Genomic DNA, 286,080 nt, shown 5'->3' on the forward strand with positions numbered 1-286,080 from the left:
GTTCCCCCGTAGGGTATGATTTTTTTGGGGGGGTCGTAGGCTGGGTTTGGGGGATTTCACGCACACCCCCCGTGAATTTAAGCAGCAGCAAAATCTGGACCCCTTCAGAAATGCCTCTGACACGAGGCTATGGAAAACAAACCTGAAATTTACGGCATGTTCCTCAATGAAAGAAAACTACAGTGGTACCTTGGTTCTCAAACTTAATCCGTCCCGGAAGTGCGTTCCAAAACCAAAGCGTTCCAAAACCAAGGCGCGCTTTCCCATAGGAAGTCATGCAAAATGGATTAATCCGTTCCAGACTTTTATAAAGAACCCCTAAAACAGCCATTGAACATGAATTTTACTATCTAACGAGACGACCGATCCATGAAATGGAAACAATGATCGATGTACTGCAGTCACACAATCAATCAGTCGGTAGCTGAACTGGGTTCCACACAGTCACAAAACAAAACGAAAAAGCCGCAGAAACAAAAAACGCAAAATAAATAGCAAAAGCAGACAGACCTCAGCGTAACACTCAAATCGGAAGTGTAACACTCAAAATGGAGCACATTCGGCTTCTGAAAAATGTCCGCAAACCGGAACACTTATTTCTGGTTTTGCGGTGTTTGGGTTCCAAGTTGTTTGAGTACCAAGGTGTTTGAGAACCAAGGTACCACTGTATATGAAAATGATGTACCATTGGTACTTAACTCCAGTAGAAATAGCAAAAATGTATAGAACAAGTACCACTAATCCAGAATGCGGCAGCTAGACTGGTGACTGGGAACGGCCGCCGAGACCATATAACACCGGTCCTGAAAGACCTACATTGGCTCCCAGTACGTTTCCAGCACAATTCAAAGTGTTGGTGCTGACCTTGAAAGCCCTAAACGGCCCAGGGTACCTGAAGGAGCGTCTCCACCCCCATCTTCCAGCCCGGACACTGAGGTCCAGCTCCAAGGGCCTTCTGGTGGTTCCCTCCCTGCAAGAAGTGAGGTTACAGGAAACCAGGCAGAGGGCCTTCTTGGAACGCCCTCCCATCAGATGTCAAGGGAATAAACAACGACAGTGGTACCTTGGTACCCCAACAGCTTGGCTCCCGAAGAAATTGGCTCCCAAATGCCACAAACTTGGAAGTAAGTCTTCCAGTTTGCGAACGTTTTTTGGAAGTCGAATGTCCGACATTCCTGCAGCCAATCGAAAGCCACGCCTTGGTTTTCGAACCGTTTTGGGAGTCGAACGGACTCCTGGAACGGATTAAGTTCGAGAACCAAGTTGCCACTGTATCTGACTTTTAGATGGCATCTGAAGGCAAACCTCTTTAAGGAAGTTTTTAATGTTTGATGTTTTATCGTGTTTTTAGTATTCTGTTGGGAGCCGCCTAGAGTGGCTGGGGTAACCCAGCCAGATGGGTAGGGTATAAACAATGAATTATTATTATTATTATTATTATTATTATTATTATTATTATTTAGTCCAACCCCCACTGAGCTATGGCTCTGTACAATGCCTTTTCTGGTTCTGTAACTTGTTGCAGACTTTAAGTTTGAAACTCTACAGTGGTCCTAAGGCTCCCCATGCATGTTACATAGATCACAGAAATGGACACTACAGTGGTACCTTGGGTTACAGACGCTTCAGGTTACACACTCCGCTAACCCAGAAATATTACCTCGGGTTAAGAACTTTGCTTCAGGATGAGAACAGAAATCGTGCTCCGGCGGCAGCGGGAGGCCCCATTAGCTAAAGTGGTGCTTCAGGTTAAGAACAGTTTCAGGTTAAGAACGGACCTCCAGAACGAATTAAGTACTTAACCTGAGGTACCACTGTATTTACCACTGTAAAGTAGAGACATCACCTTGCCAACAAAGGTCCGTATAGTTCAAGCTATGGTTTTCCCAGTAGTGATGTATGGAAGTGAGAGCTGGACCATAAAGAAGGCTAATTGCCGAAGAATGGATGCTTTTGAATTATGGTGCTGGAGGAGACTCTTGAGAGTCCCATGGACTGCAAGAAGATCAGACCTCTCCATTCTTAAGGAAATCAGCCCTGAGTGCTCACTGGAAGGACAGATCGTGAAGCTGAGGCTCCAATACGTTGGCCACCTCATGAGAAGAGAGGACACCCTGGAAAAGACCCTGATGTTGGGAAAGATGGAGGGCGCAAGGAGAAGGGGACGACAGGATGAGATGGTAGGACAGTGTTCTCGAAGCTACCAGCATGAGTTTGACCAAACTGCGGGAGGCAGTGGAAGACAGGAGGGCCTGGCGTGCTCTGGTCCAGGGGGTCACGAAGAGTCGGACACGACTAAACGACTAAACAACAACAACAACAACCACTGTATTTGCACAGATGCTGATGACCTTCATCTTCGGGCTCGCAACGTCTTGGAAGATCCGTGGGCAGAATTGCCGATGGGACCTTTGTGAACTTAGACCCATCCCTGCTTCACGGGGTGGCAGACAGGATCCCGACCCAATGTTGCTGCTCCCTCTCCAGCTCAGTGGAATCCGACTTCCTGCGAGCACCAGGCAAAGTCTCTCCTTGTGTCCAACAGGAAAAGCAAAAGACCCCAAAAGCGACAGGCTGCGCAGACAGGCTCCCTCCGACTCTCCAAGTAGTGACCTCATGCTAGATTAATGTGGAACAGCCTGGACTGATGGTGCTTGATGGAGGAGGCCAGGGGGAGAGGAGGAGGAGGAGGGGGAGATTTTGCAGCTGAGATGTTCATAGGCCCGTTCCCCCCTGCATTGTGCAACACTCGGGGCCTTGCAGGATCCTGGTCCCAGATGGGTTGGTTCCTGGATGGGAGACCTGGGAACCACGTGTTTGCTGCCCTAGGGTGTCCCGCGACGGAGGAATGGGGTAATAAAATTATTGGCCGTGTTGCAATGTTGATTGAGTTAAACAGACGTACACAGGAGAGGGAAACTCCCCTTTGGTACCCTGTGTCTTGGTTGTAGGGTGATCCTTTTCGTGTGGAGGTTAACCAAAGTGCATCGATGTGCATGGGTAAAACAAACGCAACACAAGATTCTTGACACCAGCACATGGATTGTCCCAGAAGCAACAGACTATCACACCAAGACGGGACGTGGGTGGCACTGTGGGTTAAACCACAGAGCCTAGGGCTTGCCGATCAGAAGGTTGGCGGTTCGAATCCCCATGACGGGGTGAGCTCCCATTGCTCTGTCCCTGCTCCTGCCAACCTAGCAGTTCGAAAGCACGTCCAAGTGCAAGTAGATAAATAGGTACCGCTCCGGTGGGAAGGTAAACGGCGTTTCCATGCGCTGCTCTGGTTCGCCAGAAGCGGCTTCGTCATGCTGACCACATGACCCAGAAGCTGTACGCCGGCTCCCTCGGCCAATAAAGCGAGATGAGCGCCGCAACCCCAGAGTCGGCCACGACTGGACCTAACGGTCAGGGGTCCTTTTACCTTTACCCCTGACCGTTAGGTCCAGCCGTTTGTTAAAGGTACTGGGAATTGTAGCTCGGTAAGGGGCGAACTACAATTCCCAGCGTTATTTGGTGGGAAGTGATGTGCTTTAGATGTACGGCATGCTCAACCCCTGTCTGTCGGCTCCTCAGAGTGCACCCGTGGCTTTCTGTGTGCAACTCATTCTGCATCACCCCTACCTGCTCCCCCCCCCCAAAGAAGGTCTTTATTTGAGGCTTGTTGCACCCAGGACTACCTCCTTGCAATGCTGGGTACATCGAGGGAAATGAGTCTTAATTCCTGATTCTTTCAGGAAGCAGGGGATTTGGGGCTGCGGCTGAAAGCACGCAGGAGCCTGCCTTCCATCTGCCCAACTGCGTCTAGCAAAGAGAGAAGGAGCCTGAACACAAACTTTTCCTTTGCTCCAAGCTTCCCCCCCAAAAACCAACTCTTTCTCCCCATGTGGGAGAGCAGCCGATTGTACCATTCTTCCATCTACATGTTCAGGCAAATATGTCCATTTCAGGATTTCTCCCAGGGATTCTGGCCTCGGCATTCCCACATCTTTCTGCAAATTAGGGACCCACGACTTGGCTTTGAGACCTGAATTGCAAAATTCGGGAAAGGCGGAATTAGGAAAAAAACCATGGCTGAATTTTTGTTCGCATGGGGTTTTAGAAAATGCAAGCAAACTGTAAAAAGGTAAAGGGACCCCTGACCGGTTGTGGCCAACTCTGGGGTTGCGGCGCTCATCTCACTTTACTGGCCGAGGGAGCCGGCGTACAGCTTCCGGGTCATGTGGCCAGCATGACTAAGCCACTTCTGGCGAACCAGAGCAGCGCACAGAAATGCCGTTTACCTTCCCGCTGGAGCGGTACCTATTTATCTACTTGCACTTTGACGTGCTTTTGAACTGCTAGGTTGGCAGGAGCAGGGAGCGAGCAACGGGAGCTCACCCCGTCGCAGGGATTCGAACTGCCGACCTTCTGATCGGCAAGTCCTAGACTCTGTGGTTTAACCCACAACACCACCCGCGTCCCAGTGCCACCCGCGTCCTGTATGGGATGCAAATTGTATCAGATTTTCCTCCTGTCATAGAATCGCGGAGATGAAAGGGACATCCAAGAGTTCTCTAATCCAACCCCCCTGGAATGGCGGAATCTCAGCCAAAACTGGCTCCTGGGCACTGGCAACCCACGCTATGTCAACCCAACAGACACTGGCAACCCACGCTATGTCACTGGCATGCCAGCGACTGCATGCAAACTGCGGCAGACTTTGGACAGCTAAAGTTCAGGGTTCCCCACGGCCTCTAACACTCAATCCTACAGCATTGTCGTACCAGTTGTCGTAGACAAGGGTTTCCCAAACTTGGGGGTCCAGTTGTTTTTGGGAACTACAAGTCCCATCATCCCTAGCTAGCAGAATGAATAACCAGGGGCGTTGGGAACTGTGGTCCGAAAACAGCTGAGACCCAAGTTTGGAAAACCCTCTTAGACAAGTTTGGGAAACCCTCGTAGACGGTCCTGGAACCAGTGACCTGACTTAGCATACTGTTCCCATTTAGGCCCTTCAATTCAGAACCATGAGGACTAAAAAACTGCTTTGTTTTTAGGGAACACATCATAGCTCATAGGTAGAGCTCCTCCTCCTCGTTCCGCCAGGTATCATTTAATGCCAGTCTATGTAGGTCGGTGGCAGAGTGCGCAAACTTAAGGGACGGGGGTGGCGCTGTGGGTTAAACCACAGAGCCTAGGATTTGCCGATCAGAAGGTCAGCAGTTCGAATCCCCGTGACAGGGTGAGCTCCCGTTGCTCGGTCCCTGCTCCTGCCAACCTAGCAGTTCGAAAGCACGTCAAAGTGCAAGTAGATAAATAGGTACCGCTCCGGTGGGAAGGTAAACGTGTTTCCGTGCGCTGCTCTGGTTCGCCAGAAGCGGCTTAGTCCTGCTGGCCACATGACCCGGAAGCTGTACGCCGGTTCCCTCAGCCAGTAAAGCGAAATGAGCGCTGCAACCCCAGAGTCGGCCACGACTGGACCTAATGGTCAGGGGTCCCTTTACCTTTTTTATGTAGGTCGACGGCACAAATTTCCTGGTTTCACAAAGCGCTTCCGTCCCGCCTGACGAAGAGTTTTGTGGAACCCTGAGCCTGGCGCCCATGAAAAGTTCCCGACTGCTTAGGAAAAACCTCCTCTCCGGCCTCGGGAGCGCAGGCAGACGGTGGGGGTTTCGCCCACCAGACTTTGCCTGTACCCTTTTAAGGGGAACAATAGACAGGCCAAATTGGCTTTCTCTTGTCTTTCATTCATTCCTCTCTCCTTCTTCCCACTGCAAGGCCCTTTGAAGTCGAGGGATGTGTTATTAATTTCCCCCCTCTGCCACCCACAGCCTTTCACGCCTGGGAGTCGAGGAGCTGTCATGGGGAGGGGAAATTGGGGGGGGTGTGAAGGAGGGAAGGAGGCAGGCGGCTTTCCGGGGTCTCCAGGCCCAACAGAACCAGGGGGCCAAGGAGACATTAGGGAGACGGCAGCCCCTGCTTTTGAAAGCCCACCACCACTGGCTAAACCCCTCCACCTTATGCCCCCCGCCTGCCTTCAACCAAGCCTTGAAGTTAAAAACTTTTGGCTGAAGAATGCAGTCTTCCTCCCTCTCTGCCCCCTCCTCTTCTCCCTCCTCCCCACCCAGCACCCCTTCTCAAGCTGCAAGGACCTCCCCCTGCCCGATTTGGAGGTCTCTCTCCTCCTTTTCTCCAAAAAGGCTGCGATTTCCCCCCCCTCTTTCTCCCCCCCCCCTCCTGCCCGGCTCAGAACTTAAACAAAGAAATCCACGGCTCATCTTTGGAATTCTAGGACCAAGAAGGTATCTGTAAAACTTCTATCTATTCTTTTTGTTTAAAACATCGCTCCAGATTATTGCAATGGTTTTTGGTTGGGGGGGGGGTTATTGGCGGCGGAGTGGGGACGGGACGGACACCCTCCAGGAAAACTATTCCAGTGACTTTTGCAAATGGGGCGGGTGGGGTTTCCTTCGCAGCTCTTTGCTGCGCCGTCCTTTGTCGCCCCTCTCCCTTCTCTATGCGCCCCCCCCCCCGTTTTCTTTGTTCACTTCTGACATTCCTTAGCCCATGGTCTTTCTTCCCCGATCCCACCCAGGAGAAGGCTAGCAACCTAAGAGAGCCCCCCGCCTTCGAGACACCGTTCTCTCTACTTTTGGGGGATGAGTTGGGGGTGCTTTTGAGAATGACAAGAAAGCCCAATTCTCTCACCCCCCAACTACTCAAAACTTTGTAAGGGGGCTTCGGAAGAGTTTCCCACGGACACCAAAAAAAGAAACCTCGCGTTCGCGGATCGCAGGAGTGAGTCTGTCTGGTTCCAAAAAAATTTATTTATTTTTTTAAGCCAGCCTCCCTCTCTCGTCCTCTCCCTCCCCGCAGCATTCACAAGGAGGTAGATTCGGTTCTCTCTCTTCCGGGCGTGATCGCGGAGACCTAAGCTGAGATTTCGAATGGGGATGTGGCGGGACACAACCGCTTCCCCCGTGCGAGTACATCTGGATGCGCGTCGTGCGCCCTGGCGCACGGCTCCCATTCATTGCGCGGGGACCTCTTGTGCCGGCGTGTGTGTGTGGTTGTGTTGCTCGCTTGCGTGGAGTTCCTGCATGCCCTGCCTACCTTAGATTGCTCTGGGGGTGCCGCACCCACACCCCCATTCCCCGTGGTGGCCCCCGGATCTCCCGGATCCCGCCCCCCGAGCAGACAAACGCAGCGCATAGTTGGGCAAGGCAGATCCAGAGGGGTCTCTTTGTTCCTCTTCACGCTTCCTCCCCCTGCTAATTTTTAGGAGGGGGGTGGGTTAAGCTTTCTCACATGTTGCTCCGAGAGCCTCTGGCATGCCTACCCCCCCCCCCCCCGTGCTGCTGGGAGAGGTTTGCAAAATGGGTGACACCTCCCCCGGTTTCCCGGGAGTTGTATATATGAGAACTGTTCTGTTTGCAACTTGAATAAAATATTTGGGGGGGGCAGTTAAGCCCCGCCCTGCATGATATGGTGCACGCGCACCACTGGAACGGAAATCCCCATTAACTTTGGGGGGGGCCCCAGCACCCTCAAATATTTTTTTGGGGAGGACCGAGGCGTTGCCTTCTATGGTTTGCGACACCAATTAGTTTTGCTTTGGGGGCGCGTTCTTGGTGAGTTGTGGCGGGGGGAGAGGATGAGGATGGTGGGGGTCCCCTGCTTCTGATGAGGGGCGTTGAAATGGGTTGCACATCAGGAGCAAAGTTTGTGGGGGGGGGAGAGAAAGGAGCTCCGAGGACATTCCTGCGCTCCTGCTCTGCCCGCCAACCGCCCCACATGTCCAGGGTGACAGAGTGGGGAGATTCGCACATGAGGAGGCTCCCATGTGTGGAGTGCCATTGCGGATCAAACTGGAAGAGGGGCATAACCCTGTGTGTGTGTGTGTGTGACTCAGGAGGTGTTGATTTTCATCACAGCATCTCTAGAAAGCAGTGACCAGGACCAACAATCTGACTCGGTCTAAGACAGCTTCTGAATCACTCATGAGGACATAGGTAGGCAAACTAAGGCCTGCGGGCCGGATCCGGCCCAATCGCCTTCTCAATCCGGCCCACGGACGATCCGGGAATCAGTGTGTTTTCACATGAGTAGGATGTGTCCTTTTATTTAAAATGCATCTCTGGGTTATTTGTGGGGCCTGCCTGGTGTTTATACATGAGTGGAATGTGTGCTTTTATTTAAAATGCATCTCTGGGTTATTTGTGGGGCATAGGAATTCGTTCATTCCCCCCCTCCAAAAAAATATAGTCTGGCCCCCCACAAGGTCTGAGGGACAGTGGACCGGCCCCCTGCTGAAAAAGTTTGCTGACCCCTGGACTAGAATCTTAGGTTGCTCCCGGACGATCTGTTCCATGAGCATGCAGCCTGATAAAATAATAACATGACATAACAACAACAACAACAACAACAACAAAAATAATTTATAACACCCCCCCCCCATCTGGCTGGGCTTCCCCAGCCACTCTGGGCGGCTTCCAACAAAATATTTAAATACAGTAATCCATCAAACATTAAAAGCTTCCCTAAACAGGGCTGCCTTCAGATGTCTTCTAGTATCGTTCACCTTCCTCCGTTGCCTTCTGGTTGGGCTCATTGCCAGCTCTGCCTCCTGCAGCCAATCGGAAGCCGCACCTTGATTTCCAAACATTTTGGAAGTCAAACGGACTTCCAGAACGGATTCCATTCGACTTCCGAGGTACCACTGTAGTCCAATCATTTTAAAGTCCTCTTTCGTTGCAACTAGTTCCCATTTCTGCGCATACAGAATTCTGGCTGCAGTGGCAGCAATACATAAACAATATAACCAACTTTTGGGGGGACCACGTGACCTTCGTCTTGGCGAAGGCGATCCCATCCTTTCACCTTCCTTTAGCATAGGCTTTGGCTCATTTACTTAAGCAATCTTGGATTTCCTCGGATTACTATGCACTGTCTCAGACAGTGGTTAGGGCAGTAGGCCAGGGCCTGCGTTCAAATCTTCATTTAGGTATGAAGATCCCTTCGCTGGGATGCGGGTGGCGCTGTGGATTAAACCACAGAGCCTAGGACTTGCCGATCAGAAGGTCGGCGGTTCGAATCCCCACGATGGGGTGAGCTCCCGTTGCTCTGTCCCTGTTCCTGCCAACCTAGCAGTTCGAAAGCACGTCAAAGTGCAAGTAGATAAATAGGTACCACTCCGGCGGGAAGCTAAACGGCATTTCCGTGCACTGCTCTGGTTCGCCAGAAGCGGCTTAGTCCTGCTGGCCACATGACCGGGAAGCTGTACGCCGGCTCCCTCGGCCAATAAAGCGAGATGAGCACCGCAACCCCAGAGTCGGTCACGACTGGACCTAATAGTCAGGGGTCCCTTTACCTTTTACCCATCCCTTCGCTAGGTGATCTTGGCTGAGTCAGGCTCTCAAAGTAGTCTAATCTGCCCTGGTAATATGGCTTTTCTCCCCCAACCCCCTAAAAAAGCTGAATTAGTTTTTTGTCTGAGCAATTAGCGTCGGAAAAAATTCAGCTTGCATCGAGACATTTTCTGATGCCCCGGAGAGCCATCTAATTTAGCATGTTTACTTTACTTGCATTTTGTAAACAAAGCTAAAAGCTAGGGGGAGGGGGGGAAAGGCTTTGTGTATTATTGTTTGTGCGGTTGGAACCCATTCTTTGTTAATTATGACATTGAGTCCCCGCCCCCTGGAAAAATTAATGGCTTGGGGAAATGTCCAGAAAATTCTCAGTTTGGGAAAAGCGACCACCCTGCAGAATGAAGCCTAGCTCACAAGGTTGTTGTGATGATAAAACATACTGTTTTTTTGTTTGTAAGAGAAACTATAGTCTATTTTATCATTGCAAACAAACAAAGCAGACTGCCTTCTTCCATGGGTACAGAGTCAAGCCATTGGGCTGTCTATACCACACTGAGGGTACATGATCTTTCTCTCTCTCTCTTGGCTTAAGGGAGACCCCAAGGGGTCTCTAGTGTAAGGGTCATTTAGTATTACCTGCAATACAGAAACCTCTATGTCCACCATCTTCCGAGGATGTCCGTTCCACTGTTGAACAGCTCTTACCATCAGAAAGTTCTTCCTGGAATCTTCTTTCATGTAACATGAAGCCACGCGTTCGAGTCCTCCCCTCCAGACCAGGAGGAAACAAGCCTGCTCCATCTTCCATATGGCAGCCCTGTAGATACTGTATTTTTTGCTCTATAAGACTCACTTTTTCCCTCCTAAAAAGTAAGGGGAAATGTGTGTGCATCTTATGGAGCGAATGCAGGCTGTGCAGCTATCCGAGAAGCCAGAACAGCAAGAGGGATTGCTGCTTTCACTGCGCAGCGATCCCTCTTGCTGTTCTGGCTTTTGAGATTCAGAATATTTTTTTCTTGTTTTCCTCCTCCAAAAACTAGGTGCGTCTTGTGGTCTGGTGCATCTTATAGAGCGAAAAATACGGTACTTGAAGATGGCTCTCATATCTCCTCTCAGTCTCCTCTGTTCCAGGCTAAACATTCCCAGCTCCTTTGACTGTTCCTCATATGGTCTGGTTCCCAGGTCCTTGATCATCTTGGTTGCCCTTCTTTGGCCACCTTCCAGCTTGTCAACATCCTTCTTAAATTGTGATGCCCAGAACTAGACACAGTGTTCTAGGTGTGGTCTGACCAAGGCAGAATAGAGCGGGACTATGACTTCCCTTAGGGACGCGGGTGGTGCTGTGGGTTAAACCACAGAGCCTAAGACTTGCCAATCAGAAGGTCGGCGGTTCGAATCCCCACGATGGAGTGAGCTCCCATTCCTCGGTCCCTGCTTCTGCCAACCTAGCAGTTCGAAAGCACGTCAAAGTGCAAGTAGATAAATAGGTACCACTCTGGCGGGAAGGTAAACGGCGTTTCCGTGCGTTGCTCTTGTTCGCCAGAAGCGGCTTAGTCATGCTGGCCACATGACCCGGAAGCTGTACGCCGGCTCCCTTGGCCAATAAAGCGAGATGAGCTCCGCAACCCCAGAGTCGGCCACGACTGGACCTAATGGTCAGGGGTCCCTTTACCTTTACCTATGACTTCCCTTGATCTGAACATTAGACTTCTGTTGATGCCCCCTAGAATAACATTAGGGGTTTTTTTGCTGCTGCATCACACTGTGGACTCATGTGAAGCTCGTGGTCCACCAAGACCCCCAGATCCTTTCAACATGTACTGCTAGAAAGCCAGGTGTCATCAATTTTATACCTGTGCAGCTGGTTTTTTTCTGTTTAAGTGTAGACTCTGACATTTGTCGCTCTTGAAGGTCACCTTGAATTCTGATTCTGTCTTCTGTGGCGTCAGCTACCCTTCCCAGTTTAATAATAATAATAATAACAATAATAATAATAAATTGTATTTATACCCCGCCCTCCCCAGCCAAGACCGGGCTCAGGGTGGCTAACACCAGATATAAAACAATTGATTGAAATACAGTGGTACCTCGGGTTAAGTACTTAATTCGTTCCGGAGGTCCGTTCTTAACCTGAACTGCTGCCGGAGAACGATTTCTGTTCTCATCCTGAAGCAAAGTTCTTAACCCGAGGTACTATTTCTGGGTTAGCAGAGTCTGAAGCGAATGTAACCTGAAGCGTCTGTAACGCAAGGTACCACTGTACAACTTAAAAATCAAGATTAAAATACAACATTAAAATGCAGCCTCGTTTCAGCAGAAACTCAAGAACTTTTTTGGGGATGAAAACGTCAAGTCTTCACCAAGGCTAACTGTCCAGACTACGTGGGCCAGAAAAAAGCCAGGGAAGTCCCCAAGTAGGAGTTCCATCACAGAAGGAAAAAGGAAAAAAGGAAGAGGGAGAGGGAATCAAATTGACTCCAAGCCAAAGGCCAGGTGGAACAACTCTGTCTTATAAGCCCTGCGGAAAGAAATCAGATCCTGCAGGGCCCTGGTCTCATGAGACAGAGCGTTCCACCAGGCGGGAGCCAGTGTTGAAAAGGCCCTGGCTCTGGTTGAGGCTAATCTGACTTTCTTAGGGCCCGGGACCACTGTTGTTGTTGTTTAGTCATTTAGTCATGTCCGACTCTTCGTGACCCCCTGGACCAGAGCACGCCAGGCACTCCTGTCTTCCACTGCCTCCCGCAGTTTGGTCAAACTCATGTTAGCAGCTTCTATAACACTGTCCCACCATCTCGTCCTCTGTCGTCCCCTTCTCCTTTTGCCCTCCATCTTTCCCAACACCAGGGTCTTTTCCAGGGATTCTTCTCTTCTCATGTGGTGGCCAAAGTCTTGGAGCCTCAGCTTCAGGATCTGTCCTTCCAGTGAGCACTCAGGGCTGATTTCCTTCAGAATGGAGAGGTTTGATCTTCTTGCAGTCCATGGGACTCTCAAGAGTCTCCTCCAGCGCCATAATTCAAAAGCATCCATTCTTTGGCCTTCTTTATGCTCCAGCTCTCACTTCCATACATCACTACTGGGAACCGGGACCTCTAGGGTGTTGCTATTTATGGACCTTAAGGTCCTCCGTGAAAGCGCGCCAATCTGAAATCAGCTGAGGAGGGTATCCTGATCGGCACTCCCCAGTTCAGATCTGTGCTGTTCTGACGTCGCAGGCAAGCAACTTCCCCATGCCTCACACCATCTCTGTCGGGGTCTCTGTCTCGCTGAGGTCTGGGAGCTAATCCCCTCTCAGATTTCCTTTCCTTGAGAATCCAACCTAGCCAGAGCTGCAATGATTGACTGGAATGTCCATTCATTTTTCATTTCCTTTCTTCTTAACAGCACTCTTCCATGCTCCCCGTCACGTTAATCCCAATTCAGAGAGACGCGCCGTGAGCTCAAAGGGATTCCAGAGCAAGATAAACCAGGGGAGAGTAGCGGAGATGTTTACTACGGTTGCCCAAATTGGGAAGAGGGAACGGACAGGCATGTCTTGAGCAGATAACCAGAGCTTCCCAAAAATGCGTTTGACTGTGATAGTGGTCCCACGTGACCGAGAGCGGCTGATGAGATCCATTTAAGAGGGGGACGCGGGTGGCGCTGTGGTCTAAACCACTGAGCCTCTTGGGCTTGCCGATCGGAAGGTCGGCGGTTCAGATCCCTGCGACGGGTGAGCTCCCGTTGCTCGGTCCCTGCTCCTGCCAACCCAGCAGTTCGAAAGCACGCCAGTGCAAGTAGATAAAGAGGTACCACTGCGGCAGGAAGGTAAACGGCATTTCCGTGCTCTCTGGTTTCCATCACTGTGTTCCGTTGTGCCAGAAGCGGTTTAGTCCTGCTGGCCACATGACCTGGAAGCTGTCTGTGGACAAACGCTGGCTCCCTCGGCCTGAAAGCGAGATGAGCGCCGCAACCCCATAGTCACCTTTGACTGGTCTGAACCATCCATGGGTCCTTTACGTTTACCTTACCATTTAAGAGAGAGAAAGAGAGAGACTTTTGATCTTCCAGTAGCACAGGGCAGAAAACTATATACAGTGGTACCTCGGGTTACAGACGCTTCAGGTTACAGACGCTTCAGGTTAGAGACTCCACTAACCCAGAAATAGTACTTCGGGTTAAGAACTTTACTTCAGGATGAGAACAGAAATTGCGTGGCGGCGGCAGCAGGAGGCCCCCTTAGCTAAAGTGGGGCTTCAGGTTAAGAACAGTTTCAGGTTAAGAACGGACCTCCGGAACGAATTAAGTTCTTAACCCGAGGTACCACTTTATATGGAGAATTGTAGAATTGTATAGTCGGAAGGGACCTCGTGAGTCATCTAGTCTGACCTTTGCAATGCTGGTGTCTTTTGCCCAAGGTGATGCTTGAACCCATGAGCCTAAGAGCCTCATGCTCTACCAATGGAGCTAAATGATGATATGTGACTTAGAGGGTCTGATGAGATCAATTTGCAAGAGAGAGAGGGAGATAGAAACCTCTGAGGAAGGAGAGTCCATTACTTTCCAAGGGAGCACATTCCACTGTCTTGCCAGTAAGAGGAGAAGGCTATCTTTGACGGTTATCAGGGATGCTTTAACTGAGATTCCTGCCTTGCAAGCGGTTGGACTAGATGCAGACCCTCCAAGTATCCCTATTTTCCAGGGATAGTCCCGGATTTACAGAAGCTGCCCTGGTTTCTGACTGGAGTGCCCTGCTTTTCCTTAAAGGTAAAAGTGACCCCTGACAATTAGGTCCAGTCGTGGCCGACTCTGGGGTTGCGGTGCTCATCTCGCTTTATTGGCCGAGGGAGCCAGTGTACAGCTTCTGGGTCATGTGGCCAGCATGACTAAGCCGCTTCTGGCGAACCAGAGCAGCGCACGGAAACGCATTTACCTTCCCGCCGGAGCGGTACCTATTTATCTACTTGCACTTTGACGTGCTTTCGAACTGCTAGGTTGGCAGGAGCAGGGACTGAGCAACAGGAGCTCATGCCGTCGCGGGGATTCGAACCGCCAAACTTCTGATTGGCAAGTCCTAGGCTCTGTGGTTTAACCCACAGCACCACCTATGTTTTCCTTAGGACGTCCCTATTTTCATTAGAGAAATGTTGGCAGGTAGGGAGTTTTGCAACCCCTGAAACGAGGAGATGGAGTAACTATACAACCAGTGCTTTTTAATTGGGGCTTCCTCCCAGGGAGGAATGGGCGAATCTCTCAATTTCTGATTTTCTCTGTTTCTCATTTCTCCACACTTTAAGTTAGAGCTGTCCTACGTCCAGAATTTCTTGGACACAGCCAGAATATGGCAGTCAGAAACAGTCTCTGGGTGGAAATCACTGAAATGTCCAGGAAAATCCGGACGTATGGCAACCCGTGTTGGAAATCTAGACTTTTGTGTCCGGATTTTCCCTTTTTTTGAAATGTGGCAACCCTGCTTTAATTTTGCTTCTCCGTTTTTCCACCTCAGTCTGCAAACTTCTTTTTTTAAAGTCCTCATAAAAACCCAGCACCCCTCTAGCAACATTGCTACTGAAAATGCACGCTTTTGCAAAGAAATTTCTCCTGGTTATAGTGCATTATTGCAATAAGGTTATGAATGCAAGTAGGTGCATTTCTAAGCATGGCTGTACACATTTACTTGACTGGAGATGTGCATTGCAAAATTCAGGAAACTGCGAATTTTCGAAGGCTAGCAATGTTTGTGCATTGTTTCAGAGAGTGCAAATTATAGTCTGTTTGCTTGTAATTGCAATCTGAATTGAGTTTCTCGGCCATCTCGCCATGCATAGAATTGCAGGCGAAGACTCTAAAGGGCTTGAGATGCCTTTGTTTCGGATGCCATCCAGGTTGTAAACTCATTGGGTGGTCTTCAGGTGGAATAACAAAGCGTCTTCCAGCTGGAATGTAGGCTCAGGAGGAGGTGGGCCATATGACCAGAAAACACTGGTGCTTAAACATAGGGAGTTGCTTTAGAACAGCTCGAAGTATTTGTCCATGTAGCCCCTACTGTAACGCGCTGTACGTGGGGCTACCTTTGAAGGTGACCCGGAAACTGCAATTAATCCAGAATGCGGCAGCTAGACTGGTGACTAGGAGCGGCCGCCGAGACCACATAACACCGGTCCTGAGAGATCTGCATTGGCTCCCAGTACGTTTCCGAGCACAATTCAAAGTCTTGGTGCTGACCTTGAAAGCCCTAAACGGCCTCGGTCCTGTATACCTGAAGGAGCGTCTCCACTCCCATCGTTCAGCCCGGACACTGAGGTCCAGCGCCAAGGGCCTTCTGGCGTTTCCCTCATTGCCAGAAGTGAGGTTACTGGGAACCAGACAGAGGGCCTTCTCGGTGGTGGCGCCTGCCCTGTGGACCCCCCCCTTCAGATGTGAAGGAAATAAGCAGCTATCTTCTCTTTAAAAGACATCTGAAGGCAGCCCTGTTCAGGGAAGTTTTTAATATTTAACGCTGTATTGTTTTTAATACTTGATTGGGAGCCGCCCAGAGTGGCTGGGGAAACTCAGCCAGATGGGCGGGGTATAAATAATAAATTATTATTATTATTATTATTACATATTGTCTGCTCTGACTGGCAACCGCTCTCCGGGGATGCAAACAGGGGACATTTCGCACTCGGAAATGCCAGGAATCTTCTGCATGCAAAGCTGAGCTGCAGCCTGTCCCAGATAGCAATAATTCACAACAAAAATGCTGATGAGTTTTCATGAGGATGTTAATAATAATAATAATAATAGAAAAATAAAACATCAACTAATGTAGAAATGTAAGGGATGCAGGTGGCGCTGTGGGTTAAACCACAGAGCCTAGGACTTGCCGATCAGAAGGTCGGCGGTTCAAATCCCCGCGACGGGGTGAGCTCCCGTTGCTCGGTCCCTGCTCCTGCCAACCTAGCAGTTCGAAAGCACGTCAAAGTGCAAGGAGATAAATAGGTACTGCTCCGGCGGGAAGGTAAACAGCGTTTTCATGCGGTGCTCTGGTTCGCCAGAAGCGGCTTAGTCCTGCTGGCCACATGACCCAGAAGCTGTACGCCGGCTCCCTCGACCAGTAAAGTGAGATAAGTGCCGCAACCCAAGAGTCGGCCACGACTGGACCTAATGGTCAGGGGTCCCTTTACCTAATGTAGAGATGGAGAAATCTAAACTGAATTTAAGGCTGGGCGATTGAGAAACAGAAGGAAACCCAAACTGGCAGATTTGCAAAATTCCATAGTTAGGGTCTTTCCCCCCTAAACATAAAGGATGAGTCTTGCTCCCTCTTGCACCACCTGATTTCAGTGTCAATAATTTCACAATCAGAGTGAGGGTTGTTTGCCACAGGCTTCTGTGCCTTTGCTTCTTTCCCCTTCCACATGGCTGATGTGCAGCCATGCGCATTGATGTGCTCCTATGTGCAGCAGGTTGGACTAGATGACCCCGGGGTCCCTTCCAACTCGTCTATGACTCTTTTCCTGACTGCAATGAGACCCCTTTGTGCGGCGTTGAGCTGGTGTGTATACAGTGGTACCTCGGGTTACAGACGCTTCAGGTTACATACGCTTCAGGTTACAGACTCCGCTAACCCAGAAATAGTGCTTCAGGTTAAGAACTTTGCTTCAGGATGAGAACAGAAATTGTACTCCAGTGGCGCAGCAGCAGCAGGAGGCCCCATTAGCTAAAGTGGTGCTTCAGGTTAAGAACAGTTTCAGGTTAAGAACGGACCTCCGGAATGAATTAAGTACTTACCCCGAGGTACCAAAATGGTCAAAGGCCTGGAAACGATGCCTTATGAGGAACGGCTAAGGGAGCTGGGCATGTTTAGCCTGGAGAAGAGGAGGTTAAGGGGTGATATGATAGCCATGTTCAAATATATAAAAGGATGTCATATAGAGGAGGGAGAAAGGTTGTTTTCTGCTGCTCCAGAGAAGCGGACACGGAGCAATGGATCCAAACTACAAGAAAGAAGATTCCACCTAAACATTAGGAAGAACTTCCTGACAGTAAGAGCTGTTTGACAGTGGAATTTGCTGCCCAGGAGTGTGGTGGAGTCTCCTTCTTTGGAGGTCTTTAAGCAGAGGTTTGACAACCATATGTCAGGAGTGCTCTGATGGTGTTTCCTGCTTGGCAGGGGGTTGGACTCGATGGCCCTTGTGGTCTATTCCAACTCTATGATACTATGATTCTATGATTCTATGATTCTACCACTGTATATGCTCCCACACTCTGGCAAAACACCACACCCCAAAATCATCTTGTTACAACCGTATTTGTTGTTGTTGAGTCATTTAGTCGTGTCTGACTGTTCGTGACCTCCTGGACCAGAGCACGCCAGGCACTCCAGTCTTCCACTGCCTCCCGCAGTTTGGTCAAACTCATGCTGGTAGCTTCGCGAACACTGTCCCACCATCTCGTCCTCTGTCGTCCCCTTCTCCTTGAGCCCTCCATCTTTCCCAACATCAGGGTCTTTTCCAGGGAGTCTTCTCTTCTCCTGAGGTGGCCAAAGTCTTGGAGTCTCAGCTTCAGAATCTGTCCTTCCCGTGAGCACTCAGGGCTGATTTCCTTCAGAATGGAGAGGTTTGATCTTCTTGCAGTCCATGGGGCTCTCAAGAGTCTCCTCCAGCACCAGAATTCAAAAGCATCAATTCTTCGGCGATCAGCCTTCTTGATGGTCCAGCTCTCACTTCCATACATCACTACTGGGAAAACCATAGCTTTTACTATACAGACCTTTGTTGGCAAGGTGATGTCTCTGCTTTTTAAGATGCTGTCTAGATTTGTCATTGCTTTTCTCCCAAGAAGCAGGAGTCTTTTAATTTTGTGACTGCTGTCACCATCTGCAGTGATCATGGAGCCCAAGAAAGTAAAATCTCTCACTGCCTCCATTTCTTCACCTTCTATTTGCCAGGAGGTGATGGGACCAGTAGCCACGATCTCAGTTATTTTGATGTTGAGCTTCAGATCTTTGTTCAAAAAACCCTACGTTAGCCAGGACTTGTTGCACACCACACAGCCAAGGATGCACCCCATGCACCCCAGAATGTGCGCCACACACCCTGCGGGTGGTGCGCCATTCCCCCTGGGACGTGTGCCATGCCTCCACGGACGCGCGCCAGCTATGTCCCCAGATGTACGCCACTCCTGGTGCTGGAGCAGGTAGCTTCGCCACTGGTTTACAGCAGGGGTTTCATCTCTCACACCTAGCACTGCAAGAAGTAACTTTGTCCTTGCAGCTAGTCACAGCGGGGAGACATGGATAATCCATTGGGGGACAGGGGGCGGGCGGGTGTGGGGGACTCCCTGGTCCTGATTGGGGTAACTGTGCCCCTGAAGGACCAGATGTGCAGCCTGGGAGTCATTTTGGACTCACAGCTGTCCATGGAGGCGCAGGTCAATTCTGTGTCCAGGGCAGCTGTTTACCAGCTCCACCTGATACGCAGGCTGAGACCCTACCTGCCTGTAGACTGTCTTGCCAGAGTGGTGCATGCTCTGGTTATCTCCCGCTTGGACTACTGCCAAGCGCTCTCCGTGGGGCTACCTTTGAAGGTGACCCGGAAACTGCAATTAATCCAGAATGCGGCAGCTAGACTGGTGACTGGGAGTGGACCACATAACACCGGTTCTGAGAGATCTTCATCGGCTCCCAGTACGTTTCCAAGCACAATTCAAAGTGTTGGTGTTGACCTTTAAAGCCCTAAATGGCCTCAGCCCAGTATACCTGAAGGAGCGTCTCCACCCCCATCGTTCAGCCCGGACACTGAGGTCCAGCTCCAACGGCCTTCTGGTGGTTCCCTCCATGCAAGAAATGAGGTTACAGGGAATCAGGCAGAGGGCCTTCTCGGTGGTGGCACCTGCCCTGTGGAATGCCCTCCCGCCAGATGTCAAGGCAATAAACAACTATTTTACTTTTAAACGACAAGTGAAGGCGGCTCTGTTTGGGGAAGTTTTTAATGTCTGACGCTGTACAGTGGTACCTCGGGTTAAGTGCTTAATTCGTTCCGGAGGTCTGTTCTTAACCTGAAACTGTTCTTAACCTGAAGCACCACTTTAGCTAATGGGGCCTCCTGCTGCTGCTGCACCGCCAGAGCACGATTTCTGTTCTCATCCTGAAGCAAAGGTCTTAACCTGAGGTAATATTTCTGGGTTAGCGGAGTCTGTAACCTGAAGCATATGTAACCTGAGGTACCACTGTATTGTTTTTAATATTCGGTTGGAAGCCGCCCAGAGTAGCTGGGGAAACCCAGCCAGATGGGCAGGGTATAAATAATAAATTATTATTATTATTATTATTATTATTATTATTATTATTATTACACGTCCCAGGGGGAATGGTGCACCACCTGTGGGGTGCATGGCGCGCATCCTGGGGTGTGCGCGGAGAGCGCCAAACATCCCAGGGGGTGGGGGCCGCTGCGATGTCACCCCCCGATGGCACCCGAGGCGAACCGCTCCCCCGCCCCCTTCGTCCGCCAGTGCCCCAAACCGTGGTTTATTAAACCATAATGAACCAGGCTGTTGTGTGTTTTTGCCAGCGATTTTATCAACACAGAACCGAATTGTATATTGATTCACGTCAACATTCCTCTCTCTGTTCCACGGTGTGTTTATCGATGCGCAGATGTGCATGATTAAGGAACTGCCGAGAGGGAAATACATGCATTGTACAAGATTTGGAATATATATATATATGCAACGGGGCGGATTCCTCTTCTATGAGCTCCACTTCCAAAGCAAAACCAGTTATTTAGATAAGACAAAGGCCACAGCAACACCACATATTTAAAGCACTAAAAGGTCACTTTAAGGGACGCGGGTGGCGCTGTGGGTTAAACCACAGAGCCTAGGACTTGCCGATCAGAAGGTCGGCGGCTCGAATCCCCGCAATGACGGGGTGAGCTCCCGTTGCTCGGTCCCTACTCCTGCCAACCTAGCAGTTCAAAAGCACGTCAAAGTGCAAGTAGATAAATAGGTACCGCTCCGGCGGGAAGGTAAATTCGTTTCCGTGCGCTGCTCTGGTTCGCCAGAAGCGGCTTAGTCCTGCTGGCCACATGACCCAGAAGCTGTACGCCGGCTCCCTCGGCCAATAAAGCGAGATGAGCGCCACAACCCCAGAGTCGGCCACGACTGGACCTAATGGTCAGGGGTCCCTTTACCTTTCCCTTTAAGGCCATTTTAAACAGCCATGGCTTCCCCCCAAAGAATTCTGGGATCTGTAGTCTGTTAAGGGTGCTGGGAGGAGACTCCTGTTCCCCTCAGAGCTAGAATTCCCAGAGTTCCATGGGAAGAGGGATTGACTGTTAAGCCACACTGGGAATTGTAGTTTTTGACACCCCCTAACAAACCACAGTTCCCAGGGAAAGCCATAGCTGCTCAAAGTGAAACAACAGTGCTTTAAGCATCTATTTGACTGTGAAATTTTCAACGTCGGTCAAGTTAACAGCTGAAACGAAAGACCCTAATGATGTTTGCTTCGTGGAAGAATGGAAGACTATTGAAGGAAATATTATAGCACAATTAATTTGCGAGCAGGATTCGAACTATGAGCAACGGAAGGAATAAGAGATTATTGTACAGTGGTAACTTGGTTCTCAAACTTAATCTGTTCCAGAAGTCCGTTCCAGAACCAAAGCGTTCCAAAACCAAGGCACGCTTTCCCATAGCAAGTCATGCAAAATGGATTAATCCGTTCCAGACTTTTAAAAACAATCCCTAAAACAGCAAGTTTAACTTGAATTTTACTATCTAATGAGACCACTGATCCATAAAATGAAAGCAATAATCAATGTACTGTACTATATAAGAAATAAGACAGTATTGTAGATGATAAAAATTAAAACTAATTTTTTTCCTTACCTGCACTGATGATAGTCATTGTTTGGATGGGGGGTCTTTTATCCATTTCCGCAGACACTCAATCAATCAATCAATCAATCAATCAATCCATCAGTAGCTGAACTGGGCTCCACACAGTCACAAAAACAAATGAACCGAAAAAGCCTCAAAAACAAAAACGCAAAATAAATAGCAAAAGCGCCAAACTTAATCCGTTCCGGAAGTCCTTTTGACTTCTGAAATGTTTGGAAACCAAGGCGCGGCTTCTGATTGGCGCAGGTGCCCTGGAAACAATAGCCGACAGCTGCCTCGAACGTCCGGCTTCTGAAAAATGTTCGAAAACTGGAACATTTACTTCTGGGTTTTCGGTGTTTGGGAACCAAGGCGTTTGAGAACCAATGTACCACTGTATTATTCTTATGCTGTAAGAGAGAGAAGGGAGGATTCAGCAAAGGGGGAGAAATAAAATTAACACCATGGGTAACAGGCTGGGAAGTCGGCGAAACAAAAGCAAAACGTTTTATGTATTGGAATGTATATGTGAAATTTTTGAAAATTTAATAAGACATAACTTGGGGGGCGGTGAACATGCTTAGTAGTAAGTATGACTGAAATCATGGACTGTTATGTACTGAGTATATTTCATGGACCATGATGGACTATACAGAATTAGATAAATTAACAGGAAGGATTCAAAACCTGCAGGACCAGAGATTCTTAGAGGACTGGAGTAAACATTTGAATTATTTGAAAAGCAATTGTAATAAACAGATTACGCTGGTAGGACTGCAAGAAGTTCTGTGGTTTTTTTTTATAAGATATTTATTAAGATTTTCTTAAAATATTACAGTAAAAATGAAAAAAATAACAAAAATACAAAATAAAAATAGTTAAAAACACACAAATTTTCCATTACTTATTTTCCTTTAGCTTGTTTCCCGGACCTCCTCATACCTCCCTTTTTTGTATCCCACTTCCATCTGTTGGTTCAGCAAATCCTTACCCTCTCTATTTATCCTAATCTTTGATCTTAAAAATAATAACGTTAAATTTTTACCTATTAATAACCCTTTTTTCATATTCCTTAAAGCATTACAGCTGGAAACCACTTAATTTCTATCCAACATCATTCTAACATTCATTAATTTTACAATATTTCTGTAGATAGTCTTTAAATTTCTTCCAATCTTCTTCCACCGACTCTTCTCCCTGGTCTCGGATTCTGCCAGTCATTTCTGCCAATTCCATATAGTCCATCACCTTCATCTGCCATTCTTCCAAGGTGGGTAAATCTTGTGTCTTCCAATACTTTGCAATAAGTATTCTTGCTGCTGTTGTAGCATACATAAAAAAAGTTCTATCCTTCTTTAGCACCAATTGGCCGACGATGCCCAGGAGAAAGGCCTCTGGTTTCTTCAAGAAGGTATATTTAAATACCTTTTTCAGTTCATTATATATCATTTCCCAGAAAGCCTTAATCTTTGGGCACGTCCACCAAAGGTGAAAGAATGTACCTTCAGTTTCTTTACATTTCCAGCATTTATTATCAGGCAAATGATAGATTTTTGCAAGCTTGACTGGGGTCATTTTCATAATATTCTCTCTTAGGGCATTACATGCCGTAAACTTCATACCTGTGGTCCATAACTGTTCCCAGTCAGCAAACATAATATTATGTCCAACATCTTGTGCCCATTTAATCATAGCAGATTTCACCGTTTCATCCTGAGTATTCCATTTCAACAGCAAGTTATACATCTTTGACAAAATCTTAGTTTTGGGTTCTAACAGTTCTGTTTCTAATTTTGATTTTTCCACCTGGAAGCCAATTTTCTTGTCCAAATTATATGCCTCCATTATCTGATAATAATGAAGCCAATCTCGCACTTTATTTTTTAGTTTCTCAAAACTCTGCAGTTTCAGTCTATCTCCATCTTGTTCCAAAATTTCCCAATATTTCGGCCAATTGGCCTCCATATTGAGCCTTTTCAGAGCTTTCGCTTCCATCGGTGACAGCCACCTTGGGGTTTTATTTTCCAATAAATCCTTGTATCTTATCCAAACATTAAACAATGCTTTCCTGACAATATGGTTTTTAAATGCTTTATGCGCTTTAACCTTGTCATACCACAGATATGCATGCCATCCAAATACATTGTTAAAACCTTCTAAGTCCAAGATGTCTGTGTTTTCAAGAAGCAGCCATTCTTTCAACCAGCAAAAAGCTGCTGATTCATAGTAAAGTTTAAAGTCTGGCAGGGCAAATCCACCCCTTTCCTTTGCATCAGTTAATATCTTAAATTTTATTCTGGGCTTCTTGCCCTGCCAGACAAATCTAGAAATATCTCTCTGCCACTTCTTGAAACAATCCATCTTGTCCACAATTTGCAATGTTTGAAACAAAAACAGCATTCTAGGCAATACATTCATTTTTATCACAGCAATACGACCCAACAGTGAAAGCTTCAAATTTGACCAAATTTCAAAATCTTTTTTCACTTCCGTCCAACATTTTTCATAATTATCTTTAAATAAGTTCCCATTTTTGGCTGTCATATTAATCCCCAGGTATTTCACTTTCTTAACCACAGTAAAACCTGTCTCATTCTGAAACCTCTCTCTTTCAATCGGTGTTAAATTTTTCTCTAAACCTTAGTTTTTAACTTGTTCAGTTTAAATCCTGCCACTTGACCAAATTCTTGAATTAGTTCTAAAACCCTTTTAGTACTAGATTCTGGCTCCTGTAACGTCAATACTAAGTCATCTGCGAATGCTCTCAGTTTGTACTGTTTGGCTCCGACCTGTATACCTTTTACCAACCGGTCCCTTCTAATCATATTCAGCAGAACCTCCAGGACCGATATAAAAAGCAGTGGGGAGATTGGGCACCCCTGTCGTGTCCCTTTTTCTATCTTAATTTCTTCCGTCACCACATTATTTACAATTAATTTAGCCTTTTGTTCAGAGTATATTGCACCTATACCATTTTCAAAACCTTGGCCTACCCCCATCCCCTGTAGGTTCTTCTTCATAAAACTCCAAGAGATATTGTCGAAGGCTTTCTCCGCGTCCACAAATATCAGAACTGCTTTAGTATTTATATTCACTTCTAATTTTTCCAAAATATCAATTATATTCCTCAAATTATCAGACAAGTGTCTTCCCGGGAGAAAGCCCACTTGCTCTTTATGAATCTCTTCCATCAATACTTTTTTCAATCTCTTGGCCAAAATGTCTGCAAAAATTTTGTAATCCACATTAAGTAACGATATAGGGCGAGGACTGCAAGAAGTTCTGTAAGGAGGACTTTGTGAGATATTGCAAGGAAGACTTTGAAAAGAATTACTAGTTAAGGACAATTGAAAGTAATAGAGAAATTAAGAAATGCAGAACAAGCGATAAAGAACGGAAAATCTTCAGAGGTTGTTGACGGATGTCTAAAATATTGAATAAGATAAGAAGTTATGTTAAATGATTGTTGGAATTAATCTGTTAAAAAAATAATAAATATATATAAAGGTAAAGGGACCCCTGACCATTAGGTCCAGTTGTGAACGACTCTAAGGTTGCGGCGCTCATCTCGCTTTATTGGCCGAGGGAGCCGGTGTACAGCTTCCGGGTCATGTGGCCAGCAGGACTAAGCTGCTTCTGGAGAACCAGAGCAGCGCACGGAAACGCCGTTTACCTTCCTGCCGGAGTGGTACCTATTTATCTACTTGCACTTTGATGTGCTTTCGAACTGCTAGGTGGGCAGGAGCAGGGACTGAGCAACGGGAGCTCAGCCCATCGTTGCGGGGATTCGGACCACTGACCTTCTGATCGGCAAGTCCTAGGCTCTGTGGTTTAACCCACAGCGCCACCCGCATCCCACTAAATATATATATACTACTGCTTTAGGTCCAGTAATTTGAGTGGGTCTCCTCGGAACAGAACTCAATTTTTGGAACCATCAAGCCAAATGTGGTTATGATTTTGTAAGAGCTGTCCAACTGCAAAGAGACCACACATACAGTGTTACCTCGGGTTAAGTACTTAATTCGTTCCAGAGGTCTGTTCTCAACCTGAAACTGTTCTTAACCTGAAGCACCACTTTAGCTAATGGGGCCTCCTGCTGCTGCCACGCCGCCGGAGCACGATTTCTGTTCTCATCCTGAAGCAAAGTTCTTAACCTGAGGTACTATTTCTGGGTTAGTGGAGTCTGTAACCTGAAGTGTATGTGACCTGAAGTGTATGTAACCCGAGGTACCACTGTATAAAGAAATCATGGACCATGAAGCCCTCGAGAAGTTTGGGACCTTATCTGATTTCTTTCCCCTTCCAGCTCAGAAAAGGAAGCTCCGATTTTCTGCTGTTTAGCTGCAGAGACCCTCCCGCTGGACCCAAGGTGTTGGTGGCCTGATTCCTTGCACCCATTATGGGACCCCTGTGGGTGACCCGCTTCCTCCTGGGGTGCACGTCCCTCGCCTTCTACCAAGAGTTCGCCAGCGGACAGCATGACGGAGACCTCCAGCCCGACAGATTTGCAAGCAGCTACGAGAGCAAGCAGCCCCCCAGCCGAGTGAGGCGAAGAGGCCACGACACTTTGAGAGGGTAAGCCATGGGTAGGCAAGCTAAGGCCCGGGGGCCGGATCCGACCCCATCGCCTTCTAAATCCGGCCCATGGACGGCCTGGGAACCAGCATGTTTTTCCATGAGTAGAATGTGTCCTTTGATTTTAAATGCATCTCTGGGTTATTTGTGGGGCGTGCCTGGTGTTTTCACATGAGTAGAACGTACCGTATTTTTCGCTCTATAGGACGCACTTCCCCCCCTCCATAAATTAAGGGGAAATGTGTGTGCGTCCTATGGAGCGAATGCAGGCTCCTTGGCTTCAGCGATAGCAACGCGAAGCCTCCGAAGCGCAGAGGGAGCGCTTCCTCCGCGCTCCGGAGGCTTCACGTTGCTTTCGCTGAAGCCTGGAGAGTGAGAGGCGTCAGTGCGCACCGACCCCTCTCGCTCTCCAGGCTTCAGGGATAGCCGCCTGAAGCCTTTGGAGAGCAGCGGGAGAGCAAGACTCTCCTGGCTTCAGCGAAAGGAACCTGAAGCCTCCGGAGCGCAGCGGGAACTGGCGCTGCGCTGCGAAGGCTTCAGGGATAGCCGCTGTGCTCCGAAGGCTTCGGGTTCCTTTTGCTGAAGCCGGGAGACCAAGACTCTCCTGGCTTCAGCAGAAAGGGAGAGCTGCGCAGCGTCCTTTCAGCCAAGCGGGAGGAGAAATGGAAGGGGCTCCGTTTCTCCTGCCGCTTCGCTGAAGGGGCGCTGAGCAGAGAGGGGGGAATTTTTTTTCTTGTTCTCCCCCTCTAAAACAAGGTGCGTCCTATAGAGTGAAAAATACGGTATGCTTAGATTTAAAATGCATCTCTGGGTTATTTGTGGGGCATAGGAATTCGTTCATTATTATTATTTTTCAAAATACAGTGGATGCTCAGGTTGCGAACATGATGCACGTTTGCAACCCGCAGTGTCCACAAACCATGTCTGCGCATGCGCGGGTTGCGATTCAGCGCTTCTGTGCATGTGCGAAGTGCGATTTAGTGCTTCTGCACACGCGCGAGCGCCGAGACCCAGAAGTAACCTGTTCCAGTACTTCTGGGTTTTGGCGTTCCGCAACCCAAAAAAACGCAACCTGAAGCAGCTGTAACCCGAGGTATGACTGTATAGTCTGGCCCCTGCACAAGGTCTGAGGGACAGTGGACCGGCCCCCTGCTGAAAAAGTTTGCTGACCCTTGTTTAAAGCGGACAAATGCACTTTTTCACGCCACTCGCGACCGGGATATAGGAGGGCAGCTTCAAATTTCAGTGGGGAACAGAAATCATTACGTCACGGCCTTCAAAGAAACAAGTAGGTTTTGTAGATCGCGCATGGCGCTGTGGACAGGAGCGTCAACCTGGTTCCGCCACGACTGATGGCTGTGGCACCCAAATTTGTGGGCGCTCGGTGTGTTTCCCAGTCTGCCATCCGAATATTATATTCCAAATCTCTTGCCCAGTGCATCATGACTGAATATGTTTTATGGATGGATGGCAGCTAACAGATTGAGGTTGAATCCTGACAAGACAGAAGTACTGTTTTTGGGGGACAGAAGGTGGGTGGGTGTGGAGGATTCCCTGGTCCTGAATGGGGTAACTGTGCCCCTGAAGGACCAGGTGCGCAGCCTGGAAGTCATTTTGGACTCACAGCAGTCCATGGAGGCACAGGTCAATTCTGTGTCCAGGGCGGCTGTCTACCATCTCCATCTGGTACACAGGATGAGACCCTACCTGCCTGCGGACTGCCTCGCCAGAGTGGTGCATGCTCTGGTTATCTCCTGCTTGGACTAGTACAATGCGCTTTATGTGGGGCTACCGTTGAAGGTGACCCGGAAACTACAACTAATCCAGAACGCAGCAGCTAGACTGGGGACTTGGAGCGGCCGCCAAGACCACATAACACCAGTCTTGAAAGACCTCCATTGGCTCCCAGTAAATTTCCGAGCACAATTCAAAGTTGGTGCTGACCTTTAAAGCCCTAAATGGCCTCGGTCCAGTAGACCTGAAGGAGCATCTCCACCCCCATCATTCTACCTGGACACTGAGGTCCAGATCCGAGGGCCTTGTGGCAGTTCCCTCCCTGCGAGAAGCCAAGTTACAGGGAACCAGGCAGAGGGCCTTCTCGGTAGTGGCGCCCTCCCTGTGGAATGCCCTCCCACCAGATGTCAAAGAGAACAACAACTACCAGACTTTTAGAAGACATCTGAAGGCAGCCCTGTTTAGGGAAGCTTTTAATGTTTGATGCATTACTGTATTTTAATATTTTGTTGGAAGCCGCCCAGAGTGGCTGGGGAAACCCAGCCAGATGGGTGGGGTATAAATTTATTATTATTATTATTATTATTATTATTATTATTATTATTATTATTTTAAGCATTCGTGGAATCATAAAATTGCCCCTTGGCCGAGAAAGCTGGGCAGAGTGTGTTAAAAGCATTAAAGGAAAACTAGCTGTTAGATAGAGGCATCGGAATCCATTAATAAACTTGACAGACAGGGTCGTGGGTAGCTCATCCTTTGCAACAAAGGTGGCTGTTTTTCCTTCCATTTGGTGCTGCAGCTGGCGAGGCGTCGTGTGATCTGCTCTCTTCTTCCCCCAAATGCGCTTAAATTGGTTCGCTGACCATTTCCTGCCTGGGTGTCTTGTTCCCCCTGCATTCTGTCGCATTCACAGATTGCTCCCTGCAAAACACAGTGGGACCTCGGTTCTCAAACTTAATCCGTTCCGGAAGTCCGTTCCATAACCAAATCGTTCCAAAGCCAAGGTGCGCTTTCCGATAGAAAGCAATGCGAAACGGATTAATCTGTTCCAGATTTTTAAAAACAAGCCCCAAAACAACAGTTTAACATGAATTTTACTATCTGACAAGACCATTGATCCATAAAAGGAAAGCAATAATCAATGTAAGGTAAAGATAAAGGGACCCCTGACCATTAGGTCCAGTCGTGGCCGACTCTGGGGTTGCGGCGCTCATCTCGCTTTACTGGCCGAGGGAGCCGGAGTACAGCTTCCGGGTATGTGGCCAGCAGGACTAAGCCGCTTCTGGCGAACCAGAGCAGCACACGGAAACGCCGTTTACCTTCCCGCCAGAGCGGTACCTATTTATCTACTTGCACTTTTGACGTGCTTTCGAACTGCTAGGTTGGCAGGAAATAATCAATGTACTGTACTATAAAATAAATAAGACCGTATCATAGATGATAAAAATTTTAAAAAAAAAATTCTTACCTGCACTGATGAGAGTCACTGTTTGGATGGGGGGCATTTATCCGTTTCCGCAGTCACATGATCGATCGATCGATCGATCGATCAGTCAATCAATCAATCAATCATTCAGTAGCTGAACTGGGTTCCACACGGTCACAAAAACAAATGAACCGAAGAAGCCTCAAAAACAGAGAATGCAAAATAAATAGCAAAAACAAAAGCGCCAAACTTAATCCATTCCATTTGACTTCCAAAATGTTTGGAAACCGAGGCACAGCTTCTGATTGGTGCAAGCGCCCCAGAAACAATAGCCGACAGCCACATAGAATGTTCGGCTTCTGAAAAACGTTCAAAAACCGGAACACTTTCTTCTGGGTTTTCGGCGTTTGAGAACCAAGGCGTTTGAGAACCAAGGTACCACTGTATCTCAGAACAATTTAGCTGTTGAAAACATCAGTCTGCCCGTCACATGTTGTCAGCGGAGAAACTATTGGCCATCACCAAATTGCAGAAATACATAGAATCATAGAATTATAGAGTTGGAAGAGACCACAAGGGCCATCGAGTCCAACCCCCTGCCAAGCAGGAAACACCATCAGAGCACTCCTGACATATGGTTGTCAAGCCTCTGCTTAAAGACCTCCAAAGAAGGAGACTCCACCACACTCCTTGGCAGCAAATTCCACTGTCAAACAGCTCTTACTGTCAGGAAGTTCTTCCTAATGTTTAGGTGGAATCTTCTTTCTTGTAGTTTGGATCCATTGCTCCGTGTCCGCTTCTCTGGAGCAGCAAAAAACAACCTTTCTCCCTCCTCTATGTGACATCCCTTTATATATTTGAACATGGCTATCATATCACCCCTTAACCTCCTCTTCTCCAGGCTAAACATGCCCAGCTCCCTTAGCCGTTCCTCATAAGGCATCGTTTCCAGGCCTTTGACCATTTTGGTTGCCCTCCTCTGGACACGTTCCAGTTTGTCAGTGTCCTTCTTGAACTGTGGTGCCCAGAACTGGACACAGTACTCCAGGTGAGGTCTGACCAGAGCAGAATACAGTGGCACTATTACTTCCCTTGATCTAGATGCTATACTCCTATTGATGCAGCCCAGAATTGCATTGGCTTTTTTAGCTGCCGCGTCACACTGTTGCCTCATGTCAAGTTTGTGGTCAACCAAGACTCCTAGATCCTTTTCACATGTACTGCTCTCAAGCCAGGTGTCACCCATCTTGTATTTGTGCCTCTCATTTTTTTTGCCCAAGTGCAATACTTTACATTTCTCCCTGTTAAAATTCATCTTGTTTGTTTTTGCCCAGTTCTCTTATCTGTCAACAAAGAGGTGAGTTTTTGCATCCGTGGTCTCCAGCACACCAGAACCATAGGTGTTGCACCACGAAAGTTTGTGTGATCTATTGGGCAGCTAATGCAAACAGGAAAACCTGACTGAATTCAGAACCAGTGAAATGTCGTGTTTAGGGGAAAATGTTGGCATGGGATGGCTCAGTTGTTTCATGGACGAAATTCTTAATCTCAGGGTCATAGGTCAAAGATTCCTGCATTGATTCTCAGGGCCCCTTCCAACTCTATGATTCCATGACTAAGGCAATGGGAGACGAGTTCAAATTCCTGCTCAGCCATGAAGCTCGCTGGTAACTCTGAGGGCTAGTCACTGCCTCTCAGGGTTATTGTGGGAATTGAATGAGGAAACAGCTAGAATACAAATACAATAAATACTCCTAGTAATATTCTTTAATTTCTGTGGGCCTGCTCTGAGAAGGACTAACGTTGGATGCAAAGCCATTGCTTTGACGTTTATCAAATGAATACGAGTTATGTGATTTATGTAAAAGTGTAGAATTGTAGAGTTGGAAGGGACACCAGCAGTCATCTAGTCCAACCCGCTGCAATGACGTAATCTCAGCTAAAACATCCATGACAGATGGCTTGTAAACCTCTGCTTAAAAACCTACAAGGAGGGAGAATTCATCAAAACACAGGTCGCAGCAGTAGCAGAAATAAATAGTCTTTTTTGACACTCGTGATTTGCTAGCCCCCAAAATGGAAAACCAAAGAGGTCGCAACCAAAGAACTTGAACTAATGGAATACGTGCAGCTTGCAGATTTAATATATGGAACAAGAGAACGAGAAGGACGTATGTTTAAAAACAGACTGGAAAATGTTTACTGATTATATGGGTGAAAATGGTGCACATTTCAAAACGCTGGTAGGATTAAGATAAATTCAACAGTGCAGATAAGTTTTGATGGATGTAACAATGGAACATGGAATGGTTTAGTTTGTTTAAAATATGCAGGGATGGATGGTATGCAAAAGGAAGTACGGAAAGAGAAGAAGGGAAGTCATTGATTTAAGGTTGTTTAAATGAAATATATGGGATGCGGGTGGTGCTGTGGGTTAAACCACAGAGCCTAGGACTTGCCGATCAGAAGGTCGGCGGTTTGAATCCCCGCAATGGCGGGGTGAGCTCCCATTGTTCGGTCCCAGCTCCTGCCAACCTAGCAGTTCGAAAGCACGTCAAAGTGCAAGTAGATAAATAGGTACCACTCCGGCGGGAAGGTAAACGGCGTTTCTGTGTGCTGCTCTGGTTCACTAGAAGTGGCTTAGTCCTGCTGGCCACATGACCCGGAAGCTGTACGCCGGCTCCCTCGGCCAATAAAGCGAGATGAGCGCCGCAACCCTAGAGTCGGTCACGACTGGAGCTAATGGTCAGGAGTCCCTTTGCCCTTTACCTTTTAAAAGTAAAGGACCCCCTGGACGGTTAAGTCCAGTCCATGGCAACTATGGGGTTGCGGCGCTCATCTCGCTTTCAGGCCGAGGGAGCCGGCGTTTGTCCACAGACAGCTTTCTGGGTCATGTGGCCAGCAGGACTAAACTGTTTCAGGCTCAACGGGACACCCTGATGGAAACCAGAGCGCATGGAAACGCTGTTTACCTTCCTGTGGCAGTGGTACCTATTTATCTACTTGCACCAGCGTGCTTTCGAACTGCTAGGTGGGCAGGAGCAGGGACCAAGCAGCGGGAGCTCACCCCGTCGCGGGGATTCGAACCGCCGACCTTCCAATCGGCAAGCCCAAGAGGCTCAGTGGTTTAGATCGCAGCGCCACCCGCATCCTTTACTATAAGCATGTTCTGTCATTCTTGGATGTGCGTGTTTGTGAGCGAGAACCCCCCTCTTCCTAACCCCCACCTCCAGCCCATAATGTAAACATATAGCAGATGTATTGATACAAGAACTCCAAGCAAAGGTATGTCTGAGGCTGAGGTCCAGCCCACACACATCTTGGGACGAAGCCTCGCTGGAACTGGCGCTGCTCGCTTCCCGGCGAGCATTTTCAGGGTCGTGTTGCTGTGCAACCACTCGTTCCCAGGCCTTTTCTTGGCTCGGAGGTTAATCCCCGTGGAGTTCGAGGCAGTTTACTCCCAGGTAAATGCAGGGAGCCTTGCTGTCAGGGGAGTCTGCAAAGCATTGCGAGCTAAGTCGGCCGATCACAGCTAGGGGTGCAGGAGGAATTTGATTCCAATTGCATTCGAAGGCCTGGTTTACTCTTCCCAAAACATTGTTGTTTACTCGTTTAGTCGTGTCCGACTCTTGGTGATCCCCTGGACCAGAGCACACCAGGCAATTCTGTCTTCCACTGCCTCCCGCAGTTTGGTCAAACTCATGCTGGTAGCTTCGAGAACACTGTCCCACCATCTCGTCCTCTGTCATCCCCTTCTCCTTGTGCCCTCCATCTTTCCCAGCATCAGGGTCTTTTCCAGGGTGTCTTCTCTTCTCATGAGGTGGCCAAAGTCTTGGAGCCTCAGCTTCAGGATCTGTCCTTCCAGTGAGCACTCGGGGCTGATTTCCCTAGGAATGGAGAGGTTTGATCTTCTTGCAGTACATGGGACTCTCAAGAGTCTCCTCCAGCACCATAATTCAAAAGCATCAATTCTTCGGCGATCAGCCTTCTTTATGGTCCAACTTTCAGCTGTCAACTTTTCCTTTTTCTTGCGAGGAATCCTATTCGGAATAAGGGAATTTCCCTTCAAAAAAAGGAAGCGTTGACAGCTATGTCCCAAAACAATACGGGAACTGAAGCGCAGGAACGATGGAAGGAGATGGGTATGTTTAGCCTGGAAAAGAGGAGATATGAGAGCCATCTTCAAATATCTAAAGGGCTCTCACATGGAGGATGGAGCAAGCTGGTTTTCTCCTGCTCTGGAAGGGCAGGACTCGAACCCATGGCTTCAAGTGACAAGAAACCCAACATCAGGAAGAACTTTTGGACAGTGAGAGCCGTTCGACAGTGGAACAGTCTCCCTTGGGATGTGGCGGACTGCCTTGGCGGTTGCAAAGCAGAGGTTAGATGGCCATTTGTCTTGGGTGCTTGAGTTGAGCTTTCCTGCATTGCAGGGGGTTGGACTAGATGACCCCTGGGTTCCCTTCCGACTCTACAATTCTACGGTTTTATGTCTTCCCGAAATTCACACTTATTCCTTATCATCTTTTTACTTTTCAAAAATAAATAAATTAACACATACGTTTCAATACATAGTAAAACCATTATTTTTGTTGACTTCCCACCCCCTTTTCCATTCTGTTTTTATTTCTCTCCCTCTGCTGAACCCTGTCTTCTCTCTCTGGTGTCTCAACAACGCTGCTATAATCTTTAAGTTCTTCTGTTGCTCATAGAACGGAAGGGACCCCACGGTCATCCAGTCCAACCCGCTGCAATGCAGGAATCACAGTTGACCAATCCCTGGCAATGGGTTCAATGGCATGCAACAGGTCCTAGGGTCTCCAGGTCAGAGTCGGAAATCGCCTTTGCCTGAAACCCCAGGAAACTGCTGCCAGTCAGATCAGTCTTGGCTGCAAGTTTGGGAAATCCCACACTCTGCCTTGAGACTCCAAAGAGCTCTTGCCGATCAGTGTAAGTGATGCTAAGGTGGACGATGGTCTCACTCAGCGTCAGGAAGTCTCAGGTGTTTTGCAGTTGCTCCGAACAACCCCAGAGACAGGTAGCATCCAGGCAAACGCCGCCATCTGCCCCACCTACAGGTTTACTGGCCGCTGCAAGCAGGGAGCAAACGTTCAGCTTGTGACTCTCTCATTGACTTTCAGGCCCAACGTCTGCGGATCCCGGTTCCACTCGTACTGCTGCCCAGGATGGAAGACCCTCCCTGGTGGGAACCAGTGCATTGTCCGTGAGTATGAGCCAGGGTTATGTCTCCCAGTGCATTGTCCATGAGTATGAGCCAGGGTTATGTCTCCCCGGTGGGAACCAGTGCATTGTCCATGAGTATGAGCCAGGGTTATGTCTCCCAGTGCATTGTCCATGAGTATGAGCCAGGGTTATGTCTCCCAGTGCATTGTCCGTGAGTATGAGCCAGGGTTATGTCTCCCCGGTGGGAACCAGTGCATTGTCCATGAGTATGAGCCAGGGTTATGTCTCCCAGTGCGTTGTCCGTGAGTATGAGCCAGGGTTATGTCTCCCCGGTGGGAACCAGTGCATTGTCCGTGAGTATGAGCCAGGGTTATGTCTCCCCGGTGGGAACCAGTGCATTGTCCATGAGTATGAGCCAGGGTTATGTCTCCCAGTGCATTGTCTGTGAGTATGAGCCAGGGTTATGTCTCCCTGGTGGGATCCAGTGCATTGTCCATAAGTATGAGCCAGGGTTATGTCTCCCAGTGCATTGTCCGTGAGTATGAGCCAGGGTTATGTCCCCCTGGCAGGAACCAGTGCAATGTCTGTTAGTATGAGCCAGGTTTATGTCTCTCTGATGGGAACCAGTGCAATGTCTGTTAGTATGAGCCAGGGTTATGTCTCCCCAGGAGGAACTAGTACATTGTCTGTGAGTATGAGCCAGGGTTATGTCTCCCCTGTGGGAACCAGTGCATTAATTAATTAACCAGTGCAGAAGCAATTTCCGGCATCTGGGCATGTGCAGAAGCAATTTCCGGAGCCGTGGAAGAGAGTCCCCGCCTGCGCCGCGCTGCGCCGGTTTAGCGCAGTGCGTGGGGACTTGCCAAGCAGGCGGCTCGGTTCGGGGGCAGCTTGTGGGCCGGTTAAATGGCCTCTGTGGGCTGCTTCCGGCCCATGGGCCACAGGTTGGGGACCGCTGCTGTATAGGCTCAGCCCTTACCTCTTTGGCTTTCGCGATGATTCAATCTAGCTGGGGATCTGAGCTGGTTTACGGTTTCTTTCTTATAATTTAATGGCTTATATACCTCTGCTTTTAAAAACGTTCCATATTAAGTTGGTTTTGTGCAAGCAGCGTTAACTCTGGGGCATGAAATGTTCTTAAAATTGCCGTTTCCACGGCTTCGCTTTATTGGGGTGAGACATTTCGGTTTGATGTTCTACCTACAAGTGTGAGCTGTCCTTGGGATCAAAAAAAGCACTCAAACAAATGGAAAGCTCCAACTTGATTTGTCCCCGCCCCCCATGAAGATCCTCAAATTACACAACCAGAAAAGTTGGTTTTGCAAGAGCTCTTTTGTTTCAGCTGCTTGAAAGCTCCTTCCAGGGCTAAATTACAAAGAAGTTTTACAATTGGTTTGCAAGCCTGGTATAGCTCCCACTTAACACAGCGTTATGGCCTTTTAACCGGTCGCGGTTCCACCCAGTGAGTTCTGGGAATTGTAGTTTCCTAGGAGTGCTGGGGGGACGCGGGGGGCGCTGTGGGTTAAACCACAGAGCCTAGGACTTGCCGATCAGAAGGTCAGCAGTTCGAATCCCCGCAATGACGGGGTGAGCTCCCATTGCTCGGTCCCTGCTCCTGCCAACCTAGCAGTTCAAAAGCACGTCAAAGTGCAAGTAGATAAATAGGTACCGCTCCGGCGGGAAGGTAAACGGCGTTTCCGTGCGCTGCTCTGGTTCGCCAGAAGCGGTTTAGTCGTGCTGGCCACATGACCCAGAAGCTGTACGCCGGCTCCCTTGGCCAATAAAGCGAGATGAGCGCCGCAACCCCAGAGTCGGCCACGGCTGGACCTAACGGTCAGGGGTCCCTTTATCTTTATATATAGGGTGCCTACATTCTGCATGGACTGGTTGCACGGCAACATGTGCAAATGGCTTGAGATACCTATTAGCTCCATAAATTACCATGTAGCATATATTCAACAGTGGCAATTTGTTGCTGGCAAAGGACAGCTGGACATATAAGGGGCCCCATTACCTTCAGTGGCTTAAAGGTAAAGCGACCCTTGACCATTAGGTCCAGTCGTGGCTGACTCTGGGGTTGCAGCGCTCATCTTGCTTTATTGGCTGAGGGAGCCAGCATACAGCTTCCGGGTCATGTGGCCAGCAGGACTAAGCCGCTTCTGGCAAACCAGAGCAGCGCACGGAAACGCTGTTTACCTTCCTGTTGGAGTGGTACCTATTTATCTACTTGCACTTTGACGCGCTTTCTAACTGCTAGGTTGGCAGGAGCAGGGACTGAGCAATGGAAGCTCACCCCGTGGCGGGGATTTGAACCGCCGGCCTTCTGATCAGCAAGCCCTAGGCTCTGTGGTTTAACCCACAGCGCCACCTGCGTCCCTTGCCTTCAGTGGCTCAGGGCCTCATCAAACTTAAATCCGGCCCTGGTGACCTTGTGAGCTCTCAGGCGAGCCCACCTTACAGGGTTGTTGTGGGGCCAGAATGGAGAGGAAGAAAGCCTCATCGGAGGAACGTTAGAGTAGGGATGAAAGGACAGGGCCTTTAAACTCCTTTTCTCTTTCTCTCCCCCCTTTTCCCCAACAGCCATTTGCCGGAACTCCTGCGGAGATGGGTTCTGTTCCCGACCCAATATGTGCACCTGTTCCAATGGGCAGCTGTCTCCAAACTGCGGCTCCGGAGGAGGTGAGGTGACAGGGGGACTTTGTGTGAGAATGCGCATGTGCGCGAGGTGGGCGGCTGGGTGCACAAAACCCCCAGCCTTTGCACGGTTGGGATGTAAGCTGCTGGACAAGAATAAGCGCTGTTGTCTGTTGCTCCACCCACTTTCGCCCCAGGGCCCGCCCACAGTCCTAGAAGCTCCACCCCTATCTGGACAGAGATAGCCTAACTCCTGTCGTCTATGCTCTGGTAACTTCAAGGTTAGATTACTGCAATGCGTTGTACACAGGGCTGCCTCTGAAGACGGTTCGGAAACTTCAGCCGGTGCAGAATTCAGCGGCTGGGTTGCTCACCGTAGCAAGATGGTTTGAGCATATTGCACTGATCCTGGTCCGAATGCACTGGCTACCAATAATAATAATAATAATAATAATAATAATAATAATAATTTATTACAGTGGTACCTTGGGTTACATACGCTTCAAGTTACATATGCTTCATGTTACAGACTCCGCTAACCCAGAAATAGTACCTCGGGTTAAGAACTTTGCTTCAGGATGAGAACAGAAATCGTGCTCCTGCGGCGCGGCAGCAGCGGGAGGCCCCATTAGCTAAAATGGTGTTTTAGGTTAAGAACAGACTTCCAGAATGAATTAAATACTTAACCCGAGGTAGCAATGTATTTATACCCCACCCATCTGGCTGGGTTTCCCCAGCCACTCTGGGTGACTTCCAACAAAATATTAAAATACAATAGTCTGTTAAACATTAAAAGCTTCCCTAAACAGGGCTGCCTTCAGATGTCTTCTAAAAGTATGGTAGTTGTTTTTCTCTTTGACATCTGGTGGGAGGGCGTTCCACAGGGCGGGGGCCACCACCGAGAAGGCCCTCTGTCTGGTTCCCTGTAACTTGGCTTCTTGCAGGGAGGGAACCGCCAGAAGGCCCTCGGAGCTGAACCTCAGTGTCCCGTCAGAATGATGCGGGTGGAGACGCTCCTTCAGGTATACAGTGGTGCCCCGCAAGACGAATGCCTCGCAAGACGGAAAACCCGCTAGACGAAAGGGTTTTCCGTTTTTGAGTTGCTTCGCAGGACGAATTTCCCTATGGGCTTGCTTCGCAAGATGAAAATGTCTTGCGAGTCATGAGATTTTTTTTCGCTCCCCCCCCCTTTATCTAAGGCGCTAAGCCTTTAATAGCCTTTTAGCAGCTAATCCGCTAAGCCGATAAGCCTTTAATAGCCGCTAAACTGCTAATAGCGCTAATCCACTAAGCCTCTAATAGGGTTGCTTCGCAAGACGAAAAAACCGCTAGACGAAGACACTCGCGGAACGGATTCATTTCGTCTTGCGAGGCACCACTGTACTGAACTCAGGCCGTTTCGTTTCCGGGCCCAAGTGTTGGTTCTGAGCTATAAAGCCTTAAACGGCTCAGGACCGCAAAACTCTCTCTCTTTTTTGGTGCAATGTGCTTTTTACAGCGGCTCCCCCCCACCTTAATATGTTGTTGTTGTTTAGTCGTTTAGTCGTGTCCGACTCTTCGTGACCCCCTGGACCAGAGCACACCAGGCACTCCTGTCTTCCACTGCCTCCCGCAGTTTGGTCAAACTCATGCTGGCAGCTTTGAGAACACTGTCCAACCATCTCATCCTTTGTTGTCCCCTTCTCCTTCTGCCCTCCATCTTTCCCAACATCAGGGTCTTTTCCAGGGAGTCTTCTCTTCTCATGAGGTGGCCACAGTCTTGGAGCCTCAGCTTCCGGATCTGTCCTTCCAGTGAGCACTCAAGGCTGATTTCCTTCAGAATGGAGAGGTTTGATCTTCTTGCAGTCCATGGGACTCTCAAGAGTCTCCTCCAGCACCAGAATTCAAAAGCATCCATTCTTTGGCGATCAGCCTTCTTTATGGTCCAGCTTTCACTTCCATACATCACCACCTTAATATAAATGAAGCCCCTTCTGCTCTCAATTTCACTGTGATGGAGACCCCAGATGTTAGCAATCTCCTCAGCTATGTAAGGAATTCAGGCTTGGGGAGGGGCGTTGGGAAAGGGGCTGCATTGCCTGCATTCCGGTGGTCCCTGGGGGGTCGCTGGGGGAGGGAGGCGATGGGGGGGGAGTTAAGATTTCACAAGGTATTTGGGGGGGGGCTGCCTCCACAACAGGGTGTGAGGCCAGATGGAGAGAGCAGAACGGATGCCGGTTTCCTATGGCTGAACTTTGGAGAGGTTCAAAGCTTTTTGGAAAGCAGTAGGGGACACAAAAGGATGCGGGTGGCGCTGTGGGTTAAACCACAGAGCCTAGGACTTGCCGATCAGAAGGTCAGCGGTTCGAATCCCTGCAACGGGGTGAGCTCCCATTGCTCAGTCCCTGTTCCTGCCAACCTAGCAGTTTGAAAGCACGTCAAAGTGCAAGTAGATAAATAGGTACCACTCCGGCGGGAAGATAAACGGCATTTCCGTGTGCTGCTCTGGTTCACAAGAAGTGGCTTAGTCCTGCTGGCCACATGACCCAGAAGCTGTACGCCGGCTCCCTCGGCCAATGAAGCGAGATGAGCGCCGCAACCCCAGAGTCGGCCACGACTGGACCTAATGGTCAGGGGTCCCTTTACCTTTATTAGGGGACACAAAGGTCTTCTCTGCTGTGTTGTATCAGTGGGGAAATTATTGTCAGGTGTGGAAACAGCTGGGGCAGTTTTTCTCCCTCCCCCCAATAATATTTATTAAGTTTCATATCAAAACATAACTTTAACATAACCGAAAAAGAAAAAAACAATAATGAGAAAAAAGGAAAAAAGAAAGAAAAGAAAAACAAAGAAGTAAAATATTTCCAGCCCCACATAATACCACCACATACATAAACCTGAAAAAGAGAGTGTGTGTGTGTGTGTGTGTGTATAACACACAATGACTTTTGTGTGTGTAACACACAAAATGACTCCCAGGTGCATAGCCTGGGAGTCATTTTGGATTCACAGCTGTCCATGGAGGTGCAGGTTAATTCTGTATCCAGGGTGGCTGTCCACCAGCTCCATCTGGTACGCAGGATGAGACCCTCCCTCCCACAGACTGTCTCGCCAGAGTGGTGCATGCTCTGGTTATCTCAGGCTCGGACTACTGCAATGTGTTGGTGCTGACCTTGAAAGCCCTAAACGGCCTCCACCCAGTATACCTGAAGGAGCGTCTCCACCCCCATCGTTCTGCCCGGACACTGAGATCCAGCGCCAAGGGCCTTCTGGCGGTTCCCTCATTGCGAGAAGTGAGGTTACAGGGAACCAGGCAGAGGGCCTTCTCGGTAGTGGCGCCTGCCCTGAAGAACGCCTTCCCTTCAGATGTGAAGGAAATAAGTATCCTATCTTTAAAAGACATCTTAAGGTTGCCCTGTTTAGGGAAGTTTTTAATATTTAATGCTGTATTGTTTTTAACGCTTGATTGGAAGCCGCCCAGAGTGGCTGGGGACAGTGGCGTAGCGTGGGGGGGTGCAGGGGGGGCCGGCCGCACCAGGCGCAACATCTGGGGGGGCGCGCTCGCACTCGCAGCTCTCTGCCCCTACCTGGCTCACTCACTCTAGGGGGCGCAAATTACTTGCCTTGCCCCGGGTGCTGACAACCCACGCTACACCACTGGCTGGGGAAACTCAGCCAGATGGGCGGGGTATAAATAATAAATTATTATTATTATTATTATTAGCTTCACCGTTAAACTCTCCGCCGTTGCATCTCTCCATTCTTCTTCTCCTCCTCGGCTGCCTCCATAAACCTGTCTCCTTCTTCCTCCCCCAGTTCAGTCCTGCAATGTGAGATGTATGAATGGCGGGAGCTGCAACGAAGAAGCTTGTCTGTGCCAGAAGGGATACACTGGGACCTACTGTGGCCAGCGTGAGTACCGGGGCGTGCATGCAGTTAGCTTGGAAAAAGGCAAAAGAGCAAGCCCTGAGCTGAGATTTAGAAGGCGATTGGGCTGGATCCGGCCCCCAGGCCTTAGTTTGCCTACCCATGCTCTTGGGCTTACTGATCAAAAGGTCAGTGGTTCGAATCCCCGCGACGGGGTGAGCTCCCGTTGCTCTGTCCCAGCTCCTGCCAACCTAGCAGTTCGAAAGCACACCAGCGCAAGTAGATAAATAGGCACCACTGCGGCGGGAAGGTAAATGGCATTTCTGTGTGCTCTGGTTTCCGTCACGATGTCCCATTGCGCCAGAAGCGGTTTAGTCCTGCTGGCCACATGACCTGGAAAGCTGTCTGCGGACAAACGCCAGCTCCCTCAGCCTGAAAGCGAGATGAGCGCCGCAACCCCATAGTCGCCTTTGGCTGGACTTAACCGCCCAGGGGCATAGCTGTCAATGTTTTCCTTTTTTTTAAGGGAAATTCCCTTATTCCAAATAGGATTCATCGCAAGAAAAGGGAAAAGTTGACAGCTATGGCAGGGGGAGCCAACGCCAGACCTTGCTAGCATGTCCCATGGTTGGGGAAGATGGGAGACGAACCAACAGAGTCAAAAGATAAGGCAGGAGATTCTGACTCAACATCAGGAAGAACTTTCTGATTTTGTGTACCGAAAATGCATAAATCAGGAGAAACGCACATGGAAATTCACCCGATTCCCTGTGCCTTTCCTTCCTATATACATAGAAACGTAAGGCTGTCGACACGGTGCTGTACACAAGGCCACCAACAGGGGGCCACTGCAACTCCTGTGTGAAGGCAGATTCTCGGGAGGTTTCTAAGCAGATCTGCCATGGATGCTTTAGCTGAGATTCCTGCATTTCAGGGGGGTTGGACTAGATGACCCACGGGGTCCCGTTCCAACTTTCCAATTCTACAGTTCTACGGTTCTCTAACTCGCACACAGACCTCCTCCCAGCCCCTTGAACAATCAATGCAGATGACCAAAAGGTGGGCATTTTTAGATTGGAAGAAGTTTAAGGAATATTGGGGGGGGGAATGTTAATATTTAAATCTTAGAATTGCTTTGGAAGTGGATATAGGCGGTAGGATTAGAAGTAGAAGATAGTGTATTTTATAAGTGATAAAATGTGAAGTTTTTATGGTTAAAGTAAGTGTGTGTGGGGAAGATGGTTAGAAATTATGATATATGTAAACTGCTATAGAGGACGCTGGTGGCGCTGTGGGTTAAACCATAGAGCCTAGGACTTGCCAATCAGAAGGTCAGCGGTTCGACTCCCCACAATGGGGTGAGCTCCCGTTGCTCTGTCCCAGCTCCTGCCCACCTAGCAGTTTGAAAGCACGTCAAAGTGCAAGTAGATAAATAGGTACCACTCCAGCGGGAAGGTAAACGGCGTTTCCGTGCGCTGCTCTGGTTCGCCAGAAGCGGCTTAATCATGCTGGCCACATGACCTGGAAGCTGTACGCCGGCTCCCTCGGCCAATAAAGCGAGATGAGCGCCCCAACCCCAGAGTCGGCCACGACTGGACCTAATGGTTAGGGGCTCCTTTACCCCATTACCTTTTTAAACTGCTAAAGATGAAGTAAAATGGAAACCAGATAGGTAGGACTTGGGGAAGCCCACTTAACAATGTTTAGAAAAATAAGGATACAAGAATTTGTTTGTCTTTTCTGTTTGTGTTTTTTATTTGTGTTATAAAAAAAAAATTGGGGGGGGGGGAAAGGTGGGCATTTTTCTCCTCATCACATCACAGCGCTGGTCTGAGCGGAACGGTTTAAATCCCTTTTCCTGCCGTAGCGCCACTCTGGGAAAGGAAAGCCAGACTGTCTCCGCTCTTCAGATGATTGATATTACCGTATTTTTCGCTCTATAAGGCGCACCAGACCACAAGGCGTACCTAGTTTTTGGAGGAGGAAAACAAGAAAAAAAATATTCTGAATCCCAGAAGCCAGAACAGCAAGAGGGATCGCTGCGCAGTGAAAGCAGCAATCCCTCTTGCTGTTCTGGCTTCTGGGATAGCTGTGCAGCCTGCATTCGCTCCATAAGACGCACACACATTTCCCCTTACTTTTAAGGAGGAAAAAAGTGAGTCTTCTAGGGCAAAAAATACGGTACCTATTGCTGACAACTTGCTTGGCGTTGGGGTCAGACATGGTCTCTGGAACGCTTCACCATGTCTCCTTTAAGCCCCCCGAAGACCCTGCCTCTCAGGCAAGGCTCTCCGCGTCTCATGCAGGATTTTACCCCATTTGGATGACTTCCCGCCCCTCCGAAACAGCCTCCCATCGCTTTTGGCTCTTCGAATGTCCCGAGCGGCAGAAAGGAGGAGCGGAGACGTTGGCTGGGCGCCCAATTCCCCACCGTACGACGGCATTTCCTGGAGAGATCTACTTGATTCCTGGCCAATTCAAACTCCGTCTTTTTCTCTCTCTGCTCCCCGCACAGCTGTCTGCGAAAGCGGCTGCCAGAACGGAGGTCGATGCATTGGGCCAAATCGCTGCGCTTGCGTGTACGGATTCACGGGGCCCCAGTGCGAGAGAGGTAGGTTGTGGCTGGTTATGCATCTTGCATGTCGTCCGTGAAGACGGAGGCCCTTCGCACTTATGTGGGAATGTACCCAACATCCTCTGTCCGCCAAGGCTCTTGCGCTAGCAGACAGGTGAGTTTTAATACAGTGGTACCTATGGGACGCGGGTGGCACTGTGGGTTAAACCACAGAGCCTAGGACTTGCCGATCAGAAGGTCGGCGGTTCAAATCCCCGCAATGACGGGGTGAGCTCCCGTTGCTTGGTCCCTGCTCCTGCCAACCTAGCATTTCGAAAGCATGTCAAAGTGCAAGTAGATAAATAGGTACCACTCCGGTGGGAAGGTAAACGGTGTTTCCGTGCGCTGCTCTGGTTTGCCAGAAGCGGCTTAGTCCTGCTGGCCACATGACCCGGGAGCTGTACGCCGGCTCCCTCGGCCAGTAAAGCGAGATGAGCGCCGCAACCCCAGAGTCGGTCACGACTGGACCTAATGGTCAGTGGTCCCTTTACCTTTACCTTTACCTCGGGTTAAGTACTTAATTTGTTCCGGAGGTCTGTACTTAACCTGAAACTGTTCTTAACCTGAAGCACCACTTTAGCTAATGGGGCCTCCTGCTGTCGCCACGCTGCTGGAGTACGATTTCTGTTCTCATCTTGAAGCAAAGTTCTTAACCTGAAGCACTATTTCTGGGTTAGCGGAGTCTGTAACCTGAAGCGTATGTAACCTGAAGTGTCTGTAACCCGAGGTACTGCTGTATTCTGCAACCAAGGAATCCAATGCTAGAATGAACGAATGAATTTTCTTATTTCGGTCACAGACCAGTTCCAGCCCGCATACAATATCAAGGAAGTCATAAAACGCGATAGGGATACATTTGAATTTGCAATTAGGTATAACAGGGACAAGGGATGCGGGTGGCGCTGTGGGTTAAACAACAGAGCCTAGGGCTTGCCGATCAGAAGGTCGGCGGTTCAAATCCCCGCAACAGGGTGAACTCCCGTTGCTCGTTCCCTGCTCCTGCCAACCTAGCACATCGAAAGCACGTCAAAGTGCAAGTAGATCAATAGGCAACACTCCGGCGGGAAGGTAAACGGCGTTTCCGTGCGCTGCTCTGGTTCGCCAGAAGTGTCTTAGTCATGCTGGCCACATGACCCGGAAGCTGTACGCCGGCTCCCTCGGCCAATAAAGCGCCGCAACCCCAGAGTCGGTCAGAAATGAACCTAATGGTCAGGGGTCCCTTTACCTTTATGTCAAGACCCTTTGCACTTATGTGGGACTGTACCCAACGTCCTCTGTCCGCCAAGGCTCTTGCACTAGCAGACAGGTGAGTTTCAATATTGTGCAACCAAGGAATCCAACGCTAGAGTAATTCACTGGATTTCGGCTGTGCCACGAAGTTCCCAGCAACTTCCTCGCGCGTTCTTTTCTGCGCAAACATGCCCTCCAGCGCAAACCATTTTGTCAGGGGAGCAAGGGTGGCGTTAACTGGCTACGACGTAGCTCTACACTGGCTACAGCCCAAACGTCTTCCGAAGCCATCACTCAAAGTCAGAACCTGGACAGCACTGAACATCGTCTCTGGGACAGAATCAAGAATATACTCTTTCAGGTTCCCAAAATAGCATCAACGCTGCGTTTGGCAGCAGCCGTCGGGGTTGAAGCCAGCTAAATTCTTCTCCAGCCCACTGAAATTTAACAGGCGCGACTCATTTAGGCAATTAATTTCCGCGGGGTCTACTCCCGCGTAGTCCAATTCTGGGCACCACAGTTTAAGAAGGATGTAGGCAACATAGAGGGTGACCAGGATGATCAAGGATCTAGAAGCCACGCCTGATGAGGAACAGTCGAGGGAGTTGGGTATATTTAGCCTGGAAAAGGTGGAGATGCGATAGCCATCTTCAAATATCTCAAGGGCTGTCCCATGGAAGAAGGAACATGCTTGCTTTCTCTTGCTTCAGAGGGTAGGACTCGAACCCATGGCTTCAAGCTACAAGGAAGGAGGTTCCAACCAAATATCTGGAACAAGTTTCTGACAGTAAGAGCTGTTTGACACTGGAGATGACTGTGGACTCTCCTTCCTCGGAGGTTTTTAAGCAGAGGTTGGACGGCCATCTGTCATGGATGCTTTAGCTGAGATTCCTGCATTGAAGCGGGTTGGACTAGATGACCTTTGGGTCCCTTCCAATTGTACTATTCCATGCTTATGTGGCTGTAACTTAGCTCTGCGCTGGCTATGCTACCCTAAGTTCTTCTGAAGCCATCACTTGTCAGAACCCGGACAGCACTGAACATTGTATCTGGGACGGAATCAAGCATATAGTTCCAAAAATAGCATAAACACTGCCTTGGCTACGATCGCCGGGGCTGAATCCAGCTAAATCCTTCTCTGAATTGTCCCGCTGAAATTAACAGGCACGTCTAATGTAGTCCATCGATTTCAGCGGGTCTACTCACAAATGACAAACCTAGACAGCATCTTAAAAAGCAGAGACATCACCTTGCCAACAAAGGTCCGTATAGTTAAAGTTATGGTTTTCCCAGTAGTGATGTATGGAAGTGAGAGCTGGACCATAAAGAAGACTGATCACTAAAGAATGGATGCTTTTGAATTCTGGTGCTGGAGGAGACTCTTGAGAGTCCCATGGACTGCAAGAAGATCAAACCTATCCATTCTGAAGGAAATCAGCCCTGAGTGCTCACTGGAAGGACAGATCCGGAAGCTGAGGCTCCAAGACTTTGGCCACCTCATGAGAAGAGAAGACTCCCTGGAAAAGACCCTGATGTTGGGAAAGATGGAGAGCACAAGGAGAAGGGGACGACAGAGGACGAGATGGTGGGACAGTGCTCTCGAAGCTACCAGCATGAGTTTGACCAAACTGCTGGAGGCAGTGGAAGACAGGAGTGCCTGGCGTGCTCTGATCCAGGGGGCCACAAAGAGGCGGACACGACTAAACAACTTAACAACAACAACACTCTCAGTACAACTTTGTTAGCTGCAACCCAACTTTCAAGACTGTGTCATGAAGGCCTCTTGGAATTCTCCTCTGAGTTTGCAAGCAGAGAAACTGAGACACACACGCACACACACACACAATTTTACCTGATTTTCGTCAAAGAGGAGAAATCCCCCTACAGTTTCTCAGGGGTGGAGCTCAGGCTTAGGTTTTTTTTAAAGCACCGTTGTACGTATTGCGAGTTGCATTTAATGCTAGTCATGTTCAGTGTTGACCCGTTGACACAGGTGGCGCTGTGGTCTAAACCACTGAGCCTCTTGGGCTTGCCGATTGGAAAGTCGGCAGTTCGAATCCCTGCGACGGGGTGAGCTCCCATTGCTCGGTCCCAGCTCTTGCCAACCTAGCAGTTTGAAAGCACACCTGTGCAAGTAGCTGAATCGGTACCGCTGCAGCGGGAAGGTAAATGGCGTTTCTATGCGCTCTGGTTTCTGTCACGGTGTCCTGTTGCACCAGAAGCGGTTAAGTCCTGCTAGCCGCAGGACCTGGAAAGCTGTCTGTGGAGAAACGCCGGCTCCCTCGGTGTGAAAGCAAGATGAGTGCCGCAACCCAGTAGTCACCTTTGACTGGACTTAACCATCCAGGGGTCCTTTACCTTTTTACCTTTTGACCAGTTGAAATCAAAGGTTGTGACTTGCATTCCGGGATCAAATCAGAAATCAGGATGGCTTCTGTTAATCCAGGACTGGCCCTGGAAAATAGGGACGCTGCCAGAAACCATCTACAAAGGTCTTCCCATCCATTCTTCTCTAATTTTTATTAAAACATTTAATAAAAGGCTCTACAACCTGAAAAGAGAGACGATTCACGTAATTTTGCAAAGCTTTAATAAAAACCTATTTAAAAAAAATAAGAGAAGAAAATATTTATTGTTTTATTTATTGAATTTAGATACCGCCCTATACCCAGGGGTCTCAGGATGATTCACAGAATAAAATCAAAACCACAAAATACATAATAAAAAATAAAAACAGCAACCCAATAGCACCCCTCCTTAAAAAACCCCACATTTTAAAAGGCTATAGGATGCATATCAGATGAACCAAAGGCCTGGTTAAGAAAGAATGTTTTTGCCTGACGCCTAAAGGTGTATAATGACGGCGCCAGGTGAACTTCCCTGGGGAGAGCATTCCACAGACGGGGAGCCACTGCAGAGAAGGCCCCGTTCTCGTGTCGCCACCCTCTGGACCTCTCAAGGAGGAGACACACGAAGGAGGGCCTCAGAAGATGACCACAGGGTCCGGGTAGGTTTATTTATTCAAATAAGATCTGATGCGTAGCAACATGTTGAAAGAAGGCAGCCTGGGATGTATTCAAGTCGTGACGTTTAAACCGGATCGAGAGGCTCATAGATTTGATCCCGGAGTGGATCCTAAGCGCATGGCAATCGTCGTTGCTCTGCACCTGTTCCCTGCCTTGGGCCAACTTTGGAGGGATCTTGTACATAGCTGTCAACTGTCCCTTATTTGGTGGGAAAGTCCCTTATCCCAGTGCCATGTCCCGCTGCTGTCCCTTATTGATGATGTCCCTTAAATTTCCCGGGTTTCAAAGGAAGCAGCTCCTCTCCCTCCCTCCCTGCCGGCCAGGGAGGAGGGAGGCTCCAACTGTGTTACTTGGCTGCGTTGCTCACCCAATAAGGAGTCTAAGAACGACTGGGGGGTGGAGCTTGCATGCCTTGTGCCAATCAAATCGCCTTTGCTCAGCGCTTCCCAGCGGAGAGGTGACGGTGGTTTTCCTTGCTGCATCCCCTTTGCCGGGTTGCTGCGCTGTGGGAACCACTGCTTGAGGCTTCGTTTGGCTGCTGGCTGGGCTTTCTGCCTTTGGCTCGGAGGGGCTCAGAAGGAGAGCATACCTGGGCCGGGAAAATCCCTTATTTTGGCTGCTGATCCCTTATTTTCGAGGCTGCTGGTCCCTTATTTTCAAATCTGTAAGTTGACAGCTATGATCTTGTAAGGTACAAAAGCCTTGAATCAAATGCTCCTCCCTCCCTCTTTCGCTTCGTGGTGAATGGATTTGGCTCAGAGCTGGAGATGAAACAAGCTTCGCAGCTGTGTCTACACACCGACTCGCCCCGGCCAAGACAAACAGAGGGCTTGCTGTGTGTGCAACAGAGATAGGATAGAGTTTCAAAGCGCCCTCTCCCTGCCAGCCTCACTCTCAGCTTCCAGCAACGAAGAACCAACAGTCCCCCACAGATTTCCCCCTCCCAGGGGTATGGTCCGCTCCCTTTGTTGTGCATTCCTCCAAAACCCATATCCCCAGAGTGATGCTCACCTGTCAATCAGCTGTCAATCCCTGGGTGCTGTAAGCTGATGCATAATGATGTTCAGTTCTGTGTAGACTGCGTCTGTTATTCTTTTATTTATTAAGTATTTATGTATTTATTGAGGGTTTCCCCCCCAAAAAGAAAATGTTTACAGTGGTACCTTGGATTAAGAACTTAATTCGTTCTGGAGGTCCGTACTTAACCTGAAACTGTTCTTAACCTGAAGCACCACTTTAGCTAATGGGGCCTCCTGCTGCTGCCATGCCACTGGAGCATGATTTCTGTTCTCAACCTGAAGCAAAGTTCTTAACCTGAAGCACTATTTCTGGGTTAGTAGAGTATGTAACCTGAAGCGTATGCAACCTGAAGCGTATGTAATCTGAGGTACCACTGTATTTGGTTTTCAGAAGCTTACATTCTGCACCATCAACAATACCTTTACTTTATTCATCGACTTCCCATCTCGCTCCCACCCCCCACGGTGTTCTGTGTTTAATGTTGCGTATTTTAATTTATATCTCTCCACATATTATTAGCCTTCATGTCTTTCTTCGGTTACTCACATTTCAAATCCAGCTTGCGTTTTCATGCAACTATAATAGTTCTTTAGATATTCTACGACGTTTCGTCATTTTGATCTCAAAATTCTCGGGTTTTTGATTGGCGCTTAGACAATTTCTTTTCCGCGGGAGACGTCAAAGGAGAAGAGTACAGTCGTGCCTCGGAAGTCGAACGGAATCCGTTCCGGAAGTCTGTTCGACTTCCCAAACATTGGGAAACCAAGGCGCAGCTTCTGATTGGCTGCAGGAAGGTCCTGCAGCCAATCGGAAGCCCCGTTGGACGTTCGGCTTCCAAAAATAGTTTGCAAACCGGAACACTCACTTCCGGTTTTCGATCGTTCGGGAGCTGAGGCGTTTGAGATCCAAGGTACGACTGTATCTGCTCTGAGGAGCTCTCAAGGAGTTGGGAGGTTTTGCCGGTTTCTTAGAAAGGGACGTGGGTGGCGCTGTGGGTTAAACCACAGAGCCTAGGACTTGCCGATCAGAAGGTTGGCGGTTCGAAACCCCGCGATGACGGGGTGAGCTCCCGTTGCTCGGTCCCTGCTCCTGCCAACCTAGCAGTTCGAAAGCACCTCAAAGTGCAAGTAGATAAATAGGTACCACTCCGGTGGGAAGGTAAACGGCGTTTCCGTGTGCTGCTCTGGTTCGCCAGAAGCGGCTTAGTCCTGCTGGCCACATGACCCGGAAGCTGTACGCCGGCTCCCTTGGCCAATAAAGCGAGATGAGCGCCGCAACCCCAGAGTCGGTCATGACTGGACCTAATGGTCAGGGGTCCCTTTACCTAGAAAGGAAAATAAATTTCTGGACTGGGCATTTGGTGCAAACACACACACACACACACACACACACACACACACACACACCACCCCTCCGTTCCTGTTTGTGTGCTTTTTAAAAAAGCAAAAGCAAATGACTGCCACTTTTCCAATTCCACCTGTGCCAAATTTCCCCTCCCGCGGACCCTACATGCCAAACCCACAAAGACCCACACAGTGGGGGATAGACAGAGAGACAGAGAGAGACGTCTTTGTTAAGAGAGGAACTTGGCACTCTGATTGTGGTGCCCACTTCAGAGGCAAATCGCTTAATGAGGAGGGTTGTGTCAATTCCCACTTGGATCATTTCCTGCCCCTAACAGACACCTTTTTTGTGTAGTGGGGGAGCTGGAAGAAGGGGGCTGGCTGGCACATCCGTATCGAAGCTGCTCCAGCCACATTTGGGAACCTACCGTATTTTCCGCTCTATAAGACGCACCAGACCACAAGACGCACCTAGTTTTTGGAGAAGGAAAACAAGAAAAAAAATATTCTGAATCTCAGAAGCCAGAACAGCAAGAGGGATCGCTGCGCAGTGAAAGCAGCAATCCCTCTTGCTGTTCTGGCTTCTGTGATAGCTGCGCAGCCTGCATTCACTCCATAAGACGCACACACATTTCCCCTTACTTTTTAGGAGGGGAAAAGTGAGTCTTATAGAGCAAAAAATAAGGTAACTGCTTGAGAGCGCAAGGGATCTGGAAGGCAAGGAAGTGGGTCTTGAGGACCAAAGGATCCTGGGAATTGTAGTTTGTTAGGGCTTCTGGGATTTGTAGGTCTGGGAGGAGGAGGAGGAGGAGGAGAAGAGGAGTTTGGATTTGATATCCGGCTTTATCATTACCCGAAGGAGTCTCAAAGCGGCTAACATTCTCCTTTCCCTTCCTCCCCCACAACAAACACTCTTTGAGGTATGTGGGGCTGAGAGACTTCAGAGAAGTGTGACTGGCCCAAGGTCGCCCAGCAGCTGCATGTGGGGGAGCGGGGAAGCGAACCCTGTTCCCCAGATTACGAGTCCACCGCTCTTAATCACTACACCACACTGGCTCAAATGGCAAACGAAGGCATCATAGCCACAAGTCTCCGTCATCACTAATGGGGTTTGGTTGAGGTTCTTTGGAGAGTTGTGGGGAGAAATTTCCTCCATTCAATTTGTTCTTCCTGAACCAATGCACAAACTGGAATGTGGCTTCCCTTCGAAACCCACATCCCTCCGAAATTTTTTGCTTCCCCAAGAAGCACATGACTTCCCCAGGAACGAACGGATGAATCTTTATTTGCGTCAGCCATCGGCCAGAGCAATAAAATAACGATACGATATACAGTGGTACCTCAGCTTAAGAACTTAATTCGTTCTGGAAGTCTGTTCTTAACCTGAAACTGTTCTTAACCTGAAGCACCACTTTAGCTAATGGGGCCTCCTGTTGCCGCTGTGCCGCCGGAGCACAATTTCTGTTCTTATCCTGAAGCAAAGTTCTTAACCCGAGGTAATATTTCTAGGTTAGCCAAGTCTGTAACCTGAAGCGTATGCAACCCATGGTACCACTGCACAAAGAATACAAATTTTTGTTGTTTAGACGTTTAGTCGTGTCTGACTCTTTGTGACCCCCTGGACCAGAGCACGCCAGGCACTCCTGTCTTCCACTGCCTCCCGCAGTTTGGTCAAACTCGTATTAGTAGCTTCGAGAACACTATCCAACCATCTCGTCCTCTGTCATCCCCTTCTCCTTGTGCCCTCCATCTTTCCCAACATCAGGGTCTTTTCCAGGGAGTCTTCTCTTCTCATGAGGTGGCCAAAGTCTTGGAGCCTCAGCTTCACGATCTGTCCTTCCAGTGAGCACTCAGGGCTGATTTCCTTCAGAATGGAGAGGTTGGATCTTCTTGCAGTCCATGGGACTCTCAAGAGTCTCCTCCAGCACCAGAATTCAAAAGCATCCATTCTTCGGCGACCAACCTTCTTTATGGTCCAGCTCTCACTAAGAATAGAAGTAAAAAGTCAATTATATAAAATACATTTTAGGGTTTTGAATCAATAGTCAAATAGTGGATCTTATTCTGATTGCCCCAGCTAAAAACCTTGAGGCCTTTGCTGTCACCTTTTCATCTTGATCTGCCAGTAGAAAGGACACGGTGGCAGTGACTGGGCGATCCAGAATGGGCAATAAAAGAGGGGTGATAATCTCATTCCTCAAGTCTTTATAAAGAGTGCAAGCCAGAAGGGCATGCGCCACCGATTCACGACTGCCATCTCCACAGGAGAGAAGCGTTTTTCGTGTGGAATTTGTTGGAATCATATCTGAGGTCGTATCATAGTGCTTTTAATGTCTGAGGCAGAGACCTGGCCGTAGTACAGGGGTCAGCAAACTTTTTCAGCAGGGGGCCGGTCCACCGCCCCTCAGAACTTGTCGGGGGCCGGACTATATTTTGGAAAAAAATAATGAACGAATTCCTATGCCCCACAAATAACCCAGAGATGCGTGTTAAAGAAAAGCACACATTCTACTCATGTAAAAACACGCTGATTCCTGGACCGTCCGTGGGCCAGATTTAGAAGGCGATTGGGCCGGATCCGGCCCCCGGACCTTAGTTTGCCGACCCATGCCATAGTATGACTCACTCTTCATCCAAGCCTTGCTTCCTAGCATGAAACAAAGGATAAATTCTTTACCGCCGGCTTCCTAACACAAGGGTTCATTGTTCTTTCTTGGAGTCAAGTGTAATTGTTCAGAAATAGGAGATGCAAATGAGCCCATAAGTGTATCAGCTGAAGGAGCGGATGTGTCAGGCGCTTTGAGAAGTGACTGCAAATGCAAACAGGCACTTCAGGAAGTTCATTAAGAGTGCAATTCTGTGAGCTCATAAGTCCGTCTTTACTGCGTTTGATCAGAGCGAACCCATTGTGAATGATGGAGATGACTAGCTTGGGTCCGTTAACTTCAGTGGGGGTTATTCAGTGAAGCAGTTCTGCTAGTGGAGATACTCACATAGCAGAAGTTAATAATAATAATAATAATAATAATAATAATAATAATAATAATTTCCTTCCCTCCCGTTCTTATTTTCTCCTTCCTTCCTTCCTTCCTTCCTTAATTTCTCCTTCCTTCCTTCCTTCCTTCCTTCCTTCCTTCCTTCCTTCCTTCCTATTTCCTTCCTTCCTTCCTTCCTTCCTTCCTTCCTTCCTTCCTTCCTTTTCCTTATTTCCTTCCTTCCTTCCTTATTTTCTTCTTTCTTTCCTTCATTCCTTCCTATTTTCTTCTTTCTTTCTTTCTTTCTTTCTTTCTTTCTTTCTTTCCTTCCTTCCTTCCTTCCTTCCTTCCTTCCTTCCTTCCTTCCTTCCTTTCCTTCCTATTTTCTTCTTTCTTTCTTTCTTTCTTTCTTTCTTTCTTTCTTTCTTTGCATACATAAAATGCAACACAACATCACACATTTAAAAACAGAGTCTCCTATACAGGCATCAAACCAACCAATAAATCAATGGAAACTAATAATGATGATGATGATGATGATGTTGTTGTTGTCCCCAGAATTGCTGCAGAAATGTGAATAAGTGAATCCAGGGCAGGGAACCAGAGGGACAGAGAAACATGAAATTTGTTCATCTCCTGCTAAGGCTGAGACACAAGCACAGGCCACCTCTCCGCTCCCTTACCTCATTGTTCAGGGAATCACATTCCCGTGTTTTGGTTATTTGTAGAAAGGGAAAATCTGGCCGGCTTCCCTTTGCAGGGCCAGACATTCCGAGGGCTGAAAAAACACCCAAGAGGAAATCGAAGAGCGAGACGCAATCTTGCTGGCTTTTCCGCCGGCTGGATTTACAGTTTCCTGATGGCAAACGGGCACTACCATGAAACCCAAGCTCCGGCCATGTGGACAGCTTTTCTGTCGCTGCAGCATTTAAATTTTCGGGGAGTGTGGGGACTAAACGCAATTCCTTACGTCTTTTTTATTACTATTAATATTGTTTGATTTATTTAATCATTTTTTTCAGTACATACAGCAAAAAAAAATCATTTTTTTCAGTACATACAGCAAAAACACATACAACAAAAACCACAATAACACTCATAACACAATTTAACAATTCTGATTTGAGTACTGATATACCTATAACTACGCCCTTTTAACAATATTTCCAGACCTCTCGTCCCCCTACTTCCCACCACTGTCTGCCTTATCGCTTAAGTATTCCTTCCAGATTTCTTCATATTTATCCAGTCTTAATTTGCGTCGATATGCAATTCGTTCATATGTAACTGTAGTGGTTCTAGGGGTTGCTCGTGCGTAAGCCGGTGCAAACACCTGGCTGGGTTTCCTGAGTGAACCTTTTCTGTCCGGACAGCCACTCACCCGTGGCTGCCTCAATCGCTGGCAGAATCCGTCAGTGGGCGTTTCTTAAACTTCTTCCAGCAAAGAAGCTCTTTGACGCCTAGTCTCCTCCTACTCTCTCTACGCGAAAGCCTTCTGCGCAAGGAGGGCGTGGGCAGCGGAGGACCCCTACTCTCCCCGCTGGTCCCCAGCAAGGAGTCATGGGACCGCCTCGCCGCTTCCCCCATCTGCCCCCCTTCTCCACTGGTGCTACGCTGATTCTCTTCCCCAGAAGATGGGCTGCCTCTCCCAATCCCAGGACGCTCTCTGGAATCCCTCTGGATATTGCTCTCTCCCTCCGGCACTGATGGCAGTTCCCTGACAGTAACTTTGTGGTTGTTTAGTCGTTTAGTCGTGTCCGCCTCTTCGTGACCCCCTGGACCAGAGCACGCCAGGCACTCCTGTCTTCCACTGCCTCCTGCAGTTTGGTCAGACTCATGCTGGTAGCTTCGAGAACACTATCCAACCATCTCGTCCTCTGTCGTCCCCTTCTCCTTGCACCCTCCATCTTTCCCAACATCAGGGTCTTTTCCAGGGAGTCTTCTCTTCTCATAAGGTGGCCAGAGTATTGGAGCCTCAGCTTCAGGATCCGTCCTTCCAGTGAGCACTCAGGGCTGATTTCCTTCAGAATGGAGAGGTTTGATCTTCTTGCAGTCCATGGGACTCTCAAGAGTCTCCTGGTCCAGGGGGTCACGAAGAGGCGGACACGACTAAACAACAACAACAAGAGACCTGATTTGCAGCCGGTTGGGCTGAATGACCCTCAGAGTCCTTTCCAACGCTGCAATTCCCTGGTTCCTGGAAAGCGGGGAGTATGGGTTAATTCTGAAGAGAGCCAGTGTGGTGTAGTGGTTAAGAGCAGTAGACTTGTAATCTGGTGAACCGGGTTCGCTTCCCCGCTCCTCCACCTGCAGCTGCTGGGTGACCTTGGGCCAGTCACACTTCTCTGAAGTCTCTCAGCCCCACTCACCTCACAGAGTGTTTGTTGTGGGGAAGGAAGGGAAAGGAGAAGGTTAGCCGCTTTGAGACTCCTTCGGGTAGTGATATCAAATCCAAACTCTTCTTCTTCTTCTGCAGCGGCAAGGTGGGGCCGGCTCAGGCTCCGGGGTGGGGTGCTCCTTGCCAGGAGGGCAGCCTTCCCACAACAGCCTCGGACAGGCCTTCAAGGGCGGCCTGTGCCCCACTGACCTCCTTTCTGCTGGCCGGAGAGCCTGCCAGCCGCATTCCCAGCTCTGTTTGAAGAGGAAAACTTTCCAGCACTGTTGTGGGAAAGGAATCCGATTTGAGGGCGGCTTGGCTGGCCGGCCTGCTTGTTCGTTTAAGGAAGGAAGGGAAGAAATCCTTTGGACCTCTCTCCTTCTCTCTCGTGCTCTCTCTCTCTCTGAAAAAATAAAACCTGGCCAAATGGCATGCAAGGAGGAACAGGCTGAGCCCCAGGCAAGCTGGAGCAGCAGAGATCTGTGCCATGAAGGAAACGAGTGCCAATCTCCACCATCTGAAATGTAGCTTGGTCTTTATTATTATTATTATTATTATTATTCATTTATTTGATTTATATCTCCCCCCCATCAAAGGATCCCGGGGTGGTTCGCGAGATAGAAACGCGACTTAAAAGCACAAATAAATAACATGGAAAAAGAAGACGTTCTTGCCAAAGAGGAACGGATAAGTAAGATAATGGACAGGGCAGAACTGGGGGGAATTAACAGCAGAATTAATTAAACCATCTAATGAGGAGCGATTTATGGAAGAATGGATGCTTTTTTTCGGACCATCTAGAGCAGGCGTCCCCAAACTCGGCCCTCCAGATGTTTTGGGATTACAACTCCCATCATCCCTGGCTAACAGGACCGTCATGAAAACATGCAGAACTGAACTTAAGACCGGAAGAATGATAACCAACATCGATGGATCTTCCCATCCCTGCCCTAGACTTGATGGTGTTTATAGAAGAAGAAGAAGAAGAAGAAGAAGAAGAAGAAGAAGAAGAAGAAGAAGAAGAAGAAGAGTAGTAGTAGTAGTAGTTTGGATTTGATATCCCGCTTTATCAGTACCCTAAGGAGTCTCAAGAAAGGGACGCGGGTGGCGCTGTGGGTTAAACCACAGAGCCTAGGACTTGACGATCAGAAGGTTGGTGGTTCGAATCCCCGCAATGATGGGGTGAGCTCCCGTTGCTCGGTCCCTGCTCCTGCCAACCTAGCAGTTCGAAAGCACGTCAAAGTGCAAGTAGATAAATAGGTACCACTCCGGCGGGAAGGTAAACGGTGTTTCCGTGCGCTGCTCTGGTTCGCCAGAAGCGGCTTAGTCATGCTGGCCACATGACCCAGAAGCTGGACGCCAGCTCCCTCGGCCAATAAAGCGAGATGATCGCCGCAACCCCAGAGTCGGCCACGACTGGACCTAATGGTCAGGGGTCCCTTTACCTTTACCTTTACCTTTACCTTTACCTTTACCTTTACCTTTACGGAGTCTCAAAGCAGCTAACAATCTCCTTTCCCTTCCTCCCCCACCACAAACACTCTGTGAGGTGAGTGGGGCTGAGAGACTTCAGAGAAGTGTGACTAGCCCAAGGTCACCCAGCAGCTGCATGTGCAGGAGCGGGGAAGCGAACCCGGTTCACCAGATTACGAGTCCACCGCTCTTAACCACTAGACTGGTTTTAACTCTTAACCACTACACTGCGTTTTGATTCGGAAATCTAGCCAGCCATTCCTGCCGGAATTGGGGAGCTCATTCTACGGCATGGGGCGCTTCTCCCTCAAATGGCGCTACAGTTCCCAGAGCGGTTGAACCAATCGGCTCACTCTTCCGAGGGAATTTTGGGAACTGAGGGAGCTTTCCTGGCAACTCTCAGCACCCTTTGTGGAGTGCAGTTCCTAGGAGTCTTTGGTGGAGAAGCCGCGACGGTTTAAAGCGGTATGAAACTGCTTTCCGTGTGAGGACGGCATCTTGAGATGCATCCTGATCCAGCGCCCGGTTTCCTCAGAAGTAAAGCTTCCCTTGTTCCCTGAGGCAAATCCAGCGGGTCGACTTTGGACAGATGAGACCTTCAGAAAGGCACATTTCGGAGTCGACATGCAAGAATGTGGGGAGGCGGTTCCTTGGGTCCTTTCCACAGCTGTTGGGGAGGTGGACTGCGCTCCAAACATACCTGGGGTCAGAGCCCAGCCCCCCCCCTTGGGCACGGAAGTGGGGTGGGTGCGCAGGAATCACGTCCCCGAGCCTTAATAAAGTTTGATTGGAGCCTCATTAAATCTTTAATCATATGACCCATTAAAATCAGGCCCAGATGCTTCCTGGCAAAAAGCCAACCTGCCCTGGCCTGTCTGCTTCAGACGCACAAGCTGCTTTGGCGCTGCTCCCTTCCTAGGCTTGGAAACAAAATCCGAAAAGATCTATTTTTGTCGATTCCCGGCCCCCCTCCCTTCCTTCGCACGAGTCTGTTTCTCCCCCCTTCCTCCGTCTCTCGCACACTCTTTCTCTTTTGCACTACTGCGGAGACGTTTTCCTTGCAATGTGGGGGCTTTCTTTGTGATTGGAGGTGGGGGTGGTTCAAACGGGGGGGGCTGAATGAATGGAGGCAGGCAGGTTGTGTGAAACTTAAAAATGGAAAGTGTAATGCTGGTGGTCAACAAAAGAGGTTCAAAGACTTTCTCAAGGCAAATCTTAAAAAATGTAGTATACAGTGGTACCTCGGGTTACAGACACTTCAGGTTACAGACTCCGCTAACCCAGAAATAGTACCTCGGGTTAAGAACTTTGCTTCAGGATGAGAACAGAAACCGGGTTCCGGCGGCAGCGGGAGGCCCCATTAGCTAAAGTGGTATCTCAGGTTTAGAACAGTTTCAGGTTAAGAAGGGACCTCTAGGATGAATTAAGTACAGTGGTACCTCAGGTTACATACGCTTCAGGTTACAGACTCCGCTAACCCAGAAATAGTGCTTCAGGTTAAGAACTTTGCTTCAGGATGAGAACAGAAACCGGGCTCCAGCGGCGCGGTGGCAGCAGGAGGCCCCATTAGCTAAAGTGGTGCTTCAGGTTAAGAACAGTTTCAGGTTAAGAACGGACCTCCGGAACGAATTACAGTGGTACCTCGGGTTAAGTACTTAATTCCTAGCAATTAGTAATAATAATACATTTATATTGTTATGATTAAATATTTTTTATTAGGTTTTCAAGAGGAAGCAAATACATAAAGCAGAGCAAGTTATCGTTGGAAGTAGGCAGATATAATTATGTTTCCCTCAGTCAGTAAACAAACATACACAGAAATACTATAACAAATAAACGAATTCACTGAAAACAACCTAAATCCCACCCACAAACTAAAGACAGTTTACTTCTAAGTACAGTGGTACCTTGGGTTAAGAACCTAATTCGTTCCGGAGGTCCGTTGTTAACCTGAAACTATTTAAAATGCATCTCTGGATTATTTGTGGGGCATAGGAATTCGTTCATTTTTATTTATTTTTCCAAAATATAGTCCAGCCCCCCCCCCAAAGGTCTGAGGAACATTGGACCGGCCCCCGGCTTAAAAAGTTTGCTGACCCCTGATTTAGGGCTTTCAAGGTCAGCACCGACACTTTGCATTGTGCTTGGAAATGTACTGGGAGCCAATGTAGGTCTTTCGGGGGGGTTGGACTAGATGATGTTTGAGGGTCCCTTCCAACTCTATTATTCTATGAAGCTGCATTATTCCGAGCCCGTGGTTCATTACGTCTCTCGAACACCACACACAGTAGCTGTAGCTGGTGCTCCGAAAGACGCATGTCTGGAATGGCTTAATCCTTCCTGGTGCCCAGCAGAGACATCACCTTGCCAACAAAGGTCCGTATAGTTAAAGCTCTGGTTTTCCCAGTAGTGATGTATGGAAGTGAGAGCTGGGCCATAAAGAAGGCTGATCACTGAAGAATGGATGCTTTTGAATTCTGGTGCTGGAGGAGACTCTTGAGAGTCCCATGGACTGCAAGAAGATCAAACCTCTCCATTCTGAAGGAAATCAGCCCTGAGCACTCACTGGAAGGACAGATCCTGAAGCTGAGGCTCCTGTACTTTGGCCACCTCATGAGAAGAGAAGACTCCCTGGGAAAGACCCTGATGCTGGGAAAGATGGAGGGCACAAGGAGAAGGGGACGACAGAGGACGAGATGGCTGGACAGTGTTCGCGAAGCTACTAATACGAGTTTGACCAAACTGCGGGAGGCAGTGGAAGACAGGAGTGCCTGGCGTGCTCTGGTCCATGGGGTCACGAAGAGTCGGACACGACTAAAGAACTAAACAACAACAAATCCTTCCTGGTAGCTATTCCACCATTTCCTCTCAGACACTCCTTCCTCAACCATTTCTAAGCCTGCAGTGGGAGAGACACGCTATCAGGGTATGTCAAAGCCCAGAAGAAGCATCCCTCTGGAACATCTGCCTCAATTGCTCCAGATTCCAAAGCACAGACTCTCTCTCGCAGCACAGGACATTTCACGATGGATGGATAATTCCACCCCCCTGCTAGTTTTAATTACGTTTTCTGTTTGGAAGGAGGGGGAGACCAACTGTTCCACATTATGAAAAGATTCCGTTTTAACCTCTCTCTTTTTTGGTAGAATGAGCTAAACGGTTACACATGAAGTTTGGGTCCTAATGAGCTGTAGAGACGTCGCGCGGCTGCAAAATAGGGAAGAGAGCTGCGTCCCGCAATCTGTTTCCGATCACCCGGCAATCCCCTGTAGAAAATATTTGGCCTTGTTTGGGTTGTGTGGGAATACATGAGGCCTGTGGAGGAAAAAGGCAGCCTCTCTCATTCCAGCTACGCTTTTGGGTTTCCTCGGGAGAGCTCATACCCTCCGATGTTTCTCCGGCGGAAATAGGCACGTCCTAAGGACACGGGTGGTGCTATGGGTTAATCCACAGAGCCTAGGACTTGCACATCATAAGGGCGGCAATTTGAATCCCCGCGATGGGGTGAGCTCCCAATGCTCGGTCCCAGCTCCTGCCAACCTAGCAGTTCAAAAGCACGTCAAAGTGCAAGTAGATAAATAGGTACTGCTCCGGCGGGAAGGTAAACAATGTTTCCGTGCACTGCTCTGGTTCGCCAGAAGCGGCTTAGTCCGGCTGGCCACATGACCCGGAAGCTGTACGCCGGCTCCCTCAGCCAATAAAGCAAGATGAGCGCCGCAACCCCAGAGTCGTCCACGACTGGACCTAATGCTCAGGGGTCCCTTTACCTTTAAGGAAAAGTCACGAAATTAAGAGACGCCTGCTTCTTGGGAGAAAACCGATGGCAAACCTAGACAGCATCTTAAAAAGCAAGACATCACCTTGCCAACACAGGTCTGTATAGTTAAAGCTATGGTTTTCCCAGTAGTGATGTATGGAAGTGAGAGCTGGACCATAAAGAAGGTTGATCACCGAAGAATGGATGCTTTTGAATTCTGGTGCTGGAGGAGACTCTTGAGAGTCCCATGGACTGCAAGAAGATCAAACCTCTCCATTCTGAAGGAAATCAGCCCTGAGTGCTCACTGGAAGGACAGATCCTGAAGCTGAGGCTCCAAGACTTTGGCCACCTCATGAGAAGAGAAGACTCCCTGGAAAAGACCCTGATGCTGGGAAAGATGGAGGGCAGAAGGAGAAGGGGACGACAGAGGACGAGATGGTGGGACAGTGTTCTCAAAGCTACAAACATGAGCCTGACCAAACTGCGGCAGGCAGTGGAAGACAGGAGTGCCTGGCATGCTCTGGTCCAGGGGGTCACGAAGAGTCGGAAATGACTAAAGGACTAAACAACAAAAAGGAAAAGCGAGACGTTCTGAGATTGAATGGGAAACCGTGATGGCCTCTGGGAATCTGGAGCTGTCCGTGGAAAATAGGGACACTTAGAGAGTTTTGACATCTCTCTCTTTTATGCTTGTATCGCCTGCTGAAGTTGAAATTGCCTACCTGTGGAATTCATTCCCCCCCCCCAAAAAAAGATTTTATTAATTTTCTAAATTTATAACAAACAGATAAGAAAAAGAAAATCAAAACAAACCAACAAATTAACAGACATTTATCCTGATTATAATAATTCCACTTTTGTTAACATTGTTAGGTGACTTCTTCGAATCCCCCTGGCTGAGTTTCCCTATAAATCATTCTAACAGTTTTCCAAAACTATTTCCCCATAAAATTTACTTGGTCAATTAACATCTTACTTTCTTTTCATTTTTAACTTTAACATAATATTTTACACATCACATTTTCAAATCCTAGGTCTATTTGGTACTTGCAAGTAATTCTAATTATATTATCTTAAGATATTTAGCTAAATAGTCTTTGAATTTCTTCCACTCCTCTTGTTGCTCCTCCTCCCTCTGGTCACATACTTTTCCGGTCAGGGCGGCTAGCTCCGAAAATACCATCATCTGCCTACCTGTGGAATTCAGGCAGGTAGAAAGCAGGAAGGAAACATCTACAACATTTATACAAAATTTATTATTATTATTATTATTACAACAATGCAATGCTGACCAGGTTGGAAGCTGATAGACAATGGGTTATATTCAGTGTTAGCCGTACTCTGAGGAGATGGACTGAAATCAATGGACTACTGCTTTAGGTCCAGTAATTTGAGTGGGTCTCCTTGGAACAGAACTCAATTTTTGGAACCATCAAGCCAAATGTGGTTATGATTTTGTAAGAGCTGTCCAACTGCAAAGAGAACACACATACAGTGGTACCTCAGGTTAAGTACTTAATTCGTTCCGGAGGTCCGTACTTAACCTGAAACTGTTCTTAACCTGAAGCACCACTTTAGCTAATGGGGCCTCCTGCTGCTGCCACGCCGCCGGAGAACGATTTCTGTTCTCATCCTGAAGCAAAGTTCTTAACCTGAAGCACTATTTCTGGGTTAGCGGAGTCTGTAACTTGAAGTGTATGTAACCTGAAGCATATGTAACCCGAGGTACCAGTGTACAGTCATACCTCGGGTTGAATGTGCTTCGGGATGAGCGCGTTCGAGTTGCGCTCTGCCGCAACCCGGAAGTAATGGAGCGTGTTACTTCCGGGTTTCGCCGCTTGCGCAGACGCTCAAAATGACGTCACGCACATGCGCAGAAGCGCCGAAACATGACCCACGCATGCGCAGAAGCACGGACATGGGTTACGTTTGCTTGTAGATGCGAACGGGGCTCCGGAACGGATCCCGTTCGCATCTAGAGGTACCACTGTACATGTTTGTAGCTTGGGGGTCCTCCTGAATTCTTTGCTGTCGTTCAAGGCTCAGGTGGCCTCAGTGGCCCGGAGTGCCTTCCATTGGCTTTTTAAGATTTTGATTCAAAATCATAAACATACCCCTCTTCTTGTTCCTCTTGCTGTCTCTCCTAGATTACCGCACGGGCCCCTGCTTCAGCCAAGTCAGCAACCAGATGTGCCAAGGGCAACTCAGTGGTATCGTTTGCACCAAGACCATGTGCTGTGCCACCATTGGGCGAGCATGGGGCCACCCTTGCGAGATGTGCCCCGCCCAGCCCCACCCCTGCCGCCGGGGCTTCATCCCTAACATACGCACCGGCGCTTGCCAAGGTAAGTTCCTCCAAGACTCACCTCGCCCCTACTGGAAGCTCAGAACCACTGCCGTGATTGACGGGGCCTTTTCGGTGGTGGCACCAGAGCTGCGGAACGCTGTCCTTCCAGAAACAGTCCTGCTCAAACGCGCCTTTCATAGCCGTTGATGTTTTGAGCGGCTTTAACCGCTGCTTTTCAAGGGAAATGGAATCAAAAGGACGTTTCTCTCCCTTGAGCCCAAGAGAGGGTTTTCTTGCTTCTAAAACCCCTTTGAAGCAGTCGAACCAGGAGTCCCCAAACACAAGAAAATGGGGTGGGTTTTTTTGCTGATTTGATGTCACACAAAAGCAGACAAGCAGCTACAAAGCACAGTTTCGCTCAGAGCAGGGGTCAGTAAGGTTTACCTCGCCTGGGCCGGTTCACTCCAGCGGCGATTCCTCTGTGGCCTGGATTCAGTGTGCGCACCTGTGATTTCCGGCTTCTGCACAGACGTGACTTCCGGCACCTGCACAGGCGCGATTTCCGGCGCTGCGGAAGCGAGTCGCCGTGCTGCGCTGGTTTAGCGCAGCGCGTGGGGACTCGCCTAGCGGGTGGCTCAGTTCAGGTGCGGCTTGTGGTCCGGTTAAATGACCCCGTGGGCTGCTTGTGGTCCATGGGCCTTAGGTTGCTGACCCCTGGCTCAGAGGGTGGGAGAGAAGAAGAATAATTTGATATCCCGCTTTATCACTACCCTAAGGAGTCTCAAGGGACGCGGGTGGTGCTGTGGGTTAAACCACTGAGCCTAGGACTTGCCGATCAGAAGGTCGGCGGTTCGAATCCCCGCGACAGGGTGAGCTCCCGTTGCTCGGTCCCTGCTCCTGCCAACCTAGCAGTTTGAAAGCACGTCAAAGTGCAAGTAGATAAATAGGTACCGCTCCGGCGGGAAGGTAAACGGCGTTTCCATGCACTGCTCGGGTTCGCCAGAAGTGGCTTAGTCCTGCTGGCCACATGACCCGGAAGCTGGACACCAGCTCCCTTGGCCAATAAAGCGAGATGAGCGCTGCAACCCCAGAGTCGGTCACGACTGGACCTAACGGTCAGGGGTCCCTTTACCTTTAGGGAGTCTCAAAGCGGCTAACATTCTCCTTTCCCTTCCTCCCCCACAACAAACACTCTGTGAGGTGAGTGGGGCTGAGAGACTTCAAGGAAGTGTGACTAGCTCAAGGTCACCCAGCAGCTGCATGTGGAGGAGCGGGGAAGCAAACCCAGTTCACCAGATTATGAGTCCACCACTCTTAACCACTACACCACACTGGGAGGTCCAGCATAGATAGCGTTCCGAACAATGGTTTGTGCAAGCCAGGGTTTACTGTGCCGCAGAGTGCTGACCTGGTAAAATGAAGGTGACCTTTCCCTTCAGCGTTCCCAGCTGTCTTCATTTGTGTCTCCTCCCTTCCTCCCTGCAGATGTGGACGAATGCCAGGCGATCCCCGGGCTTTGCCAAGGAGGAAACTGCCTCAACACGGTGGGGTCCTACGAGTGCAAGTGCCCAGTGGGCCACAAGCAGAGCGAGACGAGCCACAAGTGCGAAGGTTAGTGGGGGAGAGAAAGGGGCCGGAAAATTCTGAAGGAGAAACATGTGGGAATCTTCAGGGTGGCAGGAGAGGATATATTGCTTATTAATGTCCTTCCTAACTTGTAGTGCTGTGGGTTAAACCACTGAGCCTAGGGCTTGCCAATCAGAAGGTCGGCGGTTCGAATCCCGCAATGACGGGGTGAGCTCCCGTTGCTCGGTCCCTGCTCCTGCCAAACTAGCAGTTCGAAAGCACATCAAAGTGCAAGTAGATAAATAGGTACTGCTCTGGCGGGAAGGTAAACAGCATTTCCTTGCGCTGCTCTGGTTTGCCAGAAGCGGCTTAGTCATGCTGGCCACATGACCCGGAAGCTGTACGCTGGCTCCTTCGGCTGTACGCTGGACCTAATGGTCAGGGGTCCCTTTACCTTTACCTTTCCAAAATATAAGATAATTGCATTTCAGTTTAACAATTACTGTGATAAAAACTGTATTTTGTTATGTGCAAATGGCTTGAGATACCTATCAGGTCCGTACATTACCATGTAGCATATATTCAACACAAGAAAACAGCAACCATTTGTTGTTGACAAAGGATAGCTTTGGGCCCCATCCATTACCTTCAGTAGCTTAGGGCCTCATCAAACCTAAATCCAGCCTTCCAACTCTTCCTGGATTTGTCAGCGAGAATCAGCATAGCAATATATTGGAAGATATTGCAAAACAGAATTATGGGGTTCATATAGAGAGCAGTACATGTGAAAAGGATCTAGGAGTCTTGGTTGACCACAAACTTGACATGAGGCAACAGTGTGACGCGGCAGCTAAAAAAGCCAATGCAATTCTGGGCTGCATCAATAGGAGTATAGCATCTAGATCAAGGGAAGTAATAGTGCCACTGTATTCTGCTCTGGTCAGACCTCACCTGGAGTACTGTGTCCAGTTCTGGGCACCACAGTTCAAGAAGGACACTGACAAACTGGAACGTGTCCAGAGCAGGGCAACCAAAATGGTCAAAGGCCTGGAAACGATGCCTTATGAGGAACGGCTAAGGGAGCTGGGCATGTTTAGCCTGGAGAAGAGGAGGTTAAGGGGTGATATGATAGCCATGTACAAATATATAAAAGGATGTCACATAGAGGAGGGAGAAAGGTTGTTTTCTGCTGCTCCAGAGAAGCGGACACGGAGCAATGGATCCAAACTACAAGAAAGAAGATTCCACCTAAACATTAGGAAGAACTTCCTGACAGTAAGAGCTGTTCAACAGTGGAATTTGCTGCCAAGGAGTGTGGTGGAGTCTCCTTCTTTGGAGGTCTTTAAACAGAGGCTTGACAACCATATGTCAGGAGTGCTCTGATGGTGTTTCCTGCTTGGCAGGGGGTTGGACTCGATGGCCCTTGTGGTCTCTTCCAACTCTATGATTTTATGATTCTATATAGTCATACTTCAGGTTATAGATACTTCAGGTTGCCTTTTTTCGGCTTATGCACCCACCAAAACCTGGAAGTACCGGAATGGGTTACTTCCGGGTTTCGGGGGTCAGGCATGCACAGAAGTGCTAAATCACGCTTGGTGCATGCACAGAAGAACCGAATCGCAACCCGCGCATGCACAGACGTGCAGCATACCGCATGGATCACGTTCGCAACCCGAGCATCCACTGTATGCAGAAATTTATGTTGCAGACAGCTCTGAGATCCATGGCTATAGAACGGCATTACAAAATTAATAAGTGAATGCAGTCGTACAGTGGTACCTCGGGTTACAGACGCTTCAGGTTACAGACTCCACTAACCCGGAAATAGTACCTCAGGTTAAAAACTTTGCTTCAGGATGAGAACAGAAATCGTGCTCCGGTGGTGCGGTGGCAGCAGGAGGCCCCATTAGCTAAAGTGGTGCTTCGGGTTAAGAACAGTTTCAGGTTAAGAACGGACCTCCGTAACGAATTAAGTACTTAACCCAAGGTACCACTGTATGTTGGTTCTCAAATTTAATCCATTCCGGGAGTCCGTTTGACTCCTGAAACAGTTCAAAAACCAAGGTGTGGCTTCCGATTGGCTGCCGGACGTTCAGCTTCCAAAAAACGTTTGCAAACCGGAACACTCACTTCCAGGTTTGCGGCGTCCGGGAGCCGATTTGTGCGGCAGCTAAGATGTTTGACTACCGAGGTACGACTGTGAATATTAAATCGGCAAAAAGCAGCAGCAGAAGACAATATTTGCCAAAGCAGAAGTCTGGGGAAGGATTGTTCGGTTTTCTAGGGAAACAAACTCACCCATTCAGGGAGCCCACCAAACCCAGTATAGCCTTGGAACCGGGTTTGGAGAGACCGGCTGGTTGCTGAATGGGATACATCTGCAGGCAGCCTGGGAAACCTCAACATCCACCATGGGGCTTGCCCGTAAAAAGGGAGTTTGCAGTGATCTCAGAGGTTTCCAGGAACCCTCTTCTTCGCGGGGGTTTGTGGGCGAGGTGTGAGTTTCGCTGGGAGCTGGGTGAGAGCCAAGGTGGACGGGTGGAGCCCTGGGCAAGAGCCAGGAGGCCGAGAGGGGTGTCTGGAGGAGAAGGAGCTCAAAAGAGTCTATCAAAGAATCAAAAGAGTTGGAAGGGACCATGTCAAGGAGTGAGAAGTGAAGCTACAGGGGACCAGGCAGAGGTCCACACCTGCCTTGCAGAACAGCCCTCCAGATGTCAAGGAGATAAAGAACTACAGTGGTACCTCGGGTTAAGTACAGTGGTACCTCGGGTTACATACACTTCAGGGTACATACGCTTCAGGTTACAGACTCCGCTAACCCAGAAATAGTGCTTCAGGTTAAGAACTTTGCTTCAGGATGAGAACAGAAATTATGCTCCGGCAGTGTGGTGGCAGCGGGAGGCCCCATTAGCTAAAGTGGTGCTTCAGGTTAAGAACAGTTTCAGGTTAAGAACGGACCCTCGGAACGAATTAAGTACTTAACCCGAGGTACCACTGTACTTAATTCGTTCTGGAAGTCTGTTCTTAACCAGAGCACAATTTCTGTTCTCATCCTGAAGCAAAGTTCTTAACCTGAAGCACTATTTCTGGGTTAGCGGAGTCTGTAACCTGTAGCGTATGTAACCCGAGGTACCACTGTATACAACTTCTAGAAGACATCTGAAGGCAGCCCTGTATCAGGAAGTTGTTTTTTTTAATTAACGTTCTTATGTCACATATGTATACATTATCATATTACATTACAGGGCACATTATAATATAATTTCCAACATGTATACAAAGTTTATATACCAAATTAATGTACCTAAAGAAAGGGGAAAAAAGACATAAAGCCATTTCAAAATAATATTTCTACCAACACTACGGACTTCCTCTTAATCTCGTTGTATATTCTTTTTTTACAAATGAATGTACTCTTATTATTCTATATTTCTTTACACTTTATCTAATACATTCCTATATCAATATGTACCCATATCAGGAAGTTTTTAATGCTTGGCCTTGGTTACGTTTTTATCATACCTTCCCACATTCCTCAGGGACATTTCTCACTCAACCCCCCGACCCTCCTCAACCCCCCAATTTTGCCACACACACACACCCTCTGCCTGGTTCCCTGTAGCTTCACGTCTTGCATTGAGGGAACCGCCAGAAGACCCTTGGAGCGGGACCTCAGTGTCCGGGCTGAATGATGGGGGTGGAGACGCTCCTTCAGGTCTACAAGTCTCATGTGCTATTATAACCCTATTAGATGATTGAATATTACTTTATTTAACATAAGTCATTCCATTTTAAAGTTATGTTTTATTATAACAATGATAATAAGGTAAAGGTAAAGGGACCCCTGCCCATTAGGTCCAGTCGTGGCCGACTCTGGGGCTGCAGCGCTCATCTCGCTTATTGGCCGAGGGAGCCGGCGTACAGCTTCTGAGTCATGTGGCCAGCAGGACTAAGCCTCTTCTGGCGAACCAGAGCAGCGCACGGAAACGCCGTTTACCTTCCCGCCAGAGTGGTACCTATTTATCTACTTGCACTTTGACGTGTTTTCGAAGTGCTAGGTTGGCAGGAGCAGGGACCGAGCAACGGGAGCTCACCCCGTCGCAGGGATTCGAACCGCCGACCTTCTGATCGGCAAGTCCTAGGCTCTGTGGTTTAAGCCACAGCGCCACCTGTGTGCCTTTATATAGAAGGGACCCACCCTATATATATAGAAAGGAGCATCCCTAATAATGATAATACTTTTTTATTTATATGCCGCCCATCAGGCTGGGTTGCCCCAGTTGGGTGGCTCCCAACAAAAACTAGTGAAAGTGCAATACCACATCAAATACTAAAACTTCGGTGCTGTCTTCTAAAAGTTGTATAGTTATTTATCTCCTTGACATCTGATGGGAGGGCGTTCCACAGGGCGGGCACCACCACCGAGAAGGCCCTCTGCCTGGTTCTCTGTCAAACATGCAAAATACTCTGGCCAGGGTACAGAGGCTACCCCTGCGCTGACTGTGATGGAACAAGCCCCTTTCAATAATATATATCAATAGATATTGATAGATATACAGTGGTACCTCGGGTTAAGTACTTAATTCGTTCCGGAGGTCCGTTCTTAACCTGAAACTGTTCTTAACCTGAAGCACCACTTTAGCTAATGGGGCCTCCTGCTGCTGCTGCACCGCCGGAGTATGATTTCTGTTCTTATCCTGAAGCAAAGTTCTTAACCTGAAGCACTATTTCTGGGTTAGCGGAGTCTGTAACCTGAAGCGTATGTAACCTGAAGTGTATGTAACCCGAGGTACCACTGTACTAATAATTTATTATTTATACCCCGCCCATCTGGCTGGGTTCCCCAGCCACTCTGGGAGGCTCCCAATAGAATATTAAAAACATGATTGAAAAAAAAATCAAACATAAAAAAACTTCCCTAAACAGGACTGCCTTCAGATGTCTTCTAAAAGTCAGATATAGTTGTTTATTTCCTTGACATCTGATGGGAGGGCGTTTCACAGGGCGGGCGCCACCACCGAGAAGGCCCTCTGCCTGGTTTCCTGTAACTTGGCTTCTTGCAGTGAGGGAACCGCCAGAAGGCCCTCGGAGCTGGACCTCAGTGTCCAGGCTGAACGATGGGGGTGGAGATGCTCCTTCAGGTATATTGGGCCGAGGCCGTTTAGGGCATGGGTAGGCAAACTAAGGCCTGGATCCGGCCCAATCGCCTTCTAAATCTGGCCCGCGGACGATCCGGGAATCAGGGTGTTTTTACATGAGCAGAATGTGTGCTTTTATTGAAAATGCATCTCTGGGTTATTTGTGGTGCATAGGAATTTGTTCATATCCCCCCCCCCCCAAATATAGTCCGGCCCCCCACGAGGTCTGAGGGACAGTGGACCGGCCCCCTGCTGAAAAAGTTTGCTGATCCCTGGGCTACAACACCTAGGCTACAACATCACCAAGCCAGTCCACGCTCACGGTTCTTGCAATTGCTCTTTCCAGATGTGGACGAATGTACCAGCGTCTCAGGAGTTTGCGACGGTGGCGAGTGCACTAACACGGCAGGGAGCTACGTCTGTGCCTGTCCTCGGGGGTTTATGACGAGTCCAGATGGCTCCCGTTGTGTGGGTAAGATAGAGAATCGATTGCTCAATTCGCCATTGCCGCTGTGGACTTACTGGGGTGTTTCTTTTCAAACCATAGCTGTCAAGCGTCCCTTATTTGGCGGGACAGTCCCTTATCCCAGCGCCGTGTCCCGCTGCTGTCCCTTAGTGATGGATGTCCCTTAAATTTCCCAGGTTTCCAAGGGAGCAGCTCCTCTCCCTCCCTCCTTGCCGGCCATGGAGGAGGGAGGCTCCAACTGTGTTGCTTGGCTGCCCAGTCCGCCCCCCTCCGGCCTCCTCTCACCAGCCTCGGCCCCCGGGAGCCCCTCCCTGCTGGGACTGGCGGGAGCTTCGGGCCCTTCCGCCACCATCCTCCTCGCGGCCGCCAAACTGAGCATCTCTGCCTGGGGCCTCCCCTCTGCCTGTCACCGCCGCTCCCACTAGGCCATACTGCAGCTGCGCCACCGAAGGACCCGGATGAGATGGGCAGCCTGGCATGGCCTATGAATTGCTGAGGAGCCCTGAGAGGAGAGCGAGGGCAACCATAGAGAAAGCAGTTCAGAGAGAGGAGGAAGAGGAGGAGGCGGAGGAGCAGGCAGGTGTTCCAAGGGCTACAAGGGAAGGACCGCAAGCGCTTCTCCCATAGATTTGTAGTGGTAGACTAGCATAGATGGTCTGATCTGCGGGTTTACTTCGGGCGCTATTTCCCCCCCCCCTCCTCCCGCCCCGCCTGATGGAACTGAGAGCTGCAGATGGAGCACGAGAGAAAAGATACAGAACTGCAGCATCATCTTCGTAGCTTGGACTTCGTTTTGCGCGAAAAGTGGTTGCTGCTTGTAGTTATTTAATTGCAGCGTTTCATCGGCTGGTGTCTTGAGCAGCAACCTCTGGAAACGAAGGGCTAAAAACCGGCGCTGCTCTCCAAAATTATCTGGTCCCTTTTAACTGGTTGACTAAAATCCCTTATTTTGGCTGCTGGTCCCTTATTTTCAAATCTGTAAGTTGACAGCTATGTTTAAAACTGGTGGTGGCTGGTCCTTTGGGAAGGAGATAAATAATGTAGCTTTTGGCAGGAGACGAATGGCAGTAGAAGAGATACAACCGTGGAATGAGCTGGGCAATGGCGCCTTCTCAGGATGGACCTACATGCGGGGGGGGGGGGGGGACGACACTATAAATAAGTCAGAAATTAAATCGTTATAACAATGGGGGGGGGGACTATAGAAAATCTCTTAGATATTTTTTTGCTCTCCAGCTCCATCTGGTGTTGCATGTTTATAATGCACTCCAAACGATGTTTCTTGACTAATGGGTCTGAGTCCTCACATCCCTCATTTTCTTGCCCTGATCGTGTGACTGTCTCAATGTGAAGATATTTGCGCAATTTCTAGGAGTAAGGGAGGGAGGGTATGTGAACTTCCTTCCTTTCTCATCTGGAAAAGTTTCAAAATTCTTCACGGACTGAGAAAAAGAAATGTTTATCAGCTGGTTCTTTTCCCACACCTTCTGTAGATTCGGATCCGCTGTTGCACGCTTTCTCTTTTGAAATACTCATTGATTTGATAATACTGAAACCAACCTTTCTCCAGTTTCTTCAAACCTTTTCCACTTTATCTCTGTATCTGCCTCACTTTTCCATCAGATTTAATTTCTTTTGTGCACTGGCTTCTATAGGTTATAACCATAAAGGTGTTTTCCTGTTGGCTAAATCTTGGCATTTAATCCAAATGCCATATAAGCTTCTCCTTATGCCATGATTCAAAAAATCTCTATGCATTTTTACCATATCATATAGATAAGCATGCCACCCATAGAGATTCCCATATCCTTCTAAATCCAACAGTCCTGTGATATCCATTCCTTTAACCAACCAATGCATGCTGCATCGTAATATAACATTATATCATGAAGTAGCTCCTGTCCTTTATCAGCTGGAAAAGTTGCAAAATTCCTCATGGCCTGCAAAAGAAAAGGGGGGGGGGGTTAGCAGCTGAAACTTTTTCCTTCTGGAGATTCTGAATGCTCACTGCACTCTTTCTGAGCCTCCGCTCCCCATTCTGTTATTCCAAAATCTTGGGGAACCTGTCTTGTAAGGACCATGAAACCCACCGGCTTCGAGATGCTGAAAGTCGATGGACAAAGGAGGATGTTGGGTCGATTCCAATGTTGACCCTGCTCAGAGCAGGTCCGCAACTCACTCAGGTCCATTAATTTCAGTGAGACTACTCTGGAGTACAGTTGAATTGGTTTCAGCCCACTGGTTTATTTTAGGGTACGGATGGAGTGTAGCGGTGACATTTTGACTTGGGTGATGAGGGGGTGATCATGGAAAATTGCAGGACGTTTTGTGTATGAAGAAACTTGGGGGACTGAACAACGCAGGTTCAACGTCCAGTCTGGTTTATCTTTGCAAGAATTGGAAGATGGAAGCTTCAGTAGTGGGCAGGGGTGACCTACATTTAGTGGCCCTAATGTGCGTGGCGCTGTGGTCTAAACCGCAGAGCCTAGGGCTTGCTGATCAGAAGGTCGGCGGTTCGAATCCCTGCGACGGTGTGAGCTCCCGTTGCTCGGTCCCTGCTCCTGCCAACCTAGCAGTTCGAAAGCACCTCAAAGTGCAAGTAGATAAATAGGTACTGCTCCGGCGGGAAGGTAAACGGCGTTCGCCAGAAGCGGCTTAGTCCTGCTGGCCACATGACCCGGAAGCTGTATGCCGGCTCTCTCGGCCAGTAAAGCGAGATGAGCGCCGCAACCCCAGAGTCGGCCACGACTGGACCTAATGGTCAGGGGTCCCTTTACCTTTACCTGTACAGTGTTTCGTGTTGTGTAGGCTCCTATGATGTAAATCATGGGTTTAACCCACAGCACCACCCACGTCCCTTACTGTTGCTGTATGTAGACTTTATTTTATTTGTTCTTTATCTTATATTTTGGAAATGTACATCTGCGTTTTTCCCCCCTTTACATTTTTGGGGGGTCCCCAAGTGAGTGGGTCCCTAAGCTATAGCTTGTTTAGCTTATACGTAAATCCGGCACTGCTGGGTTTACAAGATGGAGTGGGGCGGGTAAGGAGAAAGGAGTCGCTCTTTTCTCTTTTTTAGGATGGCACATATGGCCGCTAGCATCCTTTCAAAGCTGCCAGAAAAGACCGAGCAAATTTAATTAAGGAGCCTGGTTGTTTTTTTTAAAGAAAAATAACTCGCCTCTCCCAATGGGACCACTTGCAATGTTGGCTGGTTCTTACCTTGGCTACGTCATGCGTTGGGGCTTCTTTTCCCCTGCCTCCCCCCTCACCTCCCAGAGCGAACATGTGCCGTAAATGTGCTGTCACTCGCTGAGAGGAACAATATTTTCTCTGGCCGAGGAGGCTTGCATCCCAGTGGGTCCTCAAATTACGTCCTGCTTTCTGAAAGGTTCCTTTGTTCCACCGGACGGGATGAGAATTCCTCGCGAGGCGGAGAGCGCTGAACGTTCCCAAGGCTTCCCTTCCACCCCGTAGACGAGCGGCGATTATGTATTTATTTTTAAAACACAACCCTATGAATAGTTCAAAACATCCCGGCATTGCTAGGAGTTATTCTCAACCTGCCAGACATGGCCAAAGCAGTTTCCCAACACTCAGAAAGAGCAGGAAATATCTCTATTTCAGCTTTACTTTTTAAGTGTTTTTCTTTTTTCCCTTTCCTTTTTTGAATAGCTGCAGTCATTTCTCCTCTGTGCGTATTGCGGGTTGGGTTGTAGCAAGCCCTGTTTTTCCTCAAGAGTAGACCCACTGAAATGAACGGACCTATTTTAGCTGCCTTTATGCATTTCAGCGGGTAAAGCTTAGTTGAACCAAACCCAATATTGGTCCTGCGCAAAGTAGGCCATTTGAAATGACTTAACTAAGAGCAGTTACCGTATTTTTCGCTCTATAAGACGCACCAGACCACAAGACGCACCTAGTTTTTGGAGGAGGAAAACAAGAAAAAAAATATTCTGAATCTCAGAAGCCAGAACAGCAAGAGGGCTCGTTGCACAATGAAAGCAGCAATCTCTCTTGCTATTCTGGCTTCTGGGATAGCTGCGCAGCCTGCATTCGCTCCATAGGATGCACACACATTTCCCCTTACTTTTTAGGAGGGAAAAAGTGAGTCTTATAGAGCAAAAGATACGGTAATCCGTCTGAGTAGAATTCAGTTGGATACAACCCATAGTTTGTAAAATTTATCATCACAATCATCATTATTATTAATTAAATTTGTATAACGCCTGCTTCTTGGGAGACAAGCAATGACAAACCTAGACAGCATCTTAAAAAGCAGAGACATCACCTTGCCGACAAAGGTCCGTATAGTTAAAGCTATGGTTTTCCCAGTATAGTTTTTCCAATGTATGGAAGTGAGAGCTGGACCATAAAGAAGGCTGATCGCCGAAGAATGGATGCTTTTGAATTCTAGTGCTGGAGGAGACTCAAGAAGATCAAACCTCTCCATTCTGAAGGAAATCAGCCCTGAGTGCTCACTGGAAGGACAGATCCTGAAGCTGAGGCTCCAAGACTTTGGCCACCTCATGGGAAGAGAAGACTCCCTGGAAAAGACCCTGATGTTGGGAAAGATGGAGGGCACAAGGAGAAGGGGACGACAGAGGACGAGATGGTGGGACAGTGTTCTCGGAGCTACCAGCATGAGTTTGACCAAACTGCGGGAGGCACTAGAAGACAGGAGTGCCTAGCGTGCTCTGGTCCAGGGGGTCACGAAGAGGCGGACATGACTAAACGACTAAACAACAACAACAACAACACCCTATAACTGTGAATTCACCACCCAGTAACAATTGTTCTCTGGGTGATGTACATTTCTTTGATGAAAACAAGGATGTCCTATTCCATACTCTCCAACATTTCTCCATTGAAAATAGGGACATCCCAACATTTCTCCGATGAAAATAGGGATGCCTTAGGAAAAGCAGGACATTCCGGGATCAAAACAGAAACTGGGACGGCTTCTGCGAATCCAGGATTGTCCCTGGAAAATATGGTCCCCCGTCACACAGCCACGATCCCCAGAGCAGTTTAACAATCAATCCCTCTTCGCGGAGAACTCTGGGAATTGTAGTTCAGAGGGTGGGATATAGAGGCCTCCTAAGAGGTCTTGGAGGGACGCGGGTGGCGCTGTGGGTTAAATCACAGAGCCTAGGACTTGCCGATCAGAAGGTCAGCGGTTCGAATCCCCAAACGGGGTGAGCTCCTGTTGCTCAGTCCCTGCTCCTGCCCACCTAGCAGTTCGAAAGCACGTCAAAGTGCAAGTAGATAAATAGGTACTGCTCCGGCGGGAAGGTAAACGGCATTTCCGTGCACTGCTCTGGTTTGCCAGAAGTGGCTTAGTCCTGCTGGCCGCATGACCTGGAAGCTCCCTCGGCCAATAAAGCGAGATGAGCGCTGCAGGCCCAGAGTCGGCCACGACTGGACCTAACGATCAGGGGTCTCTTTACCTTTACTACATGTATTTGGGACGTGGATGGCGCTGTGACCTAAACCACAGAGCCTAGGGCTTGCCAATCAGAAGGTCGGCGGTTCGAATCCACGTAACGTGGTGAGCTCCCGTTGCTTGGTCCCTGCTCCTGCCAACCTAGCAGTTCAAAAGCACGTCAAAGTGCAAGTAGATAAATAGGTACCTCTCCGGTGGGAAGGTAAACGGCATTTCCGTGCGCTGGTCTGGTTTACCTAAGAGGTCTTGGAGCTCTGAACAAACTACAGCTCCCAGAATTCTGTGCTGGAAGCCCTGGTTGGGACTGTAGTCCACTGGCTACCCAGAAACCCTCCTTGCCATTTCCAGATCTTCCTTTTGAAGGAGCATCCCTCAGACCAAGCTCTCAGGGGGTGGTTTGGGGGCCTTTATAGTGGGAAAAGGTCCAAAGGGTTTGGAGGTCAGCAGAAATGTGGTCCATGGCTGCTGCCCCCTCCGTGCCGACGCTTTTGCAGGCGATCTGCTTTGTGTACCTGCCGTGAAAGCAATAAGTTCAGCCAAGAGATGGGACAGGGGGGTGCTGAGAGGGAGGGAGTCACAAGCTGAAAGAGCCCCCTGTTTTTCCCAGCCGCCTCATGGCGAGGTTCGTGTCAGATCAACCGAGCCGCCGGCAGAAATGGAAGTTTGTGACCTTAATTTTGAGAGGAGAGTCAACAAGTGGCCTCAGGAATTTGCGGGAAGCATCTGAGTTTAATCAAAAGGAGATGTCAAAGTTAATGAGGACCAAGAGGCACATCGCCCCTCCCTCTCTCTTCCCCCCTGCAGACCCGGTTGCGCAAAGGCAAATTTGTCGCATGCAGCGCAGAACATTACAGCATGGCCGGAGCGTCAGGGTCTGTCCATTTAACTGTTTCTTCCCAACGAATCTTGGCTTTCCGCTCCCATCCACCAATATCTCTGTTATGTACTGAGTTGAATAGGATCCAAATGCAGCAGTCTGATTGGTCCTAGAACAATAGGATTCAGAATGCAGCAGTCTGATTGGTCCTAGAACAATAGGATCCAAAATGCAGCAGTCTGATTGGTCCTAGAATAATAGGATCCAAAATGCAGCAGTCTGATTGGTCCTAGAACAATAGGATCCAAAATGCAGCCGTCTGATTGGTCCTAGAACAATGCAGCAGTATGACTGGTCTGCAGGAGCCACCCAATCCAGCTCCAGATGGAAGTGAATCCACAACCTGATTGGCCTACAGGAGAATCCAGGAATTAGCCAATCATGTGTGGCCCATTGTGTAAATAATGTATATAAAGCAGATATTTTGGGGGAACTTTCATTCCTCCTCACTACTATGAGCTGAATAAAGAGCATGAAATCCACACTCGACTCCGAGTATATTTCAATCTCTTTGGCCTGCAAGTAATATTGCCAACTTATCATGACTGCCCATGCTCCTCTGCCTCTGACAGCTCCTTGACGTGCAGAAATTCAGGTGGTCAAGTTTTCCTGGAGCAGCTAATCGCGAAGGCCTGAACTTTGGCAACCCTGAGTTCAAATCCTGAAAAAGCTGCTCAGGGTGGAAGCCTGGGGCTTCTCAGATGTTGCTGGACTACCACTCCCATCATCCCTGTTCTGAGACGCATCCTGTTTCTCAGGAGGGGATGCCTCTTTGGGGTTTCCCAAACTTGGGTCTCTCTCCAGCTGTTTTTGGACTACAACTCCCATCATCCCTAACTAGCAAGTCGGGGATGATGGGAACTGTAGTCCCCAATCAGCTGGAGACCTGAGTTTGGGAAACACTGAAACTGTACCAGGGAAGGAAATGGCTCCCCCTGCTGATTTCCATGGCTGTGCGGATGTGTGCGTACCTAAGATTGTGTGTCTGTGCGTTATTGTGTGTGTGTATGCCTATGAGTCAAGGGACGCGGGTGGTGCTGTGGGTTAAACCACAGAGCCTAGGACTTGCCAATCAGAAGGTCGGTGGTTCGAATCCCCGCAATGACGGGGTGAGCTCCCGTTGCTCGGTCCCAGCTCCTGCCACCCTAGCAGTTTGAAAGCATGTCAGAGTGCAAGTAGATAAATAGGTACCGCCCCGGCGGGAAGGTAAACGGCGTTTCTGTGCGCTGCTCTGGTTCGCCAGAAGCGGCTTAGTCCTGCTGGCCACATGACCCAGAAGCTGTACGCCGGCTCCCTCGGCCAATAAAGCGAAATGAGCGCCGCAACCCCAGAGTCGGCCACGACTGGACCTAATGGTCAGGGGGATTTTGAGAGAGACCACCCATCCTTTGCTCGAGGTTCGGGCTTGCTCAGATACGGCAGGTCTTCGCCACAGAGGGAACTTTCTGTGGAGAGGAGCATTCCAGTTCCCTGCATGTAGAAGATCTATAATAATAATAATAATAATAATAATAATAATAATAAATTATTATTTATACCCCGCCCATCTGGCTGGGCTTCCCCAGCCACTCTGGGCAGCTTCCAAAAAAATATTAAAATACTGTAATACATCAAACATTAAAAGCTTCCCTAAACAGGGCTGCCTTCAGATGTCTTCTAAAAGTCTGGTAGTTGTTGTTCTCTTTGACATCTGGTGGGAGGGCGTTCCACAGGGAGGGAGCCACTACCAAGAAGGCCCTCTGCCTGGTTTCCTGTAACTTGGCTTCTTGCAGTGAGGGACCCGCCAGAAGGCCCTTGGAGCTGGACCTCAGTGTCTGGGCAGAACGATGGGGGTGGAGACGCTCCTTCAGATATACTGGACTGAGGCTGTTTAGGGCTTTAAAGGTCAGCACCAACACTTTGAATTGTGCTCAGAAACGTACTGGGATCCAATCTAGCATGTCAGTGGGCTTCCTGGCATGCTGGTTGTCTAAATGCAGGGCGTTTGGTTGCTCAACTCCCCTTCCCTGCCGCGGCGCCTCCCTCAAAGGGTTCCCACTGTGCTCTGTGTTTGTGAACCAGGCCTCGGCAGAGGGGAAGGAAACCTGGAAAGGTTCCTCGTGAAACGTCCCGGGAATGGTGGATTTCTTGGGCTCTGACTCACGGCTATCTGGGAGGTGGCTGTGAGGAAATTCCCTCGCAGCCAGAGTCCCACCCAAGGCTTCATTAGCCTTTTGACGTTTGCATCCTGGGCTGTTAATTGCGAGGTTTTCCAGTGGAGGGGTTGTGAGAGCGGATGATTAAAGACGGCGTTTCCAGGGCTGGCCAAACGGTGCAATTAACAGCAAGCACTTTGCAGGGGGGGGGGGCCTCATCATCCTGCTCTCCTTTGGAACACAAACACCCCTGACAAATGAGTCAACCAGGGTTGTATATACTGAGCAGAGGTGGGGTGAGGTCCTCCTCCCCTTTCCTCAATTTCTTTGCCAGTGGGGAGTTTTGGATCTGATTTCTCGCAAGAGGTTGGCGATTCATTTTTCTTGCCATGCTTTCGAGGTCCTCGACGCGGGTGTCTTTGCGGGTGGGGAATGTGGATCGCGGCTTCGCCTTGGAATTCCTCCTCTGGTTAAAAGCCAGAGCGAAACGCGCTTGGACATGCTGTTTTATCTATCTATATCTGCGAGGGACGCGGGTGGCGCTGTGGGTTAAACCACAGAGCCTAGGGCTTGCCGATCAGAAGGTCGGCGGTTCGAATCCCCGTAATGACGGGGTGAGCTCCCGTTGCTCGGTCCCTGCTCCTGCCAACCTAGCAGTTCGAGAGCACCTCAAAGTGCAAGTAGATCAATAGGTACCGCTCCGGCGGGAAGGTAAACGGCGTTTCCGTGCGCTGCTCTGGTTTGCCAGAAGCGGCTTAGTCATGTTGGCCACATGACCCGGAAGCTGCACGCCGGCTCCCCTGGCCAATAAAGCGAGATGAGCGCCGCAACCCCAGAGTGGGTTACGACTGGACCTAATGGGCAGAAGTCCCTTTACCTTACCCCCACACCGTCACGCTGTCTCCCCAAAAGCGGCAGCCCTCCAGAGCTGGTACCCGAGGCCTTTGAAACGAGAGGTGTTCCATGAGGGACAAAGGGGCACAGCTTCGCCAGCCTCACTCCGTTCCAACCTCTTGGTGGCAAGGGGGGAAAAAATAGGTATAAAAGGAGAATTCCCTGGATGGTAAGATCTAGCTTTGGGCTCTTTGGTGAGAGAGGTAGAGATTTAAAATCACAAAATATGCAGCAAAAGGAAAGCATGTCAATATAGGCTCTTAGACCTTTAAAATATGTGTCCCTTTCTTTCCAAAGTTGCCCCCAGCGTAGCAAAAAGACCACATGTTAGTTTTAAAAAAATGGTTTCCTTACAAATTCTTCAAAGGTCAGGTTCATGTTTGTCTCCATGAATCCATCAGAAAAGTTGCACAGGCAGTAAAACTCGGCTTGGTTGCAGTGGTGAATGTTCCTAAATTATTGGTATAGGAGAAAGAGGCTTGTTAGAGCCATGCGGTCTGAGCCTGGAGCAACTAGCTCTGACCTCTTTACACGCTGAGATTTTTTAGGTGGACTGGAGGGGAACCAAGGCCTTGATTGGCTTCCCTCCAAGGTGAGGAGGAGCGACCTAGCTAAACCTGACAGGACAGCTTGCTCTATGACATTAACCCCTTCCTGCATTAACTAGACTTAAGCATGTTGTTGTGAGCTTGGTTCTTCTACACCACTCACCCTCCCTCTTGCTTGCAACCTGTTCAGGGAGTGGACACCAAGCGAGATTTTAAAGAAAGCTGTTTAGAAGAGGCATTTCCTCCTGAGAAAGGGGGTGCCTCTTGATGCAGGGATGGGGCAACTGTGACCCTACAGATGCTATCGAACTCCAACTCACATCAGCCCCTGGCAGCCAGCATGCTCAGTGGTCAGAGAGGATGAGAGTTGGAGCCCAACGATCTTTCTTCTTCTTTGGCGATCCCTCGTAGCTGAGTAAGATTGTCTTCCATGAACACAGTCTTAACAGTGTGTCCGTAAGTGACTGTGGAGGCCAATTCTGGATCCACACATCCTTCCACAGTGGGGACATAGGTTTCCAGGCGGGAGTTGATCCCGGTGAGGGTTTGCCAAGCACGTTTCTCCCTTGTGTCCTGAGTTCGAGTGTGTTCAAAACCCATGACACCTTTGGGAAAGGCTGTTCTCCAACTGAAGCACTCACAGGCCAGTGTTTCCCAGTTGTCGGTGTTTATACTACATATTTTTTAGATTTCAGAGAGTCTTTAAATCTCTTTAAGTAATACCTGGAGGTCCCTATCCATTGTTTAGACTCCGGCAATGTTTGGCATTTCTTTAAGTAATACCTGGAGGTCCCTATCCATTGTTTAGACTCTGGCAATGTTTGGCATTTCTGTGCGCTGCTCTGGTTTCGCCAGAAGCGGCTTAGTCATGCTGGCCACATGACCCGGAAAAACTGTCTGTGGACAAACGCCAGCTCCCTCGGCCAGTAAAGCGAGATGAGCGCCGAAACCCCAGAGTCGTCCGCGACTGGACTTAACTGTCAGGGGTCCCTTTCTCTGATCTCGTGTACAAAGCAGGCTCTGCGCATCTGAGCCAGTGTGGTGTAGTGGTTAAGAGCGGTGGACTCGTAATCTGGTGAACCGGGTTCGCGTCTCCGTTCCTCCACCTGCAGCTGCTGGGTGACCTTGGGCTAGTCACACTTCTCTGAAGTCTCTCAGCCCCACTCACCTCACAGAGTGTTTGTTGTGGGGGAGGAAGGGAAAGGAGAATGTTAGCCGCTTTGAGACTCCTTCGGGTAGTGATAAAGCGGGATATCAAATCCAAACTCTTTTTCTTCTTCTTTCTCCCGCTTCTCGTTCCAGACCAGCGAATCGGCACTTGCTTCTCAGCACTCATCGGCGGCCGGTGCGCTGGGGAGCTACCTGGGCAATACACGAAAATGCAGTGCTGCTGTGATTCTGGGAGATGTTGGGCCATCGGACAAACTCCAGAAATGTGCCCTGTGAGGGGGTCAGGTGAGTGAGCTCAAGGGAAGGGGGTTAGCAAGGCCAGCGGGCCTTGATCTGGCAACATTGGCTGGGTGGCATGACAGCAATATTTTGGAAAGTGAGTGATACACTTATGGAAGAAATCTGTCTGTATACAGTGGTACCTCAGGTTACATACGCTTCAGGTTACATACGCTTCAGGTTACAGACTCCGCTAACCCAGAAATAGTGCTTCAGGTTAAGAACTTTGCTTCAGGATAAGAACAGAAATCGGGCTCCGGTGGCGCGGCAGCAGCGGGAGGCCCCATTAGCTAAAGTGGTGCTCCAGGTTAAGAACAGTTTCAGGTTAAGAACGGACCTCCGGAACGAATTAACCCGAGGTACCACTGTATACCGTCTTTTTTGCTCTATAAGACACACTTTCCCCCTCCTAAAAAGTAAGGGGGAATGTGTGTGCATCTTATGGAGTGAATGCAGCTGGGAGGCTCTGCTCAGTGCTCCCTTTAAAGAGTTGCATGTGCAGTTCTTGGGGGCTTTTCCCCACACGGATACTCTGCGCACTCTTTAAAGGGAGCGCGGCTCTTGTTGTTGTTGTTTAGTCGTTTAGTCGTGTCCGACTCTTTGTGACCCCCTGGACCAGAGCACACCAGGCCCTCCTGTCTTCCACTGCCTTCCGCAGTTTGGTCAGACTCATGCTGGTAGCTTCGAGAACACTGTCCAACCATCTCATCCTCTGTTGTCCCCTTCTCCTTGCGCCCTCCATCTTTCCCAACATCAGGGTCTTTTCCAGGGAGTCTTCTCTTCTCATGAGGTGGCCAAAGTCTTGGAGCCTCAGCTTCAGGATCTGTCCTTCCAGTGAGCACTCAGGGCTGATTTCCTTCAGAATGGAGAGGTTTGATCTTCTTGCAGTCCATGGGACTCTCAAGAGTCTCCTCCAGCACTAGAATTCAAAAGCATCCATTCTTCGGCGATCAGCCTTCTTTATGGTCCAGCTCTTACTTCCATACATCACTACTGGGAAATAGTGATCCCACTACTGGAAAATAGCGACTCTTAGGGGAGCCTTTTACCTTAGCCGCGCACAGCCTCTTCCAGGAAGGGGGAGCCTTCATCCCCCTGCCCGGGAGAAGCTGTGTGTGGCTATCCCATAAGCCAGGACAGCAAGAGGCTATCCCAGAAGCCAGATCCCTCTTGCTGTTCTGGCTTCTGGGATTCAGCATATTTCTTTTCTGGTTTTCCTCCTCCAAAAACTAGGTGTGTCTTATAGTCTGGTGTGTCTTATAGAGCAAAAAATAAGGTGTACCATATTGGCCTGAATATTCGCCACACTTTTTCCCCAAATTCTGCCCGTTTTCTGTTTTTAATTTCTCCCCATTTGCGACACCCTCTCTTCTCTCTCTTATACCACACCAACAATACAACAAGCTCTCGTTCCTTCTGTCGCTCATGGTTCAAATCCTGCTCATGAATACGCCGTACTATAGTATTCCTTTAAGGAATCCGGAAAAAGGCATCCCTTTTTCCACAGACAATAATGATTTGGCTGCTCTGGTTTTAGCTGTTGGCTTCACCAATTACAGTCGTACCCTGGTTTTCAAACAGCTTAGTTCTCGAAGGTTTTGGCTCCCGAACCACCGAAACCCGGAAGTGATTGTTCCGGTTTTCGGGTGTTCTTTTGGAAGCCAAATGTCCGACGGGGCTTCTGATTGGCTGCAGGAGTTTCCTGCAGCCAATCAGAAGCTGCGCTTTGGTTCTCAAACGTTTTGGAAGTCGAACGGACTTCTGGAACGGATTCCGAGGTACGATTGTAGTTGCTGCCACTCTTCTTTATGAAGCTCTTTTATTCTTCCAGCTTAAGCGGGAAATGACGGTTTGGTTCTCTGCTCTGTCCTCCCCAGATGAATATCGCCGCCTGTGCATCGAAGGCCTCCCAGTTGTTCCGGGCTTCCCTGGAACTTTTCCCGGGGTCCCTGGCTTTGGCCCCAACGGCGTTGGGCCAGGAATTAGTGGTCCCGGTGCTTTTGGTCCAAATGGCGCAAACGGTCAAGGTGGGATCCCCGGACTGCCTGGAATGGGGCCCGGAAGTTCAAGCATTGGTAAGTAAAAAAACAAAACCACAACATCTAGTTTCTAGACCTCATGGTAGAGAGGGAAAGAGCTGCCTTACGGCGAGTCAGGACTTTGAGCCCAAGAGATGCTGGAAATTTAACCTAGGATTTTCCGCCAGGCAAAGCAGTACATCTGTTCTCAAACTTAATCCGTTCCGGAAGTCCGTTCTGAAACCAAAGCGTTCCAAAACCAAGGCGCGCTTTCCCATAGAAAGTACAGTGGTGCCTCGGGTTAAGAACAGTCCGGTCTAAGAACGATTCGGTTTACAAACGCCGCAAAACAGGAGATAGTGTCCCGGTTTGCAAACTTTACCTCGGTCTAAGAACAGAACAGAACAGAGGGACGCGGGTGGCGCTGTGGGTTAAACCACAGAGCCTAGGACTTCCAATCAGAAGGTCGGCGGTTCGAATCCCCGCGACGGGGTGAGCTCCCGTTGCTCGGTCCCTGCTCCTGCCAACCTAGCAGTTCAAAAGCATGTCAAAGTGCAAGTAGATAAATAGGTACCGCTCTGGCGGGAAGGTAAATGGTGTTTCCATGCACTGCTCTGGTTCGCCAGAAGCGGCTTAGTCATGCTGGCCACACGACCCAGAAGCTGTACTCCGGCTCCCTCAGCCAGTAAAGCGAGATGAGCACCGCAACCCCAGAGTCGTCCGCGACTGGACCTAATGGTCAGGGGTCCCTTTACCTTTAAGAACAGAATCTGAACGGTGGAAGGGCACCGGTGGCAGGAGGCCTCATGAGGGAAAGCGTACCTTGGTTTAAGAACGGTTTCGGTTTAAGAACGGACTTCCGGAACAGATTAAGCTCGTAAACCAAGGTACCACTGTAATGCAAAGTGGATTAATCTGTTCCAGACTTTTAAAAACAACCCCTGAAACAGCAATTTAACATGAATTTTACTATCTAAACAAGACCATTGAAAATGAAAGCGATAAACAATGTAATAATATAATATATATAATATCTTTATTGTCACTGCCCCCTTCGGGGACAACGAAATTACTTGACTGCTCCATAAAAACACTAATTAATCAATACAGTATAATACAGCAAGGGAGATTAGATGACTTTCAAAGTCCGGGCTTCCCATTCAGGGCCGAGATCGCTCTGGAGAAGAAGCTGTTCTTAAGACGGCTCGTTCTCGTCTTCATCGTCCTGTATCTCCGTCCCGACGGCAAGAGCTCGAAGAGACAGTGACCAGGATGCAATGGATCTTTTACTATGTCCAGTGCCCTCCTATGGCACCTTGTGGCATAAATCTGCTCTAAGGTGGAGAGTGGGCAGCCAACAATGCTCTCTGCTGCCTTAACAACCCTGCACAACCCCATCCTGTCCTGGGTAGTACAGCTTCCGTACCACACAGTACTGCAGTCGCTCAATCAATCAATCAATCAATCAGCAGCTGAACTGGGTTCCACACAGCCACAAAAACAAAACAAAATATAGCCTCTAAAACAAAAACAATAAATAGCAAAAACAGACAGACCTCAGCTCAAAACGGAAGTGTGGCACTCAAATTGGAAGCATAACACTCGAATCAGAAATGTAACACTCAAAGCGGAGCACGTTTGCAAACCACCACACTTACTTCTGGGTTTGCAGTGTTTGGGTTTCACATTGTTTGAGTACCAAGGCGTTTGAGAACCAAGGTACTACTGTATAACTGAGCTGCCGTCTGTCTGCTAAAGTAAGAGTTGAACGCCTACTGTTCTGTTATAGTAGTAGTAATAGTTTATTATTTATACCCCGCCCATCTGGCTGGGTTTCCCCAGCCACTCTGGACGGCTCCCAACAGAATATTAAAATACAATAACCTATTAAACATTAAAAGCTTCCCTAAACAGGGCTGCCCTTAGATGTCTTCTAAAAGTCTGGTAGTTGTTGTTCTCTTTGACATCTGGTGGGAGGGTGTTCCACAGAGCGGGCACCACCACCGAGAAGGCCCTCTGCCTGGTTCCCTGTAACCTTGCTTCTCGCAGGGAAGGAACCACCAGAAGGCCCTCAGAGCTGGACCTCAGTGTCCGGGCTGGACGATGGGGGTGGAGACGCTCCTTCAGGTATACTGGACCGAGGCCATTTAGGGCTTTAAAGTTCAGCACCAACACTTTGAATTGTGCTCAGAAACGTACTGGGAGCCAATGTAGTTCTTTTAGGACTGGTGTTATATGGTCTCGGCGGCCGCTCCCAGTCCCCAGTCTAGCTGCTGCATTCTTGATTAGTTGTAGTTTCCGGATCACCTTCAAAGGTAGCCCCACGTAAAGCGCATGGCAGTAGACCAAGCAGGAGATAACCAGAGCATGCACCACTCTGGCGAGACAGTCTGTGGGCAGGGAGGGTCTCATCCTGCGTACCAGATGGAGCTGGTAAACAGCTGCCCTGGACACAGAATGGACCTGCGCCTCCATGGACAGCTGTTGAGCAAAAGATCCCTGCGTTGGAGGGGTTCAGACTAAATGACCCTCAGGTGTCCCCCCAACTCTTCCCCGCTCACAGCAGCAGCAGTAACCGCCCCTGGTGTTTTTGCAGGAACAGCCACCCTCAACCAGACCATCGACATCTGCAAGCATTTCACCAACCTGTGCTTGAACGGGCGCTGCATCCCCACCCCGTCCAGCTACCGCTGCGAGTGCAACATGGGCTACAAGCAGGACATGCGGGGAGAATGCATTGGTGAGTTGGGGGGGCCGGGACCACGGGGTGCATGCATGCGCAGCCTTGGCTGACGGAGCAAAGCCACCATGCTCATGCTAAGATAATTTTTGCCACAGTTGTTGCCACAGCTGTCAACCGTCCCTTATTTGGCGGGAAAGTCCCTTATCCCAGCACCGTGTCCCGCTGCTGTCCCTTATTGATGATGTCCCTTAAATTTCCCGGGTTTCAAAGGAAGCAGCTCCTCTCCCTCCCTCCCTGCCAGCCAGGGAGGAGGGAGGCTCCAACTGTGTTGCTTGGCTGCGTTGCTCACCCAATAAGGAGTCTAAGAATGACTGGGGGGTGGAGCTTGCATGCCTTGTGCCGATCAAATCAGCCGCGTTGCCTGGGGACTCACCTTTGCTCAGCGCTTCCCAGCAGAGAGGTGACGGTGGTTTTCCTTGCCCCATCCCCTTTGCCGGGTTGCTGCGCTGTGGGAACCACCGCTTGAGGCTTCGTTTGGCTGCTGGCTGGGCTTTCAGTGTTTGGCTCGGAGGGGCTCAGAAGTTGAACATACCTGTGCTTGGAAAATCCCTTATTTTGGCTGCTGATCCCTTATTTTCGAGGCTGCTGGTCCCTTATTTTCAGATCTGTAACTTGACAGCTATGGTTGTTGCATACATGAACAGTCTTTTATCTTCCCTTGGTATCTCTCTCTGCCTTTCCTTGCCAAGACATGGATGAGTGTTCGAGTAGCCCCTGCCTCCACGGCGATTGTGTGAACACACCCGGCTCGTACCACTGCAAGTGCCACGAGGGATTTCAGAGCACCCCTACCAAGCAAGCTTGTATTGGTAATTTTGGGGAGAAGCTGGGTACCATCTTGGGGAACCGGTGCAAAAAATTCCTCCTTTCGGATTGGTGATTATTGTTATAATAAAAAAAACTGTTCCTTTATCCCTTATGGGTACCCAAGAGCCCATATAGAGTCCTTAAGTAGGTTTTCTATCGGTAGGAGAAATTAAGAGAGGCCTGTTGGAATTGCGTTTGACCGAACGACTCCTCCAGTTGAGTCGCCTCCAACGTGATTAACGACCTGAGCCTTTGATAAGACTCCAAGCACGTTCCCCATTCCGCAGAGTATCCAGCACAGGGAAGAGATGAGAAGTTTGAGCTACATGGCTAAAGAGTGTTTTATTCCTAACTATGCAGACAGAAAAGAAACATACATGCTCTCTCTGTGAGAGCAGAGAGGAACTGAACAAAGGAACAGGAAACCAGTAACATCACATCCGTCTCCTGTCTTCCGTGAGACGTCCAACAGCCTGGAATCTCTGGAATGTAAACAGAGTCTTGTGACTCAAAAGCACTGCACAGTGGCAACACACAGAAACCAACATCCTCCCTCTTTCTGTGAACACCACTGGGCAGTGTGTTAGTACAATCTCAGTGCAAACCCAGTTTCTGTACATAGGTACAGTGTTGATCCTTCGGAACAACCGAGGACAATAAATCAGCAGGCGAACCAGAGAATATTGAGAAGCAAAGCAGCTAGTAAGCCTGATCTTTATTCAAGGAGCTGTTGCAACAGGGTCCCCCGCTCATTGCACGCAGGAGGGAGGAGAACCCCAAACAATGGTGTGCAAGCCCTTATATAGACTTTTGAAATTGCCTGCCCTGTAGCTCAAGACCAGCCCCCAAATGAGCATAATGGTCACAAATCCAGTACTTTATGGATTGGCGCAGTCCATAAAAATCCAGTTACAGGCAGGTAGCTGTGTTGGTCTGCCGTAGTCGAAACAAAATAAATTAAATTAAATTTAAAAATTCCTTCCAGTAGCACCTTAGAGACCAACTAAGTTATTTATTGGTATGAGCTTTGGTGTGAATGCACACTTCTTCAGTTGCAGCACTTACAACTTTAACATTATGGGATACTGTGGTACCTCGGGTTACATACGCTTCAGGTTACAGACTCCGCTAACCCAGAAATAGTACCTTGGGTTAAGAACTTTGCTTCAGGATGAGAACAGAAATCGTGCTCCGGCAGCGCAGCAGCAGCAGGAGGCCCCATTAGCTAAAGTGGTGCTTCAGGCTAAGAACAGTTTCAGGTTAAGAATGGACCTCCGGAATGAATTAAGTACTTAACCTGAGGTACCACTGTATAGAACACCACACCGGAACAAAGTGAGGAGAAGAGAAAGTAAGATCCAGACTCCTTCTGGCCTATTATAGTCAGTAGGTCCTTGACAGACAGATAGGAGAACCCGTTTAAACCAGCTGTACGCAACTTCCCAGAAGGAATAACCCAAACAACAGAAACCTCTGGCCTGTTTCTTTCACGTAGAAAGAAACCTTCCAGAACCCTCTTGAATTAATCAGAACAGGAGAGATCTCTACACATCAGATCAATACTTTCTGTACTAAGAAATGCAATCGGACAGTTCTGACTTAACGCCTTTTTGGTTCCCCGCTAGACATCGACGAGTGCATCATGAACGGACTGATGTGCCGGAACGGGCGTTGTGTCAATACCGACGGCAGCTTCCAGTGCATCTGCAACGCCGGCTTTGAAATCACTCCGGACGGGAAGAACTGTGCCGGTAAGGATTAGGCCCTTTTTGTCATGGGGTGGGGGTGAGGGGTGGGGCATGCGAGGCCCTCTGTCTGGTTCCGTCAGGGCAAAGGGAGCCCAGAGAGGAGGAGGAGGAGGAGGAGGAAGGGTGAGGGAAGAACAAGATGGAGTAGAGAGCCAAAATGGATGGGTCTGTAGGGGCGGGGGAGCAATCAGTTGAAGCCTCTGGGAAGACCTAGCGAGGGAGGAAAGGTGAGGGGGAGAAGGGAAAAGGAAGGAAGGAAGGAAGGAGAGAAAGAAAGAGAGAAAGAGAGAAAGAGAGAAAGGAAGGAAGGAAGGAAGGAAGGAAGGAAGGAAGGAAGGAAGGAAGGAAGGAGGGAAGGAAGGAAGGAAGGAAGGAAGGAAGGAAGGAAGGAAGGAAGGAAGGAAGGAAGAAATACAGAAAGAGGAAGGAAGGAAGCAAAGAAGGAAGGAAGGAAGGAAGGAAGGAAGGGGGAAATACAGAAAGAGGGAGGGAGGGAGGGAGGGAGGGAGGGAGAAGGAAGGAAGGAAGGAAGGAAAGAAGAAAGGGAAAATGAAGAAGGAAGGGAGGGAGGGAGGGAGGGAGGGAGGGAGAAAGAGGAAGGAAGGAAGGAAGGAAGGAAGGAAGGAAGGAAGGAAGGAAGGAAGGGAGGGAGGGGAAATATAGAAAGAAGAAGGGAGGGAGGAAAGAAGGAAGGGCAAGTGGGGGAAAAAGAGAGCCCCCTTTTGGCTCTCGCCTTTCCCATCACTATTTTCCTCTGCCTCTGGTACAAAGGAACCTAGACAGCTACTGTTGACTGAGTCAGGCCATTGCTCCATCTATCTCAGTCTTGTCTACACGGACTGGCAGCTGCCCTCCAGAGATTCAGGGGGGAGCCTCTCCCAACTCGTGGGGCAGACGCTCCACCGCTGAGCTATGGCCCTTCTCCAGATAAGCTCCCGGGAGATTTTTCTCAGCTGGAGAAAGAAAAGGGGGGAAATGGTTCCCCGCTCCAGCTTAGCGGTTTCCGCAAATCCTCTGGTCCCCCCACCATGGAAAGGGGCTTCCCCGAGCGAGTGGCGCCAGGGGAGGCCATGGGGGGGGAGAGAAATCTCCATGGTGACCTGCTCCCTTCCTCCCGCAGATCACGACGAATGCGCCACCACTAACATGTGCCTCAATGGGATGTGCATTAACGAAGACGGTAGCTTCAAGTGCATCTGCAAGCTGGGCTTTGTCCTGGCTCCCAATGGGCGATATTGCGTTGGTGGGTATACTACGGAAAAACTTTACCAGGGATCGCGAGTGGGGGAAGTTTGAATTTCCAAACACAAGCAAAGTCTTTGCCCTCCACCAGGCCTTCAACAACTCCCTGGTCAGGTGTTCTCCTGAGGTTTTTTGGTTTGTTAAGTCCGCACACGGCTTTATTGCGGTCCGTAGACCCACAATACACAGTGCGGCATAGTATACCGTATTTTTCGCTCTATAGGACACACCCGACCATAGGACGCACCTTGTTTTAAGGGGGAGAACAAGAAAAAAATAATTCCCCCCCTCTCTGCTCAGCGCCCCTTCAGCGAAGTGGCAGGAGAAACGGAGCCCCTCCCGCTTTGCTGAAGGGGCGCTGAGCAGAGAGTGAAAGCTGTGCAGCGCTTCTCCAGCGAAGCGAAGCCAGGAGAGCAGGAGGGATCGGTGCGCAATAACCCCTCTCGCTCTCCAGGCTTCAGCGAAGCAACCCGAAGACTCCAGAGCATGGGGGGAGCGCTCCCTCTGCGCTTCGGAGGCTTCACGTTGCTATCACTGAAGCCAAGGAGCCGGCATTCGCTCCATAAGACATAAGACGCACACACACTTCCCCTTAATTTTGGGAGGGGGGGAAGTGCATCTTATAGAGCGAAAAATACGGTATATATCAACATTAAAGTTATTTGTCACCAGAGAAGCTTTAACCTGCACTAAGGCTGACAAACGTCCAGAATTTCCCAGACATAGCCAGGATTTGCCTGCCAAAAATGGCACATGGCAGCTCATAATAATAATAATAATAATAATAATAATAATAATAATAATAATAATTTACTATTTCTACCCCGCCCTGGGACACGGGTGGCGCTGTGGGTTAAACCATAGAGCCTAGGACTTGCTGATCAGAAGGTCGGCGGTTCAAATCCCTTGAAGGGGTGAGCTCCCGTTGCTCGGTCCCTGCTCCTGCCCAACTAGAAGTTCGAAAGCACGCCAGCGCAAGTAGATAAATAGGTACCGCTCCGACGGGAAGGTAAACGGCGTTTCCGTGCGCTGCTCTGGTTCGCCAGAAGCGGCTTAGTCCTGCTGGCCACATGACCCGGAAGCTGTATGCCGGCTCCTTCGGCCAATAAAGCGAGATGAGTGTCGCAACCCCAGAGTCGGCCACGACTGGACATAATGGTCAGGGGTCCCTTTACCTTTACCTTTCCCTGGCAGACATCGACGAGTGCGAGACCCCTGGAATCTGCATGAACGGCTGGTGCATCAACACGGAGGGCTCCTTCCGCTGTGAGTGCCTGGGGGGCCTGGCCATCGGCGTGGACGGGCGGGTCTGCGTCGACACCCATGTCCGCAGCACCTGCTACGGCGGCATCAAGAAGGGCACCTGCGCCAGGCCTTTCCCCGGCGCCGTCACCAAGTCCGAGTGCTGCTGTGCCAACCCGGACCATGGGTTTTGGGGAGCCTTGCCAGCCTTGCCCTGCCAAGAAAAGCGATTTGTACGTGCCTATAAGGGATTCTGGGAATCAGGTTCCTCCTTGCCCCCATGGCAGTAGATAAGAAGTCCAACGAAAGGAAGAAGAAGAGTTTGGATTTTTATATCCCGCTTTATCACTACCCTAAGGTGTCTCAAGATGGGACGTGGGTGGCGCTGTGGGTTAAACCACAGAGCCTAGAGCTTGCCGATCAGAAGTTTGTCGGTTCGAATCACCGCGACGGGGTGAGCTCCCGTTGCTCGGTCCCTGCTCCTGCCAACCCAGCAGTTCGAAAGCACGTCAAAGTGCAAGTAGATAAATAGGTACCGCTCCAGCGGGAAGGTAAACGGTGTTTCCGTGCCCTGCTCTGGTTCACCATAAGCGGCTTAGTCATGCTGGCCACATGACCCGGAAGCTGTACGCCGGCTCCCTTGGCCAATAAAGCGAGATGAGCGCCGCAACCCCAGAGTGGGTCACGACTGGACCTAATGGTTAGGGGTTCCTTTACCTTTACCTTTTAAGGAGTCTCAAAGCAGCTAACAATCTCCTTTCCCTTCCTCCTTCACAACAAACACTCTGTGAGGTGAGTGGGGCTGGGAGACCTCAGAGAAGTGTGACTAGCCCAAGGTCACCCAGCAGCTGCATGTGGAGGAGCGGGGAATCGAACCTGGTTCACCAGATTACGAGTCCATCGCTCTTAACCACTACACCACGCTGGCTCATTTCTAAACTGGAATGTCTTACCACATTCAGCGCCACAGACCACAGCACCACCCGCGTCCCACAAGGCCAATAAGGACAATAAGGTCTGAGCATTCTCAGTGTCCATGGAATACAGCGACTCTTTCAGCACATGAATCTAAAAAGCCTTAGAATCGCTGAGTTGACAAAGACTTGTGGTTTTTTTTGCAGCTGAATTCCAAGCTCTCTGTAGCAGTGGCATCGGCATCACAGCTGACGGAAGAGGTAAGTTCCGAGGAAAGTGACCCCCAACCCACCCTTCAGCAGCTTGTGGGGGGTTGTGCAAGGCTGGGGCCTCTGCAGAAACTCAGTCCCTGATGGTGTTTCATTGGACGCAGTCTTAAAATCCGTGGTCCCAACTCAGTCCCACGAACGAAAGCACTGGACCGCCTGCAATTGATCATTTTCGCTCTGATTCGCATAAATATGGTCTTACAGTCATACCTCGGGTTACAGACGCTTCGGGTTGCGCGATTTCAGGTTGCACACTGTGCCGAACCCGGAAGTACCGGAACGGGTTACTTCTGGGTTTCAGCGCATGCACAGAAGCACTAAATCACACTTTGTGCATGCGCAGAAGCGTCAAATCTTACTTACGCATGCACAGATGCAGCGCTGAAGGTTGCAAACGTGCTTCCCGCACGGATCACGTTTGCAACCCAAGCGTCCGCTATATTATAATAATAATATAAATAATAATTTATTATTTATACCCCGCCCATCTGGCTGAGTTTCCCCAGCCACTCTGGGCAGCTCCCAATCAAGTATTAAAAACAATACAGTGTTAAATGTTAAAAACTTCCCTAAACAGGGCTGCCTTCAGATGTCTTTTAAAGATAGGATAGCTACTTATTTCCTTCACATCTGAAGGGAGGGCATTCCACAGGGTGGGCGCCACCACCAAGAAGGCCCTCTGTCTGGTTCCCTGTAACCTCACTTCTTGCCAGAAGGCCCTGGAGCTGGACCTCAGTGTCCGGGCAGAACGATTGGGGTGGAAACGCTCCTTCAGGGATACAGGACTGAGGCCGTTTAGGGCTTTAAAGGTCAACACCAACACTTTGAATTGTGCTCGGAAACGTCCTGGGAGCCAATGAAGATCTTTCAGGACCGGTGTTATATGGTCTTGGCGGCCGCTCCCAGTCACCAGTCTAGCTGCTGCATTCTGGATTAGTTGCAGTTTCCAGGTCACCTTCAAAGGTAGCCCCACGTAGAATTATTAATTCCAAATCCCCCCTCTTGTGTCCAGATATCAACGAGTGCGCTTTGACCCGGACATCTGCCCCAACGGGATGTGCGAGAATCTACGGGGAAGTTATCGCTGCATCTGCAACCTGGGCTACGAGTCAGACCCCACGGGCAAAAACTGTGTGGGTGAGTGATTTCGCAGGGTCGCGGAGGGCTCTCAGGGGGCCGTCTAGAGATCGACGTAACCTCGAAACACATGCGCAGACAAGCCTGTGCCATGCGCAGTTCGAGCTGTGAAACGGAACCGCTGTGGAGCTAGTTCATACAGCAACAATGTTTTGTGTTGTGTAGGCTCCTAGGATGTAAGTCCAGGGCCCCGCCTGCTCCCTAAAACATCCCTGGTTTGCTCCTTTCTATATATATATAGGGTGGGTCCCTTCTATATAAAGGCACACAGGTGGCGCTGTGGCTTAAACCACAGAGCGTAGAACTTGCTGATCAGAAGGTCGGCAGTTCGAATCCCCGCAATGGGGTGAGCTCCCGTTGCTCGGTCCCTGCTCCCTGCCCACCTAGCAGTTCGAAAGCACCTCAAAGTGCAAGTAGATCAATAGGTTACCGCTCCGGCGGGAAGGTAAACGGCGTTTCCATGCACTGCTCTGGTTCGCCAGAAGTGGCTCAGTCATGCTGGCCACATGACCTGGAAGCTGTACGCCGGCTCCTAGGCCAATAAAGCGAGATGAGCGCCGCAACCCCAGAGTTGGCCACGAATGGACCCTAATGGTCAGGGGTCCCTTTACCTTTTACCTATATATAGGGTGCCTACATTCTGCATAGACCTGCTGCATGGCAACATGGGCAAATGGCTTGAGATACCTATTAGGTCCATAAATGACCATATAGCGTATATTCAACACAAAAAACAGTGGCAATTTGTTGTTGAGAAAGGACAGCTGGACATAGAAAGGGCCCCATTACCTTCAATGGCTTAGGGCCTCATCAAACCTAAATCCGGCCCTGGGCGCTGGGTGCTGTAACCCGGCCGGCCTCCATGTGCAGCTCACACTCGTGCGACTTTCTCTCCAGATGTGGACGAGTGTGCCGTCAACCGGCTGCTGTGTGACAACGGCCTGTGCCGCAACACCCCAGGGAGCTACAGCTGCAGCTGCCCCAAGGGGTTTGTCTTCCGGACTGAGACGGACACCTGCGAGGGTAAGTGTTTGGGCCTGGTGCCGGCAAGAAAGGGAGCGGATCTCTGTTGCCGGCGAAACTGGCTCTTTAATTAAGGTTTTAGCGCCAGTCAAGCGGGCACCTTTGCCTGTCCTTTGAGACGTTGGGATGTTGATTTTTACATATTATATAATAAACCCTTTTTTCATATCCCCTTGTAACTTTTCAGCTAAAGACCATTTAGTTTCTATCCAACAACATTCTAACATTCATTAATTTTACAATATTTCTGTAGATAATCTTTGAATTTCTTCCAATCTTCTTCCACCGACTCTTCTCCCTGGTCTCGGATTCTGCCAGTCATTTCCGCCAGTTCCATATAGTCATCACCTTCATCTGCCATTCTTCAAATCTAAAATTACAATATTTTTATGATTAATGATTAGGATACTAAAAGAGGGGGAGGGATTTGCTGAACAAAATAATTGAACTGGAATACAAAAAAAGGGAGGTGCGAGGAGGTCGGGGAAACAAGTAAATGAAAGATAAGATATGGAAAGGCTAATCTGTTTTTTAACTGCTTTTATTTTGTATTTTCATTTTTTATCTGTTTTCTTTTTTCTTTTTTTCTTTTTTCGCTCATTTTTGTAATATGTTGAAATTCTAATAAATATCTTTTTAAAAAAAAAGAGAGAGAGAGAAGTTGGGATGTTGGCGAACGTCCCGTGGCTCTCCACAAGGGAGAGGCGACACAGATCGGCGTAAGATTCTGTGGGGGATAAATTCAGCAAGGTTCTCTCCCTCCAGATATCAACGAGTGTACCTCCAACCCATGCATCAACGGCATATGTAGAAATAACGCTGGCTCTTTTGCCTGCGAGTGCTCCCCAGGAAGCAAGCTGGATTCCAGCGGCACCATCTGTGTCGGTAAAGAGCCTCTCTTTTTTCGTAATCTTTTAAAATTGATTTTCATACCGTTTAACAAATTCAATTCAGTTTCAGTGTGATACGCCCTTTGCCTTTCTACTTCCTATCTTTACTTCCATGATGTTTCTGTTCTGCTTCTGTTCAAATCCCTTTATCCTTATATGTCCTTAAATTCCTTAAAGTGGGAGGGATACACACGGAAATGCAAAAAAATAATAACAGCAAAAAGCAAATCGGAAGAAGAAGAATAGCAAAATAAATGCATTATAATGGGGAAATTCACACTGAAATGCAAAGAATAAATATAATAGTGAAATACAAATTATTATTATTATTACAACATTTATTTATTTATTTGTTTATTTATACATACATACCCTGCTCATTTGGCTGGGTTTCCCAACAGACTATTAAAAACACGACAAAACAGTTTCCGGGTCACCTTCAAAGGTAGCCCCACATAGAGCGCAAAGTGCATTATATTGAGGAAATTCACACTGAAATGTAAATATATATATAATCGTAAAATGCAATCTGTCTATCTATCTGTCATATGTCTATATCTATCTATCTATCTATCTATCTATCTATCTATCTATCTATCTATCTATCACCTACCTACCTACCTACCTACCTACCATAGCAACAACAACAACAACGAACGCCATCTGACTCAGCTGTTCTGCTTTCCTCCCCTAGACAGCATGAAAGGGACTTGCTGGCTGAACATCCAGGAAGGCCGCTGCGAAGTCAACATCAATGGTGCCACGCTGAAGTCCGAGTGCTGTGCTACCCTGGGCGCTGCCTGGGGCAGTCCGTGCGAACGCTGCGAGATTGGTAAATGTCTGTCCGAACGCCCTGCTTTGGAACTGGCCAAATTGCAGCATGCAAGGGGTGTTTGTCTCCAAAGCACCTTTGGGTCTCCAAGTTTACTCAAATTGCAGTTTACTCCGAGTTTACTCAAAACGGTGTGAAATACTTGATTTAATAAGCCAAGATAAGAACAATATATAATTGGCTGAACCAGCTCACTGTATCAAGTTTGTGTGTATAGGTAGAACTACACAAACCCTCAAATTTAAGAAAGTCAATTAAAAAACAACGCTGGCAATTCTGGCATCAAGTGCAAATAGAAATGTGCTTGCACAAAAAGTCGTCAGATAATAATGGGAAAATTGACAGAACTGCTGTTGATCTGTTTGCCAATTTATTTATTGGAATACTGCCCTTAAGTACCCATGGCACTTAGCAAAAATTATAAACAAAACAATGCAAAATCACAACAAAAAATAAAAATAAGCAATTTAAAGCTTATTAGTTCCACATGGAGAATTTGGGTTCACTGTTCACACAGTTTGTGATATTTTGGCATCTGAATTAACAACCTCTGGTAAAAAACAAAACACTTTGGCTGCAATCAGCTTATAATTTAAGTCAACAGGGAATAACTCAAGTTAATAAAAGTAGAGTTTATTCCACTGTAGTAAATTATTAGTTGCTAGAGCATTTGCTTCTTTTATCGGGGCTTCATTTCTCATCTCTGTGTTAGTGGTGCACTGGCCAAATTGCAGTCTTGGTCTCCAAAACACCTTTGGGTCTCCGAGTTTGGCAAAGTCTCATGGTTCTCAGGCTGCTATTTCACTTTCTTTTTTGCCACAGACACCGCCTGTCCGAGAGGTTACGCCAGGATGAAGGGGGTCTCTTGCGAAGGTATGGGGCGCTCTGACAGCTTGTATCCTGGGGGGGGCCTACCAAGGAAACCCCAATCCCCTCCCCACGAAACAGGAGCGTCCTTGTGTCTTTGATAGCTCCTCCCTTGAATTTGCCCTGCTCAGAGGCAACATACCGTATTTTTTGCTGTATAAGACTCACTTTTCCCCTCCTAAAAAGTAGTGGGAAATGTGCGTGCATCTTATGGGGCGAATGCAGGCTGCGCAGCTATCCCTGAAGCCAGAACAGCAAGAGGGATCGCTGCTTTCACTGCGCAGCGATCCCTCTTGCTGTTCCGGCTTCTGAGATTCAGAATATTTGTTTTCTTGTTTTCCTCCTCCAAAAACTAGGTACGTCTTGTGGTCTAGTGTGTCTTATAGAGCGAAAAATATGGTAATTTTGGACAAGGCAATGTGAGCCTGCCTGCCTCAACACAGCAGCCAGGTCTTTAGACTTGCCACTTTACCATCTGCGGGTGACGCGGGTGGCGCTGTGATCTAAACCACCAAGCCTCTTGGGCAGTGGTCAGCAAACTTTTTCAGCAGGGGGCCGGTCCACTGTCCCTCAGACCTTGTGGGGGGCCGGACTATATTTTGGGAAAAAATATATATGAATGAATTCCTATGCCCCACAAATAACCCAGAGATGCGATGGGGTGAGCTCCTGTTGCTCTGTCCCAGCTCCTGCCAACCTAACAGAAAGCACACGATTGCAAGTAGATAAATAGGTACCACTGCAGCGGGAAGATAAACGGCGTTTCCGTGCGCTCTGGTTTCCGTCACGGTGTCCCGTTGTGCCGGAAACTGTTTAGTCCTGCTGTCCACATGACCCGGAAAGCTGTCTGCGGACAAACGCCAGCTCCCTCAGCCTGAAAGCGAGATGAGCGCCGCAACCCCATAGTCGCCTTTGACTGGACTTAACCGCCCAGGGGCATAGCTGTCAACGTTTCCCTTTTTTAAAGGGAAATTCCCTTATTCCGAATAGGATTCCTCGCAAGAAAAGGGAAAAGTTGAGAGCTATGCTCAGGGGTCCTTTACCTTACCATCTGTGAAATGGGTGTTCGGAGGAACTGTGTGTTTCCAAAGGAGGGTTTTTGTGCTTTGAGGGTGCAGAGCCCACCTGTGCTTTGTGCTCAGGATTTGTGGCAAGTGCCTTTTCTTAGACCCCAAAATGGATAGGTAAAGGTAAAGGGACCCCTGACCATTAGGTCCAGTCGTGACCGACTCTGGGGTTGCGGCGCTCATCTCACTTTATTGGCCGAGGGAGCCGGCGTACAGCTTCTGGGTCATGTGGCCAGCATGACTAAGCCACTTCTGGCGAACCAGAGCAGCGCACGGAAATGCCGTTTACCTTCCCGCCGGAGCGGCACCTATTTATCTACTTGCACTTTGACGTGCTTTCGAACTGCTAGGTTGGCAGGAGCAGGGACCGAGCAATGGGAGCTCACCCCGTTGCGGAGATTCGAACCGCCGACCTTCTGATCGGCAAGTCCTAGGCTCTGTGGTTTAACCCACAGCGCCACCCGCGTCCCTTTGCCGCTAATCTCCCCTCCCAGTCCGCACCCACTGACTAACAGACCCTGCAACGACCCTCACAATGTTTTTCTCTCCCCAGACGTGAACGAATGCGAGGTTTTCCCAGGTGTCTGTTCCAACGGCCACTGTGTGAACACAGTGGGGTCCTTCCGTTGCGATTGTCCCGAAGGCTTGACCCTGGACGGCTCTGGCAGGACGTGCGTTGGTGAGGATGGAGAAGGGGCATGAGCCACGCGGGCTCCCAGTTCCCCTTTCCCCATGTTTCCCATGACATCCTTATTTCTCATCTTCCATGGGAAGGACCTTGCTACGTCTCGGGGGTGGGGAGAGCCCCCGTGCTGGAGACAAAGCGAAACACGGATGCAAAGCGATACACTTTAAAGCCCTAAATGGCCTCGGTCCAGTATACCTGAGGGAGCGTCTCCACCCCCATCGTTCTGCCCGGATGCTGAGGTCCAGCTCCGAGGGCCTTCTGGTGGTTCCCTCCCTGCAAGAAGAGAGGTTACAGGGAACCAAGCAGAGGGCCTTCTCAGTGGTGGCGCCTGCCCTGTGGAATGCCCTCCCGTCAGATGTCAAGGAAATAAACAACTATCTGAGTTCTAGAAGACATATGAAGGCAGCCCTGTTTAGGGAAGCTTTTAATGTTTAATAGACGTTTTAATGGACACGGGTGGTGCTGTGGATTAAACCACAGAGCCTAGGACTTGCCGATCAGAAGGTCGGCAGTTCAAATCCCCGTGATGGGGTGAGCTGGAAGCTGTCTGCGGACAAACACCGGCTCCCTCGGCCTATAGAGTGAGATGAGCGCGCCACCCCAGAGTCGTCACGACTGGACCTAATGGTCAGGGTTCCCTTTACCTTTAGCTTTAGACATTTTTATATTCTGTTGAAAGCTGCCCAGAGTGGCTGGGGAAACCCAGCCAGATGGGTGGGGTATAAATAATAAATTATTATTATTATTATTATTATTATTATTATTATTATGGAAGCCAGACCAAGCCAAAAACATGCAAAATACTCTGGCCAGGGTACAGAGGCTACCCCCTGCGCTGACTGTGATGGAACGAGCCCCTTTCAATAATATATATCAATAGATATTGATAGATATACAGTGGTACCTCGGGTAAAGTACTTAATTCGTTCCGGAGGTCCATTCTTAACCTGAAACTGTTCTTAACCTGAAGCACCACTTTAGCTAATGGGGCCTCCTGCTGCCGCTGCATGATTTCTGTTCTCATCCTGAAGCAAAGTTCTTAACCCGAGGTACTATTTCTGCGTTAGCGAAGTCTGTAACCTGAAGCGTACGTAACCTGAGGTACCACTGTACTAATAATTTATTATTTATACCCCACCCATCTGGCTGGGTTCCCCAGAGACTCTGGGAGGCTCCCAATAGAATATTAAAAACATGATTTAAAAAATAATCAAGCATAAAAAACTTCCCTAAACAGGACTTCCTTCAGATGTCTTCTAAAAGTCAGATATAGCTGTTTATTCCCTTGACATCTGATGGGAGGGTGTTCCACAGGGCGGGCGCCACCACCGAGAAGGCCCTCTGTCTTCTAACAACTTTTAAAAAGCTCTGCAACTTTGCCAAAAAAAACCCAAACTCAACAACTGTTGTGTCTAGATTTTCACTAGTGTGTGTGTGTGTGTGTGTGTGTGTGTCTGTGGAGAGAGAGAGAACCTCTTAGAGGTTTCATTTATCGTTTTAAGCGGCATACGAATTTTGTTAGGCTGAATCAATCAATCAATCAATCAATCAATCAATCAATCAATGTCTCCTCTTAATCTTCTCAAGAGGAGCCCATTCCCAGGGTTGCACCCAGCTAAATTCTGCTCAAAGTAGACCAGCAGACCTCCGCCAGCCATGTCCCTTAATTTTGATGGCTCTGTTCGGGCTACGATTAGCGTGGCACGCAGCCGCCGGCTGCTAGCAAAACCTTTGAGACGGCGTCTTCCTCGCTGCCCCCTGCTGACCTTCGCCTTTCCTCCCCCAGACGTGCGACTGGAGCAGTGCTACATGAAGTGGACTGAAGACGAGTGCACGGCGCCGCTGCCGGGAAAATACCGCATCGACCTTTGCTGCTGCTCTGTCGGTGCGGCTTGGGGTTTTGACTGCGAGGAGTGCCCCAAGCCGGGCTCCGCTGAATACAAAGCCATCTGCCCAAGAGGACCTGGTTTTGCCAATCGGGGAGATGTCTTATCCGGACGGCCTTTTTACAAAGGTGAGTTGGGGTGTGTGTGTTGGAGAACATCGTCCCCAGGAGCGCAAGGGGGGGGGGGGCAAATCACAGTCTGGAACCCCTGGGCAGATGGTCCCCAAATAGACAAGTGTATAGACAACTTACTGGCATTCATTGCCGTTGCACCAGAGAAGCCTATGATGGAATGTAATTCCCAGATATTTGAATTTGAATACCTAGTGGATGGGTTTACCACCAAATACCCCGGGATGCAGGTGGCGCTGTGGGTTAAACCACAGAGCCTAGGACTTGCCGATCAGAAGGTCGGCGGTTCGAATCCCCGCAATGATGGGGTGAGCTCCCGTTGCTCGGTCCCTGCTCCTGCCCACCTAGCAGTTCGAAAGCACCTCAAAGTGCAAGTAGATAAATAGGTACCGCTCCGGCGGGAAGGTAAACGGCATTTCCGTGCGCTGCTCTGGTTCGCCAGAAGTGGCTTAGTCATGCTGGCCACGTGACCCGGGAGCTGGCTGCGGACAAACGCCGGCTCCCTCGGCCAATAAAGCGAGATGAGCGCCGCAACCCCAGAGTCACCTGCGACTGGACCTAATGGTCAGGGGTCCCTTTATCTTTAACACAAGGCAGGGGAACCTGTGGCCCTGGAGATGTTTCTGAGATCCGTTCATCTTCCAGCGGTCAAGGATGATGAGAGCTGGGCCTTAGGTTCCCACTTCTGCCACCAACCAAGTTCTTGGCAGGGTGCAACGAGAGCCTTTCCTAACCAGCCTCCTTTTCGACTCTCTAGATGTGAACGAGTGCAAGGTATTCTCCGGTCTCTGCACGCACGGGACCTGCCGCAACACCATCGGCAGCTTCCGGTGTCTCTGCGGCAACGGCTTTGCCCTGGACGCTGAGGAGAGAAACTGTACAGGTAAGCGGCATAACTGTCAAGTGTCCCTTATTTGGAGGGAAAGTCCCTTATCCCAGCTCTGTGTCCCGCTGCTGTCCCTTATTGATGATGTCCCTTGAATTTCCCGAGTTTCAGAGGAAGCAGCTCCTCTCCCTCCCTCCCTCCCTGCCGGCCAGGGAGGAGGGAGGCTCCAACTGTGTTGCTTGGCTGCGTTGCTCACCCAATAAGGAGTCTAAGAACGACTGGGGGGCGGAGCTTCCATGCCTTGTGCCGATCAAATCGGCCGCGTTGCCTGGGGACCCGCCTTTGCTCAGCGCTTCCCAGCGGAGAGGTGACGGTGGTTTCCCTTGCTGCATCCCCTTTGCCGGGTTGCTGCGCTGTGGGAACCACCGCTTGAGGCTTCGTTTGGCTGCTGGCTGGGCTTTCTGCCTTTGGCTCGGAGGGGCTCAGAAGTTGAACATACCTGTGGCCGGAAAATCCCTTATTTTGGCTGCTGAGCCCTTATTTTCGAGGCTGCTGGTCCCTTATTTTCAAACCTGTAACTTGCCAGCTATGGTAAGCGGGCCAGCGTAAACGCCCTTCTCAGAAGCTAGTTCCGCTCTCGGGTGGGGCGACCCCCCCGGGGAGACCCGCTGTGCCCACGGGCGGCGGTTAACCTCTCTTCCACCCCTTGCAGATATTGACGAGTGTCGGATCTCGCCCGACCTGTGCGGCCACGGCTCCTGCGTCAACACGCCCGGCAGCTTTGAGTGTGAATGCTTTGAGGGCTACGAGAGCGGTTTTATGATGATGAAGAACTGCATGGGTGAGGAGGATTTGGGAAAAGGGTGGGCAAAAGGTGTTTTATCTGGAGCTCAGGAGGAGGCTATGCTCTTCCGAAACAGTGGCCACTAGGGAGCATCCTGTTGCCTCTCCACGACCGCCGCTGCTGTTGCTCGAGAGAAACCAGGCAGGACTCCAAACCTGTGCTTTACAGGTTTTATTTTGGTGGGAACTATTTACAGTGAGGGACGCGGGTGTGCTGTGGGTTAAACCACAGAGCTTAGGACTTGCCGATCAGAAGGTCGGCGGTTCGAATCCCCACGACGGGGTGAGCTCCCGTTGCTCGGTCCCTGCTCCTGCCAACCTAGCAGTTCAAAAGCACATCAAAGTGCAAGTAGATAAACAGGTCTGGCAGGAAGGTAAACGGCGTTTCCGTGCGCTGCTCTGGTTCGCCAGAAGCGGCTTAGTCCTGCTGGCCACATGACCCGGAAGCTGTACGCCGGCTCCCTCGGCCAATAAAGCGAGATGAGTGCCGCAACCCCAGAGTTGGCAGCGACTGGACCTAATGGTCAGGGGTCCCTTTACCTTTACCTTCTTCCAGAAGGCAGAAGCTGAAAGAGATCATTTCCGGGGTGTGCACTGTCCTGCGCTATCTCTGCAGCTTTCTTACGGCACCTGGAAGCGTAGATTTGATCCAAGGTGGGAAGAGTGCACCCAATTATTCTCTCCGCTGTCTTTACAACCCTGGACAGCATTTTTTCCCCCTGACCGTTCAGCTCCCAAACCACCCACACAGACCATAAGTTAATACACTCTCCACAGTACTATGGTAAAATGCCATCAACAGAGATTATTTTTCCGGAGGATTCTCGGAAAATATAACCTCTGCTGTGCTCTCTTCATCAGGTCTTTGCTGTTTTCTCCCCAGGCAGCTTGTGGCGGCTGATGGGGAGCAGACAAGGAGGAGGAGGAGAGGTTGTGGGCGCTGAGATCCAGCCCTGAGTGACGCGCCGGCCCCGAGAGGCGGGCAGAGGGCAGGAAAAAAACCTAAAAACCAAGCCCAGCTTCAGTAACCAACAGCTGCTTCGTTTTACACAGAGGGCTTGAGAAACGGGGTGGGAATGACATAGAATGACATAGGTTATGAGATTAACCCCACTCAATGGACCAGAATTTGGTCTAAACCCCCCTTTAAATCTGTATCAATGAAAAGAAAAGAACTCACTCTGAAACTCACCTACAGGTGGTACCTAACACCAAGAAAACTAGCGCTAATATGCCCAGGAACCTCACCAAAATGCTGGAGAGGGTGCACCTCCACAGGCACATTCCTCCACATGTAGTGGGAGTGCTCCAAAATCCAACTATTCTGGACAACAGCCATACGAGAAATATGTAAAATAACTAAGCAAGTATTAGACATCACCCCAGAATTAGCCCTACTAAACATCTTCCAAGACAACAATGCCCATTTACACCACAAAGAACTCATAACCCACCTACTTTCAGCAGCCAGAAACACCATAACCAGACACTGGAGAGACCTGTCAGGAGTAAGCATGGTCCAATGGTACCAAATCGTATGGGAAACAGCCTCACTAGAAAAATTAACCAATAAACTGACACGGGGACAAACAGAAGAAGACGCCTTCACCCTGGTATGGCTCCCCTTTATCACATACACAGCCCAACAAGACAATGACAATAATCCAACAACAGCATACAAATCAATATGGCTAACCTGATCCAAAACACACACCCACCTCACTCACACAAGATCACCACAGCCAATCACAAACAAACAACCACACCCTAGGCCAACCCCAACCTCTCTCACCACCAAAGGAACACAAATGAACAGCACAAGCAACGCTGACACCAAACCCTACATACGTTAAGCAAAATAGAAACATCGCCACCCAACCCCCCCCCTTTCCTCCCCACTAATGTCTCAACAAATGAAACCAATTTGTAAAAATGTTACATGGAAAAAATACGAGAGACGTTACACATACTTCTGTAAAACAAGAAAATCTTTCCTAAAAAAAAGAAAGAAAAGAAACGGGGTGGGAAAATCCTGCATGTTCTGTAATGCGCGGCTCCCACAGGGGAGCTGTAGAAAGACCGCGGTTGGTCAAGGGAGCCATGGACTCAAAAGAGGTTGAAAACCACGAGGCGATGTGTTTAGAGTCATTCGCTGCATACGGCGCGCTGAACTTCTGGGTCTTCTTTCCTTCTTCCTTTTCAGACATTGACGAATGCGAGAGGGACCCTCTGCTGTGCCGGGGAGGGGTCTGCGTCAACACCGACGGCAGCTTCGAGTGCCTTTGCCCCCCGGGGCATGAGCTCACCTCAGAGGGCAATGCCTGTGTGGGTAAGTTCACCAATCGAGGGCTTTTGGACCCCAAAACTCAATTCCTTCTTAGAGCATCCTCCTTGGCCAATGGCCATTATCCGTGACTGAAGCTGATGGCAGCTGGAGCTCAATAACAACAACAACAATAATAATTTATTATTTATACCCTGCCCATCTGGCTGAGGTTCCCCAGCCACTCTGGGCAGCTCCCTACACGATGTTTGTTGTTGTTTAGTCGTTTAGTCATGTCCGACTCTTTGTGACCCCCTGGACCAGAGCACGCCAGACACTCCTGTCTTCCACTGCCTCCCGCAGTTTGGTCAAACTCATGCTGGTAGCTTCAAGAACACTGTCCCACCATCTCGTCCTCCGTCGTCCCCTTCTCCAACTTTCCCAAAATCAGGGTCTTTTCCAGGGAGTCTTCCAGGGAGTTAACAGAATGTTAACAATAACAATAATAAAGCGATAAGACATCAAACACGAAAAATTTCCCTAAACAGAGTTGCCTTCAGATGTCTTCTAAAAGTCAGATAGTTGTTTATTTCCTTGACATCTGACGGGAGGGCATTCCACAAGGAGGGCGCGACCGCTGAGAAGGCCCTCTGCCTGGTTCCCTGTAGCTTCACTTCTCTCAGTGAGAGAACAGCCAGAAGGACCTTGGAGCTGGACCTCAGTGTCCGGGCAGAATGATGGGGGTGGAGATGCTTCTTCAGGTATACTGGGCCGTTTAGGGGTTTAAAGGTCAGCACCAACACTTTGAATTGTGCTCGGAAACCTACTGGGAGCCAATGTAGGTCTTTCAGGACAGGTGTTATGTGGTCTCAGCAGCCACTCCCAGTCCCCAGTCTAGCTGCCGCATTCTGGATTAATTGCAGTTTCCGGGTCACCTTCAAAGGTAGCCCCATGGAGAGCGCATTGCAGTAGTCCAAGCGGGAGATAACCAGAGCATGCACCACTCTGGGCAGACAGTCTGCGGGCAGGGAGGGTCTCATCCTGCGTACCAGATGGAGCTGGTAAACAGCTGCCCTGGATGCAGAATTGACCTGCGCCTCCATGGACAGCTGAGAGTCCAAAATGACTCCCAGGCTGCGCACCTGGTCCTTCAGGGGCACAGTTGCTCCATTCACGGAGTTCTGCCCGCCCCCTGGAAGGCCATATCCCCAGTTTCAGAAAACGCAATCCCCTGTTTCAAGGAAAACTTTCCAGTCTCCAGACTTAGGGGAGGTGGTTGATAGCTGTCGGTGGAAAGGGAGACTCTTAATCTCTGGGTTGTGGGTTCAAGTTCCACGCTGGGCCAAAGATTCCTTCGTTGCAGAGGGCTGACAACGCTAGGCCGTCCCTTCCAACTCTATGTCCGCGCATGCCCAGCTGCTCTCGTAAGATCTGCGTGGCAATGTCCGATTCCTTCCTTGAACCTTCTCTTCCTTCTCCTCAGATATCAACGAATGCTCACTTAGTGACAATTTGTGCCGCAACGGACGCTGCGTCAACGTTATCGGGACTTACCAGTGCCTGTGCGACTCCGGGTTCCAGGCCACGCCGGACCGCCAAGGCTGTGTCGGTGAGATTCCTGGCCTCTCACCTCTGATACCCCAAGGCTTGGTCTTAAATGATGGGCATTTTGGCAGGAGCGAGTTCAAATCTTTCTCAAGGAACAGGGGTGGCCTGTGTGTGCTATCATTCTCTCCTGTAGTTTTTTTGTTTTGTTTTGCAAAATAAAATGAAACGTGGAGCTGGTGATCCTATATGGATAGAAGCTGAACTGTCTTTAACAGGCATAGGCAAACTCCGGCCTGCCAGATGTTTGGGACTACAATTCCCATCATCCCTGACCACTGGTCCTGTTAGCTAGGGATGTTGGGAATTGTAGTCCCAAACATCTGGCGGGCCAGAGTTTGCCTTTGCCTGGTCTTTATGATTTACCTTTAGGAAGGCGTTTCTGTTTCTGGGTTTTCAGACTATGCCCACAGAATATTTAGAGGCACGTAACAGGGAAATTTCCCAGTAGAAAAGCGGTTTTGACTCAGGCAGATGGAAGAACTGTATACCTTTATGTCAGGGTGGGTTTGATTTAAATCAAATCGATTTAAATCACAATTTAAATCAAATCGCAATTTAAATCACTAGTCAGTAAGACTTGATTTAAATCATTTTTTTTATACAGAAAGACTCCTTCTTTCTGGTATAACCTTAATATTTACAACCAGGCGAAGGTTTCATTTTTGGAATAGTCAATTTTCAGAGTAGTTTTTATAGTTATATGTATCAAAATTTACTGATTTGGTTATACTATTAGAAACACACATTTTTATTTTTCCAATTCATCAGGATCGGGTTTTTTGCAGTGGTCAGGGCGTCACATAGAGTCCACTCGTACTGTTCTTTTTGTAAGGTTCCACGTGCTGGGTATATAATTCAAGAGGATATTTTGCTCTGTAATTGTAAGGTTGTTCCGTACAGTTCTGTGGATGATTCGTTAATATTTTTTTTGAGAAGCAATAAGAATTAATTGGCAAGGGGGGAAACGGGTTTAACCCCCTGCAAATCAGCTGGAGATGGAGTGGAGTATTCTGGAGGGAGACATGGCTGGCTGGTTAGAGTCCTCTACTGTATGTAGTGGACTCCCCGTGTCCTGGCAGCTGCTCTGTGCCTTTTAGCCTCCCTTTCAGCCTCCCCGGGTGCCCAGCCCCCTAATTATTCCTCCCCTTGCAGCTGGAGATGGAATGGAGTGTTCTGGAGGGAGACACAGCTGGCTGGCTGGCTGGCTGGCTGGAATCCTCTACTGTATGTGGCAGACTCCCCATGTCCTGGCAGCTGCTCTGTGCCTTTTAGCCTCCTTCTCAGCCTCCCCAGGTGCCCAGCTCCTGATTATTCTCCCCCTTGCAGCTGGAGATGAAATGGAGTGTTCTGGAGGGGGACATGGCTGGCTGGCTGGAGTCCTCTGCTGTATGTGGCAGACTCCCCATGTCCTGGCAGCTGCTCCATGCCTTCTAGCCTAACTCTCAGCCTCCCCAGGTGCTCAGCCCCTGTTTATTCTTCCCCTTGCAGCTGGAGATGAAATGGAGTGTTCTGGAGGGGGACATGGCTGGTGGTTGGAGTCCTCTACTGTATGTGGTGGACTCCCCGTGCCCTGGAAGCTGCTCCATGCCTTCTAGCCTAACTCTCAGCCTCCCCAGGTGCTCAGCCCCTGTTTATTCTTCCCCTTGCAGCTGGAGATGAAATGGAGTGTTCTGGAGGGAGACATGGCTGGCTGGCTGGCTGGCTGGCTAGAGTCCTCTACTGTATGTGGCGGACTTCTCGTGTCCTGGCAGCTGTTCCGTGCCTTTTAGCTGTCCTTTCAGCCTCCCCGGGTGCTCAGCCCCTGATTATTCTTCCCCTTGCAGATATTGATGAGTGCACCATCATGAACGGGGGCTGCGATACCCACTGCGCCAACTCAGAAGGCAGCTATCAGTGCAGCTGCAGCGAGGGTTATGCGCTGATGCCCGACAAGCGGTCCTGCACAGGTGAGCAGTGCATCTTTTCGTCCGCCCGCCCATCATCCTAGAAGTAGAATTCCCACATTGCAGAGGGTGGGACCAGGCAAACCTTTGGGCCCCTCTCAACTCCACGGTTCTGTGAATCTAAGATCGGAAGAACGAGGAAATCGTAGCGTTGGAAGGGCACCCCCAGGGTCATCTAGTCCAACCCCCCTGCAATGCAGGAATCTCAGCACGTGGTCTCCCATCCAATTTGAAACCGCACCGGACCCTGCTTAGCTTCTCACACATGCTATCCATTTTATCAACAGGCTGTCCCTTCCCTAGTCTGGATATTGTTTCATTTCAAATAATTTTATAAGTTGTATGTCTTTGTTTCTTAATTTAATCCTTTTAAATTATGTTTTGTACGATTTGTGGTATTTTATTGCGATTTGCTGCTGTTTTTTATTATTATAGATGAGCAATTCTTTATTGCAATAAGTGTGAACTGTCTAATTATTACTTGTCGGTGGTTAATTTCAGTGTTTACTATTGCATTCGAATTCATTATTGCATATTGCTTTATTTGGTATAAGTTGTTTATTTTATTTTAAAGTTGTTGTGACTTTTTTTTATATAGGATCTGATTGTCACTATTAATGTTTGATGTTTTATTATTGATTTTTTGTGTGTTGGAAGCCGCCCAGAGTGGCTGGGGCAACTCAGCCAGATGGGCGGAGGATAATAATAATAATAATAATAATAATAATAATAATAATAATATGGTGCCTCCTCACTTCTGCGTGCTGCTTCCCTGAGGGCTTTTGCCTAGCATGGGGGTCAAAGAACTCACCCCCTGCAATTCAAAGTGTTGGTGCTGACCTTTAAAGCCCTAAACGGCCTCGGTCCAGTATACCTGAACGAGCGTCTCCACCCCCATCGTTCTGCCCGGACACCGGGGTCCATCTCCTGAGGGCCTTCTGGCAGTTCCCTCTCTGCGAGAAGCGAGGTTACAGGGAACCAGGCAGAGGGCCTTTTCGGTGGTGGCGCCCTCCCTGTGGAACGCCTTCCCACCAGATGTCAAAGAGAAAAACAACTACCAGACTTTTAGAAGACATGTGAAGGCAGCCCTGTTTAGGGAAGCTTTTAATGTTTGATGCACTACTGTATTTTAATATATTTTTTTGGAAGCCGCCCAGAGTAGCTGGGGAAGCCCAGCCAAATGGGTGGGGTATAAATAATAAATTATTGTTGTTGTTGTTGTTGTTGGGAAGGAGGAAAATCTGTTTCTCCCTGCCTCCTCTTCAGATATCGATGAATGCGAGGACAACCCAGACATCTGCGATGGCGGACAATGCACTAACATCCCGGGAGAATACCGCTGCCTTTGCTTTGACGGATTCATGGCCTCTTTGGACATGAAAACTTGCATCGGTAAGACCAGGGCCATTGGCCCATCCATCCTGTTAACGGAAAAATCCGAGGGCTCCCTTGGACAAAAACAAAGACACCAACCAGGATAACTTGGAGCAAAACAGCAGCCTGTAGCCTTGGCCTTTATTGATCTGCTGCAACAAGGTGCTCCCCTCACCCGCAGGAGAGAGGAAGGACCCAGAAAAATGGTGTGCAAGGCCTTATAAAGACTTTTGAAATTGCCACCCTGTAGATCAAGACCACCCCCAGAAACATCATACATACATCACAGAAGGGGTGTAACCTAAGACCACCCCTCAGATACATCACACCTACATCACAGAAAAGGCGGTCTAAAACAGAAATTTGAATATTGTTTTTCTCCTGTCCTTGTTTATCTCCTGTCTGGCAGGTTACTTGATTGGATTGCCTGGAGAGCCTGGCCAGTTTTTTGTAATGATAAATACTTAGTTCCTGGGCCAGGTCACAGGCTCACACCCTATTCATCTCTTAAATGTGCCCTTAAGAGAGGATTTGGGAAGGAAAAGACAGTGGGTTTTCCATTTTCCTTTCACCTTGCAGAGAAAACATTTACTCAGCTTAGGAATCAAAATGGTTCCAGGTTGGCCTTCCTGTGCTGATCTATGTACGTGCTTGGTTGGTACACTTATGAACATTACCATATATCTAAGACCATAAAATTCCTATCACAATCCCAATATTGTGTGCGCTGACTGACAGCTGCTGTCTGGGGTTCCAGGTGACAGTCTCTCCCAGACTTACCTGAATATGCAAGAACCTGGAACCTTTTGCTTACAGAACACGTGCTCCACCTCTGAGCGACGTTCTTCCCCTAAAAAAATAAAATGAGATTATAATCCTCATATCTCTGGAGCAGAAACAGAGGACGAATATTCCATAAATTTTTGTATCCATTCTTCCTTCGCTGGGGCTTTCGCAGGTTTACTCGCCGAAGATCCAGGACAAACCTTCCTACGTGACAAAGTTTGTAAGGGGAAAAGGAATAAAATAAATAAAAATAAAAATATCTACAAAACAAAACACAACAACAATAAAGATAAGAGTGTAAAATAAGTTCAAACATTGAAGGAAGGAAGTCATATTTTAGTTTAAAATTTGTTATAAGTCAAGGTGGTGGGTGGGAAAGGGGGGGGATGTTTGGTTTGGTCTGATTTTTTTATATATATATTTCTGTATTTTTATTTTTAATTCTTTTTTTACTTTTTGTTTCTTCTGAATTTTTTTTGTGGGGGTGGTGGTTTTTGGAAAATTAAAAAATTATAATAATTAACTTCCGGAATTTCCCCCCAGACGTCACTTCCGCCTTTGTCCGGGGAAATCGCAGGCGTACGGCAGCCCTATAGTGATGGATTTAAGCATTTCCAATTTCTGTTCATTAAATCATTATACAGTAGATGCTCGGGTTGCGAACGTGATCCCTGCGGGATGCATCTTAGCAACCCACAGTGTTCGCAACCCGCAGCGGTGCGTCTGCGCACGCACGGGTTGCAATTTGGCGTTTCTGCGCATGCACAAAGCATGATTTAGCGCTTCTGCGCATTGCGCGAGCGCCAAAACCCGGACGTAACCCATTCTGGTACTTCCGGGTTTCGGCAGTCCGTAACCCAAAAAAACGCAATATGACTGTACTTAACATAGCAGCGGCCCTCAGAGATCTTTCCCTGCCGTACGCAAAGGTACTGGGGATTGAATCCTGAACCTTTTGCACACCAAATGTGGTCTGACAGGGAGGTTACTGTCGAGCAGATTGATTTATTGCTCAGATAAGCCTGATGTCCGGCACGCTTCCGCTGCGCAGCTCTTCCCGGCCAGGCCTCCGCATTCCAAAGTCCACATTCCGATGCTCTGAGCATAGCAGAGATCTGCAGCGGCAAGAGAAAGACTGCAAAAAACTCCAGAGCATTCTTCAGTGTGCTTAAATAAAGTCCACTCAGGATCTTAGCAGCTAAAAGCAGTTTTATTTACAGCAGACTATCCATTATCTATCACAGCGAACAGCATTGTGAAAACACGTCCTCTCTCCTCAAAAGCGAAAGTAGAGAGAAAGAACAAAGGCTTGAGGCTCTCGGAAATGACGAACCTCCCCCCTCCCAACAGTAGGCAGTGCGTACACTCTGAGCTGTTTAACCCTGTAAGCTCAGGTTCTCCTCACAGTTACAACCTCCCTGCTGCCTGGAGAAACGGCTGCTTGAAGTTTGGGGTGGGCACAGGCTTTGGAAGATGGGTTTTCTGAATACTTTCCCCCCTTTCCCTTGCAGATGTGAACGAGTGTGACCTGAACCCCAACATCTGTCTTCACGGAGAGTGCGAGAACACCAAAGGATCATTCATCTGCCATTGCCAGCTGGGCTACTTTGTCAAGAAGGGCACCACCGGTTGCACAGGTACGTCGCCAGGTGTTCCCAGCTAAGCCCTGCTCTGCTTCTCCTTTGCCTCGGCAGGTGAGGCAGTGGAAGTGCTGGACCAGTGCCTTGCGTCCGTAACGGACTGGATGATAGTGTTGTTCTGATCAACGTTGAATAAAGCTGTAAATATGCTCTCCTGGCTGAATATTCCGTTGTGGAAACTCTGGAGCTCTTGAAATCTTTGCAGATGCTAGTTTTGGAAGTGACACCACGGATGGTACAAGCACTTCTGGAGTATGCTACATGTACAACCACTGTCTGTTTGTCTGGTTGTGCAAAAAGCAGACGACAGTAAGCCTAAGTTCCTGCGAAGCAGAACTCAATGCTCTGTCATTTTCACTCGTGGATTGTGAATGATTGATGCAACTGTTTCAGGACATCAGAGTTTCTGTGAAATGTCCTATACAAGTGTATCACGACAATAGATCATGTTTGGCTTTGCTCAACTCAGAGAGTTGCAAGCAAAGAACCAAGTACTTGCAGATTAAGTTACATCGTGCAAGAGAGTGTATTCAGAAAGGACTCATTCAGGTGTCCTACATGCCAGGAAATGAAATTCCGGCTGATCTGTTGTCTAAGGTTGTTAACAGAGAACAACTTAAGGTTTATGTACAGAGGTTGCAATTGGGTTGACCCACAGGTACTACAGGTTACACGGAAAGGGAGAGGATGTTAGGATATAGTTCTGTTGAACCTTAAATAGTCAGGCATGATTGTTGTGTATCACATGCCAGTTTACTTCCTGCTCACTGGGAGTTTCCGTTTTGTATATACCGTATTTTTCGCCCTATAGGGCGCACCGGCCCATAGGGCGCACCTAGTTTGGGGGGAGGGGAAATAAAGAAAAAAATTTATTTCCCCCCCAGGCGCGGGGCTGGGGCGGGGGAACCCCGAGCTTCCCCCGACCTGCGCTCCCCGGGTTTCGGGCTGCAGGCTGCTGTCCGCAAGCCTTGGGAGCCCGGCGGGAAGTCGCGCCGGGCTCCCAAAGCTTGCGGAGAGCCGCCTGAAGCCTGGAGAGCAAGAGGGGTTGGTGCGCACCGACCCCTCTCGCTCTCCAGGCTTCAGCGAAAGCCTGCATTCGCCCCATAGGACGCACACACATTTCCCCTTCATTTTTGGAGGGGGAAAAGTGCGTCTTATAGGGCGAAAAATACGGTAGTTTTTGTTCTGGCTGTTTTCCTGGACACGGATGCAAGCAGTCATGTTTTTCTATGTTGTTCTGATCAACGTCGAATAAACCTGTAAATATGCTCTCCTGGCTGAATCTTCCGTTGTGGAAATTCTGCAGCAAGGGTGTGCACGAGTCTCTGAGGCTCGTTTCGCTAATTGACTGATGCTGTTCGACGGGAGACCAGGAGATTGTCCGGAGACGACGTGGAGGCAGCCTGATGCCTTCGTCTCCCTGGCAGTATCCCAACAGAGAGCCAGAAAACTGAAGCTCAATCCAGATAAAACAGAGGCACTGGGAGTAGGCGGTTTCCTAGACTGGATGTCTGGGGGATCTCCTGCTCTTGGTAGGGTTAAACTTCCTCTGAAGGAGCAGGTTCATAGCTTGGGGGTCCTCCTGGATCCTTTGCTGTCACTCCAGGCTCAGGTGGCCTCCGTGGCACAAAGCGCCTTCCATCAGCTTCAGCTGGTGGCCCAGCTACGCCCCTATCCGGACAGGGATGGCCTAACTACTGTCGTCTTAGCTCTGGTAGCCTCAGGGTTAGATTACTGCAATGTACTCAAGGCTGCCTCTGAAGATGGTTCGGAAACTTCAGCCGGTGCAGAATTCAGTGGCCAGGTTGCTCACCAAAGCAAGATGGTTTGAGCCTATTGCACTGATCCTGGCCCAACTGCACTGGCTGCCAATGAGTTTCCGGGCCCAATTCAAAATGCTGGTTTTGACCTATAAAGCCTTAAATGGCTCAGGACCGCAATACCTCAAGGACCACCTCTTTCCATATGAATCTACCCAGACCCTGAGATCATCTTCTGAGGCCCTTCTTTGTGTGCCTCCTCCTCGAGAGGTCCGGAGGGTGGCAACACGAGAACAGGGCCTTTTCTGCAGTGGCTCCCCGTCTGTGGAACGCTCAAGTTTGCCTGGCGCCTTCATTATACACCTTTAGGCACCAGGCAAAAACGTTGCTCTTCAACCAGACTTTTAAAAAAATAAATAAAATCCACGCTTTCCCTCCTCGCCCCCTTACAGATATTGACGAGTGTGAAATCGGAGCTCACAATTGCGACATGCATGCCTCGTGCATCAACATCCCTGGGAGTTTTCGGTGTAAGTGCCGGACGGGCTGGCTCGGTGATGGGCTGAAATGCAACGGTGAGTTTCGCCATTTCTGCATATTCCATACATTTTTGTATCCATTCTTCCTTCGATGGGACTTCTGCTTCTTTACACATACATACATACATATATACATCATGCGAAAGGCTGGGCTGGATGAATCCCTAGCCGGAATTAAGATTGCTGGAAGAAATATCAACAACTTCAGATATGCAGATGACACAAAATTGATGGCAGAAAGTGAGGAGGAATTAAAGAACCTTTTAATGAGGGTGAAAGAGGAGAGCGCAAAATATGGTCTGAAGCTCAACATCAAAAAAGCGAAGATCATGGCCACTGGTCCCATCACCTCCTGGCAAATAGAAGGGGAAGAGGCAGTGAGAGATTTTACTTTCTTGCGCTCCATGATCACTGCAGATGGTGACAGCAGCCATGAAATTAAAAGACACCTGCTTCTTGGGAGAAAAGCAATGACAAACCTAGACAGCATCTTAAAAAGCAGAGACATCACCTTGCCAACAAAGGTCTGTATAGTTAAAGCTATGGTTTTCCCAGTAGTGATGTATGGAAGTGAGAGCTGGACCATAAAGAAGGCTGATCGCCGAAGAATTGATGCTTTTGAATTCTGGTGCTGGAGGAGACTCTTGAGAGTCCCATGGACTGCAAACCTCTCCATTCTGAAGGAAATCAGCCCTGAGTGCTCACTGGAAGGACAGATCCTGAAGCTGAGACTCCAATACTTTAGCCACCTCATGAGAAGAGAAGACTCTGATGTTGGGAAAGATGGAGGGCGCAAGGAGAAGGGGACGACAGAGGACGAGATGGTGGGACAGTGTTCTCGAAGCTACCAGCATGAGTTTGACCAAACTGCGGGAGGCAGTGGAAGACAGGAGTGCCTGGCGTGCTCTGGTCCAGGGGGTCACAAAGAGGCGGACACGACTAAACGACTAAACAACAATAACAACACATACATACATACATACATACGGAATTAGGTTTAACCCCAGTTACCCAGTTCTCACTAAGATCGTCAACCCCTGTTAAGCCTGCACGTTAGGGAGCTTAATGACAGAATCCTGACACACAGAAATCTAGCATCTCAGGGAGAGGGACTGTAGGCCGACCGCTTTTTGTTTTGCACATGCTAGATTTCTGCACACAGGGTTTTTGCAGCCCTGAGCTTGTGCAGAGGGCCTCGCTTTCCACCTCCAAACAGCCCTTAGAAATCTAACGCGTGCGGCAGGTTTCTGAGTTGGTTTACGGGAAAGGACTGTGTCTGTCCTTAGGGATGAAAGCAAAAAATTGAGGAGCACCTGCAATAGTGCAAATGAGTTGGGAGGTAAGCCTGAACTGCAGTGTTGCGTCAATGAGGCTGACACTGTCTCCTTCTTTTTTTTAAAAAAAAAATAATTTTTATTAAATTGACAAACCAATCATATCACATTAATTCCAAATTATACCAATACATTACAAACTCCAAATATTTAGCCAATTTTCAATTTTTGTTGGGGGTTCCCATGTTTCGAGTTCAGAAAGGGTCCAATCATCTCATATTTCAGCTGCTTTGATGTTCACAAGTCCCATCTTTCCATCTCATAGAATCATAGAATCATAGAACCATAGAGTTGGAAGAGACCACAAGGGCCATCGAGTCCAACCCCCTGCCAAGCAGGAAACACCATCAGAGCACTCCTGACATATGGTTGTCAAGCCTCTGCTTAAAGACCTCCAAAGAAGGAGACTCCACCACACTCCTTGGCAGCAAATTCCACTGTCAAACAGCTCTTACTGTCAGGAAGTTCTTCCTAATGTTTAGGTGGAATCTCTTTGTTGTTATCCTTTACAAATCCCGTCTTCCAATCTTCTTGTTGTTATAATTTTTTCTTTCTTTATAACCTCTGAGAATATCTCCACAAGTGAGTTGAAGCAAACATTATTATAGTCCTGTGTGGATTTTCACGCTGATCCAAAAGTTCTATTCAAACGGCAGGCGCCATTTCAGCAATTCCCATAAGATACAGTCTAAGCGTCTGCTCATTAACCTTCCTAGACCAGTTGCTCCATAAATCAGCCTTTTCAGGGGAGTTCTTGCCAAATCAAACCTAGAATTCAGATATGATAACAGAACCGTGGCTTCCTCCCCCTTTGACTGTAAATCTTGCAACAAAGTTTGTCTCATAATGGCGGTTCCCAATTAGAACTGCGTCATCCAAAAGCCTTTCGTTTCCTTTCCAGACCTTCCGCACAACAGAGCCTTTAGTTAATAATTTTATTTCCACACAGTTTATTTTCCTATCTCACTTGCTATCAGTTGTGTGGCAGCTCTTCTTGGGGAGGGGTTGTTAGGTAAATCATATTGAAAAAGAGAAAAGTCCCCCCCCCCAATCCATTTCAACATACCAACATAGCTGTGATTCTTTGATGTAATCTTCTGTTCAGTCCAATCCGTCACTCAGCTTCTCAGAGGTTGATTTAATTAGCAATCAGTACAACACTGTCTCCTTCCTTCCCAGACCTGGACGAATGTGCCACAGAAGCGCATAGCTGCAACCTCAACGCCAACTGCCTGAACACCCCGGGGTCTTATCGGTGCGCATGCCGAGACGGTTTCAACGGCGATGGTTTCTCGTGCTCTGGTAAGACGGCTGGGCTGGGGTTGGGAAGGAGCCTTGGAGCCAGGGTTTTTGCAGGATCCGTTCCCGCAGCGGCCAGACCGGGGCTTGTGGGAAAGGACTTGGCTGGAGTGTGTGGGACGAGCAATTCTCTCTTTTTTTATAATAATAATTTTTATTAAGTTTTCCATTTTAACAATCCAATCAGATCACATTACGTATTCCAAATTATACAAATACATATCATAAAGTCCAAATATTTTGCCAAATTATAAATTTTTGTTGGGGCTTCCCATGCTTCAAGTTCAGTGGGGTCCAATCATCTTATGTTTCTACTACCTTGAGTTTCCAATAGTTCCTTCTTTAAATCTTCCTGTTGTTATCCTTCCTTCTTTCATGGCCTCTGAGTTGTTTCCACAGGCAAGTTGAAGTGAGCAATTATATACTTCTGTGTGAAATTTGTACGACTCTCCCTTTTTTCTTTTCTTTTTTGCAGCTGGTAAGTCTATTATTAGCAGTATATCCTCACACGCTGGTGTTTATGCCGAATCAATCCAAAAGTCCTTCTCTGGTGGCAGACGCCATCTTCTCTCAGTTCCGATGAAATAAAATCTAAGTGTTGGCTCATTAATTTTCTCAGACAGGTTGCATCAAACATTAGTCTTTCCAGGGGAGGTTTGCCAAATCGGACTTGAGATATAATAACAAATTAAGAGCTCGCCTCCCCCTATGACTATTTATCTCTGCAACTTGGTCTATCCCATAATGGCAGATCCCAATTAAATAGTGCGTCACAGGAGAGTCTTTTATCTTCTTCCAAATATTTCAAAGGCTTTAGTTAGTATTATTATTTCCACACAGTTTATATTTTCTGATCTCACTTGTTGTAAGTACAGTGGTGCCCCGCAAGACGAATGCCTCGCAAGACGGAAAACCCGCTAGACGAAAGGGTTTTCCGTTTTTGAGTTGCTTCACAGGACGAATTTCCCTATGGGCTTGGTTCGCCAGAAGAAAATGTCTTGCGAGTCTTGAGATTTTTTTTCCGCTTCCCCCCCCCTTTATCTAAGCCGCTAAGCCTTTAATAGCCTTTTAGCAGCTAATCCGCTAAGCCGATAAGCCTTTAATAGCCGCTAAACCGCTAATAGCGCTAATCCGCTAAGCCGCTAATAGGGTTGCTTTGCAAGACGAAAAAACCGCTAGACGAAGACACTCGCGGAATGGATTAATTTCATCTTGCGAGGCACCACTGTAATGTCGACGGTTCTGGGACGAGCGATTCTCAGCCCAAGAAAAACCCCTGACCTCTCCTTGCCTCTCCCCAGATGTGGACGAGTGTGCCGACAACGTCAACCTCTGCGAGAACGGGCAGTGCCTCAACGCCCCCGGTGGTTACCGTTGCGAGTGCGAAATGGGCTTCAACCCCACCGAGGACAGCAAGGCATGTCAAGGTAAGCGGGGAAGCGAAGTTATCTCCGCTTGCAGCCTAGCAGAGCGGCTTGGCTGGAGCCAAACACTTTGCAAGACCTCAGTTCCTCGCCGGCTGGTGCTGGAGAGGCATTTCCCAGCTGAGGTGAGCTTCAAACCCAGAATTCGCCAGCAGAGTCTTAGGTTTGGCTCTGTGAGAGTTCATCCGAGAGATAACACCGTTTCTGAGAGATCTGCATTGGCTCCCAGGACGTTTCCGAGCACAATTCAAAGTGTTGGTGCTGACCTTTGAAGCCCTAAAAGGCCTCGGTCCAGTATACCTGAAGGAGCGTCTCCACCTCCATCGTTCTGCCCGGACACTGAGGTCCAGCACCGAGGGCCTTCTGGCAGTTCCCTCATTGCGAGAAGCCAAGTTACAGGGAACCAGGCAGAGGGCCTTCTCGGTAGTGGCCCCCGCCCTGTGGAACGCCCTCCCACCAGATGTCAAAGAGAAAAGTAACTACCAAACTTTTAGAAGACATCTAAAGGCAGCCCTGTTTAGGGAAGCTTTTAATGTTTAATAGGTTATTGTATTTTAGTGTTTTGTTGGACGCTGGCCAGAGTGGCTGGGGGGACCCAGCCAGATGGGCAGGGTAAAAATAAATTATTATTATTATTATTATTATTATTATTATCCACACATCTGTTTGACTCATTGTTTCCCTCCAGGAAAATCCATGGAATAATTAATAATAATAATAATAATAATAATAATAATAATTCACCCTATCTGAGAATTTTCCTAATCTCCATTTAGAGCCGTCTGACTCGGTGCCTGTCGCTACCATTTATGGGAGCATGTCCTCTTTTTCGTCTGCTATGAATCATCCGACTTTCAGCTTCCTTCGGATAATAATAATAATAATAATTCATAATAATAATTTCTCATATATACCCCGCCCACCTGGCTGGGTTTCCTCAGTCACTCTGGGCAGCTCCCAACAAAATATTGAAAGCGCAATAAAACAACAAACATTAAAAACGTCCCTAAACAGGGCTGCCTTCTGATGTCTTCCAAAATCAGGTAGTCGTTTTATAGTAATAATGCCCCATCGTTCTCATATAAGACGAGAGCGAGGCCAGATTTTCTCTCCCTGCTTTCTCCGTGCCCCTTAACGGCTCGCAGATTTATCGGGGGCGATGCTTTCGGGCGGATGAAGAGCCCTCGGGTGCTGGACTCACCCCAAAGAGTGTTGATTTCATTTGTGATTCCCTCCCACCCCACAGATATTGATGAGTGCACCTTCCAGAACATCTGTGTGTTTGGCAGCTGCCAGAACCTTCCAGGGATGTTCCGCTGCGCTTGCGATGATGGATATGAGCTGGACAGGAGTGGAGGGAACTGTACAGGTGAGTTGGGAGGGGAAAGACCAGCAAGGACACACAGTGCATTATTATTAATTCTTCTTCCCCTTCCTCTTCTTCCTCTTTCTCTTCCTCTTCCTCTTCTTCTTCCTCTTCCTCTTCCTACTCCTCTTCTTCTTCTTCCTCTTCCTCTTCCTTTTCCTCTTCTTCCTCCTCCTCTTCTTCTTCCTCCTCCTCTTCCTCTTCTTCTTCATCGTCTTCTTCTTCTTCTTCTTCTTCCTCTTCCTCTTCTTCGTCGTCTTCTTCCTCGTCTTCTTCTTCCTCTTCTTCGTCTTCGTTGTCTTCTTCTTCCTCTTCTTCTTCCTCTTCTTCTTCTTCTTCTTCCTCGTCTTCCTCTTCCTCTTCTTCCTCTTCCTCTTCCTCTTCTTCTTCCTCTTCCTCTTCCTACTCCTCCTCTTCTTCTTCTTCCTCTTCCTTTTCCTCTTCTTCCTCCTCCTCTTCTTCTTCCTCCTCCTCTTCCTCTTCTTCTTCATAGTCTTCTTCTTCCTCTTCTTCTTCTTCTTCCTCTTCCTCTTCCTCTTCCTCTTCCTCTTCTTCTTCCTCTTCTTCTTCTTCTTCTTTGGCGATCCCTCGTAGCCGAGTAAGATTGTCTTCCATAAACACGGTTTTAACATTGAGTCCGTAAGTGACTGTGGAGGCCAAGTCTGGATCCACACGTCCTTCCACAGTGGGGACATCAGTTTCCGGGTGGAAGTTGATCCCAGTGAGGGTTTGCCAAGCATGCCGTCCTCTTAGCAAGTTTCTCCCTCTCGTCCTGAGTTCGAGCGTCTTCAAAGCCTACGACACCTTTGGCAAAGGCTGTTCTCCAACTGGAGTGCTCGCAGGCCAGTGTTTGCTAGTTGTTGGTGTTGATACTACATTTTTTTAGCTTTGCCTTGAGACAGTCTTTGAACCTCTTTTGTTGACCACCAGCATTACGCTTCCCATTTTTAAGTTTGGAATAGAGGAGTTGCTTTGGAAGACGATCATCAGGCATCCGCACAACATGACCAGTCCAACGAAGTTGATGTTGAAGAATCATTGCTTCGACACTGGTGATCTTTGCTTCTTCCAGTACACTGGCATCAGTTCGCCTGTCTTCCCAAGTGATGTGTAAAATTTTATGGTGCATGTACCACCCTGGCGAGACAGTGCGCAGGCAGGGAGGGTCTCAGCCGGCGCACCAAATGGACACAGAACTGACCTGCACCTCCATGGACGGCTGTGGGTCTAAAATGACCCCCAGGCTGCACACCTGGTCCTTCAGGGCCACAGTTACCACATTCAAGAGCACCATTCCTCTATCACCATGGAGGCAATTAGTTAAATTATTATGCAGTCTCTTCTTCTTCTTCTTTGGCGATCACTCATAGCCGAGTAAGTCTATACTTGGTCCTGTTATAAGCAAAAACTGCTCCCTTTCCCTTATGGGGTATTCTGGAGCCCATATAGAGTCCTTAAGTGGGTTCCCTATCAGTAGGAGAAAACAGAGGCCAGCCAGAGAATATTGAAAAGCAAAGCGGCTAGTAAGCCTGATCTTATTGAACTGTTGCAACAGGGTCTCCACTCACCACTCGCAGGAGGGAGGAGAACCCTGAACAATGGTGCGCAAGCCCCTATATAGACTTTTGAAATTGCCCACCCAAAAGCCCAAGACCACCCCCCTAAACATCATACATACATCACAGAAGGAGACAGACTGCAGCAGAAATCCTGCCTGCCAGGATACCTGATAACGGTCACTGATTGCATTTCCTGGGCAGCCTGGTCATTCTTTTTTTAGCTCCTGAGTCCAGGTCACAGGCTCACCCTATTCATACAGAAATATGCCCTTAAGACAGGATTTGCAAGCAAAAAGGCAATGGGAAGGCTTTCCCCATTTGCCTCCCTTACTGCAGAGGAAAATTTGGGAGAGTCAGAATGGCTTCAGGATTGCTCTCCCATATTATTTCAGACACATGGTTCATATATTTAGATATGTGCACATTTATAATACAGTGATAGTTCGGGTTAAGTACTTAATTCGTTCCGGAGGTCCGTTTTTAACCTGAAACTGTTCTTAACCTGAAGCACCACTTTAGCTAATGGGGCCTCCCACTGCTGCCGCGCCACTGGAGCACAATTTCTGTTCTCAACCTGAAGCAAAGTTCTTAACCTGAAGCACTATTTCTGGGTTAACAGAGTCTGTAACCTGAAGCGTATGTAACCCGAGGTACCACTGTAATAATAATAATAATAATAAATTATTTATACCCCGCCCTTCCCGGTTCAATAACCGGGCTCAGGGCGGCTAACAACAAATTTAAAACACTTAATTATAAAAGCAGCATAAAATACAGTATAAAATCATGAAGAACAATAAAAATCAAAAATCAATTTAGGGGAAATTTATGAATGTTTCTTCTATACAGTGGTACCTCAGGTTAAGTACTTCATTCGTTCCGGAGGTCTGTTCTTCACCTGAAACTATTTTTTTAAATTTTATTCACATAATATACATTCTTTACAACAAACAACTCCAAAATAAGCAGACAACTCCAAAATAAAATCATATGTAACAAAACCATAAGTCATACTTAATATTTCTTGCTGCTTTCTGCTTTCCTTGCCGAATCTTTATAAAAATTCAAATCTCTTAAATACTATACCAGTCTTTAACAATTTCGATTAATCCCTTCACCTCCCTCCCCCACAACCCAGTATTTCCCTGTGTGCGATCTTCTTTACCTACTAATATTTTTGTTATTGTCTTCTTGATTCCTGAGTCTCCCAGTTAGTTTTGCCATTTCGGCACAGCCCACCATCTCGTTGTTGTTGTTTAGTCGTGTCCACTTCCGAGGTACCACTGTATTTGAGACCTTAAAATTCTGATAACACTTTCACCTTTCAGACATCAATGAGTGTGCTGATCCGGTGAACTGCATCAACGGGCTTTGTGTCAACACACCTGGGAGCTACCTGTGCAACTGCCCCCAAGACTTTGAGCTCAACCCCACGGGAGTGGGCTGCGTAGGTAAGTCTGACCCCCGCCATTCGGAGCCTCTCCTCTTCCAGGTTTCGCCTGGCAACCAGATAGCGCCGTTTCCATTGCGGTTTGGTCACTGTTGGCAAATAAGTCCGCTCAACGGTATCATATTTTTTGTGTGTGAAATATTTTTATTTGTTTTCATTATTACAAATTTACATCCAAACAGCTTGTATAATCGTTTTGTGAGATTCTCCGAATCTCATGACTTCTCCTCATCCCTTACATGGGTCCTTAAATTATAATTTAAGGCTACGTATCAGTACATTCTCCACAATGTCCATTTTTCCAAATTATCCATGGTCTTCGTTACTTTACAAGTGTTTCTTAAAGTCCAGCTAAAGTTTTAATTTACTAACAGTGGTCTCCTAGGTAAATTATACATTTCCCCCATTTATTTATTTTTAAGCCCTTGTCGTCTTAATTCCTCTTTCTTTCTTTTTTTTGCTATTATTTAAAAAAAATATTCACATAATATACATTCTTTACAACAAACAACTCCAAAATAAAATCATATGTAACTATTAAAATTCTTGTCTTTCCCTACAATCCCTAACAGAAATGCTTCAGGTTTTTTAACAAATGTTAAATGGAACATTTTCTTCAATTGGTTGTAAATCATTTCCCAAAATTTTTTAATTACCTTACAATCCCACCAACGAGCCTTGACTTTTAAGGTATTCCCTTTAGTCTTAATTTCCTCTTCATCCTTCATGTTCCAGATACTCGCGTCGGGAACTGCTTCCTGGACACGCAAGATCGGGGCGACGGCGGGATCTCTTGCAGCGCTGAGATCGGCGTAGGAGTTACCCGGGCTTCATGTTGCTGTTCCCTTGGCCGGGCCTGGGGAAATCCTTGCGAGCTCTGCCCGCCAGCCAATACCAGTGAGCAGAGTCCATCTATGTTGTATTGTTTTAATGTGTCATAAACCACTTTGGAAGGGACGCGGGTGGCGCTGTGGGTTAAACCACAGAGCCTAGGACTTGCTGATCAGAAGGTCGGCGGTTCGAATCCCCGTGATGGGGTGATCTCCCATTGCTCGGTCCCTGCTCCTGCCAACCTAGCAGTTCGAAAGCATGAAGTGCAAGTAGATAAATAGGTACCGCTCTGGCGGGAAGGTAAATGGCGTTTCCGTGCGCTGCTCTGGTTTGCCAGAAGTGGCTTAGTCCTGCTGGCCACATGACCCAGAGGCTGTACGCTGGCTCCATCAGCCAGTAAAGCGAGATGAGCGCCGCAACCCCAGAGTCAGCCACGACTGGACCTAATGGTCAGGGGTCCCTTTACCCTTTACCTTTAAACCACTTTGAGGTTTTTCCCATTAAACTATAAAATGGTATAGAAATAATAATAATAATATATGTCACTTGTGCAACTTGGGGGAAAAGGTGTCATATAAATGTAATCAATATGCAAAATGTAATCAATATGCAAGAAAGGGGAGCAGGACGGACAAGGCCTGCAAGCCCTCTCTGCTTTCCAGAATCAAATCTCAGTAATGTGCATCTTCCTCTACAGCGGAATACAAGACTCTCTGTCCCGGCGGCGAAGGATTCCGTCCAAACCCCATAACAGTCATTCTGGAAGGTAAGGACAGCCAAGCTCCTTGCTCGTGGCTGAGTTATTCTTCCGGGTTCAAATCCCTGCGATGGGGTGAGCTCTTGCTGCTCTGCCCAGCTCCTGCCAACCTAGCAGTTCGAAAGCACACTGGCACAAGTAGATAAATAGGTACCACTGCAGCGGGAAGGTAAATGGTGTTTCTGTGCGCTCCGGCTTCCATCACAGTGTCCCATTGCACCAGAAGCAGTTTTGTCCTGCTGGACACATGACCCGGAAAGCCATCTACGTACAAACGCCGGCTTCCTCGGCCTGAAAGCGAGATGAGCGCAACAACCCCATAGTCGCCTTTGACTGGACTTAACCATCCAGGGGTCCTTTAACTTTACCTTCTACCAGTGTACAGTGGTACCTCGGGTTAAGAACTTAATTCATTCTGGAGGTCCGTTCTTAACCTGAAACTGTTCTTAAATGTTCTTATTTTAAATTGTAAAACAGAAAATTTAGGGACGCGGGTGGCGCTGTGGGTTAAACCACAGAGCCTAGGACTCACCGATCAGAAGGTCAGCGGTTCGAATCCCCGCGATGGGGTCAGATCCCATTGCTCGGTCCCTGCTCCTGCCCACCTAGCAGTTCGAAAGCACGTCAAAGTGCAAGTAGATAAATAGGTACCACTCCGGCGGGAAGGTAAGCGGCGTTTCCGTGCGCTGCTCTGGTTCGCCAGAAGCGGCTTAGTCCTGCTGGCCACATGACCCGGAAGCTGGATGCCGGCTCCCTCGGCCAGTAAAGCGAGATGAGCGCCGCAACCCCAGATTCGGCCCCGACTGGACCTAATGGTCAGGGGTCCCTTTACCTTTACCTATATATATGGACATGGCTGAGTTGGGTCCATTCACTTCAATGGGCCTACTCTTCCTCAGTTTTGGCAATGCCCCTGGTTTCTACCCCACCAGTCGAAACAGGCACTAGCCACCACTGGTCAGGTGGGTAGCTTAGGGGGCAAAAGATAAGCCGCACACAGCTCTGCCCTCTGGCACGCTTGCCACCACTCCCCACCCTCCGGTTTTGACCACCAGAGGCAGCTGCCCCACTCTGCCAAACGACAGGGCCGGCTGTAACCATCGAAACCCCTTTTCTGGTCCTTTTCCTCTCCCGCACAGATATCGACGAATGTCAGGAGCTGCCGGGCCTCTGCCAAGGCGGAAACTGTGTCAACACCTTCGGGAGCTTCCAGTGCGAATGCCCCTTGGGCTACTACCTGAATGAGGACACACGCATTTGTGAAGGTACATCCGCAGAGCAAAGGGTGCGGAAGGAATGACTGTCGTGGCTGGGCTTGTGGAGAAAACAAATAATAATTCCCTTGTTAAAATGGGAAGCTGAGATGTTCCCTCAAACTTCGGGGCACTCCACTGTCTGTCTGTGGAGAAGCTAATAATAATAATAATAATAATAATAATAATAATAATAATAATTTATTATTTACCGTATTTTTCGCTCTATAAGACGCACCAGACCACAAGACGCACAAGTTTTTGAAGGAGGAAAAAGAAGAAGAAAAATATTCTGAATCTCAGAAGCCAGGACAGCAAGAGGGATCGCTACGCAGTGAAAGCAGCAATCCCTCTTGCTGTTCTGGCTTCTGGGATAGCTGCGCAGCCTGCATTCGCTCCATAAGACACACACACGTTTCCCCTTACTTTTTAGGAGGGAAAAAGTGAGTCTTATAGAGCGAAAAATACAGTATACATTGCCCATCTGGCTGGGTTTTCCCAGCCACTCTGGGCGGCTTCCAACAGAATATTAAAATACAATAGTCAACGTTTTAAAGACCACAAAAAACAGCATTTGCCTGGCGCTTGCTTCCTATGATCTAGGCAGGTGGTTAAAAAAACTATTTCACATTCTCGCGTTTTCAATTGGGGCTGGTTTTTCGGAACTGCTGCGGTTACATTATGGATTGTTTCATGCTGTGTTCTCTGCCGAACTTGCATGTTTTTATTTTTTATTTTTTAAAAAGGGTGGGGAATTACGTTCACATGTGGTGGGGCTGTAAACACGTCCAAGTTTTTTTTTGCAAAGGGCGCTTGCGTGGCAATTCCCGCCCCCCGCCCCCAGTTGGAATAAAATAAAGACACAGGACACCAGAATTTAAGGTTAATGGGCGAAAAATGGCCACAACTTTATTGGTTACAGGTAAGAGCAGTGTTGGCTTTAGGCATTGGTCCTATCCGACTACCCGGCAAATCCGGGAGGGGTTAACACCAACAGGGGGAACCCCCGAGATGCACATCCCTAGGCGCTCCCTGAGGGGTCACCGCTCCGGGGTGCGCGTTAGGCCCTAGCCTCCATAGGTTTCGGACGAGGCAACGCCCCCGGAATCCTTTATCGGACTACCCCTAAATATTTGGGGGAGGTCATGGTGCTCCTCCCCCCCAACTCTTTAGCATAATAATACCTCTACAGATGCCTAACCACCCAAACCAAGGAGTTGTGACGTTTTGCTACGAGGTAGGCGAAAAAACCAAATGGCTTTCAAAACAATGCCAATTAGCCAAGTGGAAAAACTCCTACCAGGCCCCTTGCGGCGACCAACCGAGGTCCATAGCAAAGTCAGAGGGAAACCTAGAGGGAGGGTGGGTAGGAAAACGCTGCTGGAACGGAGAAGGAAAGGGGCGCTCTCGGGCCGCGCCGTCCTTAAATGACCCTAGCCCCGCCCCTGCAGCCAGCCGATTGGCTGGCCCAGGCTGTGACGGGGCCCGGGGATTCCCCTGATCGCGCAAGTCTGCAGCCAGCCCCGCGTGGATGATGGTGGGCGTGAGCCCGCAACCCCCCCTGATGTCGGGAGTGGCTTTAAGGAGATAACAGAAATCACCGGGTTAAAGCTGACCAAAAGTCCAGAGGTATCCTTATTATCGATTTACGATGGGGTGGAAGGTTCGCAGGCTAGGAAGGGCTTGCTCACAAATTTATTGACAGCTGCACGAATTATGATAGCTAGGAAGTGGAAGGGGCCAGCAGAATATAAAATGGAAGAATGGTATAAAGCGTCGTGGGGTATAGCTATTAACGATAAATTAACATGTGCCGTTAAGGTAGGACGGGGAATACGCAGGAGAAAAGATTTTGAGGAGATATGGAAGGCATTTGTAGAAATTTGTACTGTTAAAACTGAAAGGGGCCATCGCAAGAGGTGCTGAAATTTTGGGAGGCTGGATAGTTACAACGGAATGGTCTCGGTTGCGGGGCGCAAGTTTTTATCCTTATTTATTTATAATAATAATAACAATTTATTATTTGTACCCCGCCCATCTGGCTGGGTTTCCCCAGCCACTCTGGGCGGCTTCCACAAAGACCAAAAATACACTAAGATTATTATGATTAAGATTATTATTATGATGATTATTACTTTGTCAAAATAAAATAATTATAATTATAATAAAAGGGTGGGGGTGCAAAGCTCCACCAGACATTGGCAGGTGACCGTCAGATGGATGGATTTCCCCCCTAAATTGATTTTTGAATTCTGAATTTATTGTTATTCACGTTTTATATTGTATTTCATGCTGTTTTTTTGTTGCATTGATTAAGTGTTTTAAATTTGTTGTTAGCCGCCCTGAGCCCTGTTTTTTGAACCGGGAAGGGCGGGGTATAAATGAAATTTTATTTATTATTTAGTATTTTTCGCTCTATAGGACACACTTTTTCCCCTCCAAAAATTAAGGGGAAATGTATGTGCGTCCTATGGAGCGAATGCAGGCTCCTTGGCTTCAGCAATAGCAACGCAAAGCCTCCGAAGCGCAGAACGAGCGCTCCCTCCACACTCCAGAGGCTACGCGTTGCTTTCGCTGAAGCCTGGAGATCGAGAGGGGTCGGTGCGCACTCTCCTGGCTTCAGGGATAGCAGCCTGAAGCCTTTGGAGCGCAGCGGGAGAGGAAGACTCTCCTGGCTTCAGCGAAAGGAACCTGAAGCCTCTGGAGCGCAGCGGGAACTTGCGCTAAGCGGGAGGAGAAATGGAAGGGGCTCCGTTTCTCCTGCCGCTTCGCTGAAGGGGCACTGAGCAGAGAGGGGGAGAATTTGTTTTTCTTGTTCTCCCCCTCTAAAACAAGGTGCGTCCTATGGTCGGGTGCGTCCTATAGAGCGAAAAATACGGTATTTAAACATCGGGACCCTCCCATTGGCTTTCTCCCTCTCACCTCTCTCTCTCTCTCTCTCCAGACATTGACGAATGTTCGGCTCACATTGGGATCTGCGGTCCGGGGACCTGTTACAACACCCTGGGGAATTACACCTGCGTTTGCCCACCAGAGTACATGCAAGTCAATGGAGGAAACAACTGCATGGGTAAGAAGGAAGGGATTGCCTACCACAGAGGGGAAGGGAGGTGGGTGGCACTGCAGTCTAAACCCCGGAGCCTCTTGGGCTTGCTGATCGGAAGGTTGGCGGTTCGAATCCCCGCGACGGGGTGAGCTCCCGTTGCTCTATCCCAGCTCCTGCCAGCCTAGCAGTTCGAAAGCACGTCAAAGTGCAAGTAGATCAATAGGTACCACTGCGGCGGGAAGGTAAACGGCGTTTCCGTGCGCTCTGGGGCTGCAGGGAAAAGGGAGCTCAGAGCTAGGGAAATGGGACGCAGCGCTTAAAAGAATTGAGGACTCGGTCGCAAGGACGTCCGGAGACCCTATCGGGCTAAGGGGCATTCACGTTTGGGTTTATAAATCATTTAATGTGTCAAGAGGAATGGATGTCATTAATATTGCAGTTACAGTGGTACCTCGGGTTAAGAACTTAATTCGTTCCGGAGGTCCGTACTTAACCTGAAACTGTTCTTAACCTGAAGCACCACTTTAGCTAATGGGGCCTCCTGCTGCCACCGCACGGCCAGAGCCCGATTTCTGTTCTCATCCTGAAGCAAAGTTCTTAACCTGAAGCACTATTTCTGGGTTAGCGGAGTCTGTAACCTGAAGCATCTGTAACCCGAGGTACCGCCGTATTGTGTAAGGGATTGTTATTTTGACTAGAATGTAATTGAGATGAATTGAGATTTTGGATAGCAGAAATGCAATAAATCATCAAACCATCAATTCTAGTGTGGGGGAGGGTCACCTAAATTATATAATTTGGCAGCTGAATGATTGGGATTAGTAATTGTGGAAATGATGACATTCCAGACAGGAGTGCCTGGCGTGCTCTGGTCCATGGGGTCACGAAGCGTCGGCCACGACTAAACAACAACAATTGTATTCTAATTTGACATTGTTATAATGAGGCTACCATTGGATTGTTGTAATTGAAAACTAATAAAAATTATTGTCAAAGGGGGAGGGCATTCACTTAGTCCATCATCCCGATGAAAATCAGTAGGATTTAGGGAAGCAAGGGGATTGTCGCGGAGCTTGTGGGAGAGAGTTCCGCAGGTCAACTAGGCGCAGGAGCCAACTTCAGGGGGCTGTGGTCGCTTTGTTGTTGTTGTTGAGTCGTTTAGTCGTGTCCGACTCTTTGTGACCCCCTGGACCAGAGCACTCCAGGCACTCCTGTCTTCCACTGCCTCCCGCAGTTTGGTCAAACTCATGCTGGTAGCTTCGCGAACACTATCCAACCATCTCGTCCTCTGTTGTCCCCTTCTCCTTGCGCCCTCCATCTTTCCCAACATCAGGGTGTTTTCCAGAGAGTCTTCTCTTCCCATGAGGTGGCCAAAGTATCGGAGCCTCAGCTTCAGGATCTGTCCTTCCAGTGAGCACTCAGGGCTGATTTCCTTCAGAATGGATAGGTTTGATCTTCTTGCAGTCCATGGGACTCTCAAGAGTCTCCTCCAGCACCAGAATTCAAAAGCATCCATTCTTCGGCGATCAGCCTTCTTTATGGTCCAGCTCTCACTTCCATACATCACATTGTGGTTGCTTGGGCATCCACAATGATGTGATTGCGGGGGCTAAGCACCCACAAAGTCAATAAGAGACAGGCAGCCTCTGCAGTGCTGCCTCAGAGAGGAAAGCGGTTCAACTCTGCAACCAGACAGCGAGGCATCCTTTTTCAGAGGGGGGGCGGCTCGGATGCCGAGGCGAGAGTCTCCCTGCTTCCGGGTCTGAGATCATATCCGTGGAAAAGGGCTGGCTGTGGAGAGAAGGAGGGAGAGAAGGTGCCACCACAATGCAGACTTGCACCAGCCTGAACGAGTCTTTGATGAGCCAGTGTGGTGTAGTGGTTAAGAGCGGTAGTCTCGTAATCTGGTGAACCGGGTTCGATTCCCCGCTCCTCCACATGCAGCTGCTGGGTGACCTTGGGCCAGTCACACTTCTCTGAAGTCTCTCAGCCTCACTCACCTCACAGAGTGTTTGTTGTGGGGGAGGAAGGGAAAGGAGAATGTTAGCCGCTTTGAGACTCCTTAAAGGGAGTGAAAGGCGGGATATCAAATCCAAACTCTTCTTCTTCTTCTTCCGCCTCTCCAGATATGAGGAAAAGCCTCTGCTACCGGAACTACAATGACACCTGCGAGAACGAGCTGTCTTTCAACATGACCAAGAAGATGTGCTGCTGTTCGTACAACATCGGGAAGGCCTGGAACAAGCCGTGCGAGCCCTGCCCCACCCCAGCCAGCTGTAAGCCAGCAGCCCCACACAACATGTTCTCGAAAACCACGCACCGAGTTTCCCGTGGCTTCCCCGGTCACCGAAATCTCCCGTAACGTGTTGCTTAGAGTTACCGGTCATCTCTCACACCTAGCACTGCAAGAAGTACCTTTGTCCTTGCAGCTAGTCGCAGCGGGGAGACATGGATAATCCATTGGGGGACAGGGGGCGGGCAGGTGTGAGGGACTCCCTGGTCCTGAATGGGGTGACTGTGCCCCTGAAGGACCAGGTGTGCAGCCTGGGAGTCATTTTGGACTCACAGCTGTCCATGGAGGCGCAGGTCAGTTCTGTGTCCAGGGCAGCTGTTTACCAGCTCCATCTGATACGCAGGCTGAGACCCTACCTGCCTGTAGACTGTCTCGCCAGAGTGGTGCATGCTCTGGTTATCTCCCGCTTGGACTACTGCCATGCGCTCTATGTGGGGCTACCTTTGAAGGTGACCCGGAAACTGCAATTAATCCAGAATGCGGCAGCTAGACTGGTGACTGGGAGTGGACCACATAACACCGGTCCTGAGAGATCTGCATTGGCTCCCAGTACGTTTCCAAGCACAATTCAAAGTGTTGGTGCTGACCTTTAAAGCCCTAAGCGGCCTCGGCCCAGTAGACCTGAAGGAGCGTGTCCACCCCCATCGTTCAGCCACTGAGGTCCAGCTCCAAGGGCCTTCTGGTGGTTCCCTCCCTGCGAGAAGTGAGGTTACAGGGAACCAGACACTACCGAGAAGGCCCTCTGCCTGTAACTTGGCTTCTCGCAATGAGGGAACTGCCAGAAGGCCCTCGGTGCTGGACCTCAGTGTCCGGATAGAACCATGTGGGATAGTCCAAGCAGGAGATAACCAGAGCATGCACCACTCTGGTGAGACAGTCTGCGGGCAGATAGGGTCTCAGCCTACATACCAAATGGAGCTGGTAGACAGCCGCCCTGGACACAGAATTAACCTGTGCCTCCATGGACAGCTGTGAGTCCAAAATGACTCCCAGGCTGCACACCTAGTCCTTCAGGGGCACAGTCACCCCATTCAGGACCAGGGAATCATCGACACCTGCCCGCCTCCTGTCCCCCAAAAACAGTACTTCTGTCTTGTCAGGATTCAACCTCAATCTGTTAGCTGCCATCCATCCTCCAACGGCCTCCAGACACTCACACAGGACCTTCACCGCCTTCACTGGTTCTGATTTGAAAGAGAGATAGAGCTGGATATCATCCGCTTGTTGGGATACTGCCAGGGAGACAAAGTCCATCATGGCCCCAAGCCGTCTGCCGGACGATCCATCGATCTCCCGTAGGCACGCAGTATCAGCAATTAGCGACATGAGTTTCTAGAAGATTTCTTGCCATATTCCAGAGCTCATGCACACTCTATCAGCAGATAATGCACAGCCAAAAGTTGCACTCAGGAGAGCATTATTTACAAGTTTATTCAGCGTTGATCAGAACACAGAAAAACATGGCTGCCTGCTTTAGCGTCTACGACACAGAGAGAAAACGAAAGCAACAGAAAACATAAACATCCTGTGAACAGGAAATACGCAGACTCTGTGACTCACAGCCTGCTCCCTTTTAAGGTGGAACGGAAATATCCTAACATCCTCCCCCTTTCCGTGTAACCTGTAGTACCTGTGGTTCAACCCAATTGCAACCTTTGTACATAGGTGGAACGGAAATATCCTAACACCGCATACTGATGGATACCCAGCCCAAACCCCCTGATGATCTCTCCCAGGGGCTGCATGTAGATGTTAAAAAGCATGGGGGAGAGGACGGAACCCCGAGGCACCCCACAAGTGAGGGCCCAGGGGTCTGAACACTCATCCCCCGCCACCACTTTCTGAACACGGCCCAAGGGGAAGGAGCGGAACCACCGTATGACAGTGTAATGTAATGAGGTATATGAGCAAATCTTTCTTTACTGCTTCCTCTTGCAGCTGAATACCAGATCCTATGTGGCAATCAGGCTCCTGGATTCATCATTGATATTCACACTGGGAAACCCATTGGTAAGTCAACCCCAAACCCCAGCCTCCTCTGTTCATATCTTCTGCTGATAACATTCCCCCTTTGGGCTTTTCAAGGTGCAACTCTTGTCTAGTAGGAAAAGGAGATCTTGCGTCATCAACTCTCGAAAAGTGTGCTTTTGCAGGGGGGAAAGTCAAAGGCAATACCTTTTTTTATAAAAAAAATATTATTATTTTCAGTAAATAAGCATAATACAAAAGGATTAACAGTAACAAAAACAAACAAAAGATAAAACCAAAAAAAATTAGAATAAAGGAAAAAAATAAAAACATACAATACAGTTAATTACAATTAAGTACCATCCATCTTCATAAACATAGTATTTGACTTGCTCGAGTCACTTCCGTCTGAATTTCTTAGTAATTATCTGTAGCAGTTTCCAATATCAATATTTCGAAAAACCAAATCACAGTCATAATCATATTACATCACTTTCCATATCGTGCATTTTCTTATTTATAAATTTAATCCCAATTTAATCCTAGGCCTAATTGATTCTTTCAAGTGGTTACATATCTTTAATATTCAATAATATTTATTGAAATAGTCTTTAAATTTCTTCTAATCTTCTTGATAAGTCAAAGGCAATATCAGGAATTAATGTCTCAATGAAACGTTCCAGGATATTTGCTCCTGATTCTCAAGAAACCCGGTTTTCTGATTCTCTTTTCCAACTGACGCATAATATTTCATGGCTGCTGAGTAAACTCAAACCTTACTGGGCTGCCAGTGCAATGGCAGAGGCTTGACTGGGACGCTTAAAGCCCGATACACAGGAGACGGATTGAAGAAAAGGAAATACAGTGGTCCCTTGGTTCTCAAACTTAATCTGTTCCGGAAGCCCGTTCCAAAACCAAAGCGTTCCAAAACCAAGGCGTACTTTCCCATAGAAAGCAATGCAAAACGGATTAATCCGTTCCAGACTTTTAAAAACGACCCCTAAAACAGCAATTGAACATGAATTTTGCTATCTAACGAGACCACTGATCCATAAAATGAAAGCAACATTGTACTGTACTACAAAATAAATAAGACAATATTGTAGACGGTGAAAATTATTATTTTTTTTTTCTTACCTGCATTGATGATAGTCATTGTTTGGATTTTATCCATTTTATCCATTTCCACAGTCACACAATCAATCACTCAATCAATCAGTAGCTGCACTGGGTTCCACACAGTCACAAAAACAAATGAACTGAAAATGCCACAAAAACGTAAAATAAATAGCAAAAACAAAAGCGCCAAACTTAATCCGTCCTGGAGGTCCGTTTGACTTCCGAAATGTTCAAAAACCAAGGCGTGGCTTCTGATTGGCGCAGGCGCCCCGGAAACAATAGCCGACAGTCGCATCGGACCTTCAGCTTCTGAAAAGCGTTTGAAAACCGGAACATTTTCTTCCGGGTTTTCGGCGTTTGGGTACCAAGGTGTTTGAGAACCAAGGTACCACTGTATGAATTTTCTCTGCCCTGTAGTTTGACCAATTGTGACTAGTTGGAGTCAAAGATCTAAAAAAAGAAGAAGTGTAGATTCGCACCCTCTGACCAGCTTCTGTCATCATCAATCTTTATTACGGTCCAGAGACCCAACAAATCGTTACAAAGCAATACACAATTCAGACAGCCTACCTCCAGGTTAAACAAGCATTTTGTTCAGAATATAGGGATCATTGGTTCTTGCAACCACCGATAAAAACTTTGCCACCTTCTAATGTTCTGGCGTTTGTCCGGTCTTCCAATAGGAACCTGACATAGTGAGCCTCTGATTTTCCCGAGAAAGATACCAGCAAGGGTAATATCAGTTCAGCCCTGGCTTGCTCATATTTTGCACAGTGCAACAAAATATGTTTTATGGAATCAATGTCTTAAGCACGCGAGCAAAGTCTGTCCTGGTAGGGAACTCCTCTCAACCTGCCATCCAACACTGCAGAAGGAAAGACGTTTAGTCTGGCTTTGGTGAAAAGCCTTTGATAATTTGGTACTGTCGGGTTTTTAATGTAAGAGACCAGCTTCTCTTTTGATTTGAAATGTTTGTTTGGGGCTTCTCAGAAGTACGTAAGGGCAAGAAATGGCGGGAGGGGGTGAACGCTGGACCGCAATGGCGCCTGCCTGAGATGGGCCATAACTGCGGTCCGGCACGCTCTGGCTGGGGGAAAAAGCACTGCCTTTCCCGCAGATATCGACGAATGCAGCGAGATCCCCGCCATCTGCACCAACGGAGTCTGCATCAACCAAATCGGCAGCTTCCGTTGCGAGTGCCCCATCGGTTTCAGCTACAACAACATCCTGCTCATCTGCGAAGGTAGGGGCTCAGAGAACGAGACCTATGGGGCTAGGTAGATAGATAATTTATTATTGACGGAGACCAGCTTATAAAACACACTTGAGGGTACAGTTCCAGAAGCAAAACAGACAATTAAAACAACATACAGTTGGTACCTCAGGTTAAGTACTTAATTCGTTCCGGAGGTCCGTTCTTAACCTGAAACTGTTCTTAACCTGAAGCACCACTTTAGCTAATGGGAACTCCCGCTGCCGCCGCGCCGCCGGAGCACGATTTCTGTTCTCATCCTGAAGCAAAGTTCTTAACTCGAGGTACTATTTCTGGGTTAGCGGAGTCTGTAAGCTGAAGCGTATGTAACCTGAGGTAAAATTGTACAACAATAAATTTAAAATTTATAAGTGCGATGAGCGTATGGACACTTAAAACTTTGAGAGTTGGGGGGTTTTCTTAACAAACTACCGTATTTTTTGCTCTATAAGACTCACTTTTCCCCTCCTAAAAAGTAAGGGGAAATGTGTGTGCGTCTTATGGAGCGAATGCAGGCTGCGCAGCTATCCCAGAAGCCAGAACAGCAAGAGGGATTGCTGCTTTCGCTGCGCAGCGATCCCTCTTGCTGCTCTGGCTTCTGAGATTCAGAATATTTTTTTTCTTGTTTTCCTCCTCCAAAAACGAGGTGCGTCTTATGGTCTGGTGCGTCTTATAGAGCGAAAAATAGTAGTTTGAGTCAGGAGATGGTCTGCACCTACAGATCTGTGCACAGAATCTAGCAACCATCCGGGTCATCTTCTGATCTTTGCCTAACAGGAAAAGGTCAAATTTTTGCTTTTCCGGGAGGTCAGCGAGCCTCACCGGTAGGGGATCAATGGTATCACTGCATGCCTCTTCATAAAAGGAACATCTAAAGAATAAGTGCTCTGGGCTTCCTATCTCCAGGGGCTGGGTGGATCTGCACTGGTGGAAGAAGGGGCTGCGGAGGGGGCAGCCTGCCCCAGGTGCCATCAATGAGGGGGTGACAAAATGCAACTTGGGGCTGCCTGTGGAACTAAGCGTCCCCTTCCCAGCAACTGGCCAGGCTCTCCCTGCCCGTCCAGTCCACGTCCTGCCTTTGGGGGAACCCTGCCTTGCCTCATGAACAGCAGCACAGCTTTGAGCGCGGCTGCACACACACACACACACACACACACACACATGGCCAACATTTGGTACGCTGTCCGCCCGTGACTCCCAAGCCTACCCCATGTTAGAGGGGTTTTTCCCGTCTGATGGCAGAGGACAGAACCACGACACCACAAGACCCATGTAAAACACTCAAACAAAGGTTTTATTAAAGGTAAAGGGACCCCTGACCATTAGGTCCAGTCGTGGCCGACTCTGGGGTTGCGGCGCTCATCTCGCTTTACTGGCCGAGGGAGCCGACGTACAGCTTCCGGGTCATGTGGCCAGCAGGACTAAGCCGCTTCTGGCAAACTAGAGCAGCGCACGGAAACGCCGTTTACCTTCCCGCCGGAGCGGTACCTATTTATCTCCTTGCACTTTGAAGTGCTTTCGAAGTGCTAGGTTCGCAGGGGCAGGGACCGAGCAACGGGAGTTCACCCCATCGCGGGGATTTGAACCGCCGACCTTCTGATCGGCAAGTCCTAGGCTCTGTGGTTTAACCCACAGCGCCACCCGCATCCCTAAGGTTTTATTACAGCTATACAAATACAAAAAACACAAAGCATGTGGGTATTCTCTCTCTGCAGGCTAATTCAAACTGCAACTTCTCCTTTTGTAGTCATCACCAGCCTAGAAAACCACTCCCACAACTCGCAGAAACAGTTCTTAAAGTTACAATCATATTTTCTGTTTCTTTGCAAAATGACTCCTAACTGTTGGGATACTGCCAGGGAGACAAAGTCCATCATGGCCCCCAAGCCGCCTCCAGACGTCCATCGATCTCCCGTAAACACGCAGTATCAGCAATTAGCGACACGAGCTCCAGAAATAGCTTGCCACATTTCAGAGCTTATGCACGCTCTATCAGCAGAATTCACACAGCGAAAGATGCACGCAGGAGAGCATTATTTACAAGTTTATGCAGCGTTGGTCAAAACAAAGAAAAAACATGACTGCCTGCTTCAGTGTCTCAGACACACAGAGAGAGAAACGAAAGCATAGACACAACAGAAACATCCTGTGAACAGGAAATACGCAGGCTGTGACACAAACATCATGCTCCCTTTTAAGGTGGAACGGAAATATCCTAACACTAACACCCCGAGCCATCGGGGGAAGGCGAGGAGCTGCACCGCTTTGCCGGCAGCCTTAGCCCCTTCTTTTTGACAGCTCAGGGGAAGGCTTGGGAGTCACAGACAGGGGGCGCACTGTTGCCCCCGCACTCCCGGGCTGCTGGAGGACGGCAGGACATGGCTTTCTTTGACAGAGGGAGGGAGGAAGAGAGGAGAAGGCGAGATCTTCATCGGATAGCTGCCTGCACGGCTTTCTTTGACATGGGTTGGAGGGAGGGAGGGGGGATTTCAATGTGGGAGGGGTTGACAAAAATTATTTCCACGCTGGGTACCACCTAACCTTGCTACGCCACTGTGTATTCGATTGATGGCTTGCTGGCTCCCCAGTTTGCAGGGTGGGGGACAGACGTGGCAGAAAGGGCTGCTTGGAGCATGAAGGCACTGTGACTGCGCATGTGCTGGTGAGCACATTGCCCGGAAGAGGGCATGCCCCAGACAAGCGGGATGAATCATGTGTTGCTTCCGATCCCCTGCAGACATCGACGAGTGCAGCAGCGGCGAGAACCTCTGCCAGAGAAACGCCGATTGCCTCAACAGCCCGGGAAGTTACCGGTGCGAGTGCTCTTCCGGATACAAGCTGTCGCCCAGCGGAGCCTGCGTGGGTAAGTCGGGAGGCGCTGCTTTGCACCCCGGACCCGGGTGTGGGGAGCTTCACTTGGGGTCGTCGAACAGCCACCTTCCCTTTAACTCCAGGCCTGTGCGATCTCCCTGGAAGGAGAGAAAAGGAGGCAGAGAGAAGCCTATCAGGGGCTGGACTGAGGAGGAATGGTGGAGAATTCCACCAGAGAAGAGGGAGACAGTATAGATTTAGAACAGCGGTTTGCAGAAGGGCACTGTTCAGAGGCTGCAGAGGGGAAGAAGAAGAAGAGTTTGGATTTGATATCCCGCTTTATCACTACCCAAAGGAGTCTCTAACACTACCCGAAGGAGGCGGCTAACATTCTCCTTTCCCTTCCTCCCCCACAACAAACACTCTGTGAGGTGAGTGGGGCTGAGAGACTTCAAAGAAGTGTGACTAGCCCAAGGTGGGCAGCTGCATGTGGAGGAGCGGAGACGTGAGCCCAATTCCCCAGAACTCATGCTGGTAGCTTCGAGAACACTATCCAACCATCTCATCCTCTGTCATCCCCTTCTCCTTGTGCCCTCCATCTTTCCCAACATCAGGGTCTTTTCCAGGGAGTCTTCTCTTCTCATGAGGTGGCCAAAGTCTTGGAGCCTCAGCTTCAGGATCTGTCCTTCCAGTGAGCGCTCAGGGCTGATTTCCTTCAGAATGGAGAGGTTTGATCTTCTTGCAGTCCATGGGACTCTCAAGAGTCTCCTCCAGCACCAGAATTCAAAAGCATCAATTCTTTGGCGATCAGCCTTCTTTATGGTCCAGCGTTCACTTCCATACATCACTACTGCTGTTAGGATCGTCCTACACGAGAGTAGGACGACCCTAACAGCAGGTTGCCCTCTGCTTTCCAGAGAGGTCGTACCTGAGATGCTGGCTTCTCTCAGTCACTCACCTGGGCTGTCTGTTTCCTGCCCTTGTTTCCCCAGGCCGCAATGAGTGCCAGGAGATCCCCAATGTCTGTAGCCACGGCGACTGCGTGGACACGGAAGGGAGCTACCTCTGTATCTGCTTCAACGGGTTCAAAGCCACTGGGGACCTGACCATGTGCATGGGTGAGTAGAGATCTTTGGGCAGAAGGAATCCTCTTCTCCCTCTGGCTTGTCTTCATGCTGCCGATTTTGCAGTTGAGCAGGGGAACTCACTGCCACATGACGGCCACCAGTTTGGATGGCTTTGAAAGAAAAAAAAGAAAATGAATTGGGCGGAAAATGTGTAAAGAAAAGAAGAAGATTGGCAGAAGAAATTATTGAACTATGCAGGGCAAATTGTTACCAAAAAAGGGGGCAATTGTTTAAAGCATATTTTTAAAGCTTTGTGTACAGATTTGTTTCCCTACTATAACTTTTAAAAGTCACTTGTAATAAGATGAAGAAGGTTTTAAAATTGGATTGTTAAGTATATAAGGTTTTATGGACGTGCATTAACAAGTATATTATAATGGAACCAAGAGGGGGAATGGAGGGAAGTTGATCAAAATTTATGGTTTGATTTGGTTATGGGTGGTTTTTTTTGGTATTGTTATTTTTGGAAGATCAATAAATTGTTATCAATTGTATCTCAAGCCATTTGCCCATGTTGCCATGCAACCAGTCCATGCAAAATGTAGGCACCCTATATAGAAACTTGCTTTAACATGGAATAGGTGCAAACATATGATGCAAACGACTAATAATTATAAATAGAAGAATGTAGGCACCCTATATATAGAAAGAAGCAAACCAGTGATATTTTAGGGAGCAGGCAAGCAGGCGGGGCCCATGACTTACATCCTAGGAGCCTACACAACACAAAACACTGTTGCTGGATGTAGGTTTTATTTTATTTGTTTTTTATCTTATATTTTGGAAATGTACATCCAGTGTTTTCTTTTCCTTGAATTTTTTTGGGGGCCCCCAAGAGAGTGGGGCCCTAAGCTATAGCTTGTTTAGCTTATACATAAATCCGGCACTATCAGAAGGTCGGCGGTTCGAATCCCTGTGACAGGGTGAGCTCCCATTGCTCGGTCCCTGCTCCTGCCAACCTAGCAGTTCGAAAGCACGTCAAAGTGCAAGTAGATAAATAGGTACCGCTCCGGCGGGAAGGTAAACGGCTGCTCTGGTTCGCCAGAAGCGGCTTAGTCCTGCTGGCCACATGACCTGGAAACTGTATGCCGGCTCCCTCGGCCTGTAAAGCGAGATGAGCGCTGCAACCCGAGTCGGTCACGACTGGACCTAATGGTCAGGGGTTCCTTTACCTTTTAAATCCGGCACTGGCTGTATACAATGCAGGGTTAATCATTCTGGGCTGTCATTAGGATCGCTTCCGAGGCTCTGAAGTGCATCAATCAACGTCACATCAATCCCCTCTCATTGTTTTTGCATCCACAGACATCGACGAGTGCGACCGCCAGCCCTGCGGGAACGGGACATGCAAAAACACCGTCGGCTCCTACAATTGCCTCTGCTTCCCCGGGTTTGAGCTAACCCACAACAACGACTGCATGGGTAAGAGCAAGGGCAGGGACCCGAGGACCGAGTGTGGCCCTCCAAGCCTTTCCGCCTGGCCCTCGGGACTCTCCACTGGCCACACCCCCTTCCCTAAGCCACACCCCTCCCTGATCCAGGTTTACATCCTCCTTGGGCGTTCTCTCCTGGAATAGAGTCACAGAATCATAGGCCTGTAGAGTTATAAACTCATTGAATTGTAGAGTTGGAAGGGACCCCAAGGGTCATCCAGACCAACCCCCTACGATGCGGGAATCTCAGCTAAAGCATCCAGGACAGGTGGCCATCCTACCGCTGCTTAAAAACCTCCCAGGAAGAAGAGTCCACAAACTCCCGAGGGAAACAGTTCCATAAAATTGGAAGGGATCCATAGGGTCATCCAGTCTGACCCTCTTTAATGCAGGAATCAATAATAATAATTTATTACTTGTACCCCTTCCATATAACTGGGTTGCCCCAGCTGCTCTGGGAGCCTTGCAGCAAAACATAAAAGAACACAACAAAACCTCAGGCATTAAAAGCTTCCCTATACAGATGTCTTTGGAAATTTGTATTATTCTTTATCTGCTTGACATCTGATGGGAGGGTGTTCCACCAAGGGAGGGTGCCACCACCGAGAAGGCCCTCTGCCTGGTTCCCTGTAACCTCACTTCTGGCAGTGAGGGAACCGCCAGAAGACCCTTGGAGCTGGACCTCAGTGTCAGCGCTGGACGATGGGAGTGAAGACACTCCTTCAGGTCTACTGGGCCGAGGCCATTTACGGATTTAAAGGTCAGCACCAGCACTTTGAATTGTGCTCAGAAACATACTGGGAGCCAGCATAGATCCTTTAGGACCAGTGTTACATGGTCCCGGCGGCCACTCCAAGTCACCAGTTTATCAGCTGCAATCGGGATTAGCTGTAGTTTCCAAGTCACCTTCAAAGGCATCACTCGAAAGCAGGTCAGTGCAAGTAGATAAATAGGTACCACTGTGGCGGGAAGGTAAACGTTGTTTCCGTGCGCTCTGGTTTCCGTCACGGTGTCCTGTTGCGCCAGAAGTGGTTTAGTCCTGCCGGCCGCATGAACCGGAAAGCTGTCTGTGGACAAACACCAGCTCCCTCGGCCTGAAAACAGAGATGAGCGCCGCAACCCCATAGTTAGACTGGACTTGACTGTCCAGGGGTCCTTTACCTTTACCTTTGATGATGATGATGATGATGATGATGATGATGATAACAACTAGGACTAGCCGCCTCAGAAACAGTTTCTATCCAAATGCAATTTTGGTTTTAAACGCAGTGCAAGGTAGTCTCTATGGGAGTATATTGTATTATGGGGTATCAGAGTTTTTAGGGGTTAACCAGGCTGGGATAGCAGGCTTGTTGGTTTTTGAATGTCTGATGTAGATTTTTTTCAATTTCGTTGTTCTGTATGGGACAATGACAATAAAGATGATAATAATAATAATAATAATAATAATAATAATAATAATAATATCCTGCCCATCTGCCTGGGGTTCCCCCAACCACTATGGGTGGCTTCCAATATCTATAAAAACATAATAAAACATGACACATTAGAAAGCTTCCCCGTTCAGGGCTGCCTTCCAATGTCTTCTAAAACGAATGAATCAAAGCTAATGTGATTCCAAACTCCCAGAATGCCTCTGGATGGAGGATGCCGAGATTTGTGTAGAAACCAGGTAGGTTTTTCCATCAATCCCTTCCACCTTTGCCTCTGTCCTCACCCGCCCCAGCTCACGGCCCTCGGGAGGATATGTCAGCCCTTGGGTTGCGAACCATGGCTGTCAACCGTCCCTTATTTGGCGGGAAAGTCCCTTATCCCAGCGCTGTGTCCTGCTGCTGTCCCTTATTGATGATGTCCCTTAAATTTCCCGGGTTTCAAAGGAAGCAGCTCCTCTTCCTCCCTCCCTGCCGGCCAGGGAGGAGGGAGGCTCCAACTGCGTTGCTTGGCTGCGTTGCTCACCCAATAAGGAGTCTAAGAACGACTGGGGGTGGAGCTTGCATGCCTTGTGCCGATCAAATCGGCTGCGCTGCCTGGGGACTCGCCTTTGCTCAGCGCTTCCCAGCGGACAGGTGACGGTGGTTTTCCTTGCTGCATCCCCTTTGCCGGGTTGCTGCGCTGTGGGAACCACCGCTTGAGGCTTCCTTTGGCTGCTGGCTGGGCTTTCTGCCTTTGGCTTGGGGGGGGCTCAGAAGTTGAACATACCTGTGCTTGGAAAATCCCTTATTTTGGCTGCTGATCCCTTATTTTCGAGGCTGCTGGTCCCTTATTTTCAAATCTGTGACAGCTATGTTGCGAACTGCTCTAGATTCCTGCGGTGGGAGGTGGCTCAGCCATCTTACGGGGACACACTTTGCCGGCGCAGCTCCCCGCTCACGTTCTCTCTCTCCCCCCGCAGACATCGATGAATGCTCCTCTCTGGCGGGGCAGGTGTGTCGGAACGGTCAGTGTATCAACAACATCGGCTCCTTCCGGTGCCTCTGCCAGGAGGGCTACGACCACACGCCGGACGGCAAGAACTGCGTCGGTGGGTGTCTTCCGGATCTGCTCCCTGGAGACCCCCCAGGAAGGGTGGTGTGGTCCAAGCAGGGTGGGACGTCCCCAGAGGGAATCCATCCCACCAACCAGCAACAAGCAGGAAGTCTCTTTGTAGAAGAGGGCAGGACGGCCTCTTCGTTTCCAGACTCTCAAACAAGGCATAGAATCACAACAATGAGAAATCGAGCCTTTAGTGTCATTGGCTCAGTCCTGCGGAACTCCTTGCCACTAGAAATTCAGCGGAGTTATTGTTACATTCCGTTTCTTTTATTCATTTATAATGATAAAAAATAATTACCGTATTTTTTGCTCTATAAGACTCACTTTTTCCCTCCTAAAAAGTAAAGGGAAATGTGTGTGCATCTTATGGAGCGAATGCAGGCTGCGCAGCTATCCTAGAAGCCAGAACAGCAAGAGGGATTGCTGCTTTCACTGCGCAGTGATCCCTTTTGCTGTTCTTGCTTCTGGGATTCAGAATATTCTTTTTCTTGTTTTCCTCCTCTAAAAACTAGGTGCGTCTTATGGTCGGGTGCGTCTTACGGAGCAAAAAAATGCGGTATATGCCGCAGTGTCTTTTAAAAATATATCAGAGTGGTTTACAGCAATAAAATATAACAGTACAATTAAAAAACCACCATATTTAAAAGGTCAAAAGTAGACCCCAAGTAACCGTTGTGGAGGTATGCATTCTTTAGGGCCTACGTCACAGAAGAGTTTCCAGTAGGAGTTTAAAAGCTGGCAGAAAAGGCGCCTGCTGAATTTATAGTGGCAGAGAGTTCCACAGGACTGGGCCAATGACACCAAAGGTTCGATTTCTCATCGTTGTCCAATGAACTTCACCAACTCAGGGAATGACCCAAGGGCGTTCCTGCATCTCAGCGATCGAACTGGGATATATGGGATCAGGCTATTCGTTGAGGTACCCTAGCCCTAAGTCGTCCAGGGCTTCCTAAACGAATGCAAGGGCTTTTAATCTGACTGGCTGTCGTGGAGGCAGAGGAGGGGATGGAGGCACCAGCCGGGGAACCCCCAAGGGAGGAAGGCTCAGAGCCCAGGGATTGGTGGCAGGACAACAATGAGGGGTCAGAGGGAGAAGGAGGAACAGACTGGGAGGAGCAGGTGTCGGAAGCTGATGTGGGAACAGAGTTTAGTGAGAAGTCTAGAATCAGAGGGACACGGGTGGCGCTGTGGGTTAAACCACAGACCCTAGGACTTGCCGATCAGAAGGTCGGCGGTTCGAATCCCCACGACGGCGTGAGCTCCCGTTGCTCGGTCCCTGCTCCTGCCAACCTAGCAGTTTGAAAGCTCGTCAAAGTGCAAGTAGATAAATAGGTACCACTCCGGCGGGAAGGTAAACGGCGTTTCCGTGCGCTGCTCTAGTTCTCCAGAAGCGGGTTTGTCCTGCTGGCCACATGACCCGGAAGCTGTACGCCGGTTCCTTCGGCCAGTAAAGCGAAATGAGCGCCGCAACCCCAGAGTCGGCCACGACTGGACCTAATGGTCAGGGGTCCCTTTACCTTTTAGTAGAATCAGAGGCAGAAGCTGGAGCCCCATTGGGTGACTCCGAACATCTCCACGCTGACCCTCTTTCCTTCTTCCTCGCAGACATCAACGAATGTGTCAGCCTTCCCGGGACTTGCTCTCCGGGGACCTGCCAGAACCTAGAAGGCTCCTTCCGTTGCATCTGTCCGCCGGGTTACGAGGTCCAAAACGACAACTGCATCGGTAAGTTTCATTTTTGAAGCTGTCCCAGAAACTCCAGCGGGTGCAAAATGCTGCAGCGAGGCTCCTCACGGGGTCTCTGCCATGGCAGCATATTCACCCAGTGCTTTTCCAGCTGCATTCGCTACCGGTGGAGTACAGGGTCAGATTTAAGGTGCTGGTTTTGACCTTTAAAGCCCTTCACGGCCTAGGACCCTCGTACCTACAGGACCGCCTCTCCCGGTATGCCCCTCGGAGAGCCTCAAGGTCCATAAATAGCAACACCCTAGTGGTCCCGGGCCCTAAGGAAGTTAGATTAGCCTCAACCAGAGCCAAGGCCTTTTCAACAATGGCCCCAGCCTGGTGGAACGTTCTGCCTCATGAGACCAGGGCCCTGCGGGATCTGATTTCTTTCCGCAGGGCATGTAAAACAGAGTTGTTCCCCCTGGCCTTTGGCTTGGAGCCAATTTGATTCCCTCCCTCTCTTTCTTTTTCCTTTCTCCTCCTGTGACGAGGCTGCATTTTAATATTTTAATGTTTCAATATTTTAATGTTGTATTTTAATCTTGTTTTTAAGTTGTATTCATTCAACTTGTTTTTATTATTGCTTGTTAGCCGCCCTGAGCCCGGCCTTGACTGGGGAGGGCGGGGTATAAATAAAAATAATAATAATTATTATTATTTTTCAAAGCTCTTTCTTCGCTGTTTCTCCACGGTTTGTTGTGGCTGAAGCCGCGCTTGGTAAACCTTGGTTTGTTTTTGCTACAGAACATCTTGGGGAGTTTGAATAAGGCAAAATCAACGAGATATAAATTGTTGTGCCCAATTAAATTCTACTAACTGAAATGAGCGGATCTAAGTTAAGAACGTGGGCAGCAGCTGCCTAGTCCATCTACCTCAATGTCGTCTACACAGACTGGCAGCTGCTCTCCAAGGTTTCAGGAAAAGGAACGTTGCCAGCACGGCTGGAATCGAACCTGGAGCCTTCTGCATCCAATGCCTTACCACTGAGCTGAGCACCCAATTGTTGCTGTTGTTGTTTAGTCGTTTAGTTTTGTCCGACTCTTCGTGACCCCCTGGACCAGAGCACGCCAGGCACTCCTGTCTTCCACTGCCTCCCGCAGTTTGGTCAAACTCATGCTGGTCTCTTCGAGAACACTGTCCCACCATCTCGTCCTCTGTCGTCCCCTTCTCCTTGTGCCCTCCATCTTTCCCAACATCTGGGTCTTTTCCAGGGAGTCTTCTCTTCTCATGAGGTGGCCAAAATCTTGGAGCCTCAGCTTCAGGATCTGTCCTTCCAGTGAGCACTCAGGGCTGATTTCCTTCAGAATGGAGAGGTTTGATCTTCTTGCAGTCCATGGGACTCTCAAGAGTCTCCTCCAGCACCAGAATTCAAAAGCATCCATTCTTCGGCGATCAGCCTTCTTTATGGTCCAGCTCTCACTTCCATACATCACTACTGGGAAAACCATAACTTTAACTATACGCACCTTTGTTGGCAAGGTGATGTCTCTACTGGTGATGTCCCAGTTAGTCATGTCCTTTAATTCCACGGGGTCTACTCTGAGTGGGGCTGACACTGGACGCAACTGCCAAAATAAGCGGGGGGAATGATTTGAAAAAAACTGTTCCATAAACACGCATACCTTGGTTCTCAAACGCCTTGGCTCCTGAACAAATCGGCTCTCGAACAATCGAAACCCAAAAGTGAGTGTTCTGGCTTTCGAACGATTTTTGGAAGCCGAACATCTGGCACGGCTTCCGATTGGAGCCGATTGGAAGCCGCGCCTTGGTTTTTGATTGGTTCCAGGAGTCGAATGGAATCGCGGAACGCATTCTGTTTGAGAACCAAGTTATGGCTGTATATTTGTGTTGCAGCTGACCTGTTGGTGAGTAGACCTGTTGGTGTAAATGGACCCAAGGCATCCTTTTATTTCACTTTGAGAAGGACTAACATTGGAGACAACTCGTTGTTCTTTTAGCTGCTTTAACCAGCTGCCTGTTTTGTTGTTGCAAACAGATATCAACGAATGCGAGGAGGAGCCTAATATCTGCCTCTTCGGGACCTGTACCAACGCACCTGGAAGCTTCCAGTGCATCTGCCCACCTGGCTTTGTGCTCTCCGACAACGGTCGGCGCTGCTTCGGTGAGTGACTAGTCAGTGGCACGGCTTTCCCCATCCTGCCCTGGCCGCATGTCCATCCACCCCCCTCCTCTGGGACCATACTATCCTCTTGGTGATTTTTAAAGGTAAAGGGACCCCTGACCATTAGGTCCAGTTGTGCCTGACTCTGGGGTTGCTCTGGCCAGCAGGACTAAGCTGTTTCTGGCGAACCAGAGCAGCGCACGGAAACGCCGTTTACCTTCCCGCCAAAGCGGTCCCTATTTATCTACTTGCACTTTGACGTGCTTTCGAACTGCTAGGTTGGCAGGAGCAGGGACCGAGCAATGGGAGCTCACCCCGTCGCGGGGATTTGAACCGCCGACCTTCTGATCGGCAAGTCCTAGGCTCTGTGGTTTAACTCACAGCGCCACCCGCTTCCCTCCAGCCCTAATAAGTTTAGGGAAAAGCTTGAAGAATAAAATTATCACCGGGGGTGGGAATGAGCAGCAATAATATAGGGCCCATGCCCTGTTCTTCCTCTGCCCTTCAGACACCCGGCAAAGCTTCTGTTTCACCCGCTTCGACAACGGCAAATGTTCCGTGCCAAAGGCCTTCAACACCACCAAGGCCCGGTGCTGTTGCAGCAAGATGCCCGGGGAAGGCTGGGGAGACCCTTGTGAGCTTTGCCCGCAGGAGGGCAACGGTAGGTGACCCAGCTGTGCTGGCCTGGCATGGAGAGAGTTTGCGGGTGAACTGGATTCAGGGCTGGCCCACCCATTAGGTGGTTTGAAGCAGCTGCCCCAGGCAGCATAATCCCAAAGGTCAGCACCCCACCTGCCAGTGGAGAAGCGGTGCACACAGTTCACAGACCCTCCAAGTTCCCCTGCTTTCCAGGGACAGTCCTGGATTTACAGAAGTTGTTACGGTTTCTGATTTGATCCCAGAATGTCCCACTTTTCCTTTGGACGTCCTTATTTTCATCAGAGAAATATTGGAGGGGATAGAATAGGACGTCCCTATTTTCATTGGAGAAATGTTGGAGGGGATGGAATAGGACGTTCTTATTTTCATCAGAGGAATGTTGGAGGGGGTGGAATAGGTCAGGACATCCCTATTTTCATTTGAGAAGTGTTGGAGGATATGGAATAGAACATCCCTCTTTTCATGGGAGAACTGTTGGAGGGTGTGGAATAGGACGTCCCTATTTTCATTGGAGAAATGTTGGAGGGAATGGAATAGGACATTCTTATTTTCATGACAGGAGTGCCTGGTGTGCTCTGGTCCATGGGGTCACGAAGAGTCGGACATGACTAAATGACTAAACAACAAAATTTTCATGGAAGAAACATTGGAGGGGATGGAATAGGACGTCCCTCTTTTCATGGGAGAAATGTTGGAGGGGATGGATTAGGACGTCCCTATTTTCATGGGGGAAACGTTGGAGGGTGTGGAATAGGACGTCCCTATTTTCATCGGAGAAACATTGGAGCATATGGAAAAGAAATCCCTCTTTTTATGGGAGAAATGTTGGAGGGTGTGGAATAGGATGTCCCTATTTTCGTCAGGGAAATGTTGGAGGCTATGAGCTCATGTGATCATTCGCAGAGACAGACAGGCAGATGCAACCAACCAAGTCACACTCAGAGCAGACGATTGACCTGAATGCATTTAAAGCCTAGACTCTAGGGATTTCAGCGGAGCTCTTCTAAGTATGGCTTAACGTCAGCAAGCACACAATCCAGGTGTCTTCTGTGTGCACCTAAACAACCTCAGACTGGTCTCCTCTCTGATTACCACTGGTAATTCATTCCAGAGAGCCAGAGCTGCAACACGAAAAGCCCAAATAAGATTTGTTGTTGTTTAGTCGTGTCCAACTCTTTGTGACCCCCTGGACCAGAGCACGCCAGGCACTCCTGTCTTCCACTGCCTCCCGCAGTTTGGTCAAACTCATGCTGGTAGCTTCGGGAACACTGTCCCACCATCTCGTCCTCCGTCGTCCCCTTCTCCTTGTGCCCTCCATCTTTCCCAACATCAGGGTCTTTTCCAGGGAGTCTTTTCTTCTCATGAGGTGGCCAAAGTATTGGAGCCTCAGCTTCAGGATCTGTCCTTCCAGTAAGCACTCAGGGCTGATTTCCTTCAGAATGGAGAGGTTTGATCTTCTTGCAGTCCATGGGACTCTCAAGAGTCTCCTCCAGCACCAGAATTCAAAAGCATCCATTCTTCGGCGATCAGCCTTCTTCATGGTCCAGCTCTCACTTCCATACATCACTACTGGGAAAACCATAGCTTGAACTATACGGACCTTTGTTGACAAGGTGATAGCGGCAGATAAAAGCACCATGGGTTTTTCACAACTTAGCCCTGCTCAGAGTAGACCCATTGAAACAAAAGCAAAATAAGCATACTTCGTTTTCCCCCTCTCTATGCAGTTGCTTTCCAGGAGCTGTGCCCTTACGGTCACGGTGCAATTCCTGGACCCGGCGATACCAGGGAAGGTAAGTAACAAGAGAACAGGGCCTTTTCGGTGGTGGCTCCTTGATTGTGGAATGCTCTCCCCAGAGACTCTCGGCCTTTTAAGCAAAGGCCAAATGGGATTCCTTAGCTGTGATTGCAAGGGATTGGGGCTAGATGAGCCTTGAGTCATCCCCTTCAGACTCTGCGATTCTACTCGCCGAGTCGGAATCTCATTTCTCGACACTTGAATCCCTTGGTTTGGGTCCTGGCCCTCCGATCATGGACTGGGAAGCCTGTGGGCCCCAGGATCCATGCATGCTTGTCCCCAACCACGGAGCAGGCAGAGGACTTTATTGCGCCGTTCACAGTGTTGCTCCCTTTCTAGATGTGAACGAGTGCTCCGAAAATCCCGGCATCTGCATCAACGGGAACTGCATAAACACGGATGGCTCGTTCCGTTGCGAGTGCCCCTTTGGCTACAACCTCGACTACACTGGAGTGAACTGTGTGGGTGAGTGGGGGGTAATGTCTATGGGATGCAGAACAGGTAGGAGTGGGATACGTAAATACCACTTTGTCACCTTTCCCCATATGTACAGTGGTCCCTTGGTTCTCAAACTTAATCCATTCCGGAAGTCCGTTCCAAAACCAAAGCGTTCCAAAACTGAGGCGTGCTTTCCCATAGAAAGCAATGCAAAATGGATTAATCCGTTCCAGACTTTTAAGAATGACCCTTAAAATGGCAATTGAACACGAATTTTACTATCTAATGAGACCATTGATCCATAAAATGAAAGCAATAAACCAAGCTGCAGTCTACTGCATATCCTCCATTTATCCATAAATCTCTGTTTTCTCCTAAACAGTGGTACCTTGGTTCTCAAACTTAATTCGTTCCGGAAGTCCGTTCCAAAACCAAAAGCATTCCAAAACCAAGGCACGCTTTCCCATAGAAAGCAATGCAAAACAGATTAATCCATTCCAGACTGTTAAAAACAACTCCTAAAACAGCAATTGAACACGAATTTTGCTATCTAACGAGGCCATTGATCCATAAAACAAAAGCAATAAACAATGTACTGTACTATAAAATAAATAAGACAGTATTGTAGCTGATAAAAAATTGTTTGGATGGGGAGCTTTTATCCATTTCCGCAGTCACACAATCAATCAGTAGCTGAACTGGGTCACAAAAACAAATGAACTGAAAAAGCCTCAAAAACGAAAACACAAAATATATAGCAGAAACAGAAGCACCAAACTTAATCCGTTCCGGAAGTCCGTTTTGCCTTCCGAAATGTTCGAAAACCAAGGCGCAGCTTCCGGTTGGTGCAGGTGCCCTGGAAACAATAGCCGACAGCCACATCAGACGTTCGACTTCCAAAAAACGTTTGAAAACCGGAACAGTTACTTCCGGGTTTTTGGCATTCGGGAACCAAGGTACACAGACAGCGCCCCACGCCCCCAGGACGCATGCCACACCCCTATGGGCAGCATGTGATGCCCCGGGACGCACACCAGCCACACACCCGCCTGGTCTCTGCCCCCCACCCCCCTGGAGCTTGAAGCTCTGCCACTGCCAGGATCCATCTTGGGCAGGCTGGCCGAAGGCTGGCTGCGCTACTGTGGGGGACAAGCCCCTCTTGAAATAAGCATGCTGTAAGATCTGGGTTCCCTGCGTGCAGACGAAAGGAGTAAATAGGTGAACAAAGCATATTTCTAAAAGCTACGACAGTCTCCGCTGTGTCTCGATTCTCCAAAGGACCATAGACCCCCTGGGCTCTTGCCACCGCTCTTGCCAATATTGATGTTTTCATTTATCTCCTCTTCCTTCCCTGCCACCCCAGACACGGACGAGTGCTCCATCGGGAACCCCTGCGGCAACGGGACATGCACCAACGTGGTGGGGGGCTTTGAGTGCGTTTGCGGGGAGGGGTTTGAGCCGGGACCTATGATGACCTGCGAAGGTTAGTGGGGACTTTGCAGGGTGGCGGGTTTGCTTGAGGGTTTGACGCTGTTTTTATTGGCATGTTATTATGTGACAGCTGCATATTCCTGCGTTGTCAGGGGTTGTATTAAATCAGGGGTCAGCAGACTTTTTCAGCAGGGGGCCGGTCCACTGTCCCTCAGAACTTGTGGGGGGCCAGACTATATTTTGAAGAAAAAAAATGAACGAATTCCTATGCCCCACAAATAACCCAGAGGTGCATTTTCAATAAAAGCACACACTCTACTCATGTAAAAACATGCTGATTCCCGGACCATCCGCAGGCTGGATTTAGAAGGTAATTGGGCCAGATCCGGGCCCCAGGCCTTAGTTTGCTTAAAGGTAAAGGGACCCCTGACCATTAGGTCCAGTCATGGCTGACTCTGGGGTTGCGGTGCTCATCTCGCTTTATTGGCCGAGGGAGCCGGCGTACAGCTTCCGGGTCATGTGGCCAGCAGGACTAAGCCACTTCTGGCGAACCAGAGCAGCGTACGGAAACGCCGTTTACCCTCCCACCGGAGTGGTACCTATTTATCTACTTGCACTTTGATGTGCTTTCGAACTGCTAGGTTGGCAGGAGCAGGGACCGAGCAATGGGAGCTCACCCCGTCATGGGGATTCGAACCGCCAACTTTTTGATCAGCAAGTCCTAGGCTCTGTGGTTTAACCCACAGTGCCACCCGCGTCCCTTAGTTTGCCTACACATGTATTAAATGATCCTTGCCGTCCCTTCTGACTGCGATTCTATGATTCTACGTGCGCTGTGTGAACCGCATACCTAGGAAGGATTTGCGTCCCGGCAGGCAGCATAGAAATAAACGGCTGTGACAAAAAAAACTTTGGAAGAGCGATCTGAAGTCCACAGCATGTTATTCTGTGAAGGAGAACTACCTGAAGATGATTTATAGATGGTATTTCACTCTGACTAGACTTGCTAAAGTTTATAAGTCCAAATCAAGATAAGAGCTGGAGATGTAACGAGGTTGAGGGTACGTTTTATCATATGTGGTGGACTTGTAAAAGGGTTAAAAAAAGAGTATTGGGAAACGATATATAATGAATTGGAAAAGAAGTTTAAAAGTACGTTTCCAAAAAAACAACCCAGAGTCATTTTTGTTGGGGTTAAGATGGAAATACATAAAGACTGTTTATGTATGCTACTAATGTGGCCCGTGTTTCGTTAGCCCCCAAATGGAAAACGAGGGAGGTCCCAGACAAAGAAGAATGGCAACTTAAACTGAAGGAATATGCACAGCTTGCAGACTTAATATATAGAATAAGAGAACAAGAAGAACATACGTTTAGAGAAGACTGGGAAATGTTTCCTGAATATATGAGTGAAAATTGTGTTCACTTAAAAACGCTGGTAGCATTAAGATAAATTCAACAGTGTAAATATGTTTTGATCGATGTAACAATGGATTAGTTCCTGTAAAATATGCAGGGATGTATGGTATGCAAAATGAACCACGGAAGGAGAAGAAGGGAAGTCATTGATATTTTAAGGTTGTTTAAATGAATATTTTGAAATGTGAATTAGAAAATTTAATAAGAATTGTACATTTTTAAAAAGAAATGGCTGTGATAATCCCTTTTACCTGACTCCATCCCTCTCTCCTGCACAGATATCAACGAGTGCGCCTTGAACCCGTTGCTCTGTGCTTTCCGCTGCATCAATGCCCTCGGCTCCTACGACTGCACCTGCCCGTCCGGCTACACTCTGCGAGACGACCGGAGGATGTGCAAAGGTGAGAAGGAAGCTCACCAAAATGTTCCCTGGATCAGTTCTGCCTGTCTGCATCTTCCATTGCTACATCTAGTTCAGTGCTGCTAGCACTGGCTGGCAGCGACCCCAAAAGAGTTCAGGCAGAGGACATTCCCAGCCCTATATTGACGATGGCGGGGATTTTGAACCCAGGATGTTCTGTGTGCCAAGCTGATGTTCCGCTTCCAAGCCTATGCTCTCGTGCGTCTCCACCCCCATCGTTCCGCCCGGACACTGACGTCCAGATCCGAGGGCCTTCTGGTGGTTCCCTCACTGCGAGAAGCGAGGTTACAGGGAACCAGACAGAGGGCCTTCTCGGTGGTGGCACCCGTCCTGTGGAACGTCCTCCCGCCAGATGTCAAAGAGAACAACAACTACCAGAGATTTAGAAGACATCTGAAGGCAGCCCTGTTTAGGGAAGCTTTTAATGTTTGATGTATTACAGTATTTTAATATTTTGTTGGAAGCCGCCCAGAGTGGTTGGGGAAGCCCAGCCAGATGGGCAGGGTGATGGTAAAGGTACAGGGGCCCCTGACCATTAGGTCCAGTCGTGGCCGACTCTGGGGTTGCGGCGCTCATCTCGCTTTACTGGCTTCCGGGTCATGTGGCCAGCAGGACTAAGCCGCTTCTGGCGAACCAGAGCAGCACACGGAAACATCGTTTACCTTCCCGCCGGAGTGGTACTTATTTATCTACTTGCACTTTGACGTGCTTTCGAACTGCTAGGTTGGCAGGAGCAGGGACCGAGCAACGGAAGCTCACCCATTGCGGGGATTCGAACTACCAACCTTCTGATTGGCAAGTCCTAGGCTCTGTGGTTTAACCCACAGCGCCACCCGCGTGGGCTGGGTATAAATAATAAATTATTATTATCATTATTTATCCCTTTCCCTGCAGATTTGGACGAATGCGCCGAAGGCATGCACGACTGCGAATCGCATGGGATGATGTGCAAGAACCTCATCGGAACTTTCGCCTGCATCTGTCCCCCTGGGATGCAGCGTCGACCTGATGGCGAAGGCTGCACAGGTGGCACCCTTTTCATTGATTTATTTTCAAAGCCACAGCATTCTAGTCCACAGGACTGCGATGGAAGCACGCGGGCAGGACCCTGTTTAAACCTCTGGGTCCAGAAGGGCCCTTTATTTATTTGGCTATTTCATTGACATGAAGTCCTTCCGCCTCGCCCCTCTTTATTGAACGAAGGGATATTTGGACAGAACTTTGGGGGCATCTCGTATCGCACTTGACCACGATTGCATACATGACGTAAAGGCTACATTTAAAGAAACAGACACTTGGTGGACTATAAATGTCTTGTTTCTACCTTTTGCCTTTGGGAAGTTCTGTATAATTTCATATCATCATCAATCTTTATTCCGGTCCAGAGACCCAACAAATCGTTACAAAGCAATACACAATTCATACAGCCCACCTCTAGGTTAAACAAGCATTTTGTTCAGAATATAGGGATCATTGGTTCTTGCAGCCACCGATAAAAACTTTGCCACCGCTAATGTTCTAGCGTTTGTCCGGTCTTCCAATAGGAACCTGACATAGCGAGCCTCTGATTTTCCCGGGAAAGGTACCAGCAAGGGTAGTATCAGTTCAGCCCTGACTTGCTCATATTTTGCACAGTGCAACAAAATATGTTTTATGGAGTCGATGTCTTGAGCACACGAGCAAAGTCTGTCCTGGTAGGGAACTCCTCTCAACCTGCCAGCCAACACTGCAGAAGGAAAGACGTTTAGTCTGGCTTTGGTGAAAAGCCTTCGATAATTTGGTACTATCATAACGGAGCGCGTTACTTCTGGGTTTCGCTGCTCGCACATGCACAGACGGTCAAAACGATGTCACGCGCATGTGCAGAAGCGGCAAATCGCGACCTGCGGACACGGGTTGCGTTCGCTTCTGGATGCAAACGGAGCTCCGGAACGGATCCCGTTCGCATCCAGAGGTACCACTGTATAGTTTAACCTCGTGGCCACTGAACCGGCCCATAACAAACGTGAAGCTCACTTTTTCTCCCACTTCTAACCTCCTACCTTCGTTCCTTGCTGCCCTCAGATGAGAACGAGTGCCGGACCAAGCCAGGGATTTGCCCCAACGGACGCTGTGTCAATTCCGTGGGCAGCTACCAATGCGACTGCAACGAAGGCTTCCAGAGCAGCCCCTCCGGCACCGAGTGCCTTGGTAAGCTATAACGGTTCTCGCCCGGCAGCTTCCCCTTGAGCTTTCGGTTGCAGTCGTCTTGTAGTGGCCTCGATGAGGTGGCTGCAGTCGTCACAGGATAGCCTGGCTGTGTTTCCAGCTCGTAGGCGTTGCGTTGGAATCACTGGGGGAGTTTGACCTTCTCCTCTTCCTGAGGGGAGAGAATTGAGGGCAGAGGCAGATTTGGGAGGGTGAGAGGATTGTAACCCTTGGCTCTGCCCCCTGTGACATCAGGCTCCGCCTCTAAGCTGCCAGACATAATGTTGTTGTGCCTGACTCTGGGGTTGCAGTGCTCATCTCGCTTTACTGGCCAAGGGAGCCGGCGTACAGCGTCCGGGTCATGTGGCCAGCATGACTAAGCCGCTTCTGGCAAACCAGAGCAGCGCACGGAAAGACGTTTACCTTCCCGCCGGAGTGGTACCTATTGATCTACTTGCACTTTGACGTGCTTTTGAACTTCTAGGTTGGCAGGAGCAGGGGCTGAACAATGGGGGCTCACCCCGTCACAGGGATTCAAACCGCCGACCTTCTGATCGGCAAGTCCTAGGCTCTGTGGCTTAACCCACAGCGCCACCCGCGTCCCAGACAGGGGGTTGGGCTAGACCTTTTTTTAAAAAATTGAATTTATATACTGCCCTATACCCGGGAGTCTCAGGGCGGTTCACATAATACAATCAAGATATAAAACCACAAAATACATAATAAAAATAAAAACAACAACCCAACAACTCTACAAGGGTAACAGGGAACCAGGCAGAGGGCCTTCTCGGTAGTGGCGCCCTCCCATTAGATGTCAAGGAAATAAACACCTATCTGACTTTTAGAAGACATCTGAAGGCAGCCCTGTTTAGGGAAGTTTTTAATATTTGAAGTTTTATTCTGCTTTTAATGTTCTGTTGAGTGCCGCCCAGAGTGGCTGGGGAAACCCAGCCAGATGGGCAGGGTATAAATAAATTATTATTATTATTTGTAGTAGTAGTAGTAGTAGTACAATTATATGATTCTATTTTATCATTGCTTACCTGTGTTTCTGTAGAATGAAGTGGCAGAAATTTAGGATTTGGGAATTTTATCCATTCCCAGATGTGTGTGTTGAATTAAACATGACAAGAAAGCAGGACTGGCATCACCCGGCATCAGTCAAGATTTCTGTTTTGTATTTCACACCCATATCTTTAAAAGACATCTGAAGGCAGCCCTGTTTAGGGAAGCTTTTAATATTTAATGCTGTATTGTTTTTAATACTTGATTGGGAACCGCCCAGAGTGGCTGGGGAGACTCAGCCAGATGGGCAGGGTATAAATTATTATTATTATTATTATTATTAATCATTAAATATATGTTTATATAAAGAATTACAATACCAGCATAGAAGGCCAGGTCTGCTTTTCTCTTTCTCTGTGTTTTACCCACCCCCAGTAAATATGAGCTACTCCTGCACAGCAGGGGGGTGGACTAGAGGACCCCTTGGTTCCCTCCCATGCTCTCCCCAGCTCTCATCCCATCTAGAGTTTGGTCCCACTGCAGGTTCGGTGGCGCACTCTGCTAACAGCCTACAGTTGCCTAGCGTGGGTTACCAGTGCCCGGGACAAGACCAGTATTGTTCTGCCAACCTGTAACGACACCAGCATGGCAATTGCAGCCTGCCCACCTCCTTGATCAGCCCCCGCCCTCCATTTCTCCCTTTCCAACTTCAGTTTGATGCGGATAGCAGCCATCGGAAGAATTTGAAAGCAAAACAATAATATAAACACCCGAACAAAATATGTGCCTTTGACCTGATGGAAGAACCAAAGGTTTGGGGAGGGGGGAAAGAGTGGAAATTGAGGGACTCCCTGACTCTTGAGAGAGGCACAGACGGAAGGCGTGCTGGTTTTCACCCCCCCCCTTTTGAAATTTTCGCTCCTGGTAATTTTGTGCCCGGGGCACACACCCCGCTATGCCACTGACTGCCGATTTTTTCCTCTCCCCTTCCCAGACACCCGCCAAGGATTCTGCTTCACCGAGGTGCTGCAGACCATGTGCCAGATGTCCTCGACCAACCGGCACCAGGTCACGAAATCAGAGTGCTGCTGCAACGGAGGGCGGGGCTGGGGCCCCCAGTGCGAACTCTGCCCCTTTCCTGCCACCGCCCAGTACAAGAAAATGTGCCCGCATGGGCCAGGCTACGCAACCGACGGGAGAGGTAAGCCTGTCAAGTGGGGGGCGGGCTCCGCGGGCCCCTGGGGGTCTTCCCCTAGCTCCCGCAAAGTCTCTGAGCCCCCCCCCACGCTCCCCCCGACAGCAGCTGGCTAAGCATTGGGGATGATCCTAACCTAAGGTTACCAGATTTTTTTCAAAGAATCCGGGGACACTTTTTTTTTTGAAAAGAGAAAAAAAAGTTATTTAAAAAGTTGTTTTTTTAAGAAGTAATCTCTTCTCCTCTGTGGACAGTTGACCGGGTGGCTGGGCATGCTCAATTTGGGTTGCATGGGGGGGGGGGTCAGCAGTTCCCCCAGTTGACGTGCCGGGCGTCCCCGGTTCCCCCTTGGCAGTGGCAGCAGCAATCTCAGCAACCCGGAGCCAGCCTGGTAGCGCAGTTGGCTCTGGCTGGCTTCAAGAGCTGCTCGCTGCCATGGCGCCATTTTGCCTCACTGGAAGTCCCCATCTGATGTGTCTTGTGCCGTTGAACCAATCACACAACATTCATTCCCTACCTACGGGACCGCCTCTCCCGGTATGCCTCACGGAGAGCCTCAAGGTCCATAAATAGCAACACCCTAGTGGTCCCGGGCCCTAAGGAAGTTAGATTACCCTCAACCAGAGCCAGGGCCTTTTCAACACTGGCTCCGGCCTGGTGGAACGCTCTGTCTCATGAGACCAGGGCCCTGCGGGATCTGATTTCTTTCCGCAGGGCCTGTAAGACAGAGTTGTTCCACCTGGCCTTTGGCTTGGAGCCAATTTGATTCCCTCCCCCTCTTTCTTTTTTCTTTTTCCTTTCTCCTCCTGTGATGAGGCTGCATTTTAATATTTTAATGTTTCAATATTTTAATGTTGTATTTTAATCTTGTTTTTAAGTTGTATTCATTCAACTTGTTTTTATTATTGCTTGTTAGCCGCCCTGAGCCTGGCCTTGGCTGGGGAGGGCGGGTATAAATAAAAATTTATTATTATTATTATTATTATTATTATTACTACTACTACTACTACTACTAATAATAATAATAATAATAATAATTCTACAACACTTAAAATATAAATCCGGGGACATTAAATGAAATCCGGGGACATTCTGGGGGCAGATTTTTGTCCGGGGACATATTTGTAAATCCGGGGACTGTCCCCGGGAAATGGGGACATCTGGTAACCATATCCTAACCATCAGCTCCTTTCATCTCCCGCTGCAGACATTGACGAGTGCAGAGTCCTGCCCAACCTCTGCAAACACGGCCAGTGCATCAACAGCATGGGTTCGTTCCGCTGCCACTGCCGGCTAGGCTACACCAACGATATCACCGGCACATCTTGCCAGGGTAAGGGTTTCATGGAAGCAGGCAGCCTGGCTCGAGCCAGCAGCCAGGTTGTCCTTCCCTCTGCACCCACAAAATACAAACCAGATTCCTAGGAAATCCCTGGCAATTTGAGAGTAATCTTCGTGTGTGGGTGTTGGGATCAGGTCAGCGATAACTCACAAGGTGGCTGCGAAGTTAACTCTTCACTCAAAGAAACCAGAACAGGCCTAGTGATCGCAGCAACTCTCCCCAATGAGGACTTTCCTGTCGCTCTCTAAGGCTCCATCTCGGCCGGTTCCCTCCCAAGCAATCTGAGACGTCTCCACCTTGCCTGCCTTTGCTCCTCCTTCTTCATCCCTCTTCTGGTTCTGGGAGACCATGAGGGAGAGGAGCTGGTTGCAGCAGGAGAAGGAGACACCCTGAATTCATCACCAGTCTGCCTCATCTCTGTCTCTTGGCCTCCCTCCTCTCCAGCCCCTAATTCTGCACTGCTGTCTGGCACAGAATCTCCCTGCTCGCTAAACCCTATTACGCCTTCAGCTTCCAACACCTCCAGTTTTCTCCCTCTTCTCCCTCTGACCACTCCTCATGGTCCCACCACCACTCCCCGGGCTCTCAGCCTTCTTCCCTTGGGGGTTCCCCAACTGGTGTGTCCCCGTCCCCCCCCGCATCTGGCCAGCCGATGACAGCTTCCCAACCACACCAGACACTTCTGAACAGTCTCGAATGGGGCTGGCTCCAGATAGGGGGCAGGAGATAGGAAAAGATTAGAACAGGCATAGGCAAACTCGGCCCTCCAGATGTTTTGGGACTACAACTCCCATCATCCCTGACCCCTGGTCCTGTTAGCTAGGGATGATGGGAATTGTAGTCCCAAAACATCTGGAGGGCCGAGTTTGCCTATGCCTGGATTAGAAGCAGTGCAAGGCACCTCTTTGCTCTGTCGCCCAGGATGTGTGCTTTCAGTTGGAGGCCATTTCTTTAGCTATTTTCAGTTGTTGCAACCCACCCTGGAGCCTGCTGGTGAAAGGTCCTGTAGCCTTATTTGAGTTCACCGATTGGGTCTGCATTGCTCCGGGACAGGAGGAAGGAAGTCAAATGACACCGAGGTTGATTCCAAGAAAGAGTTTATTCTGCTCTCTGGATAGCAGAAGGCACTTGCGTGGTCAGTCCACAGCAAGTCCAAAGAAATGAGAAGTTTCATGCAGTATATATATCCTCCAGGCACCCTCTCCCTCCTTCCCCAGGAATCCAACCACGTCAGCCTATTTACGCAGGTTGACATCACATATGTTCCTGCTCTGGTATTCTTAACCATAAAAGGGATTTCCTTCCTATTCTTCTGACCATAAAAGGATCTTCCTTCCTGTACTTCTGACCATAAAAGGATCTTCCTGTTCCTACTCTTATCTTGGAGGAAGAGGTCATCATCTCCGAGAACACGCTTCTGGCGTTGTTCCCAGACTTGGGTCTGTGCGTCTTTTGTGGTCAGCACATAAGATAAGGCACGGACGTGTCTGCTCTGTTCTACTGGTGCAGTCAGGGTCATCCCTGCCGTCACAAACTGATAAAGGGGAGGGCTCTGAGCACAGCCGGGTTTTTGTTTATACATTGTCTCAGAGCTCAAGTTAATGGATTTTAGCTAAGGGAAAATAGGGATTTTGGTGCAGTTTAAAACTGCCTGCAGTCAATTTTGGGTTTTGGGAAACCCAATCCTTCAGTCCAGCTGGTCAATTTAGATAAAATAATAATAAAATAATGGGAATGCGGAGAGGGCCTTCTCGGTGGCTGCTCCCAGGGAACTATGGAACTCCCTGCCTGGAGAAGTTAGAAGGGCTTCCTCTTTGTTGTCCAGCCAGGAGCTGAACACCTTTTTATTCCAACATGCCTTTAGGAACGGACTCTTTTTAAGGAAGGGGCTGCTGCTGCGATGTTTCCTTTGCTGTTTTTATCTGTATTTTTCATGGGTCTTTCATATACAGCTGTACCTCGGAGGTTGAACGCCTTGCGAGTCAAACGCTTTGGCTCCTGAACGCCGCAAACCCGGAAGTGAGTGTTCCGGTTTGCAAACATTCTTTGGCAACCAAACATCCCATGTGGCTTCTGATTGGTTGCAGGAGTTTCCTGCAGCCAATTGGAAGCCACGCCTTGGTTTCCCAATGTTTTGGAAGTCGAATGGTCTTCTGGAACAGAATCCATTCGACTTCTGAGGTACGAGTGTATATTGTTTCAGTTCTATTGGTGTTGGATTGCACTTTGCTGTTTCTATGTTTTCATCTTTTTCTGTTTTGTTGTTGGTTTTGTACTTTGGAAACTGCCTGGGGGAAAGACAGGACATTATTATTAATATTATTATTATTATTATATCATATTCGCTTCACCGTAGACCTAGACGAATGCAACCAGTCGCCTAAGCCATGCAACTTCATCTGCAAGAACACAGAAGGAAGTTTCCAGTGTTCCTGCCCGCGAGGTTATATCTTGCAGGAAGACGGGAAGACCTGCAAAGGTAACTAAAATTTGGGAGAGAAGCTGTTGTGCCAAATGGATTTGATCTTTGCAAACGCCAGCTGCCTCTGGAAGGCCCTAGGATCAGGCCACACCATAGCTGTCAACCGTCCCTTATTTGGCGGGAAAGTCCCTTATCCCAGCGCTGTGTCCCGCTGCTGTCCCTTATTGATGATGTCCCTTAAATTTCCCAGGTTTCAAAGGAAGCAGCTCCTCTCCCTCCCTCCCTCCCTGCCGGCCAGGGAGGAGGGAGGCTCCAACTGTGTTGCTTGGCTGCCTTGCTCACCCAATAAGGAGTCTAAGAATGACCGGGGGGTGGAGCTTGCATGTCTTGTGCCAATCAAATCGGCCGCGTTGCCTGGGGACTCACCTTTGCTCAGCGCTTCCCAGCGGAGAGGTGACGGTGGTTTTCCTTGCTGCATCCCCTTTGCCGGGTTGCTGCGCTGTGGGAACCACCGCTTGAGGCTTCCTTTGGCTGCTGGCTGGGCTTTCAGTCTTTGGCTCGGAGGGGCTCAGAAGCTGAACATACCTGTGCTTGGAAAATCCCTTATTTTGGCTGCTGATCCCTTATTTTCGAGGCTGCTGGTCCCTTATTTTCAAATCTGTAAGTTGACAGCTATGGGCCACACCCACACCTTACCTTTAAAGCACTCTCGCAGCAGTGTGGTGTAGTGGTTAGAGCATCGGACTAGAGCCATGGTTCAAATCCCTGCTCAGCTGTGAACCTTGGGGGCCAGTCGCTGCCCCTCGGCCTAACCTACCTGCCACCGGCGCTGTGAGGCGAGGAATGGCCAGAGTGAGAAATTACATGTTATGTGGAACATAGAGCAAGCTGTTGTTCTCCTGCTCTGGGTTGCAGGACTTGAACCCAAGACTCAACATCAGGAAGAACTTTAATAATAATAATTTATTATTTATACCCTGCCCATCTGGCTGGGCTTCCCCAGCCACTCTGGGCGGCTTCCAACAAAATATTAAAATACTGTAATACATCAAACATTAAAAGCTTCCCTAAACAGGGCTGCCTTCAGATGTCTTCTAAAAGTCTGGTAGTAGTTGTTCTCTTTGACATCTGGTGGGAGGGCGTTCCACAGGGAGGGCGCCACTACCGAGAAGGCCCTCTGCCTGGTCCCCTGTAACTTGGCTTCTCGCAGTGAGGGAACTGCCAGAAGGCCCTCGGAGCTGGACCTCAATGTCCGGGTAGAACGATGGGGGTGGAGACACTCCTTCAGATATACTGGACCGAGGCCGTTTAGGGCTTTAAAGGTCAGCACCAACACTTTGAATTGTGCTTGGAAACGTACTGGGAGCCAATGTAGGTCTTGCAAGACCGGTGTTATATGGTCTCATCAGCCGCCCCCAGTCACCAGTCTAGCTGCGACATTCTGGATTAGTTGTAGTTTCCGGGTCACCTTCAAAGGGAGCCCCACGTAGAGCGCATTGCAGTAATAGCTTTTTGACAGCGCAACGGTCTTCCTCTGGAGGTTGTGGACTCTCCTTCCTCAGAGGTTTTCAAGCAGAGGTTGGACGGCTGTCTGTCAGGGGTGCTTGAGCCGAGATTCCTGCATTACAGGGGGTTGGACTAGATGCCCGCCGGGGTCCCTTCCACCTCTACAATTCTATGATTGTCAAAAGTGCACTTACAAGTTAGGAAAAGGCATAACCACTCGTCAGAGACCAGTGGCGGCATCAGCGGCTGCAGCGGCTGCCCAGAGTGTTAGAATTCCTGCTCCGTGATTGCAGTCACGGGATTGTTGTCTATCACATGACGGTGTATGTTTTGACTCCACAGAGTGGGAAGTGACGGAGACAGGATGTTTGTATTACTGTGTTCCGTGAAGTGGGACTCTTGTCCTTTTTTCTTTTTCTCTTTGCTGTCTGATGCTAGAGAGAGAGGGAGCCATGTTGCAGTGCTCCGTGTGTGTTTATATGTAAATAAAGTAGATTAGCCAAAATGCCGAGTTGCTAAGGTCTGTCACGCAAGCTGCGAAGACTCTGCGGATCCCTAAGTGTGCTGGTGTCTGTTGGCATCGGTCGCTGTGATGTTCAGGCTGAAGAAAGCTTTTGAAGCTCCCGAACAATCGACCAGGAGGGAGAGAACATGCCAGTTGGGCATGTGTCTCTGCCAGGGTCCTTACTCAAACTCCTGACACAGAGGACTCCCCAGGAGAGGGGAGAAGAGAGGAGGCCAAGGGAACGCTCCACAAGGGCGGGTGTTCGAAAAAGGGGTGAGGGGCTGCCAGCTCTGCAGGCAAGAGGGGACATAACTGGGCTCCTGAGCCCCACAGGGGTGCCACAGACAACACTGGCCTCTGTCCCTCTTTCCTTCCCTCCTTCTTCTGATGCCCTCTGGCGTCTCTGCCTCCCAAAGGCTTGCACGGCTGTTTGTTGCAGCAGCCCCGGCTGCAAGCTCCCCATGCGAATGGTGCCTCTGGGGCTGGCCAGGGGGCGCTGGGTGCCAGGAGCTGAGACAGCCCTGGAGTAAGCAAGCAAGCGAGCGAGGGAGCCCAGCCCACCAGCCCTTGATGTTGGGAATGGGCAGACATGTCTGTGGGCCGGTGCAAGGAGCTGTCTCTCTTTGGGGGACAGCTCAGAGACCAGGGGCTGCAGGAGCGACTGCCCAGAGGACTCCCAAGGAGAGGGGAGAGGAGAGGAGGGTGTTTGAAGAGGGGTGAGGGGCTGCTAGCTCTGTAGTCAAGGGGGGGGACAAAATTGGGTTCCTGAGCCCCACAGGGGTGCCGCAGAAAGAAAATTCAAGGCAGCCATGAACTCAAAAAGGTTGAAAACCTCTGCATTAAAGGGTACCATCCATTCATCAATATCAGTCTCTTGGTCACTGTTAGGGCGTCCTCGTTGTCCTTTTCCCAGTCTTGAGAGGTAGGGAAGTTGACAGATTCGTCCCTCTGTAGTCTCGCCTCAACCCAGCCTCTGTAGGGTGAGGGCGATAACACCAGAGAGGGAGTGGTGCAGGAAAAACAACTTACTCCTTCACTTAAAGAAAACAAAAGAGATCATTGTGGACTTTAGGAAATGTAAATTGAATATCCAGCCACTTATTATTGGGGGGGAAGTGCGTGGAACAGGTCTCGCTGTTTCGATTTCTGGGAATGGAGTTGAGAGACGACCTAACCTGGGGAGAAAACAGCAAAGACCTGGTGAAGAGAGCACAGCAGAGGTTATATTTTCTGAGAATCCTCCAGAAAAAGAATCTCTCAAAGGACCTGTTGATGGCATTTTACCATTGCACTGTGGAGAGTGTATTAACCTATGGTCTCTGTGTGTGGTTTGGGAGCTGCACGGCCCGGGAAAAAACAATGCTATCCAGGGTTGTAAAGACTGCAGAGAGAATAATTGGGTGCACTCTTCCCACCTTGGATCAAATCTATGCGATCAGGTGCCATAAGAAAGCTGCAGAGATAGCGCAGGATAGTGCGCACCCCGGAAATGATCTCTTTCAGCTTCTGCCTTCTGGAAGAAGGTACAGGGTTATAAAGGCCAGGACTAGCCGCCTGAGAAACAGTTTCTACCCAAATGCAATTCTGATTCTAAACGCAGCATAAGGGGTCTCTATAGTATAGTGTATTTTAAAATGGGGTTTCAGAGTTTTTAGGGGGTTTTGAATGTTTTATGTAGTTTTTCAATGTCATTGTTCTGCATGGGACAATGACAATAAAGATATCGTATATATCGTACATCGTAACTCGGCTCGTTTTCTTTACGAATCCAGACCTCGACGAGTGCTCCACAAAGCAACACAACTGCCAGTTCCTCTGCGTCAACGTCATCGGGGGCTTCAACTGCAAGTGCCCCCCGGGTTTCACCCAGCACCATTCTTCCTGCATCGGTGAGTTCCCCTGGTGCTCCCCCAAAGGCAAGGGCAAAGCTTTTCTGGGACGCCAGTTCACAAAGAACACTGGAGGGACCGGGGAGTGTTCATATATTTATTAATCCTTGGGTTGTATTCAGCTAAGTCCTGCTCAATGTAAATCTACTGAAAGTAGCCAGCCTAAGTTAGTCGTGTTACTTAACTTCAATGGGTCTACTCTGAGGAGGAGCAGAGTTGGTGACCATTCTGGAATGGTCTGCATCCGCACCTTACATTTAACACACTATTATACCAATCTAAACAGTCACAACTTCCCCCAAAGGGTATTGGGAACTGTAGTTTTCTAAGGGTGCGGAGAGGACCCCATGTCCCCTCACAGAGTGTCAACTGCCAAGAGGGATGGCTAGTTAAACCGCTCTGGGAATCATAGCTTTGCAAAGGGAATAGGGGTCTCCTCACAGCTCTCAGCACCTTCAGCAAACTACAGTTCCCAGGATCCTTTGGGGGAAGCCCTGACTATTTAAAGTGGTATGATATTGCTTGCAAAGTTTCGTGTGGATGTGCTCTTTATCTACACAAGCAAAACACCCTGAGCCACTGGCCTGGTTAGCACATAACAAGAAACCATGGTTAACGTTAACGTCGACCATAGTTAATGGCAAGCCTAGTTGAGGCACCTGGCAATAACTTTACACCTTTTTTTGCTGCTTTGCAGAAGTATCAGCCCATTAATCATCATGAAGGAGGAGGTCTAGGAATGCTCATAATACTAAGCCATAGTTAACATCATCCAAGGCTTATGAAATCACCCCAAACTGTGGTTAACACTTACAGATAGGTAGCCGTGTTGGTCTGCCATAGTCAAAATAAAAAAATTCCTTCCAGTAGCACCTTAAAGACCAACTAAGTTAGTTCTTGGTATGAGCTTTCGTGTGCATGCACACTTCTTCAGATACACTGAAACAGAAGTTGCCAGATCCTTCTATTGCAAGACCTATTGCAGTCGTTAAGAGTCGTCAACAGGCTCATCTCAGCTATCTGCCAATCACCCATTCCCACCACCCTTCTGAGTAATACCCCTCCCCACCTTCTCACTATATAGAAGGATCTGGCAACTTCTGTTTCAGTGTATCTGAAGAAGTGTGCATGCACACGAAAGCTCATACCAAGAACTAACTTAGTTGGTCTTTAAGGTGCTACTGGAAGGAATTTTTTTATTGTGGTTAACACATAACCCTAAACCATAGTTAAGAAATCATAGTTAGGGTGCCAGACTGGGTTCACACCTTACGCTGTCAGGGTTCAATAAACCATAGTTTAATGAACCATGGTTTACTGTTCTGTGCAAACCAGGCCACTGAAGGGGGAATGAACTAGATGAGCCTTTCCTTCCAGCTCTACAGGGCTATGATTCCCCCACAAGCTGTTTTTATCCTCTACATTTTCCAGAGGCATGTTCACATAAATGTTTGGGGAGGAGGGCAACTTGAGATGACTGGTTTTGGGTGAGAAAACAGCTAGCAGGGAAATAGAGAATCCAGCTCCATTAGGAAAGAAACAGAGATTTGAATGTGCTATAAACATGCAGCACTAGATGGCGCCAGAGAGCATAAAATTTTAAAACGCGGTTTTCCTTTTGTTATAATCTAATTTCTGACTTATTTATAGCATCTCCACCCCCACCCCACCCCACAGACACACCCATGTCTAGATCCACTCCTGGATTATTTCCAAAATTCCTTTCTAATTGTTAAAAAAGAGAAATAAATCTGCAGGGTCTCTATTGCACACATTTGCGCGTAGCCTGTAGTTCACCCCTCAGCCACCTGATTCCTGGACTTAACCATCCAGGGCTCCTTTACCTTTGTCCTTTTCATCTCCTCCCTGCTGGCTTCAGGTCCATTCACCTGCCGCCACCCTATATTGCAACCTCTGCAAGGCGTTGCACCCACAGGCCAGCAGCGTAAGGAATGCACAAAGGTGCTTACTAGGAAAACATACGTCTCAAGCAAGAGAGCCAAGCCGCACGCTCCGTAACGAAGCCACCATGCTGCCGTCCAGTTTGGCAACCCTTTGCAATTTTGCCAATACGGGGGCGTTGTTGAACTGTGCTTGTGTCTACTATACAGTAAAGGTAAAGGGGCCCCTGACCATTAGGTCCAGTCGTGACCGACTCTGGGGTTGCGGCGCTCATCTCGCTTTATTGGCCGAGGGAGCCGGTGTACAGCTTCGGGGTCATGTGGCCAGCATGACAAAGCTGCTTCTGGCGAACTAGAGCAGTGCACGGAAACGCCGTTTACCTTCCTGCCGGAGTGGTACCTATTTATCTACTTGCACTTTGATGTGCTTTCGAACTGCTAGGTTGGCAGGAGCAGGGACCGAACAACGGGAGCTCACCCCGTTGCGGGGATTCGAACTGCTGACCTTCTGATAGGCAAGCCCTAGGCTCTGTGGTTTAACCCACAGCGCCACCTGCGTCCATATATATAATGTCTACTATAGATGGGGCTAATACGTGCTTTTTTGTTGTTGTTCACGAGATCTCTCTGCTTTGCCCCCCCCCTTCTCCTCCTGCAGATAACAACGAGTGCACAGCGCAGCCCACCTTGTGCGGGGTCAAAGGGCAGTGCCTAAACACCCCTGGGAGCTACAACTGTGAGTGTCAGAAAGGGTTTGCCCTCGACACCTCTGGAAGTAGTTGCGAAGGTATGTGTAGACACAAAATCCCATGGCAATAACACACAAAGCTAGACCTGTTTTCCCAAATGCTAAGCCAACCCAAACTCCAGGGGAAACAAAGAAAATTCCATGCTACGGATCATGAGAAAAGGAGTTGAAAATATAGCATAAAATAAATAAAAGCACACATTCTATTCATGTAAAAACACACTGATTCCCAGACCGTCCGCGGGCCAGATTTAGAAGGCGATTGGGCCGGATCTGGCCCCCAGGCCTTAGTTTGCCTACCCTTGCCTATGAGTCTATGATTTTCCCCACCTAAAACATTATCTCTCTCTCCCTTCTCGGTGCGCAGATGTCGACGAATGTGATGGGAACCACCGGTGCCAACATGGGTGCCAGAACGTCCTGGGAGGGTACCGCTGCGGCTGCCCCCAGGGATACGTCCAACATTATCAGTGGAATCAGTGTGTAGGTAAGAGAACCACTGGGGGCTGGGTGGAAAGGGACGATAAGGGAGGCTCAACACACCTTGAAAGCCCTAACTGGCCGCTCGGCCCTGTAGCCCTGAAGGAGCGTCTCCACACCCATCGTTCAGCCCGGAAACTGAGGTCCAGCTCTGAGGGTCTTCTGGCAGTTTCCCCCACTGCAAGAAGTAAAGTTACAGGGAATCAGGCAGAGGGCCTTCTCGGTGGTGGCGCCCTCCCTGTGGAACGCCCTCCCACCAGATGTCAAAGAGAACAACAACTACCAGACTTTTAGAAGACATCTGAAGGCAGCCCTGTATAGGGAAGTTTTAAAAGTTTGATGTTTTGTGGCGTTTTTGTATGTGCTGGGAGCAACCCAGAGTGGCTGCGGCAATCCCGTCAGATGGGCGGGGTACTAAGAATAATAACAAACAACATACTATACCAAACATAAGCGTAGTAGTAATAATAATAATAGATGTTCTGGTGTTTGTTGCTATTTTGTTAAGATAAAATAAATTAAAATTATTATTATTACTATTATTATTATTTTCCAACATGTGTTTGGCATATTTTTAGACATTTTTGCTAGTTCAAGCAGTGTTAAGTACCACCTAAATATTATTTTCATCTGGTTGTCTTTCAAAGTATAAAGGTAAAGAGACCCCTGACCGTTAGGTCCCGTCGTGGACGACTATGGGGTTGTGGTGCTCATCTCGCTTTATTGGCCGAGGGAGCCGGCGTACATCTTCCGGGTCAAGTGGCCAGCAGGACTAAACCGCTTCTGGCGAACCAGAGCAGTGCACGGAAACACTGTTTACCTTCCCACCAGAGCAGTACCCATTTATCTACTTGCACTGTGTGCTTTCGAACTGCTAGGTTGGCAGGAGCAGGGACCGAGCAACGGGAGCTCACCCCGTCACGGGGATTCGAACTGCCGACCTTCTGATCGGCAAGCCCTAGGCTCTGTGGTTTAGACCACTGCGCCACCCACGTCCCTTTTCAAAGTATAACATGCAGTAAATTCCAAACCTTCCATAGTCTCTCCCATGTGGTAATCGTAATCATCATCATCATCATACCCAGCTCATCTGATGGGTGGCTTCCAGCATATACAAAAATGTAATAAACCATGAAACATTAAAAAAAATTGCACTAGTCCTATTAGTATTATCAGAGAGCACCTGCTTGGTGTGCAGAAAGCAGGGTCTGCCCAACCGATTTCGCCGCCTGAGGCAAAACCGGAAGGTGTCGCCCCTGCTGAAGCCTTGTGGCAGCAGCTTCCAGGTTCTGGCATGGTTTTGTCCATTGGCTGCCACTTCTCTGACTGCGCCCTTTGGATTCCAACCCCAAAGGCGGATGCCTCAGTCCGCCTGATGCGTGGGCCGGCCCTGCCAGAAGGTCCTGGGTCAAGGGGCCCTTGTATAACCAGCCTTATAACCACCCTTTCGGCCGCAGACGAGAACGAGTGCTCCAGCTCCACGGCCTGCGGCTCGGCCTCTTGCTACAACACCCTGGGGAGCTTCAAATGCATCTGCCCGTCCGGCTTCGACTTTGACCAGACTTTCGGGGGCTGCCAGGACGTGAACGAATGCGCCGCGGGTGGGAGCCCCTGTAGCTACGGCTGCTCCAACACAGAAGGCGGCTACTTGTGCGGGTGCCCCACCGGGTACTTCCGGGCAGGGCAGGGGTAAGTTCAGCAACGCCGGCAGCCTCCAATTCGTGGAGCAAAACAATTGGACCTACAAGCGGGAGTCTTTGCCTGTGTTTGGGGGCTGAGTTTGGCTTCCTCCGACCTTAGCCCCTCCAAATGGAGGGCCGAGGGATCTTGCAATGCGCTCCATCATACAGTGATCGAAGGTCAATGTCAGGGATGGGCCCAGCGAAGGGGAGTTGTGGGCAGAACCCACCAGGGACATGGATGATGGGAGCTGAAGTGGTTTGGGGAAATGGGGGGGAAACTGAAGTGGACCTAGAATCATAGAATTGTCGAGTTGGAAGGGACCCTGAGGGTCATCCAGTCCAACCCCCTGCAATGTAGGAATCTCAGCTAAAGCATCCAGGACAGACGGCCATCACAGAAGGCCTCCAAGGAAGGAAAGTCCACTGTTTTTCAAGGCAGTTTGTTCCACTTGCTGTCAGAAAGTTCTTCCTGAAGTTTAGCCTTCACCTCCTTCCTTGTCATTTGAATCCTTTGGTTCGGGTCCTGCCCTCCAGCGCGGGATAAAACAAGTTTGCTCCCTCTTCCGTATGGCAGCCCTTGAGATATTGGAAGATGGCTCAAATATCTGTGCTGGGCCCGAGGGTAACCCGAGTAACGCAGTACAGGTCCGGTCCCGAATCCAAGGGTTCTGCGAGGAGTCGGTCCGACAGGACCAAGGCAGTAAACCAGGCAAGGTCAGGTACAGGATCTCAGGCAGGTTCTGGCAAACAGCAACATAGCTCCTGCAACCTGGGGCAGGGTCCAGCAGCCTTTTATCTCTGTCGGGGTAACGGCCGGTCCTGATCCCCCGGCGACTCACCTCCCTGTCTCACCAGAAGGCGAGCCCTCCTCCTGCGAGTACTCAGGTCTCTCCTTCTCTCAGACCTTAGTCTCTGCAGCTCGGGAGACGTCAGTGGGTTACCAGACCCAGGGGCCACCTCAGCCTCCCCTGACCCAACCGGTAGTGGAGCAGCTGTAAGTGATGGCCCAGCTGAAGGCAACAAGGTAATCCCCGCATCTGAAGCCAGGGCAAGCTCAGGCCCCTGACTCGGCCCAGCTGGTGCTTGCTGCAGGGAAACCTGTGCAGAATGGGGCTCTTCAGAATCAGGCCCCAGACTAGGTTCAGATGCCGCCTGAGGCAAAGGATCTGGTGCAGACTGAGACTTCTCTGGCTCTATCTCCCTCTCAGTCTCCTCTTCTCCAAGCTAAACATACTCAGCTCCTTCAACCGTTCCTCATCAGGCTTGGTTTCCAGACCCTGGATCACCCCGATCGCCCTCCTCTGCACACCTTCCAGCTTGTCAATTTCCTTTTTAAATTGTGGCGCCCAGAACACAGGACTCCAGGCAGGGTCTGACTACAGCAGAACAGAGCGGGACTATTACGTCTGGACACTATACTTGTGTTGATGCAGCCTAGAATAGCATTAGCCTTTTTTGCTGCTGCATCACAGTCTTGACTCATGTTCAGCTTGTGGTCTGGAAACCAAGCCTTATGAGGAACGGTTGAAGGAGCTGTTTAGCCTGGAAAACATTTCAATGTCTGTTTCATAGGCATCGTTTTAGTTTCACTTTCATTTTACATTCACTTCTGGTTTATGCAATTCTTTTGGCTGCCCTGATTTCTTTTCTTTTAAAAAAAATCATCTTTATTAATTTAAACTACAAACATATACAACGAATTTACAATATCATATTACAAAAAGAAAATTAAAGGGGGGAAGCAATTAAGAAAGAAAAAAGAAGAAAATACAAAAGAAGAAAAAAAAGAAAAACAGATTTACATACATAAAAAAAAATCTTCCGTGTTAACACTTAAAAAAAAACACCTAAATAAAAAGACTTCTGACAAGACGAGGCTGCCTGGTTTCAGGGGGAAAGCCCGGCCTGCCTTCTGCTGCCTCGCAACTTCAGTGTTTCCTATCCAAATATTTGCAGGCCTTTCTGAGACACCCCCGGGGGAACCCCAGCTGACAAATGTCAGGGGAAGGGAAGCTGTTTAATGCACAGTTTTCTCAGAAGAGTTACGCCCTGTCAACTTGCCCTTACTTTAAATGGTGGGACCAGCTTGCTGTTCAGAAAAGCACAGTTTGGAAAGGCGGAAGCGAGTGCGAGTCCCTGACATAGCTGTCAACCGTCCCTTATTTGGTGGGAAAGTCCCTTATCCCAGCGCCGCGTCCCGCTGCTGTCCCTTATTGATGATGTCCCTTAAATTTCCCGGGTTTCAAAGGAAGCAGCTCCTCTCCCTCCCTCCCTGCCGGCCAGGGAGGAGGGAGGCTCCAACCGTGTTGCTTGGCCGCGTTGCTCACCCAATAAGGAGTCTAAGAACGACTGCGGGGTGGAGCTTGCATGCCTTGTGCCGATCAAATCGGCCGCGTTGCCTGGGGACTCGCCTTTGCTCAGCGCTTCCCAGCGGAGAGGTGACGGTGGTTTTCCTTGCTGCATCCCCTTTGCCGGGTTGCTGCGCTGTGGGAACCACCGCTTGAGGCTTCGTTTGGCTGCTGGCTGGGCTTTCTGCCTTTGGCTCGGAGGGGCTCAGAAGTTGAACATACCTGTGCCTGGAAAATCCCTTATTTTGGCTGCTGATCCCTTATTTTCGAGGCTGCTGGTCCCTTATTTTCAAATCTGTAAGTTGACAGCTGTGGTCCCTGACAATCCCCGCTCTGCTGCTTGCTTGCTTTTTGAACTGCAGGCACTGTGTATCAGGGCTAGGATTTGGCAAGGAGGCCTACCTCCCAGCGCCCCTGGAGGAGGAAGATGAGGAGAATCTGCTGTCGCCCGAAGCCTGTTATGAGTGCAAGATCAACGGCTACCCCAAGAGAGGGCGTCACCGGCGGAGTGCCAATGGCACCAACGAACACCAGGTATTTGGGAAGGAGGAAATGGCAGGTGGAGGGAGAGAGATGGGGCACCTCACAGCCGTGCAGAGATGTTCTTGGGACTGGCCTTCCCAAACTCACCTCCTCTCGCTTCCAAAGTGGAACTGGCGCCCGAGGAATTTTGCAGATACAGCGGTACCTCGGTTTTCGTACGTAATCCGTTCCGGAAGACCGTTCGACTTCCGAAACGTTCGAAAACCGAAGCATTTACTTCCAGAAGCGTTTACAGTGGTACCTAGGGTTAAGTACTTAATTCGTTCCGCAGGTCCGTTCTTAACCTGAAACTGTTCTTAACCTGAAGCACCACTTTAGCTAATGGGGCCTCCTGCTGCTGCTGCACCACCGGAGCAAGATTTTTGTTCTCATCCTGAAGCAAAGTTCTTAACCTGAAGCACTATTTCTGGGTTAGCGGAGTCTGTAACCTGAAGCGTATGTAACCTGAGGTACCACTGTACTTCCGGAAAACTCAATACGGAAGCCATGTGGCACATTCGACTTCTGAAAAGCGATCAAAAACCGAAGCAGTCACTTCCTGGTTTCCGGTGTTCAGAAACTGAAACGTTCGACTACCGAGACGTTGAAAATCGAAGTGCCGCTGTACAGTGGATGCTCGGGTTGCGAACGTGATCTGTGCAGGATGCAAGTTCGCAACCCGCTGTGGCGCGTCTGCGCACACACACGTTGCGATTCGGCACTTCTGCGTATGCGCAACTGCCGGAACCCAGAAGTAACCCGTTCCGGTACTTCCGGGTTTCGGCGGTCCGTAACCCAAAAAAACACAACCTGAATCATCTGTAACCCATGGTAAGGTAAAGGTAAAGGGACCCCTGACCATTAGGTCCAGTCGTGGCCGACTCTGGGGTTGCGGTGCTCATCTCGCTTTACTGGCCGAGGGAGCCGGTGTACAGCTTCTGGGTCATGTGGCCAGCATGACTAAGCTGCTTCTGGCAAACCAGAGCAGCGCACGGAAACGCCGTTTACCTTCCCACCGGAGCGGTACCTATTGATCTACTTGCACTTTGACATGCTTTCAAACTGCTAGGTTGACAGGAGCAGGGACCGAGCAATGGGAGCTCACCCCGTCACGGGGATTCAAACTGCCGACCTTCTGATCGGCAAGTCCTAGGCTCTGTGGTTTAACCCACAGCGCCACCCGTGGCCCGGTACACCTGGCATTACTCATGTTTAATACAGAGCGGCTGAGAGTCTCCCACTACCTGCATCCGGCATCCAGCCAGCGCTTGCAACACAGAAGAACCCAATAAACTCCCGACAGGTGTGTGAAACACAAGAATCCAGCAGACCTCAAACTGGGGGTGTTAAAGGGAAAGGGACATGCCACCTAACTCCTCGAAATACAATTGTCTCCTGCATTTCCACTACACCCCCTCCTCCTGATCCGGATCCTGAATCTTCCCAGGAGCAGGAGGACAGTATAGATTTGGAAGAGTGGTTTGCAGGGGGGCATAGTTCAGAAGGCAGAAGCTGGGGAACACTGGATGGGGAACAGCTGAGAGAGGAAACACTGGGAGGGAGAGGGTTAACAGATTCACAGTCTCTGGACCGCATCCACACACACCCCACCACCCCGTCTCCAAAGTCTCGGAGAGCTCAGAAGGCGGTAGAACAGAAAACACAGAGGGTACAAGCTCAGATTACAAGAGGCAAAAGTGATGTAGATAAATAGGAACAGAAGGGGAGTGTGAACCTTAACTGGGAGCACCGCCATTTCTAGGAGTTGTGTTCTTTGTTCTCTCACTGTGATTATTAAAGTTCCTAACTGGTAAGAAGACTCCTTTTACTTTGTCTACTAATCTGCTGCCATGGGGGAGGCAGCCGATTCTCTGACGCCTGCAATCCAGGAATGTTGTCAGCTCTTTTCAAAAGTAAACATTGAACATATTGCGGTTGCAATAATTTCATTGCTTTATCTTTTCCACAACCGAGCGCTGCGTGAACTTTATGAAACAAATAGCCCCTCCCTGGCCCACCTCTGACCTCTCTTCTCCTCCCTTTCCTCCCTCCCCTACCGCACAGAAACCGGGTGTCAGCTTGGCCAGCATCGACGTGGCATCGCCGGTGGTGGTGGCTCTCAACCTCTCCGGCCTGGGCCACAAGGAGCACATCCTGGAGCTGCTGCCGGCCGTGGCACCGCTGGAGAACCGCGTCCGCTACGTCATTGCCCAGGGGAATGAGGCGGGCCACTTCCACATCCACCAGCAAGATGGGCTCAGCTTCCTACACCTGGCGCGCAAGCGGGCGTCGCCCGGCACCTACCAGCTGGAGATCGTCAGCGTCCCGCTTTACCGCAAGCGCGAACTGCAACACCTGGAAGCCCTGAAGGATCACGACTACCTTGCCGGGGAGCTGGGCGAGGCCCTCAAAATGAGGTTGCAGCTCCACCTCTTTTAACCCTGCCCTTCCCGAGAGAGACACCAACGAAGCCAAGGGCTCAGGCTGCACACCACCAACGACACACCCCGGGAGAATCTGCGCCTCTCCCCCCCTTGCGCCGGTACGCCCCCCCCACCTTGCTGCCGTGGCGGAAGGGCTTCAGGGCAGCCCCTGATCTGGACCACAACGAATCCTGTTCTCCAAAACAAAAACGTATTTCAGAGGGCTTTTCTCGCCCCTGCCACCACCTCCTGCCCCACAGGCGGCCTCCACCCTGCGGCCTCCGGGGAACGGCAGCGGTCTGGACCCGGCAGGCGAGGAAGCCCCCCTCCCTCGCTCGCCTTGGGTCCCCCCCCTCGTTTCCCCCCTCGCCTTGGCATCCCAGTGGCCCTCCTCCTCCTCTGCGAGCACTGAGGACTTATTCACCTCCCTTCGCGTCGGAAGGGAATGGCAGCTTCCGGTCTCCACTGTGCGTCCGGCCCGCTATTACACTGGACTCCGGGGTTTCGTGTGCGGGTGCTTCGCCTGTCGGCAACGGTTGAGGGAAGGCAGCCAGGCCTGCACCGGATCCAACCTCTGCAGGGTCCTCCGAAGTGCACTAGCGTTACTTGGACAGCATTGAAGTGCACTGCGCCGCTTATGGGGACCAAAGCGAAGAGGCAGAGCTGCTATATTTCCGTGCATCTTGGAGTCACATACCTGGGCGAGGGGCGGATATTGAGAGCCAGACTAGCTTCTCTCCTTCCCTTGGCACCGTATATTGCCTGCTTTAAACCTAACCGGACCTAACGCAGCTGCTCTTAAGCGTTAGATGCATTATCTGTGTTCACCCCTGCAAAGCTGGCATGCACTAGAGTTCATTGAACAGCAGCGATGTGCATTGCGCAGCAAGGGAAACCATTGCCTCGTTACCTCCGCAGGAAGGAATGTGCTCGACCCTCTGCGGAAAGGGAAGAGGTTCCAAACAGGGGACTGGTTGTTCTTGCGTGGTAGGGGCCAGTTTGAAAATGTGACACACATCGTGAGCGAGAGTCACCCCAGGCCCCTACATTGAGGGAGTTTAACACGCCTCCATCTGTTTCCTTAACGCAGAGAGCGCTAGATGTCACACAGCAGAGAGAAGTTAATATTATCTGCTCCCTAACTTGGGTAGAAGTTACCAGGGGTCTGTCGAAATAAAGGTGGGTGGAAAGAAATCATATAGCCGTTGTGTCCTGGGTGGAAACAAGGGAGCAGACTTCATAGATCATAAGTTGGAAGGGTCTCTGAAGATCATCTAGGCCAGGCACGGCCAAACTTGGCCCTCCAGCTGTTTGGGGACTACAGTTCCCATCATCCCTGACCACTGGTCCTGTTAGCTAGGGATGATGGGAGCTGTAGTCCCAAAACAGCCGGAGGGCCAAGTTTGGCCATGCCTGATCATGCCAAACCCCCTGCAATGCAGGAATACGCAGCGGGGAATATCCATACGGGGATATTCGAACCTGGAACCTTGGCGTGATTCGCACCAAGGTCTAACCAACTGAGCCAGACAACGCTTTGAGTAGGGGCAGGCACCGAACCTTACTGATGCCCTCATCAGGAGCATTCCCGGGCACCCAGAAACCATCTACAAATAATATTTTTTTTTTGCATTTAGACAGGGGAAGCGAGCTTTCAAGGTGCTTCACGTAGGTTATCTCAGTGAAACCTCACAACAGCCCTTTAGAGTAGGTCAGTATTATTGTACTCCCCTGGGGTTGAGGTGAAACGTGAATTAGGCCCCTGGCAAGTCAAAGGATCCTAGAATTGTAGAGTTGGAAGGGGACCATCAGGGTCATCTAGTCCAACCCCCTGCAATGCAGGAATCTTTTGCCCAAGGTAGGACTCGAATCCAAGACCCTGAGTTGAAGAGCCTCGTGCTCTGCCAGCTGAGCTATCCCAGGCTCAAGCAACCTCTCGCACGGGGCTTAAATCTTATTTTGTGGCTCTGGTTGTGCTCTCAACCGTCCAAAACACGTTTAAAACACACAGAGAGAATCCTAGGAACCGTAGTCAGTTGAGGGTGCTGGGATCTGCGGCTCGGTGGGGGGGTGAACTACAGTTCCCAGGAAGTGCACTTTGAGCGCATGGTGCAAATGTGACCTCTCTGTTGCTGTTGCTGCTGCTGCTGCTGCTGCTTAGGTCAGCGTCCGATTGCCAACGCGAAAGAATATGGGGGATAACGGGAACCATTTCGGACACTTGGCAGAAGCTGTGGGAGTTGTAGTACAAAACGTCTAGGGGGAACCAGGATTGGAGAAAGCTGACCTGAACCCTTCCGTGTGATCGCGCCTCTTTAAGGCTTACCTGCGAATGCACCCGATGAGAAACTAGCAAGAGCAACCTAATATAAGGAAGGAGGGTGTCTTGTGGTGTGCCCCATCTGAGCAAATGTGGGGGGGGCCTTCTCCGCCAACCTCAGTCCGCCCCCAGCCAGCCTCAACTTGCCTGCCTCCTTGCTGCCAGTCTGGGCTTGGCTCCACCTCCCTTGGGCTCTGCCTCTTGCCTCTGGCGCCACCTACTGCTAGCCTCCCTCCCTGCGGCCACCTGCTTCAGAGCGGGGTTATTGAATTTGTAGTGGGAAACGTGGCTCCAAGAGGGGTCAGAAGACCCCCACACGCCACCCACAAGGCCTCTGCCCCCACCCCAAGCCCTTGACATGCTTGCGCCCGACACAGACCCCCTGGGTGGAGACTGACAGACTCAGGCGTTAACCCGGAAGTGCCAAAGGGCACCATAATCTTAAGCAGCTATATTTTTCATTGGGGGGGGTCCTCTTCCTCCTCCTCTTCTAGCAAGAATCTCCCTCTGATGCCTCAGGAACCTCAATGTGCCTCAGCGGAATAATGGGTAAAAATAACGGCTGCCATACGGTGATGGCAGGGGGCAAACAAATGAGAATTGATTCATTCACAAAATTCATTCACAAATTCATTCATTCACAAATTCATTCGCAAAATTCATTCGCAAAATTCATTCACAAAAGCCCCCTGCCATGTCAGTCTGTGTGGATTTGAGGGTGTGGGAGCAAGGTTGTGAAACACCTGCTTTAAGTTTTGCCATGGCAATACCGCAGCTGTTTTAATTCATTGCTGCAAAAACTGGACCTGAAACTGCGACCGTTCTCCAATTCGGAGTTCCAGGGGTGCTCTCTTGCTCAGGTTTTCTTTTCCCCCTTTTGTGCGCGCCCTCTGACTGCTTGACACCTCTTCAATTGTCCCCTCTGCCTTCCCTCCGTTAGGTCTCCTGAGGTCTGCACAGGCCTAGGGAAGTGGGGTAAGGGAAGAATTTCAATTCCGTTTGCGTCTCAGCGAGCGCCAATAACGTGAACGGAAGCAGGGCCATCCTTTGAAATCCGCGCATCTCCGAATTTTGCAACCGTTCTCCAGGCAAATAATGCGTGCGAATATGCACGTAATTAGGCGGAAACAGCCAAAACAACAGCAGCAAACCAAACCCCACTTCACATTAAGTGGAAGCGCTTTTGAAAATGTGCCTGTTAATTGGAACAATGGGCAAAGCTAGGTGCATTCAGGGAAATTCGCACCAAAACGCTGGCGAGTTTTCACGAGGGGCTTTTTAAAAAGAAAGGAAGTTGCAAATGGCTGCAGAAATGTGGAGAACTGGATTTAAGATTGGGGGGAAAGAGAGAAGGGAACTGAAATTGACAGGTGCATCCACCCCTGTTGGAACTGAGCGAAGCTGGGGCATTGCCAGAGGGGCAAATCCTCCAGGACAGTGGTTCTCAACCTGTGGGTCCCCAGATGTTGTTGGACTACAACTCCCATCATCCCTAAGCTCTGGCCTTGCTAGCTAGGGGTGATGGGAGTTGTAGTTCAACGACATATGGGGACCCACAGGTTGAGAAGGGCTGTCCTAGGAGGAGGTGGCCGGTCCTGGTCCTGGTCCTGTTCTGGATCCTTCCCATTCCTTCCCTCCCCTTGTTGTTGTTTAAAAAATATGGGTGTCAGGAAGTGGACTTGGGCTCCTTTAAAACTTGAAACCCCTGGACCTCCCCAGCTCAGTCCACAGCAGGCTTGGGGAGGCGCCCCAAGCCAGACTTCTCAACACGACATCCTCTCTCATAACCAATCTTTCCTGCCTTGTTTCATCTTCCGTACTTGTTTTTGGGTTTTGCCAAATGGTGCTTTTCCCCCTCCCTCCGATTCTTATTAATATTATTATTATTGTTGTTGTTGATGATGATGGTAATCCATTAGCCAAGGGGCGTGGTGTTCGCGTGTGCAGAGTTGTAGTCCTGATCTCCTCCGCACCATGACCGTGACTTTCCTTCCGTGCACCGGCGGAGGGGGAGCAGGGGAGGGGTGGGCCGCACACGGCACTGAGACCGAGACCCGGCCGCCTGGGGGGCCCCGACTTTTTCATTTTGTATCATGAGCGACGGCAGCAATAAAGTTATTTTGGGTTAAAGGTCTGTGGCGCTCTCCTTGTTTCCCAAACGCTTGGACTTGACATCTCTAAAATAGGCTCTTAAGATGCTTAAAGTAAAGGGACCCCGGACCATTAGGTCCAGTCGTGTCTCTATTTTCCAGGGACCAGTCTCAGATTTACAGAAGCCGTCCTGGTTTCTGATTTGACCCCGGAACATCCTGCTTTTCTCTATTTTCATTGGAGAAATGTTGGAGGAGATGGTATGGCCTTGGGGGCAGACGAATCAGCTAGCAACATTACTAACGGAGAAAAACAAATAGGTGCGCTAGCGTGGTGGGGGTGGGGGAACTCAGGAAAATTAAGGATCATTGTAGAAAAGCAGATTCTGGGCAACAGTCTAGGAGCAGAGCCGCCATTGCCAAATCGTGACCAATTTTGCCTGAGTTCTAGATTCAGGTAAGTAGCCGTGTTGGTCTAACGCGGTAAAGGTAAAGGGACCCCTGACCATTAGGTTCAGTCATGACCGACTCTGGGGTTGCAGCTCTCATCTCGTTTAATGGCCGAGGGAGCTGGCGTACAGCTTCCGGGTCATGTGGCCAGCATGACTAAGCCGCTTCTGGTGAACCAGAGCAGTGCACGGAAATGCCGTTTACCTTCCCGCCTATTTATCTACTTGCACTTTGACGTGCTTTCGAACTGCTAGGTTGGCAGGAGCAGGGACCGGACAACGGGAGCTCACCCCGTCATCGCGGGGATTCGACCGCTGACCTTCTGATCGGCAAGTCCTAGGCTCTGTGGTTTAACCCACAGCACTACCCGCATCCCATATGATATTTAGGTGGTACTTAACACCGCTTAAACTAGCAAAAAATGTATAAAAATGTTCCAAACATTTTATCACGTGGCCATTTTATCACGGGAGCTCACCCCGTCGCAGGGATTTGAACCACCGACCTTCTGATCGGCAAGCCCTAGGCTCTGTGGTTTAACCCACAGCACTACCCGCATCCCATATGATATTTAGGTGGTACTTAACACTGCTTAAACTAGCAAAAAATGTATAAAAATGTTCCAAACATTTTATCACGTGGCCATTTTATCACGGGAGCTCACCCCGTCGCAGGGATTTGAACCACCGACCTTCTGATCGGCAAGCCCTAGGCTCTGTGGTTTAACCCACAGCGCCACCCGCATCCTTTGCATCGCTATGGACTGCCTCTATTAACACACACATATATATTTCAAAGTAGGATTATTCTGGTTACTGCAAGCTGGCAGTAGCATTCCACGCGCATCCACCTCTATTGATTTTCTGTCAAATTTGCCAATTTTTTAAGGGGGGGGCAGAGAGACAGTGCACGCGAGCCCTTTCAAAACATTGCACGTATCCACAGGAGGGCAGGCGTAAAATATCTCAGCAATGGCTGGGTGTGCGGAGATCAAAGAGGAGGCAACAGGCAAATTTAGCAACAAAAGGCAGCTTTATTTCATGGTGCTCGTACCCTTCTTATAGAAATAGCTCCCTGTTCTCAACACACAGAAGAAGAGGAGTTTGGATTTGATATCCTGCTTTATCACTACCCGAAGGAGTCTCAAAGCGGCTAACATTCTCCTTTCCCTTCTTCCCCCACAATCTGTGAGGTGAGTGGGGCTGAGAGACTTCAGAGAAGTGTGACTGGCCCAAGGTCACCCAGCAGCTGCAGGTGGAGGAGCGGAGACGCAAACCCGGTTCCCCAGATTACGAGTCTATCGCTCTTAACCACTACACCACACTGGCTCTCAGTACACCACAGCAGAAAAGAGGCCCGAACTCTGCCTCAAAGGTGAACTGTGGCCTGCACAATTCTTTCCAGAACCCCTCGGGAAGGGGCGTTTGCAGGATACTATCCTCCCTCCCTTCCACAGCCCTGTCCCAGTTTTCTGCCACCGCCGGAGGAATCTACTCCCTAACCGTCCCTGTGACTCCTGTTCCTTCCCCGCCCTTCCCATTCAAATATTATTGTGTTTCATCGTTTCTTAAACAAATGAACCTCAAATTTGATACCCATTCAAACGTTGACCTTTCTTCCGCGGTGTTTCCAGTTCCCCCTTCCACGCTGTGTTGTACTTTCGTCTATTCCGCAATTCCTTCGCTACAATTATAATCGCATTTCTTCCGCTGCTCGTATTTTAATCCTGCCGGCGATTCCATTTAACATAGGATATTTCCCAAACAAACATGGGTCTCATACTTCAGTATAAAATTCACCGCTTGACCTCTTATTTTGCTTTCACCTTTGCCATTTCCAATACAGCCATACGTCGGAAGCCGTTCCAGAAGTCCATTCAACTTCCAAAACATTCGGAAACCAAAGCGCGGCTTCTGATTGGCTGCAGGAAGCTCCTGCAACCAGCTGGAAGCCGTGGAAGCCCCGTCGGACGTTCGGGTTCTGAAGATCGTTCGCAAACCAGAACACTCACTTCCGGGTTTGCGGCGTTCAGGAGCCAAAACGTCTGAGTATTGAAGCATTCCAAGGTACGACTGTAGCCCGTAAATTTTAAAAGTCCTTCCTATTTTACGGAGACAACTTCTTTTTTTCCATTCTGCGTGCTTAAGACTCTGGCCGAAGGAGGCTTCTCCCTAACCATCTCCATGGCTCATGTTCCAAGATGGATTTTGCTGGGGCAAGAGAACTTTCCCCACAAATAATAATAATAATAATAATTGATTATTTATACCCTGCCCATCTGGCTGAGTTTCCCCAGCCACTCTGGGCAGCTCCCAATCAAATGTTAAAAACAATACAGCGTTAAATATTAAACACTTCCCTGAACAGGGCTGCCTTCAGATGTCTTTTGAAGATAGGATAGCTGCTTATTTCCTTCACATCTGAAGGGAGGGCGTTCCACAGGGTGGGCGCCACCACCGAGAAGGCCCTCTGTCTGGGTTCCCTGTAACCTAACTTCTCGCAGGGAGGGAACCGCCAGAAGGCCCTTGGCGCTGGATCTGTGTCCGGGCTGAACGATGGGGGTGGAGACACTCCTTCCCACACTCCCCAAGCCCAGAGAGCAGAGACGGTTTGGGCTGCCTGGACACAACAGATTCACACATGACCTACCAGGGTCGATGCAAAAGCAAGCTGGTTGGGACAAAAGTTATGGGTGGAAGAGAAGGATGAAGACAAGGGCTGCCTCACAGCACGATTGGGAGACTGAAACACTCCTACTTTCGTGCGCAAGCTGGGATTTTGTTTTATTTGGCGAGCCAGAACCACATGGATTACTGTATTTTTTGCTCTATAAGACTCACTTTTTCCCTCCTAAAAAGTAAGGGGAAATGTGTGTGCGTCTTATGGAGCGAATGCAGGCTGTGCAGCTATCCCAGAAGCCAGAACAGAAAGAGGGATTGCTGATTTCACTGCGCAGCGATCCCTCTTGCTGTTCTGGCTTCTGAGATTCAGAATATTTTTTTTCTTGTTTTCCTCCTCCAAAAACTAGGTGCGTCTTGTGGTCTGGTGCGTCTTATAGAGCGAAAAATACGGTACTTGTCTTTCCTCTGCTTCCTGAATTCGGTCTTCTGAATGGCGCTTAAGCAGAGACATACAAAAAGTGGCTTTATACCAGCTTGGACCATTCGTCCGTCAAGATACACCGGGGGCAGCTGGAATGGCACCTTCCAGATGTGGCTGCACTACAACTCCCAGCAACCAGCGCGGCCAATGGTCAAGAAGGACGGGAGTTGTAGTCCATCCAGGTCTGGAGGGCCACAAATCCTCCATCACTTTGGACTCACAGCTGTCCATGGAGGCGCAGGTCAATTCTGTGTCCAGGGCAGCTGTCTCCCAGCTCCATCTGGTATGCAGGATGAGACCCTACCTGTCTGAAGACTGTCTGGCCAGAGTGGTGCATGATCTAGTTATCTGTACTATTATTACTATGGAATAAAGGTAAAGGGACCCCTGACTGTTAGGTCCAGTCGTGACCGACTCTGGGGTTGTGGCGCTCATCTCGCTTTATTGGCCGAGGGAGCCGGTGTTTGTCCGCAGACAGCTTCCGGGTCATGTGGCCAGCAGGACTAAGCTGCTTCTGGAGAACCAGAGCAGCTATTTATCTACTTGCACTTTGACGTGCTTTCGAACTGCTAAGTTGGAAGGAGCAGGGACTGAGCTCACCCCGCCATTGCGGGGATTTGAACCGCCGACCTTCTGATCGGCAAGTCCTAGGCTCTGTGGTTTAACCCACAGCACCACCCGCGTCCCTATTACGGAATAGGAGATCCCCATTTCTATCAGAAATGTTAGAGGGTATGGATGTTGACAGCTTTGATTTCTTTCCAATCCAAACCAATTAAACCACCTTCAATGCCCTTCCTCTCTCGAGACCTCAGAGCTCTGATCCGCCCCTCGCTGGCGAAACATTCCTTCGCTGCCACCCCGTGGCATTTCCCCACCCTTTGCCCACCCCAACCCACCCCCCTACAACTCCCTACCCCCCCACGACACAAGACATTTCAGGTCACAGCAAAGGGGGCACCTGCCTCATCCCCCGTCGAGCGACACAGAAAACGGGCAAGGAGTTGCATCAGATCTGAGATTCTCAGCCTCTCTCCGGCGAAGCGGATTTCAAAGGAAATTCCAAACAAATTTTCACACACACAAACCCAATTTGGATCAGAGCACTGCTTCACCTGCGCTGAGAAGCTCGGCGGATGCCGTGTTTGAAACATAGCTGTCAAGTTTCCATTTTTTTAAGGGAAATTCCCTTATTCCGAATAGGATACCTCGCATGAAATGGGGAAAGTTGACAGCTATGGTTTGAAACGGGCACCTTCCCGTGGTTGCTTACGACTTCAGAAAATGGAAAACTCCCCCCCTCCGTCCCTGCCCACACCCAAATAAAAACCCCACCCCATCCCTTGAGAGCAGGGACTTTGCTTCCCCTGGAAACCCTGCTCCAGAAGATGCCAAGGGTTTTCCCCCTCTTTCAGACATCAGGCTTCGCCCGAGCTATACCAGGGCATAATCAAACTGCCCCCTCTCCAGCCCCTCCTTGTGATCGGTCCAGGATGAAGCGGGCATCCGGCTGTAAGGGTCTAGCAGAATGCGGAAGCAGCGGACCATCAGCATCACCAAGAACGCCAACAGGAGGATGACAAAGGCAAAGACCGTCTTTTGTTCCGCGTCCATCCCGAAAGGACTGGGGACGGGCTCCACTCGCCCCGGGGACAGGAGCTCGTAATCCAGCGTTGAGGCGTTGTCCATCCCAGCAGCACGGTGAAAACTCCTCGCCACGGGTTGTGTCAGGCAGCAAGCATCTTCCAGGATCATGTGTGTGTGTGTGTGTGTGTGTGTGTGTGTGTGGTTTTTTTGGGGTGAGGGAGTTTCCTTTCCAGAGATCTACTCCATGACGATGCCGCGCCGCTGACCAAACACCCCAGTCGCCTGCGGAAATAGGAGGGTTGGTTTTTATTATTATTATTAAAGTGACAAACCTAGACAGCATCTTAAAACGCAGAGACATCACCTTGCCGACAAAGGTCCGTATAGTAAAAGCTATGGTTTTCCCAGTAGTAATGTATGGAAGTGAGAGCTGGACCATAAAGAAGGCTGATCGCCGAAGAAAGGATGCTTTTGAATTCTAGTGCTGGAGGAGACTCTTGAGAGTCCCATGGACTGCAAGAAGATCAAACCTCTCCATTCTGAAGGAAATCAGCCCTGAGTGCTCACTGGAAGGACAGATCCTGAAGCTGAGGCTCCAAGACTTTGGCCACCTCATGAGAAGAGAAGACTCCCTGGAAAAGACCCTGATGCTGGGAAAGATGGAGGGCACAAGGAGAAGGGGACGACAGAGGACGAGATGGTTGGACAGTGTTCTTGAAGGTGCCAGCATGAGTTTGACCAAACTGTGGGAGGCAGTGGAAGACAGGAGGGCCTGGTGTGCTCTGGTCCAGGGGGTCACGAAGAGTCGGACATGACTAAACGACTAAACAACAACAAAAAAGTTTTCTTGGAAGGAGGGTCTTTTTACCATATGTGGTGGTAAAAGCTTTCTGGGAAATGATATCTGGTATCTTCAGATATCTGTTACTGGCATCTGAAGAAGTGTGCATGCACACGAAAGCCCATACCAATAACAAACTTAGCTGGTCTCTAAGGTGCTACTGGAAGGAAGTTTGGAAATGTTAAAACGATTGTAAAACTAATGAAATGTATAAACGTTAAATAAATATATATAAACTTTTTTTAAAGTGAAGTTGCAAGCAGGATTCAAAATCTGGGCAGCGGAAGAGAATTGACCACAATTGTAACAGAGTAAAGAAGTGTGTATTTTAGATTTATGCTACATAATGCAGCGAGGGGAGGTGGAAATAAGGGTGGGAAGCAAGGACGGCAGAAGGGGCAGCTGCCCCCCCCAATCAATCAATATCAATAAAAAATCAATACAAATCTGAGGTTGTGTCCCTACCCCCAACAAAAACCTGCTCCCCCTAACAAAATTCCTGGCTACACCCGCGGTGGGAAGTCAAACTGTTAAGAGAAACATGTATTAATGTTTATTTGTTAAAATTTCTGAAAGGTAATAAAAAATCAATATAAAAAGAAAGGAGGAAAGGAGAGAGAGAGAGAGAGAGAGAGAGAGAGAGAGAGAGAGAGAGAGAGAGGTGTGAGGGGAGATTACATGCCCTCATACCTTCCAGTTGCGGTTCCAGAAGGCTGGCAACTCTAGAACCGGGGGGAAATTACTGTATCCAATCCCTTCTTCTCCAACATCAGTACAACATCGTTGTCAGGCTGAGAGGCTGCAAAAGAGACAATGAATGGTTTGTAAGACACCATAACTGTGTCCCTGAAGGACGCGGTGTGCAGCCTGCAGGATGGATGGCGGCTAACAGATAGAGGTTGAATCCTGACAAGACAGAAGTGCTGTTTTGGGGACACACAGGGCAGGTGAGTGTGGAGGACTCCCTGGTCCTGAATGGGGTCAACATGCCCCTGAAGGACCAGGTGCGCAGCCTGGGAGTCATTTTGGACTCACAGCTGTCCATGGAGGCGCAGGTCAATTCTGTGTCCAGGGTGGCTGTCCACCAGCTCCATCTGGTACGCAGGATGAGACCCTCCCTGCCCGAGGACTGTCTCACCAGAGTGGTGCATGCTCTGGTTATCTCCCGCTTGGACTACTGCCATGCGCTCTACATGGGGCTGCCTTTGAAGGTGACCCGGAAACTACAACTAATCCAGAATACGGCAGCCAGACTGGGGACTGGGAGCGGCCAACGAGACCACATAACACCGGTCCTGAAAGACCTCCATTGGCTCCCAGTACATTTCCGAGCACAATTCAAAGGGCTGGTACTGACCTTGAAAGCCCTAAACAGCCCTGTATCCCTGAAGAAGTGTCTCCACCCCCATCGTCCAGCCTGGACACTGAGGTCCAGCTCCGAGGACCTTCTGTCAGTTCCCTCCCTGCGAGAAGTGAGGTTACAGGAAAGAAGGCAGAGGGCCTTCTCGGTGGTGGCACCCGCCCTGTGGAACGCCCTCCCATCAGATATCAAGGAAATACACAACCTTCTGACTTTTAGAAGACAACTTAAGGCAGCCCTGTTTAGGGACGTTTTTATTCTTTGACGTTTTATCGTGTTTTTAATATTCTGTTGGGAGCCGCCCAGAGTGTTAAGAAACCCCCGATTTAAAGGCGAATTCTCCAACGGCTAATGAAAAGCATATATAATACCTTTTTTCCCCAATCGCCCACTCAACTCCTCCTTTCCTTAAATTTTCATTTTGTATTTCACGGAATAAATAGTTCCTTTGCCAGCAAGAACTTCAGCTTCATTTTGTTTGAAATACTCAATTTCATTCGCGTTTATTAAAAGTCCTGTTCCCTTAGTAACTTTTAAAAAAATAAATGATATTAATGACAGCACAAGACAGGGAGGGAGACAAAGAGAGACAGAGAGATGGAGATAAGGGAACACAATCAAAATGGGTTGCATGTGTTTCCAAAAGGAGATGTTTGTCAGGGGAGGGAAGAGGGAGAGAGGGGTTGCTATAAGAAGCGGTTGTTATATAGAATAAATATTCATAAATGCACACATATCTAAATATATGAACCATGTGTCTGAAATAGTACAGGAGAGCCATCCTGAAGCCATTTTGACTCTCCCAATGACCTCAAATATTCCTCTGCAGTAAGGGAGTATTGTATTGTATTTTTGCTTGCAAATCCTGTCTTAACGGCATATTTGTGTATGGATAAGGTGAGCCTGGTCTGAAGCTCAGCATCAAAAAAACCAAGATCATGGCCACTGGTCCCATCACCTCCTGGCAAATAGAAGGTGAAGAAATGGAGGCAGTGAGAGATTTTACTTTCTTGGGCTCCATGATCACTGCAGATGGTGACAGCAGTCACAAAATTAAAAGACTCCTGCTTCTTGGGAGAAAAAGCAATGACAAACCTAGACAGCATCTTAAAAAGCAGAGACATCACCTTGCCAACAAAGGTCTGTATAGTAAAAGCTATGGTTTTCCCAGTAGTGATGTATGGAAGTGAGAGCTGGACCATAAAGAAGGCTGGTCACCGAAGAATGGATGCTTTTGAATTCTGGTGCTGGAGGAGACTCTTGAGAGTCCCATGGACTGCAAAAAGATCAAACCTCTCCATTCTGAAGGAAATCAGCCCTGAGTGCTCACTGAGGCTCCAAGACTTTGGCCACCTCATGTGAAGAGAAGACTCCCTGGAAAAGACCCTGATGCTGGGAAAGATGGAGGGCACAAGGAGAAGGGGACGACAGAGGATGAGATGGTGGGACAGTGTTCTCGAAGCTACCAGCATGAGTTTGACCAAAGTGCGGGAGGCAGTGGAAGACAGGAGTGCCTGGCGTGCTCTGGTCCAGGGGGTCACAAAGAGGCGGGCACGACTAAACGACTAAACAACAACAAAGACAGTATGGAGCTAGATCGAAGAACAGTCTGACTCTGTTCAAGGCAACTTCTCATGCTCCTAACTCCGTGTGAGCAGCAGGGGGTTTCAAACCATAGCCTTTTGATGTCTTACTGGGAAATGCCACAGACTGGACCTTCTACATGCAAAGCAGGTGTCCTTTTGCTCTTCTATCTCACCCTCCATGTCCCAACCCAGCCAGAGTCGATCTTATTGGCGTGCAAAGCTTAACGTCCCCAAACCTCACCTCAATTTGCTGCCGTCCTTGCAAAAGAACCCTAAATCTTCCACGAGGAGAGCAAACGCTTTTCCTAAGCGCGCCCAGGGTGCAGGAGGGATGCTTGAAATCCAGAATTTAAGCCGCCTCCAGCTCAGATTGCCCTCATGGCATTTCCTTATGAGAACAGAGTTTACCATCTCTAGCAACCTGCCGCCCCTCACTGTAATCCTTCTGTTGCGTTAATCTATAATCCTGCCCTTTGGAGATAGCCAGCGCTCCGGTTTATGGGATTAAGGTTTCGTTTCAAGGAAACACGGCAACTGATTGAAAACACCCGCTGAGTCGGAATAGAGATCCATCCTATCAGGGATAAGCTCAGAGAATCGTGAAGTTGGAAGGGGACACCACATTTTATTTATACCCCGCCCATCTGGCTGGGTTTCCCCAGCCACTCTGGGCGGCTCCCAACAGAATATTCAAACCACAGTAAAACATCAAATATTAAAAACCTCCCTAAACAGGGCTGCCTTCAGGTGTCTTCTAAAAGTCAGATAGTTGTTTATTTCCTTGACATCTGATGGGAGGGCGTTCCACAGGGAGGGTGCCACCACCAAGAAGGCCCTCTGCCTGGTTCCCGGTAACCTGGCTTCTCGCAGGGAGGGAACGGCCCTAAACAGGGCTGCCTTCAGATGTCTTCTAAAGCTACCTTTGAAGGTGACTCAGAAACAACAACTAATTCGGAATGCGGCAGCTAGACTGGTGACTGGGAGCGGCCGCCAAGACCACATAACACCGGTCCTGAAAGACCTACATTGGCTCCCAGGATGTTTCCAAGCACAATTCAAAGTGTTGGTGCTGACCTTTAAAGCCCTAAACGGCCTTGGTCCAGTAGACCTGAAGGAGTGTCTCCACCCCCATCGTTCTGCCCAGACACTGAGGTCCAGCTCCGAGGGCCTTCTGGCAGTTCCCTCCCTGCAAGAAGTGAGGTTACAGGGAACCAGACAGAGGGCCTTCTCAGTGGTGGCGCCCGCCCTGTGGAACGCCCTCCCATCAGATGTCAAGGAAATAAACAACTATCCAACTTTCAGATGACATCTGAAGGCAGCGCTGTTTAGGGACGTTTTTAATGTTTCATCTTTTAACGTGTTTTTAATGTTCTGTTGGGAGCCGCCCAGAGTGGCTGGGGAAACCAAGTCAGATGGGCGGGGTATAAATAAAATTATTATTATTATTATTACATCCATTTCAACCTCTTGCTTGGTACAAGCTGCAAACATAGCATCCCTGGCCAGCAGATACCAAGTTTCAGCTTGAAATATCTGGGGTGAAATATTGCACGCCCCTGTCCCGTGCCTGACAGCTCTTCCCATTAGGGACTTTCTAATATTCAGCCGATCAGAAGGTCAGCAGTTCGAATCACCACGACGGGGTGAGCTCCTGTTGCTCGGTCCCTGCTCCTGCCAACCTAGCAGTTCGAAAGCACATCAAAGTGCAAGTAGATAAATAGGTACCGCTCCGACGGGAAGGTAAACGGCGTTTCCATGTGCTGCTCTGGTTCGCCAGAAGCGGCTTAGTCCTTCTGGCCACATAACCCGGAAGCTGTACGCCGGCTCCCTTGGCCAGTAAAGCGAGATGAGCGCCTCAACCCCAGAGTCGGCCACAACTGGACCTAATGGTCAGGGGTCCCTTTACCTTTACTTTAATATTCAGCCAAAATCCCAAACACACCCCTCATCACCCTGGCCACCCTCCTGTGGACTCACCCTGGATGTTCCATGTCCTCTTCAAAACGGGGCACCCAGAACTGGACAAGAGAAACCAGAGGAAATTGCCTGGCCAGTGTAGAGGGGAAACATTTTTTCTGAACACTGTCTTTCTGTTGGCATTAGTTATTTTAGCAGCCAAATCGCACTGCTGGCTCACAGTTCAGTTTATGCCCTATTAGGACAACCAAGTCCTTTTTTCTGCACTCGTGGCCTTGAGATATTTCATTTTATCCCCCTAAATGCAGGATGTTTTATCTCGCTCCTAAACAGGGGAGTTAAATGCACGCAGACAGAACAAGGCTACGGTTAGCAACACTGTTTTGTGAAGGTTGTGAAGTTCCGAATTATCTAGTCTTCTTCTGCAGCAGAACTGACACATTCCTCTTTTTTATTTTTAAAAAATGCAAATTTTGGTATGGAGTCTTTTTTTCTATGTAGCATGTCCTCCGCTCTTCCCCCATATGAACATTACTGACGTTCGCGCATGAATCATTAGAAAGCCCCATGCAAGACTGAATTGATCACTTTTCGCACAGTGTGGGAGTTCGGTTTTTTGGCCGATCTTCACGTGTGAGCTTCACTCAACAAGCACCATTTGGTGCAAAGGCAGGAGGTGACGAGGAGCAAATAAATAAATTGAAATGGCTCTCTGCTCCATGACAAGCCAAGATTTTAATGACACATGCAGATCAGATTATTAAAAACAGGCAGAATTGAAAGCACAAAAAGTAATTTTGATTCAACCTGAGGCCTGATTATTTGGAAGATGGTGACCCATTGGGTAAGGTCCCCAAGTAACACAAATGGTAGTGGGAGCTACCTGACATTTTCTGAACCACTTGCTGGACTGGAAAAAAGGTGAACGTGGATTCGTGGGTTTAAGAGTAGGCAACAGGCACCCTCCTCCAAAGGGACGCAGGTGGCGCTGTGGGTTAAACCACAGAGCCTAGGACTTGCCGATCAGAAGGTCGGTGGTTTGAATCCCTGTGACGGGGTGAGCTCCCGTTGCTCGGTCCCTGCTTCTGCCCACCTAGCAATTCAATAGCATGTCAAAGTGCAAGTAGATAAATAGGTACCACTCTGGCAGGAAGGTAAACAGCATTTCCATGCGCTGCTCTGGTTCGCCAGAAGCGGCTTGGTCATGCTGGCCACATGACCCGGAAGCTGTACTTCCCGGCCAGTAAAGCGAGATGAGCGCCGCAACCCCAGAGTTGTCCGCGACTGGACCTAACGGTCAGGGGTCCCGTTACCTTTACCTTACCCTCCTCCAAGGACAAATATTCCTGTTGCCTCCGCTCAAAGAGGGTCTGAGCAATGCCTTCTTACCCTGCCGAATTACTCAACCTGGAAGAGGTGGCATCTTGTTCTGGTTCTGTTCAAGGCAGCTCAGGAGTTTCAGCACTACGGACAGCTCCAAGTGAGACACTTGCTCCCACTAAGGTTAAGAACAACGGAGGGCCAGATCCTTCGCTCCGAACCCTGGACAAGTGGGCGACCCCGCCCACTTGTCAATTACCCGGCGCCATGGCGACATCAGGTGCTGCTGCGCTTTGAAGCCCCCAAGTGCAGCGAGGGGCTGTTTGCAAAGGGGCCCTTTCTCTTGGAACCTTTCTGGACATGCGCAGGGAACACGCCGGCAATACGGAATCGAACCCTTTGCTTGTTAGCTGACTTGTGGAGGGCCCTAAATCGCTGGCCGCGGGGGTCTGCTTCCCCGGCGTGTTCCCTGCAGGGAATGCACCCCAGCAGGATCGAACCCCACCTTCCCATCACCCAGTGATGTCGGCGGATGAACCGGTGGGCGTGCTTTGGGGGAAATGGCATTGCGGGGCAACATGGAACCCTTTGCAGGCCAAAAGTGGCCCACAAACCAGAGGTTCCACACCCCTGGTTAAAAGCAAGTGGAGTGTGCTGGTCCCGAGGGTTAACCGTGAGGCGAGGTCCAAGTCCAGTCCGAGGTTGAGGGTGCAGTAGGGAGACAGTCCGTCAAAGCTGAAGCTGGGTCCAAGGCAGGGAGTCAGGTGAGGTCAGGAGCTCCGGCAGAGAAGCAGGACAGGGTGCCGGCAGGAACAGGCTACCAACAACATTGCTCCCACAACTTGGGACTGGGGCTGGCTGGCTTTTATCTGCCCCGAGGCACAGGGCAGCCCCGGTCCACAGGTGACTCGCCTCTCCTGGCCTGGAGGCGAGCACTCCTCCTGCGGGAACTTAGTTCCCGCTGCCTCTCTGCCCTGAGCCTCTGTAGCTCAGGAGAGGCTGGAGGGTTACCAGACCCAGAGGCAACCTCCTCTTCCCCTGACGGGGCTGAGAGTGGAGCAGCTGCAGGCAATGGGTCCTCCATCACCTCAGGAGCCAGAGCAGACTCAGCTGATGCCTGCACCTGAGGATCCAGCCCAGGTGAGGACCCTTCGGGCTCTTGCCCCAGCCCCGGCTCAGCTGGTTCTGGAGGCGGGGAATCCTGTGCAGGCTGGGATTCCTCAGGTTCAGCCTCCGAGTCCGAATCCCAGGCCATCACATGGAGTCCCTCTCCCCAGACTACCTCTCCTAGACCTTGGGGGTAGAGGAAGTTAGTTTCTTAAAGGGCCAACTCTCTGGCCTGAGGACGGGCACTCTTTGCATGCTCAGCAGCATCCCACCTGGTCCTCTCTCTGTGCCACTGGACTGGCAATTAGGAACACACATGTGAAGGACCTGGAAATATAATCCCGCGCCTTGGTTCTGTGGGATCCCGTCTGCCAGCGTCAGGGCTCATGCCTGGGCCCTCAACACTTTCAGCACCAAGGACAGCGCCAAGTGAGACGCTTGATCCTGCAAGCGATTCCCCCGAAAAAAGCACTGTTTTCAGGGCACAAAGCTCCTAAATGTGCATTTTTGGGTGCTGTGCCCAAAAAAGCGTTGGTTTTGTTAAGGGAGATTACTTCAGAGCAACAAATCATTCAGAGAGGCAACAAGCAACCTCCTGCTTTAGGAGTCCCAGAAACTTTTTTTTTTTTTATGGAGAACATTTCTTCCTTGCAATAATCAAGCCATTCTCTCATGCCCTGGCACGCAGCTCAGGAAATTACTGTCATATACGACTTGAGTTGGATCTTTGAAAAAGACGCCTTTTTGGACTCCACAAAGATAAAAAACTCTGGGTTTTCCTACTGGTTTCCCCGAGTAAAAGCAGTCAAAATCTGTGCCAACTACTTGGTGGAGATCACTGATCCCACCCTTCGGAGAGCTTTCACTATGGCACGGTTTCAAACACTGCCAACTGCATATCTGACCGGTAGATTCACAAAAACCCCAGTAGAACATCGTTTATGCCCTTGCCTTATGAAAATTAAAGAGGATCTTACACATTACCTCCTCTATTGCCCCATCTACTCGGGCTTTAGAGACGCATTGCTGCAAATTATACCCAACTCTATAACCGATCCTGAAGATAGAGTAAAATTTTTGTTAGTTGATGCAAACCCACGTATTACCCATGTGGTAGCGGTTTTTGTGATGAAGGCCATGAAAGCCAGGGAAAGATTTATGGATGACAATGTAAAGACCCCTTCATCGTCTGTTTAACTCGTTGCTTGTTTTCCCTCTCTTTCTATTTTGTGGGATGATGGTTTTGTTGGCGTAGTATGTAATGAATTTTAATATTTTTTAACTATTGTTGTGTTAATGTTTGTGTACAGGCATGGTCCTCACAATAAACGGATTTGAACTTTGAGTTGGACAGATCAGTCTGTTCCCAATCCAAGTCAATCTTGCAAGCGTCCGTAGCTTCACTCCATCTCATTTCCAAATTAATAGTGTGTGTGTGTGTTTTCAACAACAAAAAAGGACGGACAAGATTTATATTCAAATACATATTTCATCACAAAAAGTCAAATAAGCTGCAGTCAAATCAGTCCTGCTCAGAGTAGACCCATTGAAGTCAATGCCTAACTAAAGCCCAATCGTTTCAGTAGGTCTATTCTGACTAATATGGGTGGTATCCAATGCCAGCCCTACTCAGAGTAGACCCATTGAAGTTAATAGGCATGTCTAATTTGGCTTAATTACTTTTAAAGGGTCTGCTCTGAACAGGTCTTATTAGCCCGCTGGATACAACCCCAGGCACTTAAAGACATATTTTGTGCGGTATCCCGCTAAATTATACGTACTCGGAGTACAGCTGCTTAAGTTAGAGACCATGCCAATTAATTTCAATTAGTCCTAATTAGTCCTACTCGTTTCGGTGGGTAGTCTTAACATCAGAAACTGCCTGGATACATAAATGGTTGGAAACCTAAGTATTTCTAAGTATTTATCATAAAATAAGGGGGGGGGGGAGTGTGCAGAATTTCACATTCTTTCATAGCAAAATTCAGAGAGGTGCAAAATCCCAAGAACGACGACGTGCTTAAAATACAGACCAAATTGAGTTCTCCTCCGCCCGCCCCCCTCTATCGCCCAAAACTTCTGGAGGGCGAGAAAAAAGTGTGACACGTACCTGTTGGGCAAGGCGGTGCCCGTCCATCAGCCTCGCTGCCCGCCGCATGTCATCTTGAGGATGAAGGAGGCACCGTTTTTCCCTGGAGAAGACCGTACGGAAGAAAACTGTCCTTCTCAGAAACCCCCAGACGGTTCCTATGGAGACACAAGCATCAATTGCAGAAGCAAAAAGGTGGCACTGGGAGAAGAAAACTCATCTTTGCAGAACCGGAGGGAGGGAAACAGCGGCTGGTGCGTCGCCCAGGGCTGAGTCGTGACTTGGGTGGGGAGCACAGAAAGTCCGTGGATGAGAAAAGGAGAGGAGTGGGTGGCGTGTCACTCGTGGCAGCAGTGATGCTGGAGCCCATCTGTCGCTGCTCAAAAATTGGGAGGGTTTCTTTTGGGGGGGGGGAGCAGAGTTTTATCCGCCTTCTGCTAGAATGACGAAGCCCACGACTCAGTTAATCCAAATTAGTCAGTTCGGGTTGGTTGTCTTGCGGATTTCATAAGCTATAAATGACCATTATTTTATTACCAGGTTGCATCCAGTAACCTCTCTTTGCTGATCCTTAATTATTATTATTTTTACATTTCCTGGATATTCTTAATTAACTTATTCTTTTAGTCAACTGCTTTAAATATACGCTCTCTTGAAACTGCAGGTTATTACAATAATCCTGCCGTGGTCCTTATCTGTTTACGGTGTGTTTGTAAATATTCAATAAACCATTTCCATTCTTTTATAAAAAGTCTGCTATCTTGATTTCTTATTTTTCCCCGGTAGGTTTCACCATTTCTGCATCTTCCCTAAGTTTTTGTATCCATTCTTCTTTTGCTGGGACGACTTCTTCTTTCCATTTTTGGGCAAAGAACATTCTTGCCGCTGCAGTTGCACAAATGAATCAATTTGGGTAGTTCTGGCCCTATAATTCCCCAAAATGAAAGTTTTGGGGTTTTGTTGTTTACAAATGTTATTTTGAACATTGTTTTCCATTCATTATATATCATTTCCCAGTAAGCTTTAACCTTACAAGACCACCACATATGATTAAAGAAACACCTTCGTTTTCTTTGCATTTCCAAGACTTATTTAATTTGGATTTATACATTTCTCCCAATTTACTCGGTGCCAGATACCATCTACATAACATTTTCATGTGCTTTGAAGTTAATTCAGCACCTGTTGGGACCCCCCCCCCCCCAGTTCTGTATTTTGCCCAAAAGTGGCAATACTACCAGTGAAAAAAACCTGGGCACTATACTGTGCCCCTCACAGACCTCCATTTCCCAGCGCCCTTTGCAAACTACAGTTCCCAGAATTCTTTGGGGGGAAAGTACACAGACTGAGCATGCTCAGCTGCCACAGATCAATGCCTGTTGGAGGAGGGGGGTGGAAAAGGGGAGGTGAAATGAAGCCTTTTGAGAGGGGGCCTGGCAGGCTGGCCGGCATCCTAGACCAACGGTTCTCAACCTGTGGGTACCCAGATGTTGTAGGACTACAACTCCCATCATCCTGGACCATAAAGAAGGCTGATCGCCGAAGAATGGATGCTTTTGAATTCTGGTGCTGGAGGAGACTCTGGAGAGTCCCATGGACTGCAAGAAGATCAAGCCTATCCATTCTGAAGGAAATCAGCCCTGAGTGCTCACTGGAAGGACAGATCCTGAAGCTGAGACTCCAATACTTTGGCCACCTCATGAGAAGAGAAGACTCCCTGGAAAAGACCCTGATGCTGGGAAAGATGGAGGGCAGAAGGAGAAGGGGACGACAGAGGACGAGATGGTGGGACAGTGTTCTCGAAGCTACCAGCATGAGTTTGACCAAACTGCGGGAGGCAGTGGAAGACAGGAGTGTCTGGCGTGCTCTGGTCCAGGGGGTCACAAAGAGTCGGACACGACTAAACGACTCAACAACAACAATTGATTGGTGATGTGGTAATGCTGTGTTGTATTATTTATGCAAATTGATTTTCTCTGGAGAAGAACTATGCACTGCAACATTTTGTTGTGTGCATGTACATCCTGGTAGTATTACAGTAGTACCTCGGGTTAAGTACTTAATTCGTTCTGGAGGTCCGTACTTAACCTGACACTGTTCTTAACCTGAAGCACCACTTTAGCTAATGGGGCCTCCTGCTGCTGCTGCTGCACCGCCGGAGCACAATTTCTGTTCTCATCCTGAAGCAAAGTTCTTAACCTGAAGCAATATTTCTGGGTTAGGGGAGTCTGTAACCTGAAGCGTATGTAACCTGAAGTGTATGTAACCCGAGGTACCACTGTATTTTGCAACAAGAGTTAATCCAAGCCCCGCCTCCGTCTGTCAGTCCTGAAGAGCAGGTGGAAGGACAATTCATTCTGGCACAAAAGAATTTAATCCGATTGTTTCTGGTGTGCCTCCATCTGCTCCCTTTGCAGAGCAGGGAATTTTGCTTTTGTTGGCACTCCTCTGACATGGAGAACGACCCCCTGCCACCCCCTTGCTTCCTGTAGTCCTAATGCACAAGTGGGAAAGTTTTTTATTTATGTCTTTGCCAGTTATTTTTCTTGATTTCCCGGAATTTTTAACAAATTGTCACCAAATTAATGCAAATCCAATACAAATTTAAAAGCTGACTCCCCCCCCCCCCCCGCAAGATCTCCCCTCTATTTTCCTCCCTCCATTGCATGCTCCCAATAAAGTAACTTTTCCAAATATCATTTCAAAATACCGTAATTTTTGCTCTATAAGACTCACTTTTTCCCTCCTAAAAAGTAAGGGGGAATGTGTGTGCGTCTTATGGGGCGAATGCAGGCTGCGCAGCTATCCCAGAAGCCAGAACAGCAAGAGGGATTGCTGCTTTCACTGCGCAGCCATCCCTCTTGCTGTTCTGGCTTCTGAGATTCAGAATATATTTTTTCTTGTTTTCCTCCTCCAAAAACTAGGTGCATCTTGTGGTCTGGTGCATTTTATAGAGCGAAAAATACGGTACATTCATCCCTTCTCCCTACACATCGCCGGTTCAATAACCAATTTCCGCTGTGGCTTTTGTACATTGTTATCACCTGCCCTCAAAATAGTTCTGTAGGGTAAATCCTCTTCTATCTATCTATAATGGTCGTTCATCAGTTTTCAAACATTTCCTGCCGATACCTCTTGAGTAACACTTTGCCTGAGGAAAACGAATCTTCCACCCAGACAATATATACACATTCCGTCCCAACATGGCCTGTCTGACATTTGGCCCCAGTAATCAACAACTCAGCCTCACTGGTGCGGCCTGCAGAGGGTGAAAATGAAACAACTAGAATTTTTTATATAAATATATAATACAGTGTACCTTGGTTCCCAAACGCCAATAACCGGGAAGTAACTGTTCCGGTTTTCGAATGTTTTTCTGAAGCTGAACGTCCGATGTGGCTGTCAGCTGTTGTTTCCAGGGCGCCTGCACCAATCAGAAGCTGTGCCTTGATTTTCGAAGATTTCGGAAGTCAAACGAACTTCCGGAATGGATTAAGTTTGGCGCTTTTACTTTCGCTATCTATTTTTCGTTATTGTTTCTGAGGCTTTTTCGGGTCATTTGTTTTTGTGGCTGTGTGGAACCCAGTTCAGCTACTGATTGAGTGATGGTGTGATTGTGGAAATGGATAAAAAAAAAAAAACCCATTCATCATCAGTGCAGGTCAGAAAAAAAATTAATTCTAACTTTTAACATCCAATAATGCCTTATTTCTTTTATAGTACAGTACATTGATTATTAGGAACACGGGGGGTGCTGTGGGTTAAACCACAGAGCCTAGGGCTTGCCGATTAGAATGTCGGCGGTTCGAATCCCCGCAACGGGGTGAGCTCCCATTTCTCGGTCCCTCCTCCTCCCCACCTAGCAGTTCGAAAGCACGTCATAGTGCAAGTAGATAAATAGGTACCGCTCCAGCGGGAAGGTAAACGGTGTTTCCATGCGCTGCTCTGGTTCGCCAGAAGTGGCTTAGTCCTGCTGGCCACATGACCCGGAAGCTGTACGCCGGCTCCCTTGGCCAGTAAAGCGAGATGAGCAACCCCAGAGCCGGTCACGACTGGACCTAATGGTCAGGGGTCCCTTTACCTTTACCTTTTTACATTGATTATTGCTTTCATTTTATGGATCAATGGTCTCATTAGATAGTAAAATTCATGTTAAATGCTGTTTTAGGGGGGTGGTTCAAAGTCTGGAACAGATTAATCCGTTTTGCATTGCTTTCTTTGGGAAAGATTGTTTGAGTGCAACGCTGGGAACCAACTGTTAGAAGTTGTGGCAATGCCCAAATCCATGGAAGAATAAATGGCGAAATAGAGCCTTCATGTTCAGAGGCAGTCTATCTGGGAATTTGTTAGTCGCTGCGGGGAAGAAGGCGACAGTTTTGCTTTCAAATTGTCGTCTTCTCGGGAGGCCCCTAGCTGACCATTCTAGCTGAATAGCTGAGAGCCAGTGTGGTGTAGTGGTTAAGAGCGGTAGACTCATAATCTGGGGAACTGGGTTCAATTCCCTGCTCCTCCACATGCAGCTGCTGGGTGACCTTGGGCTAGTCACTGTTTGTTGTGGGGGAGAAAGGGAAAAGAGAATGTTAGCCACTTTGAGACTCCTTCGGGTAGTGATAAAGCGGGATATCAAATCCAAACTCTTCTTCTTTGAGCAAACTTTGACACCAGGAAGCAAAATCAATCTGCACTCAGATCCAGAGTTGGACTCGATGGGGGTTGGACTCGATGGCCCTCAGGGGGTTGGACTCGATGGCCCTTGTGGTCTCTTCCAACTCTATGATTCTATGCTTCAGAGCATTGTGGGCCTGAGCTGCTGACACAGAGATATTTCCAGGGCTGCATAGTCTTGCTTTGGAGACCAGCTTGCGGGCCGGCAGCAAAGCGTCTTCAAACGCGGTTCGTGGGTATAATGGTATGGGGTTGCTCATGCGTAAGTTGCCGCCTCTCCTGGCTATGTTGCCTTGTTAAACCTTTCTGTCTGGACAGCCCTTCACTTCGTGGCTGCCTCAGTGGCTAGCAGAATCCGTCAGTGGGCGTTTCTTAAACCTTTTCCAACATAAAAGCTGTTTGACACCCAGTCTCCTCCTACTTTCTCTGCGTGGAAGTCTCCTGCGCAGGGAGGGCGTGGGTAGCGGAGGACCAGTGCTCTCCCCGCTGGTGTCCGGTGAAGAGTCCTGGAGCCCTCTCGCCGATTCCCCCATCTGCCCCTCCTTATTCCTGGTGTTGCACTGAATTGCTTCCCCATCTGCTGAGCTGCCTCTCTCCCTGCTGGGCCCTTCTCCAGCATCATTAGAGAGCCTCCCCTCCACCTCTAGCTCCGATGTCAGTTCCCTGACAGTGGGAGAGCCGGTGCCGAAAACTCTTGCTTTGAAGGCAAGCCAAGCTTCTCAGATGCAAGGAGTTCTTTGCCAATGGATTTTGCCAGGTCAATTACAGCGCTGGAGATGCAGAAGTCATTGCCCTAAGGCATCATTTCAAGCAAGTGGGAAGGGGGGGGGGGGGACAGGAGAAAGAGGCAGCAGAAGCAGAGGGGATTAAAGGAAGATCGGACCAGACTCCAGCCCTAACTGCGACCTCCTTCCAAACTCTCTGCACATGCTTTATTCTTCAGCCTCAGTTTAATTATAAACCTCCTTTAAAAAAAAAAAAAATAAATAAAATTGGAAATTCCAACACAATAATTTTATCAAAAATACACCATCCACATTATTATTATTGTTATTATTATTCCCTCCATTTTCCCCCTCCCTCCCCCCCCCAAACAACCCCCCCCCCAACCTCCCACCCCACCCCTGGACTTCCCTCAGCTCCTTTCTCTGGTTTCTCAACACATATTTCCATCTGCATGTTATAAAACTCTAAAAAATCCTCAAATTGTCAGAAGGTCGGCGGTTCAAATCCCCGCAATGACGGGGTGAGCTCCCGTTGCTCGGTCCCTGCTCCTGCCAAACTAGCAGTTCAAAAGCACCTCAAAGTGCAAGTAGATAAATAGGTACCGCTCCAGCGGGAAGGTAAACGGCGTTTCCGTGCGCTGCTCTGGTTCGCCAGAAGCGGCTTAGTCATGTTGGCCACATGACCCGGAAGCTGTACACCGGCTCCCTCGGCCAATAAAGCGAGATGAGCGCCACAACCCCAGAGTCAGCCACAACTGGACCTAATGGTCAGGGGTCCTTTTACCTTTACCTTATGGCAGTTTTATGCAGATGAGTGCATGTTTCATCGGATCCACTTCATTACAGTGGTACCTCGGGTTACATACGCTTCAGGTTACAGACTGTGCTAACCCAGAAATAGTGCTTCAGGTTAAGAACTTTGCTTCAGGATGAGAACAGAAATCGGGCTCCAGTGGCACGGCAGCAACGGGAGGCCCCATTAGCTAAAGTGGTGCTTCAGGTGAAGAACAGTTTCAGGTTAAGAACGGACCTCTGGAACGAATTAAGTTCTTAACCCGAGGTACCACTGTATTGCCCCATAGATTGCACTGCTCTCTATTTCTCGTGCTTGCCATTTTTTTTTAAAAAAAGAAGATTAAGTTAGAATTGGCCCAGGAACAAGTTACAAGAGTTTTCAGTTCAAAGAAGGGAAGAATTTCTCTCCTTTCAGATTAACAGTGACACCGGGGGATCGCAAGAGTACATTGATTAAAACCCAGCTCAGAAAGGAATCAATGGCATCCCGCCGTCATCGCATTAGGATTCCTTTCAGGATTCAATCATGGCCCGTGTGCACTCAGGCAAATCAGGAAGCGGCCGCAACGATGTGAACTGAAAGCAGCGGAGATTTTCTGCCGCCTCAGCAGGGCTCCAAAGTGAAGAGGGGGCAGGAACGTCCTATTGCAATTGCGTAGGTGGTGCTGGAAAAAGAAGATCAGGTATCCCAGAGAACGAGTGAGATGCGGAGAACCCCATGAGCAGGTTGTTTGGATTCTGTCCCTAAACTTGGAGCCTGCAGACTCGCACTTGGAATAATAATGGCTCCCAACAGAATATAAAAAGTACACCAGACGTTAAAAACTTCCCTAAACAAGGTTGCCTTCAGATGTCTTCTAAAAGTCAGGTAGTTCTTTATTTCCTTGACGTCTGATGGGAGGGCGTTCCACAGGGCGGGCGCCACCACCAAGAAGGCCCTCTTCCTGGTTCCCTGCAACCTCACTTCTCGCAGGGAGGGAACCGCCAGAAGGCCCTCGGAGCTGGACCTCAGTGTCCGGGCAGAATGATGGGGGTGGAGACGCTCCTTCAGGTCTACTGGGCCGAGGCCATTTAGGGACTGAAAGGTCAGCACTAAGACTTTGAATTGTGCTTGCAAATGTCCTGGGAGCCAATGGAAGTCTTTCAGGACCGGTGTTATGTGGTCTTGGCGGCCGCTCCCAGTCCCCAGTCTAGCTACCGCATTCTGGATTAGTTGTCGTTTCCAGGTCACCTTCAAAGGCAGCCCCTGAGCTATACTAACATATGAAAGGTATCCTTGGTTAAGGATGAAAGATCTTACTAGTACAGTGGTACCTCGGGTTACAGACGCTTCAGGTTACAGACTCCGCTAACCCAGAAATAGTACCTCGGGTTAAGAACTTTGCTTCAGGATGAGAACAGAAATTGCGTGGCGGCAGAGCAGTGGCAGCGGGAGGCCCATTAGCTAAAGTGGTAAAAGGTAAAGGTAAAGGACCGTTAGGTCCAGTCGTGTCCGACTCTGGGGTTGCGGCGCTCATCTCGCTTTACTGGCCGAGGGAGCCAGCGTAGAGCTTCCGGGTCATGTGGCCAGCGGGACTAAGCCGCTTCTGGTGAACCAGAGCAGCGCACGGAAACGCCATTTACCTTCCCACCGGAGCGGTACCTATTTATCTACTTGCACTTGATGTGCTTTTGAACTGCTAGTTTGGCAGGAGCAGGGACCGAGCAACGGGAGCTCACCCCGTCGCGGGGATTCGAACCGCCGGCCTTCTGATCGGCAAGTCCTAGGCTCTGTGGTTTAACCCACAGCGCCACCCGTGTCCCTCAGGTTAAGAACAGTTTCAGGCTAAGAACAGACCTCCAGAACGAATTAAGTTCTTAACCCGAGGTACCACTGTACAATATTTCCACTCTGCCTGGTGAAGATTCCTATGTGGTTTGGAAGCTTGCATCCTAGGACGGAGCCATGTGTAACAAGAAGGCTGACTCATATCTGCCCCAACCCAAGCCTTCCTTAGGTCATTTGGATTCTGTCCCTAACTCGGCGTAAGCAGAGTCATGCGTGGAAATCTTGGTTTTAATTAGCTGTGTTTTAGCACCCAGGGAGAATAATTCTTCCCCGCCTCCCGAAAGGGAAAATGCATGTATATAATGCATAGGGGTGTGCATATAAAAACACGAACAAGTACAGGATACTTCTAAATGCAGGCATGCACACAAAACACCCCCTGGTGGTTTTTCATCTGGGACCAACCTGTGGGTGCCGTGTTTCAAAAATGCAGAGTAAAAAACACACAACCCACACTTAAAGGAGGGAGAATACAGAAAAACGAAATCGTGCATCTATCAAGCAAGAAACAGGCTGCTTCAATTATAGCAAAAGAGACTAATTGATTCGCAAAGGATCTCTTTCGCCCCCCAGGTAGGTTTTGCCAAACTCCCCCGAGTTCTTAATGGGATTTGTTCGTTTCTTTTGTGTTTCTACTGAGTGCGGCAGTAGAAATATGTTCCGTTGTGGGAGCTGATCCTGGAGGGAGCAAGTGCCACGTGTGTGAGCCCTGCGGAAGGTTGATCGACAGGGAAGCTGATCTTTGCTGATTCATAGATATCGTTCTTTCTCTCTCTCTTGCATACACCTCCATCTGCAGAACAGCCCAACAAGGGTGTTGACGGATGCCCTTAGCAACCAGCAGAGGGAAGTGGGGCGGGTTGTGGAGGAATGTGGAGACCTGTCAGAGCACCTAGATTCTGGCATCGCCCAGAGTTTCAGGCAGGGGACATTTCCAGCCCTAACCAGGGTGGAACCGGGGACATTCTGCAGGCGGGCAGGTGCCCCACCATTGAGCAAATGTAGTTCCCCAGGTAAACTTGGATAACTTGAGAAGGAGCTACAGGCTCAAGCAGAGGACCTCTGCATGGAAAGTAGGGTCACTAGGGCACCCCAAGAAGCCAACCCAAGCAACCATCGTTCTGCCCGGATACTGAGGTCCAGCTCCGAGGGCCTTCTGGCGGTTCCCTCGCTACGAGAAGCCAAGTTACAGGGAACCAGGCAGAGGGCCTTCTCGGTGGTGGCACCTGCCCTGTGGAATGCCCTCCCACCAGATGTCAAAGAGAAAAATAACTACCAAACTTTTAGAAGACATCTAAAGGCAGCCCTGTTTAGGGAAGCTTTTAATGTTTAATAGACTATTGTATTTTAGTGTTTTGTTGGAAGCTGCCCAGAGTGGCTGGGGAAACCCAGCCAGATGGGCGGGGTATAAATAAATTATTATTATTATTATTATTATTATTATTATTTATTACCCAAATTAGAATGAATAATCTGAGCACATGGTTAAAGATCTGAAGAAAGAACAAGTTTTGGGGGGAGGGGTTAAAGGGGGGGAAATTAGGATAAATTAGTAGGGACAAAAGTATATACTGCTATGTTTAACTAATAGGAGGATGATTTTGAGGCATGTTATTGTTAGATTTTTGAATGAATGATTTTTTTAAAAAAATTGTAAGTTATTCGACATTCCTGGATGAAAGTGTGATCATAAAGAATGGGGGGGGGGGAATAAATTAAAGAAAAGGAAAAAGACTAGGGCACCCCAAAAAGTGCCATTTGGGTGCTGAGAGTGCCTCCGTCTTCCCCATGGGTGCCAACAGAAACTTTTACTTTCTCTTTCCAGTGTCAATTCGCCTTCCTTCTTCCATCTTCACCCCCCCAAAAAAAGAAATACACGTTGTGCCAAATCAACTACTAGAAGGGGGTTGAGGTCCCTTGATCACCCCCCCAAAAAAAACAAAATTTGAGTGGCCGGGGTCCCCCCAAAGTGAATTGCAATTCAAATGGTGTACATGTGCCTTGCGATCAGTTATGTGATGTGGGGGTTACTTGCGCCGCCCCTCCCCATTTTTTAATTCAAGTCCGCACCCCCGGCTGTGTCAGAGTTCGGTCCTGCTCAGAGGTGACCCAGTGAAGTTGGCAGGAGTGGAGAAACTTGTGTCCATCCATAGAAGCCCCCTAGTAAAATACTGGATGGGACCAGTCCCCCCCCCCAACCTCACCCAAGTTGCTGGGCACTGCCATTCAAATGTTGTGCATACAACTGATTCACAGCTGTCAACTTTCCCCTTTTCTTGCAAGGAATCCTATTCGGAATAAGGGAATTTCCCTTTTTAAAAAAAGGGAACAGTTGACAGCTATGGACTGATTATTCAGGGCGGGGCTTCTCTGTTTGCCCCCCACCTACACACACACACACACACACACACCAAATCTTTTTTTAAAAAAATCATTTTTTTACAAATTGGCCACTAGTTAAAGCAAATTTAGCATCCCTCCGCCGGCCCCCCCCCCCTAAATATTTCATTCAGGTTGCCACCCCTGCGTCCATCAATTCCACTGGGTCTCCCTACATCTATTAAGCAAAATAGAAACATTGCCACCCCACCCCACCCATATTCCACCCCCTCCCCCTTTCCTTCCCAATATCTCAACAAAGGAAACTGATTTGTAAAAATGTTACACGGGGAAAAATACAAGAGAGAGAGAGAGAGACATTACGCATACTTCTGTAAATCAAGAAACCCTTTAATAAAAATACAAAATAAAACATTTCGCTGGGTCTACTCTGAGCAAAAACTTGCTCAGCCTCTTCTCACGCTCAGCCCAGGCTCTGGCTGGCAGCGTCCTCTGCGTCCCCGTGCTACCTTCCCAAAAACTGGGTGTGGCTGGCACCCGGCACCCCTCTCCCTCTTCTGGCACCCTGCTTGCTGCCCCCGCCAGCCCAGACTTCGGTGGTCCCTCCCTGGGGGCTCCCCAGCCAAAGCCACAGAGCATCCCCACTCACCTTTCCCTCTGGGAGGCGAGGATGCTCCGTGAGCCCACCTGGGCGCGGAAAGAGCGGGCAGGTGTCTCCGCGCGGCGCATCCCCGGCTCTTCAAGGCGCCCTTGCCGCCTCCGCCCGGCCAGACCGCATCTCCTCCGGCTCCATCATCTGCAGAGGAGGCGCCCTCGCCCTTCGCAGGTGCTAGGCAGGATTTTTGAATTCCACCCGGCCTTCGCCATTGGCCGCGGAGTTGCCAGGGGGCGGGGCAGGGAAAGGAGTGATGGAGGTGGGGGGGGGAGAGAGGAACACTGAGGACTAGCGGCTTGCCGGGAGAATGCGCTTTCTCCGGACGCGTGGCTGGTTGGTTGATAAGCAAAGGAATGGAAACATTGGCAGGATTTGCAATCAGTGCCGGATTTACCAATAATAATAATAATAATAATAATAATAATAATAATAAATTTTATTTATACCCCGCCCTCGCCAGCCAAGGCTGGGCTCTAGGGCGGCTAACAGCCAGCTCTACCTTTTACCTAAATCCGGCCCTGGTAGCAAGTAAAGGTAAAGGTAAAGGTACCCCTGCCCGTATGGGCCAGTCGTGTCCGACTCTAGGGTTGCGCGCTCATCTCACTTAAGAGGCTGGGAGCCAGCGCTGTCCGAAGACACTTCCGGGTCACGTGGCCAGCGTGACGAAGCTGCTCTGGCGAGCCTGCACCAGCGCAGCACACGGAAACGCCGTTTACCTTCCCGCTGGAGTGGTACCTATTTATCTACTTGCACTTTGACGTGCTTTCGAACTGCTAGGTGGGCAGGAGCAGGGACTGAGCAACGGGAGCTCACCCCGCCGCGGGGATTCGAACTGCCAACCTTCCGATCGGCAAGTTCTAGGCTCTGTGGTTTTACCCACAGCGCCACCCGCGTCCCCTAGTAGCAAGTACTAGGGAGATAAAGGATATGAAATAGGGGTTATTGAAAAAGCTGCAGTAGAAAAGGTTAATAATAGGACCCACAGAGGGGAAAGTGGGAAGTCCAGATATTCAGAGGAATCCTTAAACGTCCATGTATATGGTTGTATTGTTATACTTTTATACTTGTAAAATAAAATAAAAATATTTGGGGCGGGGGGGATAAGCAAGCAAGCATTTTATATTTGATTTGATTTATTTTCTGAATCAACAAAATAAGCTAGACACAAAGGAGCGTAAAGAAACACAGCCACAGCAGGCAGAGAGAAGCACAATAAGGTTGGGGATTGCTGCTGAACTTCATGTTCTGAAAAGTTACCAAAAAATAAATGAATACAATTTTTTTCCATAAATTAGTTTGGGTTTTCCCCCGTGGTTGTTGTTCCTGTTGATATTGTGTATTTTGTGCTTTTATATGGTGTTTCTTGGTTGTGAACAGCCCTGACATCTGCAGATGAAGGACAGTATATTAATATTAATAATAATAATAATAATAATAATAATAATAATATCAACAACAACAACAAGCAGGAAGTCCACACAACATCTGTATTGGGAGAGACTTTGGTGATACGGCAGCATGAGCAAAACAAAATTTGGTACCCTTCCCTTAAATAGTTATTATTTTCTCAATTATTTCTTTTGGTACAGTTGCTTTTTTTAATGGATCTTCTCAGTAGGTACGCTCAGAATTTTAACGTTAGCTGTGTTTTATTTATTTTTTGGGTGACTATTGACTGCAACCATCTTTCGGACATTCTTAAATGCCTGTCCTTATAATGTTAATATTTTTGGAAACCACTTACTGGTTTTTCTTCCCGTTAAGCAGCACAGAGATTTTGTTCGATAAATCAAATAAATCCGTCAAACTCTGGCAATACCCCTCGCTTGTCTGGATAGAGGACTGTATACAATAGTCATATTTGCATTCGTTGCCCCGCCCACTTTGGCCACTGGCCCCACCCACCACTGCTAAGCGGCCCCTGGAAAGTTGTTCAGGAGGGAACAGTGGCCCTCAGACTGGACTGAGAAAGGTTCCCTGGCCCCGATTTTAATTCTGTGTTTGGAAAAAATCTAAGCACTGGGATATATTCTTCATAGAATCACAGAATTGTAGAGTTCGAATCCTCAGGGTCCTTTCCAATTCTGCAATTCTATGATTCCATGCACCAAACATCCTAAATTTCAACTCCTGGGTGCACACCAGTGGTTCCCAGTTCAGCCCAGTTCAGTTCAGCAGGGAACTGGCTGCCTTCTCATTGTAATAATCAAACATGCCTAAAAGCATATTGTTTCATTTTTCCTGTTGCCTTACAAATTAATTCCCGGTGTGTCTGCGTTCTAGCAGAGAGGATCTTTGCATTCCTCCACCGACCTAGGAGCAGAGTCCAGAGGATGCTGCAGGAGGGTCTCCATGGCAACCGCCTCCAGGGCCAAAGGGGCCAGCCAATCAGCTGAGCCTAGGGATAAGGATGCTACTGGCAGCCACAGGGGACCAGGGTTACAGGAGAGCTGGCTGGCATCTTGAGCAGATGTGGTATTGGCATGTCAGGAAACCCCCCGCAGAGTTTCTGGGCTGTGTCCAACTCTGTCTTACTCAGAGTAGACCTAAGTCAGCCATGCCTGTTCATTTCAGGGGTCCCATTCCGAGTAGGGCTAATGTCTCTTGCGTCTTAACGCAAGGGTCAGCAAACTTTTTCAGCAGGGGGACGGTCCACTGTCCCTTAGGCCTTGTGGGGGGCCGGACTATATTTTGAAGGGAAAAAATGAACGAATTCCTATGCCCCACAAATAACCCACAGATGCATTTTAAATAAAAGCACACGTTCCGCTCGTGTAAAAACACCAGGCAGGCCCCACAAATAACTCAGAGATGCATTTTAAATAAAAGGACACGTTCCGCTCGTGTAAAAACACCAGGCAGGCCCCACAAATAACTCAGAGATGCATTTTAAATAAAAGCACACGTTCCGCTCGTGTAAAAACACCAGGCAGGCCCCACAAATAACTCAGAGATGCATTTTAAATAAAAGGACACATTCTACTCATGTAAAAAGATGCTGATTCCTGGGCTGTCCGCGGGCCGGATTTAGAAGGCGATTGGGCTGGATCCGGCCCCTGGGCCTTAGTTTGCCTACCCATGGTCTAACGACAGCAACAAAAAGGGTTTTTCCCCCTCCCTAAAAAAGAGCTGAACCCCCCCCAAAACAGGGGAAGATCACAGCCAGTTTTTAATTCTGAAAGTAGATCGCAGTCTCTTGAGAGTTGGCCACCCTGATCTAAAGGATCTACTTTGTTGTTGTTGTTGTTGTTGAGTCGTTTAGTCGTGTCCGACCCTTCGTGACCCCCTGGACCAGAGCACGCCTGTCTTCCACTGCCTCCCGCAGTTTGGTCAAACTCATGCTGGTAGCTTCGAGAACACTATCCAACCATCTCATCCTCTGTTGTCCCCTTCTCCTTGCGCCCTCCATCCTTCCCAACATCAGGGTCTTTTCCAGGGAGTCTTCTCTTCTCATGAGGTGGCCAAAGTATTGGAGCCTCAGCTTCACGATCTGTCCTTCCAGTGAGCACTCAGGGCTGATTTCCTTCAGAATGGAGAGGTTTGATCTTCTTGCAGTCCATGGGACTCTCAAGAGTCTCCTCCAGCACCAGAATTCAAAAGCATCAATTCTTTGGCGATCAGCCTTCTTTATGGTCCAGCTTTCACTTCCATACATCACTACTGGGAAAACCATAGCTTTTACTATAATACTCCCTTCCCATTGAAGAGCCTTTATGCTTGCGAGACTAAATGCTGTCCCCTCTGCAGAGACCAAAGGCAGATTCTCACACGTTCCATTTCAAACCCATTTGTGTGTCTGCAATCAAGAAGACGCACAGAAAAGCTCAAGAGGCACGTTGATCAACCCACACTTAGCTATTATCTCTGAGAAACGTAGAAAATAACAGGATACATTTATACGAATGCTTCAAGCATACACGACCCCTTAAAAATTAGCTGATGAAGGTGAATACATCAAAACAAGGCCCTGTCCTGGTTTCTGATCCATAATTGACTTCTGATCTCTGCTCAGTGATTGAAACTAGGACCTTCACGTCAAATCTGACTATGGACTAACATGAACTTACCTCTACTCATAAACTCTTATCTTTAATTCTGCAACAAATTATTGTGTAATACACATCCTTACGAGTTTGCGTTTGTAATCTCTGTTTGAGTTTGTAATCCTTATCAGAATACATACTTTTGAATGGATTGTCGTATTTTTTGCTCTATAAGACTCACTTTTCCCCTCCTAAAAAGTAAGGGGAAATGTGTGTGCGTCTTATGGAGCGAATGCAGGCTGCGCAGCTATCCCAGAAGCCAGAACAGCAAGAGGGATTGCTGCTTTCGCTGCGCCGCGATCCCTCTTGCTCTTCTGGCTTCTGAGATTCAGAATATTTTTTGTCTTGTTTTCCTCCTCCAAAAACTAGGTGCGTCTTGTGGTCTGGTGCATCTTATAGAGCGAAAAATACGGTAGTTTTTGTTATAACTGACTATTGATGTGCGTATAGGGACCACTCCCACTACTGAAACTTATATTGGCCTGAGTTCTTGGTGTGCTTTTTTCTTGGTACATTTAATAACAAGAACTCCAACTTATTTAACGTTGCAATCAAGAAGTACTTGATTCCATGGACCATATTCTCTTAAACTGCCCTTTGCATGGCAGACCTCGCCAACTGATGCTGAGCAAAATTTCAGAGCCCCGGCCCACAACTCCAATAAGAAGCCGAAAGTGGTTTCTCCTGGCAGATTGGGACAAAGATATTACTGCTTTTGTAGCTTCCTTTTTAGCCACAATTTTACCAGGAAGGGTTCCCAATGAACTATGATTTCGGGAAATAGAGCGTAGCAGAACATCCAAATGCACACGACCATAACCCTTGATAGCTTCACCTGCGCCTTTTTTTCATTATTCCAGTTACTTGAAACGTTTTATAAGGTAAAGGTAAAGGGACCCCTGACCATTAGGTCCAGTCGTGGCCGACTCTGGGGTTGCGGCGCTCATCTCGCTTTATTGGCCGAGGGAGCCGGCGTACAGCTTCCGGGTCATGTGGCCAGCATGACTAAGCCGCTTCTGGCGAACCAGAACAGAGCATGGAAATGCTGCTTACCTTCCCGCCAGAGCGGTATCTATTTATCTACTTGCACTTTGATGTGCTTTCGAACTGCTAGGTGGGCAGGAGCAGGGACCGAGCAACGGGAGCTCACCCCGTTGCAGGGATTCGAACCGCTGACCTTCTGATCGGCAAGTCCTAGGCTCTGTGGTTTAACCCACAGCGCCACCCGCGTACTGTGATGCCAATAAAGATGTTTGTTTGTTTGTTTGTTTGTTTGTTTGTTTGATAGAGGACCCACAAAGGATAGGAGGGGAAGTCCAGAAAATGCTTTGGAATCTCATTTTCACGTTGCACGTTGGATATGTGAATGTCAGGCTGTAATTTGAAAAACCAGATAAATAATTTGCTATTTTTAAAAAAAAAAAATACACAACTCCTGAAATTCACACTACTTGAGACAGCTGCTGCCAGTCAGAGCAGGGGCAATTGCCCCTCTGCACTGCCTCCCAACGTACAACTTTAAGCAAACTCTGATTCCCAGCAAAAGCACACGCAGCCGTATTTTCCTGGAGATGTCAGAAGGTCATCCACCGCACAAACCGCCTCGTTCTTTTTCAAGGGCTGAGCTCGTCCCCAGGGAATCTCTGTCCTCAGAGCCGAATTATGCATTTTTTGTTGCTGCTGCTGGCGGTGTTGTGAAGAGCAGAGCTGTCTGCCTTGCCAAGGGTTGTGTTTTAATGAGAATAAAAGGAGGGCGAAGTGAGAGAACACCCTTTGTCCCCATCAAAGCTTTAAAGGGGAGGGATGATACATAATGTAAGCAACCTTCTGCTGCATATGATGTTCTCTGTCGCCTTGCAGGCAGGGACCCAATCCGGGGAAAGCATTGCCCACCCTCTCTGACCTCACTTTCTTTTTTATAAAGTTTTTTATTGGTTTTACATGGTTTTATACGTTTACATGGTTTTATACGTCGAACATTCACCAGCGGCCCTGTGGGTTAAACCACAGAGCCTCTTGGACTTGCCGATCAGAAGGTCGGCGGTTCAAATCCCCGCGACAGGGTGAGCTCCTGTTGCTCGGTCCCTGCTCCTGCCAACCTAGCAGTTTCAAAGCACGTCAGAGTGCAAGTAGATAAATAGGTACCGCTCTGGTGGGAAGGTAAACGGCGTTTCCGTGCACTGCTCTGGTTCGCCAGAAGCGGCTTAGTCATGCTGGCCACTTGATCCGGAAGCTGAACGCCGGCTCCCTCGGCCAATAAAGCGAGATGATTGCCGCAACCCCAGAGTTAGTCACGACTGGACCTAATGGTCAGGGGGTCCCTTTACCTTTTTATACATTTAAACTTTTATCAATTTCAAACAAAATAAAAGCTTCTTTTAAAGCTTCGGACCTCCTTCCCTCCTCCATGGATTCCATATTTAAAATAAAATTTTCTGCATTTTTTACCATTATCCATCTGTTATATGTCCATAGTTAGTTCCACATTACAGGTGTCATTACATCCCTGCCAATGATTTTAACTGTTTACGGTGGTCTTTTAAATATACAAAGAATTTACTCCAGTCTTTTGAAAATGCTTGATCTGCCTGGTTTCTGATCTTCCCCATCAACTTCGCCATCTCCACATACTCCATCAGTTTAGTCTGCTATTCTTCTTTTGTTGGTACTTCTTCCCTCCATCTCTAGGCTAGAAGCAACAAAATATTAAAAATACAATAAAACATCAAACATTAAAAACTTCACTGAACAGGGCTGCCTTCAGATGTCTTCTAAAAGTCAAGATAGTTGGTTTCTTCCTTGACATCTGACAGGAGGGTGTTCTACAGGGAGGGCGCCACCACCAAGAAGGTCCTCTGCCTGGTTCCCTGTAACCTCTCTTCTTGCAGGGAGGGAACCGCCAGAAGGTCCTCGGAGCTGGACCTCAGTGTCCGGGCAGAACGATGAGGGTTCAGGGATACTGGGCCGAGGCTACTGAGAGCTTGAAAGGTCAGCACCAACGCTTTGAATTGTGCTCGAAAACGTCCTGGGAGCCAGTGTAGTTCTTTCGTCGGCTGCTCCCAGTCCCCAGTCTAGCTGCTGCATTCTGGATTAGTTGTAGTTTCTGGGTCACCTTCAAAGGCAGCCCCACATAGAGCGCATTGCAGTAGTTCAAGCGGGAGATAACCAGAGCATGCACCACTCTGGTGAGACAGTCTGTGGGCAGAGAGGGTCTCTTCCTGCGTACCAGATGGAGCTGATAAACAGCCACCCTGGACACAGAACTGACCTGCGCCTCCATGGTCAGCTGTGGGTCCAAAATGACTCCCAGGCTGCAACCTGGTCCTTCAGGGGCAGAGTTACCCCATTCAGGACCAGGGAGTCCCCTACACCTGCCCGCCCCCTGTGCCCCCAAAACAGTCCTCCTGTCTTGTCAGGATTCAACCTCAATCTGTTAGCCGCCATCCATCCTCCAATCGCCTCCAGACACTCACACAGGACCTTCACCGCCTTCACTGGTTCTGATTTAAGAGAGAGGTAAAGCTGGGTATCATCCGCATTCTGATGAACACCCAGCCCTGGCACCTTCAGTTGGTGCTGGGAGAAAAACTCCCACCTGAAATCTTGGAGAGCCAAGTGTAAAAACAGATAAATTCTGCTGGCCGCTGTGCAACTCAAAAATAGCTGCTTCCCAAGGTTTTAATCCTCCGACGGCGTCCTCCAGTACCTCTTCCCTCCATGCGCTCACTCCTGTAAAACTTGTGATTCCTGCTATCGATCATGAAATAGCGGTTGTTGATGTCCAGCAAGCCCGGAGCCCCCGCCAAATTGTTTTGTTTTTCAGCTTTGTTGCTCCCCCCCGGCTATTAAACACCACCCTTTCTCCACCCAGCCAGCCGAGTCATAAATATGTCAGTAACTTGCTGGACTTTGCCATGTTGCTCTTGAGTTACTCTGCTCTTTTCCTGCTATCAGCAAAACGAGACACTCTCACGCTGAAAAGCAATTTGCTGAGTGTTTAAGGGACGACTTCTCCCACTTGCCTGCCTTCCCCCCACCCTCCCCCCAAAAATCCCAGTGACTGCTTTGCCCTGGGAAGACCAGATGTCCTCTTCTGCCAACTTCCTTATTAAATCTTCATTTGATCGTTTAATCTTCGTCTGCCCACTCCTCCGTGACATGCAATAGCTGCCCGCTGACGGCATAAATTGTCTGGACCTGTTACCAGAGAATCCTGGAGCTCATCGTGGGGAGGAAGAGCGTGGGTTCGGTCCAAAGGAGAACCAAACACAGCTACATCTAGGGGGGGTGATAATCTGGGGGCGCTGATTCAGAGGGGCTGAACCCCTTTGAGCCCCCCAATATTTGCTAGAGGGGGAATAAGCCTCCACAATGTTCGTCTGGGCATTGCATGTGACATTGCCTTCTGTTGCCACTGCCAGGGGCCGGAGGCTGCTTCCCCTCCATGGCAGGAGGCACAGGAGCCACCGGACATCATGCTCGACATCGCACAAGACCCGTGGATGTGACGTGCAACATCAGCCCCCCCAAATCTCCCTCCTGAGTCAGCACGCCTAGTGATAATCCTGAGCGAGGGATAGACCATTCAGAAGGAGGGACAAGTGGGTAATTCCAGTGTCATGGCGATAATCCCGAGCGAGGGATAGATCATTCAGAAGGAGGGACAGGAGGATAATCCCAGCGTCATAGTGATAATTCTGAGCGAGGGACAGATAATTCAGGAGGGACAGGTGGATAATCCCAGTGTCATAGTGATAATTCTGAGCGAGGGATAGATCATTCAGAAGGAGGGACTGGTGGATAATCCCAGGGTCACAATGATAATCCCGAGTGAGGGATAGATCATTCAGAAGGAGGGACTGGTGGATAATTCCAGTGTCACAGTATTAATCCCGAGTGAGGGACAGATCATTCAGGAGGGACAGGTGGATAATTCCAGTGTCATAGTGATAATTCTGAGCGAGGGATAGATCATTCAGAAGGAGGGACAGGTGGATAATTCCAGTGTTTTAAGCGGGGGAGAAAAACATTTCTAGATGCTGTGCATCATTTTCTGCTCATCTATCACTTCTCCTTTCTCACACTTTACATGGGGGGGGGGTAGGAAGTGTCTTGCTTTTCTTCTTCAAGAAGCAGATTCCATCTGCATTAAAAAAAAACTTTTTATGATTGTTCATTAAGCCCCTGAAAGACACGATCGCAAAAGAGGTATGATTCATCAGCTCAGAATGGGCGCCTCAGGAATTAATTAACTCCTTCTTTAATGCTCTCTGTTTGTTTGTTTTTTCCAGCTGAATTAGGTAAACTACACTCCTGCATTTGCACCGATCTGCTGACTTTGTCAAGTTGCACCTTGCTGTTTTCTTAATGTCGCTTGTTAAAACCTGTAATAATTAAGTGCAATGGGGCAAGAGGAAGGGGAATTTCTGCCTGGGAACTTTTACATTTTTCTGCAAATGTGGAAGACACACCCTAAGGCCTTTTGACACCCGAGATGTACATTTTTTAAAGGACCCGCCCTACTTTTGTGACTGCAAATTGTTTTAAACTTTATTTTAGATTGTTGTAAGCTACCTCATAAGGGACACGGGTGGCGCTGTGGGTTAAACCACAGAGCCTAGGGCTTGCTGATCAGAAGGTCGGCGGTTCGAATCCCCGCAACAGGGTGAGCTCCCGTTACTCGGTCCCTGCTCCTGCCAACCTAGATGTTCGAAAGCACGTCAAAGTGCAAATAGATCAATAGGTATCGCTTTGGCGGGAAGGTAAACGGCGTTTCCGTTCGCTGCTCTGGTTCGCCAGAAGCGGCTTAGTCCTGCTGGCCACATGACCCGGAAGCTGTACACTGGATTCCTCAGCCAATAAAGTGAGATGAGTGCCGCAACCCCAGAGTCGCCCGCGACTGGACCTAATGGTCAGGGGTACCTTTACCTTTACTTTTTTAAGCTACCTAATGGTGAAGGGAAGGTACTAAAATCTCCATCCTCATCCAGCAGCCTCCTCCCTGTAGCACAGTGTTGCACAGTGGTTAGAGGGTCACGCTAGGACCTGGGAGACCAGAGTTAAAATCCCCACTTGGTCGTGAAGCTCACTGGAAGACCCTGGGCCTCTCAGGGTTGTTCTAGGGATTAAATGAGGAGCGGGAGAACCACATTTGCTACCTCAAGTCCTTGGAGGAAAAAGTGGGGTGTATATAACTGCAACAATTGAGTAAATCCACCTACATAACACCGGTCTTGAAAGACCTACATTGGCTCCCAGTACATTTCCGAGCACAATTCAAAGTGTTGGTGCTGACCTTTAAAGCCCTAAACGGCCTCAGCCCAGTATATCTGAAGGAGCGTCTCCACCCCATCGTTCTGCCTGGACACTGAGGTCCAGCGCCGAGGGCCTTCTAGCGGTTCCCTCATTGCGAGAAGCAAAGCTACAGGGAACCAGGCAGAGGGCCTTCTTGGTGGTGGCGCCCACCCTGTGGAACGCCCTCCCAGCAGATGTCAAAAAGATAAACAACTACCTGACATTCAGAAGACATCTTAAGGCAGCCCTGTTCAGGGAAGTTTTTAATGTATGACATATTAGTGTATTTTTGGTCTTTGTGGAAGCTGCCCAGAGTGGCTGGGGAAACCCAGCCAGATGTGCGGGGTACAAATAATAAATTATTATTATTATTATTATTATTATTATTATTATTAAATGGAGGACAGAAAAGTGAGACCAGGAAATGATAGAAATGAGAAAGTGAGTGTGCAGGAGAGGCGTGGGAAAATCTGAAAAGCTTCACTTTCTCTCCGTTTTCCAGTTTTCCCAACCTTAAGTTGTTTTCTACATTTCCACATCAGTTCGAGATTTTTTTATTTTTTTTAAAAAAAGTTTGCATCAAACCCACCATTGTTATTTTTTGCAAATTATTGTACGCAGTTTTGCCAAATTATACTTTTTTTTTTGCAAAGGCAATCTCCTCTAACGCAAAGCGTCTTTGTATCGCCGGCTCAAATTGTCTGAAAACGGTATCACGATCTGAATGCCGTACCGGTGTCGGACCATTTCTCAGAATATATCACCCGGCTCTAGTCAGTAGAGCACGAGATTCTTAGTTTCAGGGCTCTGGGTTCGAGATTCCTGCACTGTACGTCCTTTCCAACTCTACAATTCTATGAAAGTACCCCCACACCACCACCGAAAGAAAAAGCTTCAAAACTTTTCAAAAGTTTCAAAACTTTTAAATCTCTTGGCAAGACTCCCACCCCGCTGCTAAAACGCCATGCCAGAATTGGGTACTTCCTGCCTGCCTGTAAAAAAAGGTAAAGGACCCCTGGACGGTTAAGTCCAGTCAAAGGCGACTATGGGGTTTAGGCGCTCATCTCGCTTTCAGGCCGAGGGAGCCGGCGTTTGTCCGCAGACAGCTTTCTGAGTCATGTGGCCAGCGGGACTAAACCGCTTCTGGCGCAATGGGACACCGTGACGGAAACCAGAGCACACGGAAATGCCGTTTACCTTCCCGCCGGAGTGGTACCTATTTACCTACTTGCACTGGCGTGCTTTCGAATTGCTAGGTTGGCAGGAGCAGGGACCGAGCAACGGGAGCTCACCCTGTCGCGGGGATTCGAACCGCCGACCTTTGGATCGGCAAGCCCAAGAGGCTCAGTGGTTTAGACCGCTGCCTGTATGTGGAGAGAGCCCCATGGCAGGACAGCTGGTCAAGCTGCTCGCTCTGACCCCCCCACCCCCACCATACAAAGACACTGGGACAAGCAAGCTGGATATACGTATTTAATTTACAGAGGTGGTAGAAGAATCTATTGCCATGATACCACGTGCCCAGATCAGGCCAAATCCGAGTGTTTGGGGCAGGCAGGGTGTGTGTGTGTGTGTGTGTGTCTTGGGGCTGAGGGCCGTCACAACCCCTCACAGCTGCAGCCCCCTCCCACCTGCTCCATGTGCCAAGCTTGCAGCGGAAGGACAACTGTGGGGGGACGACGACAGGACCCTCCATTCCCCGGAGCAGCAACCCAAGCTGAAAGAACTTCCCCTGCCCCATAGAGCCATTCCCCTTCCTCCGCAACCGTAGTTCGGGCCTTTGACATACACCTGCAAAAAACAGGGTGGCGTGGCAAACGAGCGCCTCTTTGGTTCTGCTGCCGGGTGGGCACCGCCAAGGCCAGGTTGTCGCCCGAAGCGCAGGGGGAATGGGGACATCGAGCCGGGCTGCTTTGGCAAAGTGCACCTCGGACTCCGTAGCGCCGCAATCCGAAGCGGGGGTCTTTCCTCGCTTGTCCTCCCCGAGAACAAGAGTTTGGCACACTGCTCCAGTGTCAAGGAAACACCCCACGCCCGACTGCTGGCGGGGGGCCCCGCAAGTCTTTCCCCGCTGTCGGCCTTGGAGTTGGCACTCCCGCGTCCCCGGTAAAGCAGCGCCACACCCGAGTTGCCCTCCTGTCCGGCCTCCGTGCGAGGAAAGAGGCGCTGCTCCCGTCTTCTGGCAGAGGCGGGCAGAGGAGACGCCGAGCTCATAAGATCTGCTCAGTGCTTGATGCAGAAATGTCCAGCAGTCTCCAGGCGGCGTAAGGGTTGAGCTCGTCCGGGTCTCTGCAGAGGGCCCAAACGTAAAGCATCCGTAGAACCTTCTCCTGCAACGGGGGGACGTTCAGAGTTAAGGCCAGTTCACATCGCGGCAGGGGGACTAGGGTTATAACTTTTTGACTCCCTTCCCCCAACCCCAACCCCCACAATTTCCTGTATCAGAAACACTGGGAAAGGGAATACCGTATTTTTCGCTCTATAAGACGCACCAGATGATAGGACGCACCTAGTCTGGGGGGGAGGAAATAAGGGGGGGGGGAATTCTGAATCCCAGAAGCCAGAACAGCAAGAGGGATCTGGCTTCTGGGATAGCCTCTTGCTGTTCTGGCTTCTGGGATAGCTGGTCTAGCTTTGCACGAAGCCTCCGCAGGGCACGGGGAGCCTTCATCCCCGTGCCCTGTGGAGGCTTCTGGGACAGCCCGCGAAGCCTCCGGAGGGCAGCAGGATGAAGGCACCCCGCTGCCCTGCGGAGGCTTTGCGCCGCTAACCCTGAAGCTAGAACAGCGAGATGGAGCGCTGCGCAGCGCTCCGTCTCACTGTTCTGGCTTCTGGGGCAGCCCGTGAAGCCTCCCTCTCCCTGTTCTGGCTTCTGGCTTAGCCACGTAGCCTGCATTCGCTCCATAAGACACACACACACATACATTTCCCCTTACTTTTTAGAAGGGAAAAAGTGCATCTTATAGAGCAAAAAATACAGTAGGTCTTCTCAGTTGTGAAAAAAGTCACTCTGGAATGAAAAGCTCGGGATGAAATGAACTCCGGAATGAAAAGCTGGAATCGCCATGCATATAACTCATAAGTATTTTTTAAAACTTTATGGAACTGTTTAGAACTTTTGCAGCTGCCTGAGACTTCCTAAACCTGTATTGGGAGAATCGCCGGAAGCAGGAGCCATCCTACTCTGGATTCCCAAGAAGTAATCGGTGCGCGCAGAATGCGCAATCCAAGTGAGGCGGGAACATTGCGTCGAATGCAACGGAAACAAAAGACAAACCGCCACCTCGGTTTAATCTAAACAATAATAGGCGATGTACGATGTGCAAAGCGCCGTAGAGGTATTAGAAAACTTGCAAGCTCTGCTTTTCCTGTACGCATGCTATGCACATTGCATAATACGGTTACATATACAAAAACTGGTTCATTGATTTCGGGGTGACCTTCCCCCCCCCCCAAAAAAAAAGATTTGGAAATGACGGTTCATTCCTTTGTTTTTAGGCAAAAGTTCATCTAACTAAGCTGCAGGAACATGAGGTTGTAAAGAGGTTATAATCCTAACGGGCAGCACCCTGCTATTTGATAATACCGTACCTTTTCATCTATAAGACGCACCCATGTATAAGAGTATTTCGGGAGACTCAAATTTAAGAAAATGGGGGAAGATGGCCCAGAGTTGTTGAACTTTTCGTACAGGGAATTGCAAAAAAATCGCTCACCCGTATGTGTCAGAAAATCCACCTCCCATCGCCAACAGAAGTTGCCAATCGCCCGCCCAACTGCCGGAGCGTCAACCAATCAACACCACCCGCTGACACAGCAACCAATAACATGCACAATAGCCACTGACAGCCGCGGCAGCAGCCAATCAAATGTCCACCCTATGAACTGTCCATGTATAAGACGACCCCCACTTATTAGCATGCTTTTTAAAGCAAAAAACATAGCCTTATACATGGAAAAGTACGGTAATCACAGTTGCTTTGGGAACCCGTCTGTCAGGAGAGGTCTGTCTAGCCTAGCCCAGCAGGTTGGATACAACAGAAGGTTAAATAAAGGCAGCTAACAAGATCTGAGTGCGCAAGGGAAATTTTACTCACCGGGTCTCCTTCCACGACTTCCCCTTTCTGGTTTTTGATCACCATGACTAACTGAGCTTGGAAAGTGATGATCAAGACGGGTCCCTGCTCCATCATCTTGCCCATCGCGAGCTGCAAAGCGGAGAAAAACTTCAAGTTACTAGTCCATAGCGGTGCTGGGTAGCTTGGTCGATAGAGCGCAAGGCTCTTTTTTTTCTTCCAATTTTTTAAAAAAAAATTCAAAAATTCAAAACAAACAAACATACACACACACACACACACACACACACACACACACATATACATCCTGTTTAAATCTTGGTAACATTATTAAGTGACTTCCTCAAATCCCCTTGGCTGAATTTCATTATATATCATTTTAACAGTTTTCCAAAATTGATTTTCTCAAAAACTTAACTTGATTGCTTAACATCTTTCATTCTTTCTAATTTACGGTAACTTTAAACATCTTAAATCTTATGCTTACATATTTAAATCCTAAGCCTATCTATTATTTGCAAGCTTTTCCAATTAAGTTATCTTAACATCTTTAGCTAAATATAGGTAAAGGTAAAGGGACCCCTGACCATTAGGTCCAGTCGTGGCCGACTCTGGGGTTGCGGCGCTCATCTCGCTTTATTGGCCGAGGGAGCCGGTGTACAGCTTCCGGGTCATGTGGCCAGCATGACGAAGCCGCTTCTGGCGAACCAGAGCAGCGCACGGAAACGCCGTTTACCTTCCCGCCGGAGCGGTACCTATTTATCTACTTGCAGTTTGAGGTGCTTTCGAACATCTAGGTTGGCAGGAGCAGGGACCGAGCAACGGGAGCTCACCCCATCACGGGGATTTGAACCGCCGACCTTCTGATTAGCAAGTCCTAGGCTCCACGGTTTAACCCACAGCGCTACCCACGTCCCATGAGCCAAGTGTAGTTCAGTGATTAAGAAAAAACCATGGCATCAGTGAAGTTAGCTCTTTATTCAAAGAAGGCAAGACAGCGCAAGCAACTGTTCCCAGTAGGTGTTGGCCTAATAGGTAAAAGGCCCTCTGGACGGTTAAGTCCAGTCAAAGGCGACTATGGGGTTGTGGCGCTCATCTCGCTTTCAGGCCGAGGGAGCCTGCGTTTGTCCACAGACAGCTTTCCGGGTCATGTGGCCAGCAGGACTAAACCGGTTCTGGTGCAACGGGACGGAAACCAGAGGGCATGGAAACACCATTTACCTTCCCGCCGCAATGGTGCCTATTTATCTACTTGTGCCAGCGTGCTATCAAACTGCTAGGTTGGCAGGAGCTGGGACAGAGCAATGGGAGCTCACCCTGTCGCGGGGATTTGAACCGCCGACCTTCGGATCGGCAAGCCCAAGAGGCTCAGTGGTTTAGACCACAGCGCCACCAGCGTCCTAATGAGGCAGTTGCAAGGCTATTGCGCTCTTCCAGCTCTCCTCCTCTCCAGGCTCTGCTATTAAGACTCTGCCACTGGACAGGAGGGAGCGAAAGAAGAAGAAGAAGAGTTTGGATTTGATATCCTGCTTTATCACTACTCAAAGGAGTCTCAAAGCGGCTAACATTCTCCTTTCCCTTCCTCCCCCACAACAAACCCTCTGTGAGGTGAGTGGGGCTGAGAGACTTCAAAGAAGTGTGACTAGCCCATGGTCACTCAGCAGCTGCAGGTGGAGGAGCGAGGAATCGAACCCGGTTCACCAGATTACGAGTCCTCCGCTCTTAACCACTACACCAGACTGCCCCTTTGACTGCCAGATGTCCCAGTCCAGGCCAAGAAAGGGAGGCAGGCACTCACGTCTACATTGTCGACGTCCAAAATCCTGGAGTGGAACTGAAGCCCCATCACTTTCGCTTGCTGAATCGGGTGTGCCAGCTGGCTGTAAGTCTGAAAGAAGTTTTTCCCATAGTATTTATTTATGAAATTTATATATATAACCCTTTCCTTCAAGGACCTCAAGGCGGCGCACTTGGGTCTCTCCCATCGCTGGGCAATATCAGCTTTTCAACACTGGAACAAGCAGCAGCAGCCCAGCAGCCACCAGGGCCGGAAGGAGGCAGCTGGTTTTTCCAGATCTGCCCCCTTTCTCAATGGTTTCTTCCTGTAATGACTGCAGCCAACCAACAAAAGAGAGACAACAGGGGAAACTACCGTATTTTTCGCTCCATAAGGCACACCTAGTATTTAGAGGGGGAAATCAAGGGGGGGAAAGCCTGTCCGCTTCTCCCAGAGCTTCTCGGGGCTGCAGGGGGAAGCCCGGGTCCCCCCCCCACCCCCACCGCCCCAAAGAGCAAAGATCCATCCTGCTGGCTGTCTTGGCTTCCTCTTTAGCCGCGCGCAACCTCTCCAGCCAGGAGAGGCTGCGCGCAGCTATGGCAATTCCCCCACCTCCCGCAAAAGCCCACAGGAGCCGCACAGCCTTTAAGGAGCGTGCGGCTTCTGCGGGCTTTTCTACGAGGAGGGAGAAGGGACTGAGTGGCCGCGTCAGTCCCTTCTCCCTCCTGGGGAAAAGCCCCCAAGAGCCGCACGGAGCTTGGGGCTTTTCCTGCCTGCCTCCCCCTGCATTCGCTCCATAAGACGCACACACATTTCCCCTTACTTTTTAAGAGGGAAAAAGTGTGCCTTATGGAGCGAAAAATACGGTAATTTTCTGGGTCTCTCCTGGTCTTTCAGTTTATCTGATCTTGCTCCCTCCTTCCATTGTTTCTGCTCAAAAATGGGTGCCACCAAGCAGCAGGGCAGAAACAAGCAAGGAAAAACACGGAAGAAAGCATATTAACTCTGCAGTGTTTATAGTGAAGTTTGGGCATAATTCCTTGTGTGCAGATATATGAATTTTCACATACTGAGCAGGAAGACAGCGGGACCTGTGTGCAGTGGTGTAGCCCGGGTTGCCAGTGCCCGGGACGGCGCAGGAGGAGGAAAATGGACTGAGTACGCATGCGCATTTAACGGCCTAACAGCGTCTGCACCACACAGATCGCAGCTGCAGAGGTTGTCGGTCTGCATTTCTTAGTGTAGAAAGTATTTGATCTGATCTTTCCCATTCTACTTAATTCACGAGGGTTCTGGAAGCTTCTGTGTGAAAGGAACAAGCAGAAGGTTCGTGAGGTTTGGGTTATTCCTTCAGAGAAGCGGAGTACAGCTGGTTTAAACCGGTTCTGTTACCTCTTCTGTCAAGGTCATGCTGACTATAAGAGTCAGGCCAGGAGACTGGACTTCACTTTCTGTTTCTATCTCTTCTCCTTCTGGTGTGGTGTTCTGTACATAGTATGCTTAATATTAAGGTTTTAGTCTTATAATAAGTTACTCTAAGTTTAAGTCTACTGCAACTGGATTTCTTATGGACAGGGCCAATCCTGAATGTATTGGATTTGTGACCATTATGGGCCTCGGTCAAGTATACCTGAAGGAGCGTCTCCACCCCCATCGTTCTGCCTGGACGCTGAGGTCCAGCGCCAAGGGCCTTCTGGCTGTTCCCTCACTGCGAGAAGCAAAGCTACAGAGAACCAGGCAGAGGGCCTACTCGGTGGTGGCGCCCGCCCTGTGGAACGCCCTCCCATCAGATGTCAAAGAGATAAACAACTACCTGACATTCAGAAGACATCTTAAGGCGGCCCTGTTCAGGGAAGTTTTTAATGTGTGACAGGTCTCTGTGGAAGCTGCCCAGAGTGGCTGGGGAAACCCAGCCAGATGGGCGGGGTATAAAGAAGTTGTTGTTGTTGTTGTTGTTGTTGTTGTTGTTGTTGTTGTTGTTGTTTGCCTTCAGTAGCAGTAAAACTCTGCTGGGTGAAATACAATTGCCTCTAGTCTGTTTTTGGGAATCCCGCACAACGGGTTTAAGTTTTACTCTGCTAGCTATACGTCGGAGTTCTGCTCTGGATCAATATTGAGTAGAATTCCTTGACGGAGGTAAGAAGAGTTGTTCTTGTCCCTGGTTCGAAAGGAGAAGCCGTTTTCAATGGAACCCAGCTGTATGGAGGCAGCGCCGGGTGTTGAATTTTTGCGCCCTGACAATTCTGCACCTGGGGCAAGTGCCCCGGGGGCCCACCACCACGCTACGCCACTGCCCATGCACACGAAGTTAAAAAGAGCATCCTTGGATGTAATCTGGCAACCTACCGTATTTTTTGCTCTATAAGACTCACTTTTCCCCTCCTAAAAAGTATGGGGAAATGTCTGTGCATCTTATGGCGCGAATGCAGGCTGCGCAGCTATCCCAGAAGCCAGAACAGCAAGAGGGATCGCTGCTTTCACTGCGCAGCGATCCCTCTTGCTGTTCTGGCTTCTGGGATTCAGAATATTTTTTTTCTTGTTTTCCTCCTCCAAAAACTAGGTGCGTCTTATGGTCTGGTGCATCTTATACAGCGAAAAATACGGTACCTTCTTGTAGAGGCTAGCCAGGAGCCTTTGGGAAGCGTGCGAGCAATGTGTGAGCTCTCATGTCCTCGCAATGTTTTTTGGGACACTCCTGAATGTCAGGATGGAAAGATGGCAACCACCCACGAACCCCGCCAGGACCAACCACGCCATCTCCCGGGGCAAACACTCACCGCCTCGTAACACCAGTCCTTGAGGATGTCCAGGTCTCCGGTTATAATGGCCTAAAGAAAGGAGGAGAGGCAACAGAGCATCACACACAAGGAGCTGCGACCACAGAGGGACAAGCAGAAGGACAACGGAGAGTACACGAAGGGCCTAAGGGCTGTAGGCTCGGAGTAGAGGGACTGCTTGGCATGCAGAGTTCCCAGGTTCAACACACAAACACACACACACACACACACACACACACACACACATTCCAGCATCTCCAGGTAGAGGTAGGAATGCTGCTCTGCTCTAAACCCCAGAGAGCTGCTGCCAGTCTGGGTAGACAATATTGAGTCAAATGCACCAATGAACCTGACACTGTACGAGGCAGGTTCCGATATTCCTAAATCTAAAACTTTCCCCAAACTCTCTTCCTTGCATCCGAGTTCTAATAAAGGTTGTAAAATCAGAGAACTGTAGAGTTGGGAAACCAAGAGTCATCTAGTAATATACCGTATTTTTCGCTCTATAGGACGCACTTTTTCCCCTCCAAAAATGAAGGGGAAATGTGTGGGCGTCTTATGGAGCGAATGCAGGCTCCTTGGCTTCACGGCGACGCACCTGACCTGGAAGCCGGAGGAGGAACAGAAGGGTCTCCTTCTGTTCCTTCTCCAGCTTCGCTGAAGGGGCATCGCCCCTTCAGTGAAGCGCCTGTCCTGGCTTCTGCCTTAGCCCTGCGCAGCCTCTTCAGGCAGGGGGAGCCTTCATCCCGCTGCCCTGAAGAGGCTTGGCGCGGTTGTCCCAGAAGCCAGAACAGCCACACGGTATCCCAGAAGTCAGATCCCTCTTGCTGTTCTGGCTTCTGGGATTCAGAATAATTTTTTCTTGTTTTCCTCCTCCCAAAACTAGGTGCGCCCTATGGTCCGGTGCGGCCTATGGAGCGAAAAATACGGTAAGAAATACCGTATTTTTTGCTCTATAAGACTCACTTTTTCCCTCCTAAAAAGTAAGGGGAAATGTGTGTGCGTCTTATGGAGCGAATGCAGGCTGCGCAGCTATCCCAGAGGCCAGAACAGCAAGAGGGATTGCTGCTTTCGCTGTGCAGTGATCCCTCTTGCTATTCTGGCTTCTGAGATTCAGAATTTTTTTTTCTTGTTTTCCTCCTCCAAAAACTAGGTGCGACTTGTGGTCTGGTGCGTCTTATAGAGCGAAAAATACGGTAAATAACAACAACAATAATAATAATTTATTATTTATACCCCGCCCATCTGGCTGGGTCTTCCCCAGCCACTCCGGGCGACTCCCAACAGAATATTAAAAACACACCTAAAAGTACAACCCCCTGTCATTCCCTCTTGTCCTCTAATTCCTTGCAAGGGACCCTTTCCTTCTCGTATGTATCAGTTCCATTGGGCAAGGACAGCACTTTCAGCTTAAGGTGTTTTTTTATGTTTTGCTTTTGCTGTTTTACTGTGCTTGTGTAACTGCAGGAGAGCACAGATGCCGGAAAGACAGGGAAAAGCCAGCCAGCCTCTGGCTCCTGGGCCCTGACTCCAGACAGAGATTGTTTTTGTTCCTTTGAACTGCCCCGAGACCTCCGGGTATAGGGTGGTATATAAATTCAATAAATAAATAAAAATGAATAGAGAAAGATCCTGCCTCATCCCTCCTTTCTCTGGACTTGGACACCTTCCTGAAAGCCATCATTCAGTTTGTACAAACTTGACAACACACACTACGCTTCTGTTATAAATTCATAGAAAATCAACCATACATCGGATCTGCACTGTTCCACTTTTATTTTACTCCATGAAGGAAGGACTACAAAATGGGGAAGGTTTGATACAGGGCAGCCATAATCCCTTGAGCATCCCTTGAGGCCCTGCCCAGTTGCTACGCCAACCCTGATGGTCCCAGACAGAAGACCATCAAGGTCACAAGAACTTGCATATAGGAGTGGATTCAGCACGGACTGGAACAAAGGACAATGATCAGCTCTTCCCTCTGGGGGCAGGAAACTGGAAACTCCCCTCTGTCACCTGGAAAGTACTCATGGGGAGGGGGGAAAGGAGGAACCAGCCAGGTGACACGATACTCAGGTTACCTCCACAACTCCTCCCTCAACCCCTCCTTTTTGTGATGTGGTTGTGCCGTAGTTGTGATGTAGTCATAGGGGTGTAGTTTGGGGGATTTGTAACTAATAAAAGTTGGGGTCTTCTTTTGTTCTGGACTTCCATTTTGCTTCATCTTGTTGCGGGTGGGAGTCCTGTCGCGACAGTATCCAATAAAGGCCAAGCCTACAGGCTGCTGTTTTGCTCCAAGTTATCCTGGTTGGTGTCTTTGTTTTTGTCCAAGGGAGCCCTCGGATTTCTCCGTTTTAACAGCTGTGATGCCAGGGCCACTTCCCACATTGCCGCCTTTGGGCGACCCACCCCTCCCTCGCTGCTTAGGCACACAAGACACCCCTGCCCCCCAGCCGTCTCTCCCCACCCGCACCCCAGACCTGCCTCTAGGATGTTGGGGATGATGTCGTCCTCGCACTGCTTGAGGAAGCGGTCCTTGTCGAAGTTTGGGTCGACGCGGAGGATCTCGGTCAGGACCCCCGACATTTCAGTCTTGGAGAACAGCCCGCCTGCCGATACAATCAGAGGCAACAGAGGGTTGGCATTTGGAGGGGATTCAGAGTGACGTTGGGGGTGTGTGAGAAAAAGGGCCAGGGCTTCAGGAGGCCTCGACTTTAAGCAAGGGCTTATTTGTGGGGCCAAAGGGATGGGTGAAGATGTTGGGATGCGTCTGGGGAGACGGGGGCATTTGACAGGCCCCCCCAGCTGGCTCCAGCCACTGGCCGGCAGCCAGGCGAACTCCGGTTTTCGGAACAGCATCACTCAGCGACACAAGCCTCAGGGACCTGTAGAGACCTGACACACTCTTATCAGCAGTGTGAATAAATCTTCACAATGGAAGTGGCGGACAGAGACATGAGTAAGCATTATTTACAGGCGTTTATTCAGCACAATAAGGGACGCAGGTGGCGCTGCGGGTTAAACCACAGAGCCTAGGACTTGCCGATCAGAAGGTCGGCGGTTCGAATCCCCGCAATGACGGGGTGAGCTCCTGCTGCTCGGTCCCTGCTCCTGCCAACCTAGCAGTTCGAAAGCACGTCAAAGTGCAAGTAGATAAATAGGTACCGCTCCAGTGGGAAGGTAAACGGCGTTTCCGTGCACTGCTCTGGTTCGCCAGAAGCAGCTTAGTCATGCTGGCCACGTGACCCGGAAGCTGTACGCCGGCTCCCTCGGCCAGTAAAGCGAGATGAGCGCCGCAACCCCAGAGTCAGCCACGACTGGACCTAATGGTCAGGGGTCTCTTTACCTTTACCTTTATTCAGCATAGTTCAGGAACAAAGGAAGAAACATGTCTGCTTCCCTTCGTGTCCAAGCAAACAACCGGATAGCAAAAGCCATATACAAACGGAAGTTCCCAGCAGACTGTGCTGGAAGTAAACAGGCGTGTGACACACAACAGTCATGCCTGTTCCTTCTAAGGTGGAACGGAACTATATCCTAACAGAAGAATCACTCAGCGATCCAAAACTCTCAGCTTTGCTTCCCTATGCCGTGAAAAACCAAGCTGTTAGTCCTTAAGACCATGGGATGGAGGGGAGAAACCCTGTGCGCGGCATCTGGAAGAAGCCAGAGAGAGACACAAGTGGGCTTCTTCCTACAGGTGCCTAGACAACACTTCAACCGCTAAACCACAATGCAATACAGGCATCATCCCACTTATGAGCAGTCGACAACGTGCATTACTGGGAAACAGATAGATAGGTCTGAACCGGGAAATGGCAGAAGAGAGCTTGAGAGTCCTTGTGGCTCATGAGGAGACCCTCCTGGAGTCCGGAGAGTAAGTCAGTGAGGGCAGAGGAAGCCCCAAAGGGACTGGACGCGCTGTGGGGCTTTGTTTACACTGCTCAGCCTCCCCGCCGTCTAGCAGCTGAAATGTGGGGTAGCGCAACAGCCGCAGCCTCCTTTCCACCCACCCTCCGGTCTCCAGTCAGCCCCAGAGCTTCAACTCTAGTCAGAGAGGGAGTTCTGTGCAGAGGGGGGGGGGGTGGAGAGCCATTTACCGTACTTTGCGAACCATACGGAGACCTGATGGCAAAGGTAAAAGGTAAAGGACCCCTGGACGGTTAAGTCCAGTCAAAGGCGACTATGGGGTAGTGGCGCTCATCTCGCTTTCAGGCCAAGGGAGCCAGTGTTTGTCCACAGACAGCTTTCCGGGTCAAGTGGCCAGCAGGACTAAACCGCTTCTGGCACAACGGGACACCGTGACGGAAACCAGAGAGCATGGAAACGCCATTTACCTTCCCGCCGCAGTGGTACCTATTGATCTACTTGTTTTCGAACTACTGGTTGGCAGAAGCTGGGACGGAACAACGGGAGCTCACCTCACCTCGTCGCAGGGATTTGAACCACCGACTTTCCGATCGGCAAACCCAAGAGGCTCAGGGGTTTAGACCACAGCACTACCCGCGTCCCTATAGGGCCAGCCAGCAGCACTTGAAGGGGAAAGGCAAGGAGAGAGACTCACCAATGAAGTCTGTCACCTTGTCCGTCACAACACGAGAGGCCCGGATGATGGCATTGTCGCTCTCGTCATATTTCATTTTCATTTCAAAGAACCCTGTGGGGAGGGGGACAGAATCAGCAGCGGCCTCAGCCCCATTCCCTCCACCACCACCCCAAAAAAATCCACTCTGCATGGGGGCATTCCCCCCATGGTGAAAAGGCCCAATGAGGCCTGACTTACTTACTTACTTACTTACTTACTTACTTATTTCCCGCCCATCTGGCTGGGTTTCCCCAGCTACTCTGGGCAGCTCTCAACAGAATATTAAAAACACGATAAAACTTCCCTAAACTGGAACTTTCTTTATGTATGCTACAACAGCAGCAAGAATACTTATTGCAAAGTATTGGAAGACACAAGATCTACCCACACTGGAGGAATGGCAGATGAAAATGATGGACTATATGGAATTGGCGGAAATGACTGGCAGAATCCGAGACCAGGGAGAAGAGTCGGTGGAAGAAGATTGGAAGAAATTTAAAGACTACTTACAGAAATATTGTAAAATTAATGAATGTTAGAATGATGACGGATTGAAGTTAAGCGGTTTCTAGCAGTAATGGTTAAAAGAATTGGAAAAATTGGTTTTTAATAGGTAAAAATTTAATGTTATAATATATTAAGATTAAAGATCAGGATTAAAAAGGAGGGAAAGGAATTGCTGGATTAACAAACTGAATTGGAATACAAAAGAGGGAGGTATGAGGAGGTCCGGGAAACAAGTAAATGTAAAAGAAGTGATGAAAAGATGGAATTGTTTTTAACTGTTTTTTCTTTTTTGTACTTTGTATTGTGTATTTTTCTTTTTATTGTTAATTTTTTTATTAACGTGATCCTTTTCTTGTGAAATTTTAATAAATATCATTTAAAAAAAAAAAAAACTTCCCTCAACGGGGCTGCCTTCAGATGTCTTCTAAAAGTCAGAGAGTTCTTTCCTTGCCATCTGCTGGGAGGGCGTTCCACAGGGAGGGCGTCACTACCAGGAAATCCTTCTGCCTAGTTCCCTGTTACCTCACTTCTCGCAGGGAGGGAACCGCCAGAAGGCCCTCGGTGCTGGACCTCAGTGTCCGGGCTGGACGATGGAGATGGAGACGCTCCTTCAGGTATACAGGACCGAGGCCATTTAGGGCTTTCAAGGTCAGCACCAACACTTTGAATTGTGCTCAGAAATGTACTGGGAGCCAACGGAGGCACATCTGTCAGCTTTCAGATTTGAAAATAAGGGATCAGCAGCCTCACCTGTCCCGGGGACAGCCTACGGGATATCTAACAATCTGGGATAGCAACGGGAAGCAGTGCTGGAATAAGGGAATTTCCCGCAGGGAGGGTCCCACCACTGAGAAGGCCCTCTGCCTGGTTCCCTGTAACCTCACTTCTTGCAGTGAGGGAACCGCCAGAAGGCCCTCGGAGCTGGACCTCAGTGTCCGGGCTGAACGATGGGGTTGGAGACACTTGCCTCCCTCACGCATGGCACTGGGCCCTGCCTAACTCAGCCTGCGTTTACAGGACCAGGCAGGGGAGAAGACACGGGGAGGAGCTCTCCCTGCAGGCGCCGCTTACGGTTGAACACCACGTTGTTGTCCTTGAACTCCTTCCACTGCTGGTACCATTTGGAGTCCTTGTGGAGTACAACGCCCATCGCCTCCCTGGAAGAAGGGGAGGAGCCAATGAAGGGGAGGGAGGAATAAAATTTTTTTTATTATTATTTTTAAATTTCCATACCCCCTATACCTGCAGGTCTCAGGGCGGTTCGTAGCATAAAGCACAATGGAAAAGCACAACGTGCATAGCAAAAATAAAAAAAACGAGAGCAGCCCAATATTCCCTTCCTTACCCCCAACACGTTTTAAAAGGGGCATCGGATGTCAATCAGCCTGGCTGAAGAGGAATGCTTTTGCCTGGTGCCTAAAAGTGTATAATGAAGGCACCAGGTGAGCCTCCCTGGGGAGGGAATTCCACAGACGGGGAGCCACCACATAAAAGGTCCTGTTCTCGTGTTGCCGCCCTCCGGGCCTCTCAAGGAGGTGGCACATGGAGCAGGGCCCCTTAGACAATTGCAGGGTCTGTGTAAGTACATAATATGCATTTTATGTTTTAATATTGTGATTTTATGCTGTGAACCTGAGCCTTGCAGGTTTAGGGGCGGTGTGCAGATTAAATAAATAAAGTGCCAGAGACTGGACCTGGGGCTTTCTCTACGCAAAGCACTTGAGCTTCTTCCCACCCTGAGAGGAGCTGCTTTTCAATAATAATAATAATAATAATAATAATAATAATAATAATAATTTATTATTTGTATCCCGCCCATCTGGCTGGGTTTCCCCAGCCACTCTGGGTGGCTTCCACAAATACCAAAAATACACTAAGATGTCATACAGGGCTGCCTTAAGATGTCTTCTGAATGTCAGGCAGTTGTTTATCTCTTTGCCATCTGATGGGAGGATGTTCCACAGGGTGGGCGCCACTACCGAAAAGGCCCTCTGCCTGGTTCCCTGTAGCTTTGCTTCTCGCAATGAGGGAACCGCCAAAAGGCCCTCGGCGCTGGACCTCAGCGTCCGGGCAGAACGATGGGGGTGGAGACGCTCCTTCAACAAGTCACAGCCCCCATCCATCCGTTTCAGCCTTGCCTACCACGACCGGCAGCAGCCGTAACAGAGGGGCTCCTAGCAAAGACCCTGTCAGAGCAATACTAGGGTCCAGAGCTTGCCCCCGGCCTCCATCGACCCCCATCCTCTACTGCACGCCGCCAGGCTTCTGCCTCCAGGGAAGCAACTGGCAGCACCCAGACACCCCTGCAAACCGCACCCCCTTCCCAGCCATCACTCACTCGTTGGCTTCAAATATCCTCTCTTCCTTCAGCCTCTCGCCAGCAAACTCTGTCCGCTTCCGGAGCCTCTCCGGCCGCTTGTAAGGCCCCGTCTGGCCCAGGACACTCTCGTCGATCTCTTTCTTGACCGTCTCCACGCCCTGGAAGAGCAAGGGGCGGTTACAGCGGAGAGGGCAGGAGTCCCGCAGACTCTGGGAGTAACTGGACAGAGAACACCTGAGTTGGCAAACCCAACCCTGGAGGGTGCATTTGTCCACCCCGTCCCTCAACCACAACCGCCCTGGTGTTTCACTGTGCGGCCCGAAAAAAGCCCTTTCCTGCTTTGGCTGGCTTTAAAAAAAATTAAATAGACCTGCATTTCTTTTCTTCTTCTTTTTAAATAATTGTTATTGATTTTTGCACAAACTTTCCAACATAACAACTCGGAAACCACATGACAAATCTTTGGCTATCGCAGCCTAAGACTTCCTTCAAGCCCTTCTAATGGTTTTCTAAATTTCTTTCTAATTTTGCTTATTACAGCGGATGCTCGGGTTGCGAACGTGATCCGTGTGGGAGGAACGTTCGCAACCCGCAGCGGCACGTCTGCGCATGCGCGGGTTGCGATTCAGCGCTTCTGCGCATGCGTAACCGCCGAAACCCGGAAGTAACCTGTTCCAGTACTTCCGGGTTTCGGCGTGTCCATAACCCGAAAAAACGCAACCTGAAGCGTCTGTAACCCAAGGTATGACTGTAAAGGTGAAGGTAAAGGGACCCCTGACCATTAGGTCCAGTCGTGGCCGACTCTGGGGTTGCGGCGCTCATCTCGCTTTACTGGCCGAGGGAGCCGGCGTACAGCTTCCGGGTCATGTGGCCAGCAGGACTAAGCCGCTTCTGGCGAACCAGAGCAGCGCACGGAAACGCCATTTACCTTTCCGCTGGAGCGGTACCTATTTATCTACTTGCACTTTGACGTGCTTTCGAACTGCTAGGTTGGGAGGAGCAGGGACCGAGCAATGGGAGCTCACCCCGTCGCGGGGATTCGAACCGCCGACCTTCTGATCGGCAAGCCCTAGGCTCTGTGGTTTAACCCACAGCGCCACCCGCGTCCCTGGTACCATGCTTATTACTATAAATCCAATCTTACATCAGCTAATCTTAATCCTTTTCACAATAATTTATAAAATCCTCCTTACAAAACTTCTTGTAACCCTACAAGTGATGTTAAGTAAGATCTGCATTTCTTCTTTTTTTTTAATCCAGTGCCTCTGATCTAGCTGCTGATCTGCCTCTGCTCATCATACTGTGATGTATCCCTCACATCAGGGCAGGGTGCAGGAAAATAAAAACGAAAAGGTAGAAAAAAACGCTGGAAGCAGAGCAGGGGAAACATTAAAATGAGTGGCAGCCCTGGTGGACATTTCGGACATGTTCCAGGGATGTCCAACACTAAGAAGCAAATACGCCTCTGTGTGATGTCTGCTAAAAGAGCGTTACGCAGGGGGAAACTGAAGGCGCTGTCTCTGGTGTAGGACAGCCAAGCCTCTCTGTAACAAGGGTGACAATTAACTCTACAACTAATCCAGAATGCGGCAGCTAGACTGGTGACTTGAGGCGGCCGCTGGGACCACATAACACCGGTCTTGAAAGACCGACACTAGCTCCCAGTACGTTTCAGAGCCCAAATTGCAGTGTTGGTGCTGACCTTTAAAGCCCTAAACGGCCCAGGCCCTGTACCTGAAAAAGCATGTCCACCCCCATCATCTAGCCCGGACACTGAGGTCCATCTCCCAGGGTCTTCTGGTAGTTCCCTCCCTGTGGGAGGTGAGGGTACAGGGAACCAGACAGAGGGCCTTCTCGGTGGTGGCGCTCTTTCTGTGGAACACCCCTTCCTGTGAACACACCGTGTTCCCAAAGCGGGACCTGCCTAAAAAACGGCCTGCTGTGTGAATGCAGGGAGCAATCTACTGTATTTTTCGCTCTATAAGACACACCGACCATAAGACGCACCTAGTTTTAAGAGGAGGATAACAAGAAAAAAATATTCTGAATCAAATGTTGTTGGAAGAGACTTTGCGCGGCTATCCCTGAAGCCAGAACAGCAAGAGGGATTGCTGCGCAGCCTGCACTCGCTCCATAAGACACATTTCCCCTTACTTTTTAGGAGGGAAAAAGTGTGTCTTATAGAGCGAAAAATACGGTATCTTACAGCACACGTAATCGGCAGTAACGTTACCCATGCACTAAGCGAGGATATCTGTTAACACCAGGTATAGATGGCCTTACTTGGGAGTAACAAGCTTTGTTTTAAACCAGTGGGTATTGCCCCCTTGATATTGAGGGACGATTTCCAATCATCGTGGGAAAGGGAGGTCATTAATGAGGTTCAATCCTGCGGATTGTCTCTCCTTTACTTCGAGTCTATGACGTACAATCAAGCTAGAGCTGTGATCTCCCGGAGACTGAGTGACATTGCCAGACAAGAGGACATAGCCCAGGTAAAACCAGGGATGTTCCTAGGGGACCAGATTTATCGGACCATACCAGCCCCCTACCTTGCAGAAATCCACTATGTGGAATACCGTAGACTTCTTACAGCGGCTAGATTAAATGTCCTTGACTCTGCGATATTGTGGGGAAGGTACAGGGGAGTACCATACGCCCAGAGAACTTGTCATTGTGCCATGGGGGTGGTTGACTCCACTGAACACATTCTCTTGACTTGCCCTTCTTATGCAGAGCTTAGACAAAATTTTATAGACCCACTCCTATGTCAATTCAGCTCCCTACCCGGAGAAAACCAGGTTTTACACTTGCTGAATAACGCCACTAGAGCTATACCTTCCTTGGTGGCCAAATTTCTTTTCTTAGCTTTTAAGCGTCGCAAGACTATAATTGACTGTATCGATATGGGGCTATCTGTTTAGCCCATTTTAGTGTTGGCTAAGTTTTAAAATCTTCCTGGATGTTTTTAACTGTGTATTGACAAAATGTACTCTTTTCTGACTGACGGTCGAATAAAAAGGATGATGATGACTTGGGAGTAAGGCGGCAGCCTGCCACAGGCAGAGCACAGTGTACCTGGGAAATGGCCTTGAACGCTGCCGTCCGTCCCAGCTTCTCTCCTCCTCGGGTGACCGATTCCGCAGACTGCTTCGCGGTTTTGGTGGCTTCTTCCATACCTTCCTTTATCTTCCGGCCGATATCGCTCTTACTGACTTCGTCGAGGCTCTGCAGCCAAAGGGAAAGAAGCCCTTAAACGAGGCATGCCCAAAGAGGGGGACACAGGGGCATGAGCCCCATCAAACAGCAGCCTTCACCCTACTAATGGTGAGCTCCCAAATATATATTTCCCATCTTCTATATACTACTACGCCACTGGTATGCAAGACAGAAGAAGAAGAGTTTGGATTTGATATCCCGCTTTATTACCCTAAGGAGTCTCCAAGCGGCTAACAATCTCCTTTCCCTTCCTCCCCCATAACAAACACTCTGTGAGGTGAGCGAGGCTGAGAAACTTCAGAGAAGTGTGACCCAAAGTCACCCAGCAGCTGCATGTGGAGGAGCGGGGAATCGAACCCGGTTCTCCAGATTACGAGACTACCGCTCTTAACCACTACACCACACTGGCCTCTCTGAGAGGGAATCTGCAACGCCCAGGATCATCTGGGGGACATCATGTGCTTTAAATGCTCACTGGATGCACTTTAAATCATAGCATCCTAGAACTGTAGAGTTGTGAGGGACCCCAAGGGTCATGTAGTCCAACCCCCTGCAATGCAGGAATCTCAACCCCAAAACCCATGGCAAGTGGCCGTCCAAGCTGTGCTGAAAAACCTCCAAGGAAGGAGAGTCGACCGCCTTCCGAGGGTTTTCCTCCCCCTGTCAAACAGGCTCAGAGACTTCAGAGATGTGTGACTAACCCAAATATTATTATTATTAAGAGTTTGGATTTGATATCCGACTTTATCACTACCCTAAGGAGTCTCCAAGCGGCTAACAATCTCCTTTCCCTTCCTCCCCCACAACAAACACTCTGTGAGGTGAGTGGGGCTGAGAGACTTCAGAGAAGTGTGACTTAGAATCATAGAATCATAGAATCATAGATTTGGACGAGACCACAAGGGCCATCAAGTCCAACCCCCTGCCAAGCAGGAAACACCATCAGAGCACTCCTGACATATGGTTGTCAAGCCTCTGCTTAAAGACCTCCAAAGGAGACTCCACCACACTCCTTGGCAGCAAATTCCACTGTCAAACAGCTCTTACTGTCAGGAAGTTCTTCCTAATGTTTAGGTGGAATCTTCTTTCTTGTAGTTTGGATCCATTGCTCCGTGTCCGCTTCTCTGGAGCAGCAGAAAACAACCTTTCTCCCTCCTCTATGTGACATCCTTTTATATATTTGAACATGGCTATCATATCACCCCTTAACCTCCTCTTCTCCAGGCTAAACATGCCCAGCTCCCTTAGCCGTTCCTCATAAGGCATCTTTTCCAGGCCTTTGACCATTTTGGTTGCCCTCCTCTGGACACGTTCGTTTGTCAGTGTCCTTCTTGAACTGTGGTGCCCAGAACTGGACACAGTACTCCAGGTGAGGTCTGACAAGAGCAGAATACAGTGGCACTATTACTTCCCTTGATCTAGATGCTATACTCCTATTGATGCAGCCCAAGGTCACCCAGCAGCTGCATGTGGAGGAGCGGGGAATCGAACCCGGTTCACCAGGTTACGAGACTGCCGCTCTTAACCACTGCACCACACAGGTAAGTAATTCCAGAAGCACAGGTTATTCACAGGTGTGCCAGTGACAATCGAGCGTCAACGAAAGCGAACAAATTTCGCCCCCCGGGTGAACTGAAAAGAATGGCCACAAGTGAAACAGCTGAACCCAAGTATTACAGCAGCACTCAGACAATACATCTCTCTGCAGCTTAAGCGTTAATCATAGTCCCAACGTTTGAGAAATGCAGGCAATGTACAGTGTTCCCAAATACCCATCACAAAACTAGGCCAGGCAGCATCTGGTTTTCAGCATCGTGATACATCAGCAGCTAAATATCACAATGTACCGATATATCACAATGTCTGAAATTCTGGGAGCATTTTGCAACAGGGATTTCCATTAGTGCAAGCAGTTTCTGAGCCCTGGGTGTAACACCACACCTAAGATTTCAGATTAAAACTGCAAAATGGAAGGAAAGGAGGACCTTTTTCTGCCTCCCCACTTCCAGCTACTCTCTGAAGACTGGAGAAGAGACCCTCTCAAGAATATTGGGGGGATGGGCAGGGGAAGGACTAGACCAGGGGTCCGCAAACTTTTTCAGCAGGGGGCCGGTCCGCTGTCCCTCAGACCTTGTGGGGAGCCAGACTATATTTTGAAGGAAAAAATGAACGATTTCCTATGCCCCGCAAATAACCCAGAGATGCATTTTAAATCAAAGGACACATTCTACTCATGTAAAAACATGCTGATTCCCGGACGATCCGTGGGCCGGATTGAGAAGGCGATTGGGCTGGCCCCGGCCCCCGGGCCTTAGTTTGCCTACCTATGGACCTAGACGGTGTGAAAAATGAACATAATATTTTAACTGCAGTTCATTCATTTTCAGCTTTGTATTCTTGTTATTAAAAAAGCGCACCTAGATGTTCCGTTGTTGCGCCCATAACCTAGGTTTTAAGGTGCAATTTAGCTCCTAGCTTTCGTATATCAGTTTCTAACACTGCCGCCCTCCTCTCAGCTGAGCAAGGCAATTTGAGCCGGCGATATATCATGGCTTCCTGACCGCTGCCAGCACAGCACTGGCAGGCAAGCAGATTAGAGCGAGATACGCTGGGCTTGCAGCAGCCAGGGAGCTGCAACATATCACTAGCTCAGTCTGAAAGCAGTACAGTGGTACCTCAGGTTAAGAACTTAATTCGTCCCGGAGGTCCATTCTAAACCTGAAACTGTTCTTAACCTGAAGCACCACTTTAGCTAATGGGGCTTCCTGCTGCCTCCGCGCCACCAGAGCACGATTTCTGTTCTCATCCTGAAGCAAAGTTCTTAACCCGAGGTACTATTTCTGGGTTAGCGGAGTCTGTAACATGAAGCATATGTAACCTGAAGTGTATGTAACCTGAAGCGTATGTAACCCGAAGTACCACTGTATTGCGGTTTGACCGTCATACCAGTTTCAGGCAATTAATTGCAATACCGCCCAGCTCTAAACAAAACATATTCTGAGCAGCATATGAGAATCACTTGCTTATGTTTATTTCACTTCAAACGTCAATTTTCCGCCTCTGCAATCTGCCACAGCCTTTACAGCCAGCATCCTCAGCTAGCCAAAGCACTAGCATCCAAGCACAACAGGGATCCGGCACACTGCTTGCGCAGCGAGTCGATTTAATATTTGCATTCTGCTTTTCCCCCCAACAACCAATTTTGGGCTCAAAGCGGCTCACAATCATCACAATACCGCCAAACGAACAACAACAAAAATAAGGCCGCTGAAATACCAAACACAACAGCATATAAATCAAACAAGAAATCCATCGAAACAATTGCTATGGTTCGTGGTTAACTCAATAGTATTGCCAGGATAGTGTTGCAGACCCAGATTCAAATTCCCCCGCTCCGTCATCAAACTCATGGAGTGATCCCGGGCCAGTTACAGTCTCTTAGCCTAACCTACCTCAGAGGGCTGTTGTGAGGATAAAATGTGGGGTGAGGAGAGAGGAACTAGGAATGCCACTTTGGGTTTCTCAGAGAAAAAGTGAGATTATCAATGCAATACAGTGGTACCTTAATTCGTTCCGTTCTTAACCTGAAACTGTTCTTAACCTGAAGCACCACTTTAGCTAATGGGGACTCCCACTGTTGCTGTGCCGTCAGAGCACAATTTCTGTTCTCATCCTGACGCAAAGTTCTTAACCTGAAGCACTATTTCTGGGTTAGCGGGGTCTGTAATCTGAAGCGTATGTAACCCGAGGTACCACTGTAAATGATTACATAAAACCTGAGGCTTGCTGAACTACCAGGTATACTCGGCCCAGTATACCTGAAGGAGCGTCTCCACCATCGTTCTGCCCGGACACTGAGGTCCAGCTCCGAGGGCCTTCTGGCGGTTCCTTCATTGCGAGAAGCAAAGCTATAAGGAACCAGGCAGAGGGCCTTCTCGGTAGTGGTGCCCACCCTGTGGAACACCCTCCCAGCAGATGTCCCAAGAGATAAACTACCTGACATTCAGAAGACATCTGAAGGTAGCCCTGTTCAGGGAAGTTTTTGATGTGTGACATCTTAGTGTATTTTTGGTCTTTGTGGAAGCCCCCCAGAGTGGCTGGGGAAACCCAGCCAGGTGGGCGGGCTACAAATAATAAATTATTATTATTACAAGAAAAGGTCCATGTGGATCTAAAACATTTCAATGAAAACTGAAAATGTAAGCGGCACAGAAATCCGACCAACTGTGGGAGGGGCAGGCGAGTGGGAAGGAAGGAAATGGGAGAGGAAGGAAAGGGGAACAGCTGGCTGGCAGGCACCCGCAGCACGGTCACTTCACACTCCCAACGATTTCTTGCAGACGCTGCCTGCCTTTTCTCATTCCAGCCTTCCTTGTTATCTCCCTTTGATACTTCCCCTCCCCAATCTCCGGGACAGGGAATAGTCAGAAATGTAAAACAAAACCAGGGGCTGAAGAGCTGTAGCCAACTAAGTCTCGTTCGAAAGCAGACCTGTGGAAATGTATGGACCTCCGTTAGCCATGCCCATTCATTTCAGTGGGTCTGCTCTGAAATATAAGCAACACCAGACATAACCCTAAATATCCATCATATATGAACGCATACTTACGTCTTTGACAGTGTCCGTGATTTCTCCAAATTTCTTTTTAAGGACTTCAGAGGTCTTGACTGTCTCAGACTCTATTGTTTTCTGCAGTGGAAGGCAAGACAACAGAAGCAAATCAAACTCTCCCTCTTATTATCGTCTATTATTATTTTACCAAAGCATCCTGTGGCTGTTACGGGGGATTACATTGTATGTTCTTGTAACGACCAATAGGGATGGATGTCTTCCCTGTCTCCTTTTTATGTTGTTGTTATTTAATTTGCATTTTGTTTACTTTGAATCATTGTCTTTTAGTCATTTGATTGTATTCACACTGTTTTGCCGTTAGCTGTCCTGAGCCCCAATGTGGCAGAAAGGATGGATGCAATTTATTTATTTCTACGCAAACAAAACAATGAGGACTTAGAAATCTTCCCTGTCGTAAACAAAGGCTGCATTTCGCTGGATGCAATAGTAAAGGTGAAGGGACCCCTGACCATTAGGTCCAGTTGTGACCGACTCTGGGGTTGCGGCGCTCATCTCGCTTTACTGGCCGAGGGAGCCGGCATACAGCTTCTGGGTCATGTGGCCAGCAGGACTAAGCCGCTTCTGGCGAACCAGAGCAGCGCATGGAAACGGCGTTTACCTTCCCGCCAGAGCGGTACCTATTTATCTACTTGCACTTTGACGTGCTTTCGAACTGCTAGGTTGGCAGGAGCAGGGACCGAACAACGGGAGCTCACCCCGTCACTGCGGGGATTCAAACTGCCGACCTTCTGATCGGCAAGTCCTAGGCTCTGTGGTTTAACCCACAGCGCCACCTGCGTCCCTTGGACGCAATAGTACAGGCCAATTTACAAGGCTGAGCTAAGACCCCTCAACTCTAATATAAGCCCCTATGACTCAGTGCGGAAGGAGACATTACTTCGAAACAATGCCTTTCTCTCCCATCAATCAGAAGCGCCTGTGGAGCTGAGCCACTAGAAAGCTGCACTGCTAACCAGGAAATCCCTGGCTCCCTGTGGACATAAGCAGGACTTTGGGTGAGCCCAACACAATACAGGAATTAACACGATGAAGGATTATAAAAACAGCTAATGTGAAGTGTCTGGACTTCCAAGAAAATTCATGTAGAGCACTGTGGCCATTTGAGCTGCTACATATTATTGATGCAGCCCATGTGTCCCTGTGTACTTAAAAAGTAGAGACATTGCCTTGCCAACAAAGGTCCGTATAGTAAAAGCTATGGTTTTCCCAGTAGTGATGTATGGAAGTAAGGGCTGCACCATAAAGAAGGCTGATCACCGAAGAATTGATGCTTTTGAATTCTGGTGCTGGAGGAGACTCTTGAGAGTCCCATGGACTGCAAGAAGATCAAACCTCTCCATTCTGAAGGAAATCAGCCCCGAGTGCTCCCTGGAAGGACAGATCCTGAAGCTGAGGCTCCAGTACTTTGGCCACCTCATGAAAAGAGAAGACTCCCTGGAAAAGACCCTGATGCTGGGAAAGATTGAGGGCACACGGAGAAGGGGACGACAGAGGACGAGATGGTGGGACAGTGTTCTTGAAGCTACCAGCATGAGTTTGACCAAACTGCGGGAGGCAGTGGAAGACAGGAGTGCCTGGCATGCTCTGGTCCAGGGGGTCACGAAGTGTCGGACATGACTAAGCGACTAAACAACAACAAAATGTGTCCCTGGACTACACAACTCCCACCCTCACCGAGGGCCTTCTGGAGGTTCCCTCACTGCGAGAAGCCAAGTTACAGGGAACCAGGCAGAGGGCCTTCTCGGTAGTGGCGCCCTCCCTGTGGAACGCCCTCCCACCAGATGTCAAAGAGAACAACTACTACCAGACTTTTAGAAGACATCTGAAGGCAGCCCTGTTTAGGGAAGCTTTTAATGTTTGATGTATTACAGTATTTTAATATTTTTTTGGAAGCCGCCCAGAGTGGCTGGGGAAGCCCAGCCAAATGGGCGGGGTATAAATCATATGTTATTATTATTATTATTCTCTTTTGCTCTGGTCTGCAACTCCCAGGAAGAGGAAGAGAAACGCACCAGAGAAATCAAGCCTCAACTGCATGAAGGAAACAGACTCACGTATTTCCGCCTCGCTTCCTGCAGGGCCTCCGACTCTTCCAACTTCTTCGCTTCGTCTCTGAACCTTTTAATACTTTCCTTCATCTCCTTGTTTTTGGCCAGCTCCTGCTTAATATTCTCCACAAAGCCGGATATAAAACCTTTCCGGCCTCCGGAGGAGGAACATCGAGCCTAAAGAGAAGTTTTCTGGCGTTAACAGTGTAAAGCAACTTCCTTTTCAAATTGGCCCTTTTATTCAGAAGTACGAGGTCTGGAATCTTACTTTTTTCTAAAAGGAAGGGCCATAGCTCAATTGCAGAGCGTCTATCTTGCATGCAACAGGTCCTAGGTCCAATATCCAGGTAGGAAAGATCCATTGTTTAAAAGCCTAGAGAGATGCTGCCAGTCAGAGTGTTTATTTATTGCTCTTGGGGGAGGGTTCCTCCCTCCCTCCCAGCCTGGCAGTTCTTGCTCTGCAATGCCCAACTCTCAGCAACTGCCTCCGCTACAGTTATGCACAAAAAGGTTTGATTTGCAAAGCATACCTGGTACAGCTCCAATGCAGGTCTGCCAGTTCGATGCACGAGGAAAACATGGTGCAAGGGGCCTGAGCTTCGTCTGGATACAAGCCATACATTTAAAAGGCATTTCTAGGAGGAGAAAGATAAGGTGCTCTTGTTTAATAGTGCTTGCTAAACAGGCTTGTTGAGGGATGGATAGCAAAGAGGCCAAGCCTCCAAACCTCATTACCATTACTTTTCCCTAACAGAAACAATCAGCCACATGAGACCCAGTAGTTAATTTTTTAAAGGAATAGGTGAGGGGGCTGTATTTGTCTTCACCTCCAATAAAATAACAACAACAATAATTTATTACTTATATCCTGCCCATCTGACTGGGTTTCCCCAGCCACTCTGGGCAGCTTCCAACAAGAGATTTAAAAATACATTAAAAATATAGAGGGAGAGAGAGTTCTCATCTTTAACACTGGATGGGTGTGTGTGCTTTTTAAATTATTTTTTAAAAGGCACTCTGAACATGCTCAATGGCATGCTCTTCCTAATGTGTTTTAAATAATACAGACCAGTATTACTTTTTAATATGGAAGTATTCGGCAAAAGGAATGAGAGGTATCTGCACATGCTCAGCAGCTCCCCTCCCCTTTGTCAGGGAGCCGGAAGAAAAATCCTCAAGGAAAAGCAAAAGAGAGGGGAACTCAGGGGTCTCTCCCCTCCCCTTCCTCATGGGGCCCAAACGTCTCAACAGAAAGAGGGTCTGTTTGTTCCTTAGCAGCACCGTCTCAACGGAAGGATGGGAGGGCCCTTTGCACGTGCTCAGGGGCTATGGGGTTGTTAGTCAAACGAGCATGCGGGACGAAGCAGCAAGGAGCATAGCTGTCAACGTTTTCCCTTTTTTTAAGGGAAATTCCCTTATTCCGAATAGGATTCCTCGCAAGAAAAGGGAAAAGTTGACAGCTATGGCAAGGAGCAAGCTGGATTTAGAAGAGGCAGAGGAACCAGAGACCAAATTGCAAACATGCGCTGGATTATGGAGAAAGCTAGAGAGTTCCAGAAAGACATCTACTTCTGCTTCATTGACTTCATTGACTATGCAAAAGCCTTTGACTGTGTCGACCACAGCAAACTATGGCAAGTTCTTAAAGAAATGGGAGTGCCTGATCACCTCATCTGTCTCCTGAGAAATCTCTATGTGGGACAAGAAGCTACAGTTAGAACTGGATATGGAACAACTGATGGGTTCAAAATTGGCAAAGGAGTACGACAAGGCTGTATATTGTCTCCCTGCTTATTTAACTTATATGCAGAATTCATCATGCGAAAGGCTGGGCTGGATGAATCCCTAGCCGGAATTAAGATTGCTGGAAGAAATATCAACAACCTCAGGTATGCAGATGACACAACATTGATGGCAGAAAGTGAGGAGGAATTAAAGAACCTTTTAATGAGGGTGAAAGAAGAGAGTGCAAAATATGGTCTGAAGCTCAACATCAAAAAAACGAAGATAATGGCCACTGGTCCCATCACCTCCTGGCAAATAGAAGGGGAAGAAATGGAGGCAGTGAGAGATCTTACTTTCTTGGGCTCCATGATCACTGCAGATGGTGACAGCAGTCACAAAATTAAAAGACGCCTGCTTCTTGGGAGAAAAGCAATGGCAAACCTAGACAGCATCTTAAAAAGCAGAGACATCACCTTGCCAACAAAGGTCTGTATACAGATGGGTAGCCGTGTTGGTCTGCCATAGTCGAAATAAAAAAATTCCTTCCTGTAGCACCTTAAAGACCAACTAAGTTAGTTCTTGGTATAAGCTTTCGTGTGCATGCACACATGGTTTTCCCAGTAGTGATGTATGGAAGTGAGAGCTGGACCATAAAGAAGGCTGATGGCCGAAGAATGGATGCTTTTGAATTCTGGTGCTGGAGGAGACTCTTGAGAGTCCCATGGACTGCAAGAAGATCAAACCTCTCCATTCTGAAGGAAATCAGCCCTGAGTGCTCACTGGAAGGACAGATCCTGAAGCTGAGGCTCCAAGACTTTGGCCACCTCATGAGAAGAGAAGACTCCCTGGAAAAGACCCTGATGTTGGGAAAGATGGAGGGCACAAGGAGAAGGGGACGACAGAGGACGAGATGGTGGGACAGTGTTCTCGAAGCTACCAGCATGAGTTTGACCAAACTGCGGGAGGCAGGGGAAGACAGGAGTGCCTGGCGTGCTCTGGTCCAGGGGGCCACGAAGAGGCGGACACGACTAAACGACTCAACAATGGCAAGGAGGGGGAGCCCCTCTGCACATGCGCAGGGGCACCACCTCCTTCCTCGCGGTGCCTCGGCAGCACGACCGGTAGAGCCCTCTGCACGTGCTCAGGGGCACGCTTTCCTTCGAAATGGGGCTTGAGTCCAATTACCAGGCCCTGGCTCGGGGAGGTTTGGGGAAGGAAGGTGGGGAGCCCCCCCCCAGACACACACGAAGGCGCCCCACCCCCCTCGCCCCGTCCCCCCTTACCCGGCAACCCCACAGCGCGGCCGCCGCCATCTTTCCAAGAGGGAGGGAAGGAGCGCGTCGACCTTCCCGCCGGCGCCTCCCGATGACGTCAGGGGTTGAAAGCGCCGGGCGTCCCCCGAGAGCAGCCGGCGCGCAGGCGCGGAGAGGCGCTCGCTCCCCATTCGTTGTCCCGGTTGCCGCGGCAACGGTCATCCGGGTCTTTCTCGAAACGCTCTTCATTGGCTGCCTTGAGGAGCGTTTACGCCCCTCCCCCGCCTGCTCACCGAAGCTCGCGAGGCGGCGCACAGGATGTGACGTCATTGCAGAAGGTTCAGGGGCTATATGTTTATTCTATTAATTATATGATTAATAGAATTCGTTATATTATATTATATACTATTATATATTATATTATTATATTATTATTACATTAATAATTATTAATTATATAATTATATTTTATAACTATATTATATTATTTATATATTATGATTTATTTATTATATAATTATTAATTGTAATAATAATAATAATAATAATAATAATAATAATAATAATAATAATAATATATTAATTATATTATGTAAGATTATATTAATTCTATTATTGTCGTAAGAGAATCAGGGTCAGGGAGGGGAATAAAGGAAAATGACCTTACCAATATCAAATATATAGTATTCTGCTTTAATATCCTACAAGAATATAAACTGTGCCTTGGACTTCAAAAAACGTATCCTCTGAATGTGCGGTTTACTCTTTGTATCTTTCTCATTTGACTTCAAGAATATATCTAAATGTATCTTTGGTCTAAACGGTGTATCTTTTCCCTGAATGTATGGTGTATCTTTTTCCTATATGTATCCTTATCTAAATCACTCCCCCCCCCCCCCCACTCTCATCGCCTAGAGAATGTACCTTAATGTAACAATCACCTGTTTCAAATGTACTATTGGATGACTTGATTCAAATGTACTTGAGTGTATTCTTTTATGTACCCTCTTGAAGACGTGTTCTCTTTGTACTAGAAAATGTAGCTAGAGAAATGTGTTGTTATATATATTTTCACGAGCTGTCAAAGTACTTTTCTACACCACACTGCCACCTACTGGGTATATATTTTATATATAATTATATTATATTATAACCATGTTATATGTTCATTATTATATTATAATCATTTTATATCCTACATGGAACACCTACTCCTACCATTTGGAGCTAAGGACCTGGGTTTTCAGGTCAGAAGATAGGACTTCAGTGCTCGCTTCGGCAGCACATATACTAAAATTGGAACAATACAGAGATTAGCATGGCCCCTGCGCAAGGATGATGCGCAAATTCGTGAAGCGTTCCATATTTTAAAAAAAAGAAGAAGAAGATAGGACTTCAGGTCTGGTTTTCACTTTGGCTCCTTTCCTTTTTTTTTTCTTGTTGAAAACAGCATCTTCAGGTATTCCAGTTGCTGGTTGCGGTCCTACCCTGTCTTTTATCCCCCACCTTTAGCACATATGTTCTCAGTGGAGGAACCAGCTTCATGAGTCACGGTTATGACCCGATTTATTACAAAACCGATTGAGAATTTGTTTTTAAACAAAGATCTCTGCTTGGAATGTAGGGATAAGTAGAGATGCTTTGAAGGGGAAGCAAAATTCAGGATCTGAAGAATGTGTGCATGCACATGAAAGCTCATACCAATGACTTATTTGGTCTCTAAGGTGCTACTGGAAGGAATTATTTTATTTTCGACCACAGCAGACCATCACAGCTACCTACCTGTAACTAAAACTCAGCCATTCTCCCAGCACTGAGGCTCATCCGAAAGGAGACTAATCCTGTACATAAGATTTACGTTGTCTGCTTCATGTTGCATTTGTGATGTTCTATTATGTCATTGTTATTTATTGTTTGTAAGCTGCTTTGCGATTTGTGCGAATGAAAAGCACCATAGAAATATAATTTCTTGTGCTACAAAACAAAGAAATAAAACGGGGGAAAGTACATCTATCACCTCCACTGCTTGAGTTACACTGAGTTGCTGGGTCGTGTTGGTTAGCTATGCAGGTGAATCTTGTCACATTACTGCCTAGATGGGCAGTAAGCTCTAATGACCACTGGGTCATAAGAGGGCACACAACTGTTTGTATGTTTCTCCTCCTATTTACTGTTAATGAGACGGGAGTAGTGTTCATTTGAGTTATAATGTCCTGGTAAATGGATGTTCAGCCAGCCTAGATCAGAAACAAGTTGGTGTACAAGTGGGACCTGCAAGTCAATGTTAATAATAATAATAATAAATTTTATTTATATCCCGCCCTCCCCAGCCGAAGCAGGGCTCAGGGCGGCTAACAACAATAAAACAGTACAAAAGTACAGCATAAACAACACTCTAAAATCATTCATTATAAAATTAATTAATTCAAGCCACTGGCAACCATTGGGCCAGAGCTCCGCGAAGATTGCCGAGGGAGGGAGTCAGGCTGTGCCCTGGCCAAAGGCCTGGTGGAACAGCTCTGTCTTGCAGGCCCTGCGGAAAGATGTCAAGTTCCGCAGGGCCCTGGTCTCTTGTGACAGAGTGTTCCACCAGATCGGAGCCACAGCCGAAAAAGCCCTGGCTCTAGTTGAGGCCAGCCTAACTTCTCTGTGGCCTGGGACCTTCAAGATGTTTTTATTTGAAGACCGTAAGTTTCTCTGTGGGGCATACCAGGAGAGGCGGTCCCGTAGGTACGAGGGTCCTAGGCCATATAGGGCTTTAAAGGTTAAAACCAGCACCTTAAACCTGATCCTGTACTCCACCGTCTGCCTGGTTCCCTGTAACTTGGCTTCTCGCAGTGAGGGAACTGCCAGAAGGCCCTCGGCGCTGGACCTCAGTGTCTGGGCAGAATGATGGACGTGGAGACACTCCTTCAGGTATACAGGACCGAGGCTGTTTAGGGCTTTAAAGGTCAGCACCAACACTTTGAATTGTGCTCGGAAACATACTGGGAGCCAGTGTAGGTCTTTCAGGACCAGAGTTATATGGTCTCGGCGGCCGCTCCCAGTCCCCAGTCTAGCTGCCGCATTCTGGATTACAGTGGTGCCACGCAAGACGAAATTAATCCGTTCCGCGAGTCTCTTCGTCTTGCGGTTTTTTTGTCTTGCGAAGCACGGCTATTAGCGGCTTAGCGGCTATTAACGGCTTAGCGGCTTTAAGAAAAAGGAAACAAACTTGGAAGACGTTTCGTCTTGCGAAGCAAGCCCATAGGGAAATTCGTCTTGCGGAACGACTCAAAAAACGGAAAACACTTTCGTCTAGCGAGTTTTTCGTCTTGCGAGGCATTCGTCTTGCGGGGCACCACTGTAGTTGCAGTTTCCGGGTCACCTTCAAACGTAGCCCCACAGAGGTAACCAGAGCATGCTGCACCCTGGCGAGACAGTCTGCGGGCAGGGAGGGTCTCATCCTGCATACCAGATGGAGATGATAAACACTGGAGCGACAAAATGCAACTTGAATGCATTTTTGCAAAATGCCTGTGGAACCGAGCAGCGTTGAGCTGCATTGCGACGCGTCCCTCTCCCCGCCCGTCCCGTCCATGTCCCACCCTTGGGGGGACCCTGCCTTGCCTCGTGAGCAGCAGCACATCTTCGAGCGCAGCCACACGCACACACTGAGGGGGGTGACATTGGGCGCACCGCCCCCAACTCCCAAGCCCACCCCAAGCCATCGGGATAAGGGGGTCAGCTGTGTTGCTTTGCCGGCAGCCTTCCCCCCTTCTCCCTTCGTTTTGACAGTTCGGGGGAGTCTCCCCAGAGGCTCGCCTTGGCACCATCATTACAGTGGTGCCTCGCAAGACGAAATTAATTCGTTCCGCGAGTTTTGTCGTCTTGCGGTTTTTTCCGTCTTGCGAAGCACGGTGTCGGGAAAGTTTTGGAAAAGCTTCAAAAATCACCAAAGTCTTTAAAAACCTCAAAAAAGGCTACCACACCGCGTTCTCTGAGTTGCTCCTCGAAGTCAAGTCGCAACAGTATTAACGGTGTTAAGAAAAAGGAAACAAACTTGCAAGACGTTTCCGTCTTGCGAAGCAAGCCCATAGGGAAAATCGTCTTGCGAAGCAGCTCAAAAAACAAAAAACCCTTTCGTTTTGCGAGTTTTTTGTCTTGCGAGGCATTCGTCTTGCGAGGTACCACTGTACATGTTTCTTTACCGAGGCCTTTGGCCATTAAATAATCTATGGCCTGTGAAAGTGGGGAGGGGAGAGAGGATTGTTTATTACAATGAACTATTTTACTATTAGACTGTATGATATTCATTATGCTATCCAGTTATTCCCAGACACCATCCTGGCTCCCAGGCATCACCAGTGGCCAACAGGCAGCTGCAAAATGTGTCTGGCTAATTTCAAATACTGGCATGAAGCTTCTGCCCGCAAATCAGTGTTGCAAAATGCACAGTGACAACCAACACAGAATTCTTTGTAAGCCACAAGAGAACACTTTTAATATAGACATCGACTTCATACAAGACATGTGGTTTTGGTTTGACTCATGGTCTAGTTGTAGATTTTCCAAGAAAAAAACCCTAAAAGAAACTTTTCATAAATTCACAGAAGTGAATCAGCATGACTTGCTTTCTTCAGAGGGTCTTTCCAAAGAGTTTCTCTAACCAGGGAAAGGGTGGGAACAAGACTTGATAGCCACCCGCCACTGGCGTTTATTTACCAAAGACATAGTGTAATGCGACGCCACTACATAGAACCAGATTGTGCATGTTAAAACACAGTTTCAATTCAAAAACAAAAACCCAGGACAGTAAAATGGGGGGAAAACAAATCTTATTTTAAAAAAGGAACTAAAATTACTCCAAAAAGCAACTGAGTTGTCTTACCATCTTCACACCCAATTTTTTTAAAAAAATCCCAACAAGAAAGTACAATCCCCAAGCGCTCTCCCTTCGTATTTAAAAAGGCCCCTGCCAAAAAACAAAACTTAGGCATTCCTGTCAATCCGCACGTCTATCTCCCTGCCACGAAGCTGGATCCCGTTCATCATACGGCAGGCTCTTTCGGCAACTTCCGGGGACTCAAATCGGACCACGCCGCACCCTTTGGACTTGCCGTTCTCCATTTTGATGTCTGCATACATGACGTGGCCTGTGGGAGAAGAAGACTCGCTTTAGCCCAGGTCTGTCCTCCTTGCCCAAACTGCATTCCTTATCAGTTATAGGTCCGCCTTATCCATTTCTGCACCATGTTATTTTGATACCGGCTCTCGTAGGAACGCCTTGGTTTCAAGTCTGAGAGTTGGACTGGAAGTCTGGAGCAGCAGAGAGATGCTGGCACGTAGGCCACTCTGCCTTTTATTAGGTAAAGGTACAGGGGCCCCTGACCATTAAGTCCAGTCGTGGCCGACTCTGGGGTAGCGGCGCTCATCTTGCTTTATTGGCCGAGGGAGCCGGCGTACAGCTTCCGGGTCATGTGGCCAGCAGGACTAAGCCACTTCTGGCGAACCAGAGCAGTGCACAGAAACGCCGTTTACCTTCCCGCAAGAGCAGTACCTATTTATCTACTTGCACTTTGATGTGCTTTCAAACTGCTAGGTTGGCAGGAGCAGGGACTGAGCAACGGGAGCTCACCCCGTCGCGAGGATTCGAACCGCCAACCTTCTGATCAGCAAGTCCAAGAGGCTCTGTGGTTTAACCCACAGCGCCACCCGCGTCCCTTCTGCCTTTTATTAGTGGTACCCAAATGATTTCCTCAAAGGCTCAAGCCGTACTACTGCAAACCTGAAGCTCAGTGTCATAGCATCTAATGCCTCAGGTCTGATCTCCAGGTAGGGCTCAGAAAGACTTCATGACTCCAAACCCCAGAGAGCCACTGCCAGTCGGTGTAGACCGGGGTTTCCCAAACTTGGGTCTCCAGCTGTTTCTGAACTGCAATTCCCAACAGCCCCAACCACGGATTCTGCTAGCTATGGATCAGGGGTGTTGTAGTCCCAATGACAGCTGGAGACCCAGGGTGGACCCTGTGCAAGGCAGCTTCCTATGCGGACAAACTTAAATCAGCAACCCCCATGAAGAGTGAAGTTTTTAGCAAAAGTCTAACCCATGGGTAGGCAAACTAAGGCCCGGGGGCCGGATCCAGCCCAATTGCCTTCTCAATCTGGCCCGCAGACAGTCCGGGAATCAGCATGTTTTTACATGAATGGAATGTGTCTTTTTATTTAAAATGCATCTCTGGGTTATTTGTGGGGCATAGGAATTCGTTCATTCCCCCCCCCAAAAAAAAATAGTCCGGCCCCCCACAAGGTGTGAGGGACAGTGGACCGGCCCCCCGCTGAAAAAGTTTGCTGACCCGTGGTCTAACCCTTCACCCCCTTGAAATGAGAGCGCCAAGCCTTCAATGATGGGGGAAGGAAGTGGCAAATCCCTCTGGCCCAATCAAGGCTGTATCATACGGTAGTAAGGAGATTTACCCTCACTCAGGCAACAATCCTGGCCCCAGAAAGCCCCTCCTGGCCCCCAAGTGCCTTCTCCCAACAAGAGAACAGGCATCGCTACGGGGTTAAGCCTGACCACTGCATCTTTCCCACCTGCTCCATCAGAAAAGCCAGCCAAAAGAAAGAGGACTGTCCATCTCCCGGCTGACTGGATGCTTCTCCCGATTTAGTAAGTTCAAAATCCACAAACGGTCTCTTCTCAGAGGACAATACATCTGCCACACAGCCTGCTCTGGGAACTCAGAAGGAAGGAACTGGGAACTGGAGGGGTCTCCCTCCCCACTTGGGAGAGGGGCATGCCCGATCTAATCCTGCCTAATAGAGCAACATGGGAAGGACAACCCAGCCCACAAAACGATCCTCCCCCCCCCCCCCCCCCCCCGCAGGAGAATACACATAGCTCTCCCGTGTCCTTTGGGAATTTCCGGGTCGCTCCTGAATTGAGCTACTCACCACACTCATTGAACTTGTCTTTCAGCATTTTCCACGTGAAATCAAAAGGAAGCTAGGAAGCGAGAGAGAAAAAAGTAGTCAGAATCATCATCATTTAGAAGACATCTGAAGGCAGCCCTGTTTTAGGGAAGCTTTTAGTGTTTGATGTATTGTAGTATTTTAATATATTTTTGGAAGCCGCCCAGAGTGGCTGGGGAAGCCCAGCCAGATGAGCGGGGTATAAATAATAAAATTATTATTATTATCATTATCATCATCATCATCATCATCACAGGGGCCCCCCCACCCCCCACCGGGGGGAGGAAGCACCACCACCCACCAGAAGTCAGGCACCTCCCCCTTGCTAGGAAACTCAAAATCCTTTCCTACCACGATGCAGAAACTTTCCGCCCAAGACCTGCGCTACATCCAGCCACACAACCTATTGAGGTTTGAGCCTATGAAAACCTCCCAGCACCAACCCAAAGCTCAACACAGCGGCTCGCCATCATGCCCCCACTCACATTTCTCACAAAAATCTGGCAAGCCTTCCTGGCTACACCGGCGGCAGCAGCAGGTCCTCCAGTCCCGAGGGCGCCGGCGAAGCTTCCGGCGGCAAAGTTCCCCCTGTCCATCTCCATCGTCCTCTCGAAGGTGCTCCCCATGGCGAGCCCCATCCTGTCTAGCCCTGCCCCCATGCCCTGCCCCATGGCGGGCCCCATCCTGTCCATGTTGGTGGCGGCAGCCCCCATGCGGTCGAGCCCCATCCTGTCCATGTTGCTGGCCGCGATGCGGTCCAGTCCTATCCTGTCGATGGAGGCCGCCCCAAGGCGGTCCAGCCCCGCGGGCATCCTGTCCATCACGGGGCCCATCCCTGCGGGCCCCATCCCCGCAGGGACCATGCGGTCCATGCCCAGGCCCATCCTTTCTATGCCGGAGCTCATGCGGTCCACGCCGGCGCCCATGCGGTCCATGGTTGTGCCGACGCGGTCCATGGCGGAGCCCATGCGGTCAATGCCGAACCCTAGCCCTGTGCCCATCCTCTCCATCCCTGTCCCCATTCGGTCTATCCCAGAGCCCATGCGGTCCATGTTGGACGCCAAGTGGTCTATCCCGAGGGGAGCCATCCGGTCAATGCCGGAGCCCATCCTGTCCACGCCGGACCCCATACGGTCCAGCACCAGCCCCATCCTGTCCATCTCGGAGCCCACTCTTTCTATGCCATGCCCCATGCCCGAGGGGAGCCGATCAATGCCCGTGGCCATGCGGTCGAGGCCGGGGGCCATGCGGTCAATGGTGGGGATGCTGGCCCCGCCTCCGCCGCCACCTGTGAAAGAGAAAGAGGAGAGGAAACACTTCAGCAAGGGAAAGGCAGGAACAAGCCCTCTAGAAAGGGGCAACTCAAGAGACAGACCCAAGCACAATTAGTGTATTTTAAATATTGGCGTTAATTGCATTAACAGGTTCACCCACAGCCGCTTCTCCCAGCAGATTACGGACTCTGAGGTTTGCCTCCTTCCAAGCCCGCAGCCCCATTCTTAAAATTTTCTGTTTTACAATATAGAATATTCAACCTTAAAGATATCAATGACTTCCCTTCTATTATCAAGTGTACACAATTTCCCTCCATGTATTCAATAAACAGGGACGTGGGTGGCGCTGTGGGTTAAACCACAGAGCCTAGGACTTGCCGATCAGAAGGTCGGCGGTTTGAATCCCCGCAATGACGGGGTGAGCTCCCGTTGCTCGGTCCCTGCTCCTGCCAACTTAGCAGTTCGAAAGCACATCAAAGTGCAAGTAGATAAATAGGTACCACTCCAGCGGGAAGGTAAACGGCGTTTCCGTGCGCTGCTCTGGTTCGCCAGTAGCGGCTTAGTCCTGCTGGCCACATGACCTGGAAGCTGTACGCCGGCTCCCTCGGCCAATAAAGCGAGATGAGCGCCGCAACCCCAGAGTCGTCTACGACTGGACCTAATGGTCAGGGGTCCCTTTACCTTTATTCAATAAACATTTTCCAATCTTCTTTAAACATGTTTTTCTTGTTCTCTTATTCTATATGTTAGGTCCACAAGCTGAGCATATTCCATCAGTTTAAGTTGCCATTCTTCTTTAGTTGGGACCTCACTCATTTTCCGTTTTTGGGCTAACAAAACACGAGCCACAGTAGTGGCATACACAAATCCCCTTTTTTGACACCTGGGGATTTCTGTCTGAATTATCCCCAGCATAAAGGACTCTGCAGCTCCATTTCTCTGCCAGTCTCTGACTTGCTCCACACACTGGTGTGCTCTATCGCAAGCTCACATTTTTGAACGAAACTTCAGAATATGGTGGGGTGTGCACTGTGGAGGATGGCTGGGCAGGGAACTGACCTGGTTATCGTAATCGCCATCTCCTTTCTCTTTGGTTGTCAGGCGAGTAAAGACAACAACCAGAAAACGCCCTTTTCAAAATAGAGGGGGGAGATGGCAGTGGCTGCTTTGCCGAGCACACACAAGATCCAAGCCTAAGAAGGGTTTGTCACAGCTGGGAAGACACAGAGTGGACCAAACTTACCTAGCCCCCTGTCCAGGGTGTCCCCAAAGCCACGAGGCATCCCCATTTCGTTCCTCGGGAAGTCTCTTTCAAACCCGCCTCCAATCGCACGGTCCATTTCTGGGAACAAAGAGCAGTTTTTAGTCCTCTGCCAGGAGAGCGGAAAACACAGAGGCAAAGAAAATGCGGCTTCCCAGTCTATACTGACTGGCAGTGGTTTCCCAGAGCTTCTGGCAAAGAACATTTTCATCCCTTACTAGAGATAGTAGGGATTGTTATCGCCATTGTGATAGGAATTTTGAGGTCTTAGATATACGGTAATGTTCATAACCACACGTACATAGATCAGCACAGGAAGACCGACCTGAAGCCATTTTGATTCCTAAACTGAGCAAATGTTTTCTCTGCAAGGTCAAAGTGGAAAAGCCTCCCCATTGTCTTTTCCTTCACAAATCCTGTCTTAAGGGTATGTCTGTGTTTGAACAGGGTGTGAGCCTGTGACCTGGCCCAGGAACTAAGTATTTATCACTACAAAAGACTGGCCAGGCTCCCCAGGCAATCCAATCAAGTAACCTGCCAGACAGGAGATAAACAAGGACAGGAGAAAAACAACATTTAAATTTCTGTTTTAGACCGCCTTTTCTGTGATGTAGGTATGATGTTTCTGGGGGTGGTCTTGATCTACAGGGTGGCAATTTCAAAAGTCTTTATAAGGCCTTGCACATTATTTTTCTGGGTTCCTCCTCTCTCCTGTGTGTGAGGGGAGCACCCTGTTGCAACAGATGAATAAAGATCAAGCTTACTAGCTGCTTTGCTTCTCAATATTCTCTGGTTGGCCTCTGTTATTTTCTCCTACCAATAGGGAACCTATGTAAGGACTCTATATGGGCTCTTGGATACCCCATAAGGGAAAAGGGCAATTTTTGTTTACAACATCATGCAAAGGGAGCGCTCTTGAAACCTGGAACTCAAGTCGGTAGAGCATGAGTCTCTTGATCTCAACGTTGTGGGTTCGAGCCCCACGTCGGGTTAAAGACTCCTGCACTGCAGGGGGTTGGACGAGATGACCCTTGTGATCCCTTCCAACTCAACAAATGATTCTTCCAAGCTACGACCCATCCCCAAAAATGAGCCCAGGGACAACTTGCCTGGTACCAACACTCATCGTTTTGGCACCCTGCAAAGGCATTTCTCTCAAGCTTTGGGACCCAATTTATCGTTTTGTGCCAGGTAGGTGGAAATTTGCTACCATTTCTATGTTCGGGCATATGTGGGGGGAGGGTATTTTTTTGCATTTATTGTGGATGAACACTTTTGTCAGTTGCATTGCTTTTAAATGATGCATTTGTGGCAGATTTTATTATTGTGTTTTTACACAGCTGTAAGTCGCACCAACACTTTTTTCTTTTGCAGGAAGTGATGAATAAGCACACGATAAGTAGTCTGTAGGAGAGGCGTTAATAGTTTGCTCCTCTTTTTTGTTTGTTTGTTATGTACCGTATTTTTTGCTCTGTAAGACGCACCAAACCATAAGACGCACCTAGTTTTTGGAGGAGGAAAACAAGAAAAAAAATATTCTGAATCTCAGAAGCCAGAACAGCAAGAGGGATCACTGCGCAGCGAAAGCAGCAATCCCTCTTGCTGTTCTGGCTTCTGGGATAGCTGTGCAGCCTGCATTCGCTCCATAAGACGCACACACATTTCCCCTTACTTTTTAGGAGGGGAAAAGTGAGTCTTATAGAGCCCAAAATACGGTATTTCGTGTTCTCCTTTTGTATGTTGCATAAACTATCCTGTGGTCTTCGGATGAAGGGCAGCATACAGATTTAATTACTTTTTAATAAATAGTAATAAAAGCACCCGACAAAACAGGCCTGCTAGATGGAATTCAAAATCTACCACGGCCAGAGTCAAGCTTCCAAGGGCCTTTCTCAAGCAAGAGCTCTCCTCTGTTGTCATCTGGCATTCAAAAGAATACAGCTGGACCACCCATCCGCCCCAGTCAATAATAAATAATAAATTTTATTTATATCCCACCTTCTCCAGCTGAAGCCGGGCTCAGAGCGGCTAACAACAGTAAATGATAAAACATTCTAAAATCATTTCATTGTAAAATTAAATCCAATCAGATTAATGGCAACCATTGGGCTAGAGCTCCGCGAAGATTGCCAAAGGAGGGAGTCAGGCTGTGCCCTGGCCAAAGGCCTGGTGGAACAGCTCTGTCTTGCAGGCCCTGCGGAAAGATGTCAAGTCCTACAGGGCCCTGGTCTCTTGTGACAGAGCGTTCCACCAGATTGGAGCCACAGCCGAAAAAGCCCTGGCTCTGGTTGAGGCCAGCCTAACCTCCCTGTGGCCTGGGACCTCCAAGATGTTTTTGTTTGAAGACCGTAAGTTCCTCTGTGGGGCACACCAGGAGAAGCGGTCCCGTAGGTACGCGGGTCCTAGGCCGTATAGGGCTTTGAAGGTTAAAACCAGGACCTTAAACCTGATCCTGTACTCCACCGGGAGCCAGTGCAGCTGGTATAGCACCGGGTGAATGTGATCTCGCCGCGAGGACCCCGTAAGGAGTCTCGCCGTGGCATTCTGCACCCGCTGGAGTGCAGAAACTCAATGTCCAGGAATAACACGAGTCGCAGCCCATGAGTATTTGGAGGGCCGCCCCCAAAAGGTCCCTCATATCCCTGTCAAGACTAAGTGAGGGAGAGACGATCAGAATCAAAGGTTTAAAGAACCTCAGAATCGTATGCTACAACAGCAGCAAGAATACTTATTGCAAAGCATTGGAAGACACAAGACCTACCCACACTGGAGGAATGGCAGATGAAAATGATGGACTACATGGAATTGGCGGAAATGACTGGCAGAATCCGAGACCAGGGAGAAGAGTCGGTGGAAGAAGATTGGAAGAAATTTAAAGACTACTTACAGAAATATTGTAAAATTAATGAATGTTAGAATGATGTTGGATTGAAGTTAAGTGGTTTCTAGCTGTAATGGTATAAAAGAATATGGAAAAATTGGATTTTCAATACGTAAAAACCTAATGCTATAATATATTAAGATTAAAGATCAGGATTAAAAAGGAGGGAAAGGAATTGCTGGACTAATAAATTGAACTGGAATACAGAAAAGGGAGGTATGAGGAGGTCCGGGAAACAAGTAAATGAAAGATAAGTGATGAAAAGATGGAATTGTTTTTAATTGTGTGTTTTTTTATATTTTATACTTTTCTTTTTTCTATTTTTCTCTTTCTTATTTATGTATCCTTCTTTTGAAACCTTGAATAAATATCATTTTAAAAAAAATAATAAAGAACCTCAGAATCGATACTCTGAAAATCTTGTGGGTTTCAGCACCATTCTCCTTCCCAAGCCCTATTAAGCGCAAAGCAGTTTATGAAGATTAGCAATCGTTTGTCTCACCGCTCATCCTGCCCAGGTTCATCCCAGAAGGGAAACGACCCAGGTTCTCCATTCCGCTGAAAGGCCCTTCCATCCCTGAATAACAACAATAAAAGTAACAATGAGCAAGTTCCCAATCCCTCATGCCTTGCCAGCTAACCCATCTGTGGGATTTGAGAGGGCACCAGGCTCAGATTTCAAGAGCTCCAATGGTTCCTTTATTTTCAGACATTAGCGGTATGTAAGGCTTGGGACGCGGGTGGTGCTGTGGGTTAAACCACAGAGCCTAGAACTTGCCGATCAGAAGGTCGGTGGTTCGAATCCCCGCGACAGGGTGAGCTCCTGTTGCTCGGTCCCTGCTCCTGCCAACCTAGCAGTTCGAAATCACATCAAAGTGCAACTAGATAAATAGGTACCGCTCTGACAGGAAGGTAAACGGCATTTCCGTGCGCTGCTGTAGTTCGCCGGAAGCGGCTTAGTCATGCTGGCCACATGACCTGGAAGCTGTACGCCGGCTCCCTCGGCCAATAAAGCGAGATGAGCGCCGCAACCCCAAAGTCGGTCACGACTGGACCTAATGGTCAGGGGTACCTTTACCTAAGGCTTGGGACTTTTGAGCTTTCCATCAGGTCAAGCCAACTACTGTTTGACCTACTCTGGAAATGCAGCGTATGAACACATTAAATAAAAGTGTTGCAGAGACGGTCTGGGAATATGCACGGTAGAGGAACCCGCCTTGAGGAGAGGGTCGCGTTAAGTATCACCAGGACCCCACTGCAATCCTGCCACCCTACACCAGTTCCAGCCCCTGTTCCCCTACTTACCTCCCATTTTGTTCATTCCAAAGCCCAAGCCTTCTATGCCCATTCCTAAAAGAGAACAGACAAGACGAGTGGAAATTATAATAATAATAATTTATTATATATAGCCCGCCCATCTGGCCGAGTTAAAAACTTCCCTGAACAGGGCTCCCTTCAGATGTCTTTTGAAGATAGGACAGCTGCTTATTTCCTTCACATCTGAAGGGAGGGTGTTCCACAAGGTGGGCGCCACTACCAAGAAGGCCCTCTGTCTGGTTCCCTGGAACCTCACTTCTCGCAGGGAGGGAACCGCCAGAAGGCCCTCAGGAGATGGACCCCGGTGTCTGGGGTGGAGACGCTCCTTCAGGGATACAGGGCCGAGGCCGTTTAGGGCTTTCAAGGTCAGCACCAATACGTTGAATTGTGCTCGGAAACGTACTGGGAGCCAATGCAGATCTCTCAGAACCGGTGTTATGTGGTCCCGGCGGCCACTCCCAGTCCCCAGTCTAGCTGCTGCATTCTGGATTAATTGCAGTTTCTGGGTCACCTTCAAAGGTAGCCCCACGTAGAGCGCATTGCAGTAGTCCAAGCGGGAGATAACTAGAGCATGCACCACTCTGGCCAGACAGTCTGCGGGCAGGGAGGATCTCAGCCTGCGTACCAGGTGGAGCTGGTAGACAGCCGCCCTGGACACAGAATTAAATTAGAACCTATGACAGCGTTAAGATTCGGAGGACTGATCCACCTGAGCTGGCATTGTCTGCCGTGGTGGGCAGCAGCTTCCTAAGGTTCCAGACACAGAGAACAGTCTTTCCCCGCTGCACAATCCTTTCACTGGAGATTGGAGATATAGGCCAAAAGCCTTCTTCCCTAGTCTAGCATCCCATTTCTCACTGATTATTCTTGGAAAGAGGACATGAGGATTAACAGTCGCTGGGGCAACCCAGTCAGATGAGCGGGGGTAAAAATAATAAAATTTTTGTTATTAGCGTTATCAGTGGCTGGGATTCAGGGGCAGACTGCCTCTTGCTCCGGCAGGCTGCATACAGTCATAATGCCAAGCAGTCACAGATAACGGTTCTCCACAATGCGTTGGGTCTCCCTTCCCTTTTAAAGGGAAGTGCTATTGCCACTCCCGTGGGCGTGGATTATCTAAGTGCCGTGTGAAGGAAATCAAAATCATTTCCAGCGTGTTGCCACACTGCAGGGACACAGTGGAGGGCAGGGACGGGTTTTTTTTGTTTTTTTTAAAATGATATTTATTCCAAGTTTAAGATTACAAAAAAAAGAGAAGAGCAGTACAAAATATATAAAAGAATAAAAAAAGAATACAAAAAAAAATTTCCATAACAGAGCAAAGTATAAAGATAAAAGAGAACAGTAAGCAAGACAAAAAATATAAAAATACATTAAGTTAAATTAAAACAAAAGCAGATTAAACCTTTACATAACTTTTTCCCTTTACTTATTTCCTTGACCTCCTCTCACCTCCCAGTTTTGTATTCTAGTTCAGATCATTTTTTCCAGCAAATCCTTCCAACCTTATTTTCATTTACGTATTTTAATTTAAAATATTGTAGTTAAACATCCTCCATTTCTTCAATTTCCTCAACTCATTTTTCCTAATCCTTTATATCATATCTACCAAAACTGCCTGAATTTTCTTTTTCCAACATCTTTTTAACAATCTTTAATATTACAATATTTTTGAAGATATATTTTAAATTTTTTCCCAGTCTTCTTCCACTGACCCCTCTCCCTGGTCTCAGATTCTGCCAGTCATCTCAGCCAACTCCATATAGTCTAAGGACGGTTGCTTGCTCTCGATTTAGGCTCAGGCACCCTCTTTACTCCCAAGAGATAAAATTTGTTTGGGGCAAACAAGGCGGCGCCGACAGTTTGCAAACAAGAGACAGAGCTTTCAGCTCCGTCAGCGTTCTTCTGTATCAGATGATGCTGGACGACAACTCCCTTTGCCCCTTTCCACCGGCCGTGCTGGCTAGGTCTGGTAGGAGCTGAGAGTCTAAACACACCTGAAAGGCCAGCTTTCCCCTATATCTGCCATATATCTTTAAAGCCCTAAACGGCCTCAGGTCCTGTATACCTGAAGGAGCGTCTCCACCCCCATCGTTCTGCCTGGACACTGAGGTCCAGCTCCAAGGGCCTTCTGGCGGTTCCCTTACTGCGAGAAGTGAGGTTCCAGGGAACCAGGCAGAGGGCCTTCTCGGTGGTGGCACCCTCCCTGTGGAATGCCCTCCCACCAAATGTCAAAGAGAAAAACAACTACCAGACTTTTAGAAGACATCTGAAGGCAGCCCTGTTTAGGGAAGCTTTTAATGTTTAATAGACTATTGTATTTTAATATTCTGTTGGAAGCCGCCCTGAGTGGCTGGGGAAACCCAGCCGGATGGGCGGAGTATAAATAAAATAATAATAAGAAGAAGAATTATTATTAGAGCAGATTTAGCCGAATAGGGGGCTCTTCAGACGCTGCTGGATTATCGTCCAAAACCAGTTTGAAGCCCATATTGTGATATCGTTTTCATAATCTTTGACCCGGCAATAGACCACGAAACATGATGCGTGTGTGATGCAAAAATCACAACGTGGGAGAAACCGTGAAGCCAGCCAATGGCTCTACACAGCTCCCTCGTTATTGCAGACATTGTGATGTATCGGTGTGTCGAGATGTTTAGCTGACAAAGTTTGAAAACCAGATCCACCCTTGTTTCAGACACCGGGATAGACCAGCACAGAAATCACGAGAGGACGCTAGGGGAGACTGCAAAGGAAAGAGCCCGGCCCCAGTTCCTCGCTCACCTCCGGGTCCCAGGTTCCCCATACCCAAACCCTTGTTCAAATGGTTTGCATCAATAGGTATTCCTCCTGGCCCCAGTCCCATGCCAATGCCTCCGAGTCCATCTGCAAAAGAAGAGAGGTTCAAAAACCAGCCATCAGTATCAGTGTGCATTCACCCCCTGCCTGGAATGAGAAGCCATGCTAGCTCCCTCCATGTTGCCCTTCCGTTGGCAAATGGAAACCTCGTTCCAATGGGCTTTGGTAACTGACCGCTTTAAATGAAGCGGCTGGTGCTGTGCTGTTTTTCTTGTAACTATTGGTGTGTTTTAAACAGTTTTTATACGTATATATAGCTTTAGTTCCCCTTCATGGATCACTGCCTTGTCGTGGTGAAGGGGCTTGAATACCGTATTTTTCGCTCTATAAGACGCACCAGACCACAAGACGCACCTAGTTTTTGGAGGAGGAAAACAAGAAAAAAAATATTCTGAATCTCAGAAGCCAGAACAGCAAGAGGGATCGCTGGGCAGTGAAAGCAGCAATCCCTCTTGCTGTTCTGGCTTCTGGGATAGCTGCGCAGCCTGCATTCGCTCCATAAGACGCGCACACATTTCCCCTTACTTTTTAGGAGGGAAAAAGTGAGTCTTATAGAGCAAAAAATACGGTAACTCAGAGAAGCTATGAGCTATGCCATGCAGGGCCACCCAAGATGGACAGGTCATAGCCGTGAGTTTAGACTAGACGTGATCCACCTGGAGAAGGAACTGGCAAACCACTCCAGTATTTTGCCAAGAAACTCCATGGACATAAAAAAGGAGCAGCTTTGAGAAGTGAGAGTTTCCAAGGCATGCTCTGGTTCATGGGGTCATGGAGAGTCGAACACGACTAAGACAACTAAACAACATATCTTTAGTTGGTTTTTTATTCGTTTTTCCACATTTTAAGTCAGTTTTAAGCCATTGCAGGATATGCGTAAGTGGGGTTTTCGCTGAGCTCTTGGCAGAAGCTCCTATGTACACCGTGCCAGAAATGGAGGGGAGAGATTAGGAATCTGGAACATGACTGGGAGGCAGCAGAGGAAGACTCAAGGAAAAGAGTCGTGGGGGGCAAAAAGAGAGAGATGCAGGAAGATACGGTCTGCAAGTTAATTAAAGGACAGCCCCCCAGGGCTCCCCTGACCATACCTCAAGTCTCCACAGGGTGCCACAGCACACTGGTTGACAACCAATGTCGCATACTAATTTTAAAGTGCCCAGAAAGCATAGCCCACTGACCATGAGAATTTAACTTTATACAGTGGAAAATAGCAGGAGAGCAAGCAAATCTCCCCGATGACAAGAACACACTGTTCCACAGGGCAGGTGTGCAAGCTACTTCCCATGTGGAGTAACACAGCCATTTCTTGTGCAACCTTTTCTGGAGATACTTACGAGGAAGCTGCTGGGGCCGCTCCGGAGGGAAGAAGTCCCCTTTCGGCAAGGCTCGCTCGTCCTGAAATATCAGATGCAAAGATCAATACAAAGCCAAACGCAGCAGATGCCTGCTGTAGCATTCGATTTTGCACACAACTGTGGGACGCCCTCCCACCAAATGAAAATCATAAACAGGCTTTTGAAGGCGGCCCTGCATAGGGAAGCTTTTAATGCATGGGTAGGCAAACTAAGGCCCGGGGGCCGGATCCAGCCCAATCGCCTTCTAAATCCAGCCCACGGACGGTCCAGTAATCAGCGTGTTTTTACGTGAATAGAATGTGTCCTTTTATTTAAAATAGATCTCTGGGTTATTTGTGGGGCATAGGAATTCGGTCACCCCCCCCCCCCAAATATACCATATTTTTTGCTCTGTAAGACTCACTTTTTCCCTTCTAAAAAGTAAGAGGAAATGTGTGTGCGTCTTATGAAGCGAATGCAGGCTGCGCAGCTATGCCAGAAGCCAGACCAGCAAGAGGGATCGCTGCTTTCACTGTGCAGCGTTCCCTCTTGCTGTTCTGGCTTCTGAGATTCAGAATATTTTTTTTCATGTTTTCCTCCTCCAAAAACTAGGTGCGTCTTGGGGTCTGGTGCGTCTTATAGAGCGCAAAATATGGTGTTTTTCTATTTTGGTGGATTGTAGAGCTGGGCGACACACATCGTCCAAAACCCATTTGTGAAGTCCGTATCGTGATATCGGTTTCACAATTTTTGATCTGGCAATATACTGCGAATTGTGGGGTGCGCGCGCATGTGCGTGCTAAACACAAATCACGTCGCACAAAAAACAACAACAACGTGAAGCCAATGCCTCTAACAAGTTCCATCCTTATTTCAGACATCGTTATGTATCAATATATTGCGATGCTTAGCTGGTGAAATATTGCAATGTTGAAAGCCAGTATCACCCAGCCCTAGCTGGAAGCTGCCCAGTGTGTTTGGGGCATATACATTATATGCACGGCATATAAACATTATTATTGTTCTACTTACCATCTTCACATGCATCGGTCTGTCAAACAGCAGCTGCCCATTGAACATGGCTGTGATTTAGGTCAAGGAGCGTACGTCATGGATTAGCCTGGCAAAGCCCCGAAGAGATGGCCCCTGCAAGCACCTGACAGCTTTTTGTTTAGTCTGACCAGATCCACCTCCTTCTCCAACCGACAGCTGCCAAAGCGTGACACTCGAACCACGAGTCTATCGGCAGAGGCCATCAACCTTTTGGGACCCATGGGAATATTCAGAACGCTGAGGTTCTCTAGGTACTTTTCTCCTACATTCCCCACCCCCATCTACACTGCTCCAGGTCTGGGTCAAAGTCAGAGCCGCTGGAATCAAAATGAATGCTCTTGAATTTGCATGATGATGGACTATATGGAATTGGCGGAAATGACTGGCAGAATCCGAGACCAGGGAGAAGAGTCGGTGGAAGAAGATTGGAAGAAATTTAAAGACTACTTACAGAAATATTGCAAAATTAATGAATGTTAGAATGATGACGGATTGAAGTTAAGCGGTTTCTAGCGGTAATGGTATAAAAGAATATGGAAAAATTGGTTTTTAATATCTAAAAATTTAATGTTATAATATATCAAGATTAAAGATCAGGATTAAAAAGGAGGGAAAGGAATTGCTGGACTAACAAATTGAATTAGAATACAAAAGAGGGAGATATGAGGAGGTCCAGGAAACAAGTAAATGTAAAAGAAGTGATGAAAGGATGGAATTGTCTTTAACTGTTTTTTCTTTTTTGTACTTTGTATTTTGTATTTTTTCTTTTTATTGTTAAATTTCTTATTAATGTGACCTTTTTCTTCTGAAATTTTAATAAATATCATTTTTTTAAAAAAAAAATGAATTTGCATGACGGGGCTCCCAAAAAAACCACCATCAAATTAAAGCTTACACCAGAAGATTGCACTATTTTTTTAAGAAAGAAAAACACACACTGATGCATGTCTGATGCACCATTAAAGTTCCAATTTTATGGAAGTGCCTTCAGGCTGAATTCAGACAGGTGCCCAGTGGAGACTTTTTAATTTTCAGCAGATGTTTCAAGCCTTTCTGGTTAATTTTAAGTTTCTCTTTAGTAACACCACAGCGCACAGCTTAGAAACGATGGTGTTAAGGGGCACGTAGAAATAAATAAACGGAACCACCAATAATCACTGAAGACATCTATGGACACAGAAGTGACCCTTGATTTGTTGGGTGATTTTGAGAGCACCTCTTGGAAAAAAATAATGGGTATCTGTGTCTCATGTCATATTTTTGCACCACAACAATATTGGAAAATGATTATTAAGGTTCAGAAAACAGAGGTATAGAATTTCATGGTGGGATGGTATAAAGACTGGAAAATATATGAAATTTTAAATAAATCAGCTTTACAATGTACACACCTAACTCTTCCTCAGTACTTCAGCCACAGGTGGAGGGTCACATGGCAAAATCCTGAACCAAGTTTAAAAAGATTCCCTGCATGTAGAAAGCTAGCAGTTCTAGCCAAGAGATGGAGAACTTGTGGCCTGCCAGGTATTATCAAATTTCAACTCTCATCAGCCTCTAGGGGTCAGGGATGATGGAAGGGTACATCCGGAGGGTTACAGATTCCCCTGCCCCATAGCTAACCTCAGCTTCTCATTGACATTAGTTTTTTTCAACATAGAGGAGATTGTGAGGTGTCCCGTCCCCCCCACGCACAGTGAACAGTGTGAGCCTCAAACAGCCAGTCCAAAAACAGATTCCCACCTCAAATGCTGTTTGTATGAACTAGCCCTTAGATCAGGGCTTCCCAAACCCGTGTCCCCAGCTGTTTCTGGACTACAACTCCCGTCATCCCTAGCTAGCAGGACCAGTGGTCAAGAACGATGGGAGCTATAGTCCAAAAACAGCTGGGGACCCAAGTTTGAAATACCCAGCTTGGTTAAGGTTGGGACACAGAGGTGGACCACCAGCATCTCCACCAAAAAGCCCATAGATCATTCCCTGGGTGTACGTGCAGGAATTCTGCAACTTGTGCCCTCCTCGGCTATCACCCTTCCCACCCCCCCCCCAGCCCCAGAGAAAGATACAAATGGCCTGAACAGCTTCAATAGCCTGCTCAAAAGTCACTGTGCCGATGCCCCGGCTCTTCCCGTCTTTGTCTTCCAGGATGTCTGCCCGGACCACTACGCCAGCCATGCTGAACACCTCCTTCAGCTTCTTCCAGCCAACTTTGTAATCCAGCTGAAGGAGGAGAGGGAGAAGGGGTTAGTGTTTGTACGAAAATGTATTTTACAAAGAACAGATTGCATCGGGCGAAAAGGAAACCTATGTAATGTAACAGCTGCAAATTTTGCGACTCCAATTCAGGTCGCAGAAATGCTGAATCTGTTGCCTTGACCACTTGTCAACTCCCTGTTAAAGTGAGCAATCTGTGTCACTGAGGTAGTGATAGGGGTGGAGGCTGGCTGGTTGTTTTGCCGTGGTTTTCTTGAGCATGGAGACACTGTGTCCGGAAGGAGAGAAGCTATAATTTATGGACTGCTTCAAAGGAGTTTTAGAAGAAGCAAGAAGACCCTCTCTTGGGCTCAAGGGAGAGAAACACATTGTACAGTGGTACCTCCGGCTGCGAACGGGATCCGTTCCGGAGATCCAGCCGCATCCTGAGGGATTTGCAACCAGAGGTGCCGCTTCTGCGCACGCGCACGGTGTGTAGAGCACTTCTGCGCCTGCGGCAAAACCCGGAATTTGCCGCGTCCGCATCCTGAAAGATACGCAACCAGAGGTGTGCGTATCTAGAGGTACCACTGTATTCGACTCGATATGCATAAATACTGCTGCTCGTTAATAGTCGCCATCCTGCAAGCAAAGCGTGATCCTCAGAGTCTTGTGTGTGGCGTCTACTTCATCGCTAGGGCTTCGAGGGTGAAACCGCTGCATCGCTCTGCACGACTCAGAAGAATAGCTAACAAGAACACAGTGCTTAAGCCACAGAAGAGTGGCCTTTAAGGTGAAAAGCCAACAAAGCACAGATAGGACTAAGAGTCAGCCTGAGGGGCGGCTTGTATCTCAGTATCAAGAGCTGGGTTTTCACTATCATTCGGAAATATCTCTGAGCAGAATGAACCACAACACAGCCTACACATGAAGCTCGGCTGTGTTAAAACCACCCACAAGACCCGTTTCACATAAAGCAGGCATAGGCAAACTCTGCTCCTCCAGATGTTTGGGACTACAATTCCCATCATCCCTGACCACCGGTCCTGTTAGCTAGGGATGATGGGAATTGTAGTCCCAAACATCTGGAGGGCCAGTTTGCCTATGCCTGACATAAAGGAACAGCTCTCAAGCGGCATTTTTACTGCATTAAATTAAGAGCTGACCAAGCTAAAAGTTAACCCGTTAGCTGGAAGAGTCCCCTGGGCACAAAATTAAGACACACCTTCCCACGCCTCACCCTGCCTTTTGTATGGAGTGGACAATGGTGCTTTTGAGAATCAGAAGAGCTCTCTGTTCCCACACTTTGTCGTGGTGATATATTATTGTTAACAAGGGGACCCTGATGTGTCCCTTTCCAACATACTCCAATCCTTCCCCCCAGTCAGTCAGAATGCCATTAGGTTTCTCTCTTTCTCCCTCTGATCTGTTTTCCCTAAAGGCATTTTCTACTTTGCAAAGCCAGGGATCTCAAACAGTGGGTGGTGCTGTTTTGGAGACATAAGGATCCAAACATGAAAAAGGGGGAAAGAAGAAGACGACTGGTAGGATTAAATAGTTCGCTTGCTTTTTCCTCTATCCTCCCCATCTCTTCTTTCTTTTAGGGAGGGGTAGGAATCGCCATGCTCCCACATCTCCGTACATCACTTAGCAAATGCTAGATGCTTTAAAAAAGAAAACTATCAGTAGGGGTGTGGAGGTTCAGTGCAAGACCTCTAACAACCCTCACCATCACACTGCCTTTTGGGCATGAAGGAAAGCAGAGGAGGGATAAGAAAATACACTCAAAATATCCTGCTTCATACAGGCAAAGGCATGTTAAGATGTTCAGCTGCCCTGACGCCAGGGCTAGAACTTTCCCAAGAAGCTGCAAAATCACCAGGCTCCTTAAGGGACAACACAGATGACACAGCGCACGAGCAAAGGCAAGACAAAGGGTGGTGGGAATGTAAAAAGGTGAAAGGCTTCTGGGAGATGATATATAACGAATTGAAAAAAATGTTGAAATATATATTAATAAAGAAACCAGAAGAATTTCTCTTGGGAATTCTTGGAAATGATATAAATAAAAAGGAATGCAAGCTTTTTTATATGCAGTAACGGCAGCAAGAATACTATCGAGAGCCAGTGTGGTGTAGTGGTTAAGAGCGGTAGTCTCGTAATCTGGGGAACCGGGTTTGAGTCTCCGCTCCTCCACATGCAGCTGCTGGGTGACCTTGGGCTAGTCACACTTCTCTGAAGTCTCTCAGCCCCACTCACCTCACAGAGTGTTTGTTGTGGAGGAGGAAGGGAAAGGAGAATGTTAGCCGCTTTGAGACTCCTTAAAGGGAGTGAAAGGCAGGATATCAAATCCAAACTCTTCTCTTCTTCCTCTTCTATTGGCCCAAAAATGGAAGCAAGAAGAATTACCAACGATTGAAGAATGGAGGATGAAATTAATGGACTATGCAGAACTTGATAAACCAACGGGAAGGATCCGAAACTGGTGGGACCAGAAGTTTACCGAGGACTGGACTAAATTTACAGATTATTCAAAAAGTATTTGTGATGACCAGATGACGTTTGTAGGCTTGCAGGAAGCTCTGTGAGGATTAATATTAGAAATATTGCAAAAATGAAGAAGGAGATGAGTTGTGTTATAAATGTAAAGGCAATATTAAGTTAGGAAATGTGTAAGAAGTGATTAAGACGGAGGATTGTCAGAGGTTCTGATGGAAGCCTAATAAGAGGGTATTTGTGATGAATTGTGTGGTATGTGTTATAATTTTATATTTTAAAACTAATAGAAATATATATTTTTTTAAAAAAAAGGCAAGACAAAGGGGCCACTCACATTGGCCACAAAGACCGTGCTCCCAAGCCTGCCTGCCTGCAGGGCATGAATGATCTCGTTGGGGATGTTTGGGTTATTGAGGATGCTGGGAGGGATGTTGATCATCCCGGGGCCTCCGGGACCAGGGCCGATCCCCATCCCGCCACCAGATGCAGCCATGGCCTTCTGTACGGCTCTCCTCACATGCTCTCCATCAGGATCCTAGAACAGAAAAAAGTGGGGAAAGGTTTAGGCAAGCTCTCATCCTGCAGAGCACCCGGAAAGCCAACTGTCTAAGAAAGCTAGAGCTCAGGGAAGCATTCGTGCTCAACCTTCATGCTGGTAGGATGACTTCCAATGTAGGCAAGAGCACTGAATCATGTGAGTCCTGGAAGGGGGAAGTGATAAAGGCCAGACATAGGTTGTTCAGCCCTTATAAGAACTATCCTGTGGCACTGGGATTCTTTTGGGGGGGGGGGGGGGCCTCCACTACACTGTCTTATGGAAGCGAGCCAGGGCAGGGGGAGAGACAGGCAGCTGCAGCCTCCACAGGCTCACCTCCTTCACTTTCAAGGGCCGCCCGCTGAGGCTGTGCTTGTTGAGAACCTCCACAGCCTTCTTCATGCTCTCTTCCATCTTGAACTCGACAACACTGCAGGGGGGAAAGGAAAAAAAGAAACCCAGAGAGAATCACAAAAGGCTCCCGGATGTCACCCACGCCCCCTGCTACAGTAAGGTGGTTCAATAAGGTGGTTCAGCTACTTACGCACATCCCTTTCGACGTGGAAATTTCATGTCAGGCAGGGAGGAGGAGAGCGCAGAGCAGGAAGGAAAAGGAACAGGTCAGTAAAGAGCCAGATGAGCTTAAGATATTTAAAAAGGATACTTGTTTGTCTTTACAGTCGTTAAGGTCAAGATTTTGCTGTTTTAACAAGCGGCAGAACTATTTGCCTGCATCCTAGAAGCTACATGGCTAGGGCTGACGCAAAAGGAGTAATGATATGCAGACAAGACTCCCAACTTCTCTCAGAGACGTCACTCTTCGAGCTCCTACTTGCCTCTAGGACATCCAACCTCTAGCCACTCTACCCCCAAAAGAAATCAGCCTTCAGGGAAGAGTCTGAAACTACCTTCCACTGAACTGAAAAGCAATGGACGCCTGCAACAGCTATCTTCGTTTTTTACATTTAGACACAGACTGCCATGGAGTTCTGACATTTATGCAACCTCTCTCTTCCACACCGAGCTTACAAAGATCAGCAACGAGAACCACGAGAAACATTTAGGCTAAGGATTTGGACGTTCATGTACCAGTAAAGAAAGTACACAAGGACCCATGCGTAAGTCATACAGCCAAACACCAAAGGAGGGCAGCAGAGGGTTGCTGCTGCGTCTAACATGCCCCATGTCCACCTCCTCCCCCCCACACCAAGCAGCTCTGGGGCAGCGCCGACGATAAAACCATACACACTACGCATCCCAAGTTCATTTGGTTCCACACCGTTAACAGTTACATTATTTACTTTTTTATCATTATTTTTTTGGTCATGTAGTAAAAATCCACGGAAGAAATTCTCTCGGAGACTTACCCTTGACTTTCCTTCAGCGTCCATTAAGAGCTCCACGTATGTTACCTCACCAACTACAAATGAGATTCCAGACGGTACATAGACCAAGGGGAGAAAGCCAAGAAAACAAGGGGGATTTAGAACAATCGTCAACAACCTTATATGGAGCCTTTGCCTTATTAAAAGCCCAGGAACACTCCACATTTGCTCGTCCACCGCAACTTGGCGTTACAGGTGTGTGATATGTATCAAACCAGAGTCGAAGACATATCCTTGATTTCCTCACCCTATGTTACCATGCCTTTCAGTTTCCCTCAGGCTTTGATGCCCGTTCATCTCTGGGGACCGAGACAAGAGATGGAAACCTCGCATGGGCTATTGTTGCCCTCTTTAGCTAAAGGCTCGAAACTAATTAACGCTTAAGAATATTAAGAAGGGCACTGCTGGATCTAGTCCAGCACCCTGTTCCCAGGGAGGCCAACCAGACAGATGCCTATGGGAGGCACACAAACAGAGCCACTCTCCCCACAATAGTGGAGGCAGCCTTCAGGGTTATCGTACCTGTTGGCAGCCTGATCCTCTGTTAACTTGTCTAATCCTCTTTTAAAGGCACCCAAGTCGGTGGCGATCGCTGCCTCTTGCAGGAGGAAATTTAATAGCTTAACCATGTGTGAGGAAGCCCTTTCTTTTGTCTGTCCTGCAATCGTCCCACATTAAGCTTCACTGGATTACTCCTAGTTTTAGTGCTATGAGACAAGGAGAAAACGTTTTCTCTATCCAATGCATCATTTTAGACACTTCTATCTTGCCCCCTTACTTGCCTTTCCTCTATACTGGAAAGCCCCTTCCTCATAGGGGAGTTTAGAGTCTATTTAACAGAAGACCAGGTTGGTTTTTTCTACTCCCAAGTTGCCCCTGAATTCAGGATTCTATTTATGCCATGTGGCTAAATCTTGAATTTACAGGCATCTCCTACTTTTCCTCAAAGGAGCTACAGATAGTTCAAAAGGGTTTACACTTCAACCTGACTCCTCTCATCCAACTAGTACAACACACTAGCCCTTTCCACTTCCACATTTCTTTCTCCACAGTGACCAGATGTGAGTTTTCCAATACAGATTTTGCTTTGCGCCGCTTTTCAGCAATCAAAAAACCTGCAATTCTGGTTTCCGCCATTTGCTGCTGCTCCCCATGTCTGGGTTAAAATAAGCGTCATGGGGGGCGGAGGGAAATGCTACACTTTACGCTAGAAAGCATGTGATCTACTTAAATTATCGGGCTGAACTTCACAGCCCAAAACCCATTCCTCCCAAACACTGTCCTAAGAGAGAGGCTTGAAACAGGTCCCATCCCACAAGGGGTCTAAGTCCAGACCACATCACTTTGCCAAAGCTCTTCTGAGTCAACACCGGGTCAGCATTTGAAAGCAGCCAGGCGACAGTCGCATTTTGCAACTGGCAACAGGCCTTTTGCAACTGAATGGAGATGTCCAGGCACCACTTTTGAAGTCTAGCACCTCCACCTGCCTGTCCTGGTGAATAATCCAGTTCCCAGAAGCCACATGGCTCCTAGATTTTGTATCCCATTGCTCTGTGTACTGTTTTAGGTGGAGGAATATCAAGAACACTGGCATAAAGTTAAATAATAGTAAAAAAGGATAACGTACCACACACCTGTAACGTTAAGTTTCACCAACAAGTGATAAAACTGAAATGACTTCACCGAGAGGAGGACACCATTAAAAACATTTCGAAGAGAGGCATCCAAAACACACCAGGTGAGATCTGAACAGACCACAACACTTAAAAGTCTTCTAAACCATACTTACTGGCACCAAAGATGCCTCTGGAGTTACTATTATAAATCCCACGGTTGTTGAGTGATGGAGCAGCAGTCTGTCACCTCAGTTTAGCTGCTGCTCCTAAACCTGAATCTGTGGGCCCTGTAATTCTTACATACAAAAACCCAAAATGCTAACTGTTTTTAGAGCCACATTCCTAGTTCTTGGAACTATGGTGACTTGCATAGAGAGTAATTAATTTGGACTGCCTTAAGCAATCGTTTTTGGTGAATGGGGCTGGGGGGGGGGGAGCAGCTTTAAGCGATGCCAGATTAATCAACTCTGGGCTGCAGTCACAAAACCCAAGAACGCTCTCATCTGTACATAACACACTAAACTATCTGCAGAGAGAACGAAGAGGATTTCTCTTTTTTTCCTCCCGGGATCACCTGCCAGGATAAGCAGCTGAGCAGAGCAACAAGAGGAAAAGCGGTCCCACGTTAAGATTTTGGCATCCACGCGAGCTGAAGGAAAGGCCGAAAACACACAAGCTCAGCGCAGGGCTTGCAGTGGGACACAGCTATGAACACACACGTTCCTATTCGCCAATATTTCACGCACGGCGTAGATCAGTAACTGTCACGTTCCAAAGCGGCGTTCCATTCAATGTAACGAAACCATAGCTGGAAGGAGGACCGGACAGTTAGCCTGTGAATCCACCATCTGCTGAAAGCTACTGAGATCTCTGGGGCTACCAACACGCACCACACTGAGTGTTAACATGTTACGTGTGAATGGGCCACACATCCCTTAACGGGGTTGTGCGTGTAATCCCCATTTGCCTCAAGGGAACCTTCCCTGCACTTCCTTAGGCTCCTAAGCACGTTAGCCATCGTTCTCCACTTTAAGCCACGGGGACCCTAAGTTTCAAAGCACGTGACCCAAATTTATTTCCCAATTTATAATGCGTTTCCAGAGATGCCCTCCAGGAGGATGGATTCCCTCCCCCCCCCTTATTTCCCCCCTAAATATTTGCTCTGTAGCTCATTATTCAGCTATGAACAGATTATAGTTTGGTTCCAATTCTGTGTTGACTTTTTGGATGAAAAATATGTCTGTGGGGGGAGTTCTTTATTTGAAACGTGGTGGAATCGCTTCTTTTGGCCAAATTTCCCCCGGAACTGTAAATCTTTGTAAGGATTTAGGACAAAGCTATGACCAGAATGGAGGAGCCAATCAAGTCACCCTTTTGCAAGACAAAAAGGGAAAGGTGGGGGAAGGCAACCCATCCTCCTTTGGAGTTCACTCTTAAACGGTCCTGGATATTCAACAACGAAAGCAAGATTGCATCAACCAGGAGGAAGGCTGCTCTCCTTCTCCTCAGCAGCAAAACGTGTCCAGACCCATGAAAGGCTTCAAAAGCATTTCCAATATTTGAAAGGGGGGAAAAAGCTCACACCAGGCCCTGATGATAGAAGCCTCGCCTCTTCCAAGGGACTGCAAAGACTCTTTTGCTCTGAAGCCTTCTAGACAATGCCAAACACCTGCACACACAGGACGCATCCTGTGAGGGCACAGCAGCTAGCATGCACCATCTGGAGAGCCTGTCCTCAAAAAAAAACCTTGCTTCTTCAACATAGCTACAGCTACCCAGAATCACCTCTGGCACGCTCCCAGCTTCAGAAGGAGGGAAAATTAACGCCATGGGGAAGGGCGCAACGTTGCAGCTCAAGCATATGCAGAGCTGTTTACCTTTCTCTTTGACTAGATCTTTGAGGTACTGCCACTTCACATCGAAGGGGATGTTGGTAATGAAGGCCCGGTATCTTTTCGAAGGGCTGGCATAGGGCTCAAAGCGACTCCCTCCTCCACGCTTGGCACTTTTCTCCTTCCTTTTCTCGTTCTGGGTTGGCCGCTCGCCTTCACTGCAAAGAAAAGAGGCCTACAGTTAAGGTATTTTAGAAGTTACCCAGCTCAAACCCTTCCAGCATTTAGGATCCAAAGCCAAAAAAAGGGGGGGTATACACACACACACTCGGTATATTAGTACAGTGGTACCTCTGGTTGCGAACGGGATGCGTTCCAGGAGTCCAGCTGGATCCCGAGATTTTCACAACCTGAGAAGCGGTACACCGCTTCTGCGCATGCACACATGGCAGTAGACCGCTTCTGCGCATGCAGCAAAACACTTCCGAGGTTTGTCGCTTATGCAACCTGAAATTTACATTACCCGAGGTGCTACTGTATATCTTTTAATGTTAGCTGTGAATCTGGAAAATGTGCTCCCTGCCTTGCAGGACTTTTCCCACCAGGCCAGGGAGGTTAGGGCTACAAAAGCTGAGGCTGCTGAACAGACTCTTGGACTGAGGTGTTATTAAACAGAAAAATATTAATTAGTAACAGCAGCAAAAATAAAATAAAATAATTATCCAAAAATTTCATTTATTATGACTGCTTTTGTTATGTATGGGATGAGGTGCGTATTTCCGTGTTGTAAGCCACCTTCAGCATGGTACAGCCTTCAAACAATAAGATTACGAGAAGTTAAGTGATTGGTTGATTCATTCTTGTCTCCCCGCCCCTGGAAGGGGACTCAAGGTAGCTCATGCATAAAAAAGCCCACTAAAAAACTAGGCGGGGGACGACAACAATTAAACATACATATTTTTTTTAAACAACTATTTCTACTTTTCAGGTTTATACATTTCCTTAATTTAACAATAATTTTAACATTTCAAAGCTTGACTTCCTTCCCGCTCTTTCTGTGCTCTTTCTGTGCTCCCTGAATTTTTTTTTTAAATATCTTCCGCATATCCAAATTCATTTAATTTGCTCATTTAATTATCTACTTTAAATATATACTCTTATGAAACTGCAGGTCATTACAATAATCCTGCCAATGTTTTTTTCTGTTTGCAATTTATCTGTAAAAAATGTTCAATAAACCATTTCCATTCTTTTACAAAACGTTTATCTTGATTTCTTATTCATTTAATTTGCTCATTGAGTTTAAATATACCATATACTCTTATAAAATTGCAGGTTTAAACATTGATAAAACTAACATATCGCAAAATTGCAGAGCTGGAATGGCGTTGGCCTCCCTCAGGGATGTCCTTCTTACAGAGACAGCTTTACTTACAAGGTGTGGGGGGGGGGGCAATATTACTGAACTTTGATTTTATATATTGTTATAAGAAAAACTTTCCCTTATGGGGTACCCAAGAGCCTGTATAGAGTCTTTATGTAGGTTCTCTATTGGTAGGAGAAAATAACAAGAGGCCAACCAGAGAATATTGAGAAGCAAAGGAGCTAGTAAGCTTGATCTTTATTAAACTGTTGCAACAGGGTCTCCCACTCACCCCACGCAGGGAGGGAGGGACCCAGAACATTGGTGTGTAAGCTCTTATACAGTATAGACATTTGAAATTGCCTCCACTGTAGCTCAAGACTACCCCCCAAAACATCATGCATACATTACAGAAAGAGGTGGTCCCCAGCAGAAATTTGAATGTGTTGCTTCTCTCCTGTCTGCCAGAATTCCTGATATTGTAATGCCTTATCTGGTTGCCTTTTCTGGGCAGCCTGGCCATTCCTCTGAAATGGTAAAATACTTACAGTGGTGCCCCGCAAGACGAATGCCTTGCAAGACGAAAAACTCGCTAGACGAAAGGGGTTTGCGTTTTTTGAGTCGTTCCGCAAGACGTTATTTCCCTATGGGCTTGCTTCGCAAGACGAAACGTCTTGCGAGTTCTTGCGAGTTTGTTTCCTTTTTCTTAAAGCCGCTAGGCCGTTAATAGCCGCTAAGCCGCTAATAGCCGTGCTTCGCAAGACGAAAAAACCGCAAGACGAAGAGACTCGCGGAACGGATTAATTTCGTCTTGCGAGGCACCACTGTAGTTCCTGAATCTCTTACGCGTATTGACAGTGTGCTCAGCTTAACAGAGATACTTGCCATGCTGTATTTGCAAAGGGAGCTGTAAGCCCCAGTCAAAAGACAACTGCAAAAAGTTTTCCCCATTTCCTTCCTCCTTGAAGACACATTTGAGGTCAATTTAGGAAGAGTCAACATGGCTTCAGGATTGCTCTCCTGCACTATTTCAGACACGTGGTTTATATACTTATGTATGTGTTTGCCTTGTACATTTATGAATATTATATATGTGTGTGTGTGTGCGTATGTGTGTATATGTCTATATATATGTGTGTGTGTGTACAGTGGTACCGCGGGTTAAGTACTTAATTCGTTCCGGAGGTCCGTTCTTAACCTGAAACTGTTCTTAACCTGACGCACCACTTTAGCTATTGGTGCCTCCTGCTGCCGCCGTGCCACCGGAGCCTGATTTCTGTTCTTATCCTGAAGCAAAGTTCTTAACCTGAAGCACTATTTCTGGCTTAGTGGAGTGTGTAACCTGAAGCGTGTGTAACCTGAAGCGTACGTACCACTGTATTATATATATATGTGTGTGTGTGTGTGTATCTGTATATATATATATATATGTGTGTGTGTGTGTGTATATATATATATATATGTATATATATATATGTATGTATATATATATATATATATGTGTGTGTGTGTGTGTGTGTATATATATATATGTATATATATATGTATGTATATATATATATATATATGTGTGTGTGTGTCTCTCTCTTTATATATATGTATGTGTGTATATACATATATATATAGACCTCAGAATTCCTATAACCATATTATTTTTTCACGGAAAACCTCAACGACTTCTCTGCTGAGACCCATCCCTCTTGGCCTCTCCCCCCCCCCCCCAATTTCTCTCTCTCCTTTTCGTTTCGCGGATTTGGCGGGCGAAACCAAGCCAGGCCTTCGCTTCCAGGCGGGCTCGACTAGATGTCCCTCGGGACCCCTTACTGTTCCACTTCAGCCGAGTTAGTGGCAGAGACTAGAGAATTGGGGGGGGGGGGGAATGCCTCCGTTCCCGGATGTGGCGCGCAAATGCCTCTTTTCCCCCCCTTTTCTGAGGCGCCCCTCGACCGGCTTCCTCCTCCTCCCCACGTACCTCTTGGGGACGCCCTCCCCGACGCCGTTGCCAGCCCCGTTGGCCGCCGCCATCCCTCCTCCGGCCAAGGCCCCGGCCTCCGCCATCTTGGCGCCGCCGTCCGAAACCGCCGCCGCCACAGCCGCCGCCATTTTCTGCTCCTTCTCAGCCCGTCGCCCGCGCGAACGAGTGCGCATGCGTCACTCCCTCTCTCTTCCCCCCCCCCTTCCCGCCGCCGCTCCGCCTCAGCCAATAAGGAGCAAAGCCCCGGGGAAACACGCCCCCTCGGTTCATGGTCCTGGCGGGAGCCACGCCCCCTTGTCCCTCCTCCCGAAAGCCACGCCCCCTCTCCTCCTCACATTTCTCGAGATAACCACGCCCCTCCTCCGAGGGCCACGCCCCTTCTCTTCCTTCCGTGAGCCACGCCCCTTTCCCCCTCAGTCCTCGAGAGAGAGCCACGCCCCCTCTCCAGAAACATCTCCTCCCCTGCTGCTGCTTCGTTATTTGGATAGGAAGGACAGTAGAGATAAGGAAATGATAGAGCGGCCACGCAGCCCGGACTTCCGGTATTCTCTTCCCGTTGATAAACTTCAATTCCCGTCGTCCTTGACCGGCGGCCTCGCTCTCTAGGGATGACGGGAGTTGTAGTTCATGAAATATCCAGGCCTAGCCGCCTACGATAACTCTCTTCGACGCAAGGCGGCCAGCCTCGATGATTGATGTGGGGTACGGAGTCGGAATCCAGGAAAAGGCGGGCCTTTTCTCTATGAGAAGTGAGAGGAGGCCGCTTTGCCGGCAGGGTCTCCATGGCAACGCGGAGGGCGGAGCCAGAAGAGGGCCGCTCTGCCCCGCCAGTCTCTATGCTGCCCTTTGACCCCAGCTGCCAAAAGAGTTTGAACTTTAGGCGCTCTCCCTATATTGAAAGGAAGAATGTGCCATAAATAATTTCAAAATAAAATAAAATTTCAAAATAAAATAAATAAAATAATTTCAAAATAAAATAAAATTTCAAAATAAAATAAATAAAATAATTTCAAAATAAAATAATTTCAAAATAAAAAAAAAATCAGCAAACTTAAAGGGTGCAGTTCTTTTTACTTCCTCACTTTCTCCCTTTTTCATTTGTGAAACAATATTATTTTAATTCATTTACAAACAAAACATACAGAAACATAAAACCCAAAGAACGAAAACCGATAAAACGTTTAAAAAGATCTATTTGGTTTCCAAACGGGCTGGCTCCATTTTTCTAACTCGGCAGCAGGGGGTTGGGCTAGATGACCCTAAGGCCCCGTTCCAACTCTGCAATTGTTCAGGAGATTGATTTTTGGCACCCTAGAGAACCAGAAACAAAAAATAAAAAAAATAAATTCCCTGGATGATACTGTGATAGGAATTTTGAGGCTTAGATATATGGTAATGTTCATAAGCGTACCAACCAAGCACGTACATAGATCAGCACAGGAAGACCAACCTGGAACCATTTTGATTCCTAAACTGACCAAATGTTTTCTCTGCAAGGTCAAAGTGGGAAACCTCCCCATTGTCTCTTTCCTCACAAATCCTGTCATAAGGGAACATTTAAGATATGAATAGGGTGTGAGCCTGTGACCTGGCCCAGGAACTTAGTATTTATCACTGCAAAAGACTGGCCAGGCTCCCAGGCAATCCAATCAAGTAACCTGCCAGACAGGAGATAAACAAGGATAGGAGAAAAACAACATTCAAATTTCTGTTTAGACTTCCTTTTCTGTGATGTAGGTATGATGTATCTGGGGGTGGTGGTCTTAGATTACACCCCTTCTGTGATGTATGTATGATGTTTCTGGGGGTGGTCTTGATCTACAGGATGGGAATTTCAAAAGTCTTTATAAGGCCTTGCGTGCCATTTTTCTGGGTCCCTCCTCTCTCCTGCGTGTGAGGGGAGCACCCTGTTGCAACAGATGAATAAAGATCAAGCTTACTAGCTGCTTTGCTTCTCAATATTCTCTGGTTGGCCTCTGTTATTTTCTCCTACCGATAGGGAACCTATGTAAGGACTCTATATGGGCTCTTGGATACCCCATAAGGGAAAAGGGCAATTTTTGTTTACAACAATACATTTTTTCTTTCCTCCACCCTTCCCAAGACATCTCTTCCCAGTTCATCAGAAAGCATCTGCATGAACTTCATGCAAAAAGGCTTTTCCTCCCTTTAGCATTGAGAAAGCTTCCCTCAATTGGCAGAAGGAGGGAGATAATGCAGCCAGGCCATCCATTCATTTATTATTTCATTTAAAAACCACCTTTATCTTCCAAGGATCTCGAGGTGGTGTCCATGGTTCTCCTCGTCCCTGTGAGGTAGGTTAGGCGACTGACTCCAAGGTCAGCCAGTGAGCTTCATGGAGATTCGAACCCGGCTCTCCCAGGGCCAGCCCAACACTAGCCATATCTCACCTCGGGATACTAAGGAAATCAGAGCACAGGGTATGTATAAATCCCTTGCGGGTTCAAACTCCAGGAATCCACAGCTATGTCAAAAAATCACAGCTGTGTCTCCTACCTTTAGGGTGCCAGGAAACCCAAACGCATCTGGATGATGTGGAATAGCAAAACGGATTATTACGTAGGAATGGCGATGTGAAATTGACAGGAGGCTGAATCGATCCTCTAGAAAGCTACTCAGCCTCCCTATTTCCTTGCCTTTAGAAATTCAAGTGCTTGGCCACACATCCCTTTTGTGAATGAAATGGTTTCTAAATAGCGTCTTTTCTGAACCGGATGATCAGGCGTGTTTTCTGAATTAATTCCAGAAATGTTCTTAGGTGCATCTCTTTGCAAGTAAGAGCTAAACATCTTGAGTCAATAGGACAATAGTTTATGTTTGTTAATCAATTTAATTTGTTTTACTGGTGATTTGTTAATCACTCTGTATGACTTATGTGGGTGGCGCTGTGGGTTAAACCACAGAGCCTAGGACTTGCCGATCAGAAGGTTGGCAGTTCTAATCCCTGCAACGGGGTGAGCTCCCGTTGCTCGGTCCCTGCTCCTGCCAACCTAGCAGTTCTAAAGCACGTCAAAGTGCAAGTAGATAAATAGGTACCACTCCTGTGGGAAGGTAAACAGCATTTCTGTGCGCTGCTCTGGTTCGCCAGAAGCAGCTTAGTCCTGCTGGCCACATAACCCGGAAGCTGTACGCCGGCTCCCTCGGCCAATAAAGCAAGATGAGCGCCGCAACCCCAGAGTCGGCCATGACTGGACCTAATGGTCAGGGGTCCCTTTACCTTTACCTTTATTATGTTCTCTAACATGTTATTCTTATTTATTGTTTGTAAGCTGGTCTGGGGTTCATTTGACTGAAAAGCAGCATGGAAAGATAAGACATCAAATCCAAATCAAAGTAGCGGTTGATGGTTTTAGAAATTAACATGTAATTAAAGCCAAGGAACCATGTTCCCTTTTCTCTTCTGTAAGATTGGCCCTGCTGCAGCAATATTAAAGATGCCCTTCTCTTTTCCTCAAGGGATTTTTGTCTGAAATGGTCTATGTCCTTTTATTCTGGTATTTTCCACCTTGAAAACAGACCTTGAGAAGTGAAATTTTTTATGACTTTTAAAATATACAGTGGTACCTCGGGTTAAGAACTTAATTCGTTCCAGAGGTCCGTTCTTAACCTGAAACTGTTCTTAACCTGAAGCACCACTTTAGCTAATGGGGCCTCCTCTTGCTGCCGCTGCGCAATTTCTGTTCTCATCCTGATGCAAAGTTCTTAACCTGAGGTACTATTTCTGGGTTAGTGGAGTCTGTAACCTGAAGCATATGTAACCTGAAGCGTCTGTAACCCGAGGTACCACTGTATATATATTTGGCAGGTGCACCCTATAGTTCCACAAAAATCCGCACACCAAAACTCCTACACGGTTAACCTGATTTCTGCTTTTAACATTTTTAACAGGGTTTTTATGGTATGCACCAGTTGCTGTAAACTGCTCTGGTTTTTTTTTAAAAATGAATTAGCTTATGTAGACTCACTACTATTAATGAAACTTAAGTTAGGCACGTTCATTCATTTACACGTGTCTGCTTTTGGACTAAACCCTGCTTGGATACAGCCCAAGTCTTAGGATACGTGCCACTATAACCCTTGATAAAAAGATACCATAATAGGTCATGGGTAGGCAAACTAAGGCCCGGGGGCCGGATCTGGCCCAATCGCCTTCTCAATCCGGCCCGCGGATGGTCCAGGAATCAGCATGTTTTTATATGAGTAGAATGTGTTCTTTTATTTAAAATGCATCTCTGGGTTATTTGTGGGGCCTGCCTGGTGTTTTTACATGAGTAGAATGTGTCCTTTTATTTAAAATGCATCTCTGGGTTATTTGTGGGGCATAGGAATTGGTTCATATTTTTTTTTCCAAAATATAATCCGGCCCCCCACAAGGTCTGAGGGACAGTGGACCAGCCCCCTGCTGAAAAAGTTTGCTGACCCCTGCAAGTGGTTTACATGTTTTTATAATAATGATAATATACAAGTAAGCATAATTTCTTAAAAAACACGGCAAAAGTTGGCCCAAACTTCACTACAAAGTACAAGGGAGGCTGCAGACGGGATCAGGACTGGTCTTTTAAAGACGTGAGCCAGTCTTTTAAGTCTGCGAAGCTCCTTCGCTTCCAAGTCTCCCATGAATCCCAAACATGCCCCTAGTTCTGAACACTGGAGACCTGCTTCAGTAGAACTGCCCTTTTCCCAGCGGAAGTCAGCCGACTGCCACAACGGTCAGCCGAACCGCAAAAGTGCCTTTACATCCACCCCAATGAAGACACTATTCTGTGTGCTGTTTTTTTAATTGATGGGATTTTTCAAGATGAAGAAAAAAATGTGCAATCAGGAAAGAACAGAGAAGACCCAGACTATGGAGGCAGAAATCCATCCTGGGCTCTGTGCAACACAGATGTGTCGAGAGAAGGAGCTATGTGTCGTGTGGGTTTTTTAAGGTTGTAAGGCTGGCAGTAATAGGTTTCACCGCACTCAACTCTCGTGTTTGATTGCAGTCACTACATTTACCATTTTTAACTCTCTGAAAAGTGACTTTGCAGTTTAAGCTTAAAGACTGGGGGAAAGTAAATATTGCTGTTTAAGCTTAAGGTAAAGGTACCCCTGCCCGTACGGGCCAGTCTTGACAGACTCTAGGGGATGTGTGCTCATCTCACTCTAGAGGCTGGGAGCCAGCGCTGTCTGCAGACACTTCCGGGTCACGTGGCCAGCGTGATGAAGCTGCTCTGGCGAACCGGCACCAGAGCAGCACACGGAACGCCGTTTACCTTCCCGCTATAAAGCGCTACCTATTTATCTACTTGCACTTAAGGGTGCTTTCGAACTGCTAGGTGGGCAGGAGCTGGGACTGAACGACGGGAGCTCACCCCGCCGCGGGGATTCGAACCGCCGACCATGCGATCGGCAAGTCCTAGGCGCTGAGGTTTTACCCACAGACTATAATTGCTGGGGGGAAGTAAATAAATCAACTGTTCATATTACTGTACACGATATGTGTTTTGATGTTTTTTTCTTTTCAATTTCCAAAGTGTCTTTTATACTTTAGCAGAGCTGACTGTAAAATTCTGAAGATAAGCGGGGCAGCGGAGATTAAGGACCAACTACATGGATGGATTGTGAATTGAACTGTGCATTGAACAGGGACCGAACTGGTTCCTTTTTCGGAGCGGGTGAACGTGAAGCAATTCCTCTTTAAAATGAACTTTCCGTATGCTCTTCACGGATCAAGTGCTCAGAAACTTTTAGCCCTTTCCCCAGCGTGGACAGACCTTTCCTTCCACGCCGGAGAGTATGCACAAATTATTACAGCAACGAGCTGCCGAGACTTCTCAAAAACTACCACTCAGTCAGTCGCAACCTTCTTTTTTTTTTAAAAAAAGAAAAACTTCTCCAGTCCCAACATTGGTTCAATTTTTTTTTCTTTTTTTACTCCTCCTGGGATTATTATTATTATACTTCAAATCCATTCTCAAACGCACAGAATCCTCTGGCCGGGAAGAGAAACATCACTGACAAAGAAACAAGAGGGAGGGGGGGACGAGGGAGGGGGCTCGGCGCTCCCCCACCCCCAAAAATCTATGTAGTGCAAAAACAGGAAAGGGGGCTTGGAGAGACCCCGAGGAAAGAAGGGCGCAAAAGAGGAAGAAACTTCCCTCCCACCCTCCAGTTCTTCGGAAGAGCACCAATTCATTCCCAAATGCAATCAGATGACAAGCAGATCTGCACATTGCTTTCCCCCCGCTTCTTTTCATAACAGCTTAGAAAGTCATTGCAAGTTCTTGAAAATACACCCGGTGTGTTTCGCGGGGTGGATATTTATTGCAGAGGTGCCCTTGGCTTCCTCAGACATTTCCCAGCTGCTACCCACAGGGACAGCAGGTATTAAACCGCTGGGGGTTAAGGACTCATCGATTCTCGAGCCTTCCCCGAAATGCGGCAGCCGCAGCGGTTGCTGCGTAGGAGAAGTTGGGCGGCGGCGAGAAACCTCCACAGCAAATGCTCCACCGGGTGAAACTGACAAAGCACAACGGCCTTGAGGTGAGCGGGGTGGTGGTGGTGGTGGTGGTGGTGGTGGGGTGTCGAAGCAGCAGCAACGGGCAGGTGGCCTCTCCGCATCTCTCGCGGGGACGTTTGTTGGGACGACATAAAAAAAGGGGCCTGGACACAAACAGCAACAGCAGCAACAGCGACAACACCAGGCGTGGAAATTAAGAAGAGTGACAAAATTATAATAATAATAACAACAATAATTATGGTAATATAATATAGATATATGGATATAGGGAGAGGCTCTCTTTCTCCTTTGCTAGGTTTCGTCTCGAAGACGGAGCCTGGCCAGGGGGCGCACAGGGCCCACCGCCAGCCAGGCTCATTGCACACACCCCTGGGGGGCTCGGTTGTCGTTCTGTGTTCTCGCCGCAGCGGAACGGGGCAAGTGGCAAGATTCCCCCTTTGGTCGGGCTGATTGTTTAGGCGAGTCTTTTGCTGCTGTGGGCGGGAGAAAGTGCTATCCTGCTCTCCTCTCTCTCTCTCTCTCTCCCTCCTCCCCGCCCCCCGCCCCGTGCAAGGGGAGGGCCCCCCTCGCCTACAGAGGGCCGCTCCTGGCTCATACGGTCGTCTCGTCGGCCTTCTTCTTCAGGAGCTTGGCGGAGAGCAGCGAGTGTGAGACAGGGTGCGGGTTCCTCGAGTCCGGGATCATCAGGCGGACTTTCTGATTGGTCCTTCGCCACTCGGAGTACAGCTGGCAATGGTAGCGGAATGAAACCTGGCCGGCGGGGTGGGAGGGGGGTCACAAGCGGGGTGGGGAAGGAGAGCAAGAATAATCAGGGTTAGGTTTGGAATTGCCCAAGGTAAAGGTAAAGGGACCCCTGACCATTAGGTCCAGTCGTGGCCGACTCTGGGGTTGCAGCGCTCATCTCGCTTTATTGGCCGAGGGAGCCGGAGTACAGCTTCCGGGTCATGTGGCCAGCATGACTAAGGCGCTTCTGGCGAACCAGAGCAGTGCACGGAAATGATGTTTACCTTCCCACCGGAGCGGTACCAATTTATCTACTTGCACTTTGACGTGCTTTCGAACTGCTAGGTTGGCAGGAGTAGGGACCGAGCAACGGGAGCTCACCCCGTCACGGGGATTCGAACCGCCGACCTTCTGATCGGCAAGCCCTAGGCTCTGTGGTTTAACCCCCCAGCGCCACCCGCATCCCTATCACTGACCCATAACCTGCCCCCAAATAATAGTAAGGAGGAGGAGCAGACTGGTTTAGTGTAAGAAGAACCCCGAGAAGGAAAGCGGGCGTGACCACTCACCAGTGTCCAAAGGACATAGATGGTAAAAAGTGCTATGGTCAGGGCAATCAGGCCGATGGCCTCCAAGCGGCTATTGAACTGCAGGTGGTCTTGGGCACCGCGGAGGCAAAGCCAGCCGGAGATGGCAGCCAGCGGGGTGATGAAAAGGAAACACACCATGTCGCAGAACAGCGTCCGTTTCTCGTTGCGTGGGCCGGGGTCCTTCAGCCACTGGACAGAAGGAAGGAAAAGACAGAGGGGGATTAATTTGTCAGAATGAAGGGGAAAGAAGCGCACGTTGAAAATGTTGTCTATGAGAATAAAAGAAAATTATTATAAATTACCGTATTTTTTGCTCTATAAAAAGTAAGGGGAAATGTGTGTGCGTCTTATGGAGCGAATGCAGGCTGCGCAGCTATCCCAGAAGCCAGAACAGCAAGAGGGATCGCTGCTATCACTGCGCAGCGATCCCTCTTGCTGTTCTGGCTTCTGAGATTCAGAGTATTTTTTTTCTTGTTTTCCTCCTCCAAAAACTAGGTGTGTCTTATGGTCTGGTGCGTCTTATCGAGTGAAAAATACGGGTAGTTTGGAGA

At 48.7% G+C, this 286,080-nt stretch overlaps 5 protein-coding genes across 7 annotated transcripts in view; 1 reads left to right on the top strand and 4 right to left on the bottom strand.

Annotated features, from left to right (window-relative positions):
• Positions 1 to 5,961: 5,961 nt before the first annotated feature.
• On the top strand, positions 5,962 to 179,844 carry FBN3 (fibrillin 3). The gene is given in 67 exon segments (XM_080989333.1): positions 5,962 to 6,284; positions 25,504 to 25,772; positions 34,077 to 34,159; positions 36,700 to 36,798; positions 40,549 to 40,644; positions 43,115 to 43,210; positions 62,563 to 62,760; positions 64,188 to 64,313; positions 69,756 to 69,881; positions 81,078 to 81,230; positions 83,102 to 83,299; positions 85,839 to 85,982; positions 86,675 to 86,794; positions 88,418 to 88,543; positions 89,661 to 89,783; positions 90,977 to 91,209; positions 91,211 to 91,253; positions 92,146 to 92,199; positions 93,221 to 93,238; positions 93,241 to 93,345; positions 94,243 to 94,368; positions 95,134 to 95,253; positions 95,953 to 96,090; positions 96,913 to 96,963; positions 98,578 to 98,703; positions 100,499 to 100,726; positions 101,487 to 101,612; positions 102,268 to 102,396; positions 104,602 to 104,727; positions 106,145 to 106,270; positions 108,093 to 108,215; positions 109,479 to 109,604; positions 111,884 to 112,009; positions 114,225 to 114,347; positions 116,825 to 116,947; positions 118,246 to 118,371; positions 119,615 to 119,737; positions 122,622 to 122,744; positions 123,479 to 123,640; positions 124,272 to 124,340; positions 125,471 to 125,596; positions 128,529 to 128,654; positions 130,757 to 130,906; positions 132,862 to 132,933; positions 135,128 to 135,253; positions 138,000 to 138,125; positions 139,066 to 139,191; positions 140,506 to 140,622; positions 143,026 to 143,154; positions 144,771 to 144,890; positions 146,887 to 147,012; positions 147,521 to 147,673; positions 149,400 to 149,465; positions 149,810 to 149,935; positions 151,272 to 151,391; positions 153,037 to 153,159; positions 154,074 to 154,205; positions 155,244 to 155,369; positions 157,366 to 157,572; positions 158,774 to 158,899; positions 161,265 to 161,387; positions 165,114 to 165,230; positions 167,790 to 167,918; positions 168,247 to 168,366; positions 169,817 to 170,048; positions 172,752 to 172,923; positions 174,976 to 179,844. Coding segments are annotated over 66 exon segments (8,628 nt in total). The 5' UTR covers positions 5,962 to 6,284; positions 25,504 to 25,596; the 3' UTR covers positions 175,351 to 179,844.
• Positions 179,845 to 184,494: 4,650 nt separating this feature from the next.
• On the bottom strand, positions 184,495 to 206,248 carry CTXN1 (cortexin 1). 2 transcript variants are annotated; one of them, XM_080989322.1, is made up of 4 exons: positions 206,106 to 206,248; positions 195,125 to 195,261; positions 186,415 to 186,523; positions 184,495 to 185,165 (listed from the first exon to the last, which is right to left on the bottom strand). In XM_080989322.1, exon 4 carries the CDS (start codon positions 185,049 to 185,051, stop codon positions 184,731 to 184,733), a length of 321 nt encoding a protein of 106 aa, XP_080845448.1. In that variant the 5' UTR covers positions 185,052 to 185,165; positions 186,415 to 186,523; positions 195,125 to 195,261; positions 206,106 to 206,248; the 3' UTR covers positions 184,495 to 184,730. The 2 variants fall into 2 exon arrangements, with proteins under 2 accessions (XP_080845448.1, XP_080845449.1); XM_080989323.1 differs by lacking the exons at positions 186,415 to 186,523; positions 206,106 to 206,248 and having other exon boundaries at positions 195,125 to 195,509.
• An 11,659-nt stretch (positions 206,249 to 217,907) lies between these two features.
• On the bottom strand, positions 217,908 to 245,532 carry TIMM44 (translocase of inner mitochondrial membrane 44). Its single transcript, XM_080989053.1, has 13 exons — positions 245,399 to 245,532; positions 242,921 to 243,025; positions 242,397 to 242,567; positions 240,319 to 240,399; positions 235,569 to 235,718; positions 232,509 to 232,648; positions 231,242 to 231,327; positions 229,643 to 229,735; positions 227,563 to 227,687; positions 225,079 to 225,129; positions 222,323 to 222,412; positions 220,546 to 220,656; positions 217,908 to 218,778 (listed from the first exon to the last, which is right to left on the bottom strand). Exons 1-13 carry the CDS (start codon positions 245,426 to 245,428, stop codon positions 218,659 to 218,661), a joined length of 1,353 nt encoding a protein of 450 aa, XP_080845179.1. The 5' UTR covers positions 245,429 to 245,532; the 3' UTR covers positions 217,908 to 218,658.
• Positions 245,533 to 249,822: 4,290 nt separating this feature from the next.
• HNRNPM (heterogeneous nuclear ribonucleoprotein M) lies at positions 249,823 to 277,871 on the bottom strand. 2 transcript variants are annotated; one of them, XM_080988939.1, is made up of 15 exons: positions 277,691 to 277,871; positions 274,401 to 274,573; positions 270,890 to 270,942; positions 269,859 to 269,960; positions 269,322 to 269,522; positions 266,362 to 266,515; positions 264,278 to 264,327; positions 263,246 to 263,306; positions 261,837 to 261,938; positions 259,041 to 259,085; positions 258,238 to 258,312; positions 254,837 to 254,935; positions 252,805 to 253,607; positions 252,302 to 252,353; positions 249,823 to 250,503 (listed from the first exon to the last, which is right to left on the bottom strand). In XM_080988939.1, the coding sequence occupies exons 1-15, from the start codon at positions 277,864 to 277,866 to the stop codon at positions 250,340 to 250,342; spliced, it is 2,310 nt and encodes a 769-aa protein (XP_080845065.1). In that variant the 5' UTR covers positions 277,867 to 277,871; the 3' UTR covers positions 249,823 to 250,339. The 2 variants fall into 2 exon arrangements, with proteins under 2 accessions (XP_080845065.1, XP_080845064.1); XM_080988938.1 differs by lacking the exons at positions 270,890 to 270,942; positions 274,401 to 274,573; positions 277,691 to 277,871 and adding an exon at positions 270,067 to 270,548 and having other exon boundaries at positions 269,859 to 269,952.
• A 6,538-nt stretch (positions 277,872 to 284,409) lies between these two features.
• The window catches only part of MARCHF2 (membrane associated ring-CH-type finger 2), a 16,345-nt gene continuing 14,674 nt past the window's right edge, over positions 284,410 to 286,080 (bottom strand). The window contains exons 4-5 of the mRNA XM_080989225.1: positions 285,509 to 285,718; positions 284,410 to 284,966 (exon numbers count right to left, since the gene is read on the bottom strand). Coding sequence (XP_080845351.1) covers positions 284,808 to 284,966; positions 285,509 to 285,718 — 369 coding nt within the window. The 3' untranslated portion in view covers positions 284,410 to 284,807. The remainder of the gene's footprint in view (positions 284,967 to 285,508; positions 285,719 to 286,080) is intronic.

The sequence above is a fragment of the Podarcis pityusensis genome (assembly GCF_964106645.2).
Source record: "Podarcis pityusensis genome assembly, chromosome: 18".
Lineage (NCBI taxonomy): Eukaryota > Metazoa > Chordata > Lepidosauria > Squamata > Lacertidae > Podarcis > Podarcis pityusensis.

Bases quoted from the DNA above. Each gene is read 5' to 3' on its own strand.
- CTXN1 (XM_080989322.1), bottom strand. From the start codon at position 185,051: ATGATCCTGGAAGATGCTTGCTGCCTGACACAACCCGTGGCGAGGAGT.
- TIMM44 (XM_080989053.1), bottom strand. From the start codon at position 245,428: ATGGCGGCGGCCGCGCTGTGGGGTTGCCGG. The intron at 229,736-231,241 runs GTAAGCGGCGCC...CCCTCCCCACAG, and splicing joins CAACAACGTGGTGTTCAACC to GGTTCTTTGAAATGAAAATG. The intron at 222,413-225,078 runs GTGAGTGTTTGC...AACTTCTTTCAG, and splicing joins AGGACTGGTGTTACGAGGCG to ACTTACAGCCAGCTGGCACA.
- HNRNPM (XM_080988939.1), bottom strand. From the start codon at position 277,866: ATGCGCACTCGTTCGCGCGGGCGACGGGCTGAGAAGGAGCAGAAAATG. The intron at 266,516-269,321 runs GTGAGTGGCCCC...CTCCTCCTTCAG, and splicing joins GCACGGTCTTTGTGGCCAAT to CTGGATTACAAAGTTGGCTG. The intron at 254,936-258,237 runs GTGAGACAAACG...CTTTGTTCCCAG, and splicing joins GAACCTGGGCAGGATGAGCG to AAATGGACCGTGCGATTGGA.